This window comes from Mauremys mutica, chromosome 23 (genome assembly GCF_020497125.1).
Source record: "Mauremys mutica isolate MM-2020 ecotype Southern chromosome 23, ASM2049712v1, whole genome shotgun sequence".
Classification (NCBI taxonomy): domain Eukaryota; kingdom Metazoa; phylum Chordata; order Testudines; family Geoemydidae; genus Mauremys; species Mauremys mutica.
This window is the reverse complement of record NC_059094.1, coordinates 18,704,269-18,982,204: the sequence shown is the minus strand read 5'-3', so window position 1 is coordinate 18,982,204 and position 277,936 is coordinate 18,704,269. Positions and strand designations below refer to the sequence as shown.

The following is a 277,936-nucleotide window of genomic DNA, read 5'->3' as shown; positions in this document are numbered from 1 at the left end:
GCCAAAGAACCCGCTGCGCCGAATTACCCACCGCCGAATTGCGTCCGAAGACCCGGAGTGACTGAAGCACCTGCCGCCGAATTGTCGCCAAAGACCTGGAGCCGCAAGGTAGCAGGCGCCCCCCAGCGGGCACAGGGAGGAGCGTCACCCGACTGCCACAAAGCGAGGGCAGGGGGAGCAGGAGCCGCCACCGCAGGATGCACGTGGCAGAGCCCAAAGTGAGTGCTGCCGAAGACCCGGCCGTGCTGGGAAGCGCCACGTGACTGCTCAGGGGAGCGGCTGCTCCCACTGCTCCCCCGCAGCTATGCTATGGAAGCCACTGACTAGATGCATTTGAATTAACAGCTAAGCTAAATCATGCTGCTAGTGCAGATGGGCTTTTCATATGTTTGTTATTTAACATACATAAATATATGTCAGCTAGAAACCTATTTCCTTCTGGCTATAAACATTTTTCCCAGATGGGATTTATCTCAATGCCACAGTGGCTTAAAATCTAGTCTGTTATTTCAAGGCCCCCTAGGTTCAAAGTCCAAACTTGGATCATCAGCAAAAATGAGTTTGTGGACAAGACACCCTTAGGTTCTTGCTGAAATTGTACCAGCTTGGAAATGTTCCAACAAACATGCCCCAAAATGTGCTTCAATTTCTCACATTAAAATTGTTCCCTGTTTATCTTTAAGTTTATGGAATTAAAGTCTTTAAGGTCTGGTCTGCACTACAGAGTTAGGTCGAAGCAAGGCAGCTTACATTGACCTAACCATAGAAGTGGCTACACTTCAATTTGCTCCCACCAACGTAACTGCTTCACTATGCTGACTTCATCTCTATGAGTGGTGTAGAGTCAAGGTCGACGTAGTTGAGTCAATGTGGTGTCAGTGTAGACACTGCATTGCTTATGTCAACTGTTAGAGGCTTTCAGGAGCCATCCCACAATGCCCCACACTGATAGTACAATCAATACAAGCGCTCCTGGTGAGGGCGCGCGCTCCTGACACAAGGAGCAAAGTGTAGAGATGCACAGGCGATGTAACTGCTGCAGTAGCTGTATGCCAGCGTAAGTTAGGTCGACTTAATTTTGTAGTGTAGACGTGGCCTGAGAACGTAAGAGCTGTTATCCTGGACTGGGGTCCAGCTAGTCCAATATCCAGCCTGTAGCAGCAGTTGTACCTGATGTTTCAGCGCAAAACAGAAACACTTGAAATGTACTTGGCTGAGAGTGTGCAAGAGTTGTGCATATAGTGTGGGGAGGGGATTGCTTCTGACCCCTGCAGGAAGTTCTTCTGCCCTGAAGCCAGAGATTCCCCCTAATAACATGGTTGAATTATCCAAACTCTTTCCCAAAGGATGAACCAATGGGCCCTGCCAGGTCAAACTGGTCCAAAATGCTTCTATAGGATTTTGGAACAATACATGTAAATGGAAGCAGAGATTTTAGCCAGTAAGACTTCCCCTGCAGTCTTTGGCACCTGGCAATTGCAGCTTATGCTAGTGCTGAGGAAGGTGTAATTGAGCAGTAAAGGGGAATACACAAATTGAAACTAACCTTCTAGCAGAAACATTGTAAATTGAATGCAAAATGCAATTTGACTTTTCAAATTTTCTTATAAAAATCTGAGGTGCCGGTTATATCATTTAAAGAAAACGGTTCTTAAAATATTACTCTTAACCTGACTGGGTCCCCATCAGCAATAACCCCAGGCTGTTGAGAACTGCTTATTGGGAAGGAATTACAGTCTGACTGCAACTCATGAATATTAAATCCTCTGCAGGACAAAAGTAACCGGCGTCGCATGCTGATGGCCATAGATCGCCGGAAGAAACTGCTCAAGTACCTGCGTCGCACCCGCTATGAGACTTTTGAGCACACGTGCAAGCAGCTGGGCATCCAGTACACGTTACCGCCACCCTATTGCAGGAGAATGACCCGGCGCTGGGCCGCTAAGAAGGCTTTCTGCCTCAAGGTATGAAGTGGAACTAGGAAGCACAGCTCAGCATAGTGTCAAGGGGAGCAGGCTGTGGACTTGTCTGCACAGCTAGCACAGATTTTCCTGCTAAGGGGCACAGCGGTTTGGATCACTGTGCTGAGGTGTGGGAGGAGGGGAGGTTGTGACTCTAGCCTGGGTTTAGTGCTGGGAGTTTGATGGTCGCTCTGGGATAGGATTTGAGTTTGAAAAACGAATGAAAATTAGTGAAAGGCCTGAGCTGTCCAGACAGCTCCATAGAAGGTGAGTTAGGAGCTGGATGTGGCGGGCAAACTTTTTGGCCTGAGGGCCGTATATGGAGGGCTGGTTAGGGGAGGCTGTGCCTCCCCAAACAGCCAGGTGCGGCCCAACCCTCCCCCCCTCCTGCTTCTCTCCCCCTGATGGCCTCCCCAGGACTCCTGCCCCGTTCCCTGTCCCGACTGCCCCCCCACACCACCCCATCCAACCACCCCTTCTCCCTGTCCCCTGACCACCCCCAGAACCCCTGCCCCTGACTGCCCCCCACCACCACCTCATCCAACCCCCCCTCCTTCCTGACTGCCCCCCGGAACCCTTGCCCCCATTCAATCCCCCTGTTCCCTGCCCTCTGACCGCCCCAACCCCCTATCCACACACACCCCCGACCACTCCCCCTGAACTCCCCTGCCCTCTATCCACCCTGCCCCCTTATCATGCTGCCGGGAGCACCAGTGACTGGCGGCGTGGCTGCACCCAGCCACGCAGCACAGAGACCGGGTCAGGCTGAGCTCTGCAGCTGCACTGCCCCAGGAGCTCGCAGCCCCGGTGCCCAGAGCATTGTGCTGGTGGCGCAGTAAGCTGAGGCTGCAGGGGAGGGGGGCAGGAGCTTGGGGCCGGGCAGGAGGGTCCCGCAGGCCGGATGTGGCCCGCAGGCCATAGTTTGCCCACCTCTGTGCTGGAGTCACTGAGTGAGCTACAAGTGCAGCCTGCTTTTTAACTGTCTGAAAGCTTCAAGTTTTGTTGCTGAATTGCTGTGAATGAGAGATTCTGCTTTCCGTTGCAAACTCGGGACAAATCCATTTCTTCAGAGTCCCACTAGGAGAATGAATATGTAGAAGTGAAAGTGCAAACTTCTGTTATTTCCTGGGAAGGGATGTAGGCCTCAGCTGTGGGTCAGAGTCTAACTTGTCATCTACACTCATGTAACTGAGAGCAGAAGTAAAAAACTGTATTTAAAAAAAAGTATTAATTCCCTGAAAACGAATACAGTACTTTGGCCCAGCAAAAGAATAGCTGTGTGGAAATGAATATATCAGCTGGAATTCTTGTGTTTGGAGTCCCAGCAGGTGAGAACCTGTCAGGTGCAGTTGCTTTTATTGAGACTTGTAGTGTCCCTTCTAGACCTTGATGTTCTAGGATTTAACGGGTCTTCCCTAAGTTCCTGCATGACCCTGACCTGATGTTAGAACTGGTTTCGACAGGGGTACACAGGCTTCTTTCTTCCCTTGCCCCCTACCGCTCTCCTGCAGGTTTTCAATGAGGTACAGAAACTGAAAGCACCCGAGAGGCTAAAGCAGAGACGAGAATGGCAAGCGAAAGCAAGGGCCGCCAAGGAGCTGACGCTGCAAAGTGAAGGGACCTCGGTATAGCAGCACCCTGAGCAGATCTCGCATTCCGGGCCTGCATGTGAAAAATGTGTCCCTCCAAAATACAATAAATGATTTTAAAGCTACTATTTCCAATTTCTTGGTGTGGGAGGAGGGTGTATGTAGTGTGTCCTCTGTATTGGGTGTGAGTGATGAAAAAATCTGACTGTTCAACAGAAATACCCAGTGGGTGTAATGAGCAGTTTGAGGCACTTTGGCTGCTACAGTCAAGTGTGTGTTCTTGAGCCTTGTCCTCACTGATTGTGCTAAGAAAACTTTAATTTTAGGGGTCCCACCCCATCGTAGGTTGGCAAGTGATCGTGTCTTCGATATGAAGCTCCCTCCCTTTAGACAGGCCTCTAGCTCAGGGGAGGGCAAACTACGGCCCGCGGGCCAGATCTGGCCTGTCAGGGTTTCAGTCCAGCCCCATGGCGCAGTGGGGTTAAGGCAGACTCCCTGCCTGCCCTGGCCCCGCGCCGCTCCCGGAAGCAGCTGGCACCACGTCCTTGCAGCCCCTGGGGGAGGCAGAGGGCTTTGTGCGCTGCCCTTGCCAGCAGGCACCACCCCCCACAGCTCCCATTGTCCGGGAACGGGGAACTGCGGCCAATGGGAGCTTCAGGGGTGGTACCCACAGGTGAGGGCAGCGCCGCCTGCCCCCACCCCACCCCCAGGAGCCACTGCCGGACATGCTGGCCACTTCCGGGAGCAGCGCAGAGCCTTGGCAAGCAGGGAGCCTGCCTTAGCCCCGCTGCATGCCACTGCCACCCCAGAGCCGCCCAAGGTAAGTGGCACCGAACTGGAGCCCGCACCCTGAACCCCTCCTGCACTGCAAGCCCCTGCCCTGAGCCCCTCCCTTGAGCCCCCGCCACACCCCTCCTGCACTGCAACCCCCTGCCCTGAGCTCCCTGACCCCCTCCCTTGAGCCCCCGCCACACCCCTCCTGCACTGCAAGCCCCTGCCTTGAGCCCCCTCCCGCACTCCGCACCCCCTCCTGCACCTCTGCCCTGAGCCCTCCTGCGCACCGCACCCCCTGCCCCAGCCCTACATTCATGGCCCTTCATACAATTTCCCCACCCAGATGTGGCCCTCGGGCCAAAAAGTTTGCCCACCCGTCTAGTTCCTCTTATCACACAATGCAGAGAACTCACTACTTAATATTGCTGATGTCAAGAGTTTAGCAGAATTCAACCAATGATTATCCATAGAAATGTCACATAAAGGAGAGGAGGGGCAGTTTCAGGAAGTTAGCCAACTCATGATTTAACACCAAGCCCCTGTAAGTTACACTTTGAATACATTTACCCTTTTGGCTCTCTTGAAAGTGAGAAGACAAAGCTTTGAGGTAAGTGGATCTTTTTTCATTTCAAAATGTACATAAATTGCATGTTAAATTACTCTTAGTTATTAAACCATTTCTAGTGCATATTAGTCAAGTACAATGTGTGCATATTACTTTGTCATGCACCCAGAATTTTTAAAGCTCCTCTTTGAGAAGCATTCTAGCCCTTCCGAGGGAATGCTGTGTTTACTTATTGTGAATATATCTATTTTCCCTGTCCTGAATAATTAACAGGTCCCTGTCCTTACAAATACAAGACCAAGTACAATGTAAACACGTCTTATGCTTTTGGCTCTCTTAAGTCACCCTAGAAGAAACAAAGATACAAAATCTTTAAAAGTATGTAATACAGTTGGAACATGCAACCATTTAACCTCACAGCATAGATCCTATGGGGGCATCAATGTCTCTATCAGTGGTTCTCAAACTTTTGTATTGGTGACTCCTTTCACACAGCAAGCCTCTGAGTATGACCCCTCCCCTGCATAAATTAAAAACACTTTTTAAAATATATTTAACACCATTAAATACTGGAGGCAAAGTGGGGTTTGGGGTGGAGGCTGACAGCTTGCACCCCCACATGTAATAACCTTGTAACCCCCTGAGGGGTCCTGACCCCCAGTTTGAGAACCCCTGGTCTATATTTTAATACAGTTTAGTAATTGGAGAAAGTGTGTGTGTGTGTGTGTAAAAAAATATATAAAAAGAGAGAGACTTGGACTTTTTTGTATTTTCAAATACTGAATTGCATTTTTAACACACAATTCTGTGTTGTAACTGATGTGTAGTAAATTAGCACCTGTAGATAACTGACTGCAGCTGTAAACTCATCATTAAGAATAAGATTATGTCACAGAAGTCATGGATTCCGTGACTTTCCGAGACTTCCATGACATTGTCCACTTCAGCCCTGAGATTTAGGGGCTGCAGCTGGCGGGGGTGGGGAGGTGTCCACAGCTCCCAGACACCAGCCCCAGAGCCCTGATCCACCGTGAGGGCGCCCCAGAGCACTGAACAGCCGCAGCAGCAGTGGGTCCTGGACTCTTTTTTCCCCCCCCCTCACTGCACAGCAGGGCTTGGTCTCTCATTCCCCCTGCCCCTGGGGCTTCAGTCATCTCTCCCCCCTCCACCCCCAGTCAAACCCTCTCCATTATTTTTAGTAAAAGTCACAGACAGGTTGCGGGCTTCCATTAGCTTTTGTTTAGTGCCTGTGACCTGTCTGTGACTTTTACTAATAATAACCATGACAATATCTTAACCCTACTTGTGATGAATCTTGTGTGCTGACTTCAGACAACACAGATTGGATAAGGTCACACACCCTTTGTCTCCATTTCCCCATTTGTAAAATGGAGATTACACTGCCTTACTTCTCATGAGAAGCGGAGGGCTAATATTGCTCTTTTATAAGTGCTTAGGCTTACTGGTTCTTTAAGGAGCAAATATGACCTGTAGCTGCACCTTGGGCTTTGTTTGCAGAGAGTGCACTGAGCACTAGACAATGTCCCAGACAGTGATCATCCAGCAACCTGGCTCCGTGGGGTCTGCCATCATGTCCCCAACGGGTGACTGGAGCACCGGGAGGTACGAATGTTGTGCAGACTGTGCCACATGTAAGTACAGTACTTGCTGCAGTTGTGATGCATTTTTGAGGCAAACCAGATGATCTGTGTGTCAAGTAACAGGTCTGCTGACTGCTGAGACTTTGAAGTGCATCAAGCACTGGGAGAGCATTTCTGTGAAGATATTAAACATAGGAAAATGGAGAGGGCTGAGACCTGACTACATGTTAAGGAAGTTGAACAACAGGGGAAGGGGTAGGTGTGCAGGGATGGAGGAGGAATATAGTTCCTTTCCTAATGGTTCACTACCCCATGTTGGCAAAACTGAATGATGAATCACTGACGTCCTATACACTGTTTGTATATACTCTGTTTTGAAGGCTGTTTGGGGACTTTCTGCCCAATGCTTCTGTCATGTTATGTGGCAAACAAGTATGGAGAGAACTGCTGCCTTGGCATCACTTTTGGAGGCATGACGGCGCTGCGAACTCATATGCGCCTCTCTTACGGCATCCAGGTAACATTGCTTTTTGGAAAGTTTCACTTCTTGGCATTTTCTATCTTGTGAGCAATGTTTAAATTAGGTCAGGCTATCAGAGCAGCAGGACTCTATTTAGATTAATTATGAAATGGATGTAAGTGGATCAAAGAAGCACCAACTGCACTGAATGTGAACTGGCGGAGGGTAATCTTTGCTGTGGAGATATCTAACATTGTCTGAGAATAAGAACATATCTGCTGTATTGGGTGAAAGTTTAAGTCCATAATGTTCTGCACCCTAGTCTGCTGGCGGGCAATGCCTGATGTTTCAGAGGAGGCCAACACCACTAACCCCACCCCGTTGCACAGTTCAACAACTGTACAGTGTGGTACATAGGAAGGAGAGATTCCCTCCTGATCCCTGTGATGATTATCTTGCACCCCAATTTTTGAGATTTTTATTACCCTTTTCTCACCATGGATAACTTCAAATGTTATTGCTTGCAACATAATCCAGCTATGGTATTTGTCTCTGCCTTCCTCTGGGCAGTAATTTCCATGGCCCACCACATACATTGTGATATATAATTCCTTTCATTTGTTCTAAAATTATCCACCACTTGATTAATTGACTCCCCACCCCTTGGCTTGTTTTCCAAGATAAATAGCCAAATTCTAAACCCGTAGTACGGAAATGCTTCCTACGTTAAGGACCTGTCTGATAACACTGGCTGACTCAACCCTCACTGGAAACTCCTTTGTGTCTAATGGTTCAACCAGATATGAAAATCAGAAGTGTTAGACATGGATAAATCCTGTTAGTCCATCTGCTTGGTGGAGATTAAGGTTTCAGTTTGTAGAACAGAATTGATTATGAAACAACACACTTCATCCAGCTTTGGACCAGCAGCTTAATCATTTTAACTCCTTTGCTAGGAACTTCTGATAGAGAGTGATGTTAAAATCCCTGATTTTTGAACAGCGCTTAATATCTTCTGTTAATTCCTTACCTACCACACTTGTAAAACCTACACAAATGAGTTTGTTCTGTTATGCAACAGCACAAATAACTGATCCCCTGTGGAGAGGGATATGCAGGTCTCTTCTTTTTCAACACTACAGTTTCTCTTTTTCTTCAGCAAATCGTTACATTACAAAACACTGTTACCTTGCTGAGGAAGTGGGGAGATGTCCTGTGGCTGAAAACAGAAGCATAGTCTCTCTCTGAATGGGAGGCTGCAGTTAGAACTGTTGGGCCTCAGCTCTGGTCTTCAGCCCATGCAAACTGCTTCCCCTTTGCTTTGTGTCAGACAACAAATTCTAGGGCTGTCAAGCGATTAAAAAAAATAATTGTGCTGTTAACAATAAGCAACAAAGAGTCCTGTGGCACCTTATAAACTAACAGACGTATTGGAGCATGAGCTTTCGTGGGTGAATACCCACTTCATCAGATGCAACAGAACACCATTTATTTAAATATTTTGGATGTTTTCTACATTTTCAAATATATTGATTTCAATTACAACATAGAATACAAGGTGTACAGTGCTCACTTTTTATTTGATTGCAAATATTTGCACTGTAAAAACGAGCTGTATTAGGTGAATTGAAAAATACTAAGTACAGTAGTGCAATCTCTTTATCATGAAAATAGAACTTACAAATGTAGAATTATGTATACACAAAATCCTTCAATGTAAAACTTTAGAGCCTACAATGGTGGTTGAAGCATGAAGACATGAATCTTTAGTGCATCTGGCACAAATATCTTGCAACGCCAGTTACAACAGTGCCATGTGAATGCCTGTTCTCACTTTCAGGTAACATTGTAATTAAGAAGTGGGCAGCATTATCTCCTGTAAATGTAAACAAACATTTCTCTTAGCGATTGGCTGAACAAGAAGTAGGACTGAGTGGATTTGTAGGCTCTAAAGTTTTACATTGGTTTTGAGTGCAGTTATGTAACAAAAAACCCCTACATTTGTAAGTTGCACTTTCATGACAAAAAGATTGCACTACAGTACTCTTATGAGGTGAATTGAAAAATACTATTTTTGTTTTTTCCAGGGCAAATATTTGTAATAAAAAAATATAAAGTGAGCACTGTACATTTTGTATTCTGTATTGTAAGTGAAATAGATGTATTTGAAAATGTAGAAAAACATCCAAAATATTTAATAAATTTCAGTTGGTATTCTATTGTAACAGTGCGATTAATTGCAACTATTATTTTTTAGTTAATTAATCGCAGTTAACTCACGGGATTGACAGCCCTAACAACTACACATGGGCCACCTCAGAAAATACGCTACCATCCAGGCCCTTAAAATAATAGTACCTAGAAACCATAGGACTGCAGCTGTTCTTTCATCAGTTGTGGCCTCACTGATAAAGACACTGATGGGGAGGAAGGGTTGGTGCTATCTTTAAACAAATTTAAATAAGTCTGTTAAGGAACTGGGTGAGAACTGGCCTTTGGGGCCTCTCACCTCTAAATCACTGGATGAAAATTGTCAAGGTGGTTAATGATCAAAAGTCATTAATGTCTGACAGCACTTTGCCCTAGATGTGAAGTGAGTTTGAGTGATCTCAATCCAGTTCCTATTGGCCGCCAGCCTTCTGACAAACTGCTCAAGTGGCTGGTACCTGGGAAAAGCATGTCCAGTCCAGTTGGCGCAAGTCTACACCTGGTACAATAATTAGGTTAGGTTGGGTATTTTTAAAAAAAATCTGAAGCAAACCTAGTATTCTGAGGATTGGAGATGTATTATTCAGACAAGGCGTTGGCAAGGGGAAATAGCTACTTATATTAAAACAAAATTCCTACCTGCAGCACACATGTGTTTCCAAGCCATGTAAAAGCACAAACCTGTGACCATTTCAAATCAACAGAATATTGGATTTAGGATATGGTTGATAATAGCCCTCCCATTTTATCTGGTGTATGCAGGGAACCATCTGCAGGGATGTACTGGCGATGTGCTTTTGTGGCCCTTGTGAGGTATGCAGAATGGCTCGCGAAATGAACATCCGCTCTCCACACTAACGGTAAAGAGCACTGCAAAGTGGGCAGTCGGTGGGTGAAATCCCAGACACGCCATTGCCCTTCTTCGCTAGGGAAGAGGCAGCAACTTTTCATAGAATATCAGGGTTGGAAGGGACCTCAGGTGGTCATCTAGTTCACTCCCCCCTGCTCAAAGCAGGACCAATCCCCAACTTTTGCATGACTGCCCAGAAGATCTCATGCCATGGGCTAAGGCCCAGACCCCGTGGTGCAGTTCCGGTGGTGGGGATGCAGTATTTCCATTAGAGGATGTGGCTGCAGGGTGAGAGGATAAAATCAGCACGTGTTTGCTGGTGGCTGATAAATGTTGAGTGGTGGAGGGGCTGGCTGGGGCTATGAAGTGCAGGGGGGGCTGGGCTCTGTGGGAGGATCTGCAGTAGCTGAGATGGATTTTGTGGGGGCTCAGGAGGGAGACACGAGGAGTGGGCAGTATTTGAGAGTATACGGGTGGGAGACTGGGGGGCGTGGGGCAGAAGAGTGTATGATGGGGGTTGGGGTCGGAGGGGGGAGAGTATGTGAGGGGAATGGGGTGAGGGGGAAGAGAAGGGTGGGGGGGTTACAGGGTGGGGAGGGGCAGAGGGGTATGTGGGGGGGCAGAGAAGGGTAATGGGGGGGTTAGGGTGTGGGAGGGGGCAGAGCGGAATGGGGTGAGGGGCAGAGAAGGAGAGGGGGGTTACAGGGTGGGGAGGGGCAGAGGGGTATGTGGGGGGGCAGAGAAGGGTAAGGGGGGTTAGGGTGTGGGAGGGGGCAGAGGGGTATGTGGGGGGGCAGAGAAGGGTAAGGGGGGTTAGGGTGTGGGAGGGGGCAGAGGGGTAGGTGGGGGGCCGAGAACGGGAAGGGGGGGTAAGGGGGTGGGTGGGGAGGGGGCAGAGAAGGGTAAGGGGGGTTAGGGTGTGGGAGGGGGCAGAGGGGTAGGTGGGGGGCAGAGAAGGGTAAGGGGGGTTAGGGTGTGGGAGGGGGCAGAGGGGTAGGTGGGGGGGCAGAGAAGGGTAAGGGGGGTTAGGGTGTGGGAGGGGGCAGAGGGGTAGGTGGGGGGGCAGAGAAGGGTAAGGGGGGTTAGGGTGTGGGGGGGTTGGGAGGGGGAGCAGAGGCGCTGCCCCCCCCGGCTCTAACTCGGGGCTTTGTTTTCGTTGCAGGCCCGGCCCGAGCGGCGGACTCCGGCGGGGGCGGGGGCGGGGGGGCTGGTGCCCAATAAAGCTGTTACCGACCGAGCCGTCTCCTGCGCCGTGTGTCCGTGGGGGGGGAGGGGGGGCACGCGGGGATTCCTGTCGGCCAAATCACCCCCTTCCCCTTTAAGAGCCCGACTCTGTCAACAAAGCGGCCCCTGATTGGCTCCTGCCCCCGCCTCGCTGCCCTGGCAACGGCGTCCGCCTACCCGGGAGCCTGGAGCCGGCGGCTGCGAGGGACGGGCCCCGCGGCCCCGGCCGGACTCGGAGCGGCCCCGCCCGGCCCCGGGCCATGTCGGCCCGCACGCTGCCGCTGCTCTTCCTCAACCTGGGCGGCGAGATGCTCTACATCCTGGACCAGCGGCTGCGGGCCCAGAGCATCCCCGGGGAGAAGGCCCGCAAAGGTGAGAGCCCCGCCCGGGGCCGCCCCGCCCAGCGCCGCCGCCCGCCGCCGCCCCTCTACAGCATCCCCGGGGGGGCCGACCCCCGCCCATCGCCGCACAGCGCCGGGGGGCCGCCGCCCGCCCCTTCCCACAGCATCGCCGGGGGCCGCCCCCACCTATCGCCGCACAGCGCCGGGGGGCCGCCCCCCGCCCCCTACAACATCCCTGGGGGGCCGCCCCGCCCCTTCCCACAGCATCCCCGGGGGGGCGCCCCGCCCCCCATTACAGCATCGCCGGGGGCCGACCCCCGCCCATCGCCGCACAGCGCCGGGGGGCCGCCGCCCGCCCCCTACAACATCCCTGGGGGGCCGCCCCCGCCCCTTCCCACAGCATCCCCGGGGGGGCGCCCCCACCTATCGCCGCACAGCGCCGGGGGGCCGCCCCCCGCCCCCTACAACATCCCTGGGGGGCCGCCCCGCCCCTTCCCACAGCATCCCCGGGGGGCCGCCCCACCCCCCATTACAGCATCGCCGGGGGCCGCCCCCACCTATCGCCGCACAGCGCCGGGGGGCCGCCGCCCGCCCCCTACAACATCCCTGGGGGGCCGCCCCCACCCCTTCCCACAGCATCCCCGGGGGGCCGCCCCACCCCCCATTACAGCATCGCCGGGGGCCGCCCCCACCTATCGCCGCACAGCGCCGGGGGGCCGCCCCCCGCCCCTTACAACATCCCTGGGGGGCCGCCCCGCCCCTTTCTACAGCATCCCCGGGGGGCGCCCCGCCCCCCATTACAGCAGCGCCGGGGGCCGCCCCCACCTATCGCCGCACAGCGCTGGGGGGCCGCCGCCCGCCCCTTACAACATCCCTGGGGGGCGCCCCCCACCCCTTCCCAGAGCATCCCCGGGGGGGCGCCCCGCCCCCCATTATCCTTTTAGGGGGGAGGGATAGCTCAGTGGCTTGAGCACTGGCCTGCTAAACCCAGGGTTGTGAGTTCAATCCTTGAGGAGGCCACTTAGGGATCTGGGGCAAAAAATTGGTCCTGCTAGTGAAGGCAGGGGGCTGGACTCAATGACCTTTCGAGGTCCCTTCCAGTTCTAGGAGATTGGTATATCTCCAATTATTACCTATTACAACATCCCTGGGGGGCCTCCCCCCTCTACAGCACCCCCAGGGGGCTGCCCCCTTCCCAGAGCATCCCTAGGAGGCAGGCCTGCAAAGGGGACAGCCCTGTCCCAGGGGACAGCCCCCCTGCACCTCCCCTGAGAAGGGCCACAAAAGTGAGGCCTGTGGCAAGACTGCCCTGGTGCTACTCTGCCCACCCTCCCCCCCATGAATTGGCTTTAGAGCCACACACACACACCCCACTCTTGCAGTCTGTGTATCACAGCCTAGGCTGAAACTGGGAGTGGGGTGTAGGGAATGGAGCATGTGGGAAGGTCAGGGCTCTTTAGAGGAGGCAACTTTAACCCCCCCCCCTCCCCTCATGCCTCTGAAATGGATCGACTTGAGTTCCATCCCTGTGGCAGGCTTCAAAATACTCTCTCCATGGAGCCAGTAAGAAGCTTTTTTTTAAAGCCCCACTTCTTGCCCCTGTGGTTTGAAAGGGGAGTCTTCTGCCTGTGACCCAAATTTACAGCTGCTGTTTAAAGTCCTGTAGACAGCAAACAATCATGTCAGTTTCACACTACTGCTTCGGAATCTTGGAGCCACAGCGGCAGGGCTGGCACTGTTCACCAGTGAAGGGGATACGAACACCAGAGGCTGTGGGAAGGGTGGAGCAGCAATCCCACAAATCAAGTGCTCCTGCAGGGTAGTGAAAGGACACTTTCCCTTCCAGAAGCCAGGAGGGCTGGGGCTTCAAATGTATCAAATATCTACTAGCCACAGAATAGAAAAATAGAACAGAGTTTGAAGACAGCACCTGGGTCCTCAGATGTTGATAAGAGGAATAGGAGAGTGCCTTTCTCACCTGTATTATCCCTTCTCCTGCTGGGTGACCATGGCTCTCTCCCTCCTTACCTTTTTGTTGGCATCTGGCTAGTAGGTCATATGCTAGGGCTAAGTTCCAGAGCCCCAATGGGGAGGCATCACATCTCATGGTGTAGGTTGTAGATATCTGGCTAAAGACTCAGTTTCCTTTACATGTCTGACATTTCTAGAGTTATGTTCATATTTAAACAGCTACACAATTTAGCTTCATCCCTAAAGAGAGTCAACAAATAATTCACTCTTTTGGATCCTGTATCTTTGGCTTTCTGTTCAAGAGGCTTGGTACACTGCCCTCTAAACAGCTGAGGCTCCATGAGCAAATTTTGTGCTAAACTGATTTTAAAATGGCTTGTTGTACGTACATACTGAGCCAAGCTGTTTTTTTTTTCTAGAACCATGTTTAAAATTTGTCTTTAATGGAGTTTTGGACACAGCACTGTTGGATACTTATGCTCATGGATGTAAATGGTGATGTTACATTTTGAACAGAAAAATTCTGGCTAATGTAAATGTGTGTGGGGGATGGGGGGTATTGTTGAATGTGGATCAAAGCTACGCTCCAGCTCTCTATACTCAGTTTCCATACTGTACAGCACAGTCATGCTCTATCCCCCTACCCAATATATAGGTTTCTTCCAACTGTTACATCTTTTATGGAAACCTTGAAATCAACGGTTCCCGTTTGAAACCAGGGTTCTGACTAGATCCCCTTAATTGAGGGGCAGATGTGAACACCTCACTGTAGCTGCCTGGGGTGAAGCCTGTGTATTGCAAATGTATGTTCCAATAGAATATGAGTTCCACTAGAATATTATAAAGTAAAATGATATGACAGCGTGGGGAGGAGAAAATGTGCCTGGGTGGAAGACTTTACTGGGTGTGCAGAGGACACATTCTTTGTTGCTTTGGGGAAGGGAATGACTCCTTCCCACTGATCCAGGGACATCCCAAACAGGCTGTGGAGGGTACCATCTACATCTCTGCCCTTTGTCTCTGTAAAGTAGAGGAGAGGAGGGTGGGAATTAAAAAGGAAAACTGAGGAAATCCCAGAAGACCAAGAAGCAAATAGAGAAAACTCCAGTCATGGATGTACAAAATAAGGTGAAATATTATCCTTCTCCTACTGATTCCATTGATCAAGAAGCCACTTTGCAGCAGCACAAAAATGGACTCAAAGCTGCTCGTTCATGGCAGTGTCCTCTGTTTTTAGCAATTTCACTCTGAAATACGATCAGTCACGCTCCAGCTCCAAAGTGATCTACTGTTTACTAGTAAGCTAGTCTCATGCAGTCATTTTTGTTGGGTGATATTTCCCTGTATTAAATTTATATAGAGAGTTATTCATATACTTACTATGGTATCAGAAGGATACTGCAAAGACAACATGGTCATAACAACCATTTCCTAATCAGGGCATCATGGTAATAAATTAATAGATTCCAAGGCTGGAAGGGACCATTGTGATCATCTAGTTTGACTGTATAACACAGGCCATAGAACTTCCTGACAATAATCCCTAGAGCAGATCTTTTAGAAAATCATCCAATCTTGATTTAAAAATTGTTAGTGATGGAAAATCTACCATGACACTTGGTAAATTATTCTAATTGTTAATTACTCTCACCATTATAAATTGATGCTATCTGACACTAGGTACCTCTCTGGTAATGACTGCATGAAGCTGTTATCATTCTATGACTTTCCATGAGCTCCGTAACTTCTGTGGCAGCCAGTGGGGCTGACCCCAGAACTGCCCAAGCAGCTGGCTCCAGTGCCAGCTGCTCAGGTGGCCCCAGAGACAGCCCCACTGGCCGCTGCTGAAGCGGCTCTGCAGCCACCCGCTTGGGCAGCACTGTAACCAGCTGCACCAGCCACTGCTGGAGTGGCCCCGGGGACTGGAAGCTGCTCAGGCAGCCCAAGGCAGCTGGCCCCAAGGACCATCCGAGCAGCAGTCAGTGCAGCTGGCCCCGGTGACTGCCCGAGCAGTGGAGTCAGTGCGGCTGCCCTGGGGACCACCTGAGCAGCAGTTCCCCAGGCAGCTGGAGCAGCTGCTGCTCGGCGGCCCCTGGCAGCTGGTGGTGCTGGTCCTTCCCCCACCCCCAGCAGCAGGACCCCCAGACACCTCCCCTAGGAGCAGACCCAGCTCCCTCTCAGCAGTGTCTCCCTGACCCCCAAGATTTAATCGGGGTATTTATAGTATTGCTATGGACAGGTCATGGGCCGTGAATTTTTCTTTATTGCCCTTGACCTGTCCATGACTTTTACTAAAAGTACTCGTGACTAAATCGTAACCTTAGTCATCATACTTACCAACATCTCCAGAAAAATCATCACTTCTTTACATACTAGAGATTGCTACACTTACTACAGTAAAGAGCTGGTATGGGTGGAGGCCTACAATAGAAGAAAGTAAAAACGAAGATTGTGCATTTGGTTATCATGGAAACCCAAATAAACTTCAAGTATCAGAGGGGTAGCCATGTTAGTCTGGATCTGTAAAAGCAGCAAAGAGTCCTGTGGCACCTTATAGACTAACAGACGTATTGGAGCATGAGCTTTTGTGGGTGAATACCCACTTCGTCGGATGCGTGACTTATACTTAAATAAACTTGAATATCTCTGTATTTTTATTTCGGAGCTTATTGCCTCAGGGATCCATTTATGGAACCAAAATAACTCAAGATTTGGTCTTCTCAACAATATTTTCATCATCCTGGTTCTGAAATAACACAATAACAGCCGATGAGGTGTTATTTTTGGACCCAGAGATGGCTTTCTGAAGCATTTAAAAAGCCCCTGAGAAACAAACACACACACAATTTTAAAAATAAGAGAAACACAAATATATGACTACTGGACTTTGTGCCCACCCTAGTAACATGTTTTTGGATCCTGTATTTATAAAGTTGTAAAGTCATTATTAAATGTACCTCCCCCCTTGATTTCGTACTAACTGCACAAAAGCTCCAACCTTAAATCAGTGGCATTGTGCAGCTCTCATTGTAACATTTTCAGAATTTAACAAATTAAGGTTAAAAATAAACCACTTTCTTCTCCAAACCATGATTGTATATGGAGCAGGGGCAGGGAAGGCGATCCCAGGAACTGTAAAATTTCATAACAATAAGAAATCAGGGAAAAGGTTCATTATGCTTTTCCATCTGTCCTCCCAACCTGAAAAAACTGCTTGACAGTAGCAGAGGATATATTACAGGAAGCTATTTTTAACAATTCATATTATAATGGCTAAAGTAATGATAGGGCTATCTTATTGCACCATCGCTGTGTATTGTTCAAGTGGCTGGAGGTACAAAACTTAGGCTTGGCCTACACTAGCAACTTATGTCAGTATAATTACGTGACTGAGGGGTGTTAATTTTCCACACCCCTGAGAGACGTAGTTATACCAAGCTAACCCCCAGTGTAGACAGCTCTATGTCAACAGGAAGGCTTTTCCCGTTGACAAAGCTACCACCTCTCAAGGAGGTGGAGTACCTGTGCTATCAGGAGAAGCCCTCTTGTTGGCGTAAGTAGCATTTTCACTAGAGCTACAGCAGCATAGCTCCACCGGTGCAGCTGCAGCACTGTAAGTGTAAACAAGCCAGTAAACATAATGACACATGAGGTGTGAATTAGTGACCCAAAAAAACGAGTTCTGACACATCTCGATGAGAACATAGGACCTGCACTACTGTAGCGGCATTTTGCACTCCAGAAGAGTCAGGCTTTATTTCGGTTGAGATGTGGTTACAGCTATGTTGGGGTATCATTGGTTAGAACTGTTGACTCTATATTGTTCACTTGTGAGTAATAAATATAGTTGTACTGAAAACAACCAGATACATTAGCTCTTCCCTTTCCCAGCTTGGTGTCAAAAGTGCTGAGCATTTGCTTGGGATAAAATTCTGGCCTCAGTGAAGTCAGTGGGATTTTTGCCAATGACCTCAAAAGGGCCAGGATTTCACTATTGGTGTTTGGTTTTTAATGTGAATTAAAGGTAAAAATGGCAGGCAGCCTTTTCTTGTTAAGCATTGAATGCTAACATGAAAATAAAGTCCATTAGCTAGATTTTTCCAATTTCTTTCTTTTAATCTCCTTGCAAGTATTGTTCTTACTACTTGAACCAATGTTTTTGTTTTGTATGCTTCGTGTAGATGAATGGACAGATGTGGACAGGAAACGAGGTACAGTAACCTTTTAGCTGCATGCAGTAGATCAGCACAACCATATGCACATATGCACTCTAAACCCATATGCATATATACACTCCGAACCCTATTGCTGCAGTGTTGTAGTTATAGCAATTGTCAAGAACACAAACAGGTGATTCTTCAACCAAGACTTTCTATTTAAAAAATACATTACTAATTTTAGATCTAAACACAAATAAATCAAAGACCCTTTAACAATAAATATCTTATAATCATGCAGCCCTCTGAAAATTAATTATAATCAGGGCAATGCATATCAATAGATGGTATCTTCACCAGAGAACTTTCTAGCCAAATCTGAATGTCTTTGTTGATTAACCTTACAGAAATACAAGCATATGACTGCATGAGTTCTGTGAGCATTGTTCATGTGTATAATGCAGGTAGTAATCATGTATGCTGCATAGCTGTATTTCTGTAAGGATACTCCCTAATCCCCTACCTTTCCTGATCTTAATTAGTCTCCAGTTTCCAGGGCCCAACACCTCTTTAAGCAGCTTCCTTTGAATAGTTATGATTCATAGTTTTCAGAATAAAGCCTTCAGCATTCTCTGTACATTTAGCTAAGGTGCTTCACTATGTAGGGCTGTCAAGCGATTAAAAAAATTAATTGCGATTAATCACGTGATTAAAAAATCGCAATTAATCACGCTGTTAAACAACAATAGAATACCATTTATTTTAATATTTTTGGATGTTTACTACATTTTCAAATATATTAATTTTGGTTACAACACAGAACACAAAGTGTACGATACTCACTATATTTTTTATTACAAGTATTTGCACTGTAAAAAACAAAAAAAACATTATTTTTCAATTCATCTCATACAAGTACAGTAGTGCAATCTCTTTATCACAAAAGTGGAACTTACAAATGTAGAATTATGTAAAAAAAACTGCATTCAAAAATAAAACAATGTAAAACTTTAGCGCCTACAAGTCCACTCAGTCCTACTTCTTGGTCAGTCAGTCACTCAGACAAACAAGATTGGTTACAATTTGCAGGAGATTTTGTAAACAAGGAGAATCAGCCTTCTGCTGGTGACATCTGACTCAGGTGATGAAAATGAACATGCGTCAGTCCACACTGCTTTGGATTGTTATCAAGCAGAACCCATCATCAGCATGGAAGCATGTCCTCTGGAATGGTGGCCGAAGCATGAAGGGGCATACAAATGTTTAGTATATCTGGCATGTAAGTACGTTGCAACGCCAGTTACAAAAGTGCCATGCGAAAGCCTGTTCTCACTTTCAGGTGATGTAAATAAGAAGCAGGCAGCAGTATCTCTCGTCAATGTAAACAAACTTGTTTGTCTTAGCGATTGGCAGAATAAGAAGTAGGACTGAGTGGACTTGTAGGCTCTAAAATTGTACAGTTTTGTTTTTGAGTGCAGTTATGTAACCCAAAAAAAAAAATCTGCACTTGTAAGTTACACTTTCATAATAAAGAGATTGCACTTCAGTACTTGTATGAGGTGAATTGAAAAATACTATTTCTTTTGTTTATCATTTTTACAGTGCATATATTTGTAATAAAAATAATAATATAAAGTGAGCACTGTGCACTTTGTATTCTGTGTTGTAATTGAAATCAATATTGAAAATATTTAATAAATTTCATGTTAGAAGTACGATTAATTGCAATTTTTCTTATCACAATTTTTTTTTTTTAGTTAATCACGTGAGTTAACTGCGATTAATTGACAGCCCTATACCTAAGTGTTCAAGTGATATTCACGTGTGACTATGCTGGAGTTTGCTTCCATTTTTCTATGTGGCTCCACAATGTGTTTTGTGCAGTTACATGTTCCTGCAGCATTTAAAATGTACTAACATATCATGTAGGGCTCTATTGTAACACATTCAAAAGTGGGATGCGGAGGATAAAAGCACCTGCCTTTCATATTTATATGGTCAAGGCACAACTGTGGATTTCACATAGATCAATCAGTAAAGCTTTAATACTTTAATTGTGCAAGGATTATACAGTAAAAACATACTGTATCCATTGCTGGATGCTACTATTAAAAGGAATGATCCCCGAGCAGTCAACAGTCCAAAATCACAAGGTTGATGATATCATGATGATTCAGGCTTCACCCATCCTCATCTACTTCATTGACTTCAGTTATTTATCATTAATACACAGTTGTTCATGTTTACACAATGAGTAGCTAAAGGAGCTGCTGCAACTGTGTAAAATGTAACCAGTGACTGGTGTCTGAAGCAGTGATTAGTAGTTGGCAGACTGTAATGTGAACGTGTATGTGTCTGTTGTTCACAGCTGGAGTCAGAGGGATAGCTCAGTGAGTTATAACCTTGGTAGTCAGCAGTTGTGTACCTGGATTTTGTTTTAAATGGAAACTTGTTGCAGGTAAAAATGTGTTAACTGTTTTGTTCTTGGATTATTCGTTTGGCTGACTTGAATGTAATCTAGGAAGCATGAGCTTTATCAAGACAGAAAGTTATCTGCTTCCTGTCATGCATGTGAGCCATCTCTCATTAAACTGCATTAGAAACTGAGATGTATGGGTCACAAATGATGTGACATGATTATGACAGAACCTCTGTGAATCCTCCCTCTTCTCTCTCGTCCATTGCATTCTCTCTTTGTGGGAATGTCTCCTGTCTGCACTTGGATCCCTTTCCTGGTCCTGCTTGCTGAGCTCCCTCTGTGCCTAGTTTCCTTTATGCTGCACTGCTTAGAGTGTCCTTATCCCTGTGCTGACACACCTCTGGTTTTTTTTATTTTCCTAAACTCGAATGGCTAACGTTCTCCTTGGGAGAACCTACACTCTGGGATCCCTTTGCTTTATACAAGGCTTTTGTCTTTAGTTCCTATAAAGAAATTAATACCACATTTCACTATCAGAAGTGTGTTTGTTTTTTGAATGATACAGGGGTTGGCTGTGCCCTTTTTACATTGAATATTTGTTTCTTTCACAGCTCTATTTTAAGAAATGTGAATGATTTTAATTGCAGGAATTAATTTATATAAGGATTGATGTGTGGTTAATACAAGTCATCCCATTTCATTCAATTTCATTCCATTGTAAAACACTTATAGAGAGACTTTGAGTATTGTTGCAACTCTAAATAGGATTGTTCTGCTACCTGTTTGGATGGCCTTGGTAACAGGTGAAGGAGAAGACCTTAATGTGTGCAATGTGTGCAAACAGCTATAAAATATCCATGTTAGTGTTGCCATGGGGCAGAAGGTCTGATTTTTTCATGTCTGACCAGCTGCAAAATAAAATATGTAATGACTGATACTTATTGACATTGGATTGGATTTTCTTCATTCCTAAAGGGATGTTGGATTAAGATTCATTGTACTGCTGTGAAGCAAATTTTTCTGGCTAGGATTGACAAATAAAATGTTCCATGGACAGTACGTGCCAAAGGTAGGTAGTGGGGGGAAGAAAAATCTTTTAATCATAGTTACTTTTATTTGGGTCACTGCTTCTTAGAAGCTGAGAATAGATTGGTATCCTATGAAATCTCTTAAGATGCCCGCAAGGGGAAATACTGTTTTGCATCTTTGTAAATATTAACTCCAAGCAAGCATAGAGGGAATTGCATCAGTAATGACTTGCGCTCCAGCACTCTGAATGATCTGTTTCCAGCTTCTCGGCACCTGAATGGTACCTAGCAACTGCCCTGGATATCTAACTAAATTTCCAGTATTATTAAGCGCCAGAGAAGGTGAAAATAGCTGCTACATAGCTTCTGCTGCAGGGCAGTAGACCCACTCACCACCCCCTGCCCCTGCAATAGTGAGCGTGCACTCTAACTCTACCAATAAGAAATAATGTCAGTATTTATATAACTAATCATTACCACCAAGTATCTCTTTGTTCTCTGACTTCTGCCCGGAGGTTTCTGTAATCCTGTTTGAATTTGCTAGCCTCACTATCTTTGGTAGTGGTCATCTGCTTAGAAGAGGCTTAATCCTTGCTCTGTAGTCTTGGTATGGACTGCAATATTAGCTTTCATTCAGCATTTCCATAGTGGGAAGTGAGTGTGTGTGGTACAGAGTTTAGGGCCAAATTCAGTACTGAAGACAGTGGAGTTGCACCTCCTTGTATCACTGCTAAATTTGTCCCTAGTGTCTACCTTTTCAGAAAAGCAGTGTACTCTGATGACTAGAGCAGAGCACTGCGAGGCAGGACTCCATGGTTCTTTTCTTTGCTCTGTCACTGCATCTCTTGAGTAAGTCACTTAACAGCTCTGTACTCAATAAACATATATAAAAAGGTACTATTCATAAGGTTGTTGTGAAGCTTAATAAATGTTTTGAAGTGCTTTGAGATTCTCATATGAAAATCACAGTGGAAGAGCTCAGTATTATCTTCCAGTGGTGCCAGTGTTTGAAATGCTTTCCTTACCACCAAAAATCCAAATCTGTGCAACACAAAAACTTCAGACAAGGAACCTTGAATCATTTGAAAGACTTCTGTTAAAAAGAGGAAAATAAATTGATTTCTTACATTTTTAAAGGGAGAAAAAGATTCAGTTGACCATAATTTAGTTTAAGATGGTAATGTGAAAGTCTAATATAATTTAGAACCACAACGCTTTCCCTGTGGAGCAGAATTACAGCTAAATAGGCATTAGATGCAGTATCAGCCTTTTCACAGAACCAGGCATTTCTGATTTAAATAAAAAAATAATAAAAGTGATAGACATGATTTAAAAAACAATGCACCAAAAAGAGTCTTATTCCCATCAGAAAAAAAGTGTTTGTTACCTATGGCTAGGTCTACACTGCAGACTTCTGCCTGTCCAGCTCTGTCATTCACAGTGGTGAAGACGTGTGATCTCTGACCCACGGAGCTGTGTCTACAGAAGCTCCTAGTGTAGATGCATTTTTACTGGCAGAACTTCACTTTTACCAGTATAGTTTGTTTCTCTCGTGGGAGATGGTTTTACTATACTATAGCAAAGGACAGCTTTGCTGGTTTAGCTGCGTCCACACTAGAAGTGCTTTGCTGGTATAGTATACCAGTATTTTTTTCTCTTTTGGCCCTGTATGTGGTTTGCATAGGTAACAATTCATATGAATCCTCACACACCCGACTGTCTGTGTCCTCCATGTGGAACAAAATAGAGCATGAGCTATTTTTGAAGTCTGTCAGTATAGAAAATCAACAAAATGGGTTCTTTTGTCTTTACAGTTATGAATGATATCATCACAACCATGTTCAATAAAAAGTTTATGGAGGAGCTGTTTAAACCACAGGAACTCTATTCCAAGAAGGCCCTGAGAACAGTGTATGACCGGCTGGCTCATGCTTCAATCATGAGGCTGAACCAGGCGAGCATGGATAAGGTAAAAAAAAATGTCTTCCCCTCATAAATTATTCTAGATATTAGAAGCCATTTGTTGCTTTCTTCGATACTGCTTCTCACTGGGTGTTGATTGCAGTAGATTTTTTTTATATCATTCTAATTGATGAAGCATTTTGTGACAGAAATCCTCCTTGCAAAAGTTACTCCTATTTTCCTCCCAAGAAAGGTGTTAGAAAATACACCTTAGTATCAGACACATTAAGATAACTCAAAACAACAACAAATTCAAAACTCTATGTTTCTGCTTTGATAATGTGAAAGTGTTTGATTTGGGGTATTCATTAGTTATATCTTAATTATAACTGTGTATATGCTTATTACTGTTTGGGCATCTCCAAATTCATACCCTCAATGTTGTATGTGCAAATACCTGAATGTGTGCCTGCAAAGAGTATTTCTACATGCAAATAATTGTGGCTATAACTAAGGAGGTTGAGGAAAGCCCCTGTGAACACTTTACCCTTTGGGTTTAGATGCTAACAATTAAATTCTGCATGTAACAAGTATGTATAAAACCTACCAAAGGAATAAAAGATCATAGCTCTTACCATACAGGTATTGGGATGAGTTTTCAAAATCACTTTCCAGATTAAACTTGACTTGACAGTGGGATTTTCACCAGATGATGACTGACCTCGGCTTTTTGATCTAACTAGGTTTCCCTGCATTATATTACAGCTCTATGATCTTATGACTATGGCTTTCAAATACCAAGTTCTGCTCTGTCCTCGACCCAAAGACATACTGCTAGTCACTTTCAATCATCTGGATGCTATCAAGGATTTTATACGAGACTCCCCTAATATTCTTAACCAAGTGGATGAAACATTTCGGCAGCTAATCGATGTAAGAGCCAATTATTGGATGTTTGTTTTTTCACTTTTTTTCAGCTAATTTTAAAGATGCTAAATACCTGGTTGATGAGTGGCTCAGTGAGTGTGGAACTTTTCTTTCACCCTTAGGAAACAACTCAAATCATTCTGCTCCCCTCTTGAACCTGAGGGAAATAGATTTGGTTTTCAGTTACTAACTTTTCCTAATCTTTTTGGAACCACAAATATAACTATCCCAGTGAAAGACTTTTTTTTCTCTCTAAATTGTATTTCTTTGGAAGGGAATTTAGTGACTGATATATTCCAACAATAAATAATGGTGAAGGAAGGAAGGCTCTGAAGTGTTTTAAAAACACTTCTTGAGACTGAGCAGTTTAGAATTCCAGTGTTGTTTTCATACTGGCTCACTTTAAGCTATTTATTTATTTAGGGTCCAATCCAGTTCCCATTAAAGTGTAAGTCTTTCCATTGACTTCAGTAGGAATTGAATTTGGAATTGGTTTGTTAACAATGGCTGCTTACCACACTGGCCTTTATTTATTTTTATTTGCAACACAGTTTTGACATTTTCGTGGCCACATTTGACTAGATGGGACAGGTCATTCACAGAACAGCTTAGAAACATTACAGTTATAATTTCTTTTCTGTTCTCTAGATGTACAGTTGTCTCTCTGCTGGTGAATTTCAGCTGATCAGGCAAACACTCCTAATTTTCTTTCAGGACATGCACATCAGGGTAAGTGTCCCATTTCATTAGCCCATAAGAAAAACAGTGTGTTTGATTTTGTGGCAATAAAATGTAGGTATTTTGTTATAATTACATTAGTTTGAAACAGGTGTGGTTTTGCTGCTTGGGGTTGTAACTTACATCGATGTGCTTGATCTCTCCGTAACTCTAAAAACTGAGCACAATATAAATAACAAGTGTGCCCAATAGTTTTTACTAAATGAACATCCCATTCACTAGAATGATATGAAAAGCAACTGCCCATACTCAGCTGCAGTTCTTTAAGTACTAATATACAGACTGTTTTCTGGACTTGGGTTTTTCATTACTGGGAGATTTCACAAACCGAAAGATACCTGTTTATGTACAAACTCAACTGACAAACATTTTTCTTTTTAATTAAAGGCTTGACTAAGAAACCATGAAAAACTGGGGATTGACAGAAGGATTCGACATTCCTAAATAAAATAAAGGGTTCTGTTTTACTCATTTGAGTATGATGAGTTAAAGTTAGATTAATACTTCCAGTCTGTGGGTGATGACTAGAATATGACTACTGTGGGCCCAATCCCACAGTCCTTTCAACTATCAGCCTTCCTTTGATTTTGGCAGGAATTACCATGCAGGAAGTCTGCAGGATCAGGCTCCAAGTGATTTACATTAGGAATTGTTTGACTGGTATTTTTGTGGGTGGGGTGTTTCTTTGCAGGTCTCCATCTTTCTAAAGGATAAAGTACAAAACTCGAATGGTCGCTTTGTGCTGCCTATATCAGGTCCTGTTCCATGGGGAACAGAAGTTCCAGGACTCATCAGGTGATTTCTAGACCATTATTTATTCTGTATGCAGCTCCCCCAGTGTGCACAGCTGCCCACAAAGGAGCAGTTGGTACCAACTGTAGTGAGAATACTTGTCCAGTGGGAAGAGCACCAAAACTATCATTCATTTTGCATAGATCACTGAATATCTGTTGGGTATTAATTACTTATATAGCTCAGGACTTGGAACAAGTGATCTGACAATGAAAGGCTGAGTATTCCCTCTGTAATCCCCTGTTCCAGCAAAGTGCCCCTTATTTATTCTTTTAAAATTACACCACTGCCCTTTATCAATTTAGTCGTTTTTTATAGTAGTATCAAACATTTGACAAGAGAGAGCTTGATTCCCTCTCCTCCAGTATGAAGAGTAAAGCAAGTCAGCACTAAAGAGCCTCACTAAATATCTTGAGATAACAATGATTTATTTTTATTCCTTTAAGGATGTTTAATTGCAATGGAGATGAAGTTAAAAGGGTTGAATTCACCAATGGTGGAAATTATATCAGTCCACAAAGGGAAGGTTCATTTGATCTTTATGGAGACAGAGTGCTTAAACTGGGGACAAACATGTAAGTAAACTGGCCTACATAGAAACTACATATAAAATTCTTAATAAAACCTGCTGAAGGTCAGCCTTGAAGATAAATGGCTCTTGGTTTGTTGATGAAAATATGTCTTCAGTCTTTGTATCTCATTGGCTTGTTTATGCCACTTCTGCAGCTCTTTATAAGCTTGACACCTTTAGTTTAGTGATGTCGTCCTGGGAGAAGAACACCACAACTAGCAGTAGCTATGTATGTATATATATAAATAGCCCCAAAAAGAAACAGCAAAATCTCAACTCCTGTCCACAGCAGAGTTGAGGAATGACTGGATCTGGTTTACTATTTATTACACATTCTGTAATTATCACTTAGTTTGCATTCAGGGAATATTTTTGATGACATAGATTTCTTCTGAGTAATTTTGCTATTCAGGAAAGAAGAGTTAGGAGTACTCTGTCCATTTGTACTTTTCTTCACTCAAGCACTTTAACACAGTCAGTATGTTAGAAAACTGAATTAGAACTGCTCATTCCAATTATTCACTGTCTCCAGAAAAGAATGTATGGATATAACTTTATCATCCAGAAAACATATTTTGATCCTATGCAGACAGAGATGTCTCTTTGGCTCCTCCCCTGTGCATAGGAACTGACTGTTTTCTTCCCTGCATGCAGTAACTCTCTTTTATTTTTCCCTCTAGGTACAGTGTTAGTCGGCCAGTAGAGACACATATGTCAGGAGCATCCAAGAGTTTGGCATCCCACACAAAGGTCGGATGTCCTTCTATCCCCTTCATGCTTTACTAAGTTATTGACATCAGTGACATTCTGTGGCAAAAAGTATTTTGGTCTAATTACGCATTATGTGAAGAAGTATGTCCTTTTATCAGTTTTGGATTTGCCACCTTTTTTAGTTTCATTCAGTCTCCCCTTGTTCTTTTATGAGACATGAAGAACAGAAGCTCCCAACCTTCCTTTTCTAGACCATTCATTATTTTATATACTTTTATCACGACCCCTCGTATTCATCTTCCTTAGGTAAACAATCCCAGTCTCTTCAGGCTTTGTGTATTGGATAGTTTTTCCAGGCCTCTGTGTTGTTAGCCTTCTCTGAACCCCCTCCAATTTTGTACCATCCTTGTTGCCATGGGGTGACCAGAGCATATTAGAGGAGGCTACCAGTGGTTTATATCATGGTTTAATATTTTTTTCTGTATTGTTCTCTGTCCTGATCTTTATGCATGCTAAAATCTTTGTTGTTGTTTTTCTTAACCAGTTGTTTGACCTACTGAAACAATTGGAAGTTCGTTTTACAGATTTTTCAGCTGTTCGATTTAGCCAGGAAATTATTTTGTCCTGTATGTGTAACCTCAGTTTGAGTCTATATGCGCTAAACATCAGTCAGCCACCATATTGCTTCTATAATATAAAATAATATCACACTGAAAAATGTTGTCCTTTACAATACCAGGAACCAGCAAAACAAGTATAGTCCTTCTTTTTGTTTGTCCGTCCAATGAATCCATTGTTGTTTTCTGCAGGAGAATGCAGCCCCTAACCCTCTTGCTAAAGAAGAACTGAACTTTTTGGCTAGACTAATGGGAGGCCTGGAGATCAAGAAACCCAATGGCAGTGAGCCGGGATTCCGATTAAACCTATTCACAACAGATGAGGAGGAAGAGTATGCTTAATTCCAACACAACTTTGTGTGTGTGGTTTTGGTACTGGGGAGAGGCACAGCATTGACAGTCCTGGAGACTGAAGCCCTTTCTCTAAAGCGAAGGTACAGCACAGGGCAAGCTTTCTATTATGGCTCAATCCTGACCTGGATGGATCCTCTCCAGGGACAAGAGAGGAGTTCAGTCTCTCTGGTGTGTTCACACCTTGGCCTCTGAAATTACCAACCAGAAATCCAGTTAGCACAGGTGTGTGGGGGGGGGAGGTGTAACGTGGAGTCTTCTCCACTATAAAGTGACTTTCCCCATTGGATGGTAATGACTTTTGGCCACTAGTGACCTGATAGATTTGAACCTGTGCCTGAAGCGAAATACTCTCCCATTACCAATCTCCCTCCAGCTCCTTTTAAGCAAATAAACATTTCACAAGATAAGTGCTTTATTATAGCCTTAATGACAATGCAGCTAATCTGGTCTCTCAGCTCTAATCATCCTAGTCTCTTTGATAAAGGATTTATTTTCTGGCTGGGGGGAGCAGGGGAAGGCTGCCATTCCATTGTCTGATTAGTTAAAGTTAAAGCTAGCTGGATGTGTTTTGTATTAGAGAAATACTAGTATCTCATGGATGTGCAGGGGTTGCTATATGAAGAAGGCTGCTCGGTACATTAAAAACCAACCAGATGTTTTCCCCTTCACTCCCCTATCTATCATACATGAGATTAAGTAAACTTTTTTTATGCTTTCAATCAGATATGCAGCATTGACCAGACCTGAAGAGTTATCTTACAAAGTTATCAACATACAAGCAACCCAGGTGTGTATAGTCAAGTATCAGAGGGGTAGCCGTGTTAGTCTGGATCTGTAAAAAGCGACAAAGAGTCCTGTGTCACCTTATAGACTAACAGACGTTTTGGAGCATACGCTTTCATGGATGAATACTCACTGCGTCAGATGCATCTGACAAAGTGAGTATTCACCCACAGCTGAAGAAGTGGGTATTCACCCACGAAAGCTTATGCTCCAAAACGTCTGCTAGTCTATAAGGTGCCACAGGACTCTGTCGCTTTTTCCAGGTATGTATAGTGTATTTCAGATCTTTGATCTTTATCATCTCTTTGTTTCTGAGAAAATAATTTTATGCTAAAGATTAATTTGATAAATTTTGAAAATATTAATGTATTTTGACAAAACCCAGTTAAGATCACAAATAAGTAATGGAATTAGAAATATAGCGGATATTTGCAACTGTATCTCCTTTACTCACCTGCCAAAGCACAAAGTTTTAAAAATATATAGGCTAGAGATGGCAGACCCTGTGGACCATTTGCCTGCTCCTATTGCCCTACAGCTGCAGATCCTCACATGCTTAACTTTAAGCAGGTGGTTAAGTATGTCACCTGAGTTTTGTATTCTGATTCCAGTCCTGTGGTCCAGGGCCGCCCAGAGGATTCCGGGGGCCCGGGGTCTTCGGCGGCGGGGGGCCCTTCCGTTCCGGGACCCGCCGCCGAAGTGCCCCGAAGACCCGCGGCGGGACCCCCCGCTGCCGAATTACCGCCGAAGCGGGACCCGCCGCTGAAGTGCAGCCCGGTCTTCGGCGGTAATTCGGCGGGAGGGGGTCCCTGCCGCGGGTCTTCGGGGCACTTCGGCGGCAGGTCCCGGAACGGAAGGGGCCCCCTGCCGCCGAAGACCGGGCTGCGCTTCGGCGGCGGGTCCCGCTTCCCCCCCGCCCCGGCCCCAGCCTCTTACCCCCGGCTCCCTCCTCACCCGGAGTCTCAGCACCTCGCCGGAACAGCCGCAGCGCGTGGCCGGCGGGGCCTGAGCTCCGTCCCGCTCAGAGCCGCATAGTGAGGGGGCGGGGCTGTGAGCTCCACGCCGAGCGGAGGGAGCTGAGCTCAGCCCGGAGCTCCCAGCCCCGCCCCCTCACCACGTGGGTCGGAGCGGGGCGGGGCTCAGGGGCCCCGGCGGAGACACAGCGCTTGATGCGCTGAGGCTCCAGGAGAGGGGCGGAGGCGGGAGCCTCCGCTGTTCTCTTCGGGGGCCCCTGCGGAGCCCGGGGCCCGGGGCAAATTGCCCCCTTTGCCCCCCCCTCTGGGCGGCCCTGCTGTGGTCTGCACAGGGCAGAACTGCAAGGGCAGGCTCCATCATTAGCTATTTTAAGGGAAAAGCAATGGCCAGTGTTATAATTAACAAATGGGAGGAGGAGGGAGCTACACACTTGTTTTTATTTGTAGTGTTTAAAAAACTGGTGGTTCATCAGGGGTTTAGTTAATTTCTCAGTAACTGACAAGTATCTTTTCTTAAACATACTTTTTATGTTAAAATACATAAAATTCAGAACGCTGAGGGCTTTTCTAAGGTTATGATGACAGTTCTAAATTTGGTCAAATTTTGGACCTTAAATCTTGAGATGAACTCTCTAAACAGAGTTATACTGACAATAATTGTGAAATTAAGAATTTAGATGTTGGGGTTTTGTTTTCATTTTCAACAGGACCAACAGCAGAATGAGGAGCTGGCTCGAATCATGGGGGAGTTTGAGGTGACAGATCAGCCCAGACAGAGCACAAGCAAGGGAGATGATTTACTGGCTATGATGGATGAATTATGATACTCTGCTTCCCAGAGGCACAGGCAGAACAAGAAGCTGTTTATTTAGTCACTTACAATTTAATATGGACAGAAACCTGCTGCTAGTCTCCTACTACATGGAGCTGTTACAAATCCTGTCTGTTTGTGTCATGACTGATTACACAGGCCAGCCTCAGACCCCAGAATCAGTCTGGGTGGCATTTATACACATTCTACCAAAACTACTCTGATTTTAAATGTGACCTTTCAATATTTGCCTCCTTCATTTTCTGTGAAAGCTCTAGATTGTTCCAGGCCTCTGACTGAGAATCTTGAGTAATTAAAGGAAAGGGGAAGTGAGCATTCATGTTCTGCCCTTAAGCTTTGCTGTGGGAAGTCTGGATACTTTAGATACCATTTATAACGGGAAATGTGAAGCTTGGTGTAATATATACTAGCTTGTGTGTGAATCTTTAGCACTCCTGGCAGGAACAGTCCCTTCTCTTTGCCAGTTGAGGCCAGAGAAGATTTTGTTTGCTTCAATTCATGTAGCTAGATGTCTGTCCACCATTAAACAGTAGCAACCTCTTTTTTGCAGCACTCCTAAAAATGAGGTCTAGAAATGACCTACTATCAAAAAAGTGTCTTATTTGTGTTTCTATGTACTTAATGTATATTTTTTTTCACTTTTCAATAAGGTACAGTACCATACTTCACTGTTCATTTCTGCCTCCATCACAAAACAGGGAACTCCAGTTCTTCAGAAATATTTTCCCAAGTGCATAGGTTTTTCTGTCTTAGAATAAATCTGTTGGCCTGAGCAATGTAAACTTCAGTCCCTAAATGCTATGCTATCTACCACTTTTCTTACTTCCCTTTAGTGATATTCCTCTTTATAAATGTAGCAATGTGAAAGTAACTTTCAGTTGGATTACTTTTATGGTCTGTTGTTTGCAAGAAATAAGGAACCTTCTCTCAGCTACAAATTAACTTGCCAATACGAATAAGTGGATTTAGTTCCAGTAAAATGCTGATAGTAGATTTAGGGTAATAAATCAGGAGCTGATCCAAAATCATACATGCTAGTAAGGGCAGGGGCATTTTCTTTTTATCATTAAAGTAAAACAAGCCTAATACGTGGATGAGTGAAAGAGGGAGTTCAGGTACCCTGCAGGGAGGCTGGTGAGGTCTCCATGGCTGGTGCTGTACCAGTCCAGGTCTTGAGCAGCATGAAGGGATGGCAGGGGCTACCATGGCCTGTTTGGAGGTGGTGGGCGGGGGGGGGAATGTGGGGATGGTTCCATGGCCCAATGGGGGGGTGGGGGGGGGAAAGAGAGAGGAGGGGAGATGCGAGGGCAGTTCCATGGCCCATGCTGAGGGAGGGGAGATGTGGGAGTGGTTCCATGGCCTGTGCGGGGGGGAGGGGTTAGAGGAGATGTGGGGGTGGTTCCATGGCCATGCCAGGGAGATGGGGGAGGTTCCATGGCCGGGGGGCGGGGGGTAGGGGAGATGGAGGGAGTGGGGCCATGGCCTGGAAGGGGTAAGAGAGATGAGTGGGAGGTTCCATGGCCTGGGGGGTAGGAGAAATGGGGGGGAGCTTCTGTGGCCCAGGGAGGGGGAGATGGGGGGGTGGGTCCACAGCTGGAAGCGATAAGGGAGATGGGGGGGGAGGTTCCATGGGGGGATGGTTCCATGGCCCAGGGGGGTAGGGGAGATGGGGGGGTGGTTTGGGGGGAGGGGGTGGGAGATGGGGGGGTCCATGGCCGGGGGAACTAGAGGAGGTTCCATGGCCCAGGGGGGTAGGGGAGATGGGGGGGTGGGTCCACAGCTGGAGGCGATAAGGGAGATGGGGGGTGGGAGGTTCCATGGCCCAGGGGGGTAGGGGAGATGGGGGGAGGTTCTGTGGCCCAGGGAGGGGGAGATGGGGGGGTGGGTCCACAGCTGGAGGCGATAAGGGAGATGGGGGGTGGGAGGTTCCATGGCCCAGGGGGGTAGGGGAGATGGGGGGGGGGATAACGGACGGATTTGGGACCTACGGGGGCGGGGCTCACCGTCTCGCCCTCCGCTGTAGTGTGTCCCCTTCCCCCCCCCCCCAGCCCCGCCGCGGATATTAGCCAATAGGCAGCGGCCGCCCCGCCCCCTGCCCCCAGACGCGTTGAAAGGGGGCGGGCCGCGCCGGTTGCTCGCCGCGCGGTCGTTTCGGGGGCGGGTCCGGAAGGGGCCGGGTTCCTCCCGGAGCGCGCGGAGCCCGGGGGCGGGGCCAGCCCGGGGCGCCCCCCCGCCCAGGAGCTGCAGCCCGGTGAGCGAAGCCAGGCCCTCCGGCGCGCGCCCGCCCGCCTGCGTGTGCGCGCCCGCGCGCGGGCCCGTCTGCGCCCGCTCCCCGACGGCCTGGCCCGGCCCGTGTGGGCGCGGCGGGGTCAGGCCGGAGCCCGAGTGCGGGGCGCCAGACAGCGGCGGGGCGGGGGAATAGGCGCCTCTGTCGGGAGTGTCCCTGTCGGCGCTGGGCCGGAGCAGGGTGCGCTGGGGGGGCCGCCTGAGGGGGGCCGGGCCCGTCCCTGCCCCGGGACCAGCCGCCCCTGGTGTCCCCGCCGCCGGGCGCCGCTTGGCGGCTCAGGCCAGGCCCGGCCCCTTGCGGTGGAAGCGCTGCTGCTCCCCGCCTCTTACAGCTGCGGGAACGGGCGCAGGCCGGGCGGGCTAGCGAGCGAGCTCCCTGCCTGCGAGGGAGGTGTCAGGCCGGGACTAGGCTCCAGGGTTAACGGGGTCCAGGGGCCGCCGGACGCGGAGGCGAGGCGGGCTCAGGCTCACGCTTGGAACCGTTGTAACCATTGGCCCAGGGGTGTGGTGGAATCTCCACCAATGACACGCGGTACATCAAGATTCAGAAGAGCTGCCCCAGGAGTTATTTCGGGGGTGCGCCATGGCCCCCGCGATACAGGAGTTCAGACTTTGGAGCGTCTGACTCTGCCGCGCCTGGGCCTCCGCTCAGGCTTCTAGACGTGGCCGCCTTCTGGAGCGGGCCCATCCCCCCAATCATCCCCCAACAGGCACCGAATTCCCCGTGATTGGCCTGGCTCAGCAGAGTGGCGGAGGAGTGAATGGGGCAGAGACCACTCCCCTTTGGCCTTTAGAGGGCAGAAGTGAGGCACGTTGACAGGGGGTTGTGTATGTCTGATCTGCTGATGTCCATGATGTGCCTGTTACAGAGAGAACTTTGGAGACTGATTCCTGTTGTCTGGCCAGCCCCATGCACCAGTGCTAAGTTCATCTTGAAAGCTTTAGCAATGTAAGTATTTGTTATATAATGTGTTCCCTACAAACTGCCCCAAACTCAGTATTAGCGGAGGCAGAGGGCAATCGGAGGTAGCAGGACCTGTTAGAGAGAGTTAACATGGGGTGAATTCACAAGTGTTACACAGGCTTCTCTTGCTTTTTCCCTTGTAGTTGGGTAGCGCTGTACAATGGAAATCAGCCACTCTGTCAAAGAGCGCACCATTGCTGAGAACAGCCTGGTCATCCTACTCCAAGGTATCCATGGCTATGTCACCACAGTCGATCTCCGCGACGAGAGCACAGCGCTGGGCCGCATCACCAATGTGGACGCCTTCATGAACATTCGCCTGGCTGAGGTGACCTTCACAGACAGACAGGGCAGAGTCTCCCAGCTGGATGACCTGTTTGTGACGGGCAGGAATGTCCGCTATGTCCATATCCCTGACGAAGTGGATATCAAGGCCACAGTGGAGAAGCAGCTGCAGCTGATTCACAAGGTGCGCTACTTTGGAGGCCGCGACAAAGGGAGAAAGGAATTCCCTACAGCGAGACACAAATAAACTGTCCTGGGCATTGCCCAGAATCCCCAGGGAGCTCTAGTGTGAAACAATAGCTCTCAGTTCCCTTATAACACCACCCTCCAACTTCTGGACTGGAAATCTTCCTGTCTCTGTTACTGTTTTAGAGACAAGAACAAACATCTTTCATCCTGAAAGATCCCCTGGGCTTCTCTTTCAAATCCCTCCTCCGTTTGTTACGGGGATTTGGTTTTGGTTTCTTAGGGCAGCTTCCTGACATTGGTGTTTGGGGGGGGAAGGCGGAATGCAGACAAGGGATCATCCATTGGGGTTTTATTTTAAATTTGTTAAGGCCTCTGTGAGACCTGGTGTGTTTCTTGCTGCTCTGGCAGGTTTTATATCCTGTCTCATTCTTAGGTTGTTCAGTAAACTTTTTTCAAATAAACCCTTTTTCCAGAAACCAACAAGCTTCTTCTGTGTTATCATTAGGTCTTTTCAGTGCCTTTTGAAAACTCCACTGACCTGCTAGCTTGGGCCATCACTGTATTTTTATTCTTTGATCAATGGTTGGTGGATTATTTCTATCATCTCATTAATCTTTGCTCACCAGCTCAGACCTGAGAATTCACTACCCTCTCTCCATTAGGAAGTTAGAACCAGAAAGATCTTTCTGAATGGGAAAGCAAGATGGAAATCTCCGCCCATGAGACAGGCCAGAGGGCCAGCTAGCAGGGACAACTGGATTATAAACTGACCACTGATTGCTCACCTTGTGTTATCCAAATGCAAGAAGTGGTTTTGCCTTTGCAGTGGAAAAGAGATCAGAAAGGCCTAGATCAGGGGTCGGCAACCTTTCAGAAGTGCTATGCCAAGTCTTCATTTATTCACTCTGATTTAAGGTTTCGCGTGCCAGTCATACATTTTAACGTTTTTAGAAGGGCTCTTTCTATAAGTCTATAATATATAACAAAACTATCGTTGTATGTAAAGTAAATAAGGTTTTTTAAATGTTTAAGAAGCTTAATTTAAAATTAAATTAAAATGCAGAGCCCCCCGGACCAGTGGCTAGGACCCAGGCAGTGGGAGTGCCACTGAAAATAAGCTCGCGTGCTGCCTTCGGCACGTGTGCCATAGTCTATAGCAGGGGTAGGCAACCTGACTTTTGTCTCAAGTTGTTTCTATTATGGATGTTTTTTTAGATTACAGCTGCACTGGCAGGTATCAGAATGAACAAACTATGAAGTCCCACAAGAGCTAAGGCCTTCAAATCATTGAAAAAATTAACAGATCGGGTTTTACACCACCTCTGAAAGGTTGCGGACCCCTGGTCTATAGTGACAGGGCTAAAATCAGTGGGAGACTGGGGGGGGGCTGTGTATGGAGCTGTGCAACTGGGTAGTGTATTTCTTATTGGTAGAGCATTGGTTGTCTACTATTAGCTTGCAGTTGGCAGGTGATCTGCTACAAGGCCCTGGGAAGAAGTAAAGCCTGACATGATGCACATGGAGGGCCGCTTTCATGGGGAGCCTGCCATTGCCTGCACTCTTAGGAGCACGGTTGAGCAAGCAGATGAGCTCAGAACCTTTCTGTATTGTGTTTGCTGTGTTACTGTTCAGAGCATGAAGTGTGTAAGCCCTCAGAGGATAACTCTGTTATGACCAAAGGGCAGGAGGAAGGAATAGGCTGTCAGAAGTGACGTGTTTCTTGGTTAAATGAAAGCACCAAGTAGCCATGGTTTCTGGAGCCTGCTATTTTTGGGTCATCTGGTGACACATCTCTGCATGGCTTATCCTGGGAGGTGCAGGGGGAGGGGAATTGGTGCCAGGAGAGGGAAGTTGGGATGTTGAACAGGACTGGACACACAGTCCCTTTGACAGAGGCCTGGCAGATTACGATTTCATACCCAAGGGAGGAAGGTACAAACTGAAACGTAACTGACAGCAGCCGTAGCATGAATCCGAGAAAGGAGTTAACCAGGAAAACCTCTGTTGGTGGCAATCAGCACAGGGTGTGTGCATCCAGCCTGCAATTTACCGGCGTAAGAGCTTGTCTACACATGGAGTTATTCTGGAATAACGCCTATTCTTGACATGTCCCAGTGCAGACACTTAGTTCAGGATAAAAGTGCCTTGTTCCAGTTTAACCTAATCTACTTTCAAAGTAGGTTAGGTTAAAGTTAAACTGGAAGAAGATACGCTCATTCTAGAATAAGAGACTCCACTCTGAACAGCTATTGCACTTTGGATTAAGGTAGGGCATGAATTTAAATTTAAAGTGTTGACAAGCCCTTAAGCTTCTCTGGAAATCCCCACCTTCCCTTCCCCTCCCTAGTCTCCTTTCTCTTTCACAGATTGATAGATTTGAAGGCCATTGTGATCATCTAGTCTGATCTCCTATATTACATGGGTCACAGAACGTCCCCAAAATAATTCCTAGAATAATTCTAGAAGAACATCCAATCTTGATTTAAAATTCCCCGTGATCTCTCTCCTGCAGTCATCAGGTTCTTACAGACTTACCTTAACCTTTTCTTATTAATATATTGAGCTACTTGAGTCTATCACTGTAAGGCATGTTTGCTAATCCTTTAATCGTTGTCATGAGTTCAGAGAAAAGCCTCTCCAATTTATCAACTTCCTTCTAGAATTGTGGGAACCAGAACTGGATGCCTTACTCCAGCAGTGGTTGTACTAGTGCCAAATAGAGGTAAAATAACCTCTCTTCTCCTACTCAAGATTCCCCTGTTTATGCATCCCAGGATTGCATTCATTCTTTTGGCCACAGCATCATATGGGAAGTTCACATTCAGCTGATTACCCACCAAGACTCTCACATTTTATTTTATTTTTTTAGACTTGCTGCTTCCCAGGACAAAGTCCCCCATCCTGCAGTTTATCAAGTGATCCAGATCAGTCTGAATCAATGACCTTGTCCTCTGTTATCACTGTCCCAATTTTGTCATCTGTAAACTTTATCAGTGATCATTTTATGTTTTCTTCTAGATGAATGATAAAAATATTAAATAGCATAGAGCCAAGAACCGATACCTCGGGGACCCCACTAGAAACACACCTGCTAGATGATTCCATATTTACCGTTACACTTTGAGACTTAGCAGCCAGTTTTTAATCCATTTAATTTAACATCACTACTCTCCTTTAATTCTTATTAATTTTTTCCCTGCCTCATGGAGAGGGGAACTTCTCTTCCAGGCTTCAGCCTTTTCCAGTCTGCTCCTAGGGCTGAGTTCTTGGAGCATGGAGGCTGGCAGCTGGATGGCATGCTGCTTCTGCTGGAATTCCTTCCTGGAATGTGGTGACTCAGGCAAGCAGCTGTCCAGCCTCTGCCTGAATCCACCCCGGATTTCTGGACAGCCCTTTCCCAGCTCACGCTTTCATCCTAGGCAGCTGGAAACTCACTCATCTCAGATTTCCCCCTGCGGTGCCCTGGGAACTCCCTGTGAGCCTGGGCAGCACAGGCTGTGCCATAGGCAGGAAAGCCCACAGATTGCTGATAGCTCAACGGCATGAATCCCCTTTGCTGATGCACAAGCAGGAGTTGCTCATGACATAGTTACGCCCTGTTTAACAGCTGACAGCCCGGCCTGTCTCCTAGCCTGTCACTGATGCTCTAGGCAGGTGAGATTGACAGTGACCTGTTGGCCAGTCGGGCTGGGACCCCCTGTGCCTGGTTTGGGTCTCTAGTATCAATGGCGTCTAGCTGAGCTTGTCCATTTCCTGCTAGCAGGTGGGTGGGACACTATGAAGCTGGATCTTAACAGGGGAAATAATAGAAGGATCCTTCTGTGCACGTGGTCTGTTGCTTTTGCCAGCCTTGCACCTGCAGTGGGAGAGGACTTCGACCCCTACTGCCTTCATCCTGGCACAGTCTACCAGCGCTGCATGGCGTGATCACAGAAGTCACTATCCGGCCTAGCCTTCCTCTGCGGAGCACAGTGAGTGATGAGTGCTACGTGGGGCTGATGTTTGGTTGCACGAGAGACAGGCCATCTAAGCCAACAAAGAGACGCCAGCCGCAGATCACTCTGTTCATCCCAGCCATCCAGGGGGCAGGGAGGGTTTACCTAATCTAAGTAGAGGGGCGACTTTCACCAGGGAAAGTAATTGGACTAGAATTGCTTTTTGATGATTCACCACCGGTCTAAATGTCCCTCTGGCTGCAGCAAAGGATGTCCCTGCCAGCGCTCCAGCTCTCTGCTGCTCCCTCGAGCCAGGGAGGAATTAGCCTGGGCCACAGCCAAGGGCAATAGATGATTTCATCCTATTTTGACAGGGCTCTTAGTGCTAATTGGCACAATCTGGCTCCTCTGAGATAGAGCTCTGGTCTCTTCCCTTCACTCACTCATGGCCCAGTCCTGGCCTGTACTCCAGGATGGCAGCGCACCCCTTGTCTCCTGTTTATCAGCCGAGCGGGCAGGTGTGGGGTTGGCTGAGTGACCCGCAGCAGTTCAACTGGTAACTAACACATGGGGACAGTCAGTGCTGGACTGTGAGCTGGCAGGAGCAGTGTGGGAGTGGGAATGGGGTGCGGGTTTGGAGGGGAGAGCGGACTGGAGAGCAGAGACTTGACTTCCAGCTGCCGTTCCCAGCTCTGAGAGGGGGTTGTGGTCTGGGGATCGGAGCTGCAGGGCTGGGAGTTGGAACTCCTGGGTTCTGGCCCTAGCTTGGCGAGGGGATTGGGCTGTAATAGTTAGAGCAGGGGAGTGGGAGTCTGAACTCTGGGTTCTAGTCCTGGCTTTGCCAGTGATGCTCTGGGGCTTGATTTCCTCATCAGTGGCTGGGTCGGGTAAGACTGAATCCCTGTATTGTGGAGGGGGTGGAACTTGGAAGCCCTGAGACGATACACTAGCAAGGAAGCAGTCTGATTACTTACTCTTTCCAGGATCTCTCAGGCAGCAGCTACTGCAGGGTCACGTGCAGCCAGAATGGTTCAGGGGCACAAGCAATGAAAGTGACAGCTTGGACACCACCCCATTTCCCCCACCCTGGGTGGCATGACATTAACAGACACTGGCTTGATGGCTTCCCAAGCTTTGGGGCTGGGGGGACTTGTTTCTCCTGGGGAGCTGGCAGTCTGGGGCAGAGCAGGCACCTTGTACTAACAGAGAGCAGGGGGTGGCAGCCCCGTTAGCGCAGCAGTTCCCTGTGCCTGTGACACCCTCGGCCTCTGCTGCATCCCCTGCCCTTAGGCTCCTTGTGTGGCCCACATGGGGTATGTTTGGGACGTGATGCTAGGCTGCCATTCAGGCCCCTCCGGTGGGTGCCGTGTGATGGCACAGAGCAATGCTAGGGAGGGCCAGGCTTGACACTGCCATGTCCACACTGCTGCTCGGCAGCCTCAGGACAGCAGGGAGCCAGAGCTTGGGCAGCAGGCGGCTTTTCCCTGGGCCTTCGGGGGGGGTTACCTTACATCTCCTGGAATATATTCAGGGCCGAATTCCCCATCACCCTGCACCGCCTGCAGCCATGTGTGGATGTACAGAGGGTGAGGCATTGCCCAGTCACCATGGAAGTGTTTGCACCCGCATGGCCCAGGGGTGAACAGCCCCCCACAGTGCTGGGCAGCAGAGTTCTTGGCTCCTACAAAGCAGTTCCCGGACTAGGCTATGACATACCTAGCCAAGGCTCACCTAGCTCGTCCAGCAGGGGGCGAAGCCATGCCACAGACGCACACATCCAGCTGCACCCCCCAGATCCGCCCCCCCAACCTCCACTCACACATGCATTCTGCCCCCCTCCCCCCCGTAGTGGAAAATGCCCTGACTCAGCAAGAATCACAGACCTTTTGGAAAACCGAGACGCCCGATTTCACAAGCTGGCTGGCTGGTGCTGCCAACGGGTCCTTCTCTGAGTTAAAGGGCCCCTGGGAGCTGGAGTGGGGGGAAGCAGGTTTGTGCCATCCTCCTCCGGTATCTCTTTCTTGGCATGCATGCTTTGATGGCTGCTCTGTCTGTGCACTGTAGCCCAGGGAGGCAGAGCTCTATTTAGCTCACTGCGTCTGTGCAAGATGCTGAGCAGCCTTTTGTGCTGTGGGAAGAGGGGACCAGCTGGCATCCAGACAGAGCAGGGATGAGCCAGACTTTGGGCATTGATTTATGATGTGACTATGCAACAGAATTAGCTCCATGTTAATCAGCCCCTGATTCACTCACTTGTCCCACCAGGACCCAGACAAGAGCCTCCCTTTTTCATGCACTTTATAAAGAATTTGGACATGAATCTGGTGCTTGTGAAGCAACAAGCTGGTGTCACTGGTGTTCAATACAGTGCTGGCAGGAGCTGGGCAAATCTTCCCACTCCAGCTCTGCAGATGCCCCTCAATCCCAACCCGCAGCCCCCCTGCTATTCCAGTTCTGGTTGTCTCCTGACCAGAGCCTGCCAATCATGCCAATTTGGGGGAGCTGGGAGGTGTGAGTGTGTGAGAGACAGCAAGAGATGGTGTGTAGTGAGAGACTGTAGGGGTGTGTGTGTGTGTGAGAGAGAGAGAGAGTCAGCAGGGTGTGAACAGGAGAGCGAGTGTGTCTCTCAGAACGCCTGTGAGTGAGTGAATGTGTGGGGGTGGGGCATTGCACCCGGGCCTAGGGAAGGTGCCAGCTCGCTGGCCCTCCAGACCTACCTACCCCCCAATCCTCCCCCCCCCCCCGCACGTCCATTAGTGTGAGTCATCCAATCACCAAGGCAACCTGGCTCCATGACATCAGGGATGTAACATCCCAGCGGCTTTGGACAGCATGGGAAGAAAACAAATTTCCCTGTATCCTAACTACAGCCTGAGCTGTGATAGATGGGGGCTGGCTGGGGCTGGATGGATGGGGGGTGCATATGGGTGCAGACTGATTTTTGGGACAGGTTGCAGCTTTGTATCTGTCCCCTGATAAGCCAGTGTCCCCTGCTGCTGGATTCTGTGCTCCCTCCCAGTGATGTATTTGGTCCATCAGCACCATCTCCTGTTCATGCAATGCTGCTGTTGAATGGAGGAGAGGCTCTGGTAGTGACACTGTCCCTTCTCGCTCTGGGGCCAGCGGTGTCTGGAAACAGCTCTCAGCAGTGAATAAATAACATGAGCAAGATCAGTTGGGGATTAAACTCCGCTCTGTGCCTCAGCCGAGCCCTTCCCACGAGCAGAAGACTCTGCCCTTCCTGGGGTCAGAGCTGCCCAAAAAAGCATGGGAAACCTCAGGCTGCAGCGTGGGGTGTCAGTGAAGGCCAGGGATGCTGCAGCCTACCTGCAGGCACCTCTCAAGTCCCCTGGGACCCCTCGGAGGGTGTGTCACGTCTACACCTTACTCATAAAGACAAAGCCACCCTGCACACACACGGGCAGTTTGCGATGTGTCCAGGTAGCTCCCAGGAAGAGGGATGGACCCACAGACCTCAGGACAAACAACAGTCCCTTCTCTCAGCAGCATTGGCTGGCCAGGTACCGTTCAAGCCAGGGAGGTGACTGGAAGTGCTGTTTGTGCAGACTCTGGGCCAGTCTGGAGCAGCTGGAGAGGCAGCTGCACGTGGGTGGGGGACCTTCGAACAAATCCCAGTCCCACCTGCTTCCCGGTCTCAGGAGTGGGAGTGTACAGGAACTAGGCCTTGGGGGTTTCCCAAGCCCTCACAGTAGGGAGACAGGCACAGTAATCACAGCCCAGGGGTCTTCACTACTCAGCATTTGGACAGTGCTGTGAGATCCTCAGCTGTATCTCCATGTCAGGAGCCCTGGGTCCAGCCCAGGTGTCAATCCTGCAGAGCTCCAGGGAGTGTTCGGGGAGGGAGCTGCTGGTCTCCTTAGCCATGGTGAGTCTGGACTGCAGCAGGACTTGACATGTTGGGCCACAGACAGGAGCTTCCCTCCCCGTCCCCTGCCACCTTTTCCTGGTGCTCAATAATGCGAGTGCTGGCATCTCACATGGCACAGTCTAGGAAGGACCATGTGGGCTGTTGGTTCACTCTGCTCCCCTGCAGGCATGATGCTGTGGAGTAACTGGGCATTGGACTATCCCAGCGTAATGCAGATACAGTAGAGTCTTCCCTGCCTCCCTCCCCATTCTGTTCCACCCACAGCTTTCCTGTGGCTGGATGGTGCAATCAGGAGGAGGGGAGTAATTGACTGATGCTCCTGGGAGTTTTGAGGTTGCCTCTCAGGCACCTTCGGTTGCTGAGAGGCAGAGAGAATCCAGAGAGGGAGGAGGGTGCCCTGCCTGTTGCATGATTCACCCTGCGTGATGCAATTGCTTTAGAGTACCCACATGCTGCTGCCCTCTGTGTGCAGCTGATTCACCAGAGGAGTGGCAGGGAGCGAAGGCTAGGAAGAGATTGCACAAGCTGCACAGGCCTGCTTATTGGGCTGCTTCACAGGAAAGGCTGCTCCAGCACCACACCTGACATGAATCACCCGTGGCCAAACATCTGGGGGTCTGATGAGATCACAAAGGGCTGCCTGTCATCACATCCCACTCTGGGGGTGGGGACTCAGAAACCCGCGGGGTGGGCTCATGTATGTGCCCCTCTTGCACTTGCTTTCCTGAAATTGCTGGCCATGGCCCTAGCCCAAGGATCTGGGAGAGCAGCTCAGGAACATAGGGACTGTCAAACTGGATCAGATCACTAGCCCACCTAGCCAAGAATCCCATCTGTGACTGCAGCCAGGAGCAGGTGTTTCACAGGATGGAGCCCTGCAGGTGACCTGCCCCCAAGGAGAGTTAACCCTGTTAGGGAGAGGTTGGCCTAGGCCCGGAAGCAGGAGTATCTAGATTCTTCCAAGGCTGCTAGAAGAGGTTTGTGTGTAATCCTGGCTTTTGGCCTGTGGATGCTCTCCGTATCCATAGAAACATCCCATCCTTTTGACCCCTGCTGCGCTCTTGGCCTCTCTGGGATCCTGTGTAGGGAGTTCTCACGTTAGTCATGTGTTGTTTGTGTATACAGTGTTGTTGTAGCCACATCAGTCTCAGGCTATTAGAAAAACAAGGTGGGTGAGGTAATATCTTTTATTGGACCAACTTCTGTCGGTGAGAGAGACACGCTTTTCAGCTACGCAGCTCTTCTTCAGGTCTGGGAAAGGGTCTGTGAGTATCACAGCTAAATATAAGCTAGTTTAGCATAAATAGTTAGCACATATTTTAAGGGACCATTCAAGGTGAAGTGGCCCACTAATATCCCTGTAGCCACAGGACAAAAAGGGCAGTTAGTGGGTTACAGATTGTTGTAATAAGCCACAAATCCAGTGTCTCTGTTCAGTCCATGGTTCTTAGCATCTAGCAAAGTTATGCATTTAAGCTCCCAGGTGCATCTTTGGCAAGTGTTGTAGTTTCCTTTGAGGATGAGGCCTGAGGGGTCAGCTACAGAACGGTCGCTGTGTGAGACACGTCCACCCACAGTAGGGTGACCAGATGTCCCGATTTTATAGGGACAGTCTCGTTTTTTGGGTCTTTTTTTTATACAGGCTCCTAGTACCCCCTCACCCCGTCCCAATTTTTCACACTTGCTGTCTGGTCACCCTAACCCACAGGCAATGGGGCGTTTCGTCTTCCTGTGCGAGTTCATTCGCGAGCGCAGCGCTTGGCGAGCTGCTGTCGGGGCGTTCGGTGCCTGCATGAGGGACCCCGCGGACCACGACAGGTGTGGGTGGGTGTGCGGGGGGGGGATCACTGTAGTGATATTGCTGTGATGTGCCACGCAGACAGGCCCTGGTTCTGTGCACGCACCCTGGGGATTCGAGGGGAGCTCTAGGGGGCCCCCGGGCATTTGCCTCTCAGGTGCTGGGCGGACCCCACATGGCTCAGGCCGGGCCCCATCCCCACCCGCTCTGCACAGAGCCCAAATGTGACCTGGCAAGTAGCTACCCAGCTCTCCTCCAATCACAGCCAAGCATCTTTTTAATCCCCCACTTACCCACCAATCCCCAAGTCCCATGCCAGCCCACCAGGGGCACAGCCAATCAGCACATGAAGTTGACCAGCCCTGCCCAGTCACCTACCCCGCCCCTGCGGTGATCAACCAATCAGCAACTAACACCCTCCAAACTCCTCAATCCCCTTCCTGCCCAGCTAAGGTTTCAGCCAATCAACATTGACGGCGCTGGCCCAGCCTTCCAATCAGGAGCGACGCTAGGAAAATCAGTGACTTCCCCGGGCAGCTGCAGTCGCCATCTTTGCTCTGGCCAGAGGCGCCAGGAAAAAAGATGGCGGCTAGTAATGGGGGCGGGGCCGAGGGGAGGAGGGGCTCGGCGGGGTGCGTCACTTCCGTTGTCAGGTGGCCGCCGCCGGGAGCGGAGCGAGCCGGGGAGGAGGGCCGAAGCGGGCCTGGGCTGCGGCAGGAGATCCCTCCGGCCGGGCCCGGGGGTCATGGGTGAGGAGCGCTGAGCGGCCGCCGGGACCGGTGAGGGGGGCGCGGGTCACCCGGCGGGGAGCTGCCTCCTGGGCGGGGATGTGGAGCCACCGGGGTTGGGGGTTAACCCCCCTCCTCCCGGGGCAGGTGCCCCCCTCTCTGGGGGGGGGTTAACCCCCCTCCTCCCGGGGCAGGTGCCCCCCTCCCTTGGGGGGGTTAACCCCCCCTCTCTGGGAGTCTGGGGGGTTAACCCCCCTCCTCCCGGGGCAGGTGCCCCCCTCTCTGGGGGGGGTTAATCCCCCTCCTCCCGGGGCAGGTGCCCCCCTCCCTGGGGGGGGTTAACCCCCCTCCTCCCGGGGCAGGTGCCCCCCTCCCTGGGGGGGGTTAACCCCCCCTCTCTGGGGGTCTGGGGGGTTTAACCCCCCTCCTCCCGGGGCAGGTGCCCCCCTCCCTGGGGGGGTTAACCCCCCCTCTCTGGGGGTCTGGGGGGTTTAACCCCCCTCCTCCCGGGGCAGGTGTCCCCCTCCCTTGGGGGGGGTTAACCCCCCCTCCTCCCGGGGCAGGTGCCCCCCTCCCTTGGGGGGGGTTAACCCCCCCTCCTCCCGGGGCAGGTGCCCCCCTCCCTTGGGGGGGGTTAACCCCCCCTCCTCCCGGGGCAGGTGCCCCCCTCCCTTGGGGGGGGTTAATCCCCCCTCCTCCCGGGGCAGGTGCCCCCCTCCCTTGGGGGGGTTAACCCCCCCTCTCTGGGGGTCTGGGGGGGTTAATCCCCCTCCTCCCGGGGCAGGTGCCCCCCTCCCTTGGGGGGTTAACCCCCCTCTCTGGGGTCTGGGGGGGTTAACCCCCCCTTCCAGGACAGGTGCCCCCCTCCCTGGGGGGTTAACCCCCCTCCCTCGGGGCAGGTGCCCTATCTTGTGCCCCCTTCCCGGGGCAGGTGCCCCTCTCCCTGGGGGGCCAAAGGGGGGTTGGGTGCCTCTCCCTGGGGGGCCGGGGGCATGCCTGCTGAACTGGGGCTCCCTTTCTTGGCCCAGTTGCCCCGGTTGGAACCACTCCCCTCCCCTGCTGTTACCTAGCAATGGAGCAGGGCTACACCACCAGGAGCCATGGAAACGCCCCTCGTCCAGCAGGGATGGGGACTTAGAGCCCCTCTCCAGGAGCTCCTGGTGTTTAGATAGTGTCCCCCTTTGAAAGCTTTCACTTGTGTTGTGGGGCAGATTATGGGGGGAGGGAGGGGGTGCATGGGCTTGGCAGAGCTCTCCCAAGAGCCCTGTAAGTTTCTCTGAAGGTCCTTGGCGTGGCTTTGCTGCCTGTGGCTGATAGGCACAGCAACAAGAATGACTGTCTCCGCAAAGTGCTCCCACTGCTATAGTGCTGGGGTTTGCCGCCCAGCAAATTGAGTAATGAAGTCAGCACAGATAGTAATGGCAAAGGCTAGGTATTGGGTTGTATGCCTTGGTCCCAGGATATTGGAGAGACAACTGGGGGAGGTAGTACCTCTTATTGGACCAACTTCTCTTGGTGAGAGAGAAAAGTTTCTAGGCTTACACCTGAAAAGAGTTCTATGTCTCTCTCTCACCCGCCGAAGTTGGTCCTGTAAAATATATTACCTCTCCCGCTTCATAGCTGTGTCAGGCAGGCTCCTTCACCAGGAGTCTCTCAGGACACTTTGCAGAGGGAGATCCGGGCATTCCTCTTTTGCACCCCCAGCTTGGCTGCTTTGTTTCCGAGGTGACTGATGCATGGTGGTTTATCATTATTTATAGGCTGTTGGGCTAAATGCAGCATTTCCCAGTTTCTGATGATTCGCCCTGTCAGTTTCAGGTTTAACGTAATATGGTTTGGGGTGTTCTCACCACATCATAACCCACTTCAGATAGCGCCCGCCCTGTGACTGGCAGCATTGGTTTATTTATCTTGCTGTGTCCTGAAATCTTTAACTACATAGATGACAGAAACAAGAGTCAGCAAAGACCTGTTATTAGTCATATAGTATTGCAGATGTGCAAACTGTTTTATGATGAGTATAAACATGCTGAGAATGGAGTCCTGGCCTGGAAAAGGCTACATCTGAATGGATGAGTGGGTACCATGCAGTGCAAACAGTATTGCCAGGGAGAGTATTATCTAGTAGTTTCAGCAGGTCACTGGGATTCGAGACTTTCTGGCAGCATCTACTGCAGGAAAATCGGCACCTATAATCCCCACTGGCTGCTGTAGTGTAGACAGGGGTCAGATATTTGTACCATCTCATTTAACTTACACCACATCTTATACCTTTCCTACAGCTGGTGGAACTACACTGCTGGGAAAGTGTAGGTCCTAATTCTCCTCCTGTAGATAAGCCCTAGGCTCTGTTCTTAGTTCTGCTGCTGACTCACTGCATCATTAAGGTAGAGATGCATGGAAAGGTGAGTTTCCTAATCTGTAAAATGTTGGGTATAGTGCCTTCCTGTCTGGCAGGGGGCTTGCGAGTCGTAATGAATATTTCAATCTACTTTGAGCTCTGGATGACAGGTGCTATAGAAGTGCAAATGCGTTGGGGGTGGTCACTGAAGCTGGAATGCTTGGTGGAAGATTCGGATTCTCAGATTTGAAAGAAAAGCAGCATGATGTCTGGGTCTCTGATTTAGCCCTTTAAGTGCCATATTGTTCTATAGCAGGGTCAAGGAAACTGCCTCACGATCTTTTTTTTAACTTTAGAAACTGAGTAAATAACTGGTTGTCTCTAAAACCTGTAGTAACTGATTACGGTGGCTGAGAAAGCCTGAATATTTTCTAGGATTTGCTGTGGCTTTCACACAAGCTTAGGAAGAAGCTGCACTGAAATTTTGATGGAAAGCTGGAGGAGAAAATAGTTAATTTATGCACATATTGAAGCTGTCTGGTATGCACATATTGTACTTGGGATGTTTAAGTATTGAATAGCCTAGAGAGATTGAAGTGGTCTTGATCATGAAATTATTCAGGGACTGATACTCCAGTTGTTCAAGGTGCTGAACTTGTCTGTACTTCTGTCCTGCTGTGTGAGAGTTGGAAACATAAGCTTGCATGTGAACTCTTACAAGGATAAGTGGGGGGAGGAGGGGCTTGAAAGTTACTCTAGCCATTCGCATCTAGGCTTCGGATTTAAACCCTGATAAGGCTCCTACTGGTAGTTGATTTTCTGCTGCTCTGGTCCTTAGTAGTGATTTGTTCTGATCTGTGAAGATCCAGGCTGTTCAGGAAGGCACCTGGAACTAGGTTGAGTGGTGCTTACCCAGCTGATCGAAGAAGCTTGCACACTGGCTTCCCTGCTAGCCAGTGTTAATCTTACTTTTATAAACACCTAATTAATCCATTGATTCTTTAAAAATATGTATGCACAAAAATGATTTTAGAGCTATATGTCTTTGTCTAAAAGTTCTTTAAGTTTGGTGGTATTGTTTGTTCAGCGCTTCTTGCATGTAAAGTACTAGCCCAGTGCTATGTGGTCCTTTCTGGTGTTGGTGCACAGAAAACCTCATGGACTCCGGTGGAGATGGCTTTACATCTGTACTGTTAGGAAAGAATTAGATGATAGTTCTACTCACTTGTGTAACAGCTTTGATACTTTGATGTAGAAAATGCTTTAACTTTAGAAGCATGGAAACTTAGTCTTTTTTTTCTTTTCAGGTAAAGTAGGTGGGAATTTACAGTGAAGAATTTTAGGGAAAACATGGGTGACTCTTTAACTGGGTGCTGAAACCTTAAAAGGAAATTTTGCTTTTAACAGAAATGACTTTCTGAGAACACTGACAACCTTCTGAGTAAAGGTTTCCATCAAAACCAACAATGGAGGTGTAACGTCCTGGTTCTCTTAAGATCCCCAACTGACTTGCTAGTAAGGAAAAGTGACTTCATGCTCCCATTCAAAATTTCTTTCTGACCAGGCCGCTGAATCTCTGAGAGATTTTCCTGGTCTTGCGCAGTTTTTTGTGGTGTGGAAGCCAGTGTCCTATTGACTCATCTCTTAAGGATGTGTTCAAAGGTAGCAGCAGTTAGATTGTTATTGGACTAGTTCATGAAACTACAGAAGTACAACTACATGCACATTGGCCTCCAAACAATTGCCACATTCCCTTGCCTACATTTGGTCAGAGGTAAGCTTCCTGACTTTCACTGAGATAAACTTACCAAGCCTGCATAGCTTGCATACCTTCCACAACTAACAGCTCTAAAATAGGCTTGTTCAGTAACAGGCCTGTGTGCTTGTGAGGCACTTTGAAAAGCAGCTTTTTCTGTCTTGAGTAACATCTGAAATACATTTGTAGGAGTGAAGAACAGTTTACTTCATTAATTCTGGATGTGCATAGTGTACATTTATATGTACACACACTCACTTCAATAATTCTACGTGTGTGTACACATACACACAATATCCGCTCTTTTCCAGGATCCACATTGTCACGAGACATTCGTTGGAACAACCTACACCTTGTTTGTGCAAGTCTGAGCTATCCTCTGCTCACTGATCTTGGTGGTTCCTGAGAGTCTTCCCAGAACAAGACAGTCCAGCGCCCTTCAATCAGAACTAACAGGTTCTTGTTTACAGCTGTGCTATACTGATGTACAGTACAGGTGCCAGGCAAGTGTAGTGTGCACTTATCTATATGCACCATTCAATTGCTTACTCTGATGGGGGTCTCCATAGGATACATTTTCATGAAATGAAAGTAATGAAATTCCTCATTTGGGGTCTTTTCAAGCATTCATTGTGGATGTATCACTAATTTTGCCTTACATTGATAGATACAACCTACTCATTCATGCACCAAGGTAGCACATAGTGAACATGCTGAGGAACAAACAGTTCATGTGTAGCACTATTTCTGTTTTCAATCAGTGTTTAGCAGTTTCTTGTCTGTCCTTTTCAGGCCCCAGCAATGAAGGAGAAAATCTTACCTATTCTGAGCACTTGTCTTAGTTGAGGTGAACAGTGCCGGATAAGAACTGCTTAGACACTAATAAAGCTTTAAAGATGGGCATCAAGGCTAGCAGAGGATGAGTTTCTGTGGCTATGCTACTGTTTCCATCATTCACCTGAATAAGAGAACAGAGAACCCATTTTAGGCTGTGGCTACACTTAGCACTTCGAAGCGCTAAGGGTAGTCAAAGCTCCAGCGCTGGGAGAGAGCTCTCCCAGCGCTGTCCGTACTCCACCTCTCTGTGGGGAATAACGGACAGCGCTGGGAGCCGCGCTCCCAGCGCTGGGGCTTTGACCACACTGGCGCTTTGCAGCGCCGCAATTTGCAGCGCTGGAGAGGGTGTGTTTTCACACCCTGCTGCAGCGCTGCAAATTTGTAAGTGTAGCCAAGCCCTTACTTTGATCTACTGGGACCTCATTGTTTTGCCCTGTAATTTACTTGTGGCTCTTAACAGTGAGATGCTTCATTGTTGCAGTATATAAAATATCAGTCTTGCCTTAAAATTGTCATTGGGAGAACCCACAGGTGCCCCTTCCCGCTCACTTCAGACATGACGAGAGTGTCTGTAATTCTTGCTTTTATTTTGGCTGCCTAACCACCCCTTCCCTCTAACACCATCTTGTTTATTGTTAGCTCGGTGGTTCTGATCTTGAATGTGAATGAAACTCTTCTGTGTAGTAGATGATTCCTTAAGTGCTGAAAGAAAACCAGGAAGCTGCACGTCTTGGTGCTGTGATTGATCCTCCTTTGCAGGAGAAGTACAGAACCCCGAACTCAGGACTTGGCAGCATAAATTTTCCATTTACTTTTTAAAAGCATTTATTCGGCATGTTGCATTAAACTGTTTTCAGAATCTCTCTAACATGGTGCTAGCATGGCTGAGATTTAAGAATTAGACTCAATGTACAATACTATTTATATTAGTGCCTAACAGTATTGTAGGCACCTCACAGGACAAATAAAACACAACTCCTACCCTGGAGAGACTCCATTCTAATACCAGATGTGGGGGGCGTCAGATCAGTGGGGAGGAGGACGAAAGAACTCTGCAACAGGTAATGCATAGCAGAGCCAAAACTCTTTTTACTGTATAAACAAATTCAGTGGCTTTGACTCCTTTCCTGGTGGTGTCAGTGAGAGTAGGTCTTGCAGAGGGATTTAAATGAGTAGAGGGTAATGGCTGGGTGTACCAGCTCGGTAAGAATGTTCCTGTGAGTAGGGGGGCAGAGGGTAAGCCCAGAGAGGCTTCAGGAGAAGTGGAGTTAAATGCTAGATGATTAGCCAGAGCTGTGTGATGTTTAGTCCTTGTCTACACTAGGAGAAATCAGATCTACACTAGGAGAAATCTACTGGTGCAGTTCTACCAGTGGTAGCTGTTGTGAAGAAAGGGCACAGGTCTCTCTACCCACCAAATCAACTCACTCTGTATCTGAGTCCTGGCTGCACTACAGCTTCCACCATTGCAGTGACTGGTGGAGAATTACAGGTCTGAATGTTGCCATTGTAGCTAGGTAAAGCCCTGGATCGGCCACCTCATCCAGGTATGCAACATGCCCAATTCTATTTGTGTGAAACTCCTATTGAGTGGCGTCTCACTATAGCATAATCTCTAGCTACCAGCACCTAGCGGGCTATTTTTCAGAAAACAGTCCATGTTCTGGCAGGTATCTGAAGTGTCAGGTGCTGCATTGTTGTTGTTTTTTTTTTTCAAGATAGTTTGGTGAAATTGGGCTGGATCAAACCATTCTAAATGGTACTCTAATTGTGGAGGCATTTGTCAGCCTAATCACTTTACAAATAAATATTTAAAATTACTGCAGTTCAGATTGAACATCTTTTCCTCTCTAATTCTTCACAGACCATGTTACATGGAATATTGGTCTTCTGGCTTTCCATGCCTGAGCCCTTTCTCTTCCAACTAGTAATGGACAGGTAAATCCCTGGCTCAGTATAAGCTGTGCTCAGGAGTAGGAGCCATACCTCTGCTTAGGTTCTGCGGTGGGATTTGCTTTCACGGATGCTGTGCAAAACCTGTAATTTTTACTGAGTTTAACTGAATAAGTCCTTGAGCAAGTCTTCACTTTCCCATTAAATGTTTTCTAACTGGAGAATTCTTTCCTGGAAATCTAATGGAGAGGCGGCTAGTTGGTAGTAAAGTTTGAGCCTGCCCTGCTACAGTGCATCTGAGACTGTTTTGCCACTGATCCTAACCAAAGGTTTCATCTGCCCCTCAAAAGCATCAGTGAGCAAAATCAAATGTAACAGGAGCAGAGGTGTTCCTCTGCAGAAGGGATTCTTTTTCCTATGGCTAATTACAAAACTGGACCAATAGCCATTTGGTCAGAGAAGTCAGTGGTCTCTTGGTGGGGTCAAGAAAACAACAGGAGCTCAGACTTGTGTCTGTCTAAATAGCCCTTGGGGCAGCTTCTGGCACATTCTCCTTTTGAAGAAGAAAGAGCCTGTATTAATGCCCGTTTAGTGAACAGTCCCTGAGCAATAGCAGTCGTTAGGATGCAGGAAGTATTTCCCTCATTTTGTAGTGTTAACGCTACATCCTTTCATTGTTTCTCTGTGGCATCCTCACTAATGATTTGGTCACAGTCATATTGCTTAAAAGCACCATCATCTTCAGCTGCTTTTTATCCTTAGGATGTTATGGCATCATCTCCATTTAAAGACCACACAAAGGGAAGCCTTGTAGGTTGTTAGCTGCTGTTTGATTAAGGATGACCCTATCGATTTCAGCTCTACTGCACTTTGCTTTTAGTCTAAATAAGCCTTGTGTTATCTCTGTTTGCAGAGGAGATGCTGTGGGTTTTCTAAATACGGTACCACGCTCCCATTTGGTGTATTCTCTATTTGGAAGCTGGTGTCAGGATTGCTGAAGTTCCATCCATATTTTAGTTCATCATCAGGAATGTCTTTCTCCTGGGAGCTGTAATCAGGATGCAGGTTTTGTGGGGTTATGGTGCTGATATCAAGCAATGTTCCCTCTAATTTTTCCATCCTTGTGTGGAATGAATTTTGTTATTGCACCAATACGTAGGTGATGTGTGGCAGGGGTGGGGCCGAGGGGTTCGGAGTGTGGGAGGAGGCTCACTGTTGGGATGCGGGGGAGGTGCGGGGTCTGGGGTGGGGCTGGGGATGAGGGGTTCAGGATGTGGAAGGGCGCTCAGGGTTGGGGCAGAGGGCTGGGGTGCTGATTGTGGGGTGGGGCCGAGGATGAGGGGTTTTGGATACAGGTTGCTGTGGTGGGGGGAGAGGATTCCACCTCCCCTCAGCCCTCTCCCCACTGCAGCAGCCCCAGGGCCAGAGGCGTCTCTCCCCACCGCAGCCCTGCACGCCCTTCCCCCCACTCCCTATATCCCACCTCACACTACACCTCTCTTCTTTCCATGCCCCTGTGGCTGCATGCCTGCGCAGCTCTCCTCATCAGCCCTTGATGGGCTCCTGTGCCGCCGCGCAGGTGCGCACCTTAGAGGGAACACAGGAGTCAAACATGCTGTCATGTAAAACACTCTGCATTAGTCAGGTTGTATCACATAAGGACCATGTAGACAATCTGAAATGCAGCTTTTAAAGTGTTTTCTTTCTGCCCAGTTAGGGTTATAGGATATATTACATCTCCTGGTGAAAACAGCAACAGCACTTCACTGCAAAGAATAAAAATGTGAGCATGCGCATGAGTCATACAATAATATTCTGTGCATGCAAAGGAGGCCTTACTGTGGCTAAATACACACAGTAACTTAAGTAAAATAAAATCCAGTGTAATAAACATCTTACGTGATGGGTACATTTTTTTTAATCAAATACCTGAATGGCTTTATGCAAGTTCTGTGTGAATTGCAGCCCTCTGAGTTAGGGATGCGCTGGGCATGGAGTTCCTGTACAAACAGCAGTGGCTGTCCTTTCCAGGCATCTGCAGGATGCAGCAGCACTTCATTTGTACACGCGTCCGCCGCATTGTACCGGCTCCTAATAAGTTGTGCATCAGGCTTATAGACCCTGGCTGCAAGTGTGTATTTTTTGAATGGATTGGAAACCTGGATACTAAATGAAATGTGTTTGATCTGTCTCCAGCACTAAATCAGGGGTCTCAGACATGCGTCAGCCCACGGAGTTATTTCCTGCGGCCCGCCATAGCTCCCCTTACCCCCTGCTTCCGCCCCCTGAGCATGCCACATCCCCGCTCCTCAGCCTACCTGCCAATGCTTTCACTTCGGACTTTCCAGGAGGGAGGGGGAGGAGCGGGGACATGGCGCACTCGGAGGAGGAGGCGGGGCCAGGGCAGGGATTTGGGGAAGGGGTTGGAATAGGGGCAGGGAGGGGGCGGGGACTTTGGGGAAGGGGTGAGAAGAGGCGGGGCTGCGGCAGGGCCTCATGAAAGGGGTGGAGTGGGGGTGGGACCAGGAGCAGGGGGGCGGGGTTTGTATCTTTGTATGAAAAGGTGTCTGTGATGCGGCCCTTGGGTCAATGTACTAGTCCTCATGTGGCCCCCATGGTGATTTGAGTTTGAGATCCCTGCACTAAACAGTTAAGCTTACTAGTTAGAAAGGGATTGTGTAAAGACAGCCCTGTCCTCTAACCTTATAGCCAATAAGAAAATGTTTCCCTATCACTCCTGCTGACAGTCCTTAACTGTTCTCTTCTGTTCCACACTCTTCTATAGGCTTTTAATCAGAAAAACTGTTTTGCTTTTCAATTCTCAAGTTTTCTTTTAATCATTGAGTTAGGGGAGGAGCCAGAATCAGTTTGCAGATTTCCAAGGGCATAAGCCAAAGCTTCCTGAGTCTAGACTCCCTCTCCCCGCCCCCTCCAGCCATGTTTCTGTAGAAGGCTTTGTTCCTACAAAAGGGCTTTCAAATCAACACACAAGTTCTTTGTGTGTCTCAGGGGTGCTTTTGAATAACTGGACTCAGTCTTAGACTTTGGGCTCTTTAAATCTGTACTGACAGGTTTTCATTTCATGTAATTTAGTTTTCTGTACAGAATTGTTACATTTCCGAAGGTTTATTAATATTTCAGTTGATTAAAACTGAGTGTTCATATAAACTGAATCAGCACCAAACTACTGCCATCTCCGTAAGGCAGAGGAACTAACTTGGTTTGTACTTCCTTTTTTAGAAAGGTCTCTACTTCACTGGCTACCCTCTGCACTTACCCTTCTTGTAGTGAAGGGGATTGTCTCCACTGAAGAGCCCTTGCTTTGCACCCAAAGGATAGTGGAGCTGATATTTGCATTCATTCTTTGGAGGTAGCATGGTCGGGGGAGAAAGGAAATGTCCTGGCTTGTAGAGTAAGTTGCTGCACTGACCTCTGGCATCACCAGGCCAAGTTGCAACCTCCTTACTTTATCATGCTTCCTTCATATTCTGAATCTGATCTACAAAGCTTCCCTTAACCCAGGGCCTCTTGCTCATCTCAGGTCCAGTCAATTTTGAACAACTAGGCTTCTAGGGAGGTTGTTTAAAGAGGTGTCTGAGTCCTGTATTAAGATGATCTGGGTGCTTTGTCTCAGAAGTTCTACAGTTCTTTCCAAGTGGGAAGTGGCTCATGGAGACACATGAAAATGCTTTTCTTGGAACACTGTTTTTCACCATAATCTTAACCAATTATACATCTCCCAACTGATAAGTCAAGTCATACTTGAGGTTTTACTGTGTTTAAACTTCAGTAAATGCTTAAATCATTCATTTGGATTGAAGGTCATGTCCATTGTAACCTCTCTTCTGCACACCAAGTTTAAAAGACCTCTGATAACCTTGATTAAATGGGAATGAATTTTAGCTGGTAAACGTTTAGAGGCAAACAGATATATTTTTTACCTGTTCTGTTGACCCAAATGTTATCTTTTGCTGTTTAAATTTCAGTAAAATCTAAAACTGACATTGAAGCCTGTCTGATCAGGTGCCTGGTAAGTCAGTGGATTTGAGGAAGCAAGCAGAACAATAACCTTTGTGCCAACTCTTGTAACTTGTGTTGGAAGTATCCAATCGTTTTTGGTCTTATTCTCAAGAGAGCCTAAGTTTACATTGCTGCACATTAACAGGCGCCCAAAATGCTGGCTGGAAAAGCCAGCAAGTTAAGATGAAAGATGCATTGCAAATGGCTGGGTCTTGTGCAGTTCATCTCTAAAGCTGCTGAGCTCTGCAAGGAGATGCTAATGTGGCTTCCCTTTCCTATGAATAAACAGGTCTGAGGGCCTTTGTTCAGTCCCTCGGTGCAAACCGGTAATGCCATTCTAACTTTTGTTTTGGAAAATGGACTGAATCCTGCAGGGAGAAGCACAGTTATATGGACACTGAAATATCAATCATGAGGGCCAAGTAACTCCACTGAGAACCAGAATGTGGGTTCCTTGTCTTCCTGATGCAGTAGGTGTTGGGAGAGCCTCGCACTCAAGCAGTATTTTGGCCTCTCCTGGCAGTAGTGGAAGAAGGATCTGTGTCCAGTGTTCTGTACCTAGACGAAGGGTCCCTTGCAGCATGAGGAAGAGATCAATAATCCAGGGATATGTGGGGGGAGCTTTGAGCCACTCCTAGCTGCATAGCAGCCAGAGTGGCAATGAGCGGATTTTTTATTATTATTATTTATTTTGGCTGTTTCCACTGGCGTCTCTTCCTTTCTATGTCTTTAGCTGACATTTCAGGTTCGATGACAAATTGTAGCTGCCAGGAGTCTCCGGGGAAAAATGATTCATTTGTCCTGTACGCATGTTTAAATTAGCAGTCTGGGAACTGCGCTTGTAACTCTGTTTGCCTATCTTGTTTTGCCTGCAGTGTTTCCATTTTAGAAATGATACAGAAGTTTCAGGCACTTCAGTGATCACTTCAGCAAAGCAAAAACATACGAGTGTGAGAATATTCACCAGTTCAGCTTAGAATTGTTTCTGGAGGTATCCTGGTTTCTGAAGGCTTCTACTTGCTGCAAGTAAAGCTCAAAGGCTCTTTCAAAAACTGCCTGTTCGCTCTTGGGAGGTGTTAGGTAGCATACAAGATGGTTTGGGGATACTAAATGCAAGACCAATGATGCAACTTTATCTGGAATCCTCAATTCTAAACCCAGCATGAGCTGTTGTAGTGAGAAACAGCCCTGTGGTAACTGATGTATCCAAACTCTGGGTACAATTGCAATTTTTGCTGCTTGTTTTGTAATCCTTAAATTCCAGCAAATGCAGGTCTCCTTTGCCTTTGATCTTTGTCCCGGATCAATCAATCTTTTCTGCTTTTGTCAGCTGACTTTAGGCATTTAGAAATTACAACAATGCGGAGTTTCCTAGGAAGGTGACTTGCTACGTCTCCATTCTTTTATGGAGGGAGAGCACTGCTGGGCCATCACAATGCCTCCCACAACTGTGCTGTCCCTAGAGCAAAATATTTCCAGGCAGCTTTTGCAGAATTCGTCTCTCATTTTGGCACTTGGTTTAGTAAACTAGGGTTGAATCCTGTACTATTAAAATGGATCTTTTTAGGCTCTTGAGGTGAGAATGAGACCCAACTATAAAGCACTGGTTTGAGGCTATCTGCAGAGGACATTGCAGAAGTTCATCTGTGGTTCTTTCTTCACCATCATAATGCTAAAGACTTCGATTTTCTGTTAAAGCAAGTGTAGATTTTAGAGCATGATTGTGTAGCAATCTTAAAATTAACAATTATGCTGCAATTTGCATGGTTGCATAATTGCATTGTACACAGGGCGATGATTATTACTATTCATTATGCCTTTGCAAAGCAAGAAATCCTTGCATGATGCAGTAATTCTCAGATTTGTCTGCTTTCTTCTTGTGAGCAAACAGGACAGGGGAAAGCCTCTTGCTGCTTTGGCAGATCAGTGGTGGTAAAACATACTACCAAAAGGAAATTGGAGTTTGGAACATAAATTTGGTCTTTGCAGTAACTGTGACACTTCCTGTTTCTCTCTAGCACCCCCTCCAGCTGATGTAGGGGTATTGTTGATGGGGTCCCTTGGCACGTACCACCAACCTACCTTGTCTGGAAGGAAGCTGTGATTGGCTTAAGGAAGGCTAGGGATCCTGTGAAGCCCTTTGGGGATGGAAGGGCCTGCAGATTATCTAGCTTTCTGCAGTGCTTGCAGAACCAGATTCCCATCTCTTTCATTGCCCTCTGTGCTTGCAAGAACTGAGCATACAGTCAAAGTGCAGGATTAGCATCAGTGCTTCCAAACACAGCTGCTGGATCTAATTTTAGGTCTACTGGTTTAGATTGTGTCCCTTTAAATATGACTTAACATTTAGATCTTTTTCAGAATATAATTAAATAGTTGGTATCTGAGCTGGCAGCCTGTAGACTAGGTTTTCAGTGGGATTCATAGATTCCAAGGCCAGAAGGAACCATTGTGATGTAGGCTGACCTCCTGTATGACACAGGCCAGAAACTAACCAAATTAATTCCCAGAGCAGATCTGTTGGGAAAACATCCAATCTTTATTTTAAAATGGCCAGTAATGAAGAATCCACCACGACCCTTGGTAAATTGTTCCAATGGTTAATTACCCTCACCGGCTTAAAAATGTGTCCTTATTCCCAGCCTGAATGTGTCTAGCTTCAGCTTCCAGCCATGAGATTGTGCTATCCCTTTCTCTGCTAGATGGAAGAGTCCATTATCAAATATTTGATACAAGTGCTCCCCATGGAGAGCCCTCTTGAAATGAGCGTTGTAATGGCAGTGCTCAGGGCTAAGACAAAACAGAAGCACTAGCAGATCTGCATGTTCTGTATACCTGTGGACTTGGTAGGGGGCGGGGAATCTCTTGCATTGCAGTTTCAGGGCTATGACGATGATGCATTCTGTACAGGACACTTTCAAGTAAAGGCAGCACAGTGGCATTCATGTTGAAAGGCCTCAATAGATTCATCCCCTAGAATCCTGTTTCTCAAAGCAGTGCATTGTTGTAGGTGAAACAAACCTGTGTCTCTGTGGGCATTCCCCAGTTACTAAGAAGCAAGCTGCACGGTGAAACGTGTGGCCTTTTGACCACTTTCCTTGGTTTAATCAGGGTTATGCAATGTCAGTAAATGCAGAAAAGGGAACCATCTTCCTGGTATTTTTGAGAGCAGCTGCCTTTGACTTTCTTCCCTTTGCTTCTGGGACTTTCTCTTTCTATCTTGGGTTTAATTCATGTTCCATTGCTGAAAGGAGCTTCAACATGAAATCCTCTCAATTTCAAAACGAGTTCAAAGTAATTTCCGGTGCTATCCTTGCACCGGAGTCCCCCAGTCAATTTGTGTGGCTTTACAATTGCATTTTCCTATTTACTAAGTTATTCTCTTTCCTGTTGCTGTTTGAGATACCCAAACTAAACAGGCAAAATGCCCTACAGAGGGAGAAACAAGCTAGACAAAGTGCTGTCCAGATGCCCAGACTGAAAACAGGATTTTCTTTAATTGTTCAGTCCTAGCCGTTTTGACATTGCTTGTAACAACAGCAGGTAAGTTTTCTGACAGGAGTGTGATCGTTAAGTCAATGTTACTTTAACAGGGCAGGACTCCTCCCACTCTGTTTGTGATAAATTCATAGTGAAAATGCTGTGTAGACCACGCTTGAGGTTTGTGAGCTTGCCTCCTTTGCACTGCTACAGCCCGTCCGGCACAAGTCTGTGTGACTGAGGCTATGCCTACAGCCACGCTGCTGTAGTGTAGACGCTTGCTTCAGCAGCAGAAGGGGGTTTTCCACAGCTGTAGTAAATCCGCCCCCTCAAGAAGCAGCTGCTAAATTGTTGGAAGAATTCTTTCGTTGACCTAGTGGTGTTTACACTCGAGCTTAGATCAGTTTAATGATGGCTCTCGGTGGTATACATTTTTCATACTGCTGAGCGACGTAGTAGGTCAACCTACATTTTTAGGTATAGACCAATCCTTCAAAAAATGTTCATTGCAGTCTTAATTCCTAGTGCTAAGTCCTTTGGCATTGTAAAACAAAATACTAAAAATTAAAGATGACACTCAAAGTACAGTGCTATGTAGCCTTTAAACAAGTCCCAGTAACCAGATGTATTGCGACTTTACAGCTCATCTGGCCTCAAAGGAGATTAATTTTTGTTGTGTCCCAAATATGGTCACATATGCGTTTATTTAGGTTCAACTGCAGTTTATTATTTAAACAAATACAAGGGGATTAAAACATTGTTGGGGGTTAGTAAAGCTGTACAAATTGTTATACAATATTTAAACCTCAAATGTTTGTAATAATCTGTTGGTTTTTAATACACTAACTGCCTGATTAAATCCTAATTGCAATCCTTACTTGAGCATGATTTTGAGTTGTGACCAGATTAACTGGAAATGATACTGAATTTTAGTGGAATTATTTTTGTCACAGGTTTTCTTGGCCCTTTTAAAGAGAGGTCCTTGTGCAACCAGGATTCAGTAAGAACTTAGTTTCTGGGAAGGACAAAGTTTGATACGCTGTCTGTCTGAAGTGCAAACTTTGTGCATATAGTAACTCTTTCATAGCAATACAAAAATAGTTGCTGATGCTGAGGAATTCATTTCCTTCTCTCCTTCCATGAAAGTGGTAGGTAGCCTTATTAATTTTTATGTAGGTAAAAACTCAGTCAGGCGTCCTTTGAAAACCATTTAGGTAGATTTTACTGAGTTTTAAATGATCCAGCTTGCACCACAAAATATCATTAGAAAGATCCGTGAGGCTAGTGTTTGTCTTCTGTTTGTACAGTACCATCCGTACACTTAACTTTCCCGTAACAGAGCTTCGGTAGCCCTACTCGCTTGTCTACAAGCAGAAGCTTAGAGAGGGATCTGGAGGTTGTTCCAAGACGAACCAAAACATAGACATTGCAAATTACAGAAGTTTTGGTGCCTACCATGTTATCGTAGTCAAAAATAATCCGAGAACCATAGCATCAAGTGCATCTCCTTTTACATTTACAGAGTCCCCAACCTTTCGACCATCCAGCCTTCCCCAAAGTGATGCCTGCTGTCTCCTGAGGCATTGGAAAACCTAGTTTGGAGGAAGAATAACAATATGGTTGATGCTGAACTACAACGTGAGTCCTCAGATTATTTTGTTTACAACACCGCCATGTGCACCAGTGAGTCCTAATGAACGCAGATTGCACAGCCCCAGTTGTTGCAGCATATGTGTTAGCTGGGGGTTTCCTCAGTGAAATTTTGTTCGTGCCTATTTCCATCTGGAATGATTAAATTGCAGGGAATTGAGTGATTTCAGTAAGGTCAAGTAGTAAGTCAGTGATGCAGCATGAACAGAACAAAGACCATTGTGGCACCCAGGCCTTGGTTGTAACCACGAAGCCTTATGGGCGCCATAACTGAATTCCGTTAATACTTAATTTAAAGGCAAAGCCAAATGTATATGGGTCAGTAATGGGGGAATCTAAACCTGCTGATTGATTTCATGGAAGCATCCCACTTCCTACTGTAAAATTTCTTGCTCTGCTGGGCACAGTGGTAAGTGCTTTTCTATAAATTGATAGTGGTGTCATGTTGAGTCAGCAGTCAGTGAAAAGTTCATGCCACCGGAGGTGTGAACTTCCCACTCTACCTAGTCACGGCTGGAGAGGCGGAAGAATGTATCAGTCTCACCTTTTAAACATCAGCGCTGTTAAAAAGTACTCAAAGCACCCTTCCCCTGCCCAAAAGTCATTGAAACTTTGCAAGGAATTTGTTTAGGGTAAGATAGGGAGGTAGGAAAGCCCTGGCCCAGGGGCAGTTCCTATTGAAAGTCTTAGTCATTCCTTTTTGAACTGCTTTTAAAATGTGTTAGAATGAATACAGTTAATCACTGTGGAGTTGGAGCATTCTCTTTAAAATGACTCCTAAGCTAGGGAAAGGAGTGCGGTGTAAGGGAAACTCTCTGCAGACTGGTGCTCGCTCCAGTGACTGCTGCTGCGGGAGTAAGACCTTTGCACTAGCAGTGAACCCATTGCGCGCAGAATGTAGCAACTGCAATAGTTTCATAGCCAACCTGAGGACAAGTTCTCTTGCCACTGAACTGAAGCAAGACTGTACCCTGTAGAGGGAAATGTGTTGTGATTAACCTGGACCTTTAGATGTTGGAGCTGCAGGGCTACGTCAGTACATTTTCTGTAGGGCTCTGAGGAACAGACAGCTGGTTCATTTGAGAAGAGTCCAGAACATCTCTGCAGTACCTGAATAAGGAGAAGGTAACATACTTCAGAGCCTAGTCCAGAGTGATTATCCATTCTTTCAGTCTGTCTATATATAATGCTGTTATCTGCACATTTGGATGCGTGCAAGACATTCCTGTGATGGACAGGAGTATTTTTCCTGCATGGCAGTAGAGCAAGGGAGCTCACATCCAGTTTTTTCATTAAAAATTTGTCCACTGCAAAATATCTATTGAGAACTGGTGGCAGTGTGCTTTTCCTTACACAATACAAAGCACAGAAATTTCAAGAGAGACAGTGATTTTATACTGCAGACTGAAAGTGCCTGAATTCAACTCAGTCCAGCTGGAAGAACATAGTGAAGGGATAAGAGTATAGATTATTAGGCTATAGGGTAAACAGGGACAAAGAGAGGGGGAATGTAGTTTACACTAACTATAAAATATGTAATTTTTCTCTCTGTTACAAATAAGTTGTTAATTAAGGATGAATTAGCTAATCATCCCGAAGTAACTAATAGAGATGTATGCATCTTTCATGCACCCTCCCTCCCCAATGCTCTGTCCCAGGGAAAGCTAAAATGGAGTGATTCAGCCAAATGATCAGTTTTATTCCTCCAAGTGCTGAGAACTGTAAAGACTCTTGTGCTTCTCAATAGATGGTGAGTTGGCCACAGTCATTAAAGCACAAGTGTTTCTGTGAATAAACCCCTAGGGTCTCATGGGTTGACTTTGGAGTCTTTTGGAGGAGCAGAGACAGTTTCTTCTGAAGCTTTTTAGAATGTTCATTCACGTGCTTTATTCTGTCGTAAAACAAGTCTTAATTATTTAGACATCCCCCGCCCTCCTTACATGTGTCAAATAACTGATCTAGGAACATTACACTCTAATGAAGCTGCTTTGTTCCTTGTAACTTCCTGAAATGCATGAAGTCTGTAGCTCCCAATTAATCCACTAGTAAATGAGCTATAGCTTTTTGTCAGTAGGAACTGCCTTCTATTATACAAATAGGCAGAGGTGCTGTGCATCATCAAGTAAAAGGTTTCCAGCACAAGATAGGATTTAGTGTAAGGAGAAGAGCTTTGTTACTCACTGAAGTATGATCTTCCCTGTCTTTCAAGAGCTGAGGATGAAGCGGCGAGCATCAGACAGAGGAGCTGGGGAAACATCCGCTAAGGCAAAGGCTCTTTGTACAGGGATTTCTGGAAGTAATGCCAAGAGAGCAGGCCCTTTCATCCTAGGTAAGCAGAAGAGGTTTTCTTCATCCCCTCTGCCATATGAGGTAGAATGTTAATGGTTGCAAAGCTTAAGGAGAACAGATTCAATAAAATGAGTCAAAGCAGAATTGTAATCTAGGTTTTTGTGCCTAGCAAAATTCGCTTCATCTGATGTTGACTATAGCACAGTGCAGACTCACCCCTGCGGCGCCTCCTGCTGATTGTCCTCGGGATTAGCTCTTTGACCCAGGAGCGCCCTCTGCAGGCCAGTGATCTGCTTGCTGTTGGCCCTGGTGCCCTTTTGACTGGGGTGCTGCCCCCTGGCAGTACCCCACCAATCTGGGTCTCCCCTTCCTGGGGGAACCCCCAATTCACTATCTCCACTTTGCTTCAGTTTTGGCTATTGCCCAGTCTCCATCTAGCCCCCGTTCACTGGGGCAGACTGCAGTATCAGCCACTCATCACAGGCAAAGGGGTTTGGACCTGCTGCCTTTGCCTGCCCCCTGCAGCCCCCAGTACCTCTTGGCCTTATGCTAGGCCACAGCCTGGGGCTTTCCAGGCTGGAGCTCCCCAGCTCCTCTGCCTTTCCCCAGCCCTGCTCCACTCGAGGTACCCTGTCTCTAGCTCCCTGCAGCCAGGCCCTTCTCCCTCTACAGCCAGAGACTGTCTGGGCTTCTGGCTCACTGCCTCTTATAGGGGCCAGCTGGGCCTGATTGGGACCTGGCCACAGCTGAGCCTGCTTTCTCCCAATCAGCCCAGGCTTCTTGCCCCAGCCACAGCCCTCTCCTGGGCTGTTTTAAGCCACGAAGGGCTGGAGCGGGTAACCACCCTGCTACATCGACAAAGCAGCAATCCTTGGAGCTCCCGTAACTGGAAAATTAAGGCTGTTGGTCCTGCTAAACACGCATTACAGACATAGCCATTAGGGGCACAACTGTGAACCCCTGCTTTTATTGATTTATATTAAATTGTATCCAAAGGCAAACTCTCTTCTTGAGGGTGATGTGTAAGGAGCCCTGGGGTGTATGTTCAACCCCACTTCACTTTGAATATGCTGTTAAATTAGCACACACGGTTTATTGAAGTAACACAGTGGCTGTTGGCGCTCGCTTGCGTGCGTGCGCTCTCTCTCGCTCTCTCTCTCGGCTGTCACTTGCATAATATATAGTTTTTAGAGTTATTTTGCATAACCCCAAGATCCTTGTGAAGTCCATTGTATAAAACGTATCAGATCATCTGTTGTTAAAAATGGACTAGTTAAGATGGGGAATCAACACTGGGGGTTATTCTGGTGCATTCCTTTAGGAGTGGCAGCTAGATTCAGAGGTTCAAGAGTTCCTTGCCACAAGTGCTGGTAGCAAATGTAAAAGCTATATGGTTTAGGCATGCAGAAATCTGTATTTCTATAAGGGACAGCTGGACACTGTGCAGTGTTTGCCAAAGATCTCTTCTGTGAACAAATGGTCCATTGTCCAAGGAGGTTCAGAATCCAGCATCCTTTGTTTTCTTAAGAGTACAATCTATGGGAAGAAACTGCCAGTGCGGATATTCATGCCCTGCTGAAAAAGGAACTAGATTTAGACTTATGCAAACTGTATGACAGCTGAATATTGACATAACATTGAATTAGTCATAGCTTCTTAAAGGAAAACAAATCTGTTCTGCTTTGTGCTGGTAGGTCCACGGTTAGGTAACTCCCCGGTGCCAAGTATTGTTCAGTGTTTGGCAAGAAAGGATGGAACAGATGACTTCTATCAGCTAAAGGTAAGCAAAACACCTGGAGTGCGGATTCTCTGAGACTTTAACCCTTGCTCCATCAGAGAAACTGCCTGAATCCAGGGAGAATGCAACAGTCTAAAGCCTTGTATACAAGCCTTGTAAAACTTCCTGCCAGCCGTTCACCCCCACTTGCAGCAACACTGGTGCAAGTGTTAGCTGTCAAGCAAAGCCTCAGCTGCTGCTGCTCTGAACAGGGTTAAACAGCTGTGCTTAACACACCAGTGGCTTTCTGGAGCTCTCTGTGCACTACCGCCACTAAGGAAACTGAGCTGTTGTACTGGCAACAAAGGGGGAAAGACTCAGGGGTGCTTACAAAGGGCAAAGAGTGTTTCCTGTGAGCTCATCACATTCATGCTCTCTCATTCTGCACATATGTTAGTTCAGACACTGTGTGGCAAGCACATAAATCAAGCACTGGTGTAATTCCATTCAGCTGTTAAATGCACGTGTGAATGTTTAAACTGTACAGCTGTAGCTAAATATTTGGGGGGGCTTCGGTTTTTCCTAAAGGAATAAGGCTTCTTTCTCCTTTCCCAAAGATCCTGACCTTGGAGGAAAGAGGTGACACAGGAATAGAAACCCAGGAGGAGCGACAGGGCAAGATGCTGCTGCACACAGAGTACTCTCTCCTTTCCCTTCTGCACAATCAGGATGGAGTGGTTCACCATCATGGGCTCTTTCAGGTACCGCCAGCCACCTCGTAGGCTCTCTGAGGACACTAGCAACTGCAGTGGGCCTGAACTACTACTCTGTGCAATGCGCGACCCACGCGGACCGTCTCATGCATAGAGAATTATCAGCCTGCAAGCCGTGATTAGGGCTAACTTTTTGTCATGGCTACTTTTAGTAAAAGTCACGGACAGGTCATGGGCAATAATGAAAAATTCACGGCAGCATCTGATCTGTTCTTGACTTTTACTAAAATTACCCATGACAAAATGGGTAGCCTGGGCAGCTGTGGGAGGTGAAGACTGGGAGCTCCAGGGTCAACTTCCGCTGGAGGCTTCAGGCTGCAGAGGGCTCCCCACTGCCTCCCACAGCAGCCAGGAGCTCTGGGGAACCTCCCTGCTGCCCGCCGCAGCTGCGAGCTGCCACATTCCCACCTGCCACCCACAGCAGCCGGAAGCTATGGGGGTCCCTCTGCTGTGGCCAGGAGCAGCGGGGATTCCCTCTGCTGCCTGGTTCCTCTGCTGCCAGCGAGGAGCAGCAGGGGTCCCCCTTGCTGGCTGGAAGCAGCGGGTCCCCTGTCTGCTGTGGTGGCCGGGAGCAGCGGCGGGGAGCTGTGGGGAGGCCAGGGAGCCTGCAGCTCCCACATGGCACTGGCTGAAGTCACGGAAGTCTTTGGAAATCACAGATTCTGGGACCTCCATGACAAAATCGCAGCCTTAGCCATGATTAATCAGTGCCTCTTAAAGCAAGCAAATGTATTGCAGAGGCAATTCATGTTAAATACTGATGAAATAAGACTTGTGATGTGAGGTATATTAGATTATAAAACAGGACATGGGTCTTGATATGTGCACTTGTGAGCCTTCCTGTGCTGCTTAACACTGAGAAGTAGCCTAAAGCAAGTACAAGAAACATGAATGTCAGTCTGAAGAGGCTCTTCTGATACAGCTATAGCAATAGTACTTAGAATTTGGATCCCACTCCAGGAAAATGGAATTGCTCCATGCCCCTGGCTTCATATTTGTGCTAATTAGCAAAGCGCCTTTTTAGAATGTGATCTATGCTTTGCAGTTTCAGTAATTGGTCTGTTGTTGAATTGGGAGAAGCAGACAAGTTTCCAAGATGCTGTTTCAACATGTTAAAATAAATTTGTAAATGTGCTAATTAGCAATTAAATATCCGTAAGTGAACCGTAAGTGCAGGGCTGTTAACACCTCTGAAATAAGTCATTTATTGAGTCTGTGACAGGTTGGCTGATAAGAGATGTTAGCAGTGATGCAGGTGATTGTTCACTTGCTGCCTAAATGTTTGTCAACAGCCTGTTTCAACTGAGGCTCTGTCTATGCTGTAATAAAACCAGAGGGCCCAGCTACAGTCCCATGTCTGGTTTCTGAGCCTGCTGGCGTTTGATGTAGGTTTTGGTTGTGTGGAGTACCCATGCTAGTTGCACTACTCAGGCCAGGAAATGCGGACTAAGCCCTATAGTTGCTAATCTTAAATCAAACAAGTGTGTCCCGGGTAATCTCTTATCTGTGCTTTGCTTATTACTTTATTGTAACTATCTAAAAGGCCATCTTATTCTCTAATGCTCTGTTCCTAAGTAATACATATGTGCCCTGCATTTGCAAACTAGACCATTTATTTAAACTCCATTCCTTGCTTCCGTCTGCCACTACAGGATCGAACTTGTGAAATCATAGAAGATCTGGAAACCAACAGAATGGTCAGGAAGATGAGGAAGCGCATTTGCCTTGTTTTAGACTGTCTCTGTGCTCACGATTTCAGTGACAAGACAGCAGATTTAATCAACCTGCAGCATTACGTGATTAAAGAGAAGAGACTCAGCGAACGGGAGACTGTTGTTATATTCTACGATGTGGTACGAGTGGTGGAAGCATTACACAAGGTACGGTCTCCACGTAGCCTGTGCACGTGTCTTGGGGGAGTTTCATCGCAAATTAACATCCTGGACTTCATAAAAGCAACTGAGGGATTACAAAGGATGGATGTCTCAGCTCTTTTCCAATAACACAATCCTTTTCAAACATTAAGCTCTACGCAAGCCTTGGTATTCTGAGCCATACCAGAGCATCACCTCTCTCCCCTGCTGTTTATTGAGGGCACAACAGTTGCTGGCTGAGGAGAGAGGGCAGTTGGATTAGATGTAAATCAGGTGAACAGCAAAACTATTAACCTCAACAAAAAGAAACTTTCTGGGTTTGAGGCTAATCAAATCCAGGAACCACTCCAAAGCATTTCCCATGGAAGCAATATAAATCATAAGTAAGATAAAAATTGATTCTGAGATAAAAACCCTATGCTGCTAGTTTGAGATCAATGAACTGGAAATTACTGTGCTATAAAAATAGATTCCACTGAGGTTTCTGACTTGTTAGGCTGTAAAAAGTGACATCCGGCCTCCCTTAGCAGATGCACATTCAGAAGAATTTCTCAGCCGAAAGGGGCATTGCCGGGACGGGGCAGCCTCCGGCTCAGACCCAGCAGCTTCAGTCGGATGTGCCGTGCAGCAGACCTGAGTTAGCAGGATTCTTACACTGCAGTTTTGAACCCGGGCAACAAGAATGAAGCAGACAGAGTAGTGCAAGAGCACTGGATACACCCTCAGTGACAAATTAACACTTTGAATTTCATGAGGGTGTCACCAAGCTCATTAGATGAAGGGCCCTCAACATCTGTCTGTTAGGGTTATATTATTTGGGTATAGCCAGCTGCCATTACAGCTGTTTACCCCCAGAACCAACTGAAAAATACCAGACTGGGCCTCAGCAATGTTTGCAGACACTTATGTTGCTATTTTGAATGTAGGCTGATCCAGCTATATCTCTACATTGTAGGCTTTACCTTCCCAGGGCTGCTTGTGTGCTGGAATAGCTCTTGGATTGTATATCACAATAACAAATTCAACAAGCTAAGAGTGTGAGCATTTGCCTCTAATATTCTTCTAGTCAGAGGATGATGCAGTCTCTAAAATAGGATTAGTGCTTTGTATCCTCTGAGTGCTGGGGCCAGAACTGAACTCATTCTAAGGATGCTTGTGTTCATATATCATCTGATCTAATATGGAATCTGTCTTACAGAAAAATATTGTGCACAGAGACTTGAAACTAGGAAACATGGTGCTAAACAAAAGGTAAGTCCTTCCGAGGGCTTCTTTTTGCATCTGTTTTATGGTGCTTCCTTAAGGTATTTCCTTTCTAGCAGACATCTCCTTCATGGGTTACAGAGGGGTGCAGATCTTTAAGTTCGCACATGGCTGCTGTTCCAGAGATGGTGAGGGGAAAGGAGCAGTTTAATCTTTTGTCTGTCCCCTCCCCTGCCAAAATTCTGTTCTTAGCGGTCCCCCAAAAGTGAGCAGAGCCCAACCAATCTCAGTTCTCCCCCCGCAATGTACTTCCACTGCCCACACCAAGCTTGTTACCCTGTGGTCTAGACGTCAGGCATGCAGACTCTTGGGTTCTGGTCTCAGCTCTGCTACTAAGCAGTGCCTCGGTTTGCCCACCTGTATAATGTGGATGACACCAATTGGCAATGTTGAGATTTAATGTTTGTCACATGCTTTGAGATTTGCAGATGAAAGTCCCTGTGTAAGAACTCAGCATTACTCCTGTGCCTGGATCCTGCTTGTGGCAGGTGCTCAGAGCCTGGGAATTGTGACGATGATAGGCAACCTGCAGTTTTTACCCTTCCTGGTCTGTTCAAGTACATTTCCTCTCAGGTCTTGGGCTGTTCCATCTCCAGATGGAATCACACTATTCTCCTACTCTCAGACCAGATTGAATTTCATACCCTAATTCTAGATGGATTTGAGCCTGAAATTTCCATTCTTAGCTGTTACATAAGAGGCTGCTAATACACGTGGCAAAGTTATTGCAGATTATTTTTCAGTTTCTAATGTTAATCCCTTTTGCACTGCGCAATTTGAGCAAAGCTTAACTGACTGCTAAATTCAAATGGGTAATCAGCCTCTAGCACCAATTCTGAGGCTTCCGGAGCAAAGTCTATGAAAATCTCATTCTTACTGCCAAACAATTAAGGGTTATTTTCAAGCTTTATAGAAGGCAGGATAAAACCTTTGAATAACCTATGGCCAGTGATAAGACCACGTCAGACTAGATGATCATAATGTCTTTTCTGGCCTTAAACTCTACAGATCTATGAAGGAAAAAGTATATAGCAAGGAGAACATAAGTGTGCAAGTGGTGGCGGTGGCCTGTGCTAGACAGGATGCCAGACTATCACATCAGTCTTCTGGCCTTAAACTCGGACTCTAAACAGCTTCCTTTCTGCAGGCTGGAGAGTGGGTAGGGACTGGATTGGGAAATGGATCTTATCTCGGTAGGACATTGAAGAGAGAAGGGAACAGATGCTGGCTTTACCTGTAGTTGTCGTCTGTCTGTCTGGGGTTTTACTAGTAAAGACAAAATGCAAGTAAGCATTGAAAAGATATGATGGTTTGAAAAGTCTAAAGTGCCTGGGTTTTTGTGGGGGTTGGGATGTTTGGATGCTAAACTGTGCCTCTCCTGGGATTATTCATGTTGTATATAGCTCAGATCAAACTAGCTTTATAATATCCACTCATAATTATAGATTAGTGCGGGTCTAGGCTACAGCAGGCTATAAAAAGCACTGCATTAGTGCAAGATCCCCTTAAAGGGCAGTTATAATCGGTAGTCAGTTTTACATTTACTTTGCAGGTTTTCATTGTGTGACTTACAGAGGAAAAAATTTGCTGTTTACAGATCAGACGATGTTTTGGTAACTGCTGCTACCAAATTCTGCCTCGGTCTGAAAATCCAACTTTATTGCCTCTTACCTCATCACTAGTAACAAAGATTCTGTAGCTGGGATTTATCTGACCCTCGGGTGCACAAGGCAGAATAGAACCCTATTGGTTCTGCAGGGCTAATGGGAGTAAAAGCATGGTCAGTAAAGTGCAGTCAGATCCCAAGATGTGTAGAGAGCTAGACATGTTAGTAAGCTGTAAATTGGTCCCATAGTTGCATGGTCACACTTCTCACTAGCACCACCCTCTATATTCGGGACAGGAGCCTTCTGAGCGGTCCTTTTAAAATCTGTGTTCAGCCAGTTCTGCACCGGCTAAGCTGACCCTTCTGTCTCTCCCCAAGTTGTGTCTGGTGTCAAATACCTGTTTGCGCTTTCTCATTTTTCCTTGCAGGATGGGTGCTCCTAGCCTGTTGCCTTGTGACAGGACCTGCTTTCATTCTGTTCTCTTGCCGACTCCCTTTTCAGCTTCAATTGTATTTTGCTGCTGCTTTTTTCACAACTGGTTTGAAGTTGCTTAAACTCTGGGACCTGATTCTGCCCTCAGTTGCACCTGAGCTGCCCCATTGAAGACAGTGGGATTGGGTGGGTGCAAAGAAGGCGTAAAGGGGCCCTTGTTTTTGTGGAAATGAGCCAGGAGTTAATTACTTCGGATAACTTATTTCAGTTAGGCTTTCAATTTCTCTTCCACTGGCCAAACAGCAGAATTTTCTGTCTTGGAGCCATTGTGCCTGAAATATCTGAGCACCCAGGTACATTCCCCTTCTCTGGGGAAAGTGAACTCCCCTGTTCCAGGGAGGCTGACACAGCTTCTCTTCTTTTTTATGGGTGGGAGGTGCAACCCAAGTTCCTAGAAAAGAAACAGAGCATCAGCCAGAAGGCTCATAACTGAAGTGTGACTCATTCAAACCAAACGGCGCTGATGCAAATCTCCATTTATTTCTCTCTCCCAGTCCTGTTGGAATGAGATTGACTGCCTTGAGGGAATAAAGCCATCATTTCTCTGCAGTTAAATTGTAAGAGCTGGTCACCAGTGACTCAGTAACCCAAGTAAAGCTTAAAGTCTGCCCAAAAAAAGTGGAGGATCTTTTGAGTTAATCTTGTTTTCTGACACTCATTCAAAGCTGGACTTTAATTGAGCAACCAGTGGCTCAGTTCTGAATGCTGCAATCCTATAGTATTATCTAACACAGCGTGCTGCTTTATCCCGATGTACAGTCGGCCTTGTTAATCTTTCTTTTTGTGCCAAAAATCTAGGCTTGTCTTAACAAGACAAACTTAGCTGGTAACTTCTCAAGCCTTTTAAACATAGTGAAAATAAAGTTTGCACTTTGAGAAGAGTTAGTCTTGCTCGTTAGGCCCAAAGAAGTTGTATATCTCATTCTGTGTAGCAAACCATAGGATTTCCCTTTGTGCATCAGTGTAGGCTGTTCCTATCAAAACATAAATTGACTTGGAGAAACATTCATGTTCTTTCTACTCTTAGTCTCTCATCATTTTTAGCCATGCATGTCCTCCCAGAACATGAGCTCCATTACTTAAAATACCTTGTTGAATGTTGAGCTAATCAGTGTTTAAAATTCACGTTTAAAGTAAAATGGCCATCTAAGTTCCCATTTTACTAAGATGGCATGAATTTCACAGTAATTTTTAGAGTTCAAGATTTTAGTGACAATGTTTTAAAATAACTTAATCTCAGTCACAACTTTCACCAGAATTGGTAAGATGCCAGGGGAACGTGTTTCCACTTGATTCAGATTACTTGTTTCTATTGTTACCTCGTGGCAGCACCGTCATGCAATAGTTCATCTGCATAGTCTATATCGTGGTCAGCATACAAGCTGTGGCGCATCTCAGATGCTCACTTGTATCCAGACTTGTCAGGGAAATGGGCACTTGTTGAGCATCACTTCTGCATGTGCTTCCATTAGCTTTGTGAAGTATTGTGGTAGAGTAATCTTGTGTTGCCTTGCTACTGTGTTGTCCCTATCTTGCCTCCAATGTCCACGTGTGGAATGTTCTTAGAGCTTCATATGTGTGTGGCCAGCCATGGCTCCTGCATCACGCCTTGGAGTTACTTTCCAGAAGTGTAGAGAATTAATGTCTTTTATCCAGCTTCAGATTTCTCAAGCTCTGATTTGGGGTGGAAATAGTGGTCACATTCTCAGTAGTTCGTGTTGGGGCTATGGGGGCCTGGGCAGTCAGTGTGTTACTGCACTGCTGATTATTAGATGGAAGCTCTGTATCAAGCAGTTTCAGGAATGACACATGCTGCACTTGCACATTTCTTCTACTGTTGTACCTTGAGCTAGAGGCCAAGAGTGCACATTTCTTAACCATCTCTCTCTGCGGCTGATCTGATTCATTGGATGGTGATTTGAGGCTGTCTGGTTTTCTTGTTGGTTGATGTGATCAGAGAGAAGCTGTGGGGATCTAAATTTTTATGCTCAACTCCCCCATACCAGCCTTCTGCTCCCACACAGACTCTCTAGACACATGCTAGCTGTGTGTATGATCCCACTTAGCCCCCAATTCCTATTGGAAGACAAACAGAAAAGTCTTTACCTACCCCGACTGAATGCTGTGGTTCCCCTGCAAGAGCTGGTGGCTTTCAGTGCAAGGAGCTGCTTTCTTTGTATTGTGTTTAACGATCACAGCTGCAGGATAAGCTTTCTGTTTAACTCCTTTGGTTGCTGGAAAGAGGCAAAATGAGACTTCCCTAGGGCTCCTTGCTCCAAACATCACATGCCAGCGGGAGGCACCAAACTGCGCACATGCATCCCTTGCTAGCGAGAAGGGAAAGGCATCTGAAGTGACACCAAGATGCCTGGGTATAAATAACTGTTTTAGCAAATATATGCTAGGTTTACTCTTGTCTAAAATACGAGTTTTGTGGCTAGAATGCCATTAACTGAAGAGAGAAACTCACTGGATCTTCTACAACGAGTCGTTGAAAAGGGACAGGGAGGTAAGCTTTTGAGTAGCTTGCTGTGGAGAGGGCCAGTGATTTGGGCTGATCAGAAATGTTATTTCGATGCCAGACATGCCTGTTGTAAAAACCCACGTTTTCTCTGTTGGCTGCAGTGGTGGAGTTGGCTGACGGTCGCTTTATAAAATCCAAACCACAGACATCACGTTCCTAGGCTAATGAAAATACTGCAGCCGTTGTCACCCGGGAAACAGATCCCAGCATGAAAACCTGGCTAGCTCAGGCCACCTCCAAAATAGCCAGTGCAGCAGCTTGATTCTACATTTGCAAATCAGATCGGATTTCAGTGCCTAAAGAAAGCCAAGCAACTCTGAACATCTTCGTGTCTGTTAATCTAAGCACTGAGCCTTTTACATCGCTAGCAAAGCTTGGATCTGCCATCCTTCCACAGCGTGTCTCTTGACATTCCACTCTTAATCTCTTGACAATAGTCTAATGGAAGTCTCTTGAACATCAGTCTTGTTTCTTAAATAAAAATAATGGGGAAACTCTATTGCCAACCCACACTTGATTTTGTTTGATTCTAATATTTCATGGATAATTTTGACTGACTTAATCCACACCTGCCAGCAGTACATTAGAAATACCTTCCCAGGGCATAATAATGTCATCTTCTAGACAGTGGCTTTGGCCTCCATCCTTTGGGTTTTATGTTGAGATTCTTAGATTGTTCAAGTGACTGTTGAAAGTAACAGGGAGGTAATTAATTTCATAATGAACTTAACTCTGAAAGAATTTCTTAAATCAGATCAGGAAATCCTGTAGAAACAAGGGTATTTTGGTGTGAAAACTGTGTATATCTAAAGTTCTTATCCTCTTTACCTAGAAACAATTATCCGTAAAGGAAACCCCTAGTTATTGATTAACCATTGTCTGCACACTGGGTACTTTCATGTAAAAAGTATCCATGAAAGCCTGGTTGTGTGCTGTGAAACACTGCTGCAGTGGAGTACTTGTTTGGGGATGGGTCTGTGTAAAGATTGGGGGGGAAGGAGGGTCAACTTCTCAAATGAAAAAGCTGCCATTTCTTACTGCTCCCAAGAGGTGGTAGAGATTTGAAAGCCTAACACAGAGGTCCAGCTGGGCACTTTGCCCCTTGCAGATACAATGCCAAGGCCTATTTTAGCATATTTAGAATGCCTCTCCCTCAGAATGGGCTGGTTTATAACCACGGCTGACAGTGTAAAGCTGGTGTTTTATTGGCTTCCTGCAAAGAAGTATAGTTGTTTCTGCCTTCGTGTTAATTCCCTTGGTTTACACTGTCTGGCTCCTGACCTGGCTTTCCTTGCTCAGTAATGCCTTGTAATCCTCCCCAGGACTCACCGAATAACCATAACAAACTTCTGTCTTGGAAAGCACCTAGTGAGCGAAGACGACCTGCTGAAGGATCAGCGAGGGAGCCCCGCCTACATCAGCCCAGACGTTCTCAGTGGTAGGCGATTCCCTTCCTTCCTCAGCGGGAGTTCACAGCCCCTGCGCATGTGGCCAGCTTTGTTTTATTTGTATGCTGCTCTCGTTACTGGACGAGAACTCTGTCTAGTCTTGTTCCCAGATGTAACATGCTTCTAAGATCCTCTTACCCCCCGATATTAGAGCTAGTCTATTTTCCAGCCAGGCGGGAAGGGGAAGGGGAGTGTTTGTAATTCTTGGATTAAGCTACACCGGAACAATGCTCTCTGACTCTGAAATCAGCATGTCCACACGTGGAGTTGGTCAGGAATCCTCACAGATTCCATGTGTAGACAAGCTCTTGGGCTCCGTCTTAATTCTGTCCCACGGGGGATCTGTGCAGCTTAGTTGGGTGATGGGTGCACATTTTAGACAAGAACCAGGACTCAGTCAGTGCTGACACCTCAGCAGTGTAGCACTTGCCCCATGCTGTGCTGTCTGATGTTACACGGCTCCTTTTTGCTTAGTCTCTGGGTGCTGCCCTGGTGGAAATTAAAGATCCCATGGGCACTTTGTGCTGAGTAACAGACACTGCCAATGTCCCAGCCTCTGACTCTGCAATAGCGAAGTAGTAGATGGTGGTTGCGTTTGACTAGGCAGTGACTGCACTAGTCACTGTGGCTTTAAAGCGTTGAGGGTATCTGGCGCATAGTAGGGTATCAAGTTGGAATCCCAAGTCTGTGCTACTACAGCTGAGCTGTTTGTTTCTGGAGAGAACGGGGCTCAGTGAGCTGTGATGTTCAGTGTTGCTTCTGAAAGGCTTTGGAGTCAGCCCTGGCTGGTTCAAGGCCTGGCTCACACTGGTGTTTGACAACTACCCTGAGAGCGCTTGACTTCTCTGTATCAGAGGGGTAGCCGTGTTAGTCTGGTTCTGTAGAAGCAGCAAAGAATCCTGTGGCACCTTATAGACTAACAGACGTTTTGCAGCATGAGCTTTCGTGGGTGAATACCCACTTCTTCGGAGGCAAGAAGTGGGTATTCTTGCATCCGAAGAAGTGGGCATTCACCCACGAAAGCTCATGCTGCAAAACGTCTGTTAGTCTATAAGGTGCCACAGGATTCTTTGCTGCTTCTGACTTCTCTGTGTTTTGGCTTCTTCCTTTTTCTGCTAGGAGACCTCCCTTGGTCTGTGGACTCTGTTGGACCCCTCTCAAAGTATCAATAAAAATGGCTTTTTATGTTCCAGGAGGCAGCAAAACCTGCAGAGACAGGCTCCTCTCTCTCTCACCATGGTCTGTGTTCTGCCTATCAGCAGGCACCTCTTAGTCCTGCCCGCAAGGCTCGGGTCTCTTCTCCCTGGCTCCATCCTGCCTGGGTGGGGGCAGAGACAGATCAGCGACAGCTGTGAGGTAGTTCACCCTGGAGTGTCTGCTTCTCATGGGTGCCTCACTGCATGTGTCCATGCCTTGACCCTGAGATACAGCAGGCTTCTGAAAACCTCAGGGCCATTTGATCTGCTTCCTTCTAGGGTCTCTTTTAAGGCCCTGTCATTATCTTATGCGACATCTGACCTTTGTAGCATTGTAGCAGGCCAGCATGTGAGAAGTGAGCCCTTCGTTGTTTGGTCAGCTGTAATCCAGGAGCATCATTTGCCATTGAGCTTGGCACTAGAATGTAGTGACTAGCTGCAGCGATGCTTGGCTGCTTCTTTACTCGGGGGGGGCGGGATTAAAGGGAGGAGAGGATAGGAAGGTGGGCAGGATTTTTAATTTTGTTCATCTTATCCTCTCCCCTCAATTCCTGGTACGGAGGAACTGAGCGAGCCTCCGGAAGGCAAAGCCCCATAGGTCCATTTTACCCAGTATCTGTCCTAAGCCAGCAAACGCCCAGGGCCTCTGTGCAGAGAATCTCAGGCCAGAACCTGCTGAGAGCTCTGCAGGCCTGTAAGCATGCCAGAGCCGCAGGTCTCTCCTGCTTCTCGAGGTATTGTGAGCTCCTGTGGCCAAGTGGGTGGAGTGAGTTAAGTACACTTCAGGGCAGGTACACTGGGGCAGCTGCTCAGGTTGGAACTCCCTGTTGCTGTCTCCAGCCCTCCTGCTTTGCTGGGGCTTCTCCTCACTCGTCAGTGGGGTTCTGCAGTAATCTGGCCTGGGACCGGGCCCTGCCTGACCTTGTCACTCATGGCTGCATAGTGCTACTGGGAGCATTTCTTTGCTCTTCTAAAATCTCCCTTGTTGCCAGATTTGGGGATGACACATCTGTGGGCCCAGCCCTGCAAGGTTCTGGGCACTCTCCAGTCACATTGACTTCCCTGGAGGAGAGGATGCCAAGGGCCTTGCAGGGTAGGGCCTTGTGTATTGGGACAGCCCATAGCTGCAGCACCGATGGGAGACCTTCCCAGGCAAAAGCACTCTGTGGTTCTGGGATGCATCCCTCTGGCATGAGCACCTTCCGAGCCAGTCCCGTGAAAGGGAAGAGTCTGTGTGGAACCCTTCCAGGCTCTACACACCCGGGAGACTCAGGCTGGAGCCTGCAGTAAGAATGCAGCTCGGGAACCACTCAGCCTGTGGCCACAGGATCGTCTGAACCTGGCAGCAGACGAGACCCAAGGCCATCCGATTTTTCCTTCCAAACTAGATGTTCATTTAGTTTCTAAGACTGTTCTTGGTGTGGTGGAGCCTCCTTCTGTCTGCATGTCTAATATTCCGGGGCGAAGGGGAGCTAAGAAGCAGGGATGATTACTCCTCGTTTTAGGGCTCTCGGAGGAGCTGTTTCCTGCTAAGAGATGGGCTGAATTTCATGGCTGACAAAGTGTCATTGCAGAAGTCAGCAAGCGAGGAGGAGGGTGAGGTGCCTCTTGAGCTGCACAAAGCAAAGAATAATTAATACCGATACCAAATGCTGCAGCGGTGACTCACTGGTGACTCAGAGGAAGTCGTTCCCTTAATCCTGTGCTGTGGTACAGCAACAGGAGCTTAATGTTCAGCCCTCCTGCAAGCTCTTATGTGCATGACTGATGAGGTGACTGACTGCAGGGATTCTAAAGCAGCAATTCCCTCTAGTGGATTCCAGAGTGCCATGGGGGCTGCAGTGGAGGGTTCCCAGGTTGCTGAGGCATGGGGGAGAGGTTCTCTGAGCTGTACCTCTTAATGTCAGACTTCAGCAACCATCTATTTCAGATCTCACCTAAGGGCTGAGTCATGTCAGCTCAGCTGGGTGCATCTGAGACATGTGTGACCAGCTTGGGAGTCTGCACCTCCACGTGAATGGGGATGTGTCCTATACAGCCAGGCGATAGGGGCTGTATGGTAGTAGCTTTCAGATTGGGGCTGACCTGGGGTGGATGTTTTTTCCAGGTTCTTTTCCAGTCTCCCTCCCCCCCCCCCCATGCTTCTCATTGCAGGGATCTTTAGTCTTCTGTCGTTTCACTCTTGCCAACAATGAAATTCCTCTGAACCTAATGAACCTGAGTTGGAGCAATACAAACCCAGGAGTACTTTGCCCAATACTTAGAGCACCTGGTGTGGTGGAAAGTGATCATCAGTGCATGGCAGTGGGGTTGGGGAACAAAAGAGATGCCCCCAGGGCATCCCCAGTGTGGATGTAGAGGAGACAGGACTTTAGAGGAACCCCAGATGGGTTCAAGATACTCATTCTCTCTGCTTCTGGACAAGGGAAGGGCTGCGTGAGCACTACCAGAATATGAACCTGCAGCTTCAGAGAGCAGGACAGGCCACATCCCAAGCCCCTGTGAAGTGCTGCATGGTGTCAGGCCATGAGAACTTGCAAATTTAATGAATCTCAAGGTCTTGTGGTAAATAACTTCTCCCCTCAGACAGGGGACCGCTTCAGCTAGAGAACAGCTTGGCTTATTACCCATCAGTGTGCGTCTCGCGGAGAGGAGTTCGCATGCACACTGCATGCACTGTTGTAATGGAGACTCCTTTGAAAGGTGGCTGGCTAGCTCAGGATCCAAAGGGTTATAATCGTGCTGATCTAATGCCGAAAGAAGAACTTGCTTGGGAGACAGTTCCTGTGCTGCGCCATACTGAATGAGAGACCGAGGTCGCAGCATCGCGTGACCTGCTTTTGTCCCTTCCTCTCTCCAGGTCGGCCGTATCGTGGGAAACCCAGCGATATGTGGGCGCTGGGCGTGGTGCTCTTCACCATGCTGTACGGCCAGTTTCCCTTCTATGACAGCATACCTCAGGAGCTCTTCCGCAAAATCAAGGCTGCCGAGTACACCATCCCTGAGTGAGTGACCCAGCCTCCGGCGCGCCCAGCCCTTAGTGCATGCGTAGCAGTGGCCGTGGGAGCTCTAGTTAGCGAGAGGTGCTGGGTGCAAGTGTCCCAGCATACAGTGGCCTACCAGGATGCGGGAGCTGTGTTCTGGCACCTTGTTCTAAGCGTGAGCAAGGCCCAGCAGTGCTGCCCCCAGCTTGAACAAGGAAACATGGAAATAAAACTGAAGGAAATCAAACCCAGTGGTTAATTTTGAGCTCTAGTGAATCAGAGCACAGCCCTTGCGCTGCATGTGCTGCCCTGCTCTCCCGTCCCCTGCCCCACACCAGGCCCTGGCTATTCCTCCCACGTTCAGCAATCTCTGGGCTGTGTAACCATCACGGCCTTTGTCTTGCTCTGACGGCACGTTTCTCTGGCAGAGATGGGCGGGTTTCTGAAAACACTGTGTGTTTGATCCGAAAACTGCTGGTGTTGGATCCGCAGCAGCGTCTCACGGCCTCCGAAGTACTGGAATCCCTCAGCTCCATCATAGCATCGTGGTGAGTGCTTCCAGCTTCAGGAGGATGGTGGGGGTTGGGCTTCCTGGGGGGTCAGGTGTGCCTCACTTGTGCATCAGGAATATGTTGCTCTTGAGACTTTGGCAGCCCACGGGTTGTAACCAGCGATATGAAGTCCAACTAGGTAACACCAGGCATGAGCCCTGGAAAAGGGCACAGGGTAGATGTTTCTGTTCTAAATTAGAGCATTTAATTGGGGGGGGGGGGACAGGGATGCCATTGAAGGATAAATCTGACTCCAGAACTGTGCATGTACTGAGCAAGAGGAAGCTCCTCTCTCAGCCCCTAGCCAAGGGCCCATTCCAGCAACAGTTCCCTGTCCCCTCCCCCCACAGTGCATTTGACTGATCCCCGTGTGACTCCCCAGCTGTGCAGTGCAGTCTGTGCTGCAGAATGCCCCCAAGCCTGGAGCTAGAGTGGGCACCCAGTGAGTCAGCAGCAGACCCAGCAATTTTTGGAGCATGGGCTATTTTCATTTCTGCCTAAACAAAGTGGTAAGAGTGCCACATCCTGCTTAGAGCACAGGCAAAAACCAAGAGTGTGAAGTAGCGTCTTCCGTGGCTGTGGTGTGCGAGGCACCTAGAGAGACTTGTGCACTAGAGACGCCTGGTTAGCTGGAGCTGCAGTGAGCGCACAGGTGCTGCATGGCAGGTGGGACGGACCCTGTCTGTGTGTTTAGCGACTCTGGAGTGTCTGTGCCGTAAGTCACTAATACGCTGTGTTCTCCGCACCTCAGGCAATCCATGTCCTCACTGAGTGGCCCTTTGCAAGTGGTGCCTGATATTGATGACCAGGTGGCTAACCCAGAAACCCCCCCAGAGGTAAGAATGCAGGGGGGCGGTGAGCTTTTCACACGGGGTTGAGATATAGGGAGGCTTTGGTGGTGATGGGCAGATAACCAGCTGTCCTGCCGAGTGGGCCCATATGAGAATTTGTCCCTGCTCTGACAGCCAGCTCCTTTCCCCCAGGCCTCAGCACACTTCCCCTTCAGTTGCCTTCTCCTCAACTCCCACTTTCTCTGGTCCCTTCACTTCCCTTGTGTCTTCTTGTCAGGAGGACCCTTGCCCTCCACAGCACGTCCCTAGACAGGGAGGGGCGTGCTGCTGGAATCACAGTGCAGGAGGTGGCGGGAGCTCTCAGGTCTCCATTGGTAACAGTGACTCTAGGTCGGGGTAGTCAGTCGGTGGAGTGTGGGCCAAATCCGGACGGCCAGATGCTTTTGAACGGACCCTGAATTTTTTTATTTACTTATTCTCATTATTTTCTCTGGGGTTTGGACCTTGACTATACCTTGACCAAGAAATTTGGACCCTGGCAACAGACAGACTCCCCCTGCTCTACAGAATAGCTGTCGATGCCTTCCAACAGGGCGATGGCAGCGGAGCTATGCAGAGGAAGCAGCTGGCAGCCCCAGCTAGCTCAGTTCACACATACTATGTTGATCTCTTAGCTTTTCTGTTAACAATTGGGCTTGAATTTGCCATGTGCAAATGAGCTCCCCAGAGTTGCCGCTTCGCTGCGGGGAGAACCAGGAAGTGGTAGCGGCACTACCGCTGCACCTCTCGTGTATTCTGCAGTGAATAAACATCCTGTTCTCTTGGCCAGTGCATTTGTGTGGGAAGTGATGGCTGGTGACCTTGCTGTGCCAGCACACCTCTTAGCGCCTGCGTACTGCTCCACACCAAGCAGCCTTGGGGGCTGCATTCCTAGCCGTGGGGAAACTGGCTGCCACTTGGCCCACTCACTTCGTGGTCGATTAAGTGTAGTTGGCAGCTCTAGGGTGAGATGCCACCCTTTGCCCATTCTGAGTGGGCAGGGGCATCTTTGTTGTCCAAGGGACAGCTCATGATTGCCCCATTCCTACTTTTTCCCTGGTGGTGAGTGCATGGGAACCCTACACATGTCTGTGTTAGTAGACAGGATGCCCAGAGGCCTGCGTGCTTTGGTTAAGTGAACTTTCGCTGCTTTATCGGTAGCTTAGGACTATCTAAGATGGGTATTGGCAAAGGCACATAAATGCGCTGTGAGTGCCAAGGCTAATGAGTTCTTGGCTGTTAGGCCTCAGGGGCTCACACCAACTGGCTGTGCACAAGCGTGCTTTGCCATGGGACTGGCACTCCCACAGCTCTGACTCGCTTTGTGTTGTCTGCAGGCGAAGGTGACCGAAGAGTGCTCACAGTACGAGTTTGAGAACTACATGAGGCAGCAGCTGCTCCTGGCTGAGGAGAAGAACACGCTGCACGAGGCCAAGAGCTTCCTGCAGAAGCGGCAGTTTGGGAACATCCCGCCCGTGCGGCGCCTGGGGCATGATGCCCAGCCCATGAACCCTTTGGATGCTGCCATCCTGGCCCAGCGATACCTTCGGAAATAGCTTCCCACACATCCAACAGCACAAGCATCATCCTGCAGTCTGCCTTTCACGTCGCTACTACAGCTCGACAGCAATACCCGTGCCCTGTGATAGAGATTAATGTAGCAGCTCCTTCAAGCTCTGTTAAGGGACACGCCTCATGCTCGCTCTGTTGGAGGGAGAAGACTTTTGAAAAAGGTAGTTTTGGAAGCAGCGAACTCTTGGCATCTTTTGGAATCTCCGATTTTTAAATCCAAGCCTGGATGACTAATCTGCTTTTAATCATGACTTTTTAATCTACCTCTGTCTTTTTACCTGTGCTGTTCTCTGGCTTGAGCAAAGCCTCTGGGAAGGGAGAAGGTTACTAAGGATGAAATCGGTTCGCTGGCACAAGTGCCATGGCTGAGTGTGCAGTATGGAGAGTTGGCTGGTAGCATTTGCTCCATATGGTTTGAATAAGCTTAATTTTATCTGGGTTTCATGAAAGTAACAATTTCCTGAACCCTCCCACCCCTTATCTGCATGAAACCTTCATTCTATTTTTAACACAACACCTGGGTTGGATATAGTTTGTCTAATCCTGGCTGGTGTCTGGTGTCTCAGTAACAGCACTTTGGGCCTTTAATAAGCTTGATACGAATATTAACATCCTGGTTACCTTGGACAGCTAAGAAACAAAGCCAGTTTCCTGAGCAGTGGAACCAGGGTGAGATGCCAATGACCCTTTCAGGCCAGCATTACAAATGTCTATAAAGTCTTTCCAGGCTTATTCAGAGGTTTTGCAGAACCCCATTTAGCCCATCTTGGCCCTGACTCCCCTCTCACCTTTCACAGATTCTTTTAGCTTCTCGAGAATATATGATTTGTTCTGTTTTTCAGTAGCTTATCTAAGGTGCAGTAAATTTGCATTAATTCTGTTAGCATTTTCACCGTTCGTTGTGGCACACAGATAATATATGAGTTATAATGTGAAAAAGTTCCCCGGAATAATCTGTGTAGAATTAGAGGGAGGGGTTGGCTAAAGCCTCTACTGTATGTGCTCTCTAGTTTATCTTGCCATCCCAGTCCTGACGTGCAAATCTGGTGCTGTTCCTCTGGGCTGGCCATTGGGAGTTAGCGTGGACAGGGACACCCCAGCTTCCACCACCAAATGCCATTAAATAAGCATTGGGCTGTGTTGAGAACAGGATAGATCATTTCTGAGCCTCATTTTGTGAACTGGATGCCGGTCTTGCCAGAGAACTGTTCTCACCAGAGAGCTCCCATGGCCTACGCTGCCCGATCCAGGCGTCTGATTAACCCAGAAGCCAGTTTTGCTTTTCAAATGCGGTCTTTCCCCTAGACCTGACCACACACTGTTCTCGGCCGTAACTTGGAGCCCCGCAGCACTCACACGAATAAGCTTTAATGTAATGGTCTCTCTCTTAGTTGTGGTAACCAAAGAAACCACCGGATTTCAGTGGAGCTATATAAGAAAGCAGAGTGTGGATAGCTGGGAGCTGGCTGGGCAGGTGCGAGGAAATGCTGGAATAACAGATGTGAGAAGCTGGCAATCCCTGGACCCCCTGGCATGGAGATGGGAATTGTGCTGGCCACAGGTTGGGCTCAGGGTTGCCAAATCAAAAATACTTCTCACTAGATTAGATACAGGGGTTTGTGCTGAGACGTAGCAATATCAGCCAAGTACCTGGAACAGGTGCTCGCTGGCTGAGCCCCCGTGTCACTGGGTAGCCAGTAGAGCTGCTGTGGGGCCGCAGCCTGTGCAGTCAGCAGCACCTGCTGTTTGTTCCCCTGTTACGTTAGTGAGCACAAGCGTGGACTGAGCAGTGGGATTTATTTGTAGCTTGTTGCCGTCTCTTGCCTGAAGGCTGGAGATATCTTAGCCTGTTCCCAGTTGTATTTAAATCTGCAGCCTTCTCAGTAGATTCTGCCTGTTGATGCACTCGGGGGCCGAACTGAAATTCGGTGGCAGGAATATTAATCGTAAGCTTTGGGCATTATTGTTCTGCCTCCGAACTCCCTGAAGCAGATTCACCGTGTGCAGGAAGTTAGACTTATGAACACTAACAGGGACTAAAACAGCCTCGCCAAGCTCGCCGGGATGAGCCAGTAGCTTGAAGTCGTATTAGTCTCTTATTTATTTTGTTCAAAGATGCTACATACGGGTGTGGCACCACTACCCCTCAGTGCCGTCAGCGTGAGAGCTGGCACGCGGAGCCCCTTGCCATTGGCTGCTCGAAAATACCAGCCAGCCACCACGGAACAGCTCGGCCAGGCAGGCCTCCCTGCGCCAGGCAGGAAGGGCTTTGAGACCTCGGGGGCAATAGCCTGACGGCCCATTCTTGCCAGTTCCTCTTCCCCAGTTCTCACAGCAGGCCGGAGGCAGGAGCGCTGTGTGGATTGTCGCACCTCCAGCCCCCCGCTCCGCCCCCAGCCGTCCCCTCGGTCTAGCTCGCTACTTGTTCATGTTGTGTTTTTCCCAAAGTTGAAGCAATATTCTGGGGACTCTGCAAAGTTGTCTAATACTGAGTATTCCTGCAAATGGCTCATCACCAGTGAATGATCACAGGTTTATATTAAAGAAACTGGAAAAAGATGGCAGGGGAGGGTTTGAGAGCTGCTGGGTTTGGTTTCAGTAGATTAGACATATGACATGCTGTAGACAAGGATCCTATTGTAAAAAAAAAATGGAAAAAAAAATTTGTATAAAGACATATTTTTGTACTACATCAAAACTCTTCCTGCATGTCAGCAATAAAATTTCATAATGTAGAACTGGCGTCACGTGGCCCAGCGTCATGTGTGTGTGTGTCTGGGGGGGGAGGGAGGTGACAGCTTGACCCTACGCCGAGTAGCCTGAGTGGGGAAGAACGGTGACTCTGCTCAGCCTCCCAAGGAGCGGGGGGGTGAGCAGGACTAGCCCACCTGAGAATCCCTAACCCCTCTCTCCTCTTCCTGCTGGGGCTAGCGGGGTCTCTTGTTCCTGCTTTGGGCTTCTGCCCGAGCGAGCGTCAGGCTTGCAGTGCCTGGGTGATGCACTAGAGGGCACTCAAAGCCCTGGCGTTACTCACATCTGGACTGAGTTCACCCGGCTGGGGGGAGGGCGAATCCCCTGGGGGGTGAGTCTGGGCCAGGTGCAGGCAGCCAGGCCTGGAGTGTCCTTGGGCAGACACAGCCCCTGCCACTGGCCAGTCAGCATTCGTGTCTGAAGTCTCGCTCCTGCCGTGCTGCTCTGCTGGGGAGCCCACGCCCTTGCTTGGCCTGGGCAGCGAGCTGGGAAAGCAGCAAGAAGCGTTAACCCCCGAAGCGGGCAAAGGGGATGGGGTGAAGAGACACGTGTGGACAGAGGAGGGAAGCTTTACAGGCCTATGCAGGGGAGTTGGGGACAGATGCTTTCCTTCCCGGGCACTGCCCCCTTCACTGGAGGTTCAGCAGGAGGGATCTGCCCACCCTCCTGGGCAGCAGCATGTGGGGCCTGCTAACGCCCTGGTGCTGGGGAGATCTCAGGACAGGTGGCGCTTCTGGCCGAGGCCCCACTCCCAAGGGGACAATTCAGCCCAGGGTGGCTGCCGTGTGAGGAGCCCATGGGGCCAGCTGGCAAGGGCCATGTGAGTATGACCCAGCCTGGAGGGCTGCCCTGCCTCCTTCCTGTTGCTGCAGAGGGTGATTCGTGGGTCCCGGGTGCTGTGGTGGGTTGGGCATTTCCTAATGCACAGCTCTTGCTAGCCTGACTGGCTCCCTGCTTTGGGGGCTGCTTTGCCAGGGGTCATGGTGCTGCAGCGCTGCTTGTTGCAGGCGTTCCCTGTTCGGAGCTACATCTCTGCACTGGGGGTAGCATTACCTGGGGTGGAGGCCATGGGGCTCGCCCTGAGCATTGGCCTCTGGGGGACACTGGGCGTTACATGCTGGCTGAAACCACCCTCTGCAGCAAGGGAAGGGATGTGTCATCACTGACTGCTGGGTCAAATCCTGCACCCCCACCCCCTCTGGTCTGGGCTTCCCCTCCCCTTGTTAGAGAAAACCACCAGGGCACCGGGCCCATACGGCCATGTGCTTTTCCCTGCAATAGCAGAGGGGGGCTGGGAAAGGAGCCCCCCAGCCTGAGAGCAAGCGGGGTTTGGGAACGCCTAGGCCCCAGGGCTGGCGGCTGGCTGTCCCCCAGGGAGTTTGAGGCTGCTCTTCCAGCCAGTTCAAGGGCTTTTCAGGCTGCCTGTTACCTGCCCTGGAAATGTGTGGCTGGCTGGTTCAGTACAAGTGCGAGAGCAGAGGCCGAGCGCTAGAAGGCAGCTGTGGGCTGAGTTCAGGGCTGGGCCAGGCTGTTCGTGTGCATTTAATAAACACCAAAAATCCTCGGCATGGAGACCTCCAAGCAGAACTTTGCAGGAGGCCCTGACTCTGGAACAAACAGAGCAACGTGACCCTGAGTCTGTCCCCGCTCCTCCCCAGTGCTCCCCTCAGAGCCCACCCTAGCACCCTTCACCCCAAATCCTAGCCCCTTCATCCACCTCAAACTGGGTCTGGGCCTTGGAGGGGAGCATGGTGCTGGTTTCAGGGGGTCCGCCCCACCCAGATGCCCTGAGGGGAGCTGTCCCAGCTGGCAACTCCCAGTGCCTGGTGCATGATGGGATGGAAGAAAGGACCCGGGGATGCCACAGGGGCTAAGGGCCCCATGTTCCCCTGGAAGCAAGCTCCCCTGGCCCTCTGCCCCTCCACACACACACCTGCAGTTATGGGGGTCATGCCGTGTGGTGCTGGCCTGGGGGGGTGCACACAGCCCTGCCCCTCACAGCGGTGGTGGCATACAAAGACCCCATTGCTGGATGGCTAGCAGAGCCAGACCCCCCGCAAAGCTGGAGGCCGGGCCAGGCCCCCTTGGTGCCTAGATTTCAAGCTGCTCCCAGGAGTCGCCTCCTACTTATTCTCTGTGTTATGGTCCCGCGTAGAGGCCTGTCACGGAGTTCCCGGGCGATGCTCTGCAACTGCTCCCCCCACCCCCAAAGCCAGTCAGGACTTTGGGGTGCCTCCTCTCCCTTGAAGCATTCAGCATATGCCCCTCCATGTGCTTCCCACAGCGAGCCCGCCCTGGCGGGGCCCCAGGAAGCCAGAGGGTCCTGCACCCCCACTTTGCAGTCAGACGTGACTCTTAGCCAGCCAGTAAAACAGAGGTTTATTTAGACTACAGGAACACAGTCCAAAACAGGTCTTGCCGGTACAGACAACAGGACCCCCTGTAGCTAGGTCCATCTGGGGGCCCCAGGGAGGCCACAGCTCCTTTGGGAAGCCCAAGCCCCATCGGGGCGCCCCTCTCCATTTCCCAGCCAGCTCCAACTGAAACTCCCCCAGCCTTTGAGTCCTTTGTTCAGCGTCCTGGGCAGAGGTGTCACCTGGCCTCCAACCCCCTTCCTGGGTTCTCAGGTTATGTGCTTGGGTATCCTCCCTTCCCCAAGGCAGGCCCGGGCTGTCCCAACTCCCCTGCAACCTTCCCCAGTCAATACTCCCCACTCAGCATTCACATAGAATCATAGAATCTCAAGGTTGGAAGGGACCTCAGAAGGTATCTAGTCCAACCCCCTGCTCAAAGCAGGACCAATCCCAACTAAATCATCCCAGCCAGGGCTTTGTCAAGCCTGACCCTAAAAACCTCTAAGGAAGGAGATTCCACTACCTCCCTAGGTAACCCATTCCAGTTCTTCACCACCCTCCTAGTGAAAAAGTTTTTCCTAATGTCCAACCTAAACCTCCCCCTCTGCAACTTGAGACCATTACTCCTTGTTCTGTCATCTGCCACCACTGAGAACAGTCTAGATCCATCCTCTTTGGGAACCCCCTTTCAGGTAGTTGAAAGCAGCTATCAAATCCCTCCTCATTCTTCTCTTCTACAGACTAAACAATCCCAGTTCCCTCAGCCTCTCCTCATAAGTCATGTGCTCCAGCCCCCTAATCATTTTTGTTGCCCTCCGCTGGACTCTCTCCAATTTATCCACATCCTTCTTGTAGTGTGGGGCCCAAAACTGGACACAGTACTCCAGATGAGGCCAGCCAGATGGGCGCTGCACAGACCAGGCAAAGGGGGCAGAATCAGCCTCACCCCTCCAAGGTCTTAGCTCCAGCAGGGAGATGGGGTGGGGGCGCTGTGCCAGACCCATGCCCCCATGTGCTCTGGTGCCACTCCCCTCTCTGAGGGCTGCGGGGATACACAGCACCGTGGCCAGATGCAGGCTTGTCTGCATTGGTGTCCTGCTCCCCTGAGGTCTGGCCGTGCTGTTCCTTGCTGGGCTCCTCTGCATGCCAGTGAGTGGAGGGGCTGGCGCCTCTCAGAGATGCTGGCAGAGCCGTCGGTGCTGAGTGACTCCCCCGAACGCGAGGGGTTCCTGTGATGAGCCGATTCTCTGCACAGAACCGAGGGGGCAGGAGCCCAGAGGTTCCCCAGCAGATCCAGGTGGGCAGCAGGTGGGACAGAGACTCTTTTAAAAGATGGCTGGTTCTCTGAGCAAGGGGCCAGCCCATGGCCACATGGCAGGAGGCCGGGCTGAAGGAGGGAGCCGCAGGAAGGGCTGCCCTGCGTATGGATGCTGACCAGCCCTGGGACTCGCAGGAGGGGTGAGCTCAGCTTCGGGAGGGGGAGTACAGCCCTCATTTGCCCAAGCTCTGCACCTCACTGTGCCATCCAAGAGTAAAGTGTCTGGCTAGGAGATCCCTTTGCTGCACCCGTTCTCCTTGCTCCCCTGAAAGGGTTAACTGAACATGCCGCGCGACCCTGGGCAGGTGGCCTGGGGGGAGGGGGGGGGACGTGTCTAAGTGGCTGGGGCTCTGGCTCCAGGGTCCGGATAGTCAAACTTCCCACGTTCCCCCCGCACTCGCCTGTCCCGCCCTCCCGCACATCCTGGAAGGCGACGGATGCTGCAGCCTTCCTTGTCCAGGGTTAGACGCTGGAGCCGAGCCGAGCTGTGGCCAGTCTGCAGAGAAGGGCGGAGGCCAGTGCCCCCCATGCCTTGGCTCAGGCCCAGTGACGGTGGACTAGTGCAGCCGCTGCCCCAGCCAGCAGTGCCAGGCCAGTTCCTGCCTCGCTCGCCCTCTCCCAGCCCCGCAGACACGTGCCCTGGGGAGAGGCGGGTGCCGGCCGTGCTCCACCACAGGAACGGTGCCTGGCTGGTGGCCCTGGCACTCTTGCTGATAGAAGCCAGGGCAAAGCTCTCGGGAGGAGCGGGGAAGGTGGGCCGAGCAGCCGGCTCTGCTTTCGCCTCCTGGGGCGGGGCTGGGCCTGGGCTGCGAGCTCCTGAGCCGGGGAGGATGGGGCTGCAAGCAGCCACTCGCTGTGGGGGAGAGGGGGCCAGCAGGGCTGCTTCCCTCAGACAGAGTCCCATGGGCTGGGCCCTGTGGGGGACGGGGGTTGAGGCCCACACAGACCCCCCGTCCCAGCACTGGGCACAGCCAGAGCCCTGCCGGTCCATGCAGAGTGGCATGTGGAGGGTCCAGCTCCCTCTCCCAGGGCCGGCTGCACCGAGTGCGGGGCTCACAGGCTGGTGGGTTGACTCTGTGCAAACCCCTCTCCGCTCACAGGGTGTGATGGGGTGAGTCCAAGCAGAGCAGTAAGGGGGGGATGGTAAGTGTCCCCGTTCCCCCCCCCCCCCCCCAATCAGCACACATTGCTCGGGGGTGAGTGCGAGGTTCGCTCCCTGCTCCAAATGCTCCCTGACGCCAGGGTCTCTACCAGTGTGGTGAGGGGATGGGGGATTGCAACACCAGGGATCTGGGTTCGAGTCTCAGCAGCCCGTGTGACTCAGGCCCAGTCATATATGACCAGGGTTCCTAGCTCCCAGCACGATCCTGAGGTGCTGAGCCCTGGGGCATCTGTCCTGGGCTGTGGATAACCTGGGGTGCCCCCTGCAGCAGTCAGCAGGAAAGATGGGGGGTGGAGGCTGGAGGGTTAAGTATCAGAGCTGGTGGGGACACTGGTTGGGCTCTGGGGGGTGGAGGGGACGGCAGGGCGTTGGAGCCAGGGGCTGTGACAGGCCTGTCTCCTGTACAGGGCGATGCACAAAGTGCTGCCTTTGCAAAGTGTTTTCCTCAGGGCCCTGCCCCCAGCTCCCACCGCCCCCAGGGAGCCAGGTTTAACTCGCTACCCCCCTCCCCGTCCCAGCTTGCAGGAGGGGGCTGCCATGGGCTGCTCTGGGGAGCACTGACCGCCAGGCTCCTCCAAACTATTTCCTGTTGCTGCAGCGTTAATGCTAAACAGACCTTTCTCTCCCACTTCCCAGCCAAAGTGCAGCCGGCTCCTGCCGCCGCCGCGCAGCCCCAGATCCCGCATCAGCCAGGCGGCCCCGTGCCCCCCAGCGCCCCTCGGCCCGGTGAGTACCAGCCCCACCAACAGCCGCCTGCTCGGGCTCCCTTTTGGTCGCTCCTACTCTGGCCTCAGTCCTTTGCAAAGGAAGCTGCAGGGGCTAGAAAAGGCACTTGGGAGGGAGCCTTCCTGTCCCAGCGTGGGGGGGGAGGGGAAGCATGGCCCCCAATGGGTCAGAGCTGGGGCCAGGTCACACGCCAGCTCAGGGCATGGCCCCCTCTATCCTAGCGACCGCTGACATGATGGGAGCGGATGCCCCCAGCCGCTCACCCACAGCACCACGGGCCTCCATCTTCTGTCTGCAGCCGTCTGCACACGCACGCCCTCCCGGGACAGAGGCAGGGCAGCGGGAAGGCCTGGGCATGCCCCTGTCCCGTCCCATGCTCTGTGCTTTGGGCCATGATACGGGGCTCGTCCCACTATGAGAAGGTGTCACATTGGAGGGTACTGCCCACACCCTGCCTGGCCGGCTGGATTCCCCAGCCTGGCACTCCCTCCTATGGCCCCCAGCCCCCAGCGCAATGGGGTGCAAGGAACAGGCCCTTCCTTGGGCCGTGGCAAGGAGAGGAGCCAGGAACCAGAATTCCCCAAAGACACCGGTGCCCAGGCAGCCCGGGTGCCCCCGAATGCTGCCTGCTTCGCTTTTCGCCGCCTGGTATCAAAGGGCGCGGGGGGGAGGCTGGTGCCCAGCTCTAGGGGGCAGGAGGGCAGGTCTCGCCTCTGCCCTGGCACTGCACCCGGCGTGGTTCCCCCTTACCACGGACACCTAGCCCCCTGTGCCCCGTATCAGCCTGGCAGAGCAGGTGCCCTGCCCAGCTTCCCCTGCCCTGCTGTCCTTCCTGCATTGCACACCCGACTCAGTGTCAATCATTAACCAGGCGCTCCTCCTCCCTGGTGCGGCCCCTGCGGCAGGCCCATGCTGGATGAGCAGTTTGCCGGCAGGGCTTGGCCTGAGTGCACAGGAGTGTGGGCTTTGGGGAGTCCTGCAGCAGGATTGGCTCCCAATCTAGGGAGCCCCTTGCTGCTGCTGGGATCGAACTAGACTTCACGTCCCACCCCAGGGGCATCGAATGCGTCAGGGACCCAGGTTGGGGTTTCCAAAAGCACCTTGGTCACCTTGGAGCACCCACTGCAAGGGCATGCAAAGTGCACGCCTCAGTCACCTCGGCTGCTGGAACCAAGGGGCTCACTGCCCCACTGAGCTCCTGGGGGGCCAGAGGCAGGTTCCGCATTGCGGGTCAGGGTTCCCTGGGAGCCCTGCCCCATGCCAGGGCTGTTGTGCGTTTGGAGGGGCCCAGCTGCCTGCAGGGAGCGCTAGGAATGGCCTGTCCAGGGACAATTCTGCTGATGTGTCACATATTTGCTGCTTTTCTTTCCTCATTCCTCCCTGTGTAGAGACGTTTCTGGGAAATCAGCTCACCCCTGCCAGGGCCCGAGTGCAGGGAGAGTCGCGGGAGCTCTGGGGGCGTCTCCTACCCACGCTCCTTCCAATCCACCCTGACTCTTTCCCCCACGCGTCAGACCGCACCAGTTCTCGGTGCAAAGCCTCGTCCTGGCCGCAGACCGGCCTGAGGCTTCAGAGGGTGGCGAGGGTTACATGCCTGGGGGAGGGGAGGCATGTTGGGCAGACTGGGCCGTGCCTGGGGCCCCGGGTTGGGTGCGTCTGGGACGTGTTCGAGCCACGTTCCAAGGGAGCCTGAGATGGAAATTGAGCAAATACCTCAGCCTGGCCTGAGCATTTCTTGGAGGTGTTTAGGCTCGTTGGCCCGCACAGTAGAAGTGAATTGGGCAGCGCTGGGCCCCAGGGGTCCCCTGTGCTCCCCAACACAGTGCCAGGGGATTAGCTCGTCCCTGCTGTGGCTCCCCCACCTCCGAAAGGCCCTGGGGATCCATGGGGCAGTCTGAGGACAGAGGGACAGAGGGTTCATAGGGGCCCAGCGCCCCCTTTTCCCATTGCCTTTAAATCTCCCTCCTGTGGAGCTTCCTGCCAAGGGGGAGGGGAGGGGACGGCCGGGGGAGGGGCAGGCTTGCCCTCCCCCCCACTCTCCGACAGCCACTTTTCCTGTGAGCGCTGCAGCCTGGAGTCTAACAATTATTGCCTGTGCTCACATCTGGAAGGAAGTGAGCGGCTCTTTCCACTGGCCGCCTGCACCGGGGGGGCCGGCAGCCAGCTCCTGTCCCGCCCCAGCTGCAGAGGGCCCGGGGCGCTCCAGAGCCTGCGCCTGCGGACGGCCATGGGGGGAGCCGGGAGCCCCCGAGCCGCCAGGCCCCTGCTGTGAAGGTGGCAGCCCAAGGGGTAAGCTGGTGCCTGCGAGGCGCGCCCCTCCTTTCCCTGGCCTAGCGCAGCGGGGGGGGAGGGCCGCTGTGGGGAGACTCTCACGGTCCCAGGCACTTCAGCAGTGACCCTGGCCCGCTCCTTCGGTGAAGCGACACTGGTCAGCTTTTGCCAGGGCCGGGCAGCCGGGCTCTGTCCCGCACCCTCGGCCGCCCTCTGTGTCTGGCTCTCTGGCTGCTGGCGGTGGCGGCGAGGCTGGTCGCGCCGCGGGATGCTGTGCACGACGCCCATCAGGCTGCCTGCTGCTCTTGCTGCCCCAGTACCAGGGCTCTGGCCTCTGGCTGAGTGACCCCCGTGGCTGGGGTCACTCACAATATGGAGCACCTGGGCCACCCTTCCCCCTGCTCCCTCCTCCGGGAGCCCTAGAGCTGGGCAGCACACGGAGCCTGTGCTCCTGGAGCCTGCAGGAACCGGGCGTCTCCCTCAAATCCGCCAGCCATGTCCCCCCGGGGTTCCCACGTGCAGCCAGGGGCCAGGCCCAGCGCCACTCCCTGCAGGCGGCTCTGTGGATTCCAGCCTGGGGCTCGGCCCCCCAGGTCCTGCCAGCGCCCCCAGCCAGGAGCCACCAAGGGCTGCCAGGAGCTGCCTCCTGCCCCGCAGTTGGGAATCTCACGGCAGCCCCCAGGCAGGTGGGACCCTCCCGCCACACAGCTGGTCCCGCTGGTTTGCGCTGCCATCCCCACCTTGTGCCTTCCCCATTCCGGGAGCGATGGGGGGGGGGGTTGGGAAGTGGGGCCACGGCTGATCCAGCCCCACTGCAGCCAAGAGGCGCCCCCCAGCCCAGCCGCCCCAGCAGCAGGGAGATCCCGAGGTGGCTGAATTCCCCCCACGGTGGAAGGGAAGGGAGCGAGGGGCAGGGAGCAGAGCCGCCAGGGCTGAAGCCAGGCCAATACCAATACCTTAAAGCAGGGGAGGGGGGTCGATTCTGCAGGCACACGGCTGGTGGAGCAGCTGCTGTGGCCCTGGCAGCCTCATGTACCGCCCATGCACCCCTGTCCTGCCCTGCCATGCTGCCCGTCTGCCCCATCCCCGCCTGCACTGGCAGAGTCACTGCCCAGCGTGGGACACCGAGCCCCAGGTGTAATCCTTGCTCCCGGGCACAGGAAGGGGCCCGTGCAAACCAGGGCCATTACTCCACCCCACAAAGCCACCGCTGGCCTGTCCGGGGAGGAAGCCAAAGTTGCCAAGTCTCGTGAGATAAATGTGCCTTTCAAAAACAAGCCCAGGCCGCCCCAAAACAAGCAGCTCGGGAAGAGGTGACTAGGGTCCGTCCCCCCACCCTCCCCGGGCCGGCTGGCCGGCCACCCCCGGACTCCTGGTTCCACTTCCCCCCTCCCTCTGCCTCTTCTCCTCTACCCCCGCCCCCAGGTTCCCAACCCCGGCTGGCTCCTCTCTCTGCCCCCCTGCCCCCGGGCTAAGTAAACACATGGCCTGCAGATAAAGCGCTATGGTTTTAATTTAAAAAGCGGGGGGGGGGGAGTAAACTGGCCCCTTGTACTTAGAAACCTGCCAAAGGCCCTAATCAGAGTTTCCCACAGATTTGGTTCCTTTGAAACAAATGGTTATTAAAGCACTAAACTTCCCATGGTCCAGGGAACGGGCGCTCCGAGCCTTCCTCTGCCCGTGGGCAGCCCGCCCCTCACAGCTGCTAAGGCACAGGAACGTCAGCACAGCATCAGCCACATGCCCGGCTCTCAGGAAGGGAATAAGACCCGGTGCCTGCCCCCAACGAGTTGAGGGTAGGCAGGCACCAGACCAGGGCAGGCGATGGACAGAAGGCAATGGAAAGCCCCACACCTGAACTGCAAAGGAAGGGCAGCGTCTGGTTAGTTCCCTCATTTGCTTGAAGCGTGTGTTGGGGGCAGTCAGGGGGCTGGCGGGACGATCCGAGGTTGAAGGAAGAGGCAGGCCTGAAGGAGAGAGCGGGTTCATGGCAGCCGGTGCTGAGAGGGGATCGGCCAAAGCGCATGGAGTAAGTTTCAGTTCTCCCACTCCCGGGCCCTGGGTTCCCTCAGGCCCAGGTCTGGGGGAGCAGGGGGCTGGGGGTAGAGATTGGAGCAGAGTGGTGGGGGAGAATGCAGGGCTGCGACAGCTCGGGGGGCTGGAGATCAGAACTGAGGGGCCATCCGCAGCGCTGGGGGGCCTCGGAGCGGGGTCGCGCTGGCAGAGGGGCATGGCCTGGCTCCCTCCCTGCCGGCTCTGAGCCTGGCTCCAGCCCATGTTCCTAGCCCTTTAATTGCTCAAGTGCTAAATTCATCCAAAACGTTCAGGGGAAAGAATAGAGGCGTTTCTGTGCTCGGCTGCGGCTGGTTTCTGCATCTGCAGCTCCAGAGCCCCCAGCCAAGAGCGTGTGGTCAGGAGCCCGGCGTCTGCAGATTTACTGCCATTCCACACATTGTTGGGATCATCCTATTTACTCAGCGCAAGCCAGAAACGGTCTGGGGCAGATCTGGGCAGGGGAACAGCGGTGGCGGGGCTGAGCTGGGAGAGCTGCAGCCTGCTGGAGTATCCCAGGGAGAGCCGCCGGGGGCCTGGCGGAGCACACTTGGGACAGTGGCTTCTTAACATCTGTCCAGCTGCCAGCCAGCCCAGGCCAGGGATGCAAGCCCTGGAGACGATGGGCCCGCGGGGGCTGGAATATGCTCTCACTGTGCTGGGGGGAGGGGGATTGCTGGGGGTTCTGGCGTGTTCCCCCTGGGGAAGGGGAGCACCGAGCGGTTCCTCGACTGGGAACCTGGGCCCCACGGGGAAGCCTCCGATGGCTGGCCAGGGCAGCTGCTGGGCGGTCCCCTCCCTCTGCAGCCGCTGGGCCCAGTGTCTGCTCTGGATTTCCAGTCCCGCCCGCTCGCTCCCCCTCCAGCTGCAATGGGTTTGGCTTTGGCGCCTGCCTCTTCCTTGACACCACCTGCCCTTTGGGGCCTGCGTGCCGGGCGCTGCGCCTCGCGGCCCAAGGGGCAGGGGGGCGGGAATGGCACGACGGTGCCCTCAGGGTCACGCATGGAGCCAGGTGCTTCTGCTCCAAACCTGCACCCGGGTGTGTGTGTGTGGGGGGGGGGTTCTACTGCTGACAGCTGAGCCCAGCGGCTCGGAAGAGATGGGCAGGGACCTGGGCGAGCCAGGGAGCTCCTGTGATAACTGGGGCCCTGGCTTCCCATGTCCCCCATATGCTCCCGGCTTGTCAGTGTGTCCTGCCGCCGCCCAGCTCACCAGCGAGGGAGCCCCTGCTCGGCTCCCCAGCCAGCACTGCTGCTCCAGACCGCGGGGAAGGCGGGGGCATGGTTGTCCCTCGCACCAGGGGCCGGGCGCTGGTGGGGCTGTGCCAGGGGCAGCATCTGCAGGGGGGCCTGCTCCCTGGGCCCAGGATCCCGGTGCGGGAGGGGACGTGCTGCCTGTTGCGGGGGCCCCCGTTCGCGGCACAGCATCCTGGCTAATCCCCCCTGCCCAGCGTGCTGCTCCAGATGCCTGGTGTGCAGCTACATGGACATAATGGGCAGCTCAGCCCCCTCCCCGAGGCAATAAAAAGGTGGGAAGGCTCCGAAATCTGCTGCAGCTCCTCCAGCAGGGCCTGGCATCCCGAGCCGGTAAGGACTTCTCCTCCCCCCCCCCATGCCCGCGCCTCGCTGACCCCCCATGTCTGTGTGTGCCAAGGAGCCATGTGGGCACCCGATGCCTCCAGCTATTGGGGCCTTTGGGTGCCTGCAGTGGTGGGCTGGCTAAGTCACCCTGGTAATCTTTGGGGTGCTGCTTGAGCCCCTACACGGTGAAGCATCCCTCCCACTCCCCACCCGCTGCTGCACAAAGGACACCAACCAGCCCCGCATCTGCAGCCCCTAGGAAACGAGGCCAGCCAGGGGCCTGAGCACAAAGCCGGGAGCTGCTGGGGTCCATTTCCTGGCGCTACGATCAAGCTAGTCACTTTCCCCTTCCGTGCCTCGGTTTCCCCATTGTTGGCCCATGGTTCTGGGAGGGCCCTGGGCAGCTGTAAAGTGCTATGTGGCCCTGTTGGCGTGTGTCCCAGGATAGCGCTGGTTACACGCCTCTCTGGGGCAGTGTCCCCCTGGCACGACCTATAGGGAGGGGCCTGTACCCAGAGCCCTGGGCAGTGTTGTGGGGAAAGGAGTCCCTGTGGGTGTCTGCTCACGCCTGGTGGGAAGCGCTGGGCTGGCTGGTTCTGGTGCTGATTAGTCCGACAGCTCCTGTGAGCGAACCCGGGGGCCAGCTCAGCCCCAGTGGTGCACTCCCTTCGCTTGTTCCCTGGGGCTGGGGGTTGTGGGGCTGCAGGCTCCACTTGAAACCCAAGAGAGACATGCAAGGCCCGCCCCCCCCCCCCCCCCGCCCCGAAGCAACTGGCCGCAGAGGGCAGTGGGCTGGGGTCAGGGAGCCGGCACCCAGCTAACGGGTGGGCAGCAGCTGTGTGGCAGCTCTCAGCCCCAGGCTGGGACATGACCCAAACTCCTGCAGTGGCGGTGGTGTGTGTGTGGCATCATGTTAAAAACCCAGAGCTCCCCTGCAGCTGTTCGCTGGGCTATAAATGCAGCAGTGAGCTGGTTCCTGGCGTGGCCTGGCGCATACACGCCAATAGCTCTGGCTTGGCAGGGGCACGGCTGGCGAGAGGCGCCTCTGAGCTGGGCCGGCCACCTGCCGGAGCGATCACAGGACCCCCCAAGGGCACCGGGTTGCTGGCATTACAGTGCCTGGCCCTCGCAGGGGGCTGATTAAGCCAGTGCCGTCGGCCGGCCTCACCAGGCCCAGACCTTGGGCGGATCTGCCCCTCAGAGCCAGCCATGGCCCTCACCAGCCAGAGCAGGGAGGGCTGAGGGGCTGGAGCAGGCGCAAAGGGGTGGGGGCGGCAGTGCCTGGGCAGCCCCATTTCAAGCCCCCGTCTCCTAGGTGCCGCGAGCACGTCGCCCTTCGGCCTGGCAAGAGCCCCAGTGTTGCCACCATGGAGACACGCAAGCGGGAGATGGAGCTACTGAGCAACAGCATGGCCGCCTACGCCCACATCCGAGGTGGGTGTCGGGGTGGGGGAGGGGATGTGCTGGGCACTGGCTGCTCCTGGGGCAGATGGGAGGGGGGAGCAGGGCAGGTGTTTAGCTGCCCCCCCAGTTTGGGAACTAAGGGCTTGGCAGACACCAACCTCCCAGGGCGAGCCCACTGTCTGGCTGCCCTCAGGCTGGGCATGGGTGCCCAGGCGGGTGGTACCCAGCACGGCAGGTCCCTTCACTCAAGCCCCTCCCCTTTGTTTCCGTGCCAGACAATCCTGAGAGCTTTGGCCTCTATTTTGTCCTGGGCGTCTGCTTCGGCCTGGTGTTAACCCTCTGCTTGCTGGTGATCCGCATCTCCTGCCAGCCACGCACCCGCAGCCTCCCTGCCAAGCCCAGGAGGAGCCTGCGGGACGTCAGCGAGGAAGACGAGGAGGAGGAGGAGGACACGGTTGACAATGTAGCGACGGAGTCCCCGCTGCCCATCACCGAGATCCCCCTGGAGAACCACAGCCCGGCAGATGGCACCTTGACTGTCAACGTCTTTGCCTCGGCGGAGGAGCTAGAGCGGGCGCAGCGGCTGGAGGAACGGGAGCGCATCATCCGGGAGATCTGGCGCAACGGCCAGCCGGACATCCTGGGCACGGGCACCGTGGGCAGAGTGCACTACTACTGACTACGGGCCCGGGGCCTGGCTGCCCAGCTCCCTGAGCTAGACTGTGACGGCAGCCCCCCAGCCACGTGGGGCCCTGCTCGGAGGGCCCCCTGCACACGCTGCTCTTGGGCACTCCCAGAAAGGGTGCCCGGGAGTCTGGAGATGTTCCCCAGCCCTTTGCACAGCCCTGGGCACCGTGTCTGTGTGCGAGCCGGGCGGGGCTTGGCCCCCTGAAATGCCCCGTTAGCTGGCGCCAGCTGTGCATGGCGTTTGTTACTGGCGGAGCGAATGGCGCCAAGCTCTGCCAAGCACCAAGCTCCCCACGGAGCTGCTCTCGTTAACTGACTGCTCAGGGCCCCTCTCACCGCTGGTGATGGGGATCCCCCCGCTCTTCCTGCAGGAGCTCCCTGCCCCCACCTGATCAGGGACATCATGCAGGGCCTGCCAGGCTGGCTTCCCACCCTCAGCGAACCAAGTGCATGAGACGGCAGCAAGGAGAGAACTGGAAGGGTCCTGCTGGGGCATGGATGGACTGGGGCTCAAGGACGGACACTCCCAGAACGGGCCCCCATGGGTGGCTTTGTCCCTTCCTCTGAAACACCTGGTACTGGCTGGTGTTGGAGGGACAATGCCGGACTAACGGGTCCCCCCGGGGCCTTGCCCCCACATACTGCAGAGTGCTAGGTAAGGTAGAGCTTAGAGGCTAGGAGCAGTGCGATAGGGACTGGGCTGTTAGCAGTAGTTCCTGGGGTGCTCGTGTCACAGAGTGTGGGGGAGTCAGAGCCCTGCACCCCCGACGTCCTGCGATTCACCGTGACTCTCAGCCAGCCAGTAAAACAGAAGCTTTATTAGTCGACAGGAACAGAGCTTGTAGGTACAGAGAACAGGATCCCTCAGTCAGGTCCATCTTGGGGTGTGGGTAGCCTAGACCCAGCTTCAAGGCCTCCCCCCATCTCCCCAGCCAGCTCCAAACTGAAGCTCCCTCCAGCCATCTCCCCCCCCCCCCCCGCCTCCTCCTCCAGCCTTTGTCCAGTTTCCGGGGCAGGGAACTGACAACCCCCTCCTGGGCTCAGGTTACAGAGGGCAGTCGCCAGCCTTTACCTGCTGGCCGGCAGGTATCATCCCTTAGTGAAGTCACCCCCTGATTTCCCATCCCCCTCTAGTATTAATGCAGACAGTAAACTAGTAAAACTCCCATGCAACATTCCCAGTTAATTCTCCCTGCTCCGTCCCAGCTCGCTTCAGCTGCCCGCCATGCCCACGGCTCAGGAGGCAGGCATGGGGCCGAGCTGCCCGTTGGCTGTGCAGTGACTGGTCCTGCATGGCCACGGCCGAAGGGCTCTGTACCCATGGGGGCACCCCCAGCCCTTGCAGGAGAAGAGAACCCTGCTGACCCCATGGGCATGCGGCTGGACCCCTTTCCTGGCACTGGCAAGTGCCTGCTAGGCCCATGCACGTGCCTGGCCCAGCAGTCCAGCCCCTGCCAACCCCTCTGGCAGGCAAGCCCCAGAGCTCACCAATCCCCGGCAGCCCAGGGTCCCAGCCACTCCTCTTGGCCACTGGCTCAGCTTGGGCTGCTGGCTGAGGGTGGTTGGGGGCGTGAAAGGAGCCGGGGTGGTGGTGAGCTGCTGCTGGTGCTGACTGTCTCACTCCGGTGCTATAGGAAGGGAGAGACATGGGCAAGGGTTTGGGCCCAGGACCGTGAAACTTACACTCTGGGCCCCCTGTCTGGGCCAGGCCCTGGGAATGCAGCAGGCTGCTGGGCTTTCCTGGAGCCACGACAGGGGGTGGGGGCTGCTGGAGGCAGAGGAAGCTGCTGGGAGTCTCTGTCACAGGAAGAGCTTCCCATTCCCCAGCGTCTCTGAAACCAACTCCAGCTGGGACGTCACAGCTACACACGGCCCCCGCCTCCCCACATCTGCCTGCAGAGAGAGAGAGAGAGAGAGAGAGAGAGAGAGAGACCCCCCCTGCCTCCCGCCCAGGGCAGCAGGGAGCCTCTCCATGGGCTGTCTCTCCCCTCCACCCGAGGGGCAAGGGCTGGGTGCAGTGTTCCTCTTGGACACTGGGGTGGCACCGTGCAGCACAGGGACATTTCTGCACCTTGAGCAGTTGGTACGATTCCCTCCACCCCCCCCACCCCCATAGCCACTCCCTGGGAGCCTGGCCCCAAACCAGCCCCTTGGCTGCTCAGCAGGGTGGGTGAGGTCGGTCACTGGTGCTTTCCCAGGCAGCACCACCACAGCTCCCTGGTCTGACTGCAAGGCCCACGCTGCCATTGCGGCCAGCTTGGTAGGTGCCCGGCCAGCCTGCACCTGGAGCCTGGTCCCAGAGCACGGGGCCCGTGGGGGGTTAGACCAAGCCCGACGTCTCACTTCAGGGTTTGCAAAGGACGTTAATTGTGGCAACATGGTCAGGGCGTTTGGCCATCTCTGCCCGGGCTAGGGGCACTGGGGCTTGTGCCCAGGAGCGGGGGGGAGCCCCACAGCAGCATGCAGTGCCTGGCTCCAGCCAAAGGACGGTCTCACTGGCGAGGGGCCCTTCTGGGGAGTGCCCCCAGGGCAGCGTGGGTAGCACAACGTAGGCAGAGCCCTCTGGCCCTGAAATGTGCTTTTATAAACGGCATGAACCCTTCCCTGGAGCTGTGTGGTCTCTCATGGCATCTGGGGCTAGCCCCTCTTCCAGCCCCAGCTGTTCTCCTCGGGGCAGTGCCCCACCCTGGCGCTCAGCTCTGCCTGCTGGGAGCAGCCTGGTCCCCCCAGCATGCCAGATGAGGGCAGGGAGCCCCGTGCTCCAGAGACAGACTCCAGTCACCCGGGGGCCGTGCCTGCCCCCCCAAGGATTCACCCAGCACAGAGTCAATGCAGGGCAGCACCCAGGGCCCTGTGGGAGTGGATGCAGCAAGCTCAAGACCTGGCTGATGGCGAGGTGGGACCGGGCAGGACCGGCCCTGAGCAGGGCCGAGGGGCAGGCCTCAGGGCCGGCCCACAATGTTTTGGCACCTGAGGCGGGGAGCTCAAGTGATGCCCCCTTCCCCAGGCCAAAACCTTGAAAAGTCTCCATTCTGGGTCCTAGTGGTGCCCCCCCCACACACACACACAGCGAGTCTGGCACCTGGGGCAGCTGCCTCAGTTCGCCTCATGGTGAGGCCACCCCTCCATCCCTGTCCCTAGACCCCAGTTGCTGTGCAGTTGGGTCAACACCCCCCCGCCCTGCACCTCAGTTTCCCTGGCTGGAGCCTGGGGGTAAGAACCCTTTGAGTGGCTGCTAGGGCAGTAGGTGCAAGGAGCAGTGAGGGTCCAGGCCTTAGAGCCTGCGCCCTTGGCAGGCAGAAGCCCAAGGGCACCTAGGAGCCCCAACCCAGCAGCTGTGCCTGCCCTCAGCCCCTTGGTCCTGAGCCCAAGCCTCCCCCTGCCTTGCAGGAGCTGCTGTCTAGAGAAACCTTCCCAGGCTCCTTCCCCTCCCCTGCCCCGGCCCCAGCATTCCTGCTAAAATTAGCTGCTGTCCCTTTCCGGCAGCATCTGACTTGCCCCCATCAGTCACTGGCTGCTTCCTGGATGTTGGGGGGGGGGGGGGGGAAAGAGGGAGAGAGCACTGCCGGTTCTGGGCTGGCTGCCAGCAGGGTAGCCCAGCGGCCTGCGGTTACTGCAGCCAGCCGCAAGCCAGGGCTATGGGGCGGCTCCCAGCTCGCTGGGGTTTGGCCTGCTTTCAGAGTCCATGGCAAGCTCTCTCCCCCCACCCCGTCCCCAGCTCCCCGAGCCAGGGGCTGCCCGTTGCTCTGCGCCCCGGCCAGCTCTGCTGTTTGTTCAGGGCCTTGTGTAAACACGCCCCAGGGCGCATGGGGCTGCGCTTGCTGGCCCCCCCTTAGCCCCATAGCCAGCGTGAAGGACGCCCCTGTGCCTCTCACTTCCAGGAGCTGGCACTGAGCCCACGGCAGCCCAGAGCCACCTGCCTACGATGGTGCAGCACCACATGGCACCAAGGGGCCGATCACTCAGCCTGCTGGCTCCCAGGCAGCAAAGGGCCGAACAGCCCGAGCTGTACTGAGCCCGGTCCAGCCCAGGGCTGCCTCTGCCAGGCTGCAGCTGCACTAAACAGTCCTGGGGCAGCCCCCCCGCCTTTGTGTGTGGGAGAAGAACGAGACCTTCCCCCGCCTGAGGCCACAGCCCCACTGTCCCAGCCCAATGTACAAAAATAGCTCATTCCCACCAGGGCCCAGCCCCCTGCCGCCAGCTGTAACAGGACCCAGATGTTTTCCAGATGTGCCCTCCTAGCCCCAGCGTGAGCAGGCTGCCAAGAATGCAGAGAGGCTTGTGTCGACCTGCACCGAGCTGATAAACAAGGGCAGGGGGCTGGGTGCCAGGTGGGCCCCCTCCGGGACTGAGGCCTCTGGGGGGCAGGGGCACCAGGCTGACAGCGCGGAGGAGACGGGCTCTGCCTAGCCAGGATCCAGTAAGCAGCTTCCTGGGGAGGCTGCAGGGGGAAGGAGGGTGGTAGAAGGGATGCCTGGAGCCTTTGTAGGGGGAGGGGACAGGAGCCCAGAGCCAGCCAGCTGCCCTCCCATGCCAGCCTGGGGCAGCTGTGCATGGCACCCCTTGGCTCGGCCGTGCCCCTTTGCCCTGCCCTGCTGCCCAGACAGGGACTGGGGGGAACCACCCGCTTGCACAGGGACAGATTCTGATCTCCCTGCCGGCGCTGGGAGTGGGCATGCGCCAGTCACCTCCACTTGTGCAGCGAGGGGCTTGCATCTGTCCCTGGACCTCAACAGGCGGATTCCTTGATCCGAGCTGATCCAAAGGAGCAGACGTAACTGCCCAGCCAGGAGGGGCTGGAGGGAGCCGGGAAAGCGCTAGGACACAGACTGCTATTTAACCAGGCAAAGAAAACCCAAACTGGCCTCGCCTCGGTATTTCTCACCTCCCTCCCACCCCGGACTGAGAAATACACCGCGTGGAGCTAACCTGGCCTGCTGATCGGCAGCGAGTTCCTGGCTTTCAGGCTGACCCCTCTCCCCAGCACTTTGCCTATGGCTGGACTGTTCCAACTCATCAGGTCAGGGACCGGCTCACCCCTCAAGTTTGTACAGGGCCTTGCACGTCGCAGATGCTGTTGACACTACAGCAGCCAGGCAGCAGCTAAGATTTGTATAAAAATAGTTTATTAAAATTTTACACATATTTATAAAATAGTTTTTAAAACCTCAGGCTCTCGGCAGTGGGACAGCAGCTCCTGGGGGCGAGGGACATTCAGAGCTGTTCCAGCCCCACCCCCACGTCAGACAAGCATAGCCGGAGTGGAAGCGGTGGGCACTGCAGGGAGCTGCTCCCAGAGCCAGGGAGAAACGCCCAGTTCTCAGGATGAAAGGGCAGTGGAAGCGCCAGAGAGGTCGGACAGGGCTCCTGACGGGGACGGGGTTGGCAGACACCAATGCTTGGTCATGTTTGAACACATGCTCGCTAACACAACTTGATTCTAGTGCAGACAGACCACCAGCATCGGCTCTGACTTGTGGGGGACCCTAGGGCTCTGGGGGTCCAGCCTGCACGAGTGATCACAGCTTAACTAGGATGAGGATTCCTGCACCCACATCTGGCCCAGGGACAGCGTAGCCAACACATCCGAGCGCCCTAGTGCGGACAGGGCAGGATGTAGCTGAGAGGAAGCAGGTCACTCCACGGGGCCAGCTGACCAGGACAATGCCGATGGTTGTCTGCACTAGGGCAGAGCTGTTCCAAACCCTGTTATCCTGGTCTAGTCAGAGCCTGGGGCCAGGTGATGCACGGCAGATAGGGCTGGGGGCAGTCAGCACAGGGATTTTTCTTGGCGGGGGGGGGGGGTCAACATCAGAAGCCCCCAGGAGGTTTTAGGGCTCGGGTCACAGGTGGGCTTTGAGAGTTGTGCTGGGCTAAAAGATGGCCAGATTCCCCCCCACCCTCAACACACCAAGGGAGTGGCTGGGAACAGCACAGGGATGAGCACGGCCCAAGGCTGGGACAGGTCAGGGGGGAAGAGGAGAGCCAGGAGCTCAGCACCACTCTCCAGAGAGGGACAGATGCTGCTGGGACATGGGGCGGCCTCTCCCGGGGCAGGGGACGGAGGGGCCTCTTTTGGCGTATATGCAGGAAATTCAGAGCTGAGCAGGTGACGGGGCCCAGGGGGTGATGACTGCCCAGCGCTGGCTAAATCCAGGCAGCAGCCAGCACCCCCAGCGAGGCCAGGCCTGCGCGCTGCTGGCATTAGCGCTCTGGTCCTGCTAGGGCATCGCTAGCTCTCCTGGCAGCCCCCAGCCCCGACTCTTTCCCAGCAGGCAGGTGCCCCGTGCTGCCCATCACAAAGCTGGCAGCCCCCAGAGGGTCAGCCCAGCGGGTCTGCGCTCCACCGGTGCTCAGGGGGCTGCGTGGCCCAGAGCGCCTCACTGTGCTTCCCCCGAGGGTCCAGGGAGCAGACGCAGCAGGAGATGAGCTGGAGGGGCTCTGGGCCTTCTCCCCACTCCCTGGGGCAGGGATCTGGCCTCGGGGTGAACAGACACCAAGGGGAATCAATGGCCAGCGATTCTCTTGCAAGTTTAACGGCTCCCGGCAGAGTTTGCAGAGCGAGGCCTCTGCACAGTGGACGTCACAGCGTGGCCAGTAGTTCTGCCGATTCACTGCCTGGCACAGCCACTCCTGCTCCTTCGAGGGCAGGCATCTGCTTCATGCTCTCGATTTCCACCTGCAAAGGAGAGACGAGGGGGAGCGAAGGGAACCAGGGCAAACCCCAGCCCCGCGCCCTGCGCTGCCCAGGCAGAGCGCCTGCCTGTCGCTCAGAACGGGCATCCCTGAGCACTCTGTGGAGAGCAGCAAGACACCCAGCTTACCGATGGGAAAAGCGCAGGAGGAGACAGGGTCAGTGCCCATCCATGTGGCATCCGGGCACCACACAACAAAGACTCAGTTACCCCCAATCCACAGGCTCAGCTGTTAATCCTTCTAGATCCAACTCTAAGTGCCAGCTCCCGCTCTGACCCACACCCCGCCCCATGGGTGGAGGCCAGGGGGATTTCACTGACAGACATGCTGCTATCACAGAACTCCCTGCAGCAGCAGCATGCGAGCTGGGGTTTGGAGGGGTAGCACCCCAATGACAAGCCTTGGGTTTGAGAGATCCCAGTGAGGGAGAGGCTGGGGCAACCTCCACCCCTGAATTTTCCATGCAGCGCCACATCCCCAGTGGCTCTCACCTGCAGCACCATGCGCTTGGCCTGCTCCTCCTTCATTTCCATCTTGAGCTCCTCCATGTCCTTCCTGCAAAGGGCAGTGCACAGAGCTGGCTGGAGCTGGCTCTCTGGGGGCCCAGGGCCAGAACCTCAGCCAGCTCCAAGAAGTCACTGCTGCTCATGCAGGGCCTCCCATGAAGTTCAGCACCAAACCTCCATCTCCCCAAGGCCAGGGGATGGCCCCCAGGGGCCACCTGAAACAGGGCAGGCACTCAGACCTCATTCCCCTCCAGCCACGGTGCCCTGGGCCGATTCACTGCTCTACCGGGTCCACTGACACGACCGGCCCGTGCTGCTCCAAGACGCTGGCCACAGGGCTCTCAGCCAGGGCTGGCACCAGGCCTGCCCTGCCCAGGGTTCACCAGCCCTGGATGGGACACTGCCCACCAGGGTAGACGTGCACAGGGGCTGGCAGACCAGGCCAGGAGAGAGGCAGCTCCAAGCACGGCTAGGAAACAGAGTCTCATGCTGCCCCTGGGGATGGGGAACGCTGCATGCAGCAAGCAACTCGGGGTGCTCTGGCTGGCCGTCTCAGCCTCTGGGCTCAGCCCCTGCCAGGACTCCAACAGCCCCCACCTCCCCCACACCCAGCCCCACTCACTGGTGCTGCACCCTCATCAGGTCCATCAGGATCCGCAGGGACCGGAGCTCAGCCACCAGTTCCTCCAGGGACAGCTTCTCCTGCGCCTTGGGGGGGTCCCCCAGGCTCTCCGGGGGCTGCAGCTCCTTGGCCTGGATGCTGCTCTTGGCTGGGACCAGAGGTGCCTTCACATGCTGCAGGAGCAGGGAAAGCCAGTCACTCTTTGCAACTGGGGAGTCCCACAGCTGAGCACCCCCACCCATCAGTTCCAGAGCTACGGGCACCAGGCGGGCATGCCCCTAGGAAGAGCACCTCAGGGAATGCAGCAGGTCTCCAGCACCCACCTCCCCACTGGTGCTACCTGGCCCCATCGGCTGACCGGCCAAGGACAGAATGGGTCCTGCCAGCCAGGCTGCCCCTTGGGTGCTCCTTGCCGGGCAAAGCCAGACATGTGCAAAGCCTCACCAGGTGCACGGCGCTGGCCCTGGCGCTGCCCATGCTGCAGCTTCTCCCCAGCTCTCAGACCACCCAGCCCAAGTACCAGTTCCCCAGACGGGAGGAGAGGGGCCGGCATGGGGTCAGAAAGGTGGTGCAGGTGCAGCTCCCCGACCTGAGTGCAGAACCAGGGAAGTGGCCACTGCCTTGGCTACCCCACACGCTCACTCCCATCCCTGCCGTGACCCTGGCAGCGAGGTGGCACCCTGCTCTTCTGCTTCTCATCCTCACCCCTCCCCGCCCCCGGTTCCTCCTACAGGAGCTCCAGAGAGCTCTGGTGCTGCTGACCCATCCTACAGGGCCCCTGGGGCAGAGCCTGGAACCCGCCCCTCCGGGAGCCCAGCCCCAGGGCACAGCAGGGCCAAGTGAGTAGCCTGCACAGTGGCTGATACCAGGAGACAGTGACCCCTGCTGCCCACTGTGCCTCTCTGCTGGCGTGTGGCGCTCCTAGGTGGGTTTATGCCGCTCTGCCTGTGCATGGGATTGGGTCTACACCCTGCAGTCTACACCCACTCGCTTCACCAGACCCTGCTCCCATGGGCCAAGCCTGGCACTGGCCCATTATTTCAGGTCCAAACTATCCAGCACCTTTAAAACCAGTTGGTGCCAAGGCCAGGGTCCCTGCCCCGGTGCCGAGCACATGCCAGCCCCTGCCGGCTCAGAAGGAGCCCTGGGTGGAGGTGGGACATTCCTTCCCAGCACAGGGACTCTGCAGCTCAGGGAGTGGCAGAGTGATTAGAGCCACTCACCCTCTGGACAAGGCAATTGCAGCAGAGAAGCTGTGGGCAGCAAATGCAGCACAAGGAGTTTGCCCAATCCCAATCCTTTCCCACCCAGCCCCAGTGAGGGGCGCTGCCCAGGCACTCACCGGAGAGCTAGCGGCCGGCTGGCTGGGCGGCTTCCTGCCTGGCATTTTGGGACGGGTCGTGGTGGGGTGGCTCAGTTTGGCATTGGAGATCAGGACAGCATCGAAGCCATTTGCATCTGCAGAATCAAGAGACACCAGCAGCCCTCTCCCCATCAGCAAATGCAGCTGGAGCCAGACTCCAGGGCAGGCCCTGAGCTCCAGGACTCCACCAGTTCCAAGCTGTGCTGTCAGGCTGAAGAGCTCTGCATCCGGACTGACCACGCCCTGCCCGTGCACCCTTGGGCCAGGGCGACCCACAGGGCTATAGCCAGACAAGGCAGCCAGGTGCAGGGTCAGCTCCAGGGTTTTTGCTGCCCCAAGCAGCAAAAAGAAAAAACCCCAACCCCACAGCAAGCCACGATCGCGATCTGCAGCTCTACTGCCGCCGCTTCAGTCTTGGGCGGCAATTCGGCGGCTTGTCCTTCGCTCCGAGAGGGAGTGAGGGACCCGCCGCCCCTCACCGTTGGCCGCCCCAAGCAGCTGCTTGCTGGGCTGGTGCTTGGAGCCGGCCCCGGCCAGGTGGCCCAAAGACTGGCCAGCGGGGCATCCACAGAGCTGAACACCTGCCCGAGGCACCGAGCTCTTTGGAACGCCCGAGCCTTGGGCTGGGCACAGGACGGGGCTGTAAGGGGACTGAGCTGCTCCCTGCCCTCCCAAGGCAGATCCCCCTTTCTGCTCCTGAGGGGAGGGAGAGATTTGGGCAGCTGCAGCAGGGGACCGGCCAGCAGGACTCCTGGGTTCCACACTGAGTGGATTAGCTGGGCGAGCCGGCACCAGGAGGCCTGTTACATTGTGTGGGATCCTCACATGCAAACAGCACCAATTTCCTCACTTTCCTAGCCCATTAGCAGCCCAGGCCAGAGCGGCACGGGGGTGCTCAGAACCCAGGGCAGGGCGAAGTCTGGAGGTGCCAGCCCTGCCCCAATGCCCTCAGTCCTGCCCGGGGCAGAGACTCCACCGGTGCAGGCCTGGCTCCAGTCACAGCTACCGATGGGCAGCTCCCGCTCGGCCCAGGGCTCTGCTGGTGGACACCGGAGGGAGTGATGCTACTTGCCCGCCCAGTGAAGGGAGGGGTTGGAACGTGCCAACAGGCTTACCCGGGTCCTTGGGCTTGCTCCTCTCCGCACTGGCTGGGGCACAGTTCGGCGGGGTGCAGGGGGACCTGCCAACGGCAGAGACATTCCTGCACATTAGGGGGCTGCAGCCCAGAGAGCCCCTGCCCCCTTGTGCCTCTTTCCCCCGTCCCCTTCGACCCACGTGCTGTGTCCATCCCACTCCTGTCACCTCTCTGCCCACCTGGGGGGCCAGGCCGGAGGGAGGAGCCTAACTCAGTTGCTCCGCCCCTTGCAGAGGTTTAACAGCCACCTGCGAAGCCGGCGATGGCATTAGCGGTGCCAGAGGCAGGGGCTGAGCCCAGGTGGGCAGGGAGGGAGGCATCCGCCCCCAATACCAAGATTAACCCCGAGAGGTTTGCGAGAAGAGGCCCCCACCCCACAAGGGGGGGCTAACACATCCCCACCCCCCACCAGCCTGCAACAATGGGCAGCTCATGCCTAGACCTCCCCCACCAGCTAGCGCCTGCCCTGTGCCCAAGGGAAGGGTGCAGGGGTCCCTCACCTGCCGGCAAGGCTGGAGGCCAGTTTGGTCTTGGCAGGGACAGGAGGGGCTGGAGCTGCTTTCTTGGTGGCAGAGAAGTTCATCTTGGGCAGGTCCATCTTCTTCTGCACCTTGGGCTCTGGGGGCAGAGGGAGGGGTGAGCAGCAGGAGACGGGCTGTTCCCCAGGACTTACCCTCCCAGCCCACGACTGGCCAGGGGCTGCGGCCTGGGTCCCAGGACAGTCCCCAGCCAGCCGACAAGGGCCCGCAGCCCAGGCCCCATCATGGCCAGGTCCCCCTCAGAGGCACATTCTTGGCCGAGGGCCAGGGGAGTTTGCCCCAGGGGGCCATGGAAGTGCTGGTGTTATACTGGTGTTTGAACGTTCGCCCTGGCCTGGGCCAGCGACTACCAAGTGTTTCAGCCTCTGGGCCCGGCTAGCAGATCGGCAGCACACTAAGGTGACACCTCTGCACGCACCAGGGAGCCGCACACGGCAGGAAGCCCTGCCTGCTGCGCTCTCGCCTCTTCCCCAGCTGCCTCGGGCCGGGCTGGCCCCGGTGGGCACGGACCGAAGCAGGAGGGGGCAGGCGGGCTACAGCCTAACGCAGGAAGCGGATGGTGACGGGCCCTCCCCTTCAGCTCCCCTCCTCACCAGGGATCCTGAGCGGCCTCCCTGGGCTGAGGGGAGGGAAAGCTACGGCCTGTCGCCCACGGGGAAGGGGGCAGACCCAGCTGAGGTATCAAGACTAGCCCCTCACACTCCACCTCTACCAGCCGGCTCCGTTTTAGCCAGCTGGGTGCCCACGGCACGTGCCCTCGGGCGCACTCACTGGCACATGCCACCCGCCCTGCTACCAGGACGGAGACTTGGCACTTCCCCCAGTGCCCATGGCCAGCCCGGCCCAGCGGGCAGCCCCCTGCCCTCATTTACCTTTGGGCTCGTGGGGGGGCCGCAGCTCCGCTTTGCTGGCGCTGGAGACTCTCTTCTCTGGCCTGAAGACTGGCAGAGAGGAGCAAGAGGAAGAGTGACTCGGGTTGGGGGGAACATGCTCCCCCCAGCACCGGCCCTGCTCTCTCAGCCCCAATAGCCCCCAGCCCCGTCTGCCCCAGGCCCTTCTTTGGGGGTGGGGGGAAGAGGAGGCCGGGCTTGGAACCACCTGGCCTGAGTGGCCGCCAGAGCCCTGTGAGGGCAGCCAGCCCTGCTCCCTCCCACGCTGGGACCGGCTCCATCCACCCAGGCGTCTCGCCGCCCCTCAGGAGCCATCACCTGCCGCTGGGCCTGGGCTGGGGCGACACCGGGCCACCTCCACCCATTCACCCGGGTTGGGTGCACCTCAGCAGACACCCCAGGGAGGTCGATGTAGTTTTGCTTACACCAGAGACTCCCCTGGCTGCCCAGGCCCGGCGAGTGCTCGCTCAGGGTTGTCGGAAGCTCCCAGGAGGCGAGTGAGTCAGCGGCATGGGGCCGACGCCCACGCAGCCCAGCCTGGCGCATCCGGGGAGCTACAGCAGCACCCAGCACCTGTGTGTCAATGCGCATGGGGGGGGGAGGGGAGAACAGTCAGAGGGGCCCCAGCTGCCCCAGGGGACAGAGCTCAGAGCGGGGATTTTGGTTGGCTTCGTGCTGGCTTGGACTCTGCCTGCACTGCCAGCCTCACTGCCCCCGCGCCAAGGGGCACCAGGAGGGGGAGCTGGGCACTGTCCCTGGGGGTGCTCACAGCAGCTGGGATCTCAGAGCCCAGGGTGCCCCCAAAATACACCCAGAGTCTGGCCCCCATGGTGGGATGAGCTCAGAGCCAGCCCATCCCCCAGCCAGCTCTGAGCACTTCCCCACAGCAGCTACAAACCCCGCTCCCACATGCAGCCCACTTCCCCAGCCAGAGGTGGGGTCTGCAGCCTGCACTTCCTCAGCCGGCTGCTGCACCAGCTCACTCCCCGCGCCGGCCCGCATAGAGATGGGCCCCCCCACTGCAGGGCACGCAGCCCTCCGGCCGACAGCCTCTGCTGCCCCAGCCACCTCCTTCCCGCCCCGGCGCTGCAGCCATGCAGAGGGCCCAGCTGGGAAGCCAGCCCCAGCCCCCCACCAGAGCCCTGGGGCAGCTGGGCCCTGGGGACAGGTTACACCACATAACACCAGGGCAGCTCCGCCCCACCGCAGCCCTGCTAGCTCTCACCGGAGCAGCGCTGACCTCAGCTCGGAGCAGCGCTGCCTCTGCTAACCAAGCCCTGACCCCTGAGGGTTCACACAAACCAAAGCCACCCACTGATTTTGTCCCTTTGCCAAGCCCCGAGGCTGGGGCACCCCTCCCCACAGCACCCTCGCCTGGGCCCCACCCCCCTCCCCACAGCACCCACACCCCCTGCCCCACCCCACAGCACCCACACCCCCTGCCTGGGTCCCACACCCCTCCCCACAGCACCCCCGCCCGGGCCACCAGCAGGAGCTTGTGCCACAAGGGCAGGGGTGGGCGCGAACCCCTCCAAGCAGACCCAAGGGGAGAGCCCTGGTGATGGAAGCTGTGCCCGTCCTGGGGCCAGAACCATCCCAGTGGGTTCAGTCTGCCACTTCCTAATGGCCCCCTGCACCCCCCAGCAATTACCAGCTGCCAGGGGACACTGAGTGGGGCTGAGAGATGAGCTGGGGGGGGCTGAAAAACAACAACACTTCAGGAGCCTACAAAGCCCGTGGCCCAGCAAGGGCCTCCATGACGCAGACGGCCAGAGGCACTGAATCCAGCCCCGACCCCCCCCCAGCCCCGGGGTGCAGCTGCTGTGTCCCCACCCCAGGACGTTGGGATCCTCCCGGGTGCTAGAGCAGGAGGGCACAGGCTTGGCACAGTGAGCGGTCACTCATGGGGGGTGGGGGGGGGACTGCTCCCCTCCATACCACTCTGCACCACGCGCATGCCATGGACAGCACAGAAAGCAGAGGGGACGTGTGTACCTGCCACCCCAGCCACAGATGGGGCCTTCACAAGCTCTTTGCAGGATGGGGGGATCCTGGGCCCAGGCTCCAGCCTCCAGCCGTTGGCTGCACTCACCGTCCGTCAGCAGGGACCTACCCGCAGCGCCCCAGAGCTCTGCTCCGAGCCAGCCTTCCCCAGGATGCTGCTCAGCCCCTGTACCCTGGGCACGTGACGCAGAGGAAACTAGCACCTCGCGGGAAAGGAAGTCACAGATGCAGAGCACCCAGGGCTCTGCAGCTCAGGAGCCTCTGCCATCACCTGCTGGCTGCCTGGCAGCGCTACCCAGAAGCCAGCCAGCCTAGCAGGGGGAGCCTTGGTGACCCTGCAGCACGGGCCATGCACAGACTGCTCTGAGCTGCACTTGGACCCACGTCCAGGCCAGCCTCTGGGGCTGGCAGGACCCCCAAGTAGCCATGCTGACTGGCTGTCCCCCTTGGCAGCGCCAGCCCACGGCCTCCACTGGATCTGCTTCACTAGGGAGGGGCTCGCAGCCAGGCCTCCCACCAGCTCCGACCCTCCCGCCGTGGGCTCCTTACTTACTCGACTCCTGGCTCCGCGCGGGTACCACCGCCTTGATCTGCAACAGAGCAGAGGACGATGAGCAGGAGGGGGCACATCCTGCAGTGGCTCCTGGCCGCTCTCTGCCTGGTGTTTAGAGCCGGGCGAGGCCAGCACTGCACAGGGCAGGAAGAGGGGCCATCGGCGACCCCGCAGCTGGCAGGGATTCTCTCTCCCCACACTCCAGCTCACCCCCAGCCAGACGCGTCCTGGGCTCTTCAGCAGCTCCAGGGACAGGTGCTGGCCGGGGCAAGCCGCCAGCCCGGCGGTGGTGAGCCCCGCGGCTGAGCAGGAGCAGGGTACCAGGCTCGGAGGGCAGAGCTGAGCTAGGGATTTATTACTACAATTGCGAGCTTGCCATGCGGATTTCCTCGCCCAGCCCCAGAGCCTGCGGGCCCAGCCGGCCCCGGCCCAGGGAAGGAGAGGGACATCTGGCCCCTGACGCGTCTCTCACCAGCTGAGCGAAGGGACGGGCATGGGCCACCCCTGGTTGTTCCCTCGGGGTCACCGCACCATCTGCTGGGGGAACACAGAGCCTGGAGCGCTGCCGTTCCCTCCCCCCCTGCAATGGGGCCAGGAGCCATTTGCCCAAGTGACTGGCTGCTCCCCGTGTCAGAGCCGCTGCCCCGAGGCCTGCACCCCCCCGCCCCCCAGGGCTGCTGGCTGGGCCCCCCCCGGCCAGCCAGCCCGAGGCAGGGGCGCCCGACCCCGGCACTCACCTTTGGCACCAGGGGCTGCAGCAGCATCACAAAGTTATCGGGGAAGAGGCCTCTCTTGCCATCACATTCCCCTTCCCACCAGCCCTCATCCTCCGTCTCCTGCAAGGCAAGCAGTGAGTGCCCAGCTCAGGCCGGGGTGCTACCCCCACGGCCCAGCACCCCAGCCACGGGCTCAGACATCGCGGAGCACCAGGCCAAAGCCCAAGGGGGTGGCTCCCACTCCAGCCGGCTCCCTCAGGGCACCCAGAACAGCCCACCTGGAGCCAGATCCCTTTAGCAGGAGGGGCTCAGAGTGCCCCGAACGCCCTGGCTCCAGCAGGTCCCTGGCACCAGGGACACGGCTGGGAGGGACAGTGAAAGAAAGGCACTGTGGGGGCATTGTGATGCCCACAGCTCCCACCATGAAGGGAGGGGATCGCAGCCCTGTGCCCCACACCTCCCTGGCCCACAGGGATGGTGCATTGCTGGGGGCTCCTTCAGGGCACGACGGCTGGCACTGGAACCTTCCCCCAGAAGCTGCAGCCAGCGGTGCTGACGGACCAGCAGCAAGAGCAGATCCCAGCTGGGCTCCCGGAGCTGGGAATCCAGCCGGGGACTCTGGAGTCCCTCTGCGACAGGACGAGGTGTGGAGGGAACAGAGCGCAGTGGAGATGTGGGGCTGAGACCCAGAGACTCACGCCCTCCAGGACCAGGCTCCACCATTTGGGTTTCCCCGTCGGGTTGGTAGAGCAAAGGGGCCAGGGCTGTCGGCTCTGGGTCCCCTGTATCATGCCCAGAGGCCACAGTGATGGGCCAATGACACTAATGAGCTGGCTGGGGGGGCAGGCTTCCCCACCAGTGAGATGGGCAGATCAGCACCCCCTCCAGGAGGGTTCACAGCTTGCCCTGGCAGCCCCACCACCGTCCCCCGCTCCCCAGGCTCCCACCTTGCGGAGAACCAAAACGACGTCTCCTCTCTGCAGCTGCAGCTCATCCTGGAGCTCCGGCTGGTAGTCGAACATGGCCTTGCAGTACTCGGCCTCGCAGTCTGGGCGGGAGGGGAGGGAGTCAGGAAAGCCCCGCACGGTCGCCAGTGGGGGGCGCTGTGCTGCTCACAGGGAAAGGACCCTCCCCCTCCCCCAGGAACCAGCCCGGGCATTGCACTTGCAGACCCGGGGCAGGAATCAGACCCTGCTCGAGTGGGGCGGGGGGGGGGGGGGGTCCATGATCCTGCCCTGCAGATGCTGCATGAGCCAGGGGGAGCACAGGCCCAGGGGCCTGGGCTCCGATCCCAGATCCCGGCCCCACCACTGCCTAGGTCAGAGGCCCTGGGGCAAGCGGCTTCCCTGGGACGGGGGGACCCGGCCTGCCCCGGGGCAGTGGCTGGGAATCGCTCCTTGAGGACTGTTGGGGGCATGGTTCTCCCTTCCCATCCACCGCAGCCCCAGGGACGGCCCCTCCCCAGCTAGGGCCACACAGCAGAGGCAGCAGCTCCATGGGGCGGGCGGGGGGAGCGCAGGCAGGTCTCACTCACCCGGCTGCAGGGGCTGGCTTGGCCGGGGGCTCTGGGCTGCGGGGATGGGCTTCTCCAGCTTCTTGGGGGGCTCTGGCTGTGGAGGAGACACGGCTCATTAGCGCTCAGGGAGTGGGTGCTCAGAGCACTAAGCTCCCCCCCCCCATTGGCACCCCAGAATGGGGGCTGTCACTCCCACTGACCCCCCTCCTAGAGCCGGAGGAACATGGGCCCAGGTGAGCCTGGGGTAGCCAGCAGTGCCTGGGCAAGCAGCCACCAGCCCAACCGGCCACCCCTGGGTGGGGCTTTACGGCCTGGGACCAGGAGCAGCCAGACAGGTTCCCCTGCTGGGTCAGGCCACCCGCTAGCCTGTCTCCAGGGAGGGGGGGTGGAAGGTGAATCCCAGGACTGTCCCTCCCCCCGTCCCTCTGCCCACAGGGCCAGGGGCTGCCCCCCAACGAACACTCACCCTCTCTGCCTCCTTTATGAGGAAGGTCTCATCAGTCAGCTTCGGCCTCTGCTTCCCAGGCCCATTCTTTGGGAGGGGCCCCGGGGCCACCAGCCCTGCACACACCACAGGGGGAGCGGGTTATCTCAGGGCACCTGGGATGGGACAGCCCCTCGGGGGGGGGGGGCACAGATGCTGCTCTGACCCAGAGCGCCAGCAACCTGCCAGCTCTCAGGGCACAGGGGCCCTGCCCGCCCCCACCCCTCGCTGGTGGGGACGCAGCACTGGGGGAGCTCACGCTTTAAGCCTTGGGGTCTTCCCAGATCAGCCCCTCCACATGCCACAGGCTGCAGCCTGGGGTCTCTCCTGGGGGGAGGATCAGGGCAGCAGAAGAAGGGAGCCAGGCCCAGCCACCCAGCCCCATTGCCGCTCCCCGCTCCCTCCTACCTGGGGGCAGCCGGTCCAGCTCCTGGACGAAGTTGGAGGGGAAGGCACCAACCTGGCCGTTCTTCCTGCCCAGCCACCAGCCATCCTCAATCTGCCGGGGAAGAGAACGGCTCAGAGCTGAGCCCCACCAGCCGCTGACCCAGTGCGCCCAGAGCCTCTCCAGCAGCCGGGCTCGGAGGGTGCCAGTGTACCCACCCCTGCCACCAGGGGGGACCGAGCCCCGGCCAGCGCCCCCCCCCCCATGGCATTTCCCTCAGGCATTGGGAGACAGCCCGGGTGTCCCAGCCAAACCCCAGCCTCCCAAAAGCGCTCCCTGCAACGTCCATTGGACACAGACGGCCTCTCCTCCCCTGGTCCTGACCCACCGCGTTGCTGTGTGCTGTTACGCCACGGCCAGACCCCACCCCAGACATGGCTACTCATTTCAATGACAGGTGACACAGCCCTTGTAGCTCGAACAGGAGATCCAGAGGGGCTAGAATGGGGCCAGGCCGCCCCTCCTGAGGTCTCCCATCGCCTGCCCAGCTCCCCACCTGCCTTTCCCCACCCTGCTTGGCCTTCCCATGCCCCTCCCAACGCAGACAGAGCAGATATCGGGGCACTTGTCTGCCCCTGGCTCCCTGCTGCACGGAGGGGTGGGAGCTGTGCACACCTGTGCACCGGAGGGTGGAGCTGGGAAGCAGATCTTGCCCTGCCCACTTGGCCTCGCTGCTACCCGCATGGCACAGAGGGGAGGGGAGGCTGGAACGGGGCAGGCCTAGGCCAGCCTGTGTGCTGCCAAAGCCCTCTGCTGCTGGGCCGTAGCTAAGTGAAGCCTGGTCCCTGCTCCCGCTGGGCTCTGGCCTCCCCGCCCAGCAGTGCCTGCAGCCAGCACCGCGACCCAGGCACAGGTGCCAGGGGCTGGAAACAGTCCTCCAGCCACCTCCCACTGCTCCTGCCCCCCAGGAAGGAACAATGCACCTGCACCCCAGCGCCCCCCCCACCCCAAGCCATTCCCAGGCACATGGGCCTTGGTCTCTGCTCCCAGGCTCCTGGCTCCAGCAGGAGCCCCCCAGCCCTGCTCACCTCCTGCAGGATCTGCACCAGCTCCCCAGCCTTCAGCTGCAGCTCATCCGCCTTCTCCGGGGTATAGCTGAAGTTCACCTTGCACCAGCGCTGCCCTTGCACCGGCGGCTTCTTCGCTGGCGTGGGAACAGCACGAGACACACGTCACTCAGGGAGGGGAGGCTGGGGGCCGGGCTGCACCGTGCCTGCTGGGGGAAGAGCTCAGAGACTGTACCCACCCCCTGGTCTGATGCACTAGGGGCAAACTGGGGTCCCAGCTTGACGGCTCAGCTTATAAGGGGCCCCCCAGACTTTGCCTGCACTAGGATTCCCCCGCTCCTCTGACTGCCCCACTGCAAACCCTGGTAACCCCAGGAACGGGGCTGACTCCCAGCAGCGTGTCAAACCAGCCCTTCTCCCCCAGAGGCTGCCGCCTGCGCTCCACAATCTGAGCTCTCACTAAACAGTCAGGGCTCCAGCCCTTACAGGGGTGAAGGAAAGCTTGAAAACCTGAAACAAGTGGGAAGTGAGGCAGCGAGAAACGAGAACTCAGAGGTGGAGAACTGTCCTGTGCAACTAGAAGGGAGGTTGACTCTGAAACCTAATGAGGGCATTTCTGGTCTCAGCCCTGATAACCATTTCACTGCTGATCAAAGCGGAGGACAAAGAAGGGTGATAGCGTGGTGAGCGGGAACATCATTTTGCTGCTTTGTGGGGACAGAGCTTGGTTTGTAGGTGGAGCTTAGGAGACTCCCACTACTTCCACCTCCCACCCTAGTTCGAGCTCTGCCCACCCTCTGGCGCGCAAGCCCTGCCCCCGGCAGGAGATGGCTCAGTCCACAATGTGCTGCTTTGCTAGTGTAGGGCAGGTGCTTCCCGGGCCAGTCTCGCTGGAGGGAGGCCAGGCTGTGGGGCTGGGAGAAGGAGAGAGGTGCCAGTGTCTGGCATGGCCAGGCCCAACTCGCTCCCCCTACACACTGCCCCACATCCCAGGCAGATCCCAGGCAGCTCATCACCCACTGCGGCCCGGCCGGCAAACATGGACCCTTCGGGGGTAAGAGGCAGGAAGCCCATTTCCCACCTCCCCCCAGCAGGAAACCTGGCTGCCTCCCTACTGCTGGAAGAGCCCCCACCCCCCCACTCCTTTCCCTCTCACAGCCTGCCCCGAACCCCCATGGGCTCCACGCTGCCCCCCCCCCCCACGCTGGTTCCTGGCCCAAGCAGGGGGTCCTGTCAGGCCCTGGCACACTGCAGTGGCAGGGCAGGAAGAACGGAGCAGCAGCACCCCCCAAGTCAGGAGCCAGCCACACCCCCCAGCATGGTGCTCCCTAGTGACTCCCCCTCCTGCCCCCGGCCGCAGGAGGCAGCTCAGCAAGTGGGTCCTGAGCCCACGGCAGCAGGCGCGGGCCCTTACGGGGAAGGCAGCCGATGTGCCCCACAGCTGAGGCACTAGGAGCTGTTGCTGCCGATCTGCGGCGGGCAGCACCGCAGGGAGCCCAGGCAGGGCAGGGGTCAGTGGCATGGCGCCTTCCCTCCCCAGCCCTAGTGCAGCAGAGATGCTGCCGCCCCACCAGACCCATTGTGATCTGCTGGGTTCCCATTGGGCTGGAGAACAGGCCCATTGTGTATGTCAGCCAATCAGAGGCCAGTGTGTCAATAACAGGCTTGCCGGCAGGCGGTGAAAACGCCACAGCTGGGCCCTGCGCAGGTGAGCGAAAGGTCCCGAGCTGACAGCTGCCACCATGGCACAGAGCCCTGGGGGGATCACATGGGGACCCCACCCCAGAGAGGGAGCAGGGGTCTTGTCCCCCAGGGCTCAGCGCACGCAGTTGGAGGGCGGGAGAGAGAAGAGAGGGGAAGGAGACACGGTCAGGGCACCTGGGAGCGGCAGCTGGGGGACCCGGCTGGCCAAGGCACAGAGACTAGGGATGCCGCTCGTCTCCGGCAGGATGAGGAGCCGGTGAGTCTGGGACAGGCAGGTGATTCTGCACCAGTGAAAAGGGCAGTGCTACGCCCCCACTCTGCCCCCTGGCTGCCTGCTTGGGAGACCCATCAGCATTGCCAACAGGTCAACCAACGTCCCCCCACAGCCAAAGCACCTAGGGACTCTGGAGGCTCCTTGCAGAGATGGCAATAGAACCCAGGAGTCCTGGCACCCAGCCCCCACCTCTCCAGCTACCGGCCCATTTCCAGGTGCGTCTCCACGGCAATCTCAAACCCTGAGTCCTCAGCTGCCCCTTCCCCCCAGTTACTCTGGCACCCACCACTTGCACGCCCACCCCATGGCTCGTGCCCCAGCATCCCCGAGAGTGAGGGAGTCTGGAAACCGTGCTCTTTACTCTGGTGTCCCAGCAGCAGCACCCCAGGCCCTGGGTCTCTCGCACGCCCTGCCCGAGGGGCCCCGCAGCGCACTGCACCAGCCACTCACCAATGCGGGTCGAGCGGGGGCACCTCCGACCTCCGTCAGCCATGAGAGATGCTGGGATTTCCTGGGGCAGACAGAGCACAGGCCAGGTAAGGAGCTGACATGCTGGTCCGGGGGGATGTGAAACCTGCTGCAGCTTGTCGCCCCTTGGAAGTGAAACTTCCGCAGCCACAAGGACGTAGCAACCTTGGAGATCTGCTCCCAGGTAATGGCGGAAGCTCAGGGTTCATGAGGTGCCTGGCTCAGATGGAGGGGGAGGGTAGCACCAGCCCCAACGGCCAGCCTGGGGCACCCTGCAGAGGCACGGGGGGCACTTGGGTGGGTCTATTGCACCCCACACTGGCTAGTGTCTAGGGCAGCCCAGACATCTTAGAGGAAGGACTCCCCAGGAGCTAACCCCTCCCTCTCACTAGTCTGCCCTACAACAACCAGTGGCGCCCAACCCAGGACACAGAACAGTCCCCACAGGACAGATAGACATGTGGGGGCAGAGCAGGAATAGAACCCAGGTGTCCTGACTCCCAGCCCTGTACCTGAGTCAGGGAAGAGAAAAAGAAAAACACAGGATCCCCAGCCACGAACACCCCATAATCTGCAGAAAGCAGCCAGTGCAGGGGGGACCCAGCCCCACCCCAGGCAGGGCCAATGCCAGCATCAGCCCTCGCTCATTTCCAGGTGCGCCCCACCGGGACTGTCCAGAGAGGAAATGCCACAGAAGGCCCCACCTAAGGGAAGGGTGGTGGGGGGGGGGCCTCAATGCTGCACCTGAGGCAACCTCTAGCCCTGGGCTGCAGAAGGAGCTGGCTCCCACTAGCTCACCCGCCTTGCACAGTAGCCCCCACCCGCAGCAGCCATCTGAGCAGCAGCTACTAGGAGAAGGGAAGTAGCTGCCTGCCCTGCTTATATAGGTGACTCGGGAGGGTGTGGCCCAGGGACCCCGCCCCTTTGCCCTGCCCCCAGAAAGGCCCAGGGGAATGCTGGGACACTGGAGGATCTGGGGCCTGTTTTGCATGGCATGATTTGCAGCTGCACACTGCTTCCTCAGCACCCCTGAACTTCAGGCCGTAGGTGGCTCTGGAGTCCTGCAGGGGTGTATTGATGTGCACGCCTTCCAGATGGCTGCAGGGCGTGGGCGAGCGCACCTGTGGGGGTTGATGCACACAGTCCCCCGCCCAGGTCAGGTTTGCTTTGGGAAGCTGCCAAGCCACCTCCAAAGCCCGGCCCGCCAGGCTGCGTGGGTAGGTCAGGCAAGCAGTGGATTCAGCCGTGAGATGGGCCCCGTGCTGTGGGCAGGAGCAGTGGAAGATGGTCCCGTCCCCCGGGCAGGGCAGGGGAAGTGCTCCCGCCTCTGCATGGCAGCGTGTCCCTCCGTAACCCCACCCCACTCACCTGCACAAACTGCCGGGGGAAGAGCCCTGTCTTGCCAGCCAGCTCCCCCTGCAGCCACCCCTCCTCCGGGCCCGACTCCACCTTCTGCACGATGTCCCCAGCTTTCAGCTGCAGCTCATCCTCCCGCTGCCCAGCAAAATCCACCAGCACCAGGACCTCCCCTAGCACCGCGACAGAGTGAGGCTGAGAGGGGGGTTCAGCTCGGCAGAGCCACCACCCCGCACCCCTGGGGGCAGGAGCGGAGCTCGCTGAACAAGGCTGGGCGAGTGCAGGAGCCTGAGCCCATGAGCTGCCCGCAGTTTGCCCAGCCTGGTGCCAGGGCGCGGGGCCGGGAGCCATCTCTCTGTGCTGCCCATGGGGGCGCGAGCGTCAGGCTGGATGGTGCCTCCCCCCCTCGGTTAGACTGTGAGCCCGTTGGGGCCGGGACTGGCTGTGTCTGGGCAGCACCTGCCAGAGGGGCCCTGGGCACTTCTACAGCCAACAGTTCTGCTAGCGGGGCTGGCACCCAGGTGCTCAGTGGGGCAGGGCCTCCAGCCGGAGAGCAACACCAAGGGGCTGGCGCTGCAGGTGGGGACACCTCGCGCAGGCCCCGGGGGGAGGGGGGTGGCGTGGGCCCCGGGCCCCAGAGGGGAGGGGTCAGCACAGTCCCCGGGCCCCAGAGGGGAGGAGGAGACGTGGTCCCCGGGTCCCAGAGGGGAGAAGGAGACGTGGTCCCTGGGCCCCAGAGGGGAGAAGGAGACGTGGTCCCTGGGCCCCAGGATGGTGGTGGGGAACGTGGTCCCCGGGCCCCAGAGGGGAGGAGGAGACGGGGTCCCTGGGCCCCAGGGCAGGTGGGGGGGGAATGCGGTCCCTGGGTGAGGGCATGGTTCCTGGGGGGGTTGCACTCCCCAGGCTGGGAGGCTACTGAGCATTTGGGGGCAGGCGCCTGGCTTCTCCCCTCTCAGCGTGTGGATGGGGAGTGAGCTGTACAGAGCCAGCCCTGCAGGGGGGCCCTACAGACGCCAAAGCCTTTAAGCTGAGGGAGCTGGCTAGCCCCAGTGACACAGGGGCGTGGGGTCAGAGGCCCCTCCGCCGAAGGGGCTGCTCAGCCGAGGCCCAGCCCCGAGCCCGTGTAGTTCAGTGTCGCTCCGTGGGGTCACGGGCAGCATGGCTCGCTCCCGCCTGTCCTGACCAAGGGTGAAGGTGACATCCATGGATTGCCGAGTGTCTGTGGGGTGAGATGGGCAGCGCCCAATGTCCCCAGGCACGTCTCCTGCCCCCCGTGAACCCTGCCCCGGCGCTCTGGGCTACGTACCCATGGTGGTTCCCGCAGCCTCCTGCTAGAGAGCGTGCTGGCAGGCTCCAGCGCGGCGCAGGGAGAAGCGACTCGTGGAGCTGGGAGGGGAATGCCAGTTATGACAAGCCTGGCGTGGGGGCCGGGCTCCGGGAGGCAAACAGGCGAGGCCGGTTCTGATAAGTGCAGGTGACGGGGCTTTTTACAGCCTGGAGGAGCCGGGAGTGGAGCTGGGAGAAAGGCAGCAGCACGGCAGAACTGGCTCTGCCAGAGCTGCGGGCCAGGCAGCTCTCACTCTCCGGGGTCCCAGCCCAGGCTGCAGCCGTGACCGGCGGGAGCCTCCGGCATGCAGGACGGGCTACGGGGGCTGTGCCTCTGGCCCCGGGAAGGAAGCCCAGACACAGCAAGAAGGCGAGGGACAGGGGCTCCCAGCCGGGCCAGGTGTGTGGGTATCAGGGGGGGAGCAGCAGGAAGTGTCCAATGTTGCCCTGTGCCTCCCAGGCCTAGACACAGAGCAGAGCCACCATGCACCCCTGAGCTCAGCCCCAGCGAGGAGGGGAAGGGGACTTGCCCAGGGTGGCACAGAGCAGGGAACAGAACCCACGAGCCCCTGGCTCTGACCCCACGGCCCCGCAGCTCCTCTCCACTGTGCTGGTTGCTGCCCCAGCGCCTCTGCATCTGCTGGGTGCAAACAGACGCCCCAGCAGGGTCTGACAGGCTGCAGGCCCCAGCACCCAAAGCAGCCTCTGGGTGAGCGTTAGAGCAGCCCAAAGATGTGGCTGGGAGGAGCCCGTTAGATCTGGCTACGGCTGGGGCAGACGGGCGGCCCAGCTGCTGTGTGGGGATCCCAGCATGCTGTGTGGGGATCCCAGCATGCTGTGCTCCAGGCAGGCAGCCGCCCGCTGTCAGGGCGCAGTGTTCTGCTGTGTGTGGGTTAACAGCAACCATCACCAGGCCACTGGAGCTGTGGCGGGCTGCCCCCCAGGGCTGTTAGAGAAGGGCAGCCCCCGTGGCTGGCTCGGGAGCCCCTTCTTGCTTCTCCCACTGGGGTCCAGCCATGGCATGGGTGTCAGCCTGGCCCTGTAATTCCCCCCGTGGCTCCGGTGGCAGCGTCCAAGGGGCACTTTGTCCAACAGCACAGGGTGCATTTTGTGAAAAGGCCCCGGGCAGGGCTAGGTGGGAGGGGCCAGACCCATCGGATGGGCGCTGTGGCTGGCTGGAGCCAGGGAAGGGCGGAGGAGGTGCGCTGACAGGGCAGGACTTAGGGGCTCTGTCTTGGGAACAACTTGAGGACTTCAGCTGACACCAGGCGAGCTAGTGATTAGTCTTTCTCCTCCCTGCTGTGCTGGGCAGGGAGCCCTGCCGAACACCTGTGCACCGAGAGCTCACTCGGGTTAGTCCCGAGGCTGCGGTCAGAGAGTTTGATCCAATACATTGGGACTACAGGGGCATCCCGAAGGACTCTGCTGCACCCGTCTCCGCCTGGGGAGGGAACGGCCCCGCCAGACGGGTTGGTTGCGCGCTGGTGGAAGGCGCTTGGCTTGTGGGGAGGAGCGCGCTGGAAGAACCTCCCCAGCTGCAGGGCTGGGCTCAGCTGCCTAACAGGGTTAGCAGGAGTGTGACCTCAGCTAAGGTGAGACCATTTCAGGGCAGGCACCTGCAGCCTCACGCGGCAGGGCTGGGGTTTGTTCCCAAGCAAGAGCTGCTCACCCCGCCCCCCCCCCCCGGCTGAGTCCTTCCAAGAGCCCAGAGGGGATCAATACAGCTTCAAAGATGGGGGGAGTTGCCTATTGCAGGGGGTCCTGACGGAGGTCACTGGTAAGAGCCGCCAGGGATGTCTGCTTTGCTCCTGCATCTGTAGCCCAAGACCTCCCGTTTCCTGTCCCGCTGCCATCGCCCTTGGAAATGGAGTCGGGGGGGCGGGTGAGAGAACTCCACTTGCCTCTAGATCTCTGCTGCCCATTTAGGCACCAAAAGACGTGCCCAGATCTTCAGAGGAGCCCAGCCCCTTGGGTGCTGAGCCTTGGATTCTGTCCCTCGAGGGGGCACGTGGCTGAGAGTCAGGGGCTGCTGCTCACAGAGCGCCGAGCTGGGACTTTGGGGGTGTAGCCCTTGGCTCTGCTCTGTGGTTTAGTCTGAAAAGCCCCTGTGGGGCATCAGCCCCCTCGCAATCGCAGAGGGCTGGGGCCAGGCCAGGCCACTCACGCACCATGTCACCACATTGTCGGCAGGGCTAGTTACATGGATTAATTTATTTTTGTTGGTTTGTTTTTTAAAGAAACTATATGAACCCATCCCCCCTCTGCGTTTATTTCCCCACCAGGTGGTTCCTCAAGTCTGGGGTGGGTATAACTGGAGACGATGGAGCAGGAAGCACCCGCCTATCAGCAAAGGAGACATTTGCTTTGGATACGAGTAGCAGAGCGAACCGCAAAGGCTGGAAGGAAATACAGGAACATAAACAGCACCTGATGACACACATCCCTGGGTTGATTAAACCTCAGTCTGGCAAAGGGTCAAGGAATGGGAGAGCTCCGTGTCCACCATCTCTGCGCCCTGCTTAACACCTGCATCTTACCCCATTTGCGTGACCTACGGGACAAGTGGCAGAGGAGGGGTTGGTCCCCTCCTCCCCCCAAGATCACCTAATTGCCTTTCCCGCTGTCTTTGGGAAGTTCCAAGATGTCGGCGCAGACAGAACCCTCTCCCCACAGGCAGGTGCCTCGGACTGAGGATTCAGATTGACCCGGCCTTTGCAACTGACCTGTGCTGCTGTCTCAGGGGACACAGCCCATTGGCTGCAGGTTGAAACTACAGAACTTGTACCTTCATGCTGCTCTTCAGCAACTCTGGATTACTCCGGTTGAGCCCTCTCCCCCACTTGCTGCATACACGTGGGTAAGAAACCTAGGTCTGTGCAGTCATGGACCCTATGCTGCTCTCCAGAGCTTCGGCCACTGGCCTGTCCTAACAGGGAAACTGTCCAGAATTACCAAAGAGCAATTAGCCTCTAGCCCTAATGCTCCCTCTATGGGCTGTGAGCAGATAACCAGAGCAATTCATTCCAGTTCTCCCCCAGCGTCACTGCCCTGGCTCCCTTTGGGGCTGCTATCACTCCTGCCATGCTGGAATCTACCTGGCACACAGCAGCTGTAAAAGGGGTGCGCACACTGTGTATTGATTTATTGCAGGGTGATGTTGGACCAGGAGTGGCAGCAACGGACTTCAACTGTGACAGAAGATCCAGGAGGCAGTTTCACTTGGCAATTCCCCATTTACAATTGCACCTTGAGAGCTTTCAGTTAACCAGCTTTTGACCCATTTTTCTGATTCAGTTTTTCCCAGCTGAGTTGGCTCAATTGTTTTCAGCTTTGTGAAATTGGCCCTTTAAAGCACCAAGTGTGTGCGTGTGTGTATATCAAATTACCTTTCTGTGCAAACAGACATTTATATATATATATATTTGTTTGCACAGAAAGGTAATTTGATAGTTGTACATTAGGTTTCTGGCACCTTCCTCTGAAGCAGCTGGTACTGGCCAGCTGCAGTAAGAGGACACTGGGCCAATAGTTGATCTGGGATGAAAATTGATACTTTCCTATTTAGGTGTTACAATGCCCAGGTTCTGCGAGGTGACAGGTTTCAGATCTGGGTTTTGTGAGCACTTTTAACAGCTTTTTACATGACTGCACCCCATATTTGGGGGGAGGGGGGAGACCACATTTTCATGTTTAAATATGTAATTTTCAGAGAGTTACAGTTCTAAGTTAACCACGAGTACTGCTGTTGAGCACAACGATCACCACACCTCTCTGATTCACGTACCAAGGAGTTAGTGACATCAGTGAGACAATAGTTCAACTTTGACACCAGCGAAATGGAATTACCACTTCATTCTCTGCCAATTTACAGAGCTGTTTGTTTTATTGATGGCAAACTGGATTGGTGACTGTGGGGGCCAATTATCGCTTCAGTCTCTCGCTACCGAGGAAGCTCATTTTTGGAGCACGCTGGTGGGTGGTTTCTCCTCCACGTCCCCCAGTCATAAGCATCTCTCACCAGACAGTATCACAATACTCTGAGTACCCTTTAAAGCTACTGAGCTTTTTACTACTCCTAGCAAGTCAAAGAGAAAAGTGTTTCAGCCTGAAAAAGAAGCCTTGGGACTTTTACACTCCTCAGCCTGCAGCTGTAATAACCTCATCACGCCAATAAAACCCAGGAGACAAGAACTGGACTGGTGAGATGATACTGCAGACGCTAAAAAGATGATGCAGCTAGAAACTAGCTGACAGGTGACGATGGGTGCAGGTGACACTCCCTCTCAATGCATACACTGATATTCTAACATCATTGCTCTGAGTTTAAGTGTTACAGTGGAGCTGCCCTCCCAGTGCCATGTGATCCAGAATGGGCAAGAACCATATTTCAAGAAAAAGCAGGGTGCATGCAGTGCGCTACAACAGTACCTGCCAGTGCTGCTCCCACCCTAAAGCAAGAAAACCTGCCCCAGTTCTTGAGAATTTCATTTGCTTAAGAAACAAAGTCTTTGCGAGAGAGAAGGATTCTTTGTGTGAAAGTCAGCAGCGTCCTGGCCAGGACTGTGCAGTGAACAATTCCCAGTGGGCAAATCCATAATCATTTAGGCAAAGGCATGTTTTAACTGACCACCATTAAGGAAAAGTGTAGCACCTAGTGCCTGATTACTGTATCTAATCTGTATTGTACAATCTATGGGATAAATAATTCCTTACTAGATGTGTGACTATAGAACTGCACCAAAGTAACATCTGAAATAATATAGGCAACAGTGAGCGCATGGAGGCGGCTTGTTGTATTCCTCAGAGCAGGTCTCTTGTTTCTACACTACAGAATGAAATAATGAACGCTGTCAATGTAACGCTCTCTCTAAGTATAGCCCTCTACACCTAGCTAACCATGTGGCCTAGGAACTTCTTGTTCTGTGCTTTAATTAAATCTGGAGTTAAGTGCAGTCAGTGCAAACAGTTGAACAATGGAGACAACCACAAATGCATCAGCTCAGAATTCCCTCCCCCTCCTTTGCGTCACTCTGGTTGATTCTAGTTTCTCTCTTGCAGATCAGTCAGCACTTTTTAAAGCCTCCATTTCCAGCCGCAGCATTGATCGCTCTGATTCTACCCTGTTGCTGGACACAGCATTTGCTACTTTTGGCTTCCCCTCTCCACTTGGAAGGCAAAGGTCTGGTGCAAGGGGAGGCCCCGTATTCGGCATGAGAAACAAACTGGAGTTACACCTATGGCTTATTTTATTGTATTTTTATTTGCATGAGGAGTTGAAACAAACTTTAGGGGTTTACTAAACAGGAACTGTTCAAGTCAAACAAACTATAGTTAGCAGGTGATGGGGGAGGGGAAGGGGGGCGCACAGCAATCTTGGGGAAGGCAGAGATGGAGGGGGGAAGAGGCTGATGTCTTTTTACAACATGTGCACACACTAAACCTGTGCATGAATGCGCCTCTCCTCCCTACAGGCTCACCAACCACAGAGCTATTTGCTAAACCTCTTCAGAACATTGTAAATGTAAAGCTGAAGGTAAATGAAACCACAACTTTCCTTAGCCAGCACAGGAGGGACTTGCTTTTTTGTTTTAGAAAAAGATTAATAAAAATATTGAAAAAATTCTTCTCCTTTTATATATTTTAACCTAGTAGAATTCAGCAGTTTCTTAGAAAACTATGTTACCCTGGAAAGAACATTCAAGTTCACAACCAGCTGCAAAGAGGATACACACAATGTCTACAAGCAGCTTGGGATTCCAGCACACAAGGACCAGGTCTAGCGGCATACACACTAAAATGGGTGAAGAGCAGGGTGCATTTTTGCCATGCTAACTATAACTTTCAGCATAAAAGAAAAAAATATGGTGGTTTTAAAAAGGCTCTAAACTCAACTGATACATACAAAAATTAGTTTTTAAAAATAATCATAGCAGTTTGGTCCCAACTCCAAGTTAACATTTAGATGTTTATTCACGTGCTTGTTTTCTTATAAGAACCAAAAATAGTTTCCAAAATTAGCCATTTTTAATTGGTGTTACTACATACGCAAAGGCCTAAAATAAGTAGAATATGAATTTAAAAAACAAAATACACAAGAGGGGAGAAAAATAAGCAGGTGAGTTAATCCTCACCTTTATCATCTCAAATTATAAGAGAAACAAAAAATGTCAAGATACTGGGTTAAGCTGGGCACAAACTGAAATCCACACCGTCTTCAAAGACTGTTGCCAAAAAAATATCTGACCATCTAATAAGGTCACAAACAAGAGACAAAATTTATGATCACACTCGATATTGACCTTATTCAGGCCAGCAAGTAACGTCTTTGGGAAGAAAGATATACTCCAAGAGTGGATCCGAATGTAAGTGATCAGTCCCAGTCCACATGTACGGAGGCTGAATTTTAAAAATGCAGTTAACTTAAGATAATTTCAAAGCTCCTCAGCAGAGCTCTGTTCAGCACTTCAGCATTACCCTGGCAGAGACTCCAACACTGCCTTGCAGGATCCTCTTCCTCCTTGCCAGGGTGCCCAGGGACATGCAGACTCCCTGGCTAGTCAGCAGCTGACTGTAGGTTGTCCTTTTCCTCTCGATTCTCCGTTCCACTTTCATCATCCTCAATTTCTCCCTCTTCTCCACTAAATTTGTCGTGGGCCCACTTGGGGCTAGTGCTCGATTTTCTGAACATGAAACGACCTCTCCCGCGGGGGAAGGAACCCCGGCCTCGGCCTCTGTTCACCCATTTCTCACCACCTTCACCCTCCCGGTCATCGTGCTGCACAGGAAAGAAATCAGCCAGGTCAGACAACACTCAAATCACTTTCATCAATAAAAACGTAAATAGGCACAATATCATCCCCTAAAATAACCCCATCTTAAGCTGTGCAACACTGCAGCACAAATCGGATCCCCTTATTGTTTAGGCAATGTGTGTCAAGTCGGATGAATAGTGAATTCAGTACATAAAAGAAGTACAAGTACATGTTTGTGTTTGAGAGTAGCAGCCCCACTGGTTGAGGCTGGAAGGGCACAGCTCACTAAGCATGCTTTACGTTCCCCTCTACTTTTGTGCATGTGTTTCTTTTTCTGGCACAAAGCTTTTAGCAGTTTTCAGGACCAGGTAGGACACTGGGGGCACCAACACACTCCAGACTCAATGGGCCTGCAACTGATTCTGTGCTTGCAGCTAGGAAGTTATTTTATGGAGGATTTTACATGCAGTTATGTTCGTCCCACCTAACTAACTCTTCTGAACAGCTTTCCACCTATTTTCAGATGCTCTTTCGACCGTGTATGTCATGTTTACAACACATTTTTTAAAATGTTTGGGAACATTTTGCATAAGAGAAAGATGCTATTGGGACAGCTCATTTTGATTAGGTTTATGGACTGGTTACATGACCTGGAATATTGTATCTAGGAGAGTGAAGTAGAGACCAACACAATATATAATAAAGATTATGTCTTCAACAGCAATCAGAAGAGAGGGCAGAAGACGGGACAGCAAGAGTGATTTAGGACTAAGCCACATATGACCTTTATAATAACCCTGAAGAAAGATTAGAGGGATCTCAAATATCCAACAGAAAGGGGGCGGGGGGGAAGAGGTGTTGGTGCAAATAAGCCATTTAAAGCGGACGGTAACTCAAAAGTGAAGCCCTGGGAGAAATCAATGCAGGATTTTGCCAGACTAGCAGATGGAAAATGAAAGAATGCTACAGCCAGCAATAAAAGTGAATCGCATTAGCCAATCCCAGAAGCAGCAGGGCACTGACAGATGGATTCTAACTGGGTTAAGATGCATTTCCCATACTGCCCATGGAGGAGATGTTCTTTTCCTGGGCCCTCCAGATTTTGGTTAGTGGCAAACAGCTCTACAACGGTCAGAGCCAACTGCTCCCTAGTTGTGAGTAAAGATTTCTAGAGGCCTCTTACGGGGGGCAGTGAGGCGAGAACCCCAGAACTGGTATTTTAGATAGTTTAATCGTTGCTGGTTCTCTCTTCCCAGAAGACGACACAACCTGTAAGAGCAGACAGGATGCAGAGCAAAGCATGTTCATGCGTATCCTGGTTCTTCCGAAACATACCAGATAATACTTTTTACTCTTGGGCGTGTACTCTGGGTCCCACTCCTCATCCCTGTTTCGCTTCTGAAAGTCATTGCTGCTGCTGCTGTTGTTGTTGTTATTGTTTCCCGAAAAGGTGCCTCTGTTCCATCCTCTCCCCCTTGCTCTGAACTGGAGTAGCACCAACAGAAGAGGGGTACAGAGAAAAGTACTTAGAGAAATGGCATTAGGTCTTTCTTTCATGTAACTAACTGTTCCCAAGCAAACCTTTAGCCTAGCCACAAGAAGACTGTCAAACACCTACACACTCATTACCTATTAATATTTTTGACCTTATCTGATCACATAGCTGTGTACTTCTGTGGGTAGCTACCTATCTGTTTATATGCACGTGCAGCGAGTGCAAGGGAAGGCATTTCACCCATATAACGTGCAAACACAGCAGGGCTATTTGTTTAAAACATCAGCTATTTCTAAGGAACCAGTGCAATTGCAGCCAGAAGAGTTATTAAAATGGCTTCATCGTAAGTTCTCTGACACAAGCTTGTCTACTCCTGTCAGTGCTGCTGACACACACTAGAGCCTACTGGATTGGATACGGTCTCGGACGTCAGCAGCAAGACTGCCAATTTCAATTTCCAGAATTTATGCTGGGCTGGTGATTGGGAGCCACCATAGGGTGTAGAACCACAATGAGACTACTGTATTTCCAGTCACCTTTAAGATCACATTCTACCTGGTAAAAGCAGCAATTTGCACAAAGTCTTCTGCAAAGCTTTTTTGCTGTTGTTTTTTAGGGGGTAACTTACGAAGGTCCCTCTAGCTCTTCCTCTCTCATTTGGGCCAGCAAACTCTTTTGTCCCAAGCCTGGATTTGTCAAAGCCTGTGGTACACTCCTCCCTCTCCTCGCTCTCCTCTGGATAGTCCTCCCCTTTGTACGAACGAGAAGATGGTGAAGATGAAGAAGTGGACCTGGATCTCTCACGCACTCTCCTGTGTTTCCTGTACCACGGATTCAGAGCGGGACAGGGGAGAGAAAATCACCAGTGTGGTCATTAACTTGGTACTGTCCTGTCTCGGCTGTGAAGTCACGCTATCACTCCTCCACCCTCCCTTATTATGTCCATGCGCAGCCAAAGTCACAGCTCAGGATCAGCTACAATGTGCAGCTCTGAGGTCACAAGACAGCTCCTTTTCCAGGATTTGTTCTTAAAACCATACACAAATTGTAAGGAGGCATCTGACACTTTTCAGCGTATATTATTTGTAATAAGATAGCAAACTGAAGCCCAACTGAGAACAGACCCCACTGTGATAGATGCTGTACAAACACATAGACAATACCTGCCCTAGAGCTTACAGACTAAACAGATGAGATGGGGGAAGAGAGAGATGGGACGTGACTTCCTTAAGGTCACACAGCAGGGCAGTAACAGAGCTGGGAATAGGATAACCCCAGTCTTCTGACCCCCAGAGTCCAAGGCCCTGTCCACCAGGCTGTGCTCTCTGATCACAGAGCTCTTTAAACCTATTGTACAGCTATGCAGCCGGGACTGATTTATTCCTCCTACTGGCCTCCTTTCTCCAGTAGGTACCTTGACCTGCATCATCACGGGAGAAAAAAATCCACCCAGCTGAAGGGGCTTTTTTTGTTAAAGAGTTTCCAGTTATGACACATTTGTAAAAGAAATCCAGGTGCATTCTGTGTTATATGAGAAACTTCTATTTAAGGTAATGTCACTCTATGACATGACCAGATTTGCAAACTGCACCTTTCTGAGAGGAAATAAAATGGTCAGCAATTGCATGGCTAGAAGAACATTACAGAACGATTCCATGAGGCTGAGCTGTTCCTCTAGGGGCCTGATCCAGCAAAGCACTTCAGCGTGTGTTTAACCTGAAGCACATGAATAGTTACATTGACTTTAATGGGAAAATTCACAATTCATGGTGAGCACAAGTTTTGATGGATCAGGGTGCAGCCTGCCAGTTCTGTCTGAATGTATGAATATGCACAAAAAGGCTATTTCTTTGCCAATTTTGACAGCCATGGTGTCATTCAAAAGCCAGCAGGTTATAGATGAGCAGTAAAGGTATTTTATTTAAAAATTAAGTCACCTATTGGTCCAGTGAACTCAAAAACACATCACAAGGTTTCTCCTGGGTTACAAACAAGTCACAGCGCCAAAATAATCTCTGTGCATTAGTTAAAAGGAAAATGGAACCAATGGGAAAGTATTAAAATGAACTGAAGAGCAAATCATTGGAGTCACTGACCACATTTCTCCATTCTGTGTGAAGCGAAGGCAGTAACAAAACAAAAAGGTCATTTGCTCATCCTGGCACAAGCAGCCACTTAGTTTGTTTCCCCTGATTATTCAACATGTACGATAGTTGCATGTCCCCTTTGTAGTTCTGCATCTAAGCACAGCTCAGCTCTATTAGTTACAGCAGCAGGCATACTACTAGGGCTGTCAAGCAATTAATCGCACTGTTAAACAATAGAATATCATTTATTTTAAATATTTTTGGATGTTTACTACATTTTCAAATATATTAATTTCAATTACAACACAGAATACAAAGTGTACAGTGCTCACTTTATATTTATTTTTTTATTAAAGATATTTGCACTGTAAAAAAGATAGTATTTTTCAATTCACCTAATACAAGCACTGTAGTGCAATCTCTTTATCATGAAAGTTGAATTTACAAATGTAGAATTATGTACCAAAAACCTGCATTCAAAAATAAAACAATGTAAAACTTTAGAGCCTACAAGTCCAATCAGTCCTACTTCTTCTTCAGCCAGGCTCTAAATAAAGTTTTACATTGTTTTTAAGTGCACTTGTATAACAAAAAAACCTACAATTGTATGTTGCACTTTCATGATAAAAAGATTGCACTACAGTACTTGTATGAGGTGAATTGAAAAATACTATTTATTTTATCATTTTTACAGTGCAAATTTTTGTAATAAAAAATAATATAAAGTGAGCACTGTAGACTTTGTATTCTTTGTTGTAACTGAAATTGATATATCTGAAAATGCAGAAAACATCCACAAATATTTAATAAATTTCAATTGGTATTCTATTGTTTAACAGTGCGATTAATTGTGATTCATTTTTTAAAATCACGATTTTTTTTTAGTTAATCGTGCGAGTTAACTATGATTAATCGACAGCCTTAGATACTATCAATTGCATAACGCAAGGTCTTGTTTCCAATCACAATAAAAGTGGCACGGATCATGCAATAAGGAAGTGAAGATTAGCCTTCTACATACTTCTTTTTTGACCCTTTGTGACTTCTCTCTGGTTTCTCAGTTGATCTTTCCCTTGAATGGCTTGAATCTCTTGAGTCCACGGATTCTCTCGACTTCTCTCGTTTAAGATCTCTTTCCTTATGTTTTTTACGACGTTCGATATCAAGGCGCAGGTCAACTGGGTCGTCTTTATATTTCCCTTCAGTCTGTAAAAGCAGGGATGGGTGAGAGTTTAACAGAAAGGTTTAGCAGCTTATCAAAGACTTCAGCACCATTACTTTGCTACTGTCTGCAGAGACTTCCGGAGGGCATGAGTTTATAAACCAACCATTCAAAAATGCAGAATGATTCACTACAAGAATATAACATCTTCATTTGAAGTCTTCTGTTTTCCTACATATTGTATTATATATACACTTTCCCTCTTTAAAACAGTATAAACATACATTGATAATCCGGAGAGGGGAACCATATCAGGAAACCAAAGACTAACTTGGGTTATGTATCACAACCAGAGAAAATGGAGAACATTAGCGGCTAATGGTCCTCTAATGAGAAGTCAAGTCCGAACTGATTTTGTATCACAACTGGGGCGCACATGCAGCCCTAGGTCTTTGGGTTTCTTGTGTCCCCCAGGGGATTGCCACCAAATAACAGAATTCCTCCCCCTCCTCAGACAGATCAGACCCATCTCCCTGAATGACAGAAGAAATTTTAAAGTGCTAGACCTGAAGGCAGCACTGAAGGAGAGAGGGGCAATAGCTGTTTGCCACTTGGAAGATGTGATGCTAACATCACGGTTACTAATTCAAGTGGTGGAGTCACACAGAGGCCAGAGTACCACAGCTGTTGAATTTATTCTGGGAAATATCATGAACATTCTCGGAATCTTGTTTTAATCGCTGTCAATTGAAACCAAACCTCCTTACTAGTAGTGATCTTCTCTATGAATGACACGCCAGTTGCACTTTATTTCACAGAACCAGGGGGGCATTCTACACAAGATTTTCCCCTCCACGTATCTGTCTAGCAGGTCTATTAACGTAAGTTACATTACGAAGAGAAGAGAAAATAGCCAATAACCAGAAAAGGCACAGTCAGGAATAGTATAGTTAATTGTATGCAGAAAAACCTTCCACACTAGGTACAATCTTTTAAATTTAGTGAACAAGAGGAAATTTTCTGGGTGTGTAACACTTGTCTTAATATCGTTTTCCAATTAAGAAATTCTCCTTTGGAAAAGGAAAATAGTTATTGGGTTAACTGAGTAGGCTCTAGAGTATTTGCACACAGTGCTATGCTTGGGAACTGCATGACTGGATTTGCAACATGCACCAGATGATTAGATTTGCCTTGAATTAAATAAAAACAGGGATTAGTAATTCTCTAGCTATTAAATTTTTACTTACATGAATTTCTAAACACTTTTTTGTTTAAATAAAGATTAATTTCAATTAGCAGCAGGAGTGGGAGTTGGTGCTTTGTTTGTATTGTTTGCTCTTCTGCTTTCCCCAGGCAAAGGGTTTTAACTCAGAGCAAAAATGCTCCCAACACGATGGTTGACAGGTAAGTGACAATCATCATCAGCAACCTTATGTAGCGCAGCAGACACCTATTTGCATTTGTGAGGGCACATCTGTTTCATGAAGGGCTGGAGAGCTGTTTGAAAACCATGTTTTTTATACACACTGCCAAGCTGGCGCTCAGAGATCAGGCCCATCAAATTCATCTCACCATCGTCCATGTCAAGCCACAAGTGTGTTTGGAAAAAATCAAAAACAAATATATGAAACAAGTAAGGTTTCAGCAGGACCGTTTAAATCTCTTCACTGTAAATATGTATGAAGTTGAACAAACAAAGATTAAAAACCCCAAAATGTAACATTTTAGATTAATCCATTTTTATAATTGCTTATAGATTGTATAATGGCTTAACACTGTTCTACTCAAAATAGCTAATATACTGGATTCCCAGGGGCCTGTTCTATCAAAACAGATGCTGAGTGTTAAAGCAACAGCAATCAACAGAAATGATACAGTAAAGTGTTAGAACAAGATTTATTATCTGCTTAGTAATAGTGTATTTGGTTTAGATATGGATTTATTTTTACTTTCCTTTTTGACATGCATGTCTTTTGAAAACATGGTTGGAAATATCGCATGTATACAATTGATTTAATAATACTTACAAGCAGAAAAATATCACAAAAAGTCTCTTCTCTCATCATGGGCACTTGTTCCAAATATCCTCTTTTTTTTTCTCAAGCTCACCTCAATTGACTTTGGGGTCATTTACCATATTCTAACCACTTCACAAAGGTTGTTGATACATTTTTAATAAAAATTAACCCTTTGTAGTTCATTTTTAGAATTATGCCCATCCTTAAAAGAAAAACACAAACTTAAGTAGAGAGTAATTTAAACAAAAACATCACTGTTAAGTTCATGCCCAATGCACTCATTTGGTTCAATTATTGATCAGATCAACAGTTCACCTTGTTGCCTGGCTCTCTGGTGCTCTTCATTTCCTCTGGAGTGAATCCGTGTTTTCTGAAAGTACTGGGAGAAATGTCTATCCTCCTAAAAATAAAGCAGAGAATGAAGCTATTACAAGCCTTCCCATAAACAGTACTCCAAGTTCTCCTAATCCTAATTCTATTTTAAAACAGGTAGTTTCTCCATTATAAATACACACACTATACGGCTTTTTAAGGAAAAGCTGAGCAGGCCATTACTCCCTGAAAGTGAGATGCTATGAATATAGAGCAACACACAATCCTGATATTCAGACCGTAACAGGTGCATTATGTTAATGAACTAATCATTAGTGTGTTAAAAGTCCTTGTAATATGGTTTTCTTACCCATGATTGACTGGGAAGCTGCTGAGCATACGTTACTGTGCTGGCCCCCACAAATCACAGGTCTCTTGTACAATATTTCATTGCCTACTTCAATGGCAAAGCCCAATAGCTCCAAAGAAAGAGCTATCTAGCAGTTTGCAAATATGGTAAAGAGGTTATATTTATTTACAAAAAAGAGACTGGCAAATTTAAACTGGGTTTGGGCTGAAAATCTAGAGACACTTCTCTGTGCCTAGATAATAGGATGGATGACCACACATACAGTGCAAACAACAATACTTAGGCAGAAACACCAGTAGGGGCAATTTTAAAAAAATAAATTAATATAATTTGGGAATAGCCATATCACAGAGGCACTGTTGTCACTTACTTTTGTGGGTTTAAAATTGTGTGTGATAAGACCAAACAAGAACAAGGGGACAGTCAATAAAATTGAAAAAAGAGAAATGTAAAGGTGAGAGCATAAATGTATATGATGATTTTTTTTTTTTTAAGGACTAATCAATCTGTGGAATGTATTTCCTCAAACTAGGAGCCTGGAGCTTGCACGATTCAAAGACAATTAGGCATTTCTGTGACATGAACATGCAATTACATTAGACATCATCAAAAACAATTTGATAAGGGATATAAGCCTTCATGCTTCAGAGCCTTCAGCCATCTAAAAAGGACTAAGAACAACCTTTTCTGAGTCAGGTTATTCCATAGTTGTCCTTACAGGGTTTTTTACACCTTCCTCTGAATCAGCTGGGATTATCAGAGAATGGAAATCAAACTAGACCAGGGTTTCTCAAACTTCATTGCACCGCGACCCCCTTTTGACAACAAAAATTACTACAAAACGGCAGGAAGAGGGACCAAAGCCTGAGCCCCCCACCCTGGGGGGGGGGGGTGACAAAGTTTGAGGGCTTCAGCCCTGGGCAGTGGGGGTTGGACTTTGGCTTCAGCTCCAGGCCCCAGCAAGTTTAATGACAGCCCTGGCGACCCCATTAAAACAGGATTGTGACCCACTTTGGGGTCCTGACCCACAGTTTGAGAACCACTGAACTAGACAAATCACTGACCTTGTCCAAGGCCCAATATGGCAATTACTATGTTCCTAACTAGATGGCTGATAAGTTGTGTTTACTGTTGGCTCCTCTTTTGTATTTTTGAATTATGCCCCATAGTTAACTATTGACATTTTAAAAATACCCCTGGAGCTTTAGAAAAAACATTAAAACAATACTCCCCACCTGTGGATTTCAGGGCTCTTCTTGTTTTTAGCTTGATCTTGCTCCATTCCTCTCTTTAGGTATTTTGTAAAGCGTTCGTTCAGTGTCATTCCTGAAGACCCAAAGTGATGCTCTGTCGGGGTTTTCAATGAAGAAACATCACACAATTAAGACAAGTCAGATTTTAGGAAACGACATGTGAGCTCTACCATCATGTCTGCTATGGATTCAGAAAGTAAAAATGTGTAGCCAGAGGACAAACGGATGAGAGTCAATGGGTCTAGCAAATGAGGCCACCCCCTTGAAATCAAAGAAATGGCGCATGCCTGTGTCGGTGGTGAATTCTTCCCCAAATCTCTTTAACAATGAACATATTTTTTAAATAAAAACTGAATTTATGCAAATGTATTAGAATACCCCAAATATCTGCAGATCCCATGCCAGTCTGCAGCAAAAGTATTGCTTTTTGCTGTTTCAAGGGTAGGCAAGACTGCCTTCCCCCATCTCCTCCTACAGCTAAACGCAAGAACTTGGGGGAAAACTTCTCACATGGTTGCTATTCTACTCTATCACTTGCCCTGTTGGTCAGCAATTCTCTTGGGTAACTAACTAGCATGAATGGAACACTGTTCCAAGGAACAGACATAGTGGGGTGCAGAAGCAAAGGGTGAACTTTCAACCAAGAACGCGTGGACATTTGACTCACCTTTTACATGATGGACTATGGTCACTATGTGCTGAGCAAACAATTCAGAAGGACTTCGCTGAGACTGAGCTGACTGTATATGGTGGAAAATGGAGCGGAACTCCTGCTCTTTTTTGTTGCTGTGCACTAAGTCACGACATAGCTTCCGCTCCTGTGCCAATAAACCACTTGGACTAGAAAAGAACATACATTTTAAAAATATAACCATCATAAAAGCAAGCTAAACAAAAGCAGCTTTCAAACTGCAAGTTGACAACCTTCAAAGCAATAAACTGGACTTATTCCAGCCACTGCATTTTATGTACTACTAGAAAGTCATCTGCAATACAATTTTCAATGGTTCTGTGTTTGCCCCCTTACATGGCTTCTGAACTATGGGTTCCTCTTTTCTGCAAGGTTCATCAGAAACTTCCCTATTTATAGCCAGATCTTGTTACAATCTGCAAATGATGGGCTATCTGCATCAGCCTCATATAGGAAGAAGCGTATTTTACTTTTTCCTTCCCCCTCCAACATCTGCAGCTAGATTTTAATCTCAGAAGCAGTAGAGAAAACTGGATAGGACCAGGACCAGAAGCTCTTCTCAGCCATCATTTATTTGATGCCCAAGTGTGTTAAATATCCCAAAAGAAGTGGAGGCAACCACAGAAGATGGAAGAAGGATCTTCAAAGCCCTGAAAAGGTTGGGTAAGACCTTAATATTGCCCTAGAATAAATCTAATGAAAGCTGGATCTGTTAATAATAAATGTGCCTCACCACAATGGGCAATCAGACCCACACTGAGGATGAGAGAGTAGAAGTAACAAAAGGTTGCTCAGAAACAGGAGAGCTGACTGTCCAGTATTGCTCAACCAACATCCCAGTTCTTGCATGTAAGTCAAACCCTTCCCATCACATCATGGATACCCCCGACCCCATCATCCCTGGAGAAGAACAGCAGTCACCACCGCCCTGCTGCAGCACAGAGAGGACTGATTTAAACCAAAGTGATTTAAAGCACCAAGCAGGAACTTTAAACTTTGATTTTAATCTTGTTCTACATTTGTACTTCAGTATAACCTTTCTTTAGGAAAATAACTCACCAATGAGACTGGACCTTTAAAACATATTGATCTACAACTAAATATAGCCTTGACACAAAATTTGGTACTTTTTGCTAGCCAGGAAGATACGCTGTATCTATACACATTTATTTAAGCAACTATATAGCATTACTTACTTTTGTTCAGATTCTTACATTATTACGTTATAAAATGGTGACTGATGCATTTCTTACATACTAGATGCTAATTTTTTTACGTGTGATTTGTGTCAAGCTGTATTTGGATGAAAACTGAAATTCAATTAAAAATGCACAAAACCAGCATTTTAGAATTGTTTTTTGATTAAATAAAGCTCCCTTAAATGTGCCAGATACATCAGAAAAAAGTTTATCAAAACTTGTTTTGCATTTAAACCTGACTAAACAAAGGAAGAATAAACTGTAGTGAGTGAACAGACTACTTATGGTCACCAACGGCCAGATTTTCAAAAGGTATCTAAGATGCAGAGATGTGTCTAATGGGATTATAAAAGCACCGGAGTTAAGCACCTGACTCCCACTGAAGTTAACTGGAGTTAGGTACCGTGGGTGCTTAAATGCTTTTGTAAACCCAGTAGGCACCTACATATCTTTGAAACTCTGGTCCCATGTTCTTCAAATTCTTAGAACTAGTAGATCTTATTCTCTCCCAGCAGATTATTATCCATAGACAAGAGGAGGAAAACAAGCTTTTGGCTGTTAATGGATTTTTTGGCTGTTAATGGATTTTTCATCTTTGAATGAACTAGTCCAACAGAAGACAATCGTCTCACTACACCTGCTAGCTACACTGAAACCAAAAATAATTAAACTAAATGCTTTCCAGCCCAACAGAAACCGAAAGCACTTGCTGAAAGCATTTTCTCCAGACTAAAAATAATGAAAATATAGATCCTTAATGCAGTACATAACATTATTTCCCCCCGATTCTGTATAAAAAAGCAGCACCCTTTAACTCATTAAAACTCAAGAGGGCTCACTGATGCAGTATTTAATTACATTATTTTAACAGATTATAGTAAATCTAGGCCTTAAAATAGGTTGTCATCATTTCAAATTTAATTTTAAACTGATTTTTAAAAAGAAAAATGTATTTAAGATAAAAAGTCTGATTTTATTTGTTTAAAGTGAGGGTTCTTCATCCACTCTGCTGCAGCAGAATATAATCCACCCATCTCCACAGCACAGACCTCATGTATAGAATTGCTTCAGTAAAAGCAAATCTTGTGGCTCAGAAAAGGCTGTTTTTTAAAGCACATCCAAACTGCATAACAACACTAATGATAATTCTGATTGCTTATTGTTTGCATGTTCAAAGTACTGTTCAGATATTAATCCCTAAAACCTGTGATGTATGTCCTCACATCTGACTCACAGGCCATTAGCAGCCATCTTAGTTCCTTTCTCTTCATTCCTGCTGAGATTTAGCGCTCCCTCTAGTGTTCCACTGAGCAAACTGACATTTATTGACTAGTAGCTCTTCCCTTTAGCAGAACTAACTTTACTCAGCATCCCCCTAGTGGTCTCCTGAAGCACCAGAGCCTTACAGAAAATTTTAAGTGGCTTTTGGGGCTTCTAGGATTTCACTAGCAATGTTACCATACATTGAGAAGAGGAACAAAGTGCCCTACAAACATACATTTTTTAAGCTGTAATGCTGACATTGCAACATTCTGAGTAGCTCTGGACAGTGGGGAGCAGAATTTGATTACTGTTGAACACGGAATGGTGTGGTTTGAATGAAGGACTGGGATTCAGAAACTCCCAAGTTATAAACTGGTCTCTTTGCACTGACTTCCTTTGTAGCTGAAGGACAGTCACTTAACCTTTATGCTTCACTTTCTCCATCTGCAAAATGGGGATAACATGATTCACCTTCCACACAGGAGACTCATATTGGTGCGTTAACATTTAGAGATGCATATGCTCTCTGTGACAAATGACGTGCTGGTAGCCGATTGTACAATATTGTTTATTTAACCTGCCTACGTTTTAGAAAGATCCACAAGGGGTTTGGGGGAAGGGGGGAATAGGCTACTGAAGCCACTACCTAGATTTAACTTAAAGGCAAATCCTTACCGTGCAAGATCTTCATCAAAGGAATCCATTCGGACATTGACCTGGGCCTCCCGGGTAATGGAAAAGGAGGATTTGCCAGTGGCTAAACCATCTCCTCTGGTTCCCGGCTTTTCCCGACTCTCAGAGGCCTTTCTTAGAGGTGGTGAAGTACTTTTTTCCTGACTTGCTTTGTAAGCGGTCACTCTAAAATTCTTTTCGGGAACAAACCCCCTGTGACCAGCTTCTGCTCTCTTGGATGCTAGCTTGTCTTCCTTTTTAGATCTTTCAGAATAGGGATCCTCCTCCATTTCCTCAGCTTTCCTTTGCTTCTCCTTTGCAGATGGTAAGAACACTACGCCTTCCCATTTACCTGGCCTATCCTCATCCTGATTTTTGCTGGAGGTTGCTACCACTTTAGACATGAATTTGGGCTCATCATCAAACTCCGAATCCTTTCGGCCCTTGGCCTTGTCTTTCTTATCCTGCTCATCCATCTCCTCTTTGCCATAATGACCTTCCTTGTGGAACTCAGCCATCTTCAGCTTCTCAAAGTCATCCCGAAACTTATAGCGTTTAGGAGACTGGCTGCTGCGATAAGGCTTTTCAGGGTCAGTTTTGGAGGTGTACAGGTCTGATTTCGTCTTGCCATCTGCTAAACCCAACTCAGAGAAGCCTCCCTTCTCTTTCATTTTTTCCTTTTCAACATTTGTTAGTTTCTGTTCCTTGTCTTTCCCATTCTCAGTCTTCTGTTCTTCCAAATACCTATTTAAAAAACAAACACACACATACACACACACACACACATTTAAGCAATTCTCTTATTGAAGTATAGACAAGAGTCTTTAATTCCTAAAATTCAAAGCAAGCAAACAAGTCTTAAAAATGACAAGACTTAAAAACATACAGAAGGCTCTCTCTGGTCCCTAATAAATAAGGTAAAATGTAAAGCAGACTACCCAAATTTTTACTTTAGAAGACATGAATAAGGTCTTAATATATTCAGCAAACGTGCTGGAAGATGGGTATGCAAAACGGATGATGTGAGGTTCAAGAGCAAAGTGGAACAGCAAAAGCTCTTTTTGAGCAAATAAAAAGAGAACCAACTTACCTATATTTTCTAAGGAAAATATTAAGGTCTTACCCAATCTGTTTAGTCACTTACAAACCTGGTTCAGAAGAATTAACACATCAAAACTTTCAACTTGGACTGTTCTGCTTTAAACAACACACTGGAAATAAATGCCTCAAAAGCTACGTCACATTTTGGATGCAAGTTTCCTAGGAAAGCTAAACATTTCATATACTGTAAACACAAATAAAAGCAAAAAAAAAAAGGTTAATGGGAAAAATATTTCTTCTCTTGGGAGAACAGACAGACACTTTATTCTAGTACTGGGAATGACAATCCCCCAAACCAATTTGAAGTTTAAAAGTATGCTGGTGAAAGATTATCAGCACATATTTCAATGGGATAGTGGTGGGTTAAGTCTAAAGCACCTCAACACACTATTTTAAAAGTCAAGAGTGGAATAAGACCTAGTTCTGCTAATACACCGCTACCTCGATATAACGCCACCCGATATAACACAAATTTGGATATAACGCGGTAAAGCAGTGCTCGGGGTGGGTGGGGCTGCGCACTTCGGTGGATCAACGTAAGTTCAATATAACACGGTTTCACCTATAATGCGGTAAGATTTTTTGGCTCCCAAGGACAGTGTTATATCGAGGTAGAGGTGTATCATCAGAGATCTTTGATAATTAATAGAATTTGCCCCAAATAATCTTAAATTAACAGAGAGAAATGAAAATGATTAAGGAGCATTTGAGAACACAACAGTACCTTTCGAGTGAGGAAGTCCTTTAAAATTAAATTAATTAGAGGGACACTTGTCAGGGGTTTGGGGTTGCTGACTGGACCAGACTAGAAAGATACTCCTGTACTGAAGATCTTTTTTTTCCTGATTGCAATCATACATAAAATTTACCCCAATGCATTTGCACCATGGCTCTCACAGTGCTTGTATTGGTTTGTTTCTATTAGGATATGCAGTAAGTTGTGTGTTTAAGTTTTTTAAACAAACTTTTCCCTTTGCAAACTTATAATATTTGCTGGAGTCCAAGAGCCACAAGCCTATTAACTTGGAGATAGATTTCAAGAAGGAATCAATATTTTGTCTGTTAAACTTGACAGTGCCCAAAAGCAAGCAAACAAGCCTGCTGCAAGTGAAGGTTTTAGTTGCATCTGCACCTCTTCCCCCAAAATCAGCAAGTCTGGCATCAGTACCACCAACTGAATTTTTAATGCTCTAATGTCCATTTAAAATTAGGAAATGCCCCAAAATAAGTAATTAACCATAAGTGAGCTAGGGAATATACAACCACAAATATATATAAATTATATGCAGTGATTCAGGAATGTGACAATTTTTAGATTAATTTAAAAAAAATCAAATTACTGGAAAAACTCCTTGAGCACTTAAAAAATTTATTAAAATAACCTTCAAGTTCAAAAGTGAATTCTGGGGTATCTATGTAATCTTTACAACACTAACAAAGTTAAGGTGTTAAGAAAACAAAACTAGAGAACTACTTCCTATAATGCAGAATAAGGCCTACCGCTCTACCAGAGTTACACACACCTCCCCAATTCCCCCCCAGTACCTGGCATGTGAACTGAACACAAAGGAAAAATGCACCACTTGCCTCTTTGAAAAGGCTGCCCCACCAGGAGCTGCTGCTTCCTCCTTCTGCGAGGCACCATAAATTGAACTGATTGCCGTGGGACTTTTACACACAGGACTCTTCCTAGTTGGGCTCAATCCTGATGAACCATGGTCAAACGGACCCTGATGTGAGCCTGTCTGAAATGAGGCACTGCTTTGTAAAACAGACCCCAGCTGTGAGGGGTTTGACAGTGGAGGACTGGGCTTCTGCAATGGACTTGGCCGAGGAGAACGGCGCCTCACCACAACAGACTGGAGAGGACTTTTTAGCGCAGGACTGCGCTCTCTTGGGCTAAGCTCAGGCACGGCAGACACTCTTGACACTGAACTTGTGCTGTAAGTGGTCATGTCTTGCCATGGCTTTGACCCCTCAGACACCTTGACATCTTGAGCAGCTCCTCCTGAAAATGGCTGATCCTTCGAATCATCACCTTGATTATCTCCCGCAGCCTGTGATGCCCGCGTGTCCTTGGAAGAGGATTTTTTTTCCTTTATGGACCTACGCTTGGAAGACTCAACTCGGCTGTGGTTCGAGGAAGACCGGGAAGATGAAGACCTTCTTGACCTATCAGAAGATGACTTATCAGAGTTTCTAGAATGGCTTCTTGATCTTGGTGATGGAGATCTTCTCTTTGGCGATCGAGAGCGGGAACGCCCCCTACGAGGGCTGTAGGCTTGGCGATAATTTTGCCAATTTGACCTGTAATTTCCATAGCCTCCTCGGTTATATTGGCCCCATGGATAAAATCCTCGGTTCCGCCCACGGAAATAATATGGTCTCCTGTACCCTCTGTTATGACCTCTGAAATCCCGGCTCTGATACACTCTTGGGTGGTTCCTTTCTCTGTTGTGAGACGGAGAATATGATCTTGAACGGGACCTAGAACTGAAAAAGAAAACACAGTATTTGGAAACCTCTTTCCCTCAATGCAGCCTTCTAGTTGAAAAAGAGTTTTAAATGTTATTTTACTGGTTTTGTGTAGGGTTCACAGCCCCTTAAGTAATTTTTCCTTTTCTCCCAGTGAACACTGTTGCCCCATCCACACACAATCCCTGGCAGTAATTTCATGACATCTGAACTACAGCTGGACAGGAGACCAACCTCCTTAGAATCATGGCTGAGACCATGATAGGGATACATTTGTTCTGACTGTCCTCGGACTAATATGGCTGGTACCCACCTTCAGAAATCCAAGTGTCATGTCTCTCAAGTGTCCAGTTTTCACAGTCCAAAGAGTGCCAAGGGTATTTCTAATCCTTGGTCTCCTGCATGGCGGGAATGCATTTCTACCCCATAAGGCCAGCACTATCTCGTGTAACAGACTGAATTCTCCCTTCTTTGCAGCCCCAAATATCTCATATGCTTTTAATTTTAAACAGGATTTCAAGAGGAAAAACCTTTCCTTGCCAGAGAAATTAAATGAACTTCAACACTTGTAAGTGAAAATGGTAGCACTGAAGAGAAAAACCAATGACTGACTTCTCTATATTTCTAATCTCAAACCATACAGGAATTGCTGCTGTTCTTAATCTTGATCTCCATCAAGTAAAATAAAGATAGAGCATCAAGAAAAGACTGCCTAAGGCATTTAATGTATCCCTAGCCTGATGCCACATGATGGCACTGTTTATCAACATGTCAGCTTGCTTTACAAAGGGTAGATATGAGCATGCAGGTTATTAGTGGAAGAAGGAAGAGAACGGAATTTAGGACTGAATGGGAGTGTTCATATCTGGGGTTACAGATTTAAAGAACACAACATTTCAGGGGATATGTAAATGCTGATCAGAGCTGGAGAAGTACAAGGTGTTTTTCCAATATAATTGGATTTCGCTTAGTTTTATCAAGTATTTAAACAACTGAAGTAGTTGCAGTTTTAAAAGTAGCATCATGGCTCAGGATTAATCAGGTTAATGTACTTAATGAATATTGGACAACTGCAAAGTTGTACTGACAGGGAAGGGTATGAGCAACTATGTTCTTGTAAAATATGAAGGAAACTCCAACACTACACAGGGTTAAAAATCCCTGCAGCAAATCTCACTCATTGTTTATGATGATGCATATTTACTGCAAACATTAAAACACTTTTCTTACTGTATTAATAAAGTTCCAGTTATCTAAAGAGTTGACTAACTCTGGCAGTAACAGTATTTAGATATCTTATCCTGACGGGCATCAACTTCTACATCTCTCTCTCCAAAATATTAGTAACTGTACACAACACTGCCACTGAAATGTCTAAAGCTTAAAATCAAATCTCACTTTTTAATTGAGTTAAAATGAGGTTCTCTTTTGTCCAATTATCAAATACACAAATATTTAACAGGCAACGGCTTATGTTACAGCACTAGTAACATCTGGTATGAATCTGCGTTAATATAAAATTGCTTAATCGTCTGCTAATAGAATTTGTGCTCCTTTATTCAAAACAAGAAAACAATGCAACTTACCTTAGATACTTTCTCATTCGAAAACAGTATCAACACAAGAAAGAAGGAAAGGCACATGCAGATGCAGGCAGTGAAAATGACCTGATTAAGAGAAGTGCTCAGAAAGCACTAAGCAGAATTCACATGCTCCTGTCCCCAGGCGCCTACTGCATTTGTTACCAATTACTAGTGAGGGACCTGTTGCATGCTGCTTCCAAAATCCATTCTGTCATTTTATTGAGGCATGGAACATGAAAATCTCACTCCAAAATCTGCAGAGACCGTTTACAAGAAATCATTTAAAAAGGATGCAGTATGCAAAATACAATAAACATGTGCCAGAAGTGAATTATTTTTGAAGTCTTTTGCACTGCATGGCTAGCCAGTTAATTTAATATACATTGTTCTAAAGTTCTGGCAATTCCACCCTTTTTACAACAGTCAAAAACAGCAACATACTTGATCCTACAAACAAAAGTTAAGTACACAAGACTAACCAGAAGCAAACATGGGGAAAGAGCATGGAATACAAGTCAAACCACCAAAGGACATGGAAAGCAAAATGATGTCCCCAATTTTTTTTCCTAAACACAGATACATTTTCTAGTCTCTTCTCCCTAAGATATCGCACTACACCTACCTCAGTGAGTATGCGAAAGCCTTGCAAGAAGAGGACTTGTCTATATTAACCCTCTCCATTCCAATTCTCTTTTACCAATTTATTAACAACATCCAAGTTGTTTCAGCAGCAACACAAGACAAGAGAGATTTGCCCTGTTCGATTTAATGCATCTGGATTCCATAGTTACTTCAATGCTGGCCAGATGCTCTAAACCTATACTGCACCTTTTCTAATACTTCAGCTTCCCTGCAAAAGAACTCTGTTCCACTTGAGTCTCCATCTCTGCTTTGGTTTTGTCCTGGCCTTCTCGTCTTTCCAATTGTATTTTTATTATATTTCTGCATCTTAAAAAAAATCCCTTTTAATTATTAACAGTTGCATATGTTTACAAGCCTAGCAATGTTTAGAATCTTCATGATGCATTTCAGATTCATGAAAAGGCAGATGGACACCATAACAGCTAGCCCAAATGGAATAGAGGGTTTTTTTTGTTTTGTTTTTTAAAGTGAAGATCATTACCAAATGGTGGTGGCCTTGTAAGATATAAAAGCCTTAACTAGTCATATAGGATACTGGGTGATGGAAATCCACGCTTTCCTTTTACTTAGTCTTAAACTGGCCCAGTCAGAAGTAATTCAGAGATGCAGCAACTATCATGCACAATGAAGATTTCTCACCATAGATCTCAACTAATTTACATGATCGGCCCATAGTTACCACTGCAGAATTCAGTTACTGACTCCCCTCCTGATGGAACACCCCCCAACCTCCACCTTTCCCGTCAGAGGCTTAGACTGAGACTCTAGGAGGGGACCCTCCTGAACTCAACGCTAAGAAATGCATGACTTTTCCTAAAGATCGTTTTTAAAGCTGTTATCAATAAAGTTTCGGGGGGTAGGTGGGGGAAGAGAACAGAGAAGCTAATAAATGAAAAGAAGAAGCACATTTCGCTGTGGAAATCTCTCAGAACTGACAAATGGGAAAGACAACTGACAAGAAATGATGCCAAAAATGTCAACACACTCTGATTTCAGCCCCTTAAATCATCAAAGTGAATAATTTACAAAAAATTTAATCAAGAACAACTTAGGTCTGTTAAGAGGTTTAAAATGAAGCCTTAGGTGAGATGTTATCTACTGCATAAGAAAGTAAAGTTTATCCTTTCCTCCATTTAGTCTGGGTCAACATTCCTTCACTAACAGCACAGCATTCTGAGGAGCTACATCTACTTATATAACATACATATGGGAATATTCCATTAAAATGATCAGCGATTATTAAAGAGTGCAGAAGAACGCAAGACACACGTGTGTTGTAGGACACCCTATCAATAGCATATTGCAAGACAGAACAGAGAGCAAACAAAATCAGTAACCCAAGAGACAGAACACTTAAGCTACTCTAGAATCTAACAAAAGGGTTTTCACAGGAGGGCTTTGTTAGTGCAGCCACCATCTGAGCAGGATAGAGGAAGAAAAAAACTCTTTGAAGTAAAAGGATGCAATCAAGCCGCATGCATTACCTGAGCCTGCGTTTTCTTGATCGCGAGACAGAACGGGAGCGGGAACGGGATTTTGAGAAGGACCGGGAGCGTGATCTCGATCCAGATCTTGAGCGAGACGAGCGGGATCCAGATTTTGATTTGTTAGTTTTCGACATCTTTGAAAGCTCCCTTCAGTTACACCTGTTGATATGGGGGAAGGAAAACAGAAAACATGTAAGTGAATAGTTCTGACTGTTTGGTTGGCTTCTCTCTCTGGCAGTTTTGATAGTTTCAGAGACTCATACAGTTGCTGCTGAATCATAAAACCTTTTAATTCCTCTTTGCAAAAAGAAAAACTCTGGAGTGCAAATTTTTTTTAAAAGAAGCAGTTTAGCACAGAAACAGGAAGCAGAAGGAGGCCTCTGTGCTTTTTTAAGCATCCTTTTGCTCCAGATAAGTGAGTTAATCTCACCTGTCATTACCAATAATGATGGTGCCTGTATAAAAAAAAGTGAATTAACTCAGATTTTCCATAAAGCTTTCTTCTGCTTTACATTTTCAAAAGGAAAAGTTAATTTCACTCCTTTAGATGTAGATCTATTAAACCATGAAGTGAAGTTCTAGACATCTTACAAGCCCCACTGCTCCAAGTGTGGTTCATGCAGTGCTACAATCAGTTACAAGAGTACACCACTGACTGATGAGTACTGCCACAGCTAAAATAATTCGTAAGTCCTTCTCAGTATTCACCCAGTGTTTCAAATACTGACAATAAAGACGAATATCCCAAAGCATTAAATGACTTGAGAGAACCACTAGATTATATAGAAACTTAATTAAAAAAGTGAATTTACCTGTGCTAGTTTCAGGAATATACCCAAGAAAAGCCAAACCAACCTCTTTGAAAGAGACCTTAATGCCTACACTTTGAAACAATTGTGTAGTCACATGCCACTATCCAATCCCTACCAGACACACAACTCTTGAGGAAGGAACCAATAATGAAGAGCCATTGGAAAACAACATGTTGATGTAAAACTTGTCGGGTATTCTCGTTGTGGTTTTCCAATGGCTCTTCATCATTGGCTCCTCCCTCAAGAGTTGGATAAAATATAGCTAACAGATATAAAACATCATAGATTAGGAGAGTAATTTCAGGAAGTTTATTAAACATTTGGAACAAATAAACCAAGTAAAATTCAGATGTGATATTTTGTATTTAATACTGATTAACTATTCTTCTTTATTAGTATACAATTAAGTCACAAAGTCTTGGTATACATTTTTCAGGGCCCAGATGTCGATCTTAAAAAGTCTAATCATGAAGGTTATAAATGCCCTCCCTTGGTAACTCCTTTCCAAAAAGTACTAGAAACAATTCTAACATACCACAGTCAGGGTCACAAAAGCTCTATTGTCATTTCTACCTAATAGCTCCAAAGCAACAGTAAGTCTGATTCCTCACTTTGTTCAGCATAAAGCTTTAGAACTCAAGTTCTATAGTGCTGCAAAGAATATACCAACTTTCAATTCCTACTGGCTTCAACAAACTTTCCCACTCAAAGTGAAAATGCTCCTGCCTCTGAATTACTGGAGGAAAGTGCTGTTCCTCCAATCCTCTGGGTAAACTCTCTTTATTCTTCCTTCTACTCCATTCATTCCAAGACAGCACTTACTGGGGTGAAACAAGGGTTAAATGCTAATGTTTTTGGATTTCTAAGGGGTCTTCACTGGCCACGTTAACACGCTACTGGAGCAGCGCTTTAACGTGGCTTGCGTAGCCCCGGCCTAGTGCTGGGAGAGAGCTCTCCCAGAGCTCAAAAACCCCCCACCTCCGCAAGTGGAATAGCTCCCAGCGCTGGTGCACTGTCTACACTGGTACTTTACAGCACTGAAACTTGCAGCGCTCAGGGGGGTGTTTTTTCACACCCCTGAGCGAGAAAGTTGCAGAGCTGTAAAATGCCAGTGTAGACAAGCCCTAAGCATTCTACATTAGTGCTTGGCATAAAGCAGTTAAGTTTTACCTCCAAATGGCAGAGCAAAACTGAAAAGAACCAATGCTCCCAGTTTCAGCAAGAAAGCTAGATGGTATGCAATTAATCAAGCCCTAAACTTCACTGAATAATAGAGCCAGCACCAAATTATTTAGCATGTAACACAACATTGATTGTCAGCTGGTGAAACGCAGACCCCATTAAGAATCAGAACTTTAATGGGAGCATGATTGGAAAATGGTACCAAAATGGGATATGTAATGCAACTTCTGCCTGAAAAGCGAGTAGAAATTTTGGATCGGTTTCAACACAAACTCCTGCCTCTTCAGTTTTCCTCAATTCTTTTCCTACTTGCCTCCCACACCCTACTTTAGAATTCTGAAGTATTAAGAGGTTTTAGCGCAGGGGGCCTAAGAGAACAGACAAGCAAGAAAGAACCAGTTAGGTTTCTGGGGAAACACTGGAAAATATTTGCATTCATAAAACAGGTCTGACAACATTTTCTCCATGATATCTTGTTTGCCATTCAAATAAATACATATCAGGAAATTCCCTATATCAGGAATCAGCTGTTCCCTCCACCTCCACCCCCTAACAACTTTTTCCAGATGCAAACTTTGTTTGGATCATGCAATTTATCTAAAGTTGCCACAGCAAGACAGACAACTCAAATTATAACTAGAAAAGTGAATGTGGGTTTGTGTTTGAGTTTTACTAACATGGAGTACTGTATCTTTTGGGGACAGATGATAGACACAAGACATTTTAAGAGCATGAAAAGGGCAGGAAAAAGGAAACCTCTTGTCTCCAGCAGAAGGAGCACCCATGTCCAGTCTAATGGTTAGAACAAGAGACTTGGGGCTTGGCTACACTTGAAAGTTGCAGCGCTGGGAGTTACAGCGCTGGTCATGCAGCTGTGCAGGAACAGCGCTGGTGTGTGGCCACACTCACAGCTACCAGCGCTGGTGTGTGGCCACATTTGCAGCATTTACAGCGCTGTTGGGAGTGCTGCATTATGGGCAGCTATCCCAGCATTCAAGTGGCAACAACGTGCTTTTCAAAAGAGGGGGATGGAGGGTGGTGTACTGTGACAGGGAGCGGGGAAGATAGAGAGAGTGGATTTTTGGAGCCAACACTGTGTGTTAGCTTCCTGGATTGAAAAATCACAAAATGTTCGCGAACCCTTAGTCTTAACTCTTAATTGAAAACAGCCTGCCTCCAACACGGACTCCCTGCTGTTTCACTCACTCCCTGTGGTATACTGTGACAGGGAGTGGGGAAGAGAGAGAGAGTGGATTTTTGGAGCCAACACTGTGTGTTAGCTTCCTGGATTGAAAAATCACAAAATGTTCGCGAACCCTTAGTCTTAATTGCAAACAGCCTGCATCCAACACTGTTTCTCTGTCAAGCAAACATTCACTCCCTGCCTCTCATTTGATCGTTCACAGCCAGGTACAGATAGCTCCTGTTTGCTGTGATCAGTGTTTGTTTTTTTAGATAAACAGTTCAACAGAGCTCCGATCGGAGTTCACAACAAAACAAAGAGAGGCTGCATAACAAAACAAAGAGTAATTTAGTTAAAAGCATTCTGGGATATCTCCTTATTCCCTGGAGGCCAATAAAAGCGCTGGTGTGTGTCCATACTTGATGAGCAGCGCTGGATCACCAGCGCTGCAATCGCTACACCCCAACCTGACCAGGTGTACAGCCAGTGCTGCAGCCAGGGAGTTGCAGCGCTGGATGTGCCTTGCAGGTGTGGACGGTTACTAACTGCAGCGCTGGAAAGCCTCTACCAGCGCTGCAACTTGCAAGTGTAGCCAAGCCCTAAAAGTGTGATGGAAAGCCCATGAAGTCAACAGAAAGATTCCCACTGACTCCAGTGGGCCTAGATCAACCCCATAAATCCAGATTTCTTGACTTCTCATGTAATCTTAGATTCTTTTTGTGACTAAATGATCTGTTCTCCTAATTTCCTCTGCCTCAGGGAGATTACATAATTCAATGGACTGTTGTAAATATTAGTGCCAAATTCTATCTTCTGATATCTGCGATTCAGACCTCCTGGTTCCAATGGGAAATGCATGTGCATATTCCAGGGTAAAAAATGGCTCAATGTTTGCAAAATGCGTTGTAACTACTTACTGCTGACTTTTTAAAAAATTCTTTACATTGCATCTTCATTTGTCTAGAGTAACAGCAGGGATACAAAACACTACAGTTATAACTAGAAAGATTTTGCATTTTGAAAAAGTCGTTTTGCCTTTCCTGACATGTTCATTTCAAACAGAGGTCAGCTTTAAACAATAAGCTTTTCTGTCCATTTTGGAAAGTGACAGATGCAGACAGCACATCTAGAAATATACATACCAGAAAAGTATTTACAGTTAGACTGCTTGAGATACAGGGATGGAAAATATTGGTAAAGTAAATATGCCTCTTAAGAGATACAAGGAACAGATTATAGGATCAATTTCCTCAGGCAAAACCTCTCATGGACAGTGGCAGCTGTCTCCATAATTTCAAAATAAAAAGTAATATAATCATTTGGAATTTCTTTATAAGTGTTACCAGTTAAATTTTAAGATGATCTCTTTCTAAAATCTGTGTTGGCCCATAGATATTCAAGTTGGATCTCAGGACAGGCTGGCATCACCTGCTTACTTCATTTATGGTAAAAACATATGGAAATAATGGTAGCGTAACCTGATCTTGTCAGAGGAAAAGCTCCCTACCATACTTCATAAATTGCTTTAGCTATAAAATATGAGAGCACAATATGCCAATCCTTAATTATGATAATGGATAATTGTATTACTTAAAATTTATGCATGCAGTCTTTTTTACAAATGTATTTATTCAGCTGCCACCAATAAGTTATATATGTGTTTACACTTGTGAAGAAATTTTTGTCCCTCAAATCATGTTAAAACATTAACCAACTAGAAAAAAACAAACTCACCGGGTTATTTAATATTCTGTTTTAAATTACCCAACGCCCCATACATCAGTCACATACAAAACCTAGCTCTAAACCCTCATTAACTTGGGACATGAAAATCTGTGTTTTGGAAGACACGGAAAATCACAGCACTACACAACTAGATTATGTTGACTCAGTAAGATTATAGCTTCCATCCAGAACATTTCCTAAAAAAATGCAATCAAATACCTGCCTCTCAAGGTCACCAAATAGATATCTTATGCATTAATGGATGTATTTCCAATTAAGGAGTCAATCTCTCTGTTACACTGCTCTACTGTGATATGTTGTCAGTGCTCATAGTATTCAGTAATAGGTTTTCATTGCTGAAAGCCATCTGAAAAGTTTTATAAATCCTTATTCCTTGGCCTGTGTTTAACTATTTTTAGTAAGTTTCACATGCACATTTATTTATTTTCAGTAATTTTCTCCATAATCATCTGAACTAGCAATGTTTGATGTCACTGAGTTTATCCACAGATCCTTAGAACAAGACAAGCCACACCATAGAAGTAGACTATTACTGCATGGTACTTAAATAGGGTTGTTAATACCAAAGTACTGTACTTACTAATCAGTACTTGGTTTCGGTTTAAAATATAACCAACAGCACAATCCAAAGGCTCTTTCATACATGGTGTTTATGCAGAAAATATTAAAATGAACAGGAGTGGTGAGGAAAAAAGAAACCAAAGGTTCTTAACCCTGAAACTAAAATTCTGAAAGAGAAACCTCTAGGGTTATGTGCCTTCTAGCAGATGTTTATGCAGCTTTAAAGATGTTTTGTTAAAAATTTATGTTATGAAAACAGATTTTACTCAGTGCTATAAACGAACATAAAACTAGACTGAAAAGTATTTTGCCAAGGCTAAAAAGAAAAAATACCAAAAAGCTATTAACGAAAGGACAACCATTACATGCCATTAAGCATGCAAGAACTGAGCCTTCTACAAAAATATCCAAATATTTCAGTCTCCTTCCCATCTATCGTTAGCAGCCAGTTACACATTCATTACAGCTGCTGCAAGAAAAATTCACAATTTGCAGAATTGGCTTTTGTGTCTTTGAACCTACTTTTGCTTTGAAAACTCACAACACAAAAACAAAGCCCAGGTGAAGGAACCTGTTTATAATCTTGAGACTCCCTGAAAAATATGCTCTTCTTAGGCAAATTGAACAAAGATTAATAGCAGCTTTGGGATGTACCTGAGTTCTTTCTTTTTGCCCTAGGGTGGCAAAGGACAATAATACCAGGACTTTACAGCATATGCAGACCGATGTTACTAGGCAATTGCCTCTTCCTGGAAGGACTAACAAGTTATGATTTGTTTATTTTTATAGTTCAATGGCTCTAAATCATTCCAATCAAAAAACAAACATGGAGAGTGTATTTTTTTCAAACTGACTATTCAATTGGGTGTTTGGAAAACAAATATTTAGTCATAATTCTTTCAGTCTTAATTATTTTTATTATACCACAGCAAGAAGAATGTATATTGCAGCAAGTAATGTGAGATAAAACAGAAGAGCAAGGCAGACAGACTCCTCTCACCTCACTATGGTAACATTGCATTTGTAACCTTGGAACAGCTCAACCTAGAGTTCTGTCCTAAAGGAGTTAAATGATTTGTTTACCAAGATTGCCTCTGATCTTTATAGTACAAAAATCCTAAGAATATAAATAGTTCCCTCTCTCCATTTCTTGTAGAAACTTGAAATAAATTCACAGATGCTTGACGGAGGCAACGTTTTGAAGGAATTTATTTACCGTGACACAGGACTCCTGAAGATTACTCTGGTTCTAATGGAAAGGTTACCTGTAAATGGAAGAGAGGGATTAACTAGGAAAGAGGCCCTGGCTGCACACTTACCTTATTGTTTGGACTTCTTGATTGGATGGGGGGGAATCCACGTAAAGGAAACATATGCACAATGCCTGACACGGCTGATAGAGGAAAGCAGCTCTGGAAGTGGGTAGAAAATGAAAACGTGCCTGGCCCTGCGAGTGGGGAGTGCAGCAGAAGCCTGTTGCACGTTGCACAGAGAGCTATGGAGGCTCCTCTTTAGCAATGAGTCTGCAAGAGGTCACATTTCCTTCCTGCTTTCAGTCCTGACGACACTTCAACCTCCACCCCCTTTCACATTTAAAGGGCCAGGATTGTTTTCCTCCATTGCAAAGTAGGTCTCATCTGGCAGCAGAAAAAAAGCTTTGGTGATCCTGCCTGATCTGTTGCAGAGAGCAAAGCTGGAGCACAACTTGTGTGTGCACTTGGAACTGTTTTCACACAGAGGGAGCCAGTTTGATAGACAATTTTCAACCAAAGCTGCTGGTTTTGTCTGGAAACCAGGCTGCAACCTTGTGTTAAAGCTGTTAAGTGTTGAAAGAATCTTCCCAAATGCTGGTTTAAGTGCAGTGGGTCTCAAACTTTTTTTTAATGGTGACCCCTTTCACATTGCAAGCCTCTAAGTGCGACCCTCCTAATAAATTAAACACTTTAATATTTTTAACACCATTATAAATGCTGGAGGCAAGCAGGGTTTGGGGTGGAGGTTGACAGCTCTCGACTCCCCATGTAATGACCTCGCGACCCCCTGAAGGGTCCCGACCTCCAGTTTGAGAACCCCTGGTTTAGTGAGTCTGATATCTAGGAACAGGATACTGTCTAAAGCTATCTTTCAGAGTCAAACTTTAAGGCAGTTCTACTGATGGATTGTAACTATTTCAATAGGAGAGAACAAATAGGAGCAGAGGCTTTACATCAACATGCTGGGCAGCTTCAACAATCCACAGCCCAGTTAAAATATTAATGAGTTAAAATACTGCCACACTGTGGAAATCTTAAAACAGATCTATTAAAATACAATTATATATCATGAACTTTTTGACATTTCATTTCTGATTACATAATCATTGCTGATTATTGTAGGAAGATGTTTGGTACAGGGACCTTGGCTTACTGGTTTCTAAAGTACCATACACACTTAAGGTGCTGTATGAACAGCAACCACCATTAAATCAACTTGGAATATAAACTGCTGCGTCTTTTTAGAGTTAGTTTAGTAAATTCATTCATATTTCAGTGGTTTAAAACATAACAGTTTCTTCCACAGTGAAGATACAAAACAATGAATCTGACACTGCTAAAAGAATCAGAATAATTAGCCAACAGGAACTAGCCAGCTTATTGGTCTAGTTGGGTCATAAGTACTTCACATTCTCAAAGTACTTAAGTATTAGTAGCATCATGTTCTGTTATACTATGTGGTATTTGATCCCGTTGATCACAGAACGCCACTGTTCCACCTTAGAGATGTAGCAGGAGTTAACGGAAATATGCTCAGATGAACATAAATATGTGGACATCAGCTTGCTCTACCTCAAACGCAGTCAGCACCATCTACAATGCACTGTGATAGCTGCACAAGGTCAGCAACTAGGTGAAGAGCAGCTGAAGCTAAACCTGGGCAAAATGGATCAGATACTGGTGGAGAAAGGAAGAACTCCAAAGAACTAGCTGCTATCACCAACATATCGCTCGCCTTGATGGAATCTAGCCTCTGATCAAGATGGTCCACAGCCACTGGATCCTCAATGCTTCAAAAGGAGAACATTTCTTAAACTACATCATGTACTTGTTGACAAATTTGACCATCTTGTAGTTTGCATATTTCTATAGCATCTACAGTTGTTAGACCTCAATAAGATGTGCTCACTCCAAGTTAACTATACTTCTCAAGTGTAAAAACATGTGTCTGAAAAGAGTTAGGAATTTTTAGTAATTTTGGCTAAATATTCTGTAGCAAGGTTAAGGGTGTTAAACATCTGAAACCAGAGTTCTTTTAGCCACAAGCCAAGAACCCTTATAAATCAAGCAGATGCAATGCAGATTCCCCATCACATCTATCCATTTGGTCTCCACCTTAACTGCAGAAACTAAGATTATACAGGCTACTAGAAGCCTTTGATTGCTCTGTCACCTGAATAAGGAATGAAGTCAGTTTTTTCTTCTGATGGTTACTGAGTCATGGTTTTAAAGGTGAAACACTGATGCTGTATTTTTTTTAATACAAACATTCTGATAAAGATGGCTGAGAAATTCCACACTAGAAGGCCAGGGCTCAAACAAAAATGCAGCATGGTCAAGTTCTGGCAGTGCCTCCCTGCACAAGGTGTTCTCTCTTTCAGCTAGTGGCACAGGGAAAATGAGAAGTTCCTAATTGAGAGATGATGCATTTCCAGTAGCATAATTTTAAAATCAAGTAATCTTGCTAAAAACTAGATAGCATTGCTAAATTAACAAAACGGCTGTGATTTCCTGATTTTAAGGTACACTTCACAGAAAAGGTGCCCCCCTCTAAATTACCACAGATTACAAGTAAAGAAAACCCCCAGAAACAAGCCATTTAACTATCTTTTTTAGAACTTCAAGTAAAAATTTTATTCTATGTAGGAATTGCACTGCTTTGTCTTTTTTTGCAGCCTAAACAGCAGAAGTTCCTTGAATCTGGTCAAAATATTATTTGCTTGACTTGTTGAAAAGAATTCTCTCTCTCTCTCCTGTCAGGCAAACAATTTGAACTAGATACTTCCTGCATAAATGGAAAATAAAATAAGGACATATTTATGGACTTACCCAGGGGCCAAGTGAGAGTGGAGTTGCAGTATCTCCAACAATCATTCCTTTTGGGTTCCGTGTAAATGCTTGCAAGCAGCAGCACTTAGAAGGAAATATTTCAGATATGTCTTTGCAGCACTGAGTTCAGGATAATCAATCCAGCCTTACTTAGTCACTGGCTTTCTAGCGACTAACATGAAGCTTAGGTTGAGTTCAATTACTGCATCTGATTCATCTATTTTCATATTAAGACACTTCTGCAAATAATTGAAAGCAAAACGTGTACAGCTACCATATCAAAGCAATAGTGTGTGTATACACACAAAAAGTGGGTAAAATGCATTTAAATTAACTTGTATTTAGGCAAGGTTATTTTACCTTTTTGTTCTGTGTAGTCCTTGCTATTCTGCAGAAGATATGAAAAAACCATCAGCTAAAGCCTGCTTTTCACTGGGTGCTGTGAATACCACTAAACTAAAGGTAACGCAATATCATCTTTTTTGAAAATCCTGAGCTGCATCCAGGAATTCTCTGTACTGTGAAATTCCTATGGCAATAATCTGCTGTTGGAACAAACTTTCTTTTCAAACTCTCTCCTGCTAAGGGTTTATATGGAAATGTAAGTTAGAGTCTTCCAGAACTATGGAAATTTCACTTGGTGCTCAGAACTGGAGTTGACTCTCAGAATTTGGCTTCTCAGATAAGTAGTAAAACACCATCGCACTTGCTTTTGTCTCCATTCTAGCAGCAAAGTTCTACATATCAAGCTTAACTTCATTTCACACATTAACCAAAAGAGCACACTGGGGGCTCTTGCTTCCACAAGAAATATATTTGGAGAGCATGCAAACATAAGATGGTCACAGTGCTGTGTGCAGGTCTAGTAGTATTTTTACTGACATTGCAAAGGATCCTGAAGCACTAAAAACTATATACATTTGGTAGAGCGCCACTAAAATGCTGCTACCTCAGAGATGGAAGGAAGACAAGCAGAGCTCTGAAGGGTACACAAGAGTGAAACAGGGACAAATTTTGGCCAAGAGCTATGAAACATAGCCTTGTTCTCACAAAAATGCCACAGGGACTTGAACACCCATGAAGAAGAGGCAGCAAAACTTGTTTTCTAAGGGGCTTGCCCCAGTGTTGCCCTCCACCACATAGTTAAGTGAATGAAACTCAGTTAATCTATCATGGAAGGATGAAGGCCAGAGTCAATCCTACTGTGATTTGAACACGAGGTCTCAAGGTTACTGCAGAGGAAAAGCTGTGGGCAGCTGTCTGCAAAGCACAGGTAGCTATTTTCTGTACTTTATTAAAAACTAGAACAAAATTAGGGTAGCCATCTGCTAAAAAATAGCTAATTTGGGAAAGGTTAAACATGCTATTTTAATAATAATGATGAAAATAATACTAAGTATTTCTATATATTTCAAAGTGCTTTACAATGGAGGACAAGGGTTAATATTCCCATTTTACAGATTAAAGATGGAGGCAGAGAGAAGTCATGGAAATTTCCTAAGGCTATAACAGACAGTGAATGTCAGATCCAAAAACAGAACACAGGGGGTCCTGACTCCCAGTGTGTACTTGCCTCAGTCCCTCCACCTATGTAAGAAACAGAGAGAACAATACCCTCCCTTATCAAATTTTTATCATGACTAGTCAAAAAATTATCCTTTGATATACAAGCTGCACTGTATTGAAAACCACCTGCTTTTACTGTGTGCAGGTGACAGAATTAACCTTTCTGAGCAATGAAGACATTGGAACAAGTCAAACTGGATGTGTGGCAAAACATTACTTAAAAGCACAGTATTAGCTATTGTGTCTGAAATGCCTTATGCCCATTAATTGGGAACATTTTCCTTAGGTTTGGAGGCTCTGTTTCACATTTTGTAATGTAATCAGGGATTTTATTTCCTTTGGTGTCTCAGCTCACAAATAAGACCCTTTGTCTGCAGGACACCATGGCATTCAAACTAAAAAAAATGGAAGGGGAGCTTCAGTTGAGCTACTAATCAGGACTTGTTGGCACAGAAGGCAGAGAACTGGTGTTGCAATATGTACACACTGTAAGGGAGGTTAATATTTTACAAGTGTCGAACTTTGGGACTGAACTCAAACAGCTGAAGATTTTTTTCAGTGCAAAAAGCAAATCCTTCTTTACACTGAATCCTTTAAAAGCTTTGTGGTTCAGACATCCCCACTCATTGTACCTATTCTTTCCCCCCCTAACTTGAGTTTGTGGTTGAACTATCTTGATCCCCTTCCTTGCTAAGAGGTATCCATTTTAATGGCACAAACATTGCTCTTTCACAAAATTCATAGCTCATGACAGAGCAGGTTAGTACAATTAAACAAACAGCAACTAGTTTTTCTCCATGATCCTCAATCTAAAAGAAAAGCAAGTTGTTGGTAGGAGTAAACACTTCAAAACTAATTAAGCCCTGCTGTGGTTTAATACCATTTTAAAGATTTTTGGCATTAAAAAAAAAAAAAAAGACTTTCCCCAGCTTTTATTCTCCATGTGGTTCAATCTGACCTCATCTATGGACAGTTTCCAGTAACCCAGTGAATTTTCCACTGTCAAGAAGTTATCACTGCTATGCACTCCCATTAGTTGCCAGTGTTTTAGACTAATTATTCCAAAAACCCTTTTCACCTAATTTATAGGTTTTTGTATTCTGCTTTTCAAAGAGCAACCACTTCAAGTAAATTTTAAGATATGAAGCATTAACACAATAACTGCCAGGATTCTATAAGGGGAAAAAAAGATTACATGCTACTCTGACCCAAGTTTATGACAATGCCCAAATAAGGCCCACGGAAGGGAAAACATGGACTCTAACCCAGCAAATATTGATGGGTTTTAAGTACTCAAACAAGCATTAAAAACATTTATGAAAAAAAGATTTTAGGTATCTGTTCTTTCTGGGACATTTAAGGTCATTCTGCAGAATGGGTTCAGACCTTGTAAAGCAGTAGCAAATAAGACCGGAAGTACAAAATCAGCAGAGTACACTCCCAATCCAGGAACTAGAGGAGTTGTAGAATTTCCTTTTTATACTGATTAAGAGAATACAGGTTCAAAGGTATTACATATTGCCTTGCTTGCACAGCAACAATGCTGGTGAGCAAAACAAATTCCATTTACGGAGTCAGCGCTTAAACTGTGAGGCAGCAATGCTAAAACTATAAAGCCCTGCTGCTATAGGGTATAGTCCAAGTCTCAAAGAGAGGCACTCCCCCGCTCCCCCCTTAGAGATGTTAGGTCTTAATTTTGTAATAAAACTTACCTGGTTGCTGGAACACGCACTCACACCTTCCACCCCTCAACAGTAACCTGTCCCTGTTTCAGCTTCTCCAATTATGAAATCAGGAAACAATTCTGCACAAAAAAAACACTGTGTTGAAGCAGCTGTATATTTAAGCTATACACCATTGGCTTTATTTTAAGGCAAGAGGTTTTATACACAAAACTGTGGGCTTTATCATCAGCTTAAACCTGGGAATTGGTCACCTTCTGAGAAAGGAATTTGGAAAGTCAATCCATTTACCTTCCCCCATTCACTATTTTTTCTCTTTTCTAATCCCAAACTCCAAGCTAACAACTGTCAGCGATCAAGTAATCACTTCTACCACACTTCCCCCCACAAGACAGTGCAAGCAAGGACAGCTGAATTCTGGCACCTACTGTAGATACACCATCCCTTTCTAGACCAATGTTCATATTTTGTCTTCAAACAGAATTGTAACTTGGTCTGCATTAACAGAGTGCTCAAACTGTGCTACAAACTTGCTTGGGCTGAGGAAGAAGTCTGCTGCGTGGTTCTGCCCAGCACAGTGAAGTATGGGATTTCTAAAATCCTTGTTCACACTGAAACACCAAACTGAGCTGGTTACAACAGTGTGTGAAAAGGCTTGTAACTAGCATGGTTTGTGCCTCAGGAGGAACTGTGGCACTCCCAGTTGCTACCCTATAGCCTAAGGAGTGGCCATCCAACATCACTACAAACAGATCACTGCTTCAGGCATAAAAAATGGTGGCAATTATATCCAGGGCACCACTTTCAGACTCTTGCTATTTTCACCACAAAATAAAATTAATATTGGATTTAAACTAAAGCAGGTGGACAGAGTATTATGTACTAATTAATAGAGATTTCATATGCAATGTTTATAAAGAGCCTTAAAGATAAAGCACACTATATGCACTAAGCATTAACAAATGGGGAAAAGAGCCAGCCTGACTCTGCACTTCTCAAATCTCTCCAGGTGTGCTGTAAAGGGGACATGTATCTCCTGGGAAGGGAAAAAACAGGATGCACCACACGTGATCACTACCACAGCCATACTAATCCATGGAGTGGCACAAACAGTTATTGTACCTGTAACTTTAGAATGCCTTGGGGATTTATTCTCTTTACTTTAAGTCTTATGTCCAATATAAAGACAAATTACAAGATACAAAGGAACAACATTAAGGTTATAAAGGGAGAAAAAAATTCAGAGGCACAAGCATTATTTTGGGACAAAATTTTATATTAGCTATTTATTTCACAATGAAATAAGGTCTTTTGACTAGAGGACGAAACATTTTTGCCAGTGACATCTCTGACACAGATACATCCATTCCTTCCCCACTGAATTAAGGCCCCATTCTGCCCTCAGTTGAATGGGTGTAACTAGAGTTAGAACTGAGTCCTAAGTCTAAATTGAAAATATGCTAAAACTTTCTTTACCTAAGGTTTTTGCTGGCATCAGTGCAACAAGACAGATTAAGTTGTGATGGCCCATGTTGAACATTTTGTCTGGGGACCAAGTCTGTTAAGGATTTACATAGCAATGGAGATTTTTCAACAACAAGCTATGCATTTTAATGAATTTATTTAGAGTAAAGACTCATAGGTTCAAAGCAGCAAGAAAAACTCACCAAGACAGTCATCTGTCCAGGAAATATTAATAACTAATACTGCATTTTATAGTAACTTCCACATAAGACACTTACAGTGTTTTACAATCTACTAATAAATTAAACCTCAACTTCACTGTAAGGATGTTATTCCAATTCTAACTCTGGATAAACTGAAGCACAGAGGTGAATTGGCTTGCCTAAAGGCCAGTAGCAAATCCGTGGTTGAGCTGAGTATGAAACCTAAATCTCCTGACATCCAGTTCTGTGCATTACCCTCCAGATAAGGCTTTCTTCCTGCTCCAGTCTACGTTTAGCTATGGACATTAAAGCAACCCCTGGTGTGTATAACTTCCACTACAAGAGGAAATGCAGATCTGAACTATTCATTTGCAGCCTGATCTGAAATGAATGTCCACTGGCACCACCTGTTCAGAAAAACCAACTCAGCTGATAGCTAGTGGTGAAGTCACACATTTGCTTACTACTTAAAAACAGACCAGCAGAGAATCTCAGATTTCTGAGAGAAAAATACAAAAGCAACTGCAGACTGTGAATGTCACCAAGTCCCTGGCAGGCTGAAGGAGGGCTCCTCGGTACCATTTGCCAGCTGCACAAACCAAACATGTGCTGTGTGACTGTATAACTAAAAATAACACTGTTTAGCAGCTCATCTTATTTAAGTTCACAAGTAGCTGGTGGTTTCAGGTTTAGCACCACTTCTGTCATTTAGTCATCAAATGCAGATGAACTTTCCAGTACTGTTAATCAGCATAGCACGTGGCCCAGTTTAGGCTCAAAAGTAGTTAAGGCTACTAAAGTTAAAGGAAGCTATTTCCTGTTTCCCGATTCTTTTGTTTATTCATCCTTAAGTTCTGTTCTTGGATGTGGCTAGGATGTACCTGGAGACAGCTGAACATAGACAAAGTTCACATCTTTATTCTTACAATTTCTGTGAGGGCTGGGGAGGGATTCCATACAGTTGCTATGTTTGACCTTTCATTGGCAACAACAGTTGTCATTGTCATACCTCTAGATTAATCTATTTACTGAAATGCTGGCACTTAGTTGCTACAGTGCAAAGTTAGGGATAGACTTTTCTATCAGACTTTCCCAAGTTCTGAGGTGCCCCTGGAAGAGTACAGACAGTATATAAATTAGGATGGGTAGGCTTTTAACACCATATTACAGTGTGGGAGCACAACTGGTTTCATTTTCCATGCCTGCATGACATAACTTCTTAATCTGAACCTGTATTTTGTATTTGCTACTTAAACCTGCGCATATAGCCAGGATTGTTATTCTGTATTGTTCTCTAAATTATTGTGCGTTTTACAGCAACCTGTACCTCCAATCAGGCATACCATGGGAGTCTGATATTTCCCCTTCTGGATCATTACCAGTGTTATCACCAAGGAAACCATGGGACTGATTGCCAAAGGCACTGCCTGAAGCTGTATTACATTTCTACATTTCCATGACTACGGATTGACAAATTAACTCTCCAGACCAAAAAAACCCCCACTACTTTCCCCACGAGCATTTATTTCACAGTATATGACAGTTCAAAACTCATTTCATTGTTAACCTATGCTGGTTTTCCTTTTATTCCTGTTAGCGATCAGAGGACCAGGAGCATGTAATTCTCTTAACGTTAAAGGGAAACCACAAGCCAAGAGACATAGTTCCTTACTTTATACGTTCATGTCAGCGTAACATTCCTGTAGAAGGCCCATCTATTTAAATATGAATACATTAAGGCTTAATGGCTGAATCATGTTTTCAGGTTTCATTACATAATTCCGTATAAAGGGTTGCAATTTTCAGAAAAATGAGACTAACAGTAAATGTAAATGGCTCTTCAAAGATGACCATTTGCACAAGTAAATCAGATCAAAGATTCCGACAGACTCATTTAAACAAGGACCAATAGTGGAAGTGTCTCATTTTTTCTGAGTATGCAACTGAAATCAAATTCAGAACCCTCTCTACCCCCCTCCTTTTTTTTTTTTTTTTTTAAGTCAACTATTCACCACTAGGTTCCACTTACTTTACTGAATGAACAATCTCAAAGATTTCCTTTGGGTCTAGGGCTATTATCAATGTTTTGTCAATCCTCTGAGAAAACTCATAATCATGAGATTTCTAAACACACAATTAATTCCATTATTTTTATTGTGATCTGTTTTGACTCGATGGAAGACAGGGAAATTTGTCTTATGCTCTATGAAAAATAAGCTCTCTGAGAATTTGCTGCCTTTCATAATCTTAATAGAGGAAAAATTCACTCATATTAGATCCGTTTTCTCCTTTTACTATAAAAACCCTTTTCTATTTTTATAGCTTATTCCCCAGCACACTGATCTCATAAATATCTTTTTGTACTGATCTTTTATGTATTCCAAACATATTTTTCTTTCAACTAAAAAGCTCCAATTAATTTAATTCTTATTATTTAATATTGCTTTTTATCTTCAGAGTAGTTTATCATAAGCATTAATCCAACACATCCAGGAAGTAAGCAAGCTTTATTATTCCCCATTTTACAGATAGGGAAAGTGAGGCAGAGAGGTAATGCACTCAAGACTGAGGTACTGAAGCTGAGATTACAGATCAGAGGTTTTATATTCCAGCCCATTTCTAAGAATGTTTTCATGTGCCAAGACATGGGTCAGAATAAGAACATTTCTAAAGTTTACATGTAGTGCGTTTTTCTAGAACCGTTTCCTTTTTTTTTTCCTTGTGGCCTCTATTAGATTATTTCTCGGGATTCCCTCCCCTGCCAATTCCATGTTTGGAATATCTTTCAAGGAATCTATAATTATTACTTTAACACATGTGAAAGGATTGAAACAGAAAAGAATCCCTACATATCCAGGCAAATTCTGTAGACACTATCATAGCTGAAAACTCTTAGCCTGCTAGATGACAATCAAGAATCCTATAGAGAACTTCCTTATCACAGATCACCACACGTTTCCAAGCCTGGCAAGCAAAAGCACAGCATACTGGTCTCTACCAAAAGAAACACTTCATTTGTCTTTGTATTTGTCTGTAAAGCATCTACCATAAAGCTAGGAACATTTAGTAATCAATGGAATTTAAAAAAAAAAGCAAAAAAACCCAAAACCTTACTTACATGTACACTTTAATGTTTAAATGGCCACAAAATGAGACAGAACCAATTGGGCTCAGCATTCTCAGAGACCAGGTAAACGAATAATGCTTTGTAAAGTTTCTGTAGGAAGATGCGTTTAGTTGGGGAAAGAAAAATTAATTTTTACCTGCTCCCAATCTGGCCAGTTCTGTTTTATTACCAAGTTAGCCAATAACAAAAAAACATGTAGTTTGCTTATACTATAGAAAGCACCCAAAATGAAGTACATGCTGCCTACAGAAAGGCAATTCCTTGCCCAAACAGCTCACAACCTAATTATAATTTAATAAATTCAATGCCAGAAAATAAGTCAGTTTTAGCTACAACCATTAAACTTTACTTTATTTGCTTAAACTAGCCTTCATTTCATTTTCAGTAAAGATAAAACGCATTCTCCTTTAACATATTTGTACTCTATGAATCTGAACTCCAATAGCATGCTAAACAGAAAACCAAAGAAACAGTTGTTTTTAAGTACAAAATGTACTTTGAATAATTAAGCAGTGGCAGCCACTTGCCTAAACAGGGAATTAACAAAACTTCAGAGTAAAGGAAGATAATTTGAAACTTCATTTTCTTTGAAAACAGCAACTTTCCAATGTCTAAATTACAGACTTGAACGACTTATATTGCTTCAACTCATCTAGCCCTTGCCCACAGCCACAGAGCTGCATCGTTATCATTTGAAGATCACTTACTGTTGGTTGCCACAACTCCCCAACCTATATTTTCCAAAAAGGAGTCAGGGTTCTATACTGCTGACATGAGTGGAAATGCAGCTGTTCAGTTCCTTCTGAAAACATTCAGTTTTCCAACTTGGTAACTACCTGCAACAACAGGCTTTGGGATTCAACAACTGACTACTAGCAGAGGGAGAAGTGTGATCTTGATTAAAGACTCCTGGTCCCTATTTTTGGTGCTGTTACTGACTCTTTATCTGATCTTAGACAAGTCACTTACATTCTGTACTTCAAGTTAGCATCTGTAAAAAGTGGTGACAATTGCATGCCTTCCAGAGAGGTGGCAGGAGGGGCAGGGATCAGAGATGTACTTTGCATCTGTATAGTACTTTGGGATCCTGGAACGGAAGGTGATGTAGGAGTTCAAAGTATTAGCTCAAATTAAGGGCACAGAATAAGAAATCAGGTTATTATAAAACAGAATAGCCAACTACCATCATATTAAGTATGTTTTATAGCATGTCATTTTCACGTTAATAATAATCCATCCATGTTTTATGAACTGCAGTGTGACTGGAGTAGATCAAATTGCATGAGAAACACAAATACTGAAAAACAAGGCAGACATCTCTCTCTCTCTACACCAGACATGAGCTACTAGAATAATCTAACAGACAAAACCAAAATAAACCCTGTCCCTAGCACGTTCTCTTGTATGCAGGTACTACAAACTTACTGAAAACTGCTCCAAAGCAACACTGTAGCATCATGACTTTCCTGCCGTCTTCACATTTTTAATGTGTACATTTGGCAAAGGAATGAGAAGGGGCACTCTTTCCCCTTCCACTCTAGTGCCCAAGTGGGATATTTTTCATACTATGCATTAACTCCCTGAATAAAAGAAACCATAGTTCAATGTTCATTTATCACTTGCACCTGTCATATCTGCTGTATGGCCATTTGAGAATCAAACTCAGAGTGACAATCAAATGTCTACGGGCAGGTCTACATTACAGGGCTAAGTCGACCTCAGTTACACAACTCCAGCTATGGAATAACATCGCTGGAGTTGACACACCTTAGGCTGACTTACTGCGGAGTCTACACTGTGCTGGGTTGACGGGAGAACTCTCCTGTCGACTTACCTCATGCTTCTCATTCCGGTGGAATACTGGAGTAGATGAGAGAGCGATTGGCGGTCAATTTTGCAGGTCTTCATTAGACCCGCTAAATTAACCCCCAGGGTGGATCAACTGCCACATGTTGATCCCCTGTAAGTGGAGACAAGCACTAGAGAACAACCCATAACCTGGACTCTCCTGCATGCTCAAACCAATAGGCACTGTTCATGCTAAGAAATATGACACCTGTCTGCTCTCCTCCCTTCCCCCCATCAAGACCTGGGAAACTTTCCATATCAATCTTGAGAAAGAAATCCCTAAGGTAACATTTGGATTCAAACCGGGTTTCTCAGAGAAGGATTTATTATCCCGTTGGCCCATTCGCAAAGAAAATAAGCATGCCAGCAAGGAGTGACCATTTGCAATTTTCAAAAGGTGCTGCACTGCCATTTATCCTGCTCAGAAAGAAACGTCCTTACTCTGAGAGAACTTACTGCAGTACCTGAGCCTGCCATGGTTACTTCATATGTTTTATTGTTAAACCAAAACTACATTTGTGTTAGTGATTGTGGATGAAAGCTGAACTAAAATCACTGTCTCCATCTCAGTGCAAGGAGCAAGATCTGCCAGTTTGATTAAAGAAAAACATTATCGGAACAGTTTTTTACGAGCTTGAATATCTATAATAATAATAAATGAAGGATGAAAATGATATGGTGTTACTTCAGTATCCTAGACAGTTGTCAAATTTAATGACACAAAGCCAATTAAAGTTGCTGTTCTAATGAACAGGCCAGCCTCATTTAAAAAAGGATTATATCTGCTATGCGTGACAACCGCATAAAAGCTATTTACCAGCAGCGTCACTCTGCAACTCTGATACGGTAACAGTAAAACCCATCTGAAATGCAAGAGGCACAGCTAACAACGTCAATGTTACTTCTCTCTGTCAAGTGTACAAAAAACATTTAAATTTTACAGAACACTGAAAGCACCTTTTGGTTTTGTTACTTCAGAAAATGAAGTCTCAGTATTATTTTGCTTTTCTAGTAGGTTTTTACTTCTTAAGTCAAGGCTCAACCTTGCAATGGAAACCAGGCAGGCAGAATCCCTTGAAGTCAGCAGGAAGGACCACTCACATAGACTCACAGACTTTAAGGTCAGAAGGGACCATTATGATCATCTAGTCTGACCTCCTGCACAACGCAGGCCACAGAATCTCACCCACCCACTCCTGTAACAAACCCCTAACCTATGTCTGAGCTACTGAAGTCCTCAAATCGTGGTTTAAAGACTTCAAGGTGCAGAGAATCCTCCAGCAAGTGACCCGTGCCTCTCACTGCAGAGGAAGGCGAAAGCCCCCCAGGGCCTCTGCCAATCTGCCCTGGAGGAAAATTCCTTCCCGACCCCAAATATGGCGATCAGCTAAACCCTGAGCATGTGGGCAAGACTCACCAGCCAGACACCCAGGAAAGAATCAGCTGTCCTCTCTCTGCCTTTGTGGCCTTCAGGAGTGAGGTATCAGCTGAAACCACCAATGCCTGAGGGAAATGGTGCCAGTATTCAGTGCTATTTCCCAATACTGCTGCAATCATGCAACCGAGCAATTCCCTCCTCATTTCCCCAGTCTCTGGTGGGCCGTACTCACCAGGGCTCGTGCTGTGAAGCACATCCTGCTGTAGTATTGGGTGCTTGCAATAATTAAATATCTTTCATTCACAGAGTCCACAATCTTCATTAAGGCCTGGTCTACACTTAAAAATTAGATCGACCTAGCTATGTTGCACAGGGCTGTGAAAAATTTCACGCTCTGAGTGCTACAGTTAGGTCAACATAACCCCCATTGTAGATGCAGCTAGGTCAAAGGAAGAATTCTTCCACTGACGTAGCTACCATCTCTCAACGAGATGGATTAACATCAACAGAGAAATGCCTTCCGTCGACACAGGATGCGTTTGCAGTCCTGCAGCTGTGCCATTGTAGCACTTGCAGTGCAGACATAGCAAAGAAGACTGCATGGATCAACATAAGCCTGAACACTTAACACTTGTTACTAAAAATGTGACATTATTCAGAAGCGTGTGCATGTGGGGGTGTGGGGTGTGGAATACTGATGATGATGGGTGATCACTCGTTACCGACTAGGATCATCTTCCATGGGAGTTATGGGTCCTCAGGTGGCTAATAAGGCCAATCCTTGAATTGCAAGTTCTATTACAACGAGGGCAAATGTTTTCAGGCTCAGCAGGAGGCTGTTGACCATGACTGGAAGCCAGTCTCTCCTTCCTCCTGCGCCTCTTGTCCTCTTCAGCTTGTCGGCGATCAAGTTCAAAATACAGAGGACCATCACTTAGGACTTCACCCATTTTAAGCAATCCGGGGCAAGTGGGAGGGGGAATATTAGGCACCTTAGCAACGACAGAATTCAAAAGCCAAACTAGAAAGGCAAAATTTAAAAATGGTTCGAGTTTTTCAGTAAATCCAAAGTAAAAGAAAAAGGGTATTGCGGGTAATGCCTTACTGGTGTATAAAAGCTTAAGACAGAAAACGATATCTACGTACTCAACATTATTTATTACAAGAATTTTCTAAGAAGATAACCATACAAGTCTGTTGAAGTTTCAAACATATCCCACATTAGTCAATTTTTAAATTTTATTATTCTGTGGAGAATTTTACGTTTTTAATCACAACACAACCTGTCCATTTAGCAATGTTAAAGCAGACTTTGCTTTTTATTTTCACTGGGCACTTCCACAGAAAGCAGAACACTTCAATTCCCTTTTATAGATTAGAATAAAAGCAAAATGCTGGGTACTTAATGGAGATTAATGAGAGAAATCAGAGTACAGTACACAGAATATCAGTGGTTTAAAATAACTGCACCTGCCGTACCATCTTGAAAGGAAACCTTCCTGGCCAACACTGCCACTTTAACTCATGCCAAATTTGCTTTGAAAACAAGGTTCTAATTACTTGACTACTGCAAGGAGACACTAGCTTTGTCAAATATAGCTCTGCTTACCCTAGTTTCTATTCACTTTCAAAGATTGACTTTTCCCATATGAAACTCCAAACGTTGTAACTAACCTAACTTTTAAGAGAGGTGTAATGGCATCAAGCTGTCAGAAATTTGGTTCACAGCATGGTAGAAAAGTTATTTACAGATATTTTGTAAGAAAATATTTTACCCTACTGCAAGCAAGGGGTCAACTTCAAGTATATTTTTCAAGTCTGTTGCACAGTATTATATAGAGTTTTTTAAGCATCAGCACCAAGGATGCTCAAAAAAATTGCATTATGAATTTACATGGTGCTCTGAGGAATTGCTTGGTCAGTATTCTAGGGTCTCTAGAACAGCTGCTCTTCCAGATTATAAAGCAAAACTGGTTTTTGTCTGAATTCACAGTGTGGGATACTCCCTATGATACAGACACAGCAACATTGGGGCCCCATCTAAGTGTATTCTAAAACAATGAAATATGAAATGACAGAATAAATCTATTTTATTGACATTAAATATGTTTATTCTCTTCATGTAACATTGGAACAGAACAATCTATGTATTTGTTAACCAGCGTGAGGCACCATTCCCCCCAGTGCATGAAATTACAAGTATAGAAACATTTAGTCAATTGAGTTTGCTGGGTTTGCTGGACACTAATACTGGTTACTTTACATTACACAATGAATATAACAATTGTTTCATGCAGAATGAAAAAAACACACTTGACCAAAAACAGTACAATTCAGGTATCACAACCACTTAAAAAAAAACCTTTTTAATTTAATTCCTGATTCTACTAAAAATTCACTTATTTTGTGATATTTGGTGATAAAGTTTTCTAAAGACAAAGCACTAGTGATTTTTCCAGCAATTACACTGCATTTGAAAAATGGAACTATGAAATTAGCACAAGCCTCCTAAGGAATAAATGTCATGCAGTGCAATTTCTTATTTTAGGACATCAATTGTTTGTTTTGCAACAGATGTGTCACTGCTGAGCAATGCAGTTATGCATAATCAGTGGAAAATACTGATTTGGAAAAGTTACCACAGAAAGCAGCAGCAATCCTTAAAAATTAGTCTTATTTCATTTTACACGTACAGGCACAGTGAGAAAACACATGCTTTCAAGCTTACATGAAACGCAGAACATACAGCTTCCAGCAATAGCTTGCTGCATAGCAGTAAAAAAAATAAAATAAAATAAAAAATCACATAATGTATAATTTATGGTTTGATAACTTCCTGGTACAAGATTATCTGGCATACTAGATGTTGCTAAGCTTTTTAAAACTGAACTTCTGTTTCTAAGGTTAAGTATTTGCTGTCTCTGATACCATGAATCAATGTCATGGCACAGCAAGAATTTAGGTATCAGACATTTTTATCATGAAGCAGAGGGGTAGCCCCTATTTTGACATTTGAAGAACATCCAAAAGTATAATTATTAATTATAAAATATAAAGTATGTACAGTGTCTCATTCTCAAGAAGTCAATTAACCGAAGATCACTCATATTCCAACAACAAATACTTACTATGCACTGCAACTCTGTTTATCCAACACCCTCTTTTTACACAGAGTGGTGTTTGGGAGCATTGTGCTTCTGGTGGTGCCAGATGTCCTGACCACTCAATTGTCAAAGATCCCCTGTTGCCTCCCCTCAAGCATAGAGACCTTCACTCTAAATTCCAGTTTAGGTATTCCATCTAACTATTGCTTCACTTGGCTATAACAGCCATCGCATGCTGTCTTATTGAATGCATAATGCTGATGGCTAATAGCTAATGCATTCTATCCCAAAGGTACCTTGCAAAATGCTGTCAAAAGCACTTACCCCTTCAACAATTGTATTTCTTCTTGATCTGGGTTCGAAAAATAGATATTAGCATCTCCCCATGATGTTTGGCATGGTGCCATAGGCTAAAAATCAATTTAAGGCTAAATTAAAGTCCTGTCCACCTGAACACTGCTAGCCCATACTGTACAGACAGATTTCAGATCATCTTTCAGGAAGGATGAAAATGGTGGTTAATTCTATTTTACCAGTTGTGTAGAATTAAAAAAAAAAAATCAGCTCCTGAAAGCTAAACCAGCATTTGACTATCCAATTTCACCAACTGTTTAAAGGTTCTGCAATACACAAAATTTCTGGAAAAGAGGCTAGAACAGCATGCAAAATCTCTAACTGAGAAGTAAGAAATTATTAGACTATGATGACCCAGGCAGAAGAACTGGTGAAACACCAAGAACTTATCTGAACTGGCATCTCTTAAAACTGCCTTGAATGGGAGAAAGGAGGGGGAACACGTTCTGGTTAAACTCTAGACACAAAATAAGAAGTACAGAGACCTCCCTGGGAAGGGCAAATTATAATCCCATTTACCCAATCACTTGGTTGCAATTAAGGATACGATTTGGTCTCGGAGGTCATGGATTCTGTGACTTTAACAGATCTCTTTGTCAGCGCTGGGCAGTGGGGCTCTGGCTTTGGCTTCAGTCCGGCTGTGACCATACCCTGATTTGTCCCTTCCCTCCACCCATGACTGTTCTGTGATTTTTACTGAATTTTACCATGAAAAAATTGTATCCATGTTTGTAACATACCCAGAATATTGGTTGTAAACACCAAATGAGGGTGGACTGATACCCCAAAGTCAAATTTACATAAGAAAACAGAACACACACACAAAAAAATCCTAAACACTAGTTAAAAAAAAACAACACAAGATGTCATGTTTATGTTCCTTTTAAAAACAGTGTCCTAGTTATCATAACCCAGTTGGGAATGTCCTCTAGATTTTAAAACGCTTTTTTCCACTTGTTACCGTACAAGAAATATGAACAGCCAACAGAATAGAAACATAATGGTGTTTCTCCTGCTGCTGCAGCAACCAAAAAAACCTGTTCCTAGTGCCAAACTGACCCAAACTAAGGAAAAACATAGACCACTAAAAAACATGGGGATGGGAAGGAGAAGATGTTTGCCAAGCAACAAACTCTCAAAAGGGCGTGACAAACAATGGAGAGTGAAAAAATAATGAAAACCTATAAATTTCACTGATTGCTGGAAAACAAATTTGCATCCAAGGTATGACAAATACAAAAGATGAGTTTCACGAAGGAATGCTTTATAACAAAAGAAAACCGAACATCTTTTAAAGAATATAAATCAAAATCTTTATATTACCCAAAAGTATGATCCATAAGTTACACCACTAGCAAGTCAGTGGCTGATCTGCCAATAGAACTCAGGTATTCCAACACCCAGTCCTGTGTTTTAACAAGACTACCCTTCCTAAACATACATCACACCCCACTAATAGTTTATAAGCTAATTTTAGGAGTCGTAGCTGTGTTTCCATTAGATAGCCACAGCTCACGTTTACAAAGGAACTCCACTCATAACTCCAAATAGCCATTTCACAGATAGGTTCTGGAATCAAACATGGAATATCATACAAATCTCATTGAGAGCGAGTCCCTAATGCATAATAAAGTGGATGATGAAACTACACATCAAGGGATGCAGTTCACACATTTATTTTAGAATGGAAGAAAATAATCATGAACGCTTATGATCAATATCCTAATAGAGAAAGAACAAGATGGGGTATTAATTGGTGTTTGCTACAGACCACCAAATCACACCTGAGAAATGCATAAACAGAGGAATCTTGAGTAGCAGCAGAGCAGTTATTTTACCTCTGTATTTTGAACTGGTGTGACTGTTGCTGGAATACTATGCCCAGTTCTAGTATCCACAATTCAAGAATGGGGTTGATAAACTGGAGAGGGTTCAGAGAAGAACCACGAGAATGGATTAAAGGATTAAAAAACACGCCTTATAGTGACAGACTCAAGGAGCCCAATCTATTTAGCTTAACAAAGAAGATTAAGGAACGACTTGATTCCAGTCTATAAATACCTATGTGGGGAACAAATATTTGATAATGGGTCTTCAATCTAGCAGCGAAATGTAAAACAGAATCCAATGGCTGTAAGTTGAAGCTAGAGAAATTCAGACTGGAAATAAAGTGTAAATTTTTGAGAGATGGTAATTACCCATTAGAAAAATTTACAAAGAGTCATGGTGGATTCATGCAATCTAGGAACTGGGAACTTTTTGCAGTTTTCCCCATCTCTGATATGAAGGAAAGATTGGTTGTTTGATGCAAGTGTCTCTCCTGAAGCAAAAAGCTTGATTGTATTCCTTGATCCATCTTTCATTTTCTTGGAAAACCTGGTTTCAAGTTGCATTCTGAATTTTAGTCTCCTGGCATATTCATTTAGCAGTGCAACCATAGAGAAGTAGGGTTTAAATATAACCTCTCCACAGTATGAATTGACAATCTGCAAGACATTTTACTTTCTGGGGGGGGGGCACCCCAAAACACCGCCCTGGGTGCTATTTATCTGATGACAGTGTTTGCTTTTCTAGCATTCCCAGATATGCTTTTCTATAGCCTGGATTGCTGAAATTCTCCAATACTATTGACATAAATCAAGCTATGTATGTGACTGAAGACCAAAAAACTCGATAGCAAAACATTATGGCTCCAGGTCAAAGCACTTTTCCAAACAGAACAAATGAAGTAATGAGGAATATGAGATTTCCAATATTCCTATAGATTAATCAATGTCTCCAACTCTGGTGCTAGTTACTTTACTACTAAACTGAATGTATAAATCAAATGGAGTAAGAAGCCTTAGACTTCCATTAAAGTCATTAAATAATTTGGATCTCAAACATACCAATACATCCAACAGAAAACTCTGACTGGGTGTCCAGAACATTTGGATATTTGTAATAGGAAGCTGGAGACCTGGATTTTCTGTTACAACAGTAAAAATGAACAAAGGAAAAGTTTCCACAAAATACAGAGAAAAAATGGATTTTGCAGACATGATTTTTTTTTCAAATGCACGCAAAGGAACAGAGGTGAATGAATGAGAACACCCACCAAAATTTCTCATTTCAAAACTAATGATAGTTTCCTCATAGTAATGTCCTGCTGATACTGAGTAGCTGTTACAGTGACTTGTGCTGTTGTGGAAGCAGTTGGAGATCCATTAATCCTGTTCAGATTTTCACACCCCACAAAAGGAGCAGGAAATGCTCCAAAAAGATCCTCTTTGCTTTGCATAACAAAACTACTCACCAGTCAGTTCATAGAAAGGAAGACCAGACTCATATGCATAATTCAAGTTATTGTGCTACTTTCTATGCAGCCAAAGAAGAATGAATTGTGTGCCTGCCAATGAAGTTTCCAACCCTCACCCGTCACTAATTCCAGTGTAGTCTGGAAACCAGCAGACTCCACATACTAATCTCATTTACCTCATTAAAACTGCACAACTTTACATGCAAAACTTTGGAAGTCATGTTTCCAAAGAATTAGTGAGTAATGTTAAAAACAGCTGAATCCCAGTCCCTTTGGGGTCTTTTCTGATGCATAACATGAACAATTACAGCCAATATTGAATAATTAAGACCCTTTAGCCTACTATGAACCCGGACAGCCTTTATTGACAAGCTGCAAAACCAGATCAGATGTTTATTCCCAAGAAGTGTTTTGCTTGCTTATTTGAACCTCGACTTTAACTCCCACCCTTCCCAGCAGAAAGAGTAGAAAGACAAAATGGTTTCAGATTGTGACAGATATGGCAATTTCCCCGTGATATTTCAGTAAGGTCTTCCAAGGATAAGTTTAAGTATCTTTGGGATCACTTGTATTAAATGGTTTATTTATTATTGTGGTCTGGAATTGTATATAACCTCTCAAGATGGGGACACGTGACAGAAGTGAGACCTGAGGGTTCAAAGGAATATATGGAAAATGTATCAAACAAGACTGTGAATGGCTAGCCAACTACAAAAGCAGTTTCTCCTCCCTTGGTGTTCACACCTCAACTGCTAGAAGAGGGCCTCATCCTCCCTGATTGAACTAACCTTGTTATCTCCAGACTGATTCTGGACTGCATATTTATACCTGCCTCTGGAAACTTCCATTACATGCGTCTGACGAAGTGGGTATTCACCCACAAAAGCTTATGCTTCAATACATGTTAGTCTATAAGGTGCCACAGGACTCTTCGTTGCTTTTTACAGATCCAGACTAACACGGCTACCCCTCTGATACCAAACAAGAACTGACTTGGGACAATGTGTGTGAAAATGGATTTCTTTGGGAAGTCTGAGGAGAGGTTAATGCAAATTGCCCGTCTTCAGTTATGCAAAACACAAGCCTTTTGAAGCTACTCCTGAGGGGTTATTGTTTGCTGATCATCTGTTACATGAGACCAAGATCAAAGGCCCAAAATGTATAAAGGAAAGACTGAACTATTCACAGTTGTTCTGGTTCTGAATCAGACAGCTATGAATTTGTAGCCATGGGGAAAATCCAGTTACAGGTTTTGAAGGACTGACACCTACCAGAGCCCAAGGTTGGATCTGGGGTTACCTCTGGTAAGCTTTTTAGCATGTGCGTAGGTTCTTTTATTGGTTTGAATAGGTTTTCTCTGAAATGTTGCCACCTTAAGAATAAACATGCTTCCTTAAAGGGCTGTGTGGTAACTTGTAACTGCTGCCAATTATGTTGTTTATAGCCTTTGGTGAGAAAGCAAAGCACAGAGGCTGGTCAATTTAGGTAGTCTGGCTACATGGGGATCTCATAGCATAGGCTGGGACCTGTTCAGCATGGAAAAACCCCGGTCAGGAGCTATGGTCACGCAGGTCTCCACTCAAAGGAGGTGATGTCTGAGGAGCCAGGAGGCTAGAGTGGATGCCCTTGGTGGACCACAGGGGGTAAAAACAGAGGTGCAGTTGCCCTGAACTGTGCACTGATTATCTTTTCATGATGTAGTCCTATACTACATATTTAAGATTATGGCCTATCGCCATAGACTATACCATACTCATGTTTTGCTAGATTGCAGCACTGCTGTTCTAGAATATAGGTTATTCATTACATTTTTACGTACTTCATTTCCCACCCCCCCTTGAACTAGAGGAAAACTGACCACACTCCAGACACTGTCCTGCTACTATTTTACAGCACTCTTAATAAAACCCACTCTATTTGCTGATAACTTTCTTGCTGCAACTCCTTCAGCCCACTGCTTCAATCCATCGAAGTGCTCTTGTATTCTCACTTTTAGGCAGTCACTTTTGAGATTGCGCAGTTCCATGTGCTGTTCCAGGGTTATAGTGTTTCAGAGTCAAGATGAGTTCTTTCTGGCTCATGCATAGACACCAGTGATAAAAATTATCTGCATCTGGAACTTAGTATAATTCAGTGGATGATGCATGAGCCAAGATAGACTCCAGGTCACTCTCCCAAAGGTGTACTAGTTCTCTAGGACTAGCAGGAGGAGGGAAAAATCAGATTTTTTTTTTTTTTTTTTTTACAAGAACTGTGCACGTATACATGTATCTGTATCTATCTTTTATTTTAGATATTTACGGGGCACCTATCACTTTGACTCAGAAAACAGGAAACAACTCTTAATTAAGATGCCAAATTTTGAGAGTTTTGTTTGTTTGTTTACTTAGTTCAGAATCAAGAAGGCAAGAGGGATAACAGGCTCATTGACTGGCAATGCAGCAGAGGCTGTCAAACAAGGATGGCATGGTATTTACCAGAGGTGGTTTTTACCAAGAAAAACATGGTGTCTTCCACCCCAGGAAAATCTAGTTAGTACCAGCTGAAGGCATTTTCTATTTAAAAACTGTTTCATTAATGCACATCACATTACGCTTAGCTTTAGTTATATATTCAAATTGCGATGACATAAGGCAGTTGATACACAGATTAATTTAGGGTTGTACAAATAAAAAATAAAACTGCATAGGGTGTAACACTACTGTAAATATTATGTAATATATGTAAGTATAATACTGAACACTGGAATGTCTGCATATATTCTGGTTCGATATTTTCTCAAGGAAATTATACGTCATGATTCATATTTCAGTATTATATAAAGAAAAGACAAAAACCATTCAATTATATGCAAACAACAATAATGCAGAGTTGCAGGCTTGAAGCATTAAGCAATCAGAAGCATGCAGAGTTGCAGATACCAGTCCAGATCCATTTGTCCATGCAGCATTCTGTAGCAGAAGACCAACTCTGATGCAGCATATAGGCCAAGCCTATTCCTCAGTTTTGAATGGATGTAACCATAGTTTGAAAAGATTTGCTGTATGCCTGCTGAACTTGCTGGACACTGACGCAATTATTGTTCCCAGTTTAAGGCAGGTTTAATCTGGTATTTACCAGCATCTTATCCTAAACTAGCTTTTCCTTGGAAATTGTCAACCCAGCTGTCAAGAGAGATTATTTCCTTATTGGTGTGATAGCCTCAATGAGTAGAGAAGATAGGAATAGTGTTTGCAGTTAATTTTTATTCCCTCTAACAGAAGAACAATTGTAACTTCCATGTAGTGGTGATTTAAAATACCCAAGATGTCCCATTTCAAGCAGTGAGATATTCATATTATCTAAACTGGCCATGCAGGACTCTCCAAAGTTCTACCTATTCAAAATGATTATTTACATTAATGGTTTGCTTGGTTTTGCCTTCAGTGAGGTTCTGGTATCAGTTCCACACCCCTTATCATACCTTTTAAGTGCACATATTATTTGCAAACATGTTACATTTGAAAATTGAACAGACACAAGACTGTATTTACATACCTTGTGTAAGTCTCCTATTAACTGTGGTTCTTAGCTCTTAAACACCTGGTCTTTGTCGCAAATGGTTAAACTCTCCCCCAATTTCTAAACAAAAGAAATCATGTATCAGCAAGCATGTAGGTTTACTGTGATAAGAAAGATAGACTACTGAGTTTAGTCATTCTCCCCTGCACTCCTCCCCACAAAGTACTAAAAAGTTTCAAATATTAAATTGCATCAGCAAAGTAGTTAAAGCCCTAAGTCAGCAAGTGATCACAACTATGACACTATACAAATAATAAATTAAGTTAGTTGCCAATGTATTTTATATTTGTTGCACACAAATAGGAACTGGTTCTCTTAATAACAGAATTTAAACATGAGAAGCAAGGAGCAAAAAAGCAATGCTTCCATGATCACAGTACGAAACCCAGGGGCCTATTCACTAAGCTTAGTAGTTTGTTGCCCTTCTCACAGCAGAAACTGAAATGAAATACAAATGAGAACAAGCTTGACACATAGTCTGGCTGTCTCTGGAAACTACAGCTCCTCTCTTCTTATAGCCAGTATCTTCTTACAGCCACATTACCACCATAAATCACGAAGGAATGATCAAAGTGGCTGGGAGCCAGAGTTGCAGCTGACATGTGGGGGCAGGGAGACACCAGGTGGGTCCTCTGTACATCCCCCTCCCCAGAAGTAGTGAGGCCCCTTTGAAATGGCCAGGAGAAATTTTTTTATTGTATTTCATTAATTACAACCAGAGAGAGGCCACGTGTCATATATGGAGTGGGCAGGGACGAAGGAGGGCACTTGGGTTGAATAAGGGCTGAGAAGGAGATTGACTAGTAGCTGAACTGAGGGGAGGATGGGTGAAAAAGGCTTATGGAGTGACAAGTGGAGAGAAACAGCACTGTAACTTCTGCCAAGTTGTTTGTTGTCAGTTTCTGTTTGTTTGTCTTATCATTTAGGCCCTTATCTTCATGGCCCTGTTTTCTATGTTTGTACAGCCTTGCACAAGGGGGTCCTCAACCTTGGTCGGGGCCTACAGGGACTACCAGAACACAAATATTTCCCTCTTCCATGTACAGCAATAGTGCACTGTGTATGGAGGGCTGTGGTGTGACAGTACACTAGGGCTGTTAGAATGAAAAATGCAGGGTGATCATTATTATAGTGAAAATAATTTACGAATTTCCCACAGATCAGGTACCAGTTAATATCACTTTATACTGCCATGAAACTATACAACGTTGAAACTTGATAATGGAATATGCAAATTACCCACAGGAGATAATTGAAAATAAGATCCTAGCATACATGCAGACAGCTATAAAAGAGCTGAAATCAAAATGCATGCTACTAGCTGGTACACAAGCCTAAGGGGAAAAACCACACGCACACTTGACTCATTACATGGGGAAGCTAGAATGGAAGTTCGTTCTCAGAAGGTATTTCAGAGAACAATCCCAGCAACTGCCAGTCACCCCTTCACAATGCTGCATCATTCTAGGATAAAGTTACATGGCTCTACTGACATTGCCCAGAACGGTCAGTGCACCATAAATTATTTGCTACGCAGCCTGCATATTCTCATATTTGAAGAGGCTTGAATTTTTCTGAACCTGTTCATCTTTACAGAAAAGAAAATGCCAGTGAAAGACTACTGAAAACAAAAAAAATCAAATGTCTCAGAGATTAATGTGTTCCACCCATCACTACCCAATACTTTAGTGTTCTCTGAATTGCCACTGTGTTCTATAAAACAGCAGCTTCCGGTTACCACGGAGTGAAACCATGCAAAGATGCATCTCATGCCAGTGAAAAAGTAATCTTATGTTATCACTGTTCATAGCTCCAATATTACAGAGCGAAAAAAGTAGAAATTCAAAGCTTTCTCACATCTAGTAGCAGTGATCACCTTCATTACCCTGCCCCTCTTTTTCAGATGCAATAATGCTCTTCAACAAGGGACAGAACGCAGAAAGACCTTTTCCAGCATAAGAGACCCAGGGAGTTAGACTGAAGTAGTCACCCAGAGAACCTTCAAAATGGCAGCTATTTCTCTCCAGCCACGTCAGAGCACTAACAGAACAGAGTAGGCCAAGACGAGCTGCTGTAGGCACTTAGATGTGCTTTCATCCTCATTCAGGGATCTGCCATCAAAATGTACAGGCCAGCTTCTAAAGTCACACCACACACAGCTGCGGAGTGGTGAACCCAGCCGGTCTAGCTTTCCTGAAGGAAGGACTCTAGTAACATGCCTCCAAGTGTGCAGTATGTTTGAAGGGCACACATATACTGACCGCAAGGAGTGCCACCATGGCTGTAATGGCTACAATTAACTCATGAGACACTGCAAACAGTTATCTTCCAAATATTTTCCAGTGAGTCACAGTACCTTTTGAAACCTAATGCTATTAAATCTATTTCAGATACATTTATCAATGCCAGCAGACCTTCACTAGTCTATATAAATGTAAAGCAAAAATATTCTCTCGCACACATTCAACAACCCTTCCTGTCACCATCATAACTAATATTGAAACAAAAGAGTCAGATGACCTCACACATTCTCTGTGCCAGGCAACTACTACCTGAACACATACAGGTAGTAAATACAGCTCAAAGTAACCTAACTTTTCCAGCTATGGAAAAGCATTAAGGATATGCTGCTGCTTAAACAATTATCAAGTTCTAACAAGCCAAACCATCATTCTGTAAAGACAAAACCAGAAGAGCTGAAAATCCAGCAACTGGCCACTATTATTTTACACAGCTGGTGGTGAGAGTGGACAGGGAATGCCATGGCCAAAGACACCCTCAGACTTCATCTGTCCACCTAGATGCTTACATGGCCTCCAACAGCATACTTTCTTTTACGCTACATAAAATGAAATCTCTTGATGTGAACGGGTGCAACTCCATTGACTTTAGCGGAGTTGCACCTGCTTTATGAGAGTGGCAAATTTCATTCAATTCTTTTTTTGTTTTCTACTAACATCCTTGAGAGTCTGACCACAATTAAAGAAATCCACTTCTTTATCTGGCTACCAAATTTCAAAACGCCTAACTGGTAATAAACATTCAGAACACAGCTCTAATTTAACCTGAAAGGCTGATTGCTTGATTTTAAAATGGAATTTGCAAAACTATTTGAATTAACCAAGCTGGATTATGCTGATAAGCCTCAATAACCTTTGTGCCAAACTGAGTGGTACTAAAGCACTATAGCACAGGCTATGCACATTTCATTTAGAAGCACCCATATCACAGAACAGCTCCACTAAAGCAATTCAAATTAAAATAATGTGCAAGGGGCCTGCTTTACCATATAGGCAAGGCTGCCATCAGGCATGTTTAAATTTGCGTCTCAAGCTCCCAAAACTGACAGTGCATACAGCTCAAGGAGGACAACGCCTCACACACTACTCAAGCAATCCTCCTTCTAATGCTTGTTATCCAAGAAAGGGTTGCCACAATGCCCTGGGCCTTGTCCAGGACAGGGCAGAAACATAGGGCAGGTAAAGTAATTTAGAGATGAGGGTGATTTCAAAGGAAAGATGAACAGAAATAGCAAAGCATATCTCAGCATGATCATAGACCGGACTTCTACAACCATCTGAGTAAAGTACAGAGCACCAAGTTTGGCCACACATAAGCAGGGTGGACTTGATTTAAATCACTAGTCAGGAAGACTCGATTTAATCATGGATTTCTACATAAAAGTTCATTCTTGTTGGTTGTTATAACCTTAATACATAGTCTTCACAAGTCAGAGATGGATGTAGGTTTCATTTTTAGAAGGTACACACTATACATTTTTAAGTGATTTATTTTGAAAACTTTTCATATTAGTTTTACAGCTGTATCAGAAAATGAATTATTGTTTGGCTATTTCATTTACCAAAGGTATTTGAAGCAGATATTTATGAAGTTTGGGAGTTGAACTATCTCCAACTCAACAGATTAATCATTAATATTTGGAGGATTTTCTTGCCATGCTGTATTAGGAGGAGAACATCACCAGACAGACATTTAAATTGTTTTAGTTAACTAAAACAACGTTATGTATTCTGGATTTTTTTCTTCAACAGCAAACATATAATATTTTAACAAAACAAGCATATGAATTTTTGAATTTAGTTAAACATTCAAGTTTTTTAAAATCAGGTTTGTTTTTTGTTAAAATTGTTTTTAACTAAAATAGTTAAATGAAATATTTAAAAAAAACAAAAATCAAATCAACTATCAGCCAGGTCAACATGAAAAACTTAAATATTGGCATCTTCACCTTCATTTTCCTGTTTGGTCATAATCTGGAAAAGAAAAACAAGCTTTCCTGCTTTTTCAGGTCCCAAACGATTTCTCAGTTTGGAATGAATTAGTCCAAAGGAAGAAAATATTCTTCCTATACCGGCAGAAGAAGCTACTGCTGTTAAAAGTGAGATTATCAATTCAACAGTCTCTGAATCCAAGTGCTTAAGTGATTTCCACCACTTCACTGGTGTGACTGTCTTTAAAATATCATCATCAAACAATGGTATGGTAGATCTCAAATCAATGAAGGCTACACTCAGAAAGACCTCAAGACTTCTGGAATATGCTGCTCAAACAGTTTCACTTTTATCCCCCCCTCCCTTCTCACATTTATCTCCAGACTTCTTCTCTTTGTCCAGATCTATTCCGCCCCCAACAATCTTCTATTCATTGAACTTTTTGAAACTTTGCACTTTTAGAGAGAGGTAAGAGATTGACTCTGTGTACACAAATTTGCAAAGGGACAATAGAGTTGAGGTCTGTTATTTCTCACCTCTATATATTAATTTATTTATTTAAAAGCATTTTTGCTGTTAACAAGCATATTCTCTCTGGACACACAAATCCACAGTTTGAGAACTGCAAAACTAAGCATCTCTGATGTCATCTTCTAGACTGAGCCCTGAGTCTCATTGGGTAGATAGAAAGATTAACCTAAATAATCTATACAGAAGCCCCTGGAACCCCTTAAGATTGGGTCCCTAATTCATGAACTATTGGAACTCATTTACAAAACTTTTCTTAAAAATTACATGACTATATTGTCTCATACTATAGAACTAGAATTTGTAATCCCTATTCCATGATGAGATTATCTTTGAGCTATAATGTATCTATCTTTAAATATGCTTTTTTGAGGAAAAAAACTTTTATCAAAAAAATCTGATTTAAATAAAAAACCCAGATTTTTTTTTTTTAATCACTAATTTTTATCCACCCTGCACATAAATTAGAACTTGTATCTGATGGTTGCCAATATACAGCCAGCCACTGACTACCAGATAACTCAGGAGCACATTAGGCATCAAATATTTTAATACTGCACTAAATGGGGACTGATATGAGCTCATATTTACAAGATAAGATTTGGTCTCCTTGCAGAGTGTTGGATGGTTAATAAGAACACAAGGCTATGAACAGGAAGAGAGAGAGAGAGCTTGGCAAATGTTTCTGCACTGTCATTCTGCCTTCAGAACAGCAATTACCCATTCCTCAAGCCTGCTATTCCTTCCCATAAGGAAGGTGTACACCCAAGGCTACCAGGAAATCACTTTGGCTGCCCAGGCACGCCAGCTTGGGTTTTCCCATTAGCACGTGATAAGACCTTCTGCATCTTCACTGTTTACTACATGCTGTACAGCACTGCAGTGGAACAATCACTTTGCCTCCTCCTGCAGAGAGAAACCCAGGATGAAGACAGAGCTATATAATACCACAACTATTAGTCCAGAGCTGTAGATCATTCTTCCTTCAGTGCAGGGAGAATTACTCCTCATAAGTTAATGATACATTCTTAATCTTAAAGGGTCGGAAAAGATTTGTTAAGAGATAAATAAATACAGTGATTCTAGATGTTAAAACTCAATATGTTTCAAAAACTGACCAAGGTCACTGGTCCCTCTGGTTTGAGATAACAGTCTCATACCAACAGTGTCTATAATGGCACTCTCCAAAACTTTTTGAGACAGCTCTTTTCCCTTGGCTTTCAGCATAGTGTCTTCTGTACCTGGCAAAAGAGAGACCAGCACTATTTTTTGGACTACTGTAGCTATGCTGGAACAGGAGGAAATACAGATTCCAAGAAAAGCTGAACTATGGCAAAAAAAAAAAAAAAAAAAAGGTAATAATTGGAGATATACCAATCTCCTAGAACTGGAAGGGACCTTGAAAGGTCATTGAGTCCAGCCCCCTGCCTTCACTAGCAGGACCAATTTTTTGCCCCAGATCCCTAAGTGGCCTCCTCAAGGATTGAACTCACAACCCTGGGTTTAGCAGGCCAGTGCTCAAACCACTGAGCTGCACCAGAAACTCCTTGAGGTATTCTGTGCCTCAAAAATATGCATTTAGCATGATTCTCCAGAATAACTATCTTGCTTCACATGCCTTTCCAATTGACCTTATATCAGAGCAGGTGACAATGTCTCTCATTACTCAGCCCTTTCCTCACACTGCTTTGCTTTCTCCCAGTGGATAAGTTCTTGCCTGTTCTATCTCAGATATCGCTGAGGTGCTTTCATTGTGATATCTAAGCATTTAGATGGTCACAAAAAGAAGGAATCAGATTCCTTCAGCAAATTCCGAAGGCCTAAGATTTACAAGCCAACTGTTGAGAAATACATCCTTTTCCTGGACTGCAAAGAGGGTCAGAATTCATAGCAACAGATAGGACAAACAGAAGCCCTCTACTGATACCAGCATCTAACTGATGAGATGGCTATACACATACACAGCATGCCTTAACACCATAATGTACCTACTGTCTTACTAGGTACATATATTACGGTTATCACAAGCATGCACATTAGCTCTTTGATTTTGGTGCCAAAGGGAAGAGAAAAAAAAGTAACTGCCTTTGCCAAACCATAATGCGAGGAAAAGCACATAAGAAGAGCATAGGCATTGCATCTGCTGTTGTGGCTCAATGTTCACTCCAACAAGCACTCTGTTTTGGCACTTCCACAAAGACTGAAGCAGATACAAAATGAGGCAGAGGGCTCTCTCCCTGCTTTTAAATATCTAAGTTAGCATACAGCACCCATCACTGTCGTGTCTTGGCACTGGCACAAGTTGGTCAGTTTTATGAAGTGGACAAACTGTTGTAGTCTCAATCTATTATGTTGCAAAGTACTTTGCTCCTTGTTCTATTCTGTGTGTTTGCCCATAATGTTTCTGAGTAAAAACACAGTTTTCCTGGGGGTTATTAAAAGACTTCCTTTAAAAAGTGGAAGTCAAATCCTAGTGAGGCAAATAGAAAGGAGCACAAACACTGCCAACTTAAGTGCAAGAGTGTAATAAGAAAAGCCAAAGAGGAGTTTGAAGAACGGCTAGCCAAAAACTCCAAAGGTAATAACAAAATGTTTTTTAAGTACATCAGAAGCAGGAAGCCTGCTAAACAACCAGTGGGGCCCCTTGACGATGAAAATACAAAAGGAGCGCTTAAAGATGATAAAGTCATTGCGGAGAAACTAAATGGGTTCTTTGCTTCAGTCTTCAGGGCTGAGGATGTTAGGGAGATTCCCAAACCTGAGCTGGCTTTTGTAGGTGACAAATCTGAGGAACTGTCACAGATTGAAGTGTCACTAGAGGAGGTTTTGGAATTAATTGATAAACTCAACATTAACAAGTCACCGGGACCAGATGGCATTCACCCAAGAGTTCTGAAAGAACTCAAATGTGAAGTTGCGGAACTATTAACTAAGGTTTGTAACCTGTCCTTTAAATCGGCTTCGGTACCCAATGACTGGAAGTTAGCTAATGTAACGCCAATATTTAAAAAGGGCTTTAGGGGTGATCCCGGCAATTACAGACCGGTGAGTCTGACGTCGGTACCGGGCAAATTAGTTGAAACAATAGTAAAGAATAAAATTGTCAGACACACAGAAAAACATAAACTCTTGAGCAATAGTCAACATGGTTTCTGTAAAGGGAAATCGTGTCTTACTAATCTATTAGAGTTCTTTGAAGGGGTCAACAAACATGTGGACAAGGGGGATCCGGTGGACATAGTGTACTTAGATTTCCAGAAAGCCTTTGACAAGGTCCCTCACCAAAGGCTCTTACGTAAATTAAGCTGTCATGGGATAAAAGGAAAGGTCCTTTCATGGATTGAGAACTGGTTAAAGGACAGGGAACAAAGGGTAGGAATTAATGGTAAATTCTCCGAATGGAGAGGGGTAACTAGTGGTGTTCCCCAAGGGTCAGTCCTAGGACCAATCCTATTCAATTTATTCATAAATGATCTGGAGAAAGGGGTAAACAGTGAGGTGGCAAAGTTTGCAGATGATACTAAACTACTCAAGATAGTTAAGACCAAAGCAGATTGTGAAGAACTTCAAAAAGATCTCACAAAACTAAGTGATTGGGCAACAAAATGGCAAATGAAATTTAATGTGGATAAATGTAAAGTAATGCACATTGGAAAAAATAACCCCAACTATACATAGAACATGATGGGGGCTAATTTAGCTACAACGAGTCAGGAAAAAGATCTTGGAGTTATCGTGGATAGTTCTCTGAAGACGTCCACGCAGTGTGCAGAGGCGGTCAAAAAAGCAAACAGGATGTTAGGAATCATTAAAAAGGGGATAGAGAATAAGACTGAGAGTATATTATTGCCCTTATATAAATCCATGGTACGCCCACATCTCGAATACTGTGTACAGATGTGGTCTCCTCACCTCAAAAAAGATATTCTAGCACTAGAAAAGGTTCAGAAAAGAGCAACTAAAATGATTAAGGGTTTAGAGAGGGTCCCATATGAGGAAAGATTAAAGAGGCTAGGACTCTTCAGTTTGGAAAAGAGAAGACTAAGGGGGGACATGATAGAGGTATATAAAATCATGAGTGATGTTGAGAAAGTGGATAAGGAAAAGTTATTTACTTATTCCCATAATACAAGAACTAGGGGTCACCAAATGAAATTAATAGGCAGCAGGTTTAAAACAAATAAAAGGAAGTTCTTCTTCACGCAGCGCACAGTCAACTTGTGGAACTCCTTACCTGAGGAGGTTGTGAAGGCTAGGACTATAACAATGTTTAAAAGGGGACTGGATAAATTCATGGTGGCTAAGTCCATAAATGGCTATTAGCCAGGATGGGTAAGAATGGTGTCCCTAGCCTCTGTTCGTCAGAGGATGGAGATGGATGGCAGGAGAGAGATCACTTGATCATTGCCTGTTAGGTTCAACTCCCTCAGGGGCACCTGGCATTGGCCACTGTCGGTAGACAGATACTGGGCTGGATGGACCTTTGGTCTGACCCGGTACGGCCTTTCTTATGTTCTTATTCATGTTGGAATATCTGTCGTCTATCCCAGCAGAAGTCTAGTGAGAAATGATGCTATACAAAGCAGTTGCAAACCTCAGCCTCCTGAGCCTATAAACAGTTATCTGGGCCCAGGCTTACAAGCCTAAAGCAAACAAATACCCCATAAGAAAGATTCAGTGAGGTAGCATGAATCTTCAGTACCTGCCGTATTCAGAGCAGCATAAAAGATAAAAGTCTAGTCCATTTTAGTCCTCCTATACAGAAGGTATGAGTATGATTATGAGACTTACAACAAAACTGTCATTTAGAGTAAAGTTCCAGTGCAATCACCACATTCTCACTTCTAAACATGGTGGGGAAAAGTCAAAGGATAAATATTATATTAGAGACACAAAGTGGGTGAGGTAGTATCTTTTATTGGACCAACTGCTGTTGGTGAGAAAAAGCTTTCAAGTTACACAGAAGACCAAAGGAAGAGCTCTGTGTAGCTTGAAAGCTTGTCTCCCTCACCAACAGCAGTTGGTCCAATAAAAGATATTACCTCGCCCACCTTGTCTCTCTAAACAATAGGTTACTAAATTATTCTGAGGAACCGCATTTTCTCAAGGGACTGGAAGTGGAATACACAGCATTTCACATCCATGTCACCAGGAGTCCTTTATTAGATGTTAAGTGACTAGCACAAGGGGGCCCAACCTGGTTGTGGCCTTCAGACTATACTGCAGTACACCTGTTAAATAATTTAACATTTTAATAACATTACATTGGCACTGACTAAATATCTTCAGGGATTTGGAGGGATATACGCAAAGGGAGACAGATCTTCTAGAAAAGTAGCTTCTCAACCTTTTTGGGCTCAGGACCAATTTATAAATGTTGATAGCCTATTGCAGGGGTCGGCAACCTTTCAGAGGTGGTGTGCTGAATCTTCATTTATTCACTCTGATTTAAGGTTTCACGTGCCAGTAATACATTTTAACATTTTTAGAAGGTCTCTTTCTATAAAAGTCTATAATATATAACTAAGCTATTGTTGTATGTAAGGTAAATACGGTTTTTAAAATGTTTAAGAAGCTTCATTTAAAATTGAATTAAAATGCAGAGCCCCCTGGATGCCAGGACCCGGGCAGTGTGAGTGCCACTGAAAATCAGCTCACATGTGCATGTGCCATAGGTTGCCTACCCCTGGCCTATCACAATCCAGTAAACAGGCTGGGGCTAGGGGGATGAGAGGTGTCAGGTTGCAGATCCCATCCTGCCCCTGTAGTGGCAGTTCCGGTTCCAAAGGGCTTGCTGGACTTGGCTTGCAACTCCAGGCACTGCAACATCTAGGGTTGCAGCACCACTCAAATTGGGCTCTGCTGGCCCCACCATTGTCATGGCGGCAGCCCAGTTCTGCCAGCCCCGTGGGACCAGAGCAACTCTGGTGATCCAATTTCAGGTCACAACCCATCGGCTGAGAAACCCTGTTCTAGAACAGTTCAAGCCCCATCAACATTGGCTGCAGGACGGGTGTTATAACACGAGCCATGTTACAGCCTCGTTGTGAGCACCTAACGGGGGACACGTGGGTCACTGTGTTTGCCCTCTTTTTCAACAAGGACTTCAACTTTGTTCTTCCCCACCCCCGCCCGTTTCACTGCCTAGAACGGTGCAGCGCGGTGGAGGTAGCTCTCTCTCCCCATGGGTCACTGCTACGAACCAGTCCCACGGCTGGCAGCCAGAGGATGTCTTGGGCCTAACCTACGCCTGAATGTTGCCGATTTAAGCCCCGGCGTAGCTGCAGTTACAGCAACCGAACGGCGCTTTTGCCAGTACAACCCGCCCCGCCCCGCCGATAGTTATGTAACCCGGGAGAGCAGCAACCCCCTCGGCACACGCCCGGCGCGCAGAGCCCGTCTGCGCACTAACCCGGGGCCCGCCGCCGCCCGGGCCCGCGGGGGGAGAAATCCCGCAGGGCGGAGGCTGCAGCTCGGGGTCAGCAGGGTCCCGCTCGCGGCGCAGCCCCGGGCGCTTTGCGGGGCCCGGGCCGTTACCCCGGGCGGGGGGGGGGGGCAGAGACCGGCCGAGGGGACCCCGGGAGCCCGCCCCGAGCGCGAGCTGCCCGCCTAGGGCCCAGCAGAGCGGCCGGGTAACGCAGGCCGAGCCGCGCGCGCAGGCCGGGTCGGGACGCTGCCCTGGGCCCAGCTCTGAGGCGCCGCCCGGGATGGGGGCTCGTTCCGGGGCCGGGGGGGGGAGCCCCTCGGAGGGGCCCCGCCCCTGGGCGGCCCAGGCCGGGATCGGCGGGACTCGCCCCTCAGGCCGGGCCCGCGCGGGGCTCCGCCCTGACACCGAGGGGCGCTGCGGGCCCGATGCCGCACAAGGGCTGAGGGCCGGGGGGGGGGGGGGAGGCGCTAGGCCCGCTCACTCACCGGCCCTTGCGGAACCCGCGGCCTCCACTGCTGCTGCGACCGCGCCGCTTCGCCTCCTACGACGCCTCCTCTCAGGCCCCGGCTCCCGCCCGCCGCGTGGGCTGCTGGGAGACGCAGTCCCCGAGCGGCCTCCGCCCATTGGCCGCAGCGGTGGCGGGGACTACAACTCCCGGCAGGCCCCGCGCGGGAGCCGGCCTCCTCCGCAGCACGCGCCGCACGTAGAACGGAGGGGGCGGTGCTTCGGAGGGGGGTCAAAGGTCCCCTCACTGGGAATGGGGCCTCATGGGGGGTGGGCCCAGGTTGGGGGGTTAAAGCCCCTAACTGGGGGTCAGGGAACAGGGGGAGGGTGGCTAACCTGGAGCCTGAATTGGGCAGTGAGAAAGATTTTAAAAATAAATCGTAGGTGCTGCTTGGCACTGTGGCCATTAAACTCGTGTCAGCCAGCAGAGCGGCTCTTTCCCTCGGAGCCAGGACTTTACCACCTCTGGCTTTGACAAAGCCTTGAGCCCGTTCTGTGTCAGGGCTTCTGAAACCTCTACATGTGATGGGCCGACCCCCAGGAGTTGGGAAGATTCATTACTGGCGAATAGTGTTGGGGGGAGCCGTGTTAAAAACAATGCGGAGTCTGGTGGCACCTTAAAGACTCAGATTTATTTGGGCATAAGCTTTCTTGGGTAAAAAACCCACTTCAGATGCATCCACCCACTATGAATGGATTTGGAGACTCAGCGAGAGGCATAGACCCTTCTGCAGGTCATGGGGAGCTATGGAATCATGAGTGTTAGAGGGACATCATGAAGCCTATACACTGCTTCCGGCCAGTACTGGGTTAAATTCATTCTCCCCGTGATAGGAAATGTCAGGACATGAGACACAATCCGACCTCTGTCACACAATGTGCCACAGAGTACATGGAACCCTCTGAAGCTGGGAGAGGCTGTGCCAAGCTGGAAAGGATGCCACAGAGGAGGTTAAAGGGGAAAGAGCTAGTTCACATGAATTAGCTGCAGAAAACACAGGCAGCCTTTTGCCAAAGCCTGGTGAGAAGGCAGTATCAGAACAGGCCTGCACTGAGTTGCTGCGGCTGCCTTTGCTCAGATGCTGCTTCCTTGTTTAGAGTTCTGCCCGCTTCCTGCGGCCATCTCTGCACTAGAATAGGATAGAACAAGAAGCCCACAAGTTATGGCCTAAAAATTCATGTACTGAGGCAGGTACAGGCAGTGCAGCTTTCACAGCAGGCACTGGGAATGTGCAAACTGGCCTAGTGAGTGGCAAATTCAAGGGATTGGAATCTGGCTAGGAACCAAGAGGTTTAGAGGCTGGGTTAGAGCAGAGGGTCCTGAGCCTGGACGCTCAAGTTCTATTCCTGGTTCCTCACTGCTTGAGTTTGAGCAAGTCACTTCACTTCTTTGCCTCAGTTTCCTCACCAGAGAGAGCAGTAATGGGAGTTGATCCAGGGCTGCGAGGGTCAGTTTGTAAAGTGCTGCCCAGGATTAGATCTGCAAAGCCAGATAGAGAATCTCCTGAAAACTGACTTGTGGTTTTTCAGTATTTGGGTTCCTGCCTCTGCCTGAAACTGGGAAATGAGGCCATTTCTCCTGGCCTTTTGAAAACTGAAGAAGTATGTATTTACAGTTTGGTTTTAGCCTTGGGCAGCGATCGGAGGGTCTGGACTTGTTCCAAGCCACCTCTCTCCGCCCAAAGCTGGGAAATTCCCCATGCGGATGCTCACTCCTAGGGATTCCTTTGTTGTACGCTGCAGTTTTAAGACTCGTCCCTATGGCTGTCAGGAAGTCTGGCTCTGGGGCCAGCAAGGCATTGCTTTCTGCAGGGGCGGGAAGGTGGTGGAGCAGCACAAAGGGGGTTGTGAGGTTTAGAGGCTGGGTTAGAGCAGGACTCTGCCTTTCCTTCAGAAAAGCACCTAGTTTCAGAAGCAATTAAGCAAACAGCCATTATTGCTTATAGGCCCCAAGCCAGAGGAGTCTGGATTGTTTTTCCCTGACCTTTGAAATTACCCAGGGCTGCTTTTGTGATTTGCAGGACCCCAAACTATCAGGGACAAACAGCAGAGAGTTGCCTCCCCTCCTGTGCCTGCTGCTAATGAGATGGTCTGTGTTAGAAAGCTGCCCTGGGATGGGGACTCCATGGCAGCAGAAGCCCAAGTGATTGTTTCTTTCTTTGTAAGCCTTGTAGCCAGAAAGATTTGTGTGTTCACAGCAGGGCCCTGCTGCTGCCACTACAGAGCTGCTCCTAGCCCACACCTGATTCACACCAACTCCTTCCTTGATGGCCTGCCCAAGGTCTTACTGGTCTAGAGAGCAGAGCCTGGGGCTCGATTTGAGATTCTGCCACTGACTCACTGTGTGGGCCTGGGTAAGACTCTTAATCTCTTTGTGCCTCAGGTTTCTTACCTGTCCAATGGGGCTGAGAATAACTTGCCTTCTTCAATAAGGCCCACTTCCTTCGTGGGTGTACAGGGCTTCCAGCAGGGAAGGAGCTGAATGTTATTTCCTTTATTATTCCTGGTGAAGGGCAGCTGGGATGGTCCCATGGCAATTAACAAAACAAACAAAGGCCCAGCTCAGCTGATGCCGATTTCCAGCTGGTGCCTGCAATCTTTCAGGAGCCCACACACCACAGCGCCTACTCAGCTGCCCCAGTGCGCTCTTTACAGACAGACTCTTGTTCTAAGTGGAACTTCAGGGAGTTTTGCTCGGAGCTGACACCTGTTTCATTTATTTGCCCAGTTGAGCCTCAGGCCTTAGAATTCAGCCAATAAAAACCCAGCTATGTACACTTAGGGCTTAGTCCTCAGCCAATGGAAAGTCTGGCCCTTGCTGCAGTGGACTTGGACTGGGCTCACTGGTGCTATGCCGCCCAGCCTGCTTTAGAAAGATATTGCAGTACCCAGATAACTGCATCACAGCCAGCTAACCAAGCACCACCTGTCCCCTTCCCTGGGTGGCCAGTGCAGCTGGGCCCTTCCTAGTGACAAGTGAACATGCAGGGGACTTGTGGGCTGGCCTTGTGCAGAAGCAGAGGACAAGTTGTGGGAGAAGACGGAAGATCTGGTTTGACTGTGAACCCTGCACTGCACCAGATGCTGCTCCGCCTCCTGGAGCCAATGCAGGGGCTGTTCCCCACCCATCACTCGACAGGGTCCCTCTGGGACTGACACATGGCCTGATCCCTGACATTTACAAGTGGAAGGAAAATCTGGGGCTTTCCACACTCACAGGCTTCTTGGAGCATTGCAGGGCCTGCCAGCGTGGCCTGTGGGTTTTTCCACCTGCAGATGGGATTGTTTTAATTCCTCCTGCCAGAGGCCCGTGATCCATCAGCCTCAGGGCTGGATTGGTGACGTGGTGCTAACTCAAGGCCTCAGATGTCTTTATGTGTGAATCTTGCCTCCCAGCCTCCACCCCAAGAGCCAGCCTACCACCTGATGTGTCCTCTGTTGGAACAGATCTAACAGGATGTCTCGGGCATGGAGGAGGGTCCTGAGATACACACCATGGTTCAATTCCCTACTCTGCCACTGGCTCCCTGTGTGACCCAGGGAATCACCAGCCTCTCTGTGCCTCACTTCCCCAGCCGTCGTGTGTCTCTGGGCCGGTGCAGCTCCTGGCACAATGGGACCCCGAACACAGTTGGGGCCTCGAGGTGCTGTTGTAATACAATTAATAGTGAGTCGTTTGCAGTCCTATTAAAAAGCATCACTCCTGGGTGGCTGGGCTGGATGCAGCGGAAAGGTCTAATAAATTCATGTTTTTGTCCCATGGCTCCAGCAGTGCTAACAAGCCACTTCACTTTGGATGGTCCCTTCAACGTGTGTGAACTCCTCCTGCGAGCAATCTGGTCCCCCCTGTACTGAGCTGTGATGCTCCGAGTTCCTTTCCCAGGCCCGTAAGCTCAGAGCTCATCTCTCTCACCAACAGAAGTTGGTCCAATAAAAGATATTCCCTCCCCAACCTTGCATCTAATAAACTCGGTGTCATTGGCCCGTGGCTCCTTCCCCACAGTTGCTGCTTGCTGGGCTGGGGGGTGGGTGGGCATTCAGCTCTCTCTGCACTGTCCTAGCCTCTTCCTGGGAGCAGGAGCACTGGGAGAGGGACAGCACTGCTCCTTACTCTGCCTCCAGGGTCCGTGCTGAGTGCTGGGAGGGTCCCCCACACTCCCTCCCTCCATGCGACGTTGTAAGGAATGATGGGCCATTTGATCTGGATAGATGCCACAGCAGAGCAAAAACTATTGAGATGGGAGGCCCAGCTGAGAGCAACACTGATCCAGGTGCTGGAACAGCCAGAACAATCTCTCCTGTGATGGTTACAAGCAGACACCCAAGGGAAGTCTGAAATGCCAGAAGAGCAGCAGACTTACTGCAGAGCCCTGGGACCAGGGAGCCCAGCAAAGCAGTGTCCTCGGGGTACATCAGACAAGAGCTATAGGGAGCGCAGTGTCCCCAGCATTGCTGCTGGAGTCAGACCCTGTCACTCAGCTGGTCACCTCCTGGCCTAGCTAGATGTGGGAGAAGCGTCCTGCACCCCAGGGATAGGGGTGGGCATGCTCATGAGAGTGGTTGCGTGACCCACAGCTCCATCGAACCCACCAGCAGAGAGCACCCCGCTGGGCCCGGTCAGGAACTCCCTCCCCTCAGGGCACCATTGAGGTATATGACCCACCACCTTCCTATCTGGTCTGGAGCACTGGCCCTTTAAGAAACAACAACCTAGTGCTGATAGGAGGCGACTTAGAATGTCAGATTCCAGCTGCCAAAGCTGGGAACGGATCCCGGCTTCCGCTGGTTCTGAACCCCCTCCTAAGACCCCAGGGCTTGCTTCGAATGGTTGGGCGCAGCCCTGCACAACCTGACATTGCTTTTGAGCAGGAAACTGGGAACCAGGAGAGCTGGGCTCTGTGTTGACTTTGCCAGGCTGTGTGACCTTGGAACCACTCTGTGCCTCAGTTTCCCCATCCCTATAAGGGGGGCACAGCCCTCTGAGCACTGTGAAAGGAAGAGTCTCGCTCTTTGGTTATTATTAGCAGCTCTACTGCTTTAGTGTTGGGCTGCAGCCGGACCTGCCCTGGCTCTGCTCCTGGCACTGGCAGAGCCAGCACCATCAATGCCACGTTCCTGCTGCCTTCCAGCTTGATGACACTTGGAAAGAACGCACCCGGAGGCCCCTTTCCCCACCCTTGCCAGGCTCTGTGGTTGGGCAGGGGAGGAAGCCAGCGAGAGCCATGCACCAGGGCCAGCCACGCTGACCTTGGTATGCTGAAGGGGGCTGAAAATAGACCCCCAGAGTGTCATCGACATATTAGAAGGGAAGAACAGCTGAGCAGCCAGCTCGAGGGGGAGGGGAGTCCTGGGGGCGGGGTTAGGAAGTAGATTTAACGCTTTGAGGAATCTGTTCCTCCAAGGGAGCAGCGGGATCCTGGGTCTCCAGGACTGGAGCCAGGCCGGCTGTCTTCGCAGGCCGGGGCGGAAAGTATCCAGCAGCCCACCACAGAAACCTTCCCCGGCAGCACACCCCTCCGCTCCTGTGATGGGGGACGAGCGGGATCCCCAGCCCAGGAGTCAACTAACGACTGCTCCTCGGCATCTCAGCGATTAACACAACCCTCACAAATCCTTTTCTCTGCTTGCATGTTACAGGCCTGGAGGCTAGCGACACAGGGCAGAGGCCAAAGGGGAGACCTCACCACAAATGGCTAAGAAAGGATCTGCCTTGCCCTGCTGTTATTAACTCGTACTTGCACTGTGGTAACTCCTGGCCACTGGGCACTGCCTGGCTACACCCAAAGAGACAGTTCTTGCCCTTACACTGTCAGCATTGCAGCTAAGCATCTGGCTAGCCTACGGCTGACTGCTCTGCCAGTCCCAATCCCCCAGACCACACCAAGCCAGGAGCGAGATCTTGAGAACTACAATACATCCCCAACCACCGGGCTCGCTGTGCTAGGACCAGCTTTCCCGATAATCAGAGACCTTCCATATAACTAACAGACCTTGCCGGTAAGAGGAAGTTCTGGACAGCAGAGGGTTCCTAAGCCCGGCTGGGCTGTGCACACAGACAGACACACTACGCTGGGGGTGGGCCCAGAGCTACAGGGCATTTGTAATAAACTCTCAGTCACAAAGAACTAACAAACTCCAATCTCTCCCCACGTGGGCTGCACGGGTGGGTGGCAGGCGGTCGCTCATGGCATGGGGAGAAGTGCAAGCAACTTGTTCTATACGTAAGGTTTGGGTTTTGTGAAAAATTCAATATCAAAAAACCATTCGCCTCGCTTCTCCTCTTTGATTTAAATCCTATGTTTACATTTTAAAGGGAAATTTAAAATACTGAATCCAGGTTTAGAGGCTTTCAGGTGGATGGAAAATTTCAGGAAAATATTTCAATAAATGTTACGATTTAAAAAAAAAAATCCCCAAACCAAAAAGTTTGGGGAGTTGTAAATTCTGCAAACGGAATCAGCTGCACAATTCCTACCCGGGCTGGAAAATGAGCTTGTGTCTCAGCTCCTGCTGGACGGAGCTCCAGGGTCCTGCTCTGCTCCTTTCAGGCACCTCCTGGGCTCAGTGCGGCTGCAGCAGGGCTGGACTCAGTATCCTGTAGCTAACTACATTCTGGCACCTGACTAGGCGAGAGGACAGGGCCTGCTGGGATCTCCCGGCCCAGGAGCAGAGAATGAAGAGCACGAAGGTTGCTGCCATCTCCTGGACTGCAGCGATAATGCGGCAGGAAGCTCAGCACCCGCAGCAGCATCTCTCACAGAAGAGCAAGGGGTGAGAGGCTGGGAAAGGCCAGGCTGAGCCTTGGTTCTCTGCACCGGGCCCAGCGCAGCAGGGAGAGGCCGTGTGCACTTGGCTCCAGCTTCAGGTCCGAGGCGCCGGCGTCACCGGCTGGAGATGGTAAGAGAAGCCTGAGCCCTCCCTTCTGCCCAAGCTGCCCCCTCCCGGCCCAGAGCAGGAGGCAGAGGCAGCGAGGACCGGCAGGCTCCGAGCACACACACAGACGCGGAGACGGGGCGGCTCTTCCATTTTATTGTTCAGATGCATAACACTGTCACGTTGGCACCGAGCGAGGCGGGCATGGCCCTGGCGGCCCCTCCCACACACACAGCACCGACACCCGCGCCCGCAGCGGCCCAGAAGCGTAGCACGTCGTACGGGGGGCACCAAGCGGCTGGCTGGGCCCGGCTACGGGAGGTTAAATGAGATCGAACCCTAGACCCATGAACACGGCCGGGGAGCGCCAGCCTCCTGCGCCCTCCAAGCTTGCGGGATGGGCCCCGCCTCCTGCACAGAGAGAGCTGGGCCCGGCGCTCGTCCCTGATGTCACACGGAGCTTTATTTACATTATTCACATACACTGTCCCCAGCAAGTTAAATAACGACATTATTACACCACACGTCAGGGGCGGCGCGGTGGGAACCGCTAGGAGGGGCGGGGGTGTCAGTCTGATAAGGTGCATGTTAAAAACGAACAAAAAGAGAAACCAAGAGTCCCTGGGGCTGGTGGGGGGGGCACGTCCTGGCCCCCTGCCCTGCCCGGTTCATCCTCTTCCTGGGGCGGTAGGTGGGAGTGACGTGGTTTTTCGTCTGGTAACAGCTATAGTTCGGTGAGAAAGTCTGGAATTGGCACTTCGCCTCGCCCCCGCACCGAGGCAGCCACGGCGCGGGCCACCAGGGGGCGCTCTGCCCAGGGAGACGCACCTGCCCCTCACAGCACTTCTGCGGGCAGAGGGCGAGAGAAAGCGGGAGGCGGATTAGGCCAGCGCAGCTCACGGACACCTTGCCAGCCCGGCCGGCGAGCAGAGCCGTGCCCGGCCCAGGGCTCCGCACGCAGCATCCGGCGGCCGTGGCTGCAGAGCCGGGGGGAGACCCGGCAGGACGGCCCGGGACACAAGGGGCCACGGTGGCGAGAGGAGGGGGCGGCACCTGTGCTGCCCAGCTGACGCTGTCGCTCTGCCAGGATCTGCTCCAGGGCCAAGCCGAGCCCCTTCCCCCTGCTGGGGCCACCCCCAGCCCACCCCGCTGGGGCTCTATGCCCCCACCCTGAGCCCCACCCCCCCCGCCCCCCGGGCCCATGCAGAGGATCCATGTCGGGCAGGCGCGAGCTCCGGCAAGGGTGGGCAGGGGAAGCTCCTACCTGTGACCTGGGGGGGCTTGACGACGGCCGTCTTGAGGAAGGGCTCCTTGTCCCCGAAGGGGATGATGGGGTCGGCGCTGCCGCTGTGCGGTGAGAGCTCCAGCACGCCCTGGCCCACCTCCTTGCCAGGGAAACCGTTCTCGTGCTTGCCGGGCTGCACGCCGTTCACCAGGGGCGCCGTGTCCTTGCTGGGGGGGCTGTGAGGGGAGATGGGGGGGCTGCAGTGACACACGGGGGGGAAGGGGGTTCACAGAGCCCAGCCGCAAACCCTCTCGCTCCAACCCTCACAGGCTGCAGAGCTGCAGCTCCCCCGGCCCTGGGGCTGGGCGCTCCCAGCCGCCCCCACGCGGTCCCGGCTCCCCATGGCCCCGGGGTCGGGTGCTCCCAGCCGCCCCCACGCGGTCCCGGCTCCCCATGGCCCCGGGGTCGGGTGCTCCCAGCCGCCCCCACGCGGTCCCAACTCCCCATGGCCCCGGGGTCAGGTGCTCCCAGCCGCCCCCACGCGGTCCCGGCTCCCCATGGCCCCGGGGTCGGGTGCTCCCAGCCGCCCCCACGCAGTCCCGGCTCCCCATGGCCCCGGGGTCGGGTGCTCCCAGCTGCCCCCACGCGGTCCCAACTCCCCATGGCCCCGGGGTCAGGTGCTCCCAGCCGCCCCCACGCAGTCCCGGCTCCCCATGGCCCCGGGGTCGGGTGCTCCCAGCCGCCCCCACGCGGTCCCAGCTCCCCCAGCCCTGGGGCCGGGCGCTCCCAGCCGCCCCTGCATGGTCCCTGCTCCCCCTGGCCTCCCCCGCAGGGCAGATACCTTTGCTGCGGCCCCTCAGGGACAGGGCCCGTCCGCACACCCTGGCTCTCTGTGCTGGGCGTCGCTGACTCAGGGAGCTCCTCTTCCTTCGCCAGCGGCCCTGCTCGCTTCCCACAGCCTGGGGAGCGGAGCAGAGATGGGTCAGCCCCCCTGGACCGGACCCCAGGAGGGATGGGTAGGGCTGTGGGACCGGTGGGGGGTGGGTGTCCCACACAGGCCTGGCCAGGGAGACCTGGTGTGTGTCACTTGTGGGTCTGGGCTGGATGTCTCCCAGGGCCAGTGGGGTGGGCTGGCCCATGGGAGAGCCCTGCATGATTGGCCTCGTGTGTACGGGTCTGGGGCGTGGAGGGGTGGGATGCCTGGGCTCAGGGGCGGGGGGGGGAGGGGGCATAGTGGGGTGTGCTGCCCAGGCCTGGAAGAGGGAGGTGGGGGTGTGCCGCCCGGGGCCCGGAGGGATGGGGTTAGGGGCAGAGGGGTGTGTGGCCTGTGGGGGGAGGGATGGGGGACGGAGCAGAGGGGTGGGGGAGGGGTTGGGGGGGCGGGCTGGGGCAGGGGCTCTCCCATGCAAGCCTGGTGGGGGAGCAGCTTTGCAGGGCCCCAGGCCCTGCGTTTACCTGGGCTGGCGTCAGTCTCCTGTTTGGCTTCTTTCCCATTCACCATTTTCTTCTCTTCCTTCTTCTGCAGAGGGGAGAGGAGCACGCTGAGCTGTGTCCCGAGGCCGGGGGGGCAGCCCTACAGACTCGCGGGGAATGCCCTGCTGAGGGGGAGGGGACATAGCCAGGGGAGAGACCCCAACTCCTCCAGGCCCATCCCAAGGGCTGCTGGGATGTGGGGCACTGACCTCCCCAGCCCTGGCACCTGCCCACTCACCACCTCCCGCACCCACCCGAGGCAGCCCTAGCCCAGGAGGGTTGGGCACAGGTCAGGCATGCGGCAACCCAGGGTCTCACCAAAGAACCAGGAGGGGCTGGGCCCAGAATCTCCTCCCCGGCCCATCACCGCGTGGCACGGCCTGCGGCTCACACTAGACGGGCAGCCCCACGCACAGCAGGGCACTCGCTGGCACGCTGCACCCACAGGCACCCACCTTGGCATCGGCTGCGTCTGACTTGCGCGTCCTCTTCATGATCTCCTCCAGCCGCTGAGGAGGGAGAAGGTGGGTCAGTCCCAGAGCCCTCGCCTGGCACCCCACGCTCTGCCCAGCTGGGCTCGGGGCGGCAGAGCTCCACAGGACGATGGGCCCAACCCTGCTTGGCTCACCCAACGTGGGCTTCAGGGGCAGCTGTCCCCACTGCACCAGACACCCACGGGGAAAGCGCTGGCAGCTGCCCCCTCCCGCCTGTTCTCCAGGGCACAGGGCTCTGACCCGGCAGCTCACCAGGCGCTTCCCCAGAGTCCATCTGTGCAGCACCCTGACACCACCCTCTGCTCCCCATCCCCAGGGCTCTGCTTTGCCCTACTGCCCCTGCACCACTGCCCCCCTTCCCCCCTCCTCCACTCTGCCTGGACCATGCCAGCCTCCTGGGCTCTGCCCCACGCCCCCCACCCCGACACTGCCCTGCCCCATGCCCCTCTCCCTGCCCCACCCCCTGCTCCACTCCCCCTGCCTCACCCCCACCTTCCCCTGCTCTCTGCCCCACCGTGCCCCACTCCCCCTGCAATGAACCACGACCCCCATCCCCGTGCGCCCCGCCCCACCTCCCCGCTCACCTTCTTCCTCTCCAGCCGCTCCTGCTCCTCCCTCTGGAAATGCTTCTCCCGTTCCAGCCGCTGCCTCTCGGCCTCCTCGCGGGCCCGCGCCTCTGCCTCCTCCCTCTGCAGGATGGGGGGGAGCCAGCCCCCAGGGTCAGAGCAGGCAAGGGCCCCGCCCCGCGGGGGTGTTTCCCACCGCTGGGCCTCGCCAGCCATCATGCCGGGGAGGCGGAGCGAGTGGCTAGTGGAGGTCCCAGCGCCACCCTGTGTGCATGGCACAGGCACAGTGGGCTGCTGGGGCAGTAACACCACCGGGAGCCAGGCCGGGGCTGGGGTGTGGGTTGCGAGGGGGGGTGGGGTACAGGCTGGAACAGCGGGGGGCCAGGGCTGGAGGCTGTTCCCATGCTGAACCTCAGCAAAGGCTGGGCTGAGGGCCTGGTCCAGGCAGCTCTCCACAGAGCCTGCCCTGGCACAGCCCCTCGCAGGGGAAGGGCCAGGCATCGCCAGCTGCCTGCCAGCCGCCGCGTGGGAATTCCAGCCGCTGGTGCTTCACCAGGTGGCAGGGCAGGTACGTGGCTCCCTCCCACATTGGGGGTCTGTGCCCAGGACCTGGTGTCACCCCTGCCCACCCCATGCCACCATGGACCCCATGGTGCCACCCTGTGCCCATCCCCTCCCGGAGTCCCCCATCCTGCTCCACTCCCCATGTGCCCACCCCCCACCCCACCCTGCCACCTGCACCTGCTTCTGCAGCCGCTCCATCTCCTCCTGCTCGGCTCGGGCCCGCTCCTCGGCCTGGCGCTCCTCCTGGTGGCGCTGCTCCTCCTGCTGACGCCTCTGCTCCTCCTCCAGCCGGCGGGCCTCTGCCTCCCGCTGAGCCTGCTCCTGGGCCTCCCGCTGGGCCTGCTCCTCCCTCTGGCGCCTACGGCACACGGCACCTCAGTCCCCGTGCCCGATGCCTGGCCCACCCTGCCCCCAGACCTCCGCGAGCTGCCAGGCCTGTGACACGGCGGAGGGTTCCCAGGGGAGCTGGGTGGGGCACAGGACACTGCTGCTCCAAGGTTTGCCCCTGTGGACAGTCAATGCCCCCAAGTGCCAAGCTCCAACAGCCCCTCTTGGGCCCACTGCGGGGTGTCGAGGCCACTGGCAGTGGGGTGAGCGCTGCCTCCCCATCCCTGGGCAACCCTGAGAGGCCGGGCCACTGACCTCTCCCGCTCCTCCTGCTCCCGGCGCTCCTGCTCCTCCCGCTCACGCTGCTCGCGGGCTTGCCGGCGTTTCTCTGTCAGGAGCCGGGCTGCCTCTTCTCGGTCTGTGGTGCCCGCCATGGGTTTGCCCGAAGGCGTGGCAGGAGCTGGCGTGGGGCTGGGGGTGCCAGAGGGGGCAGCAGTGCCTGCAGAATGCACACAGTGTCACGAACAAATTCATCACACCCACTTCCTCCCCAGGGACAGAACCCAGGAGTCCTGCTCCCACTCCCCATGATCTACACCACTAGACCCCATTCCCCTCACAGAGCGGGGATAGAACCCAGGAGTCCTGGCTCTTCCCCCGCCCCAGGGCCAGCGACAGAACCCAGGAGTCCTGCTCCCACTCCCCATGATCTACACCACTAGACCCCACTCCCCTCACAGAGCGGGGATAGAACCCAGGAGTCCTGGCTCTCCCTCCCTCCCCAGGGCCAGCGACAGAACCCAGGAGTCCTGGCTCTCAGCCCCCCTGCTCCAACCTACTAGACCCCCTGCCCCGAAGGCCTGGCATGGCCATTCCCAAGCAGGGAGGTGTGAAGCTGTCTGATGCAGGAAGAACCGTGCCCACACCCGAGTGCTGTGAGCAGATGCCCACTGGCTCAGGGGCCCGGTGCTGCACCCGAGCCATTTCCCGCCTGACCCTGCAAGGGGCCGGCGGGGGTTCTGCGAGACGTGGCTGGATCACGGTGCGTGTTCTCAGACCTGAGGGCTGCTCAGCGGGGCCGGGGGTCTTGGGAGCGTCGGGCGGGGCCGGGGAGGCTGCTCCCCTCTCCTCTTCCTCCTCCTTCCTCTCGTGTGCCTTCTGCTGGCTCACACGCTCCTTGCGCTCCTCCGTGGCCCTGGGCCGCCCCTTGCGGGAGGAGTGGGCGCTGCGGGGCAGTGGCGGCTTGTGGGGCGAGCTGAGGCCTGGGCTGGGGGAAGCCGGGCGGTGGTTGGGGGTGGCAGGCGATGAGGGCCGGTTCTTTGGCCCCGGGCTGGAAACGAAGAGGAACAAAGCATTAAGGGGGACCGCGGCTGCCCCCACCCTGAGCCTGCCCAGCGCAGTTCGCAGCACCGCAGGGCCCTGCCGAGCCCCCGGTCTGGGCCCAGGCACCGCGGGCAGGGCCCCCCGGCTCTCGGCTAGTCGGCTGTGGAGCGGCTAACAGTGCCCAGGCTGAGGCAGCTCCTGACCTGCTGTCCGCGGCGGGCCGGGGCAGTCTGGGCTGGCTGCCGGGCTGGGGCTGGTGCTTCCTGAGGCCCCGCTCGCGAGACAGGGCGCTCCGCTCCTTGGCGTTCTCCCGCTCCTTGTCCTTCTTCTCCTTCTTCTTCTGTGCGGGGGAGGAGAGAAATCAGAGCCCAGGAGCAGGGGATGATAACGACCTGCCAGCTCACTGCGAGATGGGGGCACACGAATCTCTCACAGTCCCCTGGCTGTCACCCCCCGGTACAGAGGGGAAACCAAGGCACAGAGACCTGCCCAGGACTGGGCTGTCTCTATGGGGCACAGCCTGAATGGCAGCCATGAGACCCCTCCAGGGGCAAGGCCTGCTCTGCAGGGGACACTAAGGCCTGGCCAGTCCCTCGAGAGCTGGTCCGGTCCCGCTGGTGGGTGGCAGGCAGCAGCAGTGACGTGATCCGTTCCTGCTGGGTTTGCTGTCCGGCCAGCACCCATTACGGGCTGGCTGCAGCGGGGCCCTGCCTGACGAACCACCCCGTCCCCCAGACACCAGGGGGCAGAGCCCGGGGGGCACAGGGGAGCCAGGCCCTGAGATGCGCCTGGGGAGAGGTGTGTTCGGGGACAGGCCGGAGCAGGGCAGCACTCACGGGCGAGGACTCAACTCTCCGGCGCGGCGTCACGTCCGGGCTGCTGGCCACCACCCTGCGGCGCTCCCAGCAGCGGTGCTGCACCCGGTGGTTGTTGCAGGGGCTGAGGGGGCTGGTGGAGGCGGAGCGGGGGCACACCGGCACTGCTGGGGGCAGAGCACACGGTCAGGCTGGCCGCCCTGGCAGGGGCAGAGATCATCAGCCAGCAGGCTGCAGGACCTTCCCCCCAGAGGAGTGTGGGGTCCCCGGCACGTGGGGGTCTCCAGAAGAACAGAGGCCTGGTGACAGACCAGGCTGAGATCACTAGCCCCCTGCCACACCGCGTTAGCGCCCAGGGCACCATGGTGTGGTGACTGGGGGCGGGAGCTGCACCCCTGGGATAATCCCCAGCTCCAAGAACAGCCATGCAAAGCCGAGAGGCACAAACCCAACAGAGCAGAGCCCCTGCCAGGCTCAGCCCCAGGGGCCAGCGAGCAACCGGCCCAGGTCCCAGCCCACGGCCTCCAGAGCGGATCTCAAGGGCCAGGCCACCAGAAAGGGGCTGTCGGGTGCAGACGTGCCCAGGACAATGCAAGGGGGGCGGGAGGGGGCAGACACCAGGCTGGGCTGCAGGAGGAGAGAAGAGGCAGGTTAACATAAGGCTTTTCTAGCTGCACTGTCTGGGACTGTCCTCCCAGCAGGGAACCAGGGCACAGGCACCCAGAGACCCAGCATCCTCCAGAGACACCCAGCTGCCCTCCCCCGTCAGTGTGCCAGGACCGGGTACTGCTCTGCAGGGCTCAGGGACCCAGCCGAAGCCACGTCTCGCCTGTCTGCTCCCCCAAGCTGGGTGAACCGGGGCTGGACGGCCGCCTCTCCGACCTCCGCTTGTCACGGACCGAGTCACCAGGCACCTCCTCGGACGGGGCCTCGTGCTGATCAGCCCCGGCCCAGCCCCATGGCTTTGGCTCTTCCTTGCTCCACGCACCCCGGATGCCCCGGAGAGCCCAGCTTACCCTGCTCCTTGCCAGTGCCGGCCAGCGTCACGGCGCTTCTGCTGCGGGCCAGGAAGGAGAGGGTGGGCGTCATGAGCCGGTCCACGATGCTGCTCTCCCAGGGGCTCAGCTGCAAGCTCCGGTCTGGAAAAGAAATAGAGTTTGGGGGAGGGGGACCTTAGCACCTCTCCGGGCCCAGCTGCACCCCCGTCCTCAGGCCCTGGGTCCATCTGGCACCAGCTGGCTAAACACCTGCCCCTTCCCCACCATCTCCATTCCCGGGGCTCCTCGCTGCCACCCCATTCAGTGCCTCAGGGACACCCCAAGCCCACGGAGAGCTCCCCAAGGGGCTGGGTTAGGGCCCCGGTGCCCCCGGACGCCTGCCAGCGCCTGCCTGCAAGGCCTTTGGAGCGGCTCAGCTGGGCCGGGCCCCTCCCTAGGGCTGCTCTCCCCCACCCCAACCTGTGGGCCCTGCTTGAGCCACTCTCCCGGTGGGCAGCCCACAGGGCCCACCCGGCACGGGAAGGGAGGGGGAGCCCGGCGGGCCTGCAGTTCCTGATCCAAGGGGGTGCAGCTTGGGCGAGGAGCGTCCAGGCCCTGCCTGTCCACTGCAGAGCCGCCCTCTGGCACAGCCCGCCAGCCCGGGCTCAGCAGAGGGCCAAGGACTGAGCCGAGCATGGAGCCCTCGCTCCTGCTGCCCGGGGGTCGCACTCTGCTGCTGCCCAGGTTGCCGCTTGCCAGCACCTTCCCCAGCCCGGCGCTCGCCTCGGGGAAGGCAGTGAAACGGGGGCAGGTGGGCAGGGACAGACAGATGTACAGTAAGAGGAGAAAAAGCTGGCAACTGCGCCGCAGGATGACAACGGGATAGGCACTGTCCATGCAGCTCCCCAGAGCTGGGCAGCCAGTCATCCCCCAAGGCCTCTTCGTGCCGTGGTGGCGCTGGCTCTGGGCCCAGACCCACGGCTTGCATCACCCCGCCTGTGGGGCAGGGGGCACTGGCTTTGGAGTCCCCATGGACCCTGGGCCCAGCTCCCGGCTCAGCCCCCGGACGGCGAACACCTGCTCAGCCACCCGGGCTGACGCTCCAAGTGTGACGGCACCGCAGCTCCAGGACCATGTGATGCCCTTGGCAGCCTCCTCCCGCCCATCCCCGTCCTGGGCCCTGCTGGGATCCATCTGTCCCTTCACTACAACCCCCACCCCCAAAACAGCCTCAGCCACGGGCCAGCGCCCCTCCTGGGAATCCCTCTCACAGGGCGGGAGCAAACACCCTCCAAGCCAGGGTGGGTAAATCGGGGACACGAGTGACAATGGGGGGCACCAGACAAGGACCCCCAACCCCGAGTTCGCTGCTCCTTCCCCTGGCACCACGCCTGGCTAACACAGCCCAACGGCTCCTGAGGGTCAGGCCCTGGGCTCAGACCGTCACACTCCTGGAGACAGCAAGTCCTGAACTCAGGGGTCAGCTGCACCTCTGTCCCACTGAGCCCCGAGACCCACGTGCCCTGGGCTTTAGCAGGCTGCCGCACCTGCTGCTTGGGCCCTGACCCGCAGGCCTGGAGGGCGGCCCGGCCCCTGGCAGAGCCAGCTCCCCTCAGCCCCCGTGGGGCAGCTAAGCCAGGTTCACACAGCCCTGCCCCCGCCAGTCACCGCCCCCATCAGCTGCTCAGCTTATTTATATCTCAGCGGGACGGGACGGGAGGGCTGCAAACTCCCATCACTAGGCAACCAGCAAACAGACCAGCAGCTCGGGGTTATAAATAGCCCCCTGGCTGGGCGAGCCGTGGTGCAGGGCTGGGCACAGGGCTCCGCTCCTCGGGCAAGCTCCTTGCAGAGCCAGGCAGCCCGTGCAGGCAGCCAGCCTTGTTCCCGGCGAGCCGCCCGGCCTAGGAGCCTGTATGGAGGGGCACGGCGCAGACAGACTCCTGCTCCACCCGCCAGGCCCCCACGGCCCATGCTGCCAGGGCAGAGGCGGAGCCGGCCCCAGAGCTAGCCCCTCCCCCTGAGCACTGCGGGGGGGGGGTCAGGCCGGCCCCACAGGGCACCATCTCTCAGCAACCCCCCATCCAGCCCCATTGCCAATGGAGCCCGCGCAGCTCGCAGCCCAACCATGACCCCATGCTCTGAGCACAGCAGCGCCATCCCCGTCCCCCCCGGTCACACATGCATGCAACCCCATGTGCCCCACATGCCAGTCACACTAACAGAGCATCACAAGCACTCTGCCAGCTCACCCCCCAGCCCGAGGGGCAGCACGGACCCCAGTGCATCTGGCACCAGCCCCTCTGGCGCTGAGTTCACCGCCCTGCACAGATTTCCCCCGGCTCCCTTGGGTGAGAGCTGGCGAGGGTGGGGAGCGGTGCCCGAATGGCCTCAGCTCCCACCGAACATGGGGGGGGGGGGTTCCCCAGAGAACCGGCTGGTTCCCCACTGGAGACCTGGGTCACGGAGCCCTGAGTCACAGGCAGAGCGGCACCCGCAGAGCGCCATGCTGACAGGCCAGGTGAGGGGCTTCGCCCAGCAAGCGAGGAGACGCCTGCGAGCTCCTGGCTCTCCCTGCAAGAGAAAACAGCAAACGGCTTCTCCCCTTTCCACGGGCGGCGCATTGCGAGGGCAGGGACTGGGGGGGACGGGCACTCCCTGGCACTCCAGGGGGCATCTCCCTAGTGCTGGGCTGGAACTGGGGTCAGCTCCCTCAGCTGCTTCTCCCCACTGGCCCCATGCACTGGTGGGAAAGGCAGAGGTCTCTTACTTCTACTGGGAGAGTTCCAGAGAGTGGCGGAGGATTTGGAGAGCCGCTTGTTGATTATAGAGTCCACGTGTTTGGGGAGGTTAACAGCGGACACTGAGCACCGGCTCGCACCTAAAGGAGGGAAAAGACACAAGGGCATTACGGTCACGGCGGCTGGAAGCCGGGGGAACCTTGCATGCAGGCATGCAGCATCGTGTGCCCCTCGAGTGGCAGGATGGAGCTCCCATCGGCGGGGATGTGGGCACTGGGGCGGCGGCCGGGGCTCCGGGAGGACGTCTGCCCCCAGCACAGGACTGCAGGGGTGGAGGGGCAGCGTCAGAGCAGCCCTGCGCAGACAGGACACAGAGCCCTGGGCGCGGCACACAGGAGGCACAAGGACAGCTGCTGGGATCCACGGAGAGCTGGCACCTGCTGGAACATCCATCGGGGGTGCTGGACCCTCTGCCCAGGAGAAGCACCCGCTGGAGGGAGCGATGAACAGTGCCAGTGCCCTGTGGCACTCTGGCTTCCTGGGGCAGGAGGCTCGGCTTGGCCCGGCCCATGAGTGGTTCTGCTCATCAGGCAGGGATCTCCTCTGCCAGGACAGAGCAGGGTACTTTGGGACGACGCGCTTGGGCCCTGTACAGCTGGGCCTCATGAGAAGCCAGGTCTGTGTCTGGCCCTGGAGGTTGCCGGGAGCAGGGGCGGTGCCAGGGGGGGCTGAGAAGTCGCTGGCTGAGGACCCCAGCTTGGGGTCAAAGGGCAGTTCACCTCTCCCGAATCCCAGCCCCCTTGGGGCAGTGTCTCCAGTGCACAGCGCAGCTGGTGCCAGCAGAGGGAGAGCAGCGGAGTTTGGTTGGAGAGGAGGTTGGGGGGCTGCGAGGGGCTGCAGGCACTAGACAGGTGATCCCCAAACATACACACTGAACCCAGCCCCCCGACTCCACCAGTGCCCCTCGATCCTGTCCTGCTCCAGCCTGGCCCTCTCTGAGCACAGCCCGGCCCTCTCACAGCTGTGCATCACTGCTCTGGCACGGTGGGAGTTTGCATCAGAGTGCCAGGGGCTGGGGGCTAACCCCCGTCTTAGACACGGGCCAGGGCAGGCTCAGCCCACCCGAGGGGCTGCCCCAGGATGGAACTGCCCCCTCCCATCTAACTCACTGCAGCTTGCCCTGGTCGGGGTGCAGCCTTCCCTGGGCAGGGCAGGGGAGGGGGAGCAGCTCGGCCACCGCCAGGAGTCCCAGCCAGGGACCAGCCATGGGAGGGTCCCTTCGAAGGTTTCGTCCCACAGTGCTCCAGGCAGCCCCACGCCTTGGAGGTGGGAGCTGGGGAGTTCTCTGTGCTGAGCCAGCAGCTGCTGAGTGGCACAGGCTGGCAGCCAGAGCGGAGCCCTGAGGCAGGGACGTGGCACTCAGGCCGGGGCTCCAGGGCTGTCACCATCTCCTCCCAGTGGGGCAGGTCTGGGCAGCCTTGGCCCAGATGCCAGGCGAGCCTGAGGGAGCAGACCTCCTGCGCATCCCGACGCCCCACTGAGAGCCCTGCAGCAGGGCGGGGTGTCAGACAGGGCCAGGGAGCTCCTGGTCAGTTCAGAGCTCGGGAAAGAGCCATTTAATAATAATAATAAAAAAAAGAGCAAAAAGGGGGTTTCCTCCCAAACTGCCTAGGGATGGAATCTGCAAAAGCAGCTGCTGACGGGCGGAGCTGGCCCGAGATGCCCACGGAGCTGCCCCATTGCAAGCTGCCCAGTGGGAGAATCAGATCCAGGCGTCCCATGCTGGGCCCCCCGGAACCAGAGGGCAGCGAGTCAGAATGGCTGGGGTGCTCCAGGCTGTTCAAGCACCTGTCAGAATTTGGGGCAGGGCCGGAGCTGGGCCCAGCTCCCCCAGGTCGGGCCCCTGCCTGTGAGCCCTGCTCCGTCGACGGCTCCCAGCAGAAACCAATCCAAACTCTGCCGTTCCCACCAAGTTCCCCCACAAACGGCACTTGGATTCAGCCAGCGCGCACCCCCACATCCCTCATGCCGCTGCCTCTCCAGCACCTCGGCCTGCGCCCCTTACAGCCAGCCTCTAGCTGCTCTGGCTGCAGGAGAACCCCAGAAACGTGGCCTGCGTGTAAATGAGGCAGAGACATTTACTTGAGTCTGCAGAGAGCCTGCACCCGCAGCTCAGCAAGGAGAACCCCCCCATTCGCTCAGCGGCCCAGCCACGATCACGTCAATGCCAGCACTGTTCACTATTTCACGCCGCACGTGGGGAAGAGCAGAGAGGGCTGTGGGGGTGCGTCCCTGATCTGCACAACTCCCGGGGAGCAATGCTGCATTTTGGTGCCCCAGGTGGGCGGCTTGGGGAGCTGCCTCGGCAGGTTTCTTTCCCCTCAGTCAAAGCGGAGCTGAGCCCAGCAGAGCCATGGGCATGGTCAAGCCCCCCCCCCCCCCCCGACTCGGAGAGGTGACCTCACAGGGCGGAGCTTGTTTGTGGGCAGAGCCTCCCCCATTCGGGCCCTGCTCAAACCTGTCCATTGGGGGAGGTGGCGCGAACCCTGGGCAGTGCCAGTCCCAGCTGAGTGCCCAGGAACGGGTGAAGCCGCAGTAAAGGGGACAAATGACTCAGAGGCCCGTCCCACTGGCAGCGAGGGGCTCCCCAGAAGGCGGAGCGAAAGCGATGGATGGTGCTCTGTGCAGCGCCAAGCCGGCTGCAGCCCCAGCTCAGCACAGACGCATACTGGACTGCGCCACGTCTCCGCCCGGGGATGGGGCAACAGCAGCGCGGGCCCCCAGAACATTGTGCCATTTCCACACGTGCTCACTCGTATCACATTCCCAGAGAGACAGAGGACGACACGGCACCGACGCAGCTCCGTATTCACAACAACCAGCCGACGTGACTCCCCTTCCTGCAGGCTGCCCAGGAACGGCCAGGCGAGGGCACGGCTTTGGAGACGGAGAGCGAGCGGGCACCAACACCCCTGCCCGCGGATAGGACACCAGCCACCGAACTCCGCTGGGCAATGCGGACCCGGCGCGCCCACACACAGGGCAAAGGCACCGAGAGCGACACCCTGGCGCAGAGGGAGGGGCCCCAGCGGGCGCAGGGTACCATGCTGGTGCTGCTGCGCAGAGGGCAGCTGCTCAGGGGCAAGGAGGTTCTGATGGATCCCCCCAGCCCTGCCCCTACCTGGGCACTGCAAACCTGCCGAGCCCCTCCCTCGGCCATTCCCAGGCCATCCTCCAGCCTCCAGGCTGCGGTGGGTGAACCCTGGCACAGCCGACTGCAGAGCATGGCCCGCTGCAGAGAGCCTGGTGCCCCACCTGGGCAGGGGAGAGTTCCTAGGATTCCACATCCCCCCTTTCATCTTCTCACGCCAACGGAGAGCCCAGGCAGCTTGTGCCCAGCCGTGCATGCGCCTGAGCCCCCGACTCACCATCCTTGTGCCGGGGGGAGCTCTGGTGCAGCGCGCCAGCCCACGACCACCTCTGCTGCCGGATCTCGGCCCAGGTCTTCTTGGCTGACCTCTGGATGGCGGCTTCGTAGCGCTCCTGCGACAAGGAGAGGAGGGGGTGAGGGGCGGGGCAGGCGGAGGGAGCAGGCGCAGAGCCGCCTGCAGCAGCACGAGCTGCATCCCGGCCTCGGCGCCCAGCCTGAGGGGTCAGGGTGAGGGACTGGGGCAAGGGGCTGGCTCTGAAACTAGTCCCTGGGGAGGAGGAGCCGCAATGTGGGCCCCAGAGGGAGCCAGGACACGCACCTGTCGCCGGCCGCACCCAGCACTGCCGGGGCACGTGGAGGGAGCTGCAGGGGGGGAGCTGGGGGGCAATTGCATGCTGGGAGGGTGCAGGGGCACAGGGGAGGCGGGGGATGGGACATGCAGTGGGGGTTACAGGTGTCCAGGGCAGGCGGGGGCTGAGGTGACTGGAGAGTTTGGGGTGGTTTTTCCATCCCGTTTTGTGCCCGGGAGGTCTCGTACCCAGGGGCACTGGGTGCCACCCAGAGGCTGCCCCTGCCCTGCCCAGCACCGCGCCCACCTTGTTCTTCTCCAGCTTCTGCCTCTGGCGCTCCTCCAGGACGGCCCGGCGCTTCTCTGCCTTCAGCCTCTGCTCCTCCAGCCGCTTCCTGCGATCCTCCAGCTGCCTCTCCCGCAGCACCTGGGCCTTCTCCTCCTTCTCCAGCCACAGCGCTCGCTTGGTGGCTGCGAGAGAGCCCGGCTGTCAGGGGACGGAGCCCGCAGCGCCCCGCGCCACAGGGGCAGGCTGGGCCGGGTTCCTGCCCAGGGCCTGGCTAGGGTGGCTGGGCTCAGTCTGCGGTGCCCCACCCCGGCCCTTCCACTTAAAGGCCACGACAGTGCAGGGCCCCTAGAAACAGCCCCCTCCCCTCCCCTCCCCTCCCACCGCCGCGTTCGTTTGAAACCTGGTCCGAACGAAGCCGCTGACGGGACCCGGCGCCTGGCCTCTGCCAGACCACACAGCGAGGGCCCCCGGATACGCTGCCCTGGGAAGACTCGGAGCCCCTGGGGCCAAAGGCCTGTGTTTCTATAAAGCACATGGCGCCAGGCAGTGCCCATACGCTGCCCCACAGGCCTTTCCATCCTGGGCCTCCCCGCTCCTGGGGCCGGGCAGTGCCAAACGCGATGGGGACCCCATCTAAGCTGGCCCCCTTTCACTGCCCAAGGCAGATACAGCGAGGGAGGGCAGGGGAGGGCAGCCTGGCCACGCTCCCATGCCCAGGATGCAGCCCCCAGCACAGCACTGCTGGCCACAGGGATGGGCTTTTCCCCCTTCCTCTGGACACTGGCCGGACAGCAGCGGGTGGAGCAGTGGCCACTCTGGCCCTGCCGGGCACGGGGCACGGCCCGAGGACGGGTGGGAAGCCCTGGGACAGCACCTCTGACTGTCTGCTCGCTTAGATCCCTCCAGGGAGTGCGGGAGCAGAAGCTCTGGAAAGGCCCAGAGCTGGGCACAGTGGGGCCGTGGAGCCGCTGGGGTGAGGTGGCCGGAGGAGCTGGGCTCTGCCGAGCTCCCTGCAGGCAGAAGCCACAGGTGTTGGAGGAGGATTTGGGGCAGAGGCACCCGCAGCAACGGCTGGGCCCAGAGGGGAGGAGCCTGGGGCCAGGACAAAAGGGAGTGGAGAAGCCGGCCTGAAAAGCACATTCAGGGAAACAATGGGGGAATGAGGGTGGAAATAGTTGGGAGACAAGGAGGCTGCTGTGTGGGGACGCGGAGGGGGCCCTGCAGCGCGACCGCCGGGAGCTGCGAGAGCACGAGGCCCTGGCTTGCTCGGGGCTCCTGGGGCAGCAGGGGCACCGTGTTTCACTGGGATCCCAGCGCCCGGGGCTAATCCTGCGACTCCCGGCTAATCCGCCTCCCAATGAACCCGCCAAGCTCCTCTAACTGGGTTTGTCTTTATCCCGCCTTCCCCTTTGAGAACCGAATCCGGGCCCAGTCCCTGGTGCCCACGGCACCCTCTCCACGCTCCTGTGTGCCCGTCGCCCACCAGAGCCCCCCCAGAGCCCAGGGCACCTGCACACACGGCCCTCTCCCCCAGCTCCCTTCTGCAGGGCCTGGGGCTCACCTAGGTACTTGGCCCGCTCCTCCCTCCGCTCCTTCGCCTGCCTCTGCCTCGCTTCAGCTCTCTGGGCACCTGCGGGAGAAAGGAGAGAAAATCTGCTCAGCACAGGGCTGCCCCCATCCGCCGGCCTGGGGCGGCTCCGGACATCTGCTGGGCAGAGGGGAGGCGCCAACGTGTGATCCATGAGGGTCGTGCCTGTGGCCTCGGCCAAGAGCCGCCCAGGGAACCGGACCGCGGCATGGGAGCACAGGCAGCTGCTCTGCGCAGTCCCTGGTGCAGCCCCCCCGCTGGCCAGGATGCTCCCGCTAATCCCTGCAGAGGGGTGCTCTGGGGCCGCACACCCACCCCGGGCCCCAGCTGGCCTGTACAAAGCCTGGCCCAGCACCCGCAGCCGGCTGCAGGGATCAGCGCACCAGCTCCTGCGAGCCTCCCTCGGGTCGTCCCAGCCCCGCTGCTCTGGGCCTGTCCGCCAAGCGGGAATCGTCCCCTCTGGCCAGGGCTCTGGTACCCAAGGCCCTGTGCAGCACTGCCCCAGGGGCGCACACACCTTGCTTGGGCCTGGGGCTGCTGGCCGCTGCGGCAGGGAGTGGAGAAGCGGCGGTGGCAGGGGATGGCCCATTGCTCCTGCGGGGTAGCGCTTCTCCCGTGGGGGCGGCTGCAGCTGGGGAAAGCCGGGCATTTCCTGGAGCGCTCTTTGCTCCTGCAGGGGTCCCTTCCACAGCGGCTGGAGAAACTACTGGGGCCGGCCGGTCTCCCTGGGGGGGCAGAGCTTCTCCTGGAGGTGGGGGGGCAGCGGCAGGGGCTGGCTGGTCTCCCCGGGGGGGCAGAGCTTCTCCTGGAGGTGGGGGGGCAGCGGCAGGGGCTGGCTGGTCTCCCCGGGGGGGCAGAGCTTCTCCTGGAGGTGGGGGGGCAGCGGCAGGGGCTGGCTGGTCTCCCCGGGGGGGCAGAGCTTCTCCTGGAGGTGGGGGGGCAGCGGCAGGGGCTGGCTGGTCTCCCCGGGGGGGCAGAGCGTCTCCTGGAGGTGGGGGGGCAGCGGCAGGGGCTGGCTGGTCTCCCCGGAGGGGGAGAGCTTCTCCTGGAGGTGGGGGGCCAGCGGCAGGGGCTGGCTGGTCTTGCCGGGGGGGCACGGCTTCTCCTTGAGATGGGGGGGTAGCAGCAGGGGCTGGCTGGTCTCCCTCGGGGGGCAGGGCTTCTCCTGGAGGAGTCTCTGCAACAGGGGCAGGTGTGGCAGGGGGGGAAGGCTGGTGGCTCGGGGGGGGGATGCACTCTCCCATAGGGGTCGCTGCGGGAGGGGCAGGCCAGTCACTCCTGGGGGGCAATGTTTCTCCTGTAGATGGGGAGGGGGCTGCAGCAGGAGCTGGCTGGTCACTCTTCGGGGGGACGCTCTGCCCTGGAGGGGGTGCTGCTTTAGCTGAAACACAGAAGCAGAAGAGAACAAGGTCAGTCCTTCCCCAGAGCCCAGGCCAGCCCCACACATGGGCCCCAGGGCACATCTCCAGCCACATGGGGGCAGGAATCGGGGGAGGTCGGCGCGCCAGAGCCCCACGCTGCCGCCCCACCCCAGCGCTCCTGACCGCGGCCTCACTCAGCCAGGGGTGATCAATGGCCAGGCAGGGCCGTCCTGGCATCGCACTGGCGCCACGGGGCACCAGTGCTGCCCGTCTGCCCGGGGCCATAGCGGCAGAGGGGGAGCTAGTCGGCGCCGCCCTCCCCAATGGCCACCGACTATTTTAGCCTTGAAACAGGAACTAAGGACGGGATGTGAGAAGTGACACTGAATGCTGCTCGCTCCAGTCCCAGGGCCTGTGACTCACAGCCTGTCCCCCTCCCCGCCAGCTCCCCGAGTACCCCTCTCCCCCAAGTCCCTCGGCAGCCCCCCTCCACCTCTGCCAGGCATGGGGCAGCCCCTGGGGGCCCCCATGTGTCTCATACAAGGGCCACCCAATGCTCGTTCTCTCAGGCCTGGGCAGACGGTTCAGCCCCACCGGAGGAGGCTGGGCTTGGAACCGCCCTGTCGGCAGCTGGCTTGGCCAGGGCGGATTACTGAACAAAACGGCCGCGTACCAGGCAGGGAGCTGGCCAGAGGGACAGAGTGGGGAGTCTGGGGGTACCCAGCCAGCCCAGCCCCCTGGGAGTGACCCTGCCACAGACCAGCCCACGGCAGCTCGCGCCCCAGGTGGCCTGTCCCCTGTCCCTGTGATGTGCACAGCACCATAGGTTGCCTGGAGCAGACCCACAGACTATGGGAGACAAAGCCCCAGGTGCCAACTCCCTGCAGGAGCAGGGGCAGCACAAGTAGCCAGGGTGTGGGTCTCGGGGGGAGAGGGGTGGCAGGACCCACAGGCCGGACTGGGGGAGGGGGAGATCTGAAGGAAGCAAAGGGGACCCAGTGCACAGGAACCAGGTGCGTGCTCCCATGGGGCTGCACGGACGGAGTCCCAGCATTGGCAGGACCAGCAAAGACCCAGAGCATGAGGACGGAGGGGACAGGGCGGGGGCTGGAGCAGCGGCTGGGTGGGTGGGACAGGTTCCAGCTGGGACGCAGAGGCCCTGGTGTCCCCGGGAGATGGGAGGGCCAAGCCGGAGGCTCCTTCAGCCAATCCACAGCCATTGGCATCCCCAAGGAGGGGAACGGAGTGACCCCCTGGGACAGCACTGGGCACTCAGGGCATCGCTGGGCCCAGATCCCGCAGGCCCTGCCTTGCCCCCTTCCGAACATGTCCCCCATGGAGGGCGGGGCCCCACGGCAGTTAGTCGCCCACACGCCCCACGCTCCAGGCACAGCACGTCCCTCCGGCCAGCTCACACAATGCACAGAGCGCCCATCGGCGAGGGCCTGGCACTGCCCAGCACCGGCCATCAGCCAGCAGGGCACAAAGCCACCCTGTTTCCTGTGGGAGCAGCTGCCTGCCCTGCTCCCAGGTGGGGGCTGAGGGTCCTGGAGCCTCGGCTCAAAGCGAAGCCTGCCCCCAAACAGCACCGCTCAGAAGGGAAGGGTTCCCGGGGTGGGGAAGGGGAGGGCCCGGGGCTGGACCCTGCACAGCAGGAGGCAGAACACCCCTGCCCCAGCTGGCTGGGGGTGCAGTGCCCCATCCCTTCCCAGCGCTGGAGCGGGAGCTGCCTTTCCCAGCCCAGGACAGTGCCGTCCCAGCTCCCCCGACGTCATCGCTCCAGCCCAGCTCTGGTCCCGGCAGCAGAGACAGAGCCTGCGGCAAGTGCCTGCACACAACAATTGACTAATGCTGCAAGAATGTCCATGTGAGGCCGACGCATCTCCAGCAACCGAAGGCCGCCTCCCCCGCGCGGGGCCACCCAGCGCCTCCCGCACCCCACCCGCTCCCACAGGAAGTGACAGACTGGGCCTGACCGGACGGACGTGCAGGCCTCTCCCAGGCCAGCGACAAAGCAGGGAGAACACCCCCCAACACACACCCTGGGGGTTGCTGGGAGTCAGCAGAGAACGGGGCCGGCTCCTGCCCGTGGCTACAGGAGGGCGTGTTGGGAGGGCATCGCACGGGCCATTCGGCGGAGCTGGCAGGCTCAGCGCCGGTTCAGATACAGGCTAGCGGGGTCGGGACTGAGGGGCACTGGCAGAGGTGGGGGGAAGGGAGGTAAGGATTTGCTCTGGCTCACTGGCATTGCCTCCAACACACCCAAAGAGCCCTCCCCAAACAGGTACGTCCCTGACACACAGAAACCCATTTCCCCCGTCGCAGGACCCGGTCCCCGCGCCCACAGACACAACAGGGGAACACACCGTCCCTGCCTCTGCGAGGAATTGCTCCCGCGTGCGCCTCTCCTGCCAGGCTGCTCCCACCCATCAGTCTGCATCGGCGTGGGCGCGTTACACGCCAGATCAAAGGGGCGTTTTGTTTACAAGGCAGCGGGTGTCAGCGCTGGCATCACAGCGCCGGGTTCCCAGCAAAGCTGCAGCACAGGCAGCGTGAGCCGGGCGGCTCCGTGACTCACGGCCCCCGTGCAGCTGCACCAGGAGAGCTTTGGCCCAACTTCTCACCGAGCTCAGCACCCTCCTGGGGGCTGGGTTCCTGGAGAGCTCCACTCAGTCAGGCTTGGAAACGAGAGCTGAATTCTAGCAGCCAGCAGCTCCCCACGGGGACACCAAGAGCCAGAATCTCCAGAGAACCCAGCACCCAGCGTGAGCTGAACAGGGGCATCCAGAGCCACAGACCCAGCTCCCAAAATGTGGTGCCAAGGCCGAGGGTCAGTAACACCCCCCACCCACCCCCGGCCTTCTGCTGCACTGTGTTCTCCAGCCGCTGCTCAGAGCCGTGGGGCCAATCTCCGCTCTCTAGCCGTTAGGTTTCAATGTGCCACGTTCGAAGGGCTGCCAGCACCTCTACCTCTAACTGCGAGGGCCCTGCCTGGGCGGCCTGGCTTGGCCTCGGAGGGGTTTGGGAGCTGGGGTGGCTGCGCCGGCAGTGGGATCCCAGCCCACACTTTCACAGCTCACGAGATTTACTGCACTGTGTCCTTCCATGCCCCTGCTCAGAACGCGAGCACTCAGCAGCCCCTGCCCGTTTACGGAGCAGCACACGGGGCAGTGCGAGAGAAAAGCCAGGCCATGCTGCAAGGGGACACATGCCAGGCATGCACCAGAGGGACGAATGCCACTTCCAGCCCATTCGCCAGCCCCAGGAGCAGGGCTGAGGCTGGGTCAGAACCAGGAGAGGGTGGAAACTGTAACCCGGCGTATTTGAGAACTCTCGGGAAGGGCGTGTGCCCGTTGTGAGGACAGGAGAGGCGGGCACACAGGTGTGTGTCCGTCCATCCATAGGAGTTTGCCTTGGTAACTCCCCATTCAGACACAGGCCTGCCAGGTTTGAGGGACTCGCGCTCACACCCAGAGACTGACCACGAGACCCCGCGTGCCTGGCAGTTCAGCAGCAGTGACTGGGCCGGCCTGGCCCTCGGAAAGCAGCCGATTCCCTGGCTGGGCTGACTGCAAGGCCATTGAATAATCACCTGGACTAAAACAAGCAGGGAAGCACAAGTAACCACTGCAGCAGCAGCCAGGGAGGGGCAGGAGAGACACCCAGCTCCAGGGCCAAGTGCTGGCAGGGGGAGGTCACTCCAGGGCAGCCCAATCTCATCCTTGGCACATTTCCTCTTTTCCTGACCTCGCTTGCCTGCACCTAAAGGTCCAGCCAGTGCCAAGCGCTTCCCTGGCCCCCGCGGCGATCCCCTCGCCACCGGGCGCAGTGGGAGGGCACGTGTGCAATGCGGTGTGGGCACACTGGACGTGCAGTGCAGCTCTGCCATCCTTGCACACGCACAGAGCGCCAGCAGGGTGTGTGGAGACACCGCTGCCCCATGGGGTCTCCTGGCCTCAGCCTGGGTTACGGATCCAATATGGATGAGTGAGCCACGGACGTTGGTAGCTCGCATGGGAACAGTTCAAAGCCCCTCGGTAGGAAGTGCCAGTTATAAGCAAGCAGTTGACAACTGATTAGCATCTATTCACCCTTTATAAATGTGACCTTAATAGAGTGCGTGACCCAGACCCCCGCCTCCGGCCAGACCCTGCTACCAGCATCCCTGGTGCGAAGGGCTGCCGGAGCCCTGTCTACACAAGGGCACCTGCCCGGGGAGAATTTTTCCTAAGCTTGTGGGTCACCCAGTCAGCTATGGCTCCGTGTTCCCAGCACGGGAACACACCGTGTCTGGGCTGGGATCCCACGAACCCCACTGAGCGAGCCCCAGACGGGAAGGGGACCAGGCCAGCAGAAACCAGGCACTGGGGGGGGGCTCAAAGGCCTGAGAGCAGCTCTGCCTGCAGCCCAATACTGTCCCCACCCCGGCCCGCCGCAGGAGCAGGCTCCGAGGCCCAAGGAGCATGCCAGGGGCTGGCACAGTCTGGCTGTCGGAGCCAACTCGGGGCATCATTCAGCTGCTGCATGCGGAGCTGGCGCCCTGCTCCATTTCGGGGAGAGGGTCTGCGTTCTGCTCCCTGGCCGTGTCTCTCCAGGGAGCCATCAGCCCCAATCTCCTCCAAGAGCCCATGGCAGCGGCAGCACCAGGCAGGAGACCCCAACGGGATCCTGGTGCCTGGGCCCCACAAGCCGCAGCGCATGGCAGGGAAGGGCGACGCTGCGGTGACTGCGGAGCATTTGTGTGGGGAGCAGCCCGTTCAGACAGACACACGTGAGCACAGGGGCACGCGCATGGGGAGTCGTCGCTGTGCTCGGGGAAGCGAGGCCCCCTCAGCTCCAGAGCCCTGATATCACAGCAGCGTGGAGCCTCTCGGGGGGTTCAGACCTTGCACTCCAGACTGAACAGACCCTGACGTAACGCTTTGTAAATAACAGTCTGATCCGGCACTATCTAGCGCTTAGAGCAGGGCCCTGGGAGCCAGGACTCCTGGGTTCTGTGAGGAGAGTGGTGTTTAGTGGTTAGCGTGGTGGGGGTGAGAGCCAGGACTCCTGAGTTCTATTCCAGACTCTGCATGGTTACATGCCTCAGTTTCCCTATCTATAAAACTCACAGGACAATTGGGAGGCCCAGCCAATGCTCTCAGATCAGTCTATGCATGGAAAGCTCCCAGCTGGGACGTGCTCCCTGCACTAGCAGTGGGGAGGCTGAAGTGCAGGCAGGCCTAGGGCAGTAGGCGCGTGCCAAGCTGCACGGGAGGTGAGATGTGGCTGCAGAGCCGGCCCCTCCCTGCAGGGTGACGTAATGCACCCCGGGTAATGTTTGCAAAGCGCTCTGCAACCGGGGGCTGGACAGGGCGATTGAGACAGACAGACACAGGCGCTGTCTAAAGGGCCCCGGCCACAGCCAGGACAGGAGAGAAAAACAAACGCGCAAGGACCAGCCCTGGTGGGCTCCTGATGGCAGCACGGTGCAGCCGCAGCGCCAGGGCCTGGCAGGCCAGGACGTCCCCCCTGGCGTCTCGTCACTTTGGCCACAAGGGCAGCAAACTGCCGGTCGGTATTTCTAAGCACAGACCCAGCCTGCGGCTGGCAAGGGGCCGTTTGCACTAGCGCTGGGGCTGCCTAGTGAGAGCGTCCCCAGGGATCCCGGAGACACTCCGCGCCACCGGCAGAGGCGTGCTCACCCCAGGGGCTTTGAGAGCAGCGCTGGCACTGGGAGGGGATGGCATCGCTTTCCAGTAGCGACCCAGCTCACAGCTGCAAGGGGCTCGTTCCAGGGGAGAACGTGGAAAAACTGCCAGGGATGGGCACCCCACCCCAGTGTCCCCCACCATCGCATGCATATGTCCCCCCCAGTACATGCTGCACCCTGCCTTGCAGCTCCTGCAGGGAGGCATCCTGGCAGGTGAGCCCAGCCCCCGGTCACTGCCAGGGCTGAGGATACAGAGGGAGGAGCGAGAGCTGGAGGTGGCAGCCTCATGGGTTCTTGGCTGGACCAGCTCCATCCTACTGCGTTGTAAGAACTGCCCCAGCCCTCTGCCCACAGCACTGGGTGTGTCTGAACAGTGGTTTGCCCAGTGCAACCCTGCAATCAACTGAACCAGCTCTGCCCACAGCCCCTCTTCCCCCTGCCACTACACAGCAACGCCCCCTGGCCCCGTGGCAGCATCCCCCCAGTGGGGCAGGCAGGAGGGGGACCAGCAGGGTCCCCCATCCTGGGGCTCGCAGTGCCCTACACAGCAGCTTGGCTGCTCCAAGGGGTTAGACACACACGCGCATTTCCACCTGCAGCGGCAGCTCCAGTCTGACCTGCGCTAATGCCCCAAGCCCTCCGAGTGCCACCTGCAGCGATCCGGCCTCCGCTCTGCCCGCCTCGGACCTAGCACGGCACCAGCCACCCCAGCACTGGCCTAGTGCACACAGGCCGGGGAGGGAGCCCCAGGGGGCCTGGCATGGGCCGACATGACATGAGCCAGAGACAGCCCGTTCACAAACCTGGCCTGTCCCATCCCCCCACCCCCGCCACACACACACACTGCACCCCTTCTCTGCAGCCCCAGGGCAGAGCTGCTGGCACGTTTGGCTGCACATGGAGCCAGATCTGGCGAGGAGACTCTGGCCATTTACAGGCCAGGGGTAGTTAAGGGTATCACCCCCTCCTCCTCCCAGGGTCCCAGCTCCCCGGGCACCCACATCCAGATGGCCCTCCATGGCCAAGCCAGACAAAGACTCTCAGAGGCAGCCGTGTCCCGCCCCACCCGGGCCTGCAGCCACCAGATGAGGGAAAGCTTCAAGCCCAGGATGACGCCTCAGAGCAGATGGCAATACTTTCCCAGATCCCCAAATGTGCCCAAGGCAAGGCCGGGGGATGGGCGACTCTGCCCAAAGCCCAGCCCAGTCAGGGTCCCCCTGCGAGCCCGGACCCTCGTCAGGGTCCCCCCTGCACACGATTTCCCTTCAGGCCTCTCGGACCTGCAGCCAAACCGCCGTGGGCTGCAGAATTCGTGGGCTGGGCAGGGTCAGGCTTGGCCAGTGGGCAGATGGGAACCCTCCTAGGGAAGCCCAGGCAGTGCTTCAGGAAGCAGGCTGGGGGGTCGCAGTCGGGGCGCTGACCCCAATGCGCCAGGGCTGCATGAGGCCAGGCCATGCGGCAGTGTCGGCTGTGCCTGAGATAAGATGTAGGATGGGGACCAGGCTGCTGGCGGCCATTAGGGACCCCAGCTCCCTCGCTTTCAGCTCAGCGCCTGTGTCGACCCCTGAGCTGACCCAGCTGAGGCACAGCCCTGCCCCGGCCTGTCGCCAGCTGTCGCTGCCTCGTCCCAGCAGCTGCCCCGAAACCCGACGCTGTTTGTCTGCCAGGACAGCAGTCAGGGTGGGTGTCCTGCGAGCGGGGAGGGAATTCCAGAGGGGATGAACGCCCCTCACGCATGCGCAGAACCAGGCTCTCCCCCCGTTCCCCCAGACACAGGTGTTTCCCATTCGCCTTGTGCAGACTGGCGGTTCCAGGGCATGCCAGGCAACTCCACGCTTGCTGTGGCGAGCCCTTGGGGGCTGGCGTGCAGGGGGGCCATGGCGCTGAATGGCAGGGCCTGCTCGCTCCCGTCTCAGTGGTGTCGGGGCGGGGGGACAGCAGGAGGGATGCTCGGGACAGGCAAAGTGCTGCTGTCAAAGCCACTGGGGCAAGGCAGGACACACACACCCCTGCAGCCAGCTCACAATCCTGCCATCACCACGGCACACAAGCACCTGGGGGCATCTCTGTTGGCGAGGCCTCGTCTACACTAGGCGAGAAAGCATTGCAACAAGCCAACCGGAGGGACACTTTGCTCTCTCCTTGGCTGCCTGCGGTGCCCATGCCGCCTCACTTTGGGCACGAACATGCGCAGCTGAGCAGGGCATGGGGCCTTAGCCTGGTAACACGGGCAGCTGCTCAGAGAGGCTGGGAAGCACATTGCTAATGGACTGGATGCTCGCTGGGACCCCTCAGGGCTGAGCTGTCCTGGGGATCAAGGAGGGGCCTGTGGGTACCTGAGGATGGAGGGGCGCGGCACCCCTGGCCTGGCTGCTGAGCAGGACGGAGGTGCTTGGCTCTGTAGGAGCCCTGCTGGGAGCTGCCAGACAGAGAGAGGATCAGAGTATCCCCTGTCACCACAGTCCTGGGGCCCTGCCCCTTCCCAGGCTTTTGGGCTGACATCACTTGTCCCTAGCAGGCTACAGCATGCCACGCTGGGGTCCCTGTGCCCTCACCCAGCCCCGCTTTCCGCCAGCGTCTCTTCTAGCGTCAGCAGCTTATGCAGGGGAAGATCCAGGCTTCACACACGCCTGGGCCCAGCAGAGCTCTGAGCTAACGCCCTTACCTAGCACAGGAAGGGCAGGGCATGGTGGTGACGCCAGGCCTGGCCCCGAGCCAGGGGCTGCATCTCACTGGCCTGCTTCCCTTCGTCCCCAAGCAAGGCTGATCCCGAAGAGAGGGCAGCCCAGTCGCAGCCCCTGCCTCCCTCTGCACTTGGGAGGGGGAGAGACGCCAGGACTCCAGCTTCGGCCTTGGCTCCCTTCAGAGCCACGGCGCAGAGCCCAGCCCACACCCCACTGCCCACGTCACTGAGCCCACTGCCTCTCCTGCTACCTCGTTGGTCCTGGCGCTCCCCCAGCCCTGCCGGTGCCCACCTCTTAGACTGGAAGCGCCGTGGGGCTTTGTCGTCTCTGTATCGCACCCAGCGCACCGAGCCCCGGCTCCGCGGGTGCAGCTCCTGGGTGCTGCCGGAGTGCAAATGAAGAGCGATCTCTGGTCTTGTTTCACGTATGCCTGGGCACTGCCCGGCCAACCCCAACCCCAGCAGCCAGTCACGAGCCTGTGGAAAGCCCAGCCTACGGCACTGCCTGCCAGAGCGGGCAAGAGGAAGAGCCAGAAGTCTCCGCCGGATGCTCCGGCAGCCCAGAGTCAGGCGGGGCAGCGGCTGAACAAAACCGAAGCGGAGCTAATTCCCAAGCATCCGTGGCTCCCCAGGCTCTGCCCTCAGCTCCGTGAGCCCCCTTGGCTGCTTGTGCAGCACTGACACAGCAGGGCCCTGGGGACCCGAGTGCAAAAGCAGCCATCCTGCGGGTACCTGCGGTCTCCCGAGCAACACTGCAGGACAGGCGATATCCCCGGGGGCGCACACGTGCACGGGCTGATGGCACCAGCGCAGCTTTCCTGAGAGGGTCTTTCTTGTGCAATCTGCTGCTGACTCAGCTCCCTGCGCTGCAACCCCTAACCTTGCTGAGCTCATCCACAGCTCACGGGGAGCCTCTGGCAGCCAGCGGGGCGGGGTGCCAAGTCTCTGCATGTGCACGGCTGGGATGGGACGGCGCCAGCAGGTTCCCAGTTACCGGGCAGCAGGTGGGCAGCCCAGCATTGAGCCAGGCAAAGGAAGTTAAAATGCAGCTTTCCAGAGCCCATCTGTGCAGCGTGCAGTCCACAGCCAGCCCGACGTGGGCTTCGGCAGCTCCCTATCCAGGGCCATACAGCGGCACAGAGGGACCCCCATCCCAGAGCAGGCTTCCATGGAGGGTGGATGGAGAGGTCTGCCACCGGCTGCCAACGCTCATTTCCGGCTGAACGCTGCCATGCTGGATACCGCTGCCAAGGGCCTGGGTGTGGGGCACGAAGCGGAGCCAATAGGGAACTCAGCTGAATGCTCAGGTCAGTGCAGCTGGTTCCTGGAAGATGCGCGAGCCGCTGGGGCTGGCTCGTTACTGCCGGGTCCTTGTTGCTCGCGGACAACAGGCTGCAGGGTTGGGCTGTTTGAGGAAGAATTTGTTTGGGGGAATGAAACAAAGAACCCAACGCTGAGACCCCGGGTAGCTAAGCAGTCACCTCGCTGGGCTCGGCAGAGCTCCTGTCCCTTGAGCAGAGGGATTCTGCTGCTCTGGGCGGAGGCCTCGGGCATGAGGCCATTGGTGTGTCGCTCCCTCCCGGGTTAGCACGGCTTCTGCCCAGGCCACTCACACAGCTCCTACCCCAGCTCAGCACACCAGGGCACGGCAAGTGCCTCTGAATCCGGCCGCTGGCCTGTACCCCATAGTCCAGCCCCTGGCAGACGCACCTGGGCTCTTCCCTCGTTGAGGAGCATGCGGGGCTGGAGAAAGGCACCCTGCTGCCTGCCCCAGGAGAGGGGTCCCCTCCCCATCCCCAGCAGGGATTCACCTCCTCTACCCCCACTCGGGCCCATGTGTCTCAGTGACTCAGAGAAAGCCCTCTAGCAGGTAAGGGATGGTGCAATCTCCATGGCTCATTCAGTCCTTGGCCTCCTCACTGCAACGGCCAACTAGGGTCCATTGCCCGAGGCGCCCACAGAAACCTGGATCACGTTACACAGGCCGGACCGTCATCAGGTGGGAACAACTCCTAGTCACTACTAACCTGATGTCAGATTGGAACCAACACCTCAGAGGGGAAAAGCCCCCATCCCATTCCCTGCCTCTGAGTCAGCCAGCCCCTGCCCTGGGGCCGGATCAGAGTCAGGACCCCTAGAGGGGAAAGCCCCCGGACTCCATTCTGCAGCCTTCCTGTCTTCCCACGGGATGATCAGGAGCAGCGGAGCGTGTCTCAGACATGATGCAAAGCCACACGCCCAATTGCTCACACACACGCAGCTTCCGGGGGATTAGCATGAACAACTGTATCCGTCACACCTGGATGACAGCACCTGAGAGAGTAACTAAGCAGCCCGCGCCCGGCGCAGCTCCTGGCAGGTACAACTGCTCCTCTGCCCACACCGCCGCTCACACGCCCACCCCACGACAGCTCAGAGCTGCAGGCCTGCCTGCCCTGCAGCAGGAAGCCATGGCCGACCCAGAGAGCACCCACCACAAGTCTGAGGGCAAAGAGCTGAATGGAGCCCCTGCCCTTCCATGCCAGCCCAGCGCAGACAGATGCCACACAAAGGGGCGCTCACGACACAGAGACTGCGACCCTCCCCCGTCATTGGCATGGGCTGGCAGCCCGGTCCCACAGCACCTGGGCTCGGTGCCCAGGGGAAGCCAACATCCCTCCAGGACCGTCTTCCAACCCTCAGAAATGAAAACTGGGCGGCTCCCGTTGGGGTCTGGCTCCCAGCTGCCCTGGGGCGTGAAGGGGGTGCAGCAGGTTCAGACCCAAGCCCTGACCTCCCCCTGGGCCTGGCAGGGGAGCTGCAGCCGGGTTTTTGAATATCCGCAGACCATGCCCCCAGTACCTTCCCCAGCATTCATTCATCCTCCCAGCGCAAACAGGGCAGGGGTGGGGTGTGGGTGTGGGTTGGGTTTAACCCGGGCCCGTGAGAACCCAAAAGCTAAACAGACTGGAACCAAAGCCTGAAGCTTCCCAGCTCTCCCCAGACTCTGGCAGCGGGGTGTCCAGATGCCCTCTCCAGGTCAGCCTGCATTTTAAGGGGCTCTCTGCTTCCTACGGTGCCCATCACATTTCCGCTTGCTCCTTATTTGGGGGATCTGGGAGGGCTGTTGTACCCAGCACACAGAAGCCTGCTGAGCTGTCACTGAGCTTAGGGGAGAACAGACACTGCCCCAAAGACCTTCCTAACCCTAAATCGACCTGCGATAGGGTAAGGGAGGCCACACCACAGCAAGCGGCCTGCCTGTGTGGGGTTGGGGACTACCCAGGAGATTTAGGGTCAGTTGCTCTACAGACCAACCCAAAAGAACTTGTTCTAAGAGGAGGACGCACTGGGGACCATTGGCTTCAGCCAGCTCCCTGTCCCCTCCGTGGATAACCTGCTGCACCCCTACAGCTTGTGGCGCACCGGAGCAATCCTTGAGGAGCAAGGGAGGCCTGCTTGCGGCGCAGGAGCTGATAATACTTCGCTGCAGTAGTGACCCGGCCCCCCAGCGCCAAGGCAGAGCAGCCATGCTACAAGGCAGTGTCCAGGATGTGGAGCGAGGCGTGACAGGAGAACTCAGAGAGGCAGGATCTCAGGACGGCGCTGGGATGGGGCCTCCGGTTGTTTCCAATTCATTTAAAAATAAACATAAAGGAAAACGGGCCAGAGAACCTGAGCTGCTTTCAAGCTCCATGCCTATATCTGCACTGGACCAGCCCCGAGTCAGCGCTAGACCCCCAGGGCACGCTCTGCGACCTTACACCCATCGGGCCAGTGACAGCAGCTGGGTAGGAGGAAGTGCCTGAACCGGGGGGACGCCCTGAGCAGCAGCAGCAGCTTACAGCATGGGCAGAACTGCTAGCAGACCTCGGTGGAGTCCGATGCTGAGCTCTGAGAAAACCTGCCCATCACTGCCACATGGCTGCTGCTGGGCGCTTCTGAAAGTCTGGCCCTTGTCCCAGTGCCTAACTAGGAGCTCAGCTCCTTCCAGAAATCAGGCCTAGCAACCTCATTTGCAGAGGTGCTGAGCATCTGCCGCTCCCCTTGACTCTAACTGGAGCAGGGGAGCCCAGCACCTCTGCAAATGAAGCCATTGGCATTAACCTCTAGATCGCTAGCAGGACCCAGCCCGCAGAGCCTGATTTCACCCGGCGGTTAGGCCGGCCATTTCCCCAGCACTGGGCTCTTGTCCCGTCCCGGAGTCGGCGCCCCGCAGAGCTCTCTGGGGTGAAAGCTGCACTAAGTCTTTTGGACGATGCACTCCGGGGCTGTCACACTGCAGTTCTGCATGTTGCATCGCTCAGAAAAGCAATCGGGCTGGCCTCGGCCAAGCCCAGGCCTCCACCCCACGCCACCTTCTTCCATCCTCTCCCTGACCTGGCTTCCTCCAGAGACCCTGCCTCGGCTGGTGTCCCAAGGTCTCTGCATTTTGGGCCGCCAGTCCCAGTGGGAAGAGGAAAGAGACCATACAGAACAGGCCTGCGCCCGCTCTGTCCTTGCCCTTGGCCAGCCTCACCCAGCTGCTTGCATTTAGCTACCGTCTCTCTGCTGATGGCTTCACAGAGCCGCCCTTGCTTGCCCTGTCCTAGATCTGTGCCACCAGCACCCCGGCTGGCTTGCTAGGGGACACGGTGCACCTGTTGTTCCTCTGCCACCCCCTGTCCAGGTCAATTGGAAGATGCCCAGCCCTCCCATGCAGGCCAGCCAGCTCGAGGCCACCCAGAGGAGTGTAAACACCTCGGCCAGGTGGAATTCCAGCCTAATTGAAGTCAATGGCAAAACGAGTTGAGCTGGGGCCAGATTTCACCCCATGTTTCCTCGTCCCCATGGGCTCAGGGCTGTTTCACGCAGCCAGAGCAATGGGCAGAGACAGGGCGATTCCACTCTCCAGGCAGTTTGGACTGACGAAAATTAACAGAAAGGGGGAAATGTTTAAACAAACCCCTTTCCACCAGAAATACAAACTCATTGATATTCGTGCCAGGCTTCAGAGAGACCCGTTCTGCAAAGTCGGGCCTAACACAACTCGATAACATCCGATAAAGAGCTAACTTGTCCCCAGGACTGTGGCATGCTGCAAAACCTTCACCACATCTTCCAGAGGCTTAGCACCTGGATCTGTCTCCCTCCCTCCCCCCACCCCATTCCCATTGTTTTCTTGCTAGGAGATTAACAACAAACTAGCTTCCCAACATATCGGTGGGACACACAAAAATCCCTTGGGTGTCTGGCAGCAGGGCACTATTCCCAGGGATGGGCAGGGAACTTGCCCCCACCCAGCCAGAGCACACGCACATGCACACGCCGTCAGGCACAGGACATCATCACCAGGAGGGAAAGAACAGTTCTGCTCAGCTATAAACAACGGAAAGCCAGGCCCATCGGAGGAGCCGAGAGCCAGGCCCAGACAATACGTCTGCAGTTTTCTTTTTAAACACAGTATTTATCAAACGCTGCAGGGCCCCAGCTCGGCATTTAAGGCCGGGTCGCCTGTCTGCGACCAGCAGCAGCGAGCTCGGAAGGGCCCTGGCTCTGGTTCCCCTGCCAACACTGTCCTCCCCTCCCCCCGAACGGCCACCACAGGCCCTTGCAGACTCAGGCCTCCATGAATCACAGCAGCTGTCCCTCCCACTCCTGCAACAGGGCATCAGGGAGGGAGGGGGAGGGGGCTGCCGGGCCTTCCCTCTTCCTCCATCAGTGGAAAGCCAGGCCTGCCACAAAGCCCTGCTTAGTCACAGCGCTGCCCTGCCTGCACCCGGAGATACCAACTCAGACAGGGCCAAAGAGCATTTGGCTGGGCCCCTTAGAGCGACTCGGAGCCAAAACAAATCCTGGCTCCGGCAGACTCAGCTCCAGCCAGCCGCTGCCCTCCCTCCGGCTGCCCCGGAGCAAGAGAATTCAGCAGCGCTGGGCAAAGCTGCAGCTTCAGGCCTGGCTGCTCCTGTGACCCACCAGGGAGACGGCAAACCCCTGGCCAGGGGAGAGCAGCGCTGCACCTGGGAATGCCATGAACCTGCCCAGAAATGCAGCAGGAGGCACCACATGTGGATGTTGCATCCTCAGCATCTGTCCCCCAACGTCCTCCCACCCCGCAGCCACCATGAAAGGCCTTTTGCCTTCCCACTCATAAGACCAGCCTCCTGCTTTCCTCACTAAATCTAGGAGGCGGCTATGCTGCACATGTAACCATGCTGGGGGGACCGGTTATGGGCTAGCACACCATTGCACCCTGTGGTGTAGACAGGACCATGTCTCCAGCCAATCCCAGGGTCTGGATAAGCTGTAGCACAGTTCAGGGACACAGTGAGCTCCACAGCAAGATGGAGCATTGTCAGAAGACAGACGCGTTGTACCCTGGTTGCCCGACACTGCGGACGGTCTGGGAAAGCTGCAGAGATGGGTACTGTGGCACTCAGCAGAGACCCAACAGCTAATCACATGGGTGCCAACCAAGCTCTGAGTGGGGCTGGCTCAGCTCTGCCCTCAGCCAGAGCAGGGGTATGAGGAGCAGCGACAGAGCCAGCACACCAACGGGGCAGGGCGGGCACAGAATCCCCTGCAGGTGCCTGCTTCGGTTCTGGATTTCATGAGCCAGCAGATGTGCCCTGCACCCTGTGTGCCAGGGGGCTGAAGCCGCTGGCATTGGGGAGGGGCCACCTGTGCGGGGTAGGAGAAACCCAGCGATGAGGGAGAATAAAATTAACACCCCCTTCACCCCAACTCTGCTCCTGAAGAAATGGGGGCCAGCAGGCAAGAGGATGAGACCTGGGGAAGAGATTCAGCTGATCCATGTCAGTGCCACCCCTCCTCAGGCCTGGCCCATGCCCCTACCATGCGTCAGGGCTGGGGACCCATGCCGGTGATGCCCCCAGGCAAAGGGAAAGGAGGAGCAGGCAGGTCCTGGGGGAACACTGGCCTGACCCACAGCAGCCCCAATGCCCCCTGCAGCTCAGTGGGCAAAGGAGCAGCACAGCGGGGGACCACGCACACCCAGAAACACCAAGATCTGCCCTCTCTGCACTGCAGGACCGAGGCTGCTACTGTCTGGAAAGGTCTCATCAAGGGCAACTTCTATCTTGCAGCCACTTGAGTGAATCTAATTAGCTCCTAGAGGCTGCAGGCTTGGCAATCTGTGGGCCTACTGAGACCACGTTAGCGCCTTTCCTCCTGCTCCCTAAAACTCCAGGGAGGGGGCACTGCCTTCCCCTGGACCCTCCATTGCAACTGGGTCTATCTGCCTGCCCAGCTGGGCCTTCATCACCCCCCAGTGAAAACGAACCCATCATTCACGCCCGGATGGTGAGGAGACCTCTCTGGAGAGCCTGCGGCCTGTCAAACGGCCCTGAGCTCTGCAGGGCTGGGATGCCGGCAGGAGCTGGTCGTTCAGAGGGACCCGCACCCCCAGGGGCCCAATTCTCCCCGAACCCTGCTTAGACTTGTCTGTTTCCCCAGAGTGACTCCTGATTTACGCTAGGATAGGCGAGCGCAGAATCAGGTTCCCTCTGGCACCATCTACTCAGGCGCCAATTCTCCTGGTGTAAATCATCACAGTCCCACAGCCCCCACGTCCAGATCAATGAATCTGGCCTGTTCATTCCAATGGGAGCTACATCCATTCACAACAGCTGGGGGGCCCAGACTGCAGGAGTCACTCCCGATTTGTATCAGAGAGGTAGCCATGTTAGTCTGTACCCACAAGAACAACGAGGAGTCTGGTGGCACCTTAAAGACTCACAGATGTATTTGGGCATAAGCTTTCGTGGGTAAAAATCCAGGCGTGGTGTTTTACCCATGAAAGTTTGTGCCTAAATAAATCTGTCAGTCTTTAAGGTGCCACCGGACTCCCTGTTACTCCTGATTTGCAGAGCCCGGTGTCTCTGTGCCCCAGCCCGGTTCAGTCACGTCTGGGCTGCAAACACTGCAGGGCGAGGCTGCCGTCCTGGGCCTGGCCTAAATTAGGACATCTCTGGGACCTGGCTCCAAAACAGCAGCCGCCTGCTTCTGCTGCGGGAAGACTCCATGAAACCCCAGGCCTAGGGCTGAATTCAGGGGTTTCTACCCAGCTGGAGGAGGGGCTGTGCCCCCCCCAACTCCCTCCTCCAGGGAAGGGGTCTGAGCGCCGCCCATCACCCCTCTCCCCGCAGCCGTGTGGCACCCCCAGCGCAGAAGCCCCCGGACGGGCAGGTTTGGGCGGCGGGGAGCCGGGCCCGGCCCCAGCGTGGCGCACCCCCGGTTACCCACACTCTGCAGCCCGGCTGGGGGTCCCCGTCCCGCCCCGCCCCGCTAGCCTGGGCGAGTGACTGTGCCCAAGGCCGGCGGCCGGTTGCCCAGCACCCTCCCCGCCACCCGGCCAGCCAAGGCGGCTGGTCCCAGGCAGCAGAGGCGCGGGGAGGGGAGAGATGCTCCAGCCTGGGCCCGGCGCTGGGGAGGAACCCGCGAGTTCAGACCCGCTCGGCTCCCGGAGCTCAGGGAGGCGGCCAGGCCGGGGACCCCCTTCCCCAGGCACCGCCACGAGCTTCCTCCTTCCCCCCCCACCCTGCGAGCGGGACCGGGCTCAGCCTGCGGGGCTGGGGCCGGGGGGGGGGGGGGTTAACCGCAGAGAGGGGCCGGGGCGCGCCGCACAATGGAGCTGGGGGGGGAGGGGGGGCTCCGACTGGACGCTGCTTTCGCCTCCCGGGCTGCAAACACCCCCCCCCGGGGGGGCTGGAGACCGACCAGCGGGGGAGGGGCGCGAAGTCTCTCATGACCCCCCCCCGCGCAGCTATTTACCTTGGGCTCGGGGCCGCATCGCCGCGGCCTCCCGCGCCTCCGGCCGCCGCTCCATGCCGCGCGGGGGAGGGCGCGGCTCGCTCTGTTGTGCCCCCCCCGCACACAGCAGCGGGATCGGACACGAACCAGTCACGGCTCCGCCTGGCTCCGCCGCAGGCTCATCCCGCCCCGGATCCGACCCAGCCCCTTCCAGGGGGGGCGGAATCAGCCCCGGCTCGTTCCCGGTCCCCGGGGCGCAGGACCCAGGCGCCTGCGGGGAAAGGGACGCGGGGCCCCGGGGGACGGGGACCGAGACTCCCCCAGCAAAGGCCCCCGCGCCCCCCGCCGGCGGCAGCAGCTGATGGGGCAGCAGCGAGCCCCGGCGCTATTCTGCAGCCAGCCCGGTCCCTGCCCGGCCTCCCGGACAGGCCCCTACCATGTCTGCGCGCCCAGCCGGGAGGGGGGCTCCGCCTCGCCCCGGGAGGGGCCGGGGCAGGGGGGCGCCTGCTCTGGGACGGGGGGGGGGCAGAAATCCTCTGCGCTGCCCCGAGGGCCGGCGCGCCCCGGTCTGCGCGCTGGGTGCCCGGCGCGGGAGCGCAGGGGCCCGGGCAGATCAGCCTCCCCCCCCCCGCCTCTTGGTTGTGTCCGGCCGCGCGCTGAGACTATCTAGGGAAAGTTGGATTCTTGGGCGAGCCGCGGCTGGTGACTCACTTAGGAAAGGAAAGAAGGGGCAGGAGCAGCGGGGGGCGGGGAGCGTCCCAGGCTGTGGGAGGCTGGGAGCGAGAGGGCCTCCAGTCCTGGGGTACCCAGCCAGGGGATGCTGGGAGCGGGGGTCCCTCTGTCCTGGAGATACCAGGCTGGGGGATGCTGGGAGCGGGGAGGGGGGAGTCCCTCTGTCCTGGAGGTACCAGGCTGGGGGATGCTGGGAGCAGGGGGGTCCCTCTGTCCTGGAGGTACCAGGCTGGGGGATTCTGGGAGCAGGGGGTCCCTCTGTCCTGGAGGTACCAGGCCGGGGGATGCTGGGAGTCCCTCAGTCCTGGGGACGATGCTGGGGTGAAGTAGTTTCCCTACCTAGCCTGTGCGTTCCCCTCCACGCCTGCCCTGTCTGTCTTCACTCTCCGCCTGCTGCCGGCTGTCCCTGTCACCAGCTGCAATGGAGCTCTGGGGCTCATTACACACATAGCACCTGCCAGACCAGTTAGTTGCATTGATTGGAGTTTGAATCATCCCGCAGAGACATTGGTTTCCTGACCAGGAATCACAATCCCAATTTTAATTCTTGCCTCTCCCTTGCTAATTTCTCTCCCCTGGTTGCTCCCCGCTTGCACGTGGCTCTGAAGACCGGCCACTTACTGACAGCCCTATTCTGAACAGCACTCAGCTCACCCTGTGTTTCCCTTATATGAGGGGAAGGGTGATGGGACCTTTCATTCCCATCTCAATGTGCTCCTACACTTTCCCCTCCCGCTTACCCCCGGGAGCCCAGGGTGCTCCGCAGCCACCCACTCTTCTAAACTCAGCCCTTTTGTCTGACAAAACTCCTTTGGCCTGAGAAGGTGATGGGGATCAGGGCCTGTATCTCTCACCCACCACTGCAATGCAGCCCCCTCTGGGGCAGCCCCCAGCGGCTAGCAGCTGGGACCTCAGGTTCGTGTCTCCCACAAAGGCTGGGGTGCCTCCCTCTGCAGCACAGGGTCCTGCTACCAACTGAGCCTGCTCCTTGCTGGGGGCCCCAGGGGCTTATAGAATCAGACTATCCGGGTTGGAAGGGACCTCAGAAGGTCACCTAGTCCACCCCCTGCTCAGAGCAGGACCAATTCCCAAGTATATCATCCCAGCCAGGGCTTTGTCAAGCCGGGCCTTAAAAACCTCTAAGGGTGGAGATTCCACCACCTCCCTAGGTAACCCATTCCAGTGCTTCACCACCCTCCTAGTGAAAAAGTTTTTCCTAATATCCAACCTAAACCTCCCCCACTGCAACTTGAGACCATTACTCCTTGTTCTGCCATCGGGTACCACTGAGAACAGTCTAGATCTATCCCCTTTGGACACCCCCTTCAGGTAGTTGAAAGCAGCTATCAAATCCCCCCTCATTCTTCTCTTCTACAGACTAAAAATTCCCAGTTCCCTCAGCCTCTCCTCATAAGTCATGTGCTACAGCCCCCTAATTTTTTTTGTTGCCCTCCGCTGGACTCCTTCCAATTTTTCCACATCCTTCTTGTAGTGTGGGGCCCAAAACTGGACACAGTACTCCAGATGAGGCCTCACCAACGTCGAATAGAGGGGAATGATCACATCCCTCGATCTGCTGGCAATGCCCCTATTTGTACAGTCCAAAATGCCATTAGTCTTCTTGGCAACAAGGGCACACTGTTGACTCATATCCAGCTTCTCATCCACTGTAACCCCTAGGTCCTTTTCTGCAGAACTGCTGCCTAGCCACTCGGTCCCTAGTCTGTAGCAGTGCATGGGATTCTTCCGTCCTAAGTGCAGGACTCTGCACTTGTCCTTGTTGAACCTCATCAGGTTTCTTTTGGCCCAATCCTCTAATTTGTCTAGGTCTCTCTGTATCCTGTCGCTACCCTCCAGCATATCTACCACTCGTCCCAGTTTAGTGTCATCTGCAAACTTGCTGAGAGTGCAGTCCACACCATTCTCCAGATCATTAATGAAGATATTGAACAAAACCGGCCCCAGGACCGACCATTGGGGCACTCTGCTTGAAACCAGCTGCCAACTAGACATGGAGCCGTTGATCACTACCCGTTGAGCCCGACCATCTAGCCAGCTTTCTATCCACCGTATAGTCATTCATCCAGCCCATACTTCTTTAACCCGACTGCACCAATAATCATCCCGCCCGTCCCAAAGGGGGAAGGGACTGCTCCAGGTAGCACCTGGATCCTGGACGTTTGTCCATGCCAGGTCTCCTGCTTCCAACCACAACCTAGTCACAATTGTGGCTTCCCACACTCAGTGGAGGCCACAAAGCTCTAAGAGGGGCCGATGGACATAGCTGGCTCAGAGGAGCATCACAAGAGGTAACGAGCCTTTCTGTCCCTACATCACTGACCCGAGTACACACCAGGTCAGCAGCAGCCTAAAGTCGTTACCATGTGATGGCTGTTTGGCGGGGGGCCCTGCGTGCAATGAGCCTCATGGGTCTCAGTCCTGTTACTAGTGGGACCCCCACAATGTCCCCCCCCCACCTTGTTGGGGCTGGTGGCTGGGTCCTGAACACATGCAGGGCCTAAATGAGAGCTTGTGCTTGGCTGTTTTAATTAGTTTGCAGCTAACGCGATGCTGCATGCCAGTCTAGATGCTCCCGGACACATTTCTGGTCATGTTCGTTAAAACAGGAGCAGCGTCTCCTGCAGAGGTACCCTAACTTTCCCTGGAGCTCTGTACTTGGCACTGCTTGGGCCTGCACCAGAGAGGAGAGGGTTCAATCCAGCACGAGCACCCCTCAAACAGGCAGAGGGAGCATCACCGGGCTCTCCAGCTGGCCCCCTTGCCCCCAGTCTAGACTCGCTCGCTGGGCTCTGTCCCGCCCGGCCATGCCACCAATACAGGTCCCTTTGGGCGTATGGGGCTGGGGGAGGAACAGGGTCACTGAGGGAGGAGGGACTCTAATGAAGCAGCTCCTGGATGTTTTTTGCTGCAGCCCAGGGGTCAGATACTTGTAGGGTGTAAATCACTGACTTTAAGGGGGTGACAGATTTGCACCAGCTGAGGCTCTGGCTCAGTGAGAATGACTCAGTGGGCACCACCCTGCACACCCAGCTTGTCTCTGACTGCGGCACCAGGAGGGCTGCTCACGTTTGCTGGCCCCACGCACACTGCTCTGGGTGGACGCTCACTCACAGCGGCGCTGTATAACAGTTGGCTGGAGAAGGAGCCACCTCTGCTACATTCTGCCTGCAGAACCTAATTACCCTCATTGGAATCCAGCCAGGAATGTGCAGAATAAAGTGAAAGATTAAAAAAAAAACCCAACACCCACTAGCCCCTTCAATCTGTGTTTTGAAGCCGCCAGTGGCTCAGTGGGATCAGCCTATTGATTGTGCTGCAGGGGTAGAGCTGTGCTCAATAGGCCGCTTGCCTGGCCCAGGGAATCGTTAGATTCAATACATTGTTCAGCTAAACTGCCTGTGGCTCTTTGAGGTCAGATTATCAACTGGCAGCATTGTGGGGGGATTAGCAGCATCTCGCTGGGGACTGCGAATTCCGGTGCTATTTGCATGTTTAAGGAAGGGCTCCGGTGCCAGCACTCGGATGTGCGGGCAGGAATCCGGCAGCAGGGAGGAGCTGGGAGAAGATGGGGAAAGCAGCCCATCCAGCGTGGAAGCCAAGGGGGCTTGGGCAAGGCGGATGGATGCAAGGACCTGGCCTGCTGCTGCTTGGGGTCAGTGGGGAAGTCGGGGCTCAGTAGCTGGTGGCTGCTCTGGGGTTCAGGGCTTCGCTCCCCAATGGGATCTGCAAACACAGGGGCTGCAACCACCATTATCACATGCTCACCCACATGGTCAGAAGCAGCAATGGGGAATAGACTGGAGGGAACAGTCCCTTCCGGGGGAAGGAGCCGACGGGCTTCCTGGCCGCTAGCCTCTGGGATCAGCCCATTGCCCAGCAAAGCGCATCCTTCCTTTAGCCAACTGGCTGCCCATCAACGAGGAGCAATTTAGCAATAAGGAACTTTGCCTGTAATTCGATCTTCTGTCCTCACCCTGCCATCACCCAGAAGAGCAGGGCCCCTCTATCGAGCTCTCAGAGCCAGGCTGCCTGTCTCGACCCACTGCCAAACGGTTTTCCCAAACCCTCCCCTCTCCGGGAATGCCAGGAGTGACTCAGGGGCCGGGGAGCCTGGTGGCCCCAATGGGCTGGCTAACCCGGGGCCAGTTTGGCAAGAGCAGGAAGCCGAGGGCCGCGCCCGGAGTGCCAGGAATGGAATGCGGGGCAGCCGCCCGTTCAGAGGGACGGCCCCGCAGATCCCACTGGGCAGCATCCATCTTGGCTCCGAGTAGAGCAGAGCATGCTGGGATCCAGCCCTCTCTGCCAGCCTCTGCCTTGACAAGGAGGGAGAGGAGGCCGCGAAGCTGAGCGCCGGACACGGACAGCCCGCACTGCAGGAAAGGCTGGCGTGGGACAGAGCCCATCCAGCCTGTGCTCGCCAGGAGCCCTTCCTGGGCTCAGCTCCTCGATATATTGGCGCTGGCAAGGCTGGTCTCGCCCGTCAGGGCAATAAAGACACTGACACCGAGGAGTGACTGGAAAGCGAGAGAGTGGAAGGGAGGCAGCCGTGGGGTCGTGGGGAGGATTGCTAAGCTGAGCTCCTAGCCCAGGGCTGAGCCCAGCACTTGGCATCCCGTTCCCAGCCCTGGGGCTTTTCGCCCAGCTCAGCGCAGGGCCAAGGTTTCCCCGAAACCCCATCTGTCCTCACCCTCCCGGCTGACTCCACACTGAGGAATGTTGTACAACAGAAGGGGAGTGAAGGGAGCCACTCAGCCCGATCCTGCAGAGGGGCAGCTGCGTGCCAGGAGTGTGCGGAGCTCAGGCACAGAGCCTGGGGCAGCTCCCAGCCAGCCTGTGCCCGCGGCAGAGCCCCTGGGGCAGGAGGAGACAGATGCTAACGGTCTCACACAGGCCCCTGCTGGTGGGTTGGGGGAGGGGGAGTGCTCTCAGCATCAAGGAGCAGGAGGCACAAGGGGGCAGGACCCTCCCTCACCACGTGCTGGCATCATGCTCAGAATAAACCTGCAGACACTTGGAGTGGGAGGGGGAAATAGGCCCAAAATATCCAGGGGACAATTTCCCAGTGGCCCTGCTAGTGACCGGTCCCCTATCCGCCAGTCAGAGCTCCAGTGCCCGGCTGGCCGGGGTGAGCAGGGGCACGGTGGACTCAGAGGGCAAACAGCAGCCACTAGGATGGGGACGCTGCCTTCCAATGCCCAGCGGTGGCTCACAAGGTCAGAGAAGCGCCAGGCCGAGCAGGGCAGGATTGTTCCCTGTGCCCAGCCTGGCTTTAGAGGAGGACCCCCCCGCCCCCCGCATACACCAACAGGGCAGCTCCCAGAACGGCTGGGTAGCTACCGCCTTTGCCCAGCCAGCCCTGGCTGCGCCTGCAGCCGCTGGCTCTGCATGACTGAGCGGCCCAGCGAGCCGCTGTATTGTCACTCCCCTTCCGGGGGTCTCCAGCAGCCCCCCCACACCCTTCCATTTCCATGACAAATGGCATAGGACAAGGGACCTCCAGCGGAGTCCAGACGGGGCTGCTCAGCAGAGACCTCGCAGGCGGCCACAGACAAGACGGCCAGGCAGCTCTCAAAGGCATTTTTGCTTGGTGAGGCAATGGCACTTGTGGAGGGGTCATTCGGGGACACAATGGGAGCAAGGAGACCCCTCCCCTCCCTGCATCTCCGGAGTAACCCCCCACCCTGCCCCTGCCCCTGCCCCTGCCCCTGCGATGGGGCTTTGCATCCCCCAGCCACAATCAGAGGACAGGGATTGGGGCTGCTCCCAGCAGCGCTCCGTGGTGCTCTGGGATTCTCCAGCGGCTCTCAGCCTGGGGGTTGCCAGCCTTGGGGCAGGGGTCCTTCCTTCCCCCTCCTCTGTGGCCAGGCTGACTCGGACACACTGAGCTTCTGGGACGGCGGGGGGTTGCTGGGAGGAATGGGGGGAGGGGATTCGAACCACGATGGCTCAGCTCTCACATGGGGTCTGCTAGGAATGGAGGCAGAGGGTGGGGGAGGATGTAAAGCAGCTGGGGCTCAGCTCCCACCCCAGGGGGCAGGCTCCTGGCTGGATGCAGTCAGAGTGGGGCAGGAGAGCTGGCATCTCCCACCCCTCTGTCTCCCCCGGCCCTGAGGACAGGATCATCGGCCCGACCTATTGCAGACCCAGGGCCTCACTCTTCCACACTCTCCTCCCCCAGGCCTGGTCCGGCTCCTCTCTCTGGATTCAGGGCCCCAGCCAGCCCCCCTTTCCTTAGCATCCCCATAATGCACCACCCCCGGAGACTCCTTCCATATGCCAGGGGATACGGAGCCTGGGCAATGGGGGAGGGAGTGTGCTATGGAAGGGGCGTAGGGGTGCTTCGCTGTCATGGCTCCAGCTGAGCACCCCTTCTTAGCCACTCACCGGCCTGCTAGGAGAGGAGACAGATTCTGGATCCTGGGTGTTTCAAGCCTCTGCAGTCTGAACGGAGTCCAAGCACTGTTCCTACGTGAGGGCCTCTGGGCACACTCCTGGGGTGCAGATCTTCTGTCCAGCACCCCATCCTGAGAGCTATGGCCATGCAGTCCACTGCCGGGCCCCTGGAGCCTCCCACAGCTGATACACACGCTCTATACCAGAGCCCCACCTGTGAGCCTGCTGCATCGCCTCTCCAGCTGGGCAGGTGGTAGGTGTCAACGCCTCGCACACACTTTGCGCCAGACTCTGAACCACCGCTGCTCTTTACTTAGTAGTATAAGAAATACACAGAGCGATGCAAACATCAGAAACCCTACCTGCATTGCCCTGCCTCAGTTCCCCCCCCCACACTCCAGAGCATTCTTTGGGCTGGGGTCAGGCTCCTCTGCCATTCAGGGTCCTCCTGCTGCAATGCGTGGCTGGGTTGTGAGACATGGAGCCTTCTCCCACCAGCTCACCTCCTCTGGCCTCAGCCAGCCCACGGCCTCCCCGTCTCCTGCCCCATGCTTCCTAGGGAGCTGTTAGTCTGTCCCTCCCCCCATAAGTCCTTTGTGAGGACACACCCGTGGAGCACCCCTTTGTGGCCAGGCGTAATGTCACCGGTGTCCTCCAGCCAACACACATTATGTTCAAGCCCCTTCTGGGGTAACCAAATGGCAACCCAAACAAGTCTGAATAATTCTTCTGCCCCCTTGGGCTACTGCAACCTTCTCTTCTGCTTCCACTTACAAACCCTGTCTCAGAGCTCCCCCCAGGAGCCTCCCTGGCCCCCCAGAGGCTTCTCTTCCTACCAGAGTCCTGCCCTGACCCCTTTCCAAGGCCCACCACAGGGATCAGTTCTGACCCTACCGCCTTCCTCAGCCTGCCAACTCCGGCCTTCTCAGGGAGGGGGGGATCTTCCTTCCTCCTAGGTCCTCTCTGTTCAGCTGAGCACCCCAGCTCCTTATCAGCCTAGCTCCACCTCCTCAGGCCAGAAGACATCAGTTCCTCAGCCCGCCAGGTGCAGAGCATGACTGATTGGAGTTCTTTCCTTTGCCCAGCAGGTAATGGGGGTTAAGCCCCATCACTTCCTTTTATAACCTTTCAGTCCCTTGGTCCAGTGACTCCTGGATCCGAGTCGACAGGTGATCACCAGCCCTGACCAGGAGGCTTCCTTGCCAGGTGCCTTCTCCCCTGGCAGACCAGTTCCCCTGGATGGGAGCCAGTCTCCTGCCTGGCATGTGTGTATTAGAATGGAGGAGCATCCCAAGTTAACGACCCTCTGTTGGCAGCCCTCTACCAGTCCCCTTGGAATTTCAGTCCAACATGGAGGTAAAGAGGCAACAACGAAGGCAGCTAGTTCCCTCCCCCTTCCCAGTGGCGTTGGCAGCACAGAGAGAGTTCTGAATCTCACCGACAATTCATACACGCAGCTCCCCCAGTTGTCACCTCTTCCTTACCCCAGAGACAATGTGAGGTGAGCTGGGTCCCCTTCCCTGTGCATGAGGCAGCCTGGGGCCCTCTGCCTTGGCAGTCCGTGTGTGATCTGCCACAGGACCCGCACTCCTGCCTTCCTTGCCAGACGGTGTTTTGGGACCCACCAAACTGTTATTTCTTGCCCTGTTCCTGGGAAGAGGCAGTGTTCCTGACCGGACAGCAACGTAACACAAAGAACCACGTTCCCTAAGCTGCCCCTCTCCTGCACTGCCCTCTGCCCCACTGGCCAGTGGGTCTCTGGAGCATCAGTCCCCAGAGAAGTGGGATTCTGGTTACTCTGGGAACTGTCATTCTGAGAACGCCCAAGTGGAAAACTACAATGTAGATGGAGCAAGAGCAAAGAGGAGCAAGTGCGCAGAGCCCTCCGCGACCCCGGGACGGTCAATACGCTTGTATAATAACCTCAGTACGTATTGATCGCTCCTCTGCAGATTAAGTCACTGCTGTATCGCTTGCTTTTTGCTGGTTCCTGTGGATACTGGGAGCAACCAGCCTCCCAATCCTTATGGAAAAATCTATGAGTTAATTATGATTGTGTCTGCACGTGCTAAGCTGGCCCAGCAGAGAGTCCCTAGTCCTCAAGGCAGAGACAGCGTGTTCCTCATTCTCCTCTGCACCGAGTGCAGAGCTCAACCACAAGGCAGCTCGACCTTGAGACCTGGGAGGCGGCTGTCTCTGGGCATGGGTATGTGTGGGGGTTACAGGCAAAGTCCCCCCACCTTTTCCCAGTGGGATCTGACCGGGAAGATGGGGATATGATCCCAGAGGCAGCTTTGCACATGGATCGCTGCTCCCGCTCCGGCCCCTGGAATGCTGCAGTCTGCGGGAGCTGCGGTGCCCACGGGTGCTCAGCACCTACTGTTCATTAGTGGTTGCTAGGTGCCCAGTGCCTCAGGGTGCCAGCAGCCAGTGAGAGCGTGTGCGGATGGGGTGACCCGTGGGTCTCTGCTGTGAATTGGCCCAGTGCCGTGCCAGCAAGGGAGAGGCACCAAACTGGGATGGATTCGGGGTACAGATCAGGCGCAAGGTGGCTCGAGCTGCCAGCCCAGGCTGCGCCTGCCTGTGCCGCTGAATTGTGGCTTTGGGCCGAGCCTGGCGGTCCTTGCTCACTCAATCTGTGTGTGCCAGCAGGAGCAGGGGACGCACTCAGGGAGGGCCGCTGCGTTTGGGGCTTTATTCATACGGAGCATTGCTCTTTCCTGGTCACCTCCTGCCGATACACTCCTGAGCCCCCGGAGCTGGGCAGGCCCGAGCCTGGGACACAGCACAGGTTCCTAAAGGGGGCTGGAGGGAGTGCAGGGGCAAAGGGCCCGTTCCCCTCTCTAGCCCTCAGCAATCAGGGGGAGCGGCTCACAGCGGAACGACCCCCCTGCCCACACACAGGAGTCGGCCTCTGGGGCTGCGCTGTCTCATCAGCAGTGTTGGAGCAAAGTCTAGAGCCGGCTGATGAGCTGGGCACGTTGGCTGTGTCCGGACGGGTCCCCGGCCTTGTGCTCTGAGCCAAAAACAAACAGGAAGGAGGTCGGGGCAAACATCAGGCGGTGCTGAGATCATCGAGCAAAGTACTCACTAGGGCTCTTTCCCTCTGCCTGCCAGTGCCCGGGGCTGCTGGTCACTCTCCTCTTGTAGCCAACACCCAGCAGAGCCCCTGACAGGCACACAGCTCCATCCCAGAGCCCCTGACACGCACACAGCTCCATCCCAGAGCCCGACACACATACAGCTCCATCCCAGAGCCCCTGGCACACATAAAGCTCCATCCCAGAGCCACCCAGAGCCCAACACGCACACAGCTCCATCCCAGAGCCCGACACACATACAGCTCCATCCCTGAGCCCGACACACATACAGCTCCATCCCAGAGCCCGACACACATACAGCTCCATCCCAGAGCCCCTGACACGCATACAACTCCATCCCAGAGCCCCTGACACGCACACAGCTCCATCCCAGAGCCCGACACACATACAGCTCCATCCCTGAGCCCGACACACATACAGCTCCATCCCAGAGCCTCTGACATGCATACAGCTCCATCCCAGAGCCCAACACGCACACAGCTCCATCCCAGAGCCTGACACACATACAGCTCCCCATCCCTGAGCCCGACACACATACAGCTCCATCCCAGAGCCACCCAGAGCCCCTGACACGCATAGAGCTCCATCCCAGAGCCCCTGACATGCACACAGCTCCATCCCAGAGCCCCTAACACTCATGCAGCTCCATCCCAGAGCCCCTGGCACGCATAAAGCTCGATCCCAGAGCCCGACACACATACAGCTCCATCCCAGAGCCCCTGACACTCATACAACTCCATCCCAGAGCTGAGAGGCCCAGCCCATTCATCCCAGCGATCACTGTCCCTTTCATCCCTGAGCTGGGGGATAGATAGATAGGGGGTGGATGGGATAGGTAGATAAATAGATAGATGGGGGTGGATGGGGATCGATAGAGGGAGTGGATAAGGATCGGGGTGGCTGCTGCTGTGGGTTCTGCTCTGCCGTAGCCTCAGCCAGGGATGTGGCGAGCATCCAGCTGTGGCTGTGGGTGGCTGGGAGGCCGAGTCACCCCTGGCGTGTGAGTTTCACCATGTGTGTGTGGGGGGACAAAGGGACCAGCTGGCCGCTCCTACCCCGCCCCGGCGTGGCCACACACCCAGCTCTGTGATGACGCTGGGCAGCACCTATCATTAGCATCTCAGTGTGATCTCATCATGGCCTGTGCGGGAAGCCAGTGTGCCAGCCTTGTTGGGCAAAGCTTACAGCAACAGCATTAGCTCCGCCAGCTTCTCCCTCAGCTCTCGCCCTCTGTGCCCACTTAGCTGGGCTCTCTCTCCCCTCCAGCGCCCCTGCCCTGAGAAGGGCACCCGCTCCCTCTGGGCCATTGCTCCACAGCACTCCTGGGCTTCTCTAGGGCCGGGGGAGGGGATCCTGCCCGTCAGGGCCTGGAGTTGGGCTGGAGGGATCCCAGAGCAGGCCCTGGTGACTCCTTGGCCCCGATCCAGCCTGGCACGCTCCCTACTCCTTGTCACCAGACCCCGCAATCGTTACTGGCCTCCTGCCTGACCCCCCTTGTCCACCGCCTGGGGGAGCAGCTCCCTACGCAGCAAGGACAGTGCATCCCTTGGGAATCTGCAGCAGGGCCGGCCCCTCACTCTCTGCCCTGCCCTCGCCCACCTGGAGTCCATGGCCCAGCGTGAATTCCCAGCACATTCAGCTCAGGCTGGGCTCTCACCCTGCCACCAGTGCCAGGGAACCCAGAGCCGGTGCCACTGGCCCAGTGCTGGGGGTGTGTGCTGGGGGCGGTACCCGAGTACTGCTCTGCAGCTGGCGTGGCAGGACCCTAGCTCAGAACTCTGCTTGTCCTATGGCTCTACCTGCTTCTCGGGCCCACGGTGCCTGTCCGGTTCCCAGGGGCACCCTCGTACCTGGGCGGCTGGGGAAGGACTCCCGCAGGCAGGCAGCTTGTATCACTCCCTAGAGCCAAAGGCAGCGGCTGGAAACGCCAGGGCTTATCTTCAGTTTGCTGGTGGAACAGATGCTGGCGGCACTGACACACAGACTCACAACCTCTGACACCCTTGTGCACCCACGTGCATACACGTTCATCCACACACCCAGTGCTACTCACACAACTGGTCACAGCCATGCACACGCCCCATTTCCCATCACCCTGGAGGAGAGGCAGCTCTGGGGCTGGCTGCACTCAGACGCCCTGGCAGCACGGGGCTCAACCCCACTTGGCTGACTGGTTTCTCTGGAGTGAGGGCAGGTTTGGGCTGCAGGGCCAGACTGCCCCAGCCTTCACCCCAGCACTCCCCCCATGCCCCTCCTGCATCACCCCGGGGCCGTCGGTCCAGCCAGCAGGGCCCAGGGCCCTTTCAGTAGGGTTCAGGTGTCCCACCAGGTGACTCACCCAAACTCCACTCCGCTCACTCTGCTCTGCCAACCCAATCCCCAGGAGCCCTCCCATGGGATCCAGCACCAAGCGTCACTCCCCGCCCTGACCGGCTGGGCAGCATTTGCTGTGTGCCATTAAGCAACTTCCATGGCACACCCCAGAGGCAGCTGCATTTCCGTGGGGGAGCGAAAGGATCCTGCGGCAGCCTTTCACGGCACCCAGAGGGAGCTGGGCAGCACCCCAGGCCGCTCAGATGGAAAGTGCCGTAGGAGAGCCGGCTCCATCCCAGGGACAGCATCTGCCTCCACCACGTGGCCCCCAGTGCCGCTGCTCCCTGCGTGGCACCGTACGCCCGGTGGGTACCCAGGCCCGGAGTCTGGGGAGAGCTGAGCAAGGAGCCCCGGCCTCCCACTTCTCTGCCCACAAGCCCCAGCCCTGAGCCGTTTGGCAGGAGATCAGCCACAGGCCCCGACGCACTGGGGTCTGCAGCCCTCATCCTTGGGAAAGTCCCTGTGGCAAGGGGCAGAGGCTGGTGTAGCCTGACCTGTCCCCACACAGGGCCTGGCACAGAGGGGAGGGGGCATCCCTGGAGCTGGCCATCGCCTGGCCCCAGCTGCTCCTGCCAGGAAGGGGGCTGCACCGCCTGGGATGCAGGAGCACAGAGCTGTGCCATGGCATTGTCCAACCAGCCCTGCCAGCCCACACCGGGCAGGCCCAAGCCCTTGGCAAAGGCCCCGCCGGGTCCCTTTCGTTACCCCGCTGCGTGGAAGGCGGAGTTGGGTCCATGCTCGCTCCAGCCCCATGGCAGCCCAGGCACAGCCAGGGCCCTGCGCCATCCTTCCCCTGCAGACAGGACCGAGGCTGGCGTGAGACTCCCTATGGCTCAGCCCAGACCCCGCTCCCCACAGCTGCAGCTCAGTCGCCGCCTCAGTAACTTACAGAGCCGCAGAGGGAGCAGCCGCGAAGGCAGCGGGGCTGGGCAATGCCCACACCGGGTGCCAGGGCTAAGAATTGTCCCCCCGCATGCCAGGGGCCAAACTGCCCCCCCGTGCCATGCCCCAAATGGTCTTCCCCCACCCAGTGCCCTGCTCCACCCCTGCTAACATAGAGAAATCAACGGAGGGCAGGGCTAGGGCGGGCCGTGTGTGTCGGAGGGACGGGCGTGCCAGTCTAGTGACCACACAGCCAGCCCCATCCATCCCTGCCGGGCCTGAGGGCAGCCCTACCCTGGTGTGGCACTCCCGGCCTCCCGTGCTCCCCAGCTCTGGGGAGGTGCACGTGGCCAGTGACTGCGTTCCGGCCTGGGCCCTTTCCACGGCCTGCTCTAGTCCCAGGGCCGCCCCTTCCTGCTGGGGCTTGCTGACCTCAGGCAGCTGCGGGACTCCCGGTCCCTTCCTGCCCATTGTGTGTGTGTGGGGTACATGCTGCCAGGCGGACGGGGGAGAGCCAGCAGGGTTTGTCATCCCCCTCCCCCCACACATCCTCCATCCTCCCCCTGCACTGTCCCCCTCCCCCCAGCACGGCTCCCGTGTCCATCCCCGTCCCCTGGCGCCGGACTGAGCTTGGTAACTCATTTCATACGGGGCACTGCTGCCAGCCCTTGGCTCCCCCTGCCCTGGGCGGGCCTGCAGGGCTTGCCCAGGCAGGAACAGCGCCTAGCCCCGTCCCTGAGCCAGCCAGCCCCCGCCTCTATTCAGCCAGACAGGCGGGGGCTGCCCAGGGGAACTGCTCCTGCCCCACTCACCCCTAAGCCAGCATGGCCCGGGCACAACGGCACAGACGGCCCTGCTGAATCCCGTTGGACCAGGAGCAAGTGCTGTCTGGAAACCAAGCTGCCCCTGGCGGACGCACGGGCCCCACAGCAGGACTGGGCTCAGCAGGAAACGGCTTGGTCCCTGCAGCCTGCCGGAGGGGAGGGGATGTGGGCTGGGATCATGCCCTCCTGTGCCAGGCTGGGGGGAGGGAGCTGGGCTCCAGGTCTCTCCTGACAGGTGGCACCTGCGGCAGCAGGGCCCTGGCCGACCCATAGCCGTTGGGCTGGGAGGTGGCAGGGCTGCCTGCTCGGCCAAGCTCCTGCCCCAGGGCAGCGTCCACAGCAGGGTCGCTCGCTGGGCACAGCTCCAGCCTGGCTGTGTGCCCATCGGTGAGTCACTCTCTGTGCCTGGGCTGCCCTGTCTGCGGTGGAGTCTGGGGGTCACTGGTGCTGCGAGAGCTCAGCGATCCAGGCAGAGCCCACGGGGAAGGGCGCTGGAGAGACCGGCCCAGACGGAGCAATGCCCCTGGCAGGGGCGAGCCCAGGGCTGGTACTTGCCCTGCTCTGCCCCAGTTCGCAGCCCCTCCCTGCACTTGGCCAGAGCCTGGCTGGGCTGTAAGGAAGGGGGGAGCCACCCAGCGGAGAAAGGGGGGCATGACAGCTGGGAGGAGGGTGCCTGGGGGCAGGGCAGGTGGGCACGTCCCACCCCAGTGCCAGGAGATTTGTGCCGCTCCTGTCGCCTGGGCACAGTGGGGGAGACGTGGCCCCCTTGGGGGTGCTGTTGCTGGGGGGTCAGGGGCCTGTCTGAGAAGCACCCCTCTGGTCTGGGGGAGGCTCCTACACAGCAGGGGTTCGACCAGCACCCAGGTGGGCTCAGTGCTCACCAGAGTGTGTGGCCACATGGCCCATGCAATCCCGCCAGGACCCCCTCCAACCCCTGCCATGGCTCCAGCGCCCCCTGCTGGCCTGCAGTGCGTGGCTGCAGGTGGGGGACAGCGCTGCCAGGCCCCGGCAGGGGCTGGCGGAGAAAGATGGGGGAGCCCAGTCCCTCAGCACCCCCATTTCCAGCTGCAGCTTCCATAGGAGTCAACACTGGGCAAAGTTTATTGTGCATCGAGTGAATGAGCTCCCATTGTCCCCCATACAGCCAGCCAGGTGCCGGGATGGCCCCCCAAATACAGCCAGCCAAGTGCCAGGCTGGTCCCCCCCGTACAGCCAGCCAGGTGCTGGGACGGCCCCCCAAATACAGCCAGCCAAGTGCCAGGCCGGTCCCCCCAATACAGCCAGCCAGGTACCGGGCCGGCCCTCCCAACCCCGATAGAGACAGCCATGTGCCCCCGCTTCCTGGTACAGCCAGCTGGGTGCTGGGCCAGATCCCAATCCCAACGCATATGGCCCCATCCTAGCCCCCCGCAGTACCCATTCCAATGCCCCAGGAACTGTGCCTGTCCCTAGCAGCGGCTCAGGGGTCGGGTGGTGCCGGTCACAGTGAATTCTGCCCGCAGGACCTCGGAGCTGGCACGTGTCTCCTGGCCTGGCTGCTGCCCGCCCACAAAGAGCGTGAAGGCGCCCGGCTCCAGCTGCCACTGCTCGGCCCAGACGGCGCGCTGCCCGTAGGTCACCAGGAACAGCAGCTTCGCCGCCCGGCCTGCGGCAATGGGCACCCGGCGGAATCCAACCAGCTGCCAGCGGGGCACCGGCACGGAGGGCTGTGCCCAACGCAGGTACAGCTGCACCACCTGCAGGGAGGGGAGCGGTGGACTAGGAACAGCAACGGGGAGCCAAGCACCCAGGGCAAGGCCAGCAGGGACCGAGGGGTCCTGCCAGGTGCTGCTTCTCCCTGGGCAGCGTCACCCCTCAGGGACAACCTGAGACGACGGCACTGCCTCACCCCAATGCCACAGGCGTCAGCAGAACACCACCTCTCCTGACCGCCCCGGCCCCACAGGGGAGGAGCCATCGGAGCTAAGTGCCGGCCTGGCACAGGGCCCACATGACAACCCCATTCCCCCCACGCCCCGCACCCGGGGCAGGGAGCGCTCTCACCTCTTCACCATCCCTCTGCCCAGTGTTCTCCACCACCACGGAGACGCTGAGGTTGGCGCAGAGGGGCAGCGCCGTGGGGCTCAAGGCCAGGTCCCGGTAGTGGAAGGTGGTGTAGGACAGTCCGTAGCCGAAGGGGTAGAGTGGGGCCCTTGGCCCATAGTACCGGTACGTGCGCCCCTCCATGGTGTAATTCTCCATGGCTGGCACCTGCAGCCACAAGGGAGGGAAGACGTCAGCCACAGGCTATGGTGCCACGCGGGCATGGAGGGGGCCACGGTGCCAAGCTGGCCTCAGGAATGGGTGGGGGAGCTGGGGGTCCAGGGCCACACAGGCTATGGGCCCATGGAGGGATGGCCACAGCTGCAGGGCCGTGCCAACCCTGGGAGTGGGAGGCAGAGCTTACAGCCCTGTCCTGTGGGGCTGGGGCTGTGCGGGGGGCTGGGCTCTGCAGTCGCAAGGGAGGTGCCGTGGGGCTGGGAGAAAGGTCAGGTGCTTCCTGGATCGAGCGTCACCATGCCAGGGCAGCTGGCGTCCCCCACTGGGCACCCAGCAGATTTCCAAGCCCCCAGCACCAGTGCCCCTGGGCCTTACCTGGTCCATGCCAGCTGGCCAGGTGGCCGGGAGCCTGCCCGCCGGGCTGGCCCCCTCTTCCCCCAGCAGCACTTTGACGATGGCGATGCCCGCGGCCTGCGCTGGGAAGAAGCACGCCAGGATGGCGCCTACTCCGTGGTGGGCCTGGGCCCAGCCCACGTCCAGCGGCCCCGCGTTGAACAGCAGCAGGATGACAGGGCGCCCGATGGCTGGAAGGGACAGGCCAGGTCAGTCCAGAGCCCGTCCCCTTGGCATGGCAGCTTGGGGGACGACAGCACCCCGGGAAGCCCGTGGGGCAGCGCGTACTGGGGTCTCACCCCTAGACCAGGCCGACCGAGGTTGGTGATGCTCTGAATACCCCAACTCTCTGTCCCGCTGGGCTCTTCCGTGGGAGCCCATCACTGTGGTCTCTGGGCCATCCACGCGCAGGGGCAATGGGGAGAGGGGCCCCCCCGAGGGTGGGCTGGGCTCAGCCTCAGGGGGGGCTGTGCCCACACATCCGGCCCCCTGGCAGCTCCTCACGGGTGCCCAGATTCCCACCCCCTGCAGGCCCCAGGGTGCGAGTGTGCCCCAAACCACCTCACCCCAGGCCACGGCATCCTGCAGCAGCTCCTGCTGGCGCCCGGGCAGGGACAGGTCCCATCGGTCTTTCGCCTCTGTCTCCAGGTCAGTCCCTGAGCAGGAAGAGCCAGCGCCAGTCAGTTGTGATGCCCCTGCCCGTGCAGTGCATGTGCCTCATCTCCACCCCTGACCCGGCGGGGACATGATGTGGGGGGAGCATCCTGGACCCCCTGGCCGAGGGCGCCACGAGGCCGGCAGGGCTCCTGGCGGAGCGTGGAATTGTGGCAGTTGCCATGCTGAGGAGGAGCCCATGCTGCACCCTTTGGGGAGCAGGCAGCCCGGCAGGGGGCCCTGGGCCCTACCCGCCTTGGGCACTCGCGGGCTGTCTTGGTGGGAGGCGCGTCACACAACCAGCAGCCTGAGCCCTGGGTCCGCAGGCCCAGCACTGCCCCCATGCCAGGCTCTGCCACAGCCTCTTGCGGATGGTGGCGGGGGGAGGAAGGCAAATGCCAGAGCGGCTGAGCCCACTCCCTCAGATCCAGACCAGGTCACCCATCACCGCCCGGGGACCCTGCTGCCCCCCCAGCCTGCCCTGGCCCCCCGTACCTGTGCCCAGGCACACCACGACGACGTCGGCTGCCCAGACCGCCTCCTCCACCTCGCGCGGCGAGTAGAGCAGGCACCTGGGCTCGCTGCAGCCTGCGGCGAAGCTGACGTTGGCCGGCAGGGTCTCCAGGCCCCTCCTGCACCGGGGGGACCAGCCTGCCATGAGCTATGTCGCTGATACAGGGGCCGTTGCCACGGCACCCGGGCACCCCCCTCTAGATGGAGAATCCGCCCCCCTGGCAGGGCCGAGTGGAACCAATGGGCAATTCTGCAGCAGGTGGGAATGGGGGAGTCCCACCGATGCCCCTTTGCCCTGCGGGTTGCCCGGCTCGGACCAGGAACCAAGCGGTGCCATGTGCCCAGCCCGCAGAGCAGAGAAATGCCTCCCCGGCCAGCTGACGGATGGAGCCTGAGCTCCGGGGTTGGGGGGTCCCAGTAACCGATGGGAGGGGGGTTGCTCTTGCCCTACCTGGGGGTGTAGATGTACTGGGGGTCCGGGATGGGTGCGTAGTCCCCAAACAGCACCCTGGGGTTGTCGGCAAAGGGACCAACCACCTGCGAGGAGGGGAAACAGCCGAGGGTGGGACAGGAGCCGCCGCTCCACCCTGGCAGCCCCAGGGCCCAGGTGGCGCACAGAAGCCAGGGGGAGGAGGGCCGGGGGGGCCATGGAATGAGCTGTGTGGGGCAAGCGCTGGCCTAATGCAGCCCCTGGCAGCTTTGAGCCTTTCTCTGGGGGAGGGCCTGCCGTGCTGCCCCCCACCCCCATGCAGCGCCTGCCGTCTCTGAGCCCCATCGAGCAGCGCCCACCCCAAGCGCACCTGTGCACTGCCCCCCCCGTGCAGTGTCCCTCCGTCCCCAGGCCCCACTGAGCAGTGCCCACCCCCCCATGCAGCGCCCACTGCCCCCGATCGAGCAGCACCCACTCCAAACCCCCCTGTGCAGTGCCCCCCACCGTGCAGTGTCCCTCCGTCCCCAGGCCCCACTGAGCAGTGCCCACCCCCCATCGAGCAGCACCCACCCCAAGCGCACCTGTGCAGTGCCCCCGCTCGCTGTGCAGCCTCCGTCCAGGCCCCCAGGTCCCACTGAACAGCGCCCACCCATCGAGCAGCGTCCACCCCCCATGCAGCGCCCACTGCCCCCTATCGAGCAGTGCCCCCCCACCGTGCAGTGTCCCTCCATCCCCAGGTCCCACTGAGCAGTGCCCGCCCATCGAGCAGCGTCCACCCCCCATGCAGCGCCCACTGCCCCCCATTGAGCAGCGCCCGCCCCCAAGCCCCCCCATGCAGTGCCCCCCCCCGTGCAGTGTCCCTCCGTCCCCAGGCCCCACTGAGCAGTGCTCACCCCCCATGTAGCGCTCACTGCCCCCCATAAAGCAGCGCCCACCCCCCCATGCAGCGCCCACTGCCCCCCATCAAGCAGCGCCAGCCCCAAGCACCCCCGTGCAGTGCCCCCCCCGTGCAGTGTCCCTCCGTCCCCAGGCCCCACTGAGCAGTGCCCACCCCCCATGTAGCGCTCACTGCCCCCCATAAAGCAGCGCCCACCCCCCCATGCAGCGCCCACTGCCCCCCATCAAGCAGCGCCAGCCCCAAGCACCCCCGTGCAGTGCCCCCCCACCGTGCAGTGTCCCCCCGGTCCCCAGGCCCCACCACACCTTGCTCCCTCTTGCTGTCATGGGCCAGGCTCCAGTGCCTGCCAGGACCCGCAGTCTGCACAGGGCACCCTTTGGTACTGAAGGGTGGGGGGCTGCAGCTTGCTCCAGGGGGGTTTGTCCAGGGGGGTTTGTCTGCCCCTGGCAGGCTGTCACGCAGTCCCCAGCCGAGGTGCCCGGTGTGGGGCAGGGAGCCCCAGTGCGGCCGCGGTTCTCTGGGGCAGGTCTGGGGCAGGGCACGCAGTGACTGAGGATGCCAGGGCCCGTGTGCTCTGCCGGGTGGTCAGCACCCCTGGGGCATGCGAGCCAGGAAGTCCCAGCCTGGGGTCCCCCGTGGCCTCCCAGCCACCACGGCCCCAGAGGATCCCCCCACCCCAGCCCCGAGCGGGACACTCACCGCGATGCGCTTGCCGGCCAGGGCCTGGGCGCTGAGGGGCAGCATCCCCCTCTCGTTCTTCAGCAGCACAAAGCTCTTGATGGCAGCCTCCACGGCGAGGCTCCTGTGGGCGGGGCTCTGCACGGCGCTCAGGTCGAGGGCGCTGTAGGGGTTCATGGCAGGGGGGTCGAACTCCCCCAGCCGCAGGCGTGTGTAGAAGAGTGGCCGGACCCGGGCCCTCACCGTCTGCAAAGGGCAGCGAGAGCCCGTTACACCGGCTAGGGGGCAGCCGGAGCGCCGATCTGGGGGGGGGCCGCTGCAGCCCCACATCCCAGTCACACCGGCGCAGGGGCTGGCTCAAGCTCTCATCCCATATCCACTCTCCCGCCAGTCCCAGGTACACCCAGTGCTCCCCCAGCCTAAGCAGGGTGACCCAGCCCAAGCAAGTCCATGCCCTGGGGCCCGGGGCCCTAGTGATGAGCTTGCCGGCCCCCTGCCCTGCTCCGGTATTGTCACCCCACAAGGGCGGGGGGCGTCCCATCCACGCTGCCCCAGAGGCTCTCACCTCCAGCGTGATGTTGCCCTTGGCCACAGCCTCGCTGATGCTCATGAAGACGTTCTCCGTCAGGCTGAAGGACAGCTCCAGGTTGCAGCCAGCGTTCACCGAGGCTGCAGCATGGCGGAGAGACAGGAAACAGTGTGTTACCTCTGGGCTCAGCCTCTGCCCTCCCTTTCCTCCCCCCAACCCAACCAAGTAGCCTCTGTGCCTGCCAGGCTGGAGGCAGTGAGCTCAGCTCTTGAACTGAGGCTCCAGCGCCCTTGTTAACTAGGCCTCATGGGCCCTTGGGAAGGGGAGCAGGAGGGGTTGTTCAGAGGGGAAACTGAGGCACAGGCGTGTGTGTGACTTGCCCAGGGTCATGCAGCAGGTCAGTGGCGGACCTGGGAATAGAACCCAGGAGTCCTGACCATCAAACCAGTGCCCAACCTTCTCCCTCCCCCACCTCCGACACCCCACCACTGACTATGCCCCTGCCCTCAGATGCCAGTTCTGCTCTAGTAGTACCAGCAGCAGCTGGGCCCTGCCCTGCTCCCAGCCCAGGCAGCTCTCGGCCAAGCGGGGCCAGGCTCCTGGGCCGTGTGCATCCACGCTCACCGATGGCCGTCTCCAGGAAGCTGTGTGTGTAGCGATGGGCCAGCATGATCAGCTCCACGGCCCCCTCGTCGCTCACCACGTAGCCCTGGAAGCCCCACTCTGCCCGCAGGATGTCTGTCAGCAGCTTCTTGTTGGCGCAGGCGGGCACGCCGTTGATCCTGCCGGGTTGGGTCTGGCAGTTATTGCAATGCCGAATGCAGCCACCTCTGGGGTGGGGCACGGCAGCTGTTTAACAGTGCCTGGCAGTTTGGGACAGGAAGTGAAGGACAATGCTGCACTCAGTTGGAATTGCAGGGGGATTTACTTCAGCAGACTGTAACTGCCCACCTGGGAACCCCAGGCCACGGGGCTCCCGCCCTGACTCCCCCGGAACTGCCATGAGATGCGTGCAGGGGCACTGGCTCAACAGAGACGTGGGTGGAATAGCGCCTCCTCCTGAGCCACTTGGGGACTCCACCCAAATCCCAAACAGAGCCAACCCTGCTCAGCTCGAAAGCTGTACAGCTGCGGTGCGTTCAGGCCCGCTTCCAGGGCAGAGGGGTGTGTGTGAGAACAGCCCTCGTCGCCCCCAGGAGAAGCTAATGCTGAGCACGGGCAAGGAGCGGCCTGCAGCAGGCAGAGACCCCTGCCCCATGCACAGCCCCCCAGCCGCATGCCCCGTCTCGGTGCCTGTCCGGCCGCAGGCCTGCCTTGCCCGGTACCTGTTGTAGCTGCACATGACGCTGTAGGAGCCAGCGTGCACACAGGCCTGGAACTGGGGCAGGAAGGTCATTCTCCAGTCCCGCTCTTGCACCTGCAGGACGCAGAGCACTCGGTCAGGGCCGCGAGCCTGGCGCAGACCCCACCCCCACCCCGTGGCCCCCAACATCAGCCCCGGCAGAGCTCACCGGGACCCAGGAATCTCTCGGTGCCAACTGGCAGAGAGCACAGAGACACCACAGAATCGTACAGGGATGCCCTAGGCCAGACATATGCACCCAAGGGTGGCACGTGAGGTCTCTCCCACTGGTTGTAAATGTGTGTACGGGTCATACTTCAGGCGTTCTGTATCTACACTGAAAAATATGTTCTGAAGATAAGGCAGATCACCAGGAGGTGACACACCTCAGCCAGGTTCCTGGCAGGCAGGGGGTGACAGAGGCTCATCTATCTGTCTGGTCACACGCGTATTGTGCATCGTAGGTCTTACAATGGATGCCTATGTGCACGCCAAGCCAGGCACCAGGTGTAGGATTGTGAAATCTCCAGGAGAAAAAACCTACAGGAAAAAAAAAATCAGCCAGGAGTGGCGGGGGCGCTGCTTATGACTAAGATCAAAGGATTAGGCTGGTATATCAGGTACCGCAAGGAAACGCACAGAAACTTTCGCCTAGCAGGCAAGCTGACAGCGTGACTCGTCTCCTGAACGAAGATCACAGCCAAGCCTGGAAGGATGGTGGGTGAGCATTGCTCTATCAGGCAGAAAAGGAGCTGGTTCAACAAGCCTGGGTTCTTCACACCTTCAGAGATCCCAGGGCCAGAAGGGAGCACTGGGCTCCAGACAGGCCCCTGTACTGCGCCGGCCAGAGACCTGCCCTACAATCGTTCCTGGGGCAGATCTTCAGACAAACTTCCCACGTGGATGTGAAACTGACCAGGGATGGAGACTCCCCCCACCCCAGGCCTGCTCTAGCGTGTGTGTGACGAGTTTATCTGAGCTGGTTTCCATCACTCAGCTTGCTCACTCCAATCTCTGGGCTGTGTTAAACGTACGTTCCCTTGTTCTCACTGCCCAGGGCTCGGAGGTGGAACTGGCCTGCTCCTTTGGGAGCTGCAAACCTGTGACTATTGCACGCGTCCAGTGGCTGGAGTGGGCCTATTGCTAGCGTGTAATCAGCCAGCGTGGCCTGTGGGGCAGCGCTTGTGGCCAGTGGAGTGGGGGAGCTGACCCCCAGCAGGCACAGACCAGACCCTCGCGCTAAGGGTCCCTCACCGCCCTGCGTATCGCCAGGGAGCGTCGCACTCACCTTGGCATCAAAGCTGAGCCTGGAGACGGGCACGTTCTCGGGGCCCCCGTGCACGCTGAAGTGCTTGCAGCCGGCGCTGGCCTTGACGTAACGGGGGTGGTCGCCCTGCAGCCCCTGCACGAATGCCACGGCCAGCTCTGCGCTCAGGAACGGGTCTTCGCCGTACGTCTCCTGAGGACAGACACACACGTTGCTGCTGCCGCCCCCTCCCCCCCTGCTGCTGCTGGGGCGCTGGCTGTGGGGATGCAACCCCTGCTCCCCCCGGCTGCCAATTCCCCGCCTGCCCTTCCAAACAGTCCTGGGGCAGCCGCCGCCTGGGGACCTGGGGGAGAGCGGGGGGGGGGGGGCGCTCTGCAGTCCCTCGTGGGCCCACTTCTCAGACACATTAGTGCCAGGGGCGATCAGGGCAGCCTTAGCACAGAGACCAAGGGGCCACAAGCCACGGGGGAGAGGGAGGGAGCTTGCAGGGTCTGCCAGAGGGGCCCTAACACATCTGGATTCAGGCAGGGAGAAAGTGCGGGGTGTGTTGGGAGAGGATTCCAGGGCACACACCGCTCTGCCGGTGCCCCTCAGTCCCACCTAGAGCCCCTGCTCTCCCCGTCCTCCCACCCCAGCTCTGCCGGTGCCCCTCAGTCCCACCTAGAGCCCCCGCTCTCCCCGTCCTCCCACCCCAGCTCCGCCGGTGCCCCTCAGTCCTGACCCACAGCCCCCTGCTCTCCCCATCCTCCCACCCCAGCTCTGCCGGTGCCCCTCAGTCCCGACCCACAGCCCCCTGCTCTCCAGCCCTGGGCTCCCCCCACCACAGCTCTACCGGTGCCCCTCAGTCCCAACCCACAGCCCCCTGCTCTCCCCGTCCTCCCACCCCAGCTCTGCCGGTGCCCCTCAGTCCCACCTAGAGCCCCTGCTCTCCCCATCCTCCCACCCCAGCTCTGCCGGTGCCCCTCAGTCCCACCTAGAGCCCCTGCTCTCCCCGTCCTCCCACCCCAGCTCTGCCGGTGCCCCTCAGTCCCGACCCACAGCCCCCTGCTATTCCAGCCCTGGGCTCCCCCTCCCCCACCCCAGTCCCGGTCCAGCTGTTACCTGGTTCCTGCCCCACAGCGGGTGTCTCATGATGTTCAGCACTGGGCTGAAGCAGCTGAGGCCTGTGTGGTCGCCGTAGCTGCCCGTGGACATGAAGTAGTTGTGCTTGGCTCTCACTTCCGTGGCAGTGGCATTGGCCACGCGGTGGATGAGCTCGGGGCTGTGGGGGAGGGGAGAGCAGCTGAAGCATCGGGGGATGAGCCGGGGCTGTGCCCAGAGATGGCACAGGTCCCCTCAGTGCCACAGCAGCTGCCCCTGCCCTGGGCAGAGCTGGGGCAGGCACATGCCCAGGCACAGAGCCTGCGCTGGTCTAGGCCCCAGCACGGCCTGGGGGGACATGGCAGCACGGAGGCCCCCCCTGTTCAGACAGTACCTGAAGGAGGCCGCCAAGCCCAGCGCTTGGGGGAAAGCCGTGGCCCAGCCGGGGGCTTCCCCATCCCCCCTCAGGCACTCGGTGTTCCAGTTGTAGGGCTTGATCCCCAGCCGCTCAATGGGGGGCGCTGGCCCGTTGTACTTAGCGCCACCTCTCGCCATCTGTGGGGCAGACCCCCCCAGGTGAAGCAGGGCACTGAGGGACACATGAGGCTGGGCACTCTGCCAAGCGGCTCCCTCGTTCGCCCGGCCTGGCCCTGCAGAGAGGTGGGGCAGCCGCACGCTCAGCTCCTCCATGCCAGCTCTCATTCTCCCTCCCAGCAGGAGACATGGACAGGGCTGGGGAGGCACCATCTGGGGGGATCTGTGGGATGGGAGATTCCAGGGGCACCCAGCTTGACCCACCCGCTCCAATTCAGACACCCCACCCCACTGGGCTCCCTCCCAGCTCCCTCCCCTCGGACCGAGGGTCTTTATAGGGTGCCCTGCCAGGCCCAGACTCCCCCAGTGGTACGCCGAGGCCCCAGGGATGCTGCCCTTGTCTCACCCACCCCCCACGGGGAGGGCAGAGGCTGTCGCCGCCCCACAGAGGGGATGCAGTGGTCAGTGCGTTGCTGTTCTGGCTGCAGAGACCCTCTCCATACCTGCAGCACCAGCTCCCCCAGGGTGAGCCGCCCGATGAGGTCGTCCAGCCGCTGCTCCCAGGGCAGGGTGGGGTCCCGGAATGGGTAGTCCTGGGCCAGGCCCAGCCCTGCCCAGAGCAGCAGGACCACAGCACCGAGCCAGCACATGGCGCTCAGGATCCAGCACAGAGCACCGGCTGAGGAGAGAACACATCCATCCATAGCACCTGACAGCACCAGCCCAGGGCCCGGGCACAGCTGGGGCGGGGGCTGGACTCGCAGCTGGTTCCAGCGAGGCTGAGCGCCCCCGGACCAGGTTCCTCACTCGGAGGGATCCCCATAAATCCGTCTGGGGCTTCCCACAGGCTGCACCGGAGCTCTCCAGCCTCAAACATGTCGTTTACCAGCGGGGCCGGCCCCCAGCCCCGCACACAGCAACAGAGTGAATTACTGGCAGCCTGGCCACGATCCTGGGGCGCGTCCCAGGTCGGTGCTGCGATAACAACCCCAGACCCATGGCACCAGATGTGGCACAGCTGCCCCAGACCCATGGCACCAGATGTGGCACAGCTGCCCCAGACCCATGGCACCAGATGTGGCACAGCTGCCTGCCACGCCCAAACTGGAGCCCCCAGGCTCCGTCAATTAACCACACTTGGCAGGAGCGGGGAACCCCCCGCCAGGGACCGGGGAACCCCGCTAGACGCAGCCCCCGAGACCTGGAACGGGGGTGACTGGGGAAGGCCTGGGGCGCCTGGCAGCCCCCCCTTCCCCGCAGTGCAGCGGGGCAGAGCCCGACCCTGCAGGGGGGCAGGCGAACCGGCGCTCGCCCCGGGCGCACGGGGCGCTCCCAGCTCCGGGCCCCGCCAGCGCCCCCCGGCGTGTGCCCAGCTCCCCGCCCCGCCCCGCGGGGTCAGTCACCGGCCGAGCGGGGCTCGCTGCGCGCTGCGGTCCGATGGTGGCTGCGGAGCGAGGATCACGAGGGCTCCCGGAAGCCCGGCGGAGGGAGGCGGCGCTGGGGAGGAGCGTTACGCGGAGGGGATCCGGGACACCCCCGCAGCGCGGGGACGAGCCTGGCGGTGCCCTCGCAAGGCCGGGGGCCGGGTCACCCCAGGCTGCTGTTCCCAGCAGAGCCCAGCCCTGCCCGCAGCTCCTCGGGATCATGCCCCAGGACTGCGCCTTGCGCTGGCTGCAGGCGGGGCTGAGAGGTGACCCCGGGGCTGAGCTGAGCCGAGCCAGGCTGGGGCCAGACCCGTGTCCGTGCGTACTGAGGCCTGGCGCCCCTTCCCAAGCAGGCTGGGCTGTGGGTGCAGTGCCCGCCATCCCTGCTGCGGAGGGCCAGGAGGCCAGGCCCGCTGGAGCCGGCTCTCAGGGGCCAGGCAGGCGAGGGCAGGGCAGGAGTCCTGGCAGCACTTCTCACTTGGATCGGAAACCCCAGCTGGACGGGGGAGCCCCGGCCTGGTTCTGGGCTCACGCCCCTTTCACCCTGGAGCGAGCGCCCTGAGCCCGGCGGGGTCATCCTGCCTGTGCCGGGGGAGAGGAGAACCGGCCATCGTGCCTTGGGCATCTCGGTACCGGGATCCAGCCGGACTGGCCTGGCGAGGCCAGCAGAGGGCAGGGCGCACTTACATCTCAGCCCCTGGCAGCAGCTGGGTTGGGCACAGCTGGTGTGACGGGGCGCATGCCTGGGTACTCAGCCTCCAGGTGGCACCATGGGGAGCGGGGTTCCCGTGCTCACTCGCCCCCTTGGCGTATCATGTCCCCCTGCGCCAGGCTCGGGGGCCGTTTTTATCAGAGCCCGTGGAAGCTGGGGTGGACCCAGTGAACTCCCCAGCACCCTACAGCCCTCATCCTACAATTTACCTTCTTCCCCTATCCAACATCAGCTGGTTGCGGGGCGCTGACTGGTGGCCAGATGTTACTCACATCTGGCAGTGCTCACAGCTGCTGGGGAGCTGGGCTGGAGAGGGGGGTGAACTTTCTCACGTGTAGACGGGATAGTAACAGCAGACGCTGCCTCTGGAGCAGCATCCTCTCCGGCTCAGGCTGTGCCCTGTGAACCCCCTGGAGCTGGTAGCACCACCAGCCAACACTTTGTTTCAGCTTCCCATTTGCTCAGCCTCTCCCTTGCCACAACCCCCTGCAGCCCAGCCACCGGGGGAGAAGCAGCCCATTACAATTTACTTAATGATAATAGGGATGAAATTGCTGCACGTGGTGGGATTCTAGGCAAAGGCCACTGTCCTGATACAGCGCACTATGAGGTCAGAAATGCCAAGCATAACCCACAGCTATAAGTGTTGATGTGGGGCTAGTTTATGAATTTGCCAGTGGGCCAATTAGATTTTCAAGCTGAAATCTAACAAACTAGATGGGCTGCAACATTTTTCAAAGTGGCTAATGCTGCAATGGAATTTAAATAGGAGAACCTCTTTTGCTGAGTCCAGAGAGCGTTAGCAGGCTAATTTTAATGCTAGGTTCTTTTGAGATCAGCTTTTACCTGGGAGAGTAAAGGGGCTGCTTTTCCCACAGGCCTAGCTCCTTCACCAGGCACTGACCTGAGAGGCCTCGCTATAGTCTGGATTGGCCAGCAGCACCTGCCCTCGCTCAGCTCTCACCTCTCCCTGCTGAGTATGACCAAGGCCCTGGAGGTTCAGAGGTGCCCTTGAAGAAGCCAGCCCCATCCACATGGATAATTAAAAAGCTGCCCGGCGAGCAGCTGCCAAGGCAAGGAAACTAACCCCCTGGAGTGGATAAGAGGCCTTTGAAATGCACCCACAAAATCTTCCCGCACAAGCTTTGCTTGCATGGAAATTCACATTTGCATCTGCACTCAGATTCTCATATGCAACCCTACAACAACATACCCATGTGTGCAGCCCAGTGCTCATGAACACAGAGCTCGTTGGGATGGGGAGCGAGAGCCAGGAGGCACGGGCATTTTGACTGCTGGCACATGGCAATTCTGGGGTCAGCATTTCAGTGCCAGCCAGAGTGGTGCCCCACGCCAACCCCTGAGCATGCCCCTCCTCCCTGGGAAGGCGGGGTCATTGCTGCGCTGGCCGTTTGGGGGGTGTAGACCCAGGGAGGAGGTAGCAGCAGCATAACTTTGCCTTTCCAAAGCAGATCCAGGCCCCAGTGCAGCTCTGACTCCTGCACGGTCTGGGGTTCCCTCTTTGTGTGCGTGTGGGGGAAGTGGCCTCCCGGCATCACCTCTGCAGAGCTGCTTTGGAGAGGGTGGATGGCGGCTGGGGGTCATGAACACACCACAGTGCCAGGATCCAAACCACCTGCCTTCCAGGGGCGCCTGGCTCAGCCCCTCCGCTCACTGGGCCCCGGACCCCTGTGTGCTGCGTGTGGTGCACCTGCCCTCCCAGCCACGCACACAACCCCAGCAGATGCCAATCCTGAGCCCAGGGCCTCGTTCACTGAGGGGCAGAGGCCTTGACACGACCCAGCCCTGGGCTTTGCCTGGGCCTGGCCCAGTTTCTGGTGCCTGCCTTCGGGGTGAGCAGCAGCCGGGTGAGGCAGCGCCTCGTGGCTTTGTGACGTCTCCATGGGGCTGTAACCGCCCCAGACTCTGGGCCCTGCTGGCAATGCCTGGCCCCGTGCTCAGCGGAGACGCGGTGCTACTGTGACAGAGGGGCAGAAAGAGCTTAGAACAGGCCACTGGGGGGCGGGGGTCAGGACCCCTGGGTTCTCTTCCCAGCTCCTCTGCTGCCTCCCTGTGTGACCTGGGCACATCCCTCGCCCGCTGGGTGCCCGCCCTTCCCTGGCTGGGAGGTGGGGATACCTGTTCGTGCTGCAGCCTCACCTGGCAAGGGCACAGAGCCCCTCGGCCAACCCCTGCCAGCCTGTGTCTCACCTCCCAGCCCCAGAGTGCTCAGCAGGCCCCGCTCTGGGGTTTCTGAGCCCAGGGGCCGGCTGCATGTTCTCAGAGCAAACCCTCACCCCGGGCTGACACCCTGCCCCTCCCTGCGGCATGAGGGGGGTGGGGGCGCCCATTTGCTTTGCACGCCAAGCGGCCCGGACCCAGGGCAGCCAGACTGGGGGAGTACGTGCTGGCGGAGGGACCAAAAGGCAGGCTCCGAGGGCTGCAGCCAGACCCAGTGGCTCCAGGTACAAGCCTTCTAGCAGCCCTGCCTCTGCTGGGCTGAGCCGCAGCCCTGGATCGGCGCCCCCCCCCCCGCCTCTGGGGAGGTTCAGCGGCTGCCGTAGATGTGGGGTTTAAGCTGTACAGCGGCTACGTGAGAGAAACCCCATTTTATCTGCAGACCCTGCTCCCCACTGGGGATCAGCCCCCCAGCTCCCGCCCAGGGACTCATTCCAGCACAGCTGCGCTCTCCACTGATGCTTTATCTGAACAACTTGACAGCAGTATCACCAGCCCCCGGCTCCCCAGGAAACAGCAGGATGTTTGTGAGCCAGCTCCTGGACCGGGAGGAGATTAAGACCTAGACGCAGGCTGCGTTTGGACGAGCGGGAGGGGGCCGCCTCTGCTCGGGCCCGTCCTCCATGGCTGCGGGGAGGAGGCACCGCACAGAGGCAGGGCTAAGCAGGTGTCCAGAGCGCTGGGCAAGCTCGCCCTTCGGGGCCAGACCCGCGTGCCGGAGGCCGTTCGCGTGGTGCCACAGGAGCCTTGGTGGAGCCGCCGCCCGGCCCGTCTCGGCTGCAGGGACGGCCCAGCCCCAGCGCCAGCCCCAGCGCGCCGGCCCGTCGGGGCCTCTCAGAAGTCCGCAGCCCGGATCATCAGGGTGGTGGCCTTGAGCCTGTGGCCGGGCCCCTTCCAGTAGTGCCACTTCATGCCGTTGTAGCGGACCGTCGCGGGGCTCGCGGGGTAGTAAATCCCATTCAGGTTGGAGGGGCCGCAGGCATCGAACCACCAGCCTAGGGCACAGAGAGGGGGTCAGGGGGACGGCGCACCAGAGCCCCAGCCAGCGGCCACTGGGCGAGGGTGGGGGCTGGGGCCGACTGGCTCGCTGTGGGGCTGTCGCTTTCCCAGCGCTGCCAGCAGCGAGCTCCTGCTCTCCTGTCTCCCTAGTCAGGCGGCCCGGCCTGCTGCGCGGTTTATCGGTACCATGATATGGCCCCGGGGGGGAGGGCTGGGGGAGGAGCAGCTGGGACGTTGCCAGAGCTGGAGTCGTTGGGGGCGCGAGAAGCACTGGCTGCTGCCCAGGCAGGGAAGGGCCTTTGTTATCTCACTGCAGTGCTAAGGAAAGCAACAGAGCGCGTCCCCAGGGGCCGCGGCTCCTGGAGAATACACGGCTGGACCCAGCGGGAGCCGATTCCTGCAGGGAGAGTTAGATGGACCACGACAGCAGAGGCCCAGTTACATGCCTCCCAGCCTCAGCATGGTCATTCAGGGCTGAGTCGGCTACGAGCCCCACCCAGCCCACCCACGGCCCCGCAGCGCCCCCCCGGGGGCAGTTACCTCCGGTCGCCATCTGAGCGCACTTGCAGCCGCAGCGGTCGTTGTCGGCATCCTTGGTGCTGAAGGCCGTCCCCGGGGGGCTGAGGCTGCTCGTCCTGCCGGCCGTCCCGCTGTAGTCCCGCACGTGGAGCCTGGGGAGACACAGACACAGGGCTGTCCGGGAGGCGCCGCTGGCGAGTCCCCACCAGAGCGGCCATGCCAGGCCTGGGCTCGCGGGAGGCCACGTGAGCACGGTACAAGGCAGGCCTAGAAATGGGCAGCACAAAGGGAGCGAACCCCAGAGGCTTCAGCGCCTTCCAAGCCTCAGCTTCCCTGGCACATGCCAGGCTGTCTTCCAGACTGTCCTTCCCGCGTCCCTCCTTAGGGCAGGAGTTTCCCCCAGCTCGGGGCTGGGCTGTGGTTCAGGCCAGGCGCAGGGCTTCTGACCAGCTTCTCTGCCAGTGGGGCGGTTTTACCAAACAGTCCTTCTCCTGCCGCTGTCTTTTCCCTGCTAACTCAGGGCCCTGCAGGAGCCTTCCAGCTGCCCAGTGTCCACAGACACCTGCCTTGTGCTAGGCAGAGGCAGCATTTACACTGGCCCCTTCTCCTAACTCATTCCTTGTTGGCTGGGTGAGCAGGGAGCCCTGCCCTGCCCCTCGCAAGGCTCCGGGTCCCAGGCCCTTAAAGATTCAGTAACAGGATCCCTTTTAACTGCTACTGCTTCCCTGGACCCTTTTCCTCTCTCCCTATATCTCCTCAGGCCTTGTGTGTCCAACCACCTGAAACCTTAAAGGCCACATCACCTGACAGGGGACTGACCAGTGGGCAGTACTGCCCCAAGGGGCAGAGTGCCCCATGGCACTGCCCATTTTCTATGCCTGCCTGGTGCTGGGTGCTGCCCGAAAACAGAGAGCGACAGGCCAAAGGAGTTGGGACTTTGTGAGCAGCACCAGAGCTGGCAATGGTCCCATTCCCTCCCAACCCAGGAGAATCCGCAAAGGGACAGACGTTGTGTGACAGGTCCCATGCTGTACCTGTCGCACCAGCTGTGCCTGGCCTCCTTTGCTGGCACTCCAGAGTGGGATGGTGTGGAGGATCTGCTGGAGGGCACTGACTGGGGAGGGAAAGGGGAGGTTGGAGTCATGCCAGATGTCCCCAGGGCCCTGGAGCCGTGTGGCTGGGTGAGAATAGGAGCTGCAGTTTCCAAAGCAGTTTCCAAAGCCAGTATTGTCCCCACAGCAATTTGCCGTGGGCAGTCCCTGCCCGTTCCTGCCTACTCTACAGAGACAATGTTTGTTTTGCTTCTGTCTCACACAAAAACACACTGCCTGAGACAGGGGTTATTTAGCTTGGCACTAGAACCCGCAGGGTCTATTGTTCTCGTGGTGTCCTGACTAGCTGAGGGAGCTGGTGGTTTTATAGGTAAGAGAACCAGCTTCCCACCCTGTATATGCACAGACACAAATATTATTGCCGGCAGGCATCACGGTGTTGTCACTTGCTGCAGCTGTGAAGCTGAGCGCTCCCTGCTGGTGCAACTGTGTTTGGCCCAACGGCCAGGTCAGGCAGAAACCCAGGGCCCCATTGCACAGCTCCAGCCACCCGGGAGCTCCGAAAGCAGGATGCAACAGTGGCTCAGGGTTTTCAAAAGAGGCCTCCCTGCACTTCCAGCTGCTGCAGCCAAGGAGCTGTTGCGGCTGTGTCTAGCCCTGGAGACCACGGATGGGGCACTCGGATGGACAATGACCCCTTTTTCTCATGGGCCAGCTATGGAATAACAGGGTAAGAACCCACAGCCCACACGGTGCAGTGCTGCCTCTGCGTGTGCCGAGCTGCGTGGGTGGTAACGGCTACTCTGGGCTGCTGGGCTTGGAAAGGGACCCGCTGGCCTTGCTTTTGATGCTGTCATTGGCCAGCCTGTCTGGAGCTGGATGGAATGCGAGGAGTCGAGTGAAGGACCTGCCATGGAGCAAGGGCAGCTGTTGGATGTGGGTTGTTACCCATGACCTTGTGTTTTGCTGGGGCCAATTGCCAAGAAGGACTCGGCGAGAGCCCTGCTTCTCATGGCACAAAACAAAGGCAGCATCAGGGCAAACCACGTACACAAGCTGCGAGGTCAGTGCGATGAAACACAAACTGGCTGGTGAGGACTCTTAGGTGTCTGCAGATGGAATTTCACAGCAGAGCCCAAAGCTGCCCAGGCATCCAGGATAAAAACGCCTCTAAAATTCCTGAAAAGGCTGCATGTGTGTCTCACCGGGTCTGGGGACTCAGAGCCAAATTCTCAGCACTTGGGGGAAAGCTGTTAGATCAAACAAATGGAGAACGAGCCTGGTCTCCTGCCAGGAACCCCGAGCCCCATTCGTGAATGGGGTGTGGCGCTGCAACGGCCATTCCAGTAACCATGATTTCTATTTTTCGGAGGGATCAATTAGAGCCATGGCCCAGTGCAGCCTCTGGAGAGACTCCCCCTGATTTCCACTGGCTGTAGATCAGGCACAGACTAAGATTTCTGCTCTTCATTGTAGAGACCTGAAGCTCCGGAGAGCAGGATTAGCTTGCCAAGCACACAACCCACTGGAAAAACCCGGCTTCAGGATTTAAAGCAGCTCTCAAAGCTCAGAGGCCAAGGTTCCACTGGGTTTTAGCAACAGGCATGTGCTTGGATGCTATAAAAAGCTGTTTAATTCCTTTGGCCTCTTTCGTTTGCAGAGTGCAGGCCACCCTGGAGGCAGCAGGACTCTCACTGTAAAAGACATTTGCATTAAGATGATTTCAGTGAATTGGGAGGAGGCGCGCAAGACTCTTGAAAAGGTTTCATGGAATGGTGTCCTCACGTGAGAAATAGCTGGGGGAGTCTTTGCCAAACTCCAGGCCAGGGCTGCCCGTCCTGTGTTGACTCACCTCATTGGGAAAGCTCTTCCCAGCAATAGGCCCTGTCTGTACGTGTTTGACTCCACCAGCATTGCTAACGTGGGGCCATCGGAGCAAGTGCTTTTGGTGCTGGAGCTGCCTGGAGTCTATGGAGCACAGAGAATCACGCGTTTCCACTGATCACGGCCAGGACTGAGCCAGCGCAGCTGCAGTGCCAGGAGCTCTCTGTGAGGTCACGCTGGTATTGTATGGCACGGCATCCCGATTCCCATGTCACCAAGCTGCTGCCATGTGCAAAGCAGACCCCGGGGGTTTCTGCAGCCCAGCTAGGAGGAGCCGTGCCCCAGCTGCCTGGTAAAGGAGCCGATTCTGAGCTGGCTTGGACGGTGGGTATGGGTGGGGTTGTTGGCACCGCTTGGCGTGGAAGGAGCCTGCTCTCTCTTCGAGAGTGGTCCTAGGCTGTTCCCCAAAAGCCAGGCTAGATGGACAGTGTGGACAGCCTGTAGGGTGCGGCGTGCTCTGCCGTGTGGGGAACCTAGGCTCAATTCCGGCTCTCCTCATGAGCACGGCAATGTGCCCAGCAGAGAGCAGGATAGGGCACTTCACAGGATCACGTTCCTCCCTAGCGACCGCTCTGCCCAGTTCCTGAGTCAGCGTCTGATCAGAGGCTCTGACAGCTCGGGGATGTTAAAGATAAAGGGGGTGAAAATGGACAAAATCCCAACGAGACTTTGCAGAATGAGCTCCGAGCCGGGGGTGCTCCGGGCTGGCTTCTCCAGGAACAGAAGCATCGGGACGGAGCCGAAACATCACTGGTGGGCTCCAGCGCATGGTGCAATGCGTGTAGTGGAAGCGCCTTGGGACAGAAAGTGCCTGTACCGGGGGCGGGGTGGGGGGTTGGGAGGAGCTGCCCCTTTGAAGTCCAGAGACCTGGAGCTGGCCAGCCCCATAGAGTTAGCCTTGCCTGCCGCACCTGGGATGAGGTCTCCTGTTCCTCCCCCCACGTCACCTGGGATCGGGGTGCGGTTTAATTGGTAGAACCAGCTGGCACGGAAGAGCGGATTCTCCTCCAAAGAGCAGCAGGAAGCTGCAGAGGAAGGGGGATGTTCAGGGACAGACAACAAGAGTGAAGCTGGAGTGAGACTTCAGCAGAGGCCTGCCACAGCAGGGAATGGCTGGCGGGAGGGAGTAGGCTCCAGCAGGGAACGCTGCGTCTTCAGGGAAAGGCTCTGGGTAGGGAAGGCCTGAGAGACCCCAGCAGGAAAGCCTACATGTCTGGAGTTGCTGCAGATTCAAGAACTATATTCTGGGAATGATTTGATGTTAATCAATCTAGTCCCCAGGGGGAAGGGGTGCCGAATGACAGAAGAGCTTGATTGACAGAGTCCTGAGACGTGGGGAAACTGAGGCAGGGCACCTGCAGAGCAACCTCAGGCCACAAGGGGGTGCAGAGGCAGCGGCTAGCTCATGCACAATGCAAGAGGAGCTTCTGCTGCAGCATGGGAAAGGCAGGGGATTCTCCATGCCACGTGCTGTGCCCATGAAATCTCTCTGGACTCTGCTGTGTGGGATAAGAGTGAGCAGGGATTAACCCCCACTTCAGGAGACCCAGAGGCTGGTTGGTCTAGTGGATTTGGCAAGGGCTTGATTGCCATCGTGGGCGGGGCGGGATCATCCTTCGTGCCCAAATCGTGCCGCAGCAAGCAGGACGGAGCGAGACTCACCGATAGAGCTGCTCCTCGCTGCCCAGCTGGAAATGCCCGTACAGGGAGTAGGCCTCGTTGCTGTCCCAGTCCCAGAGCTGGATTCGGAGGGAATAGGAGCCCTGAGCAGTGAGCCGGTGGATGAAGTCATTTCCCAGCCAGTATTCTCCAGATGGGGACCCAAAGCCCTGCATGAAAGACCAGAAACCCAGTGAAGCAGGAGGAGGCTGCCAAGAACCAGCCGGCGGCACTGGGGCTCAGCTGGGTTTGTGCTTAGTGGCTGCTACCAGAGAGAACCCGGAAGGAAGCAGGTTTTGCAGCACGTCATTCGCTCTCCCAGCCCCACAACAGTGTGTGTGGCTGATACAGGCACGGTCCAGGGAGCTCTGTGCTGGGCTTTGGAATTCTGAATGAATCCAGACAATGGTTCCTTGACCAGTAACTTCTCTGGAGAGCCCACAAGTCAATGGCCTTGGTTACCCCTGCTGTGCCCAGAGAGCTCCCCTGCATCACATTACAGCTGAGACTCAGGCTACAAAAGGCCAACCAGGGAAGCACCGCACAATACCACAGGCTGAGCCAGTGTATGAGGGGAAGGAGTTTCAGAGCCCCCTGCTCCTGCCATGTATGGAACCAGGCCATTTCTTGGAAGAGACACAGAATTTCCCCTACACCAGATCCACACCCACACCCCCTCTCAGCGCTGTGGCTACAAAACCGCTTTCCAGGGCCAGCCACACGACTCACATGTGAATGAGCTGAAACCACAGCCAGGATCTGAGATCTTTTGCCAGCATGTGCACAGACAGCTTTTCCACGGGAGCGTTGCAAATGGTGGAGAGTGTGTGTGCGTGTGTGTGTGCACCAGACACTTCACCATGTCGCCGCTTGCCCATGGGGCTCACAGAGCCAAATCCAGGCATGGTGCATCTCTGCGGACTTCAGTGGGCAGGCCCTGGGGATGGATTTGGTGGGACTGGCTGAGACATCACCTTCTAAAACTGTCCCGCCACATGGAAGAAGCCCTGTAATCCGGGGCTCCCTTGGAACAGCTGGGGTCTTTCCAAACGCCAAGGATATGGATCCTGATGTTCCAATCCATACAACACACACAACCAACTCCCAGCAGAAGGGCCACCCCCTGGTATCCGGGTAACCCTCCCTCCCTTGCCCAGTTAGCAATTTGGGCATCTACGTTTGACACCCCTGGACCCTGGGCCGTCTGTGGAAAGCAGGGCCTGGCCTGCTTTGATTCAGGAATGCTGGTGGCGCAGAATCTCCAGGTCATGGCCTCTCTCTGTCTATGGGACTTCTGTGCCCCGTTACCACAGTGTCTGAGCGCCTCCCCGTCTTTACATCACAACACCCTGATGAAAAGAGCCCTGACCCTGCAGCAGGGGGGCAACCTCAGCTCCCTGCTTGCGGTGCAGGGGCGGCCCCGCTCTCCATCCCTTCCCCCATCGCTGGGTTCCTGTTTGCAGCCTCCCGTGTGCCCTTCACCACATGCCCTGAACAATAAGGCAGTAACCTCTGCTCCTCTCCTTCCTTCCCACGTGTGTAGGGCGGCCGGGGGCTGCGGGTGGGGAAGCGAGGGCCCTTCGCCCCTGGGAGTGGCTGGCTATTCCTAGCCTCCACGGGAAGCTCTTCCTGCCCCAGTGTGAGGAAATGCCGGGGGTCCCACACCACGGCCTCGCCGGCGCGGTGCTGGCTGCCGACAGGACAGGGAAGCCTTACGTGTTTGTATTCCTTCCAGGTGCGGTGGAAGTCCACGGAGCCGTCCTTCCGGTGCTGGATGACAGTCCAGCCTCCCCCGCTGGTCTCCATGTTGCAGAACGCCTGTGAACGGGACAGCGTGGCCATGGCTGGACACATACAGCACAGCCCACGAGCCGGCGTGGCTCACGCCAGAGCGCAAAGGCCCCATGTCCAAAGCAGGGGCTCGGCTCTGATCCCCAGGCCTGGCTGCGGCCTTGTGGCTAAGCACACTAGTAACCATCCCCACTGTGGCATCCGTGAGAGGCTGAGGGGGTCAGTGGGGTGGGTGGTTGTGATGGGCAGGGGTTGTTTTGGTTTTACAAGTGCCATTTTTCAGGGCCGGGGATACTTGTCTGCATCTCAGGAATGCTAATGCTCAGCCCATCTCCGACACATCGCCCCCAGGTGCTCGGCGTGCTTTGCCTGCACTTGTTAACCGCTCCCCGCCAGCCAACTAGCAGACCCCATTTGCAGACGGATACGCGGCAGGGCAGAGCTGAAGCGATTTGCCCAAGGCCAGACAGCGAAGCAGTGGCAGAGCTGAGGAAAGACCCAGAATCCCATTGCCCTGCTCCAGACACTAGCCGCCCCCCATCCCCCAGAGATGGGACCAGAAACCAGGAGTCCTGACTCCCAGCCCCTCTCTGCTTTACCCCACTCCCCGCCCTCTGCCATGTGCTCGCATATCCCGGACCCTGGGCCCAGTCTGCCAGGGGCTGGGGAGCGGGGCTCAGCTGACAGGCTGCCAGGCTCGCAGACTTACCCTGGTGGTGGCTGTAGAGTTGGGGAAGCGCAGCGTGTAGACCCCGCTGGCAGTGAGGCCCGATCTGTACGCGGCCCCGCAGTCCCGGAACACCTTCTGCTCCTCCTGCGGGGCCGGGGAGATTTCTGGGTGGAGCAGAAAAGGGGACACTCAGCTCTTCCCCCAGCTGCTTCAATTCCAGACGCTGCCTGGGGGGACTTACCCCACCGTCCCCCCTCCCTGAGACTCCCCCCAGCCCTGCACTGCCTGTGGCTCTGCTGCCGTGCCATGGGACCTTGCTCCTTGTGCACCTCTGATTAGCAGCTCATGCCGCACTGTCCCAACCACATGACACCGGACCCTGCTCCAGCCGCCTGAGTGGAGCCAATGGGCCAGAATCTGCCGGGAACCCACGGGAGGAGGGAATTCTCAACAGGTGTAAACTCAGCCCAGCGGCTCCTACGCCAGCCCTCGACCCCAGCATAGGGGCATGCTGGGAAGGGATGGGGCCTGGTGGCGATAAGGCAATGCCCAGGGTCCCACAGGGAGCAGAGCCAACCCTCCAAATTAGAGCAGCCCCTAGGCTGCTCAAATTAAAGTGGGGTGGGGCAGCTTGAGAGTCGGGGAGCAGCTCCCCCAACACTTCCCCAGCCTTGCACCAAGTGAGCTGGGCCATTGCTTGGGCCCGACTCCCGAGCAGCCACTCCCGGTCCTCCCCCCTCGCCTCGCAGTACTGACGGTTGCACTGAGAGACCAGGCTCAGGAGCTGGTGCACTGTGTCCATGAGAGACGCCTGCTGTCTCTGCAGCACTGTGTTGTTGGCTGAGGCTATGGCGAGGTGCTGCTCCAGTTCCCGGATGAGCTGGGTTTGCTTGGACAGCAGGCTCTGCATCTCCAGCTTCTCGGCTTTGATCCCTTGCAGCTCCTCCTCGTGTTTGCCTTCCACGTCCAGGACTTTCTTCTCCAGAAAGCTGGGGGCAGGGGGCCAAGAAGGGGGGTGTTTAGAGGAGCCTCACAGAGAGGGAGCCAAGGAGGGGTGGGCCAGCCCTGGGCTGGGGGCTGGGAGTCCTGGCTTCCCCTCCTGGCTTTGCCAGCCTCCCGGTGTGACCTTGGTTGGGTCACTTAGTTTCTGTGCCTCTGTTCTCATCTACACAAGGGAGGAGAAACACACTAGAGACCAGAAGGAGCCCAGATACCACGGTACAGGGCAGATGAGGACCAGACAGGCAGATCGTGCACACTCTGCCCACTGCCTGCTACAGTCCCCAGGGAGGCACGGCTCTGGGGCTCTGGCTTTCGGCCCACACTAGCACAGTGCTGCCAGCCCCACGCTTTCCAAAGGCAGGGTGTCTTTTTCAAACTCCACACCCCAGCTCTTTTTAAATCGGCCTCCTGTGTTTTGAGCTTTTAGGGGACGCGTTTTCAAGCTGTGCCTCTCTGAAGCCGTCGGCCCTAGCACAGTGCTCAGCAGTACCGGCAGGGCTTGCGCCGTCTCCCGCCAGCGTCCTTCCCAAATGCAATGAGCTGGGCACAGGCCGCCTGCCGCCGGGGTGGGGGAGGTGGGGAAGAGCCATAAACCCTTTAATGACAAGTCCCTGCTCTAGCAGAGGCTCCTCTCCCAGCCAGAGCTGGTTGGCTGGCTCCCAGGCAAGCTCTCCCGGCTGCAGGGAGGATTTACCATGGAGAATGTTCCCAGAAGCATAAGCCGGGTGGTCACCTCCAGTCAATGGGGATCTCACCGGAGCTCAGTCCATTCACGGCACCCGCATTGGGGGCCTTTGACACAAGCCCTTCGCAGTTCTGGGGTGTGCAGTGCGGAGCTGCCCCTCTCCAAGCAGGCGCCCTAAGCCGGCCGGCCCCCTCTGCGTCTGTTAGTCACCCTAATCGTGGGAGCAACAACCTATTTATTTACAAGACAAGATGGGGGAGGGAATATCATTGGACCAACTCCTACTGGGGAGAGGGCCAAGCTTTGGAGCCACGCAGAGCTCTTCTGGAGGACTGGGAGAGATGCAGGTGGAACAGATTGTTAGCACATACTCTAAGGGAGCGTTCAAGGTGGAGTGCCCACTAACACCTCTGCAGTCATAGGACACAAAGGGGGTTGGGAGTGGGGGTTACAGATTGTTGTAATAAGCTCGTCTCTCACCAACAGAAGTTGGCCCAATAAACGACATTCCCTCGCCCACCTTGTCTCCCCAATCTTCTGGGAGCAACAGGGCTACAACTGCACTGCGTGTGTATTTCCAGTCAGCGCAGGCAGCAGCTGTCTGAGTTTCAGACACAGTCGCCCACCTCCCTACGCCGCACTCCAGGAAAGGGAGCAGGGCGCTTGCCTGGAGACACTTAGAACCACTGCTGGAAATGTAGGGTCTGGACAAGAAGAGAACTCCAACGCTCTGGAGTTTGGGATCCATTTTGCAAAACAGAAGTTCCCGTGAGCTGCGCTGACTTTTGTATTTGATTGTATTTTTATTGGTTGTTCTGCAAGCCAGAGCATGAATTTCATCCAAACAGGGGTCTTTATTATGATCACAACACAGGCTGCCAGTTAATTAGCCACATAGGAGTGTAAAATGAGATTTTACTGAATTTGCCATAAAAAATATTTGAAATGAAAGGGGGAAATGTTCCATGAAATGCCAAAGAGTCCCTGAAACCCACAACTTTTGTCAATCCTATGGGCCAGATCCTCACCGGGAAGGTGAAGTCATTGGAGTGGTGTGGCTTTACGCCAGCTGGAGATCTGGCCCTAGAAACGCTGCTAAGTCCCAGACCACGCTGGGTTCTCCTGTTTCTATTTTGTGTGGTAGAGACAGCCAGATCCCCACATGGTCACAGCCCTACCCAAAGAAGGGAGTTTTACCTGTTCTTCTCCTGGAGCTTGTTTATTTCCTGGGTCTGCAGCAGCAGCTGTTTCTCCAGCTTGTTAGTGGACAGAGAGTTCTCCAGCAGCTGGATCTCCAGCCTTGAGGTCTGATTGAGAACCTGGGGGTGGAAAAAAAGAAACCAGACTGGGATGGTCAGGAAGGGACAGGATCTGAGGGGATGTGAGTTTGGGAAACACGCTCTGAAGCCCAGCAGCAGGAGGAGCAGCCTGCATGGGGAAATGGATTTTGGCCTAAGTTTGGGTGGGGAGGAAGACTCTGGAGATTAGGTTTCCTGTCCCAGTGGAGCCCTCGGTGCAGATTTGCAAGGGCTCAGCACCCACCGTCTGTCATGGAGTGTGGGGGAGTCCGGGCCCTGCACCCCCACTTCCTGCGATTCACCCCGACTCTCAGCCAGCCAGTAACACAGAAGGTTTATTAGACAACAGGACACAGTCCCAAGCAGGGCTTGTAGGTACAGCCAGGACCCCTCAGCCAGGTTCCTCTGGGGGCAAGGATCTTAGACCCCAGACTTGGGGTTCCTGCCTCTTCCCAGCCAGCCCAGAACTGAAACCAAAAACCCCTCCAGCCGGCTCTCTCCCTTTGTCCAGCTTCCCGGCAAAGGTGTTGACTCTCCCCACCCCGCTTCCTGGCTCAGGTTACAGGCTCAGGTACCGTCCCTCACCTAAAGTCATCCCCTGCTCTCCCCTCCCCCATGCAGACAGCCCCAGTAAAACTAGACGACATTCCCAGGTCAATCCACTCCCTACTGCGTCACACTGTCGGGGCTGGATTTCTAGACCCCTGCACAGATACAAAATTTGCATTTGCATCTAATCCGCAAATATGGTCCACGGATATCCACATGCGGATATCCACAGACTTGCATGGGCTCAGCTCCCATGTAGGCACCAAAACAAAAGGCCAGATTTTCACAAGAGCCCAGGATGCAACATGCATGCAAGGTGCTGAGCAATTCTGATGTGTCCAGCCCCAGCCCTCTGAAAGCTGGAGTGCACCTTCTAAAACTCTGGGGATCAGGGAGAAGCAGTTTGAAATCACAGCAGCTTCAGTGGTGCACTTGTCATTTAGGTGTCTTCACCGGAGGTGGCATCGAATTCCCCTCTGTTTCTTATAAAGATCTCCAGTAAAAAATACAAATCCCAACGCACGGAGACAGCGAGATGCAGCGGAACATTCTCTGCCGTGAGTGGGGAACCCAATCCAGCCCTGGTGTATATGAATGGAATCTTGTTCCAGTCCGTGGAGTCACACACAACGACTCCGGCGCTCAGCGCCTGGGGGACAGCTCGGGAGACAGCCCAGCCAGCAGTTACCTGCGTCTCCACGTCGGTGAGCTTGCGGGTCTGCTCAGCCGTCTGGCTCAGGAGGCTGCTCCCGATCTCCAGTATGGCAGCTGTGTGGTTCTGCACCGTGTGGAACTGGATCTCGGCAAGCTCCATTTTCACATTCTCCTGGATGTAGCTCTCCAGCTGGGAACAAAACACAGGCAGAGAAGGGGTTGTGCGGGAAACGACAACTTCCCTCAGCAGTGGGCATGGAACCGGGGGGTTACACAGTGCGCTGACAATAGGTGATGGTGTTACACTGGTACATACAGGCCATGCTGTAGCTGTAGCTTGATGTGCTGACTTGGTTGCCTGCCTACTTACCTACCTACCCATCTATCTCTCCATCCCCCTACATGTCCCTCTAGCCAGCCAGCCAGCCAGCCCACCCCTGCACTCCCCTCTACCTGTCCCCAATCACACTTCTGTATCTATCCGTCCATCCATCCGACCCCCAGCACACACCTCCATCCATCCATCCATCCATCCATCCATCCATCCATGATATTTAGGCACCTGCCTTCAGTGAAACATGCAATATGAACTCTAGGAAACATGCCTCATAGTCAGGTTCTCACGTTGATAATATCAGCCAGCAGCACATATATTAGCCTCCCATGTCTGAGCTGCTTCACACGCTTTGGTTAAACCTCACCTGCCCCACCCCCACCCCGGAAAGGCAAGGCAGTGTTACTGATTCCCCCCAAGGAGACAGGTACAGAGACGTGCAGTGGGGCTGAATGCAGTCATGCTCCCCCCGGGCCTGGCACAGCTGGGAATGGGTTGTGCTCTAACCACTAGACAGTTCTCTCTCCCTGTGCTCCTTGTGCTGGAGGGGACGAGTGGTAAACAAACGAGAGTCTGGGAACGGGCGAACCGAGCCCCGCTTGCTTCTTTCTGCCTATTGTTTTGTAACTGACCCCCTGCCCCTGAAGGCTGTGGCAAGGGGGCCGTGAGCTTTACGCTCTCAGGGCCTCCTCACTGCATAAATATTGCTCTCCGCACTGTGTATGCAGATGACGTGCCCTGCCCATGTACAAACATGGTCGTCCCCACGGGCATTTGCCAAACTTCCTCCCATTGTAACAGGGGAGCGAGGAAGGGAATTCAGCTCATCACACCCGCCTGCGCTTGGCTCCTCTGCATGCCCGAGCCGAGAGCGCACGGGGCACGCTGCTCTGGAGCAGGGGCTCAAACCCGGTCACAGTCTGCTTCCACGGCACTACGCAGACTTCCTCCCTGGACTCGGAGCTCCCCGGGGAAAGGACCATCTAGCTGTGGTGTGTCTGTACCAGTGGCCCGTTTCACTGCATCGCTTTGCTTTCGTCTGTTACACACACAGATGTAAACCAGGACTCATTTAACCCCTCCACTGTGTCATGGAGCCCATCCTGAAGTGATGCAGACGGGCCCAGCTTTGCAGTGACTTCTTTAACTTGGAGAGAGATTTTTAAAAAGCAAGTTTAAAAAAAAGGTGGGGGGTAAATTAATAAACACTGATGGATTCCCGGTGACTCTGGGAGCGCCTCCAACACTCTCAGGTCGGGAATGAATGTGATTCCCTCCCTCACACCAACCTCTCTCCTTCGTAAAGCAGGATGGGAGCAAGTTTTCAAGGCACTTTTCCTACCCCCGAAAGAGACTGATCCTGGGTATGCAGCGGCTGTGACAGGCACACCCATTGCACCAGCCACACTGCACCTCCCGACGGCTCACACACAGGCTCACACGTTCTGGAGAGAGGCTGCTGGCCCAGACCCCCAGATCCTTGCCTCCTTCCAGGGCAGTTATCAGAGATGGGCAGCTCAGTTTAATGATGTTTCGGAAGAGAACAGCAAGGTCTCTCTATAGCCAAAGCCCCGAGGTTCATGGTAGTAAACCACCACCTCCCAGCAGGACATGTCTGCAGGACCCGGCCCCTTGCTGCTGTTTAAAGAGCATCTGCTGGTATTTAGTGTTGTGCTCTCTTTCATTAGGGAACTAGAAGCCCTTGAGAACTAGGGCTAGGAACCAGGCCAGAAACACCCATCGGAAACTGGGATGATACTGACCTTAGGAGCCAGTCGAATCCCTAGGGGAATTAAATCTGCCTCGGGCAGGCAGGACGCTGGGGCTGATTGCAGGGACTGCTTGGCCCACTGAATCCTCAGTCCTCTTACTTGTGCCCAGAAGTCCCCCCTCGGCGGTGCGCACTGCACGTGCCCGTAGCAAGGGACAGGCCCTGGCTGGCTCCGCGTGGCTCACGGTCTCACTAGACAAGACAAAGGGGAGGAGAAGGGCACAGAACTGACCTGACCAGGCTCACGCCCCGCATCTGGCAGAGCCAAGAACTGAGACTGGAGCCCCTGAAGCCCAGGCCAGTGTCTTAACCGCGCCCCGTCCTTCCCAGACTGCTCCGCCGCAGGGCCGCCTGCTCAGGCAACGCCAGGCTCCTTGAGCTGCCAATGGGCCAGGAGGCTCCACTATCATTTCCCTCCCCCAGCGGGTTGGCACAAGGCCGATTACTCAGCTAGGCTGACCAGATGTCCCGATTGTATAGAGACAGTCCTGATTTTTCGGTCTTTTTCTTATATAGGCTCCTATTACCCCCCACCCCCTGTCCTGATTTTTCACACTTGCTGTCTGGTCACCTTATACTCAGCAAATGCCCTTTCATTTTAAAATCTGGGTCTCTCTGATGTTACGCAAACCCGCCAAGACGACCCTGAAAGGGCAAAACGCTCACTGGGCTTTGGTCCTGAGCAGCCAGCAACTGCTGATTGGGATCAGGTTTTTCCTGCAAAATTGCAACGTAAATCAGAAAACCTCCTGCTAGATTCCAGCTGATTGTCGGCAAGGGGGTGGGGTTTATAACGACCCCCGAAATGGGCGCTGGTCAGTAAAACGCATGGAGTTAACACCAGTGGGGACCACCCTGATTTGGCCACTTCCAAGCCACAATGGCTGGAAAGCGTCTGACGGGCTTCCCCTGCCATATCCCATAACAGCAGGCCCAAGGCGGCCTCTCGCATTCCATTCCTGACGGCTGAGTCGCAGCGGGAAGGAGTTACAGGGTGGGGGTTGTTTGGGGAGAGTCGCCCGGGGGGGTCTCAGCAAAAGGAAGATTATAAACAGGAAGCGGGGTGTCTGGCAGGAATACCAGGCTCTGTCCATTGGAGGATCTGAAAGCACTTTGCAGATGTTAATGAATTGAGTCAGGGTCATGATCCCCGTCAATGGAGGAGACGCCTGAGGTACAGATTGTCATGGTTAAGATGGGGTCAGCTGGCCAGGACCAGGCGACAGGATGTTAAACCTGGCTTGTCCAGGCCTGCTCGATACTGTAACTCAGCAGGGTCGTCTTTCACAGCACAGACAAGCTGAGTGACTTGGCCAAGGTCACGTGCTGAGTCAGTGGCAGAGCTAAGACCAGGCCCCAGGTCAGCCAGAAAACCTTCGTTCTTGTGAGTGAGCGATGGCCAAGCGGAGTCATTCACAATACAGCAGTGCCGGCAGCGTCAGCGTGAGCTGTAAAATCCCCCGTCCCTTTGTCCTACCTCACCTGACAGAACTAGGCTTCGGTTCCCATGTGGCACCAC

At 53.0% G+C, this 277,936-nt stretch overlaps 11 protein-coding genes and 1 long non-coding RNA gene across 35 annotated transcripts in view; 6 read left to right on the top strand and 6 right to left on the bottom strand.

The window, feature by feature from the left end:
• Window positions 1-3,675, top strand: part of MRPS15 (mitochondrial ribosomal protein S15) — a 12,944-nt gene extending 9,269 nt beyond the window's left edge. Inside the window, exons 7-8 of the mRNA XM_044997447.1 lie at window positions 1,773-1,964; window positions 3,473-3,675. Of these exons, the coding sequence (XP_044853382.1) occupies window positions 1,773-1,964; window positions 3,473-3,592 (312 nt within the window). The 3' untranslated portion in view covers window positions 3,593-3,675. The remainder of the gene's footprint in view (window positions 1-1,772; window positions 1,965-3,472) is intronic.
• A 2,732-nt stretch (window positions 3,676-6,407) lies between these two features.
• LOC123355249 (cornifelin homolog B-like) lies at window positions 6,408-11,243 on the top strand. Its single transcript, XM_044997529.1, has 4 exons — window positions 6,408-6,541; window positions 6,871-7,007; window positions 9,921-10,018; window positions 11,171-11,243. The coding sequence occupies exons 1-3, from the start codon at window positions 6,430-6,432 to the stop codon at window positions 10,014-10,016; spliced, it is 345 nt and encodes a 114-aa protein (XP_044853464.1). The 5' UTR covers window positions 6,408-6,429; the 3' UTR covers window positions 10,017-10,018; window positions 11,171-11,243.
• LOC123355250 lies at window positions 6,529-10,530 on the bottom strand. The gene is made up of 3 exons (XR_006575027.1): window positions 9,798-10,530; window positions 8,139-8,296; window positions 6,529-6,664 (listed from the first exon to the last, which is right to left on the bottom strand). It is a non-coding gene; the product is annotated as an uncharacterized LOC123355250 (long non-coding RNA).
• Window positions 11,244-11,387: 144 nt separating the features above from the next.
• Window positions 11,388-31,397, top strand: OSCP1 (organic solute carrier partner 1). Of its 2 annotated transcripts, none has more exons than XR_006575141.1 (10): window positions 11,388-11,604; window positions 22,963-23,117; window positions 23,816-23,983; window positions 24,626-24,706; window positions 25,407-25,510; window positions 25,954-26,082; window positions 26,759-26,828; window positions 27,599-27,840; window positions 28,484-28,547; window positions 30,225-30,274. XR_006575141.1 is itself a non-coding variant. In XM_044998183.1 (10 exons), the coding sequence occupies exons 1-10, from the start codon at window positions 11,493-11,495 to the stop codon at window positions 30,339-30,341; spliced, it is 1,140 nt and encodes a 379-aa protein (XP_044854118.1). In that variant the 5' UTR covers window positions 11,392-11,492; the 3' UTR covers window positions 30,342-31,397. The 2 variants fall into 2 exon arrangements, 1 of the variants encoding a protein (XP_044854118.1); XM_044998183.1 differs by having other exon boundaries at window positions 11,392-11,604; window positions 27,599-27,738; window positions 30,225-31,397.
• A 1,138-nt stretch (window positions 31,398-32,535) lies between these two features.
• On the top strand, window positions 32,536-34,553 carry LSM10 (LSM10, U7 small nuclear RNA associated). 2 transcript variants are annotated; one of them, XM_044997842.1, is made up of 3 exons: window positions 32,536-32,600; window positions 33,505-33,584; window positions 33,743-34,553. In XM_044997842.1, exon 3 carries the CDS (start codon window positions 33,760-33,762, stop codon window positions 34,129-34,131), a length of 372 nt encoding a protein of 123 aa, XP_044853777.1. In that variant the 5' UTR covers window positions 32,536-32,600; window positions 33,505-33,584; window positions 33,743-33,759; the 3' UTR covers window positions 34,132-34,553. The 2 variants fall into 2 exon arrangements, with proteins under 2 accessions (XP_044853777.1, XP_044853778.1); XM_044997843.1 differs by lacking the exon at window positions 32,536-32,600 and adding an exon at window positions 32,688-32,816.
• Window positions 34,554-44,330: 9,777 nt separating this feature from the next.
• STK40 (serine/threonine kinase 40) lies at window positions 44,331-84,262 on the top strand. Of its 8 annotated transcripts, XM_044997766.1 has the most exons (14): window positions 44,351-44,444; window positions 48,832-48,976; window positions 49,313-49,439; window positions 60,273-60,388; window positions 62,610-62,729; window positions 64,384-64,469; window positions 65,024-65,167; window positions 66,832-67,059; window positions 68,252-68,304; window positions 74,262-74,377; window positions 78,444-78,588; window positions 78,996-79,115; window positions 79,870-79,954; window positions 81,286-84,262. In XM_044997766.1, exons 4-14 carry the CDS (start codon window positions 60,367-60,369, stop codon window positions 81,502-81,504), a joined length of 1,338 nt encoding a protein of 445 aa, XP_044853701.1. In that variant the 5' UTR covers window positions 44,351-44,444; window positions 48,832-48,976; window positions 49,313-49,439; window positions 60,273-60,366; the 3' UTR covers window positions 81,505-84,262. The 8 variants fall into 8 exon arrangements, with proteins under 8 accessions (XP_044853696.1, XP_044853701.1, XP_044853699.1 ...); XM_044997764.1 differs by lacking the exon at window positions 49,313-49,439; XM_044997760.1 differs by lacking the exon at window positions 49,313-49,439 and having other exon boundaries at window positions 48,832-49,023.
• Window positions 84,263-87,489: 3,227 nt separating this feature from the next.
• On the top strand, window positions 87,490-100,434 carry EVA1B (eva-1 homolog B). Of its 6 annotated transcripts, XM_044998048.1 has the most exons (4): window positions 87,490-87,922; window positions 89,742-89,831; window positions 97,050-97,168; window positions 97,414-100,434. In XM_044998048.1, exons 3-4 carry the CDS (start codon window positions 97,102-97,104, stop codon window positions 97,815-97,817), a joined length of 471 nt encoding a protein of 156 aa, XP_044853983.1. In that variant the 5' UTR covers window positions 87,490-87,922; window positions 89,742-89,831; window positions 97,050-97,101; the 3' UTR covers window positions 97,818-100,434. The 6 variants fall into 6 exon arrangements, with proteins under 6 accessions (XP_044853983.1, XP_044853982.1, XP_044853984.1 ...); XM_044998047.1 differs by lacking the exon at window positions 87,490-87,922 and having other exon boundaries at window positions 89,716-89,831; XM_044998049.1 differs by lacking the exons at window positions 87,490-87,922; window positions 89,742-89,831 and adding an exon at window positions 91,468-92,120.
• Window positions 100,435-102,958: 2,524 nt separating this feature from the next.
• SH3D21 (SH3 domain containing 21) lies at window positions 102,959-121,413 on the bottom strand. The gene is made up of 19 exons (XM_044998212.1): window positions 121,410-121,413; window positions 120,116-120,276; window positions 119,775-119,868; window positions 119,546-119,622; window positions 118,730-118,790; window positions 116,323-116,438; window positions 115,258-115,348; window positions 114,832-114,926; window positions 114,384-114,459; window positions 113,797-113,897; window positions 112,871-112,969; window positions 112,134-112,170; window positions 109,559-109,627; window positions 108,648-108,765; window positions 108,128-108,192; window positions 106,992-107,107; window positions 105,650-105,822; window positions 105,013-105,076; window positions 102,959-104,504 (listed from the first exon to the last, which is right to left on the bottom strand). The coding sequence occupies exons 1-19, from the start codon at window positions 121,411-121,413 to the stop codon at window positions 104,409-104,411; spliced, it is 1,713 nt and encodes a 570-aa protein (XP_044854147.1). The 3' UTR covers window positions 102,959-104,408.
• Window positions 121,414-126,848: 5,435 nt separating this feature from the next.
• THRAP3 (thyroid hormone receptor associated protein 3) lies at window positions 126,849-190,938 on the bottom strand. 3 transcript variants are annotated; one of them, XM_044998062.1, is made up of 13 exons: window positions 190,815-190,938; window positions 179,119-179,202; window positions 160,836-160,927; window positions 147,989-148,150; window positions 143,392-144,297; window positions 140,707-141,447; window positions 137,546-137,718; window positions 136,861-136,972; window positions 135,259-135,343; window positions 132,785-132,969; window positions 130,305-130,497; window positions 129,517-129,666; window positions 126,849-128,204 (listed from the first exon to the last, which is right to left on the bottom strand). In XM_044998062.1, exons 4-13 carry the CDS (start codon window positions 148,123-148,125, stop codon window positions 127,983-127,985), a joined length of 2,904 nt encoding a protein of 967 aa, XP_044853997.1. In that variant the 5' UTR covers window positions 148,126-148,150; window positions 160,836-160,927; window positions 179,119-179,202; window positions 190,815-190,938; the 3' UTR covers window positions 126,849-127,982. The 3 variants fall into 3 exon arrangements, with proteins under 3 accessions (XP_044853997.1, XP_044853999.1, XP_044853998.1); XM_044998064.1 differs by lacking the exon at window positions 160,836-160,927; XM_044998063.1 differs by lacking the exons at window positions 160,836-160,927; window positions 179,119-179,202; window positions 190,815-190,938 and adding an exon at window positions 154,795-154,987.
• Window positions 190,939-197,848: 6,910 nt separating this feature from the next.
• MAP7D1 (MAP7 domain containing 1) lies at window positions 197,849-232,690 on the bottom strand. Of its 6 annotated transcripts, none has more exons than XM_044997775.1 (18): window positions 232,295-232,690; window positions 214,325-215,188; window positions 213,781-213,849; window positions 212,238-212,401; window positions 211,640-211,754; window positions 208,241-208,351; window positions 205,510-205,632; window positions 204,515-204,660; window positions 203,882-204,015; window positions 203,414-203,685; window positions 202,671-202,854; window positions 202,206-202,386; window positions 201,483-201,587; window positions 200,860-200,913; window positions 200,387-200,450; window positions 199,773-199,890; window positions 198,971-199,188; window positions 197,849-198,552 (listed from the first exon to the last, which is right to left on the bottom strand). In XM_044997775.1, the coding sequence occupies exons 1-18, from the start codon at window positions 232,347-232,349 to the stop codon at window positions 198,542-198,544; spliced, it is 2,988 nt and encodes a 995-aa protein (XP_044853710.1). In that variant the 5' UTR covers window positions 232,350-232,690; the 3' UTR covers window positions 197,849-198,541. The 6 variants fall into 6 exon arrangements, with proteins under 6 accessions (XP_044853710.1, XP_044853707.1, XP_044853709.1 ...); XM_044997772.1 differs by having other exon boundaries at window positions 203,882-204,018; window positions 232,295-232,688; XM_044997774.1 differs by having other exon boundaries at window positions 203,882-204,018; window positions 204,515-204,657; window positions 232,295-232,688.
• Window positions 232,691-247,676: 14,986 nt separating this feature from the next.
• Window positions 247,677-258,673, bottom strand: LOC123355557 (probable beta-D-xylosidase 7). 2 transcript variants are annotated; one of them, XM_044998162.1, is made up of 15 exons: window positions 258,580-258,673; window positions 257,680-257,855; window positions 257,037-257,197; window positions 256,664-256,823; window positions 255,584-255,754; window positions 254,279-254,370; window positions 253,578-253,735; window positions 252,990-253,093; window positions 252,446-252,670; window positions 250,870-250,955; window positions 250,401-250,537; window positions 249,818-249,907; window positions 249,234-249,442; window positions 248,643-248,849; window positions 247,677-248,335 (listed from the first exon to the last, which is right to left on the bottom strand). In XM_044998162.1, the coding sequence occupies exons 2-15, from the start codon at window positions 257,824-257,826 to the stop codon at window positions 248,048-248,050; spliced, it is 2,235 nt and encodes a 744-aa protein (XP_044854097.1). In that variant the 5' UTR covers window positions 257,827-257,855; window positions 258,580-258,673; the 3' UTR covers window positions 247,677-248,047. The 2 variants fall into 2 exon arrangements, with proteins under 2 accessions (XP_044854097.1, XP_044854095.1); XM_044998160.1 differs by lacking the exon at window positions 258,580-258,673 and having other exon boundaries at window positions 257,680-258,335.
• A 3,328-nt stretch (window positions 258,674-262,001) lies between these two features.
• LOC123355402 (angiopoietin-2-like) overlaps window positions 262,002-277,936 on the bottom strand; it is a 19,226-nt gene continuing 3,291 nt past the window's right edge. The window contains exons 1-9 of one of the 2 annotated variants that reach the window (XM_044997838.1): window positions 276,410-276,501; window positions 274,347-274,502; window positions 273,009-273,130; window positions 270,881-271,113; window positions 270,164-270,288; window positions 269,380-269,481; window positions 267,667-267,833; window positions 263,090-263,220; window positions 262,002-262,545 (exon numbers count right to left, since the gene is read on the bottom strand). In XM_044997838.1, the coding sequence (XP_044853773.1) occupies window positions 262,385-262,545; window positions 263,090-263,220; window positions 267,667-267,833; window positions 269,380-269,481; window positions 270,164-270,288; window positions 270,881-271,113; window positions 273,009-273,130; window positions 274,347-274,472 (1,167 nt within the window). In that variant the 5' untranslated portion in view covers window positions 274,473-274,502; window positions 276,410-276,501 and the 3' untranslated portion in view covers window positions 262,002-262,384. Of the gene's footprint in view, window positions 262,546-263,089; window positions 263,221-267,666; window positions 267,834-269,379; window positions 269,482-270,163; window positions 270,289-270,880; window positions 271,114-273,008; window positions 273,131-274,346; window positions 274,503-276,409; window positions 276,502-277,936 lie in introns of those variants that run through there. The other variant, XM_044997839.1, reaches the window with a different exon arrangement.

Bases quoted from the DNA above. Each gene is read 5' to 3' on its own strand.
- LOC123355249 (XM_044997529.1), top strand. From the start codon at position 6,430: ATGTCCCAGACAGTGATCATCCAGCAACCTGGCTCCGTGGGGTCTGCC. The intron at 6,542-6,870 runs GTAAGTACAGTA...TCTGTTTTGAAG, and splicing joins TTGTGCAGACTGTGCCACAT to GCTGTTTGGGGACTTTCTGC. The intron at 7,008-9,920 runs GTAACATTGCTT...TGGTGTATGCAG, and splicing joins GCCTCTCTTACGGCATCCAG to GGAACCATCTGCAGGGATGT.
- EVA1B (XM_044998045.1), top strand. From the start codon at position 93,941: ATGGAAAGCCCCACACCTGAACTGCAAAGGAAGGGCAGCGTCTG. The intron at 93,985-97,049 runs GTTAGTTCCCTC...CCCGTCTCCTAG, and splicing joins CAAAGGAAGGGCAGCGTCTG to GTGCCGCGAGCACGTCGCCC. The intron at 97,169-97,413 runs GTGGGTGTCGGG...TTTCCGTGCCAG, and splicing joins CGCCTACGCCCACATCCGAG to ACAATCCTGAGAGCTTTGGC.
- MAP7D1 (XM_044997772.1), bottom strand. From the start codon at position 232,349: ATGGAGCGGCGGCCGGAGGCGCGGGAGGCCGCGGCGATGCGGCCCCGA. The intron at 211,755-212,237 runs GTGGGCGCGGTG...TCCTTGTCGCAG, and splicing joins AGAAGCTGGAGAAGAACAAG to GAGCGCTACGAAGCCGCCAT. The intron at 202,855-203,413 runs GTCTGAGAACAC...TGCATTCTGCAG, and splicing joins CCCCGCTGAGCAGCCCTCAG to GCACTGCTGCCCCCTCTGGC.
- SH3D21 (XM_044998212.1), bottom strand. The intron at 118,791-119,545 runs GTGAGCTAGTGG...TGTCTGCCCCAG, and splicing joins GGGGCTACTGTGCAAGGCGG to GAAATCCCAGCATCTCTCAT. The intron at 116,439-118,729 runs GTGAGTGGCTGG...TTCCCACGCCAG, and splicing joins CCCCCGCTCGACCCGCATTG to CGAAGAAGCCGCCGGTGCAA.
- OSCP1 (XM_044998183.1), top strand. From the start codon at position 11,493: ATGTCGGCCCGCACGCTGCCGCTGCTCTTCCTCAACCTGGGCGGCGAG. The intron at 24,707-25,406 runs GTAAGTGTCCCA...GTTTCTTTGCAG, and splicing joins TTCAGGACATGCACATCAGG to GTCTCCATCTTTCTAAAGGA. The intron at 26,083-26,758 runs GTAAGTAAACTG...TTTTCCCTCTAG, and splicing joins CTTAAACTGGGGACAAACAT to GTACAGTGTTAGTCGGCCAG.
- THRAP3 (XM_044998062.1), bottom strand. From the start codon at position 148,125: ATGTCGAAAACTAACAAATCAAAATCTGGATCCCGCTCGTCTCGCTCA. The intron at 141,448-143,391 runs GCAAGTGGTGCA...TTTTTTAAATAG, and splicing joins GGGGCAGCCTTTTCAAAGAG to GTATTTGGAAGAACAGAAGA. The intron at 128,205-129,516 runs GTATGTTTCGGA...TTTCCTGTGCAG, and splicing joins AGAGTAAAAAGTATTATCTG to CACGATGACCGGGAGGGTGA.
- LOC123355557 (XM_044998160.1), bottom strand. From the start codon at position 257,880: ATGGATGGATGTGTTCTCTCCTCAGCCGGTGCTCTGTGCTGGATCCTG. The intron at 257,198-257,679 runs GTATGGAGAGGG...TCTGCCCCACAG, and splicing joins TGGGGGAGCTGGTGCTGCAG to ATGGCGAGAGGTGGCGCTAA. The intron at 250,956-252,445 runs GTGAGTGTCCCG...CCCTCCTCGCAG, and splicing joins TGGCCGGCAAGCGCATCGCG to GTGGTTGGTCCCTTTGCCGA.
- STK40 (XM_044997761.1), top strand. From the start codon at position 60,367: ATGGTTGATGCTGAACTACAAC. The intron at 60,389-62,609 runs GTGAGTCCTCAG...CTGTCTTTCAAG, and splicing joins GGTTGATGCTGAACTACAAC to AGCTGAGGATGAAGCGGCGA. The intron at 74,378-78,443 runs GTAGGCGATTCC...TCCTCTCTCCAG, and splicing joins CAGCCCAGACGTTCTCAGTG to GTCGGCCGTATCGTGGGAAA.
- LSM10 (XM_044997842.1), top strand. From the start codon at position 33,760: ATGGAAATCAGCCACTCTGTCAAAGAGCGCACCATTGCTGAGAACAGC.